General features: G+C 34.5%; 24 protein-coding genes, 3 long non-coding RNA genes, 1 other non-coding gene and 1 pseudogene across 41 annotated transcripts; 14 read left to right on the plus strand and 15 right to left on the minus strand.

Annotated features, from left to right (window-relative positions):
* Positions 1-2,528: 2,528 nt before the first annotated feature.
* LOC133310988 (probable UDP-glucosyl transferase 73B6) lies at positions 2,529-3,956 on the minus strand. The gene has a single exon (XM_061511989.1). It carries the CDS (start codon positions 3,954-3,956, stop codon positions 2,529-2,531), a length of 1,428 nt encoding a protein of 475 aa, XP_061367973.1.
* Positions 3,957-11,393: 7,437 nt separating this feature from the next.
* On the plus strand, positions 11,394-17,036 carry LOC133310962 (AP-5 complex subunit mu). Its single transcript, XM_061511958.1, has 8 exons — positions 11,394-11,532; positions 11,618-11,743; positions 12,054-12,365; positions 13,433-13,716; positions 13,834-14,726; positions 15,749-15,805; positions 16,106-16,153; positions 16,292-17,036. Exons 1-8 carry the CDS (start codon positions 11,450-11,452, stop codon positions 16,361-16,363), a joined length of 1,875 nt encoding a protein of 624 aa, XP_061367942.1. The 5' UTR covers positions 11,394-11,449; the 3' UTR covers positions 16,364-17,036.
* A 426-nt stretch (positions 17,037-17,462) lies between these two features.
* LOC133310975 (uncharacterized) lies at positions 17,463-19,726 on the plus strand. 2 transcript variants are annotated; one of them, XR_009751516.1, is made up of 3 exons: positions 17,463-18,638; positions 18,811-18,964; positions 19,087-19,726. It is a non-coding gene; the product is annotated as an uncharacterized LOC133310975 (long non-coding RNA). The 2 variants fall into 2 exon arrangements; XR_009751515.1 differs by having other exon boundaries at positions 17,475-18,638; positions 18,846-18,964.
* An 842-nt stretch (positions 19,727-20,568) lies between these two features.
* On the minus strand, positions 20,569-23,295 carry LOC133310953 (uncharacterized). The gene is made up of 3 exons (XR_009751509.1): positions 23,026-23,295; positions 22,080-22,164; positions 20,569-20,921 (listed from the first exon to the last, which is right to left on the minus strand). It is a non-coding gene; the product is annotated as an uncharacterized LOC133310953 (long non-coding RNA).
* An 870-nt stretch (positions 23,296-24,165) lies between these two features.
* LOC133310982 (probable galacturonosyltransferase-like 4) lies at positions 24,166-25,325 on the minus strand. 2 transcript variants are annotated; one of them, XM_061511983.1, is made up of 2 exons: positions 25,283-25,325; positions 24,166-25,100 (listed from the first exon to the last, which is right to left on the minus strand). In XM_061511983.1, the coding sequence occupies exon 2, from the start codon at positions 25,012-25,014 to the stop codon at positions 24,166-24,168; it is 849 nt and encodes a 282-aa protein (XP_061367967.1). In that variant the 5' UTR covers positions 25,015-25,100; positions 25,283-25,325. The 2 variants fall into 2 exon arrangements, with proteins under 2 accessions (XP_061367967.1, XP_061367966.1); XM_061511982.1 differs by lacking the exon at positions 25,283-25,325 and having other exon boundaries at positions 24,166-25,209.
* A 6,625-nt stretch (positions 25,326-31,950) lies between these two features.
* On the plus strand, positions 31,951-32,991 carry LOC133310993 (S-adenosylmethionine decarboxylase proenzyme 4-like). The gene has a single exon (XM_061511994.1). It carries the CDS (start codon positions 31,951-31,953, stop codon positions 32,989-32,991), a length of 1,041 nt encoding a protein of 346 aa, XP_061367978.1.
* A 3,983-nt stretch (positions 32,992-36,974) lies between these two features.
* On the plus strand, positions 36,975-40,296 carry LOC133310964 (probable protein phosphatase 2C 35). 6 transcript variants are annotated; one of them, XR_009751513.1, is made up of 4 exons: positions 36,975-38,442; positions 39,242-39,373; positions 39,604-39,664; positions 39,770-40,296. XR_009751513.1 is itself a non-coding variant. In XM_061511963.1 (3 exons), the coding sequence occupies exons 1-3, from the start codon at positions 37,561-37,563 to the stop codon at positions 39,604-39,606; spliced, it is 1,017 nt and encodes a 338-aa protein (XP_061367947.1). In that variant the 5' UTR covers positions 36,975-37,560; the 3' UTR covers positions 39,607-40,296. The 6 variants fall into 6 exon arrangements, 2 of the variants coding, with proteins under 2 accessions (XP_061367947.1, XP_061367946.1); XR_009751514.1 differs by having other exon boundaries at positions 39,780-40,296; XR_009751511.1 differs by having other exon boundaries at positions 39,242-39,664.
* Positions 40,297-51,213: 10,917 nt separating this feature from the next.
* Positions 51,214-56,033, plus strand: LOC133310963 (putative E3 ubiquitin-protein ligase RF298). Of its 3 annotated transcripts, none has more exons than XM_061511961.1 (3): positions 51,214-51,348; positions 52,331-54,431; positions 55,430-56,033. In XM_061511961.1, exons 2-3 carry the CDS (start codon positions 52,344-52,346, stop codon positions 55,928-55,930), a joined length of 2,589 nt encoding a protein of 862 aa, XP_061367945.1. In that variant the 5' UTR covers positions 51,214-51,348; positions 52,331-52,343; the 3' UTR covers positions 55,931-56,033. The 3 variants fall into 3 exon arrangements, with proteins under 3 accessions (XP_061367945.1, XP_061367944.1, XP_061367943.1); XM_061511960.1 differs by lacking the exon at positions 51,214-51,348 and adding an exon at positions 52,161-52,238; XM_061511959.1 differs by lacking the exon at positions 51,214-51,348 and having other exon boundaries at positions 52,311-54,431.
* Positions 56,034-59,061: 3,028 nt separating this feature from the next.
* Positions 59,062-71,550, plus strand: LOC133310996 (pyruvate, phosphate dikinase, chloroplastic). 2 transcript variants are annotated; one of them, XM_061511999.1, is made up of 20 exons: positions 59,062-59,187; positions 59,636-59,956; positions 64,910-64,966; positions 65,191-65,424; positions 66,007-66,144; positions 66,247-66,409; positions 66,561-66,796; positions 66,916-67,044; positions 67,141-67,320; positions 67,665-67,802; positions 68,029-68,193; positions 68,285-68,446; positions 68,544-68,633; positions 69,298-69,614; positions 69,815-69,944; positions 70,169-70,297; positions 70,523-70,660; positions 70,736-70,813; positions 70,929-71,020; positions 71,106-71,550. In XM_061511999.1, exons 2-20 carry the CDS (start codon positions 59,690-59,692, stop codon positions 71,146-71,148), a joined length of 2,886 nt encoding a protein of 961 aa, XP_061367983.1. In that variant the 5' UTR covers positions 59,062-59,187; positions 59,636-59,689; the 3' UTR covers positions 71,149-71,550. The 2 variants fall into 2 exon arrangements, with proteins under 2 accessions (XP_061367983.1, XP_061367982.1); XM_061511998.1 differs by lacking the exon at positions 59,062-59,187 and adding an exon at positions 59,193-59,286.
* LOC133310955 (uncharacterized) lies at positions 62,625-64,242 on the minus strand. Its single transcript, XR_009751510.1, has 3 exons — positions 63,996-64,242; positions 63,637-63,711; positions 62,625-62,815 (listed from the first exon to the last, which is right to left on the minus strand). It is a non-coding gene; the product is annotated as an uncharacterized LOC133310955 (long non-coding RNA).
* A 911-nt stretch (positions 71,551-72,461) lies between the features above and the next one.
* LOC133310989 (uncharacterized) lies at positions 72,462-74,463 on the plus strand. 2 transcript variants are annotated; one of them, XM_061511990.1, is made up of 3 exons: positions 72,462-72,866; positions 72,947-73,073; positions 73,916-74,463. In XM_061511990.1, exons 1-3 carry the CDS (start codon positions 72,558-72,560, stop codon positions 74,134-74,136), a joined length of 657 nt encoding a protein of 218 aa, XP_061367974.1. In that variant the 5' UTR covers positions 72,462-72,557; the 3' UTR covers positions 74,137-74,463. The 2 variants fall into 2 exon arrangements, with proteins under 2 accessions (XP_061367974.1, XP_061367975.1); XM_061511991.1 differs by having other exon boundaries at positions 73,925-74,463.
* Positions 74,464-88,921: 14,458 nt separating this feature from the next.
* Positions 88,922-89,028, plus strand: LOC133310999 (U5 spliceosomal RNA; annotated as a pseudogene).
* A 2,737-nt stretch (positions 89,029-91,765) lies between these two features.
* LOC133310995 (protein DMP2-like) lies at positions 91,766-92,711 on the minus strand. Its single transcript, XM_061511996.1, has one exon. The coding sequence runs from the start codon at positions 92,646-92,648 to the stop codon at positions 91,998-92,000; it is 651 nt and encodes a 216-aa protein (XP_061367980.1). The 5' UTR covers positions 92,649-92,711; the 3' UTR covers positions 91,766-91,997.
* A 6,236-nt stretch (positions 92,712-98,947) lies between these two features.
* LOC133310969 (uncharacterized) lies at positions 98,948-100,090 on the minus strand. The gene has a single exon (XM_061511968.1). It carries the CDS (start codon positions 99,916-99,918, stop codon positions 99,427-99,429), a length of 492 nt encoding a protein of 163 aa, XP_061367952.1. The 5' UTR covers positions 99,919-100,090; the 3' UTR covers positions 98,948-99,426.
* Positions 100,091-106,110: 6,020 nt separating this feature from the next.
* LOC133310997 (uncharacterized protein At4g15545) lies at positions 106,111-109,832 on the plus strand. The gene is made up of 9 exons (XM_061512000.1): positions 106,111-106,413; positions 106,525-106,593; positions 106,921-106,977; positions 107,229-107,298; positions 108,015-108,110; positions 108,266-108,496; positions 108,709-108,760; positions 109,216-109,294; positions 109,409-109,832. The coding sequence occupies exons 1-9, from the start codon at positions 106,138-106,140 to the stop codon at positions 109,499-109,501; spliced, it is 1,023 nt and encodes a 340-aa protein (XP_061367984.1). The 5' UTR covers positions 106,111-106,137; the 3' UTR covers positions 109,502-109,832.
* A 1,853-nt stretch (positions 109,833-111,685) lies between these two features.
* On the plus strand, positions 111,686-114,630 carry LOC133310998 (probable prolyl 4-hydroxylase 4). Of its 3 annotated transcripts, XM_061512003.1 has the most exons (8): positions 111,686-111,912; positions 112,024-112,081; positions 112,163-112,267; positions 112,368-112,425; positions 113,214-113,389; positions 113,811-113,826; positions 113,972-114,022; positions 114,140-114,630. In XM_061512003.1, the coding sequence occupies exons 1-8, from the start codon at positions 111,782-111,784 to the stop codon at positions 114,433-114,435; spliced, it is 891 nt and encodes a 296-aa protein (XP_061367987.1). In that variant the 5' UTR covers positions 111,686-111,781; the 3' UTR covers positions 114,436-114,630. The 3 variants fall into 3 exon arrangements, with proteins under 3 accessions (XP_061367987.1, XP_061367986.1, XP_061367985.1); XM_061512002.1 differs by lacking the exon at positions 113,811-113,826 and having other exon boundaries at positions 112,024-112,085; positions 112,173-112,267; positions 113,953-114,022; XM_061512001.1 differs by lacking the exon at positions 113,811-113,826 and having other exon boundaries at positions 113,953-114,022.
* A 1,521-nt stretch (positions 114,631-116,151) lies between these two features.
* LOC133310968 (histidine-containing phosphotransfer protein 1-like) lies at positions 116,152-117,798 on the plus strand. The gene is made up of 6 exons (XM_061511967.1): positions 116,152-116,463; positions 116,597-116,727; positions 116,847-116,915; positions 117,165-117,236; positions 117,406-117,478; positions 117,568-117,798. Exons 1-6 carry the CDS (start codon positions 116,404-116,406, stop codon positions 117,625-117,627), a joined length of 465 nt encoding a protein of 154 aa, XP_061367951.1. The 5' UTR covers positions 116,152-116,403; the 3' UTR covers positions 117,628-117,798.
* Positions 117,799-121,986: 4,188 nt separating this feature from the next.
* Positions 121,987-128,076, minus strand: LOC133310977 (nucleoside hydrolase 3-like). The gene is made up of 12 exons (XM_061511977.1): positions 127,918-128,076; positions 127,630-127,809; positions 127,304-127,414; positions 126,812-127,147; positions 125,776-125,952; positions 125,382-125,666; positions 125,147-125,269; positions 124,730-124,927; positions 123,850-124,103; positions 123,056-123,257; positions 122,521-122,826; positions 121,987-122,283 (listed from the first exon to the last, which is right to left on the minus strand). Exons 1-12 carry the CDS (start codon positions 128,074-128,076, stop codon positions 121,987-121,989), a joined length of 2,628 nt encoding a protein of 875 aa, XP_061367961.1.
* Positions 128,077-135,253: 7,177 nt separating this feature from the next.
* On the minus strand, positions 135,254-135,903 carry LOC133310994 (uncharacterized). Its single transcript, XM_061511995.1, has 2 exons — positions 135,660-135,903; positions 135,254-135,555 (listed from the first exon to the last, which is right to left on the minus strand). Exons 1-2 carry the CDS (start codon positions 135,805-135,807, stop codon positions 135,428-135,430), a joined length of 276 nt encoding a protein of 91 aa, XP_061367979.1. The 5' UTR covers positions 135,808-135,903; the 3' UTR covers positions 135,254-135,427.
* Positions 135,904-137,692: 1,789 nt separating this feature from the next.
* On the minus strand, positions 137,693-141,762 carry LOC133310967 (sugar transporter ERD6-like 16). The gene is made up of 18 exons (XM_061511966.1): positions 141,556-141,762; positions 140,532-140,594; positions 140,357-140,446; positions 140,208-140,267; positions 140,051-140,116; positions 139,872-139,937; positions 139,704-139,779; positions 139,550-139,614; positions 139,340-139,432; positions 139,159-139,239; positions 138,992-139,076; positions 138,855-138,901; positions 138,703-138,765; positions 138,544-138,603; positions 138,406-138,459; positions 138,187-138,246; positions 137,902-138,016; positions 137,693-137,808 (listed from the first exon to the last, which is right to left on the minus strand). Exons 1-18 carry the CDS (start codon positions 141,760-141,762, stop codon positions 137,693-137,695), a joined length of 1,467 nt encoding a protein of 488 aa, XP_061367950.1.
* Positions 141,763-146,979: 5,217 nt separating this feature from the next.
* On the minus strand, positions 146,980-148,211 carry LOC133310978 (uncharacterized). The gene is made up of 3 exons (XM_061511978.1): positions 148,162-148,211; positions 147,234-147,699; positions 146,980-147,177 (listed from the first exon to the last, which is right to left on the minus strand). The coding sequence occupies exons 1-3, from the start codon at positions 148,209-148,211 to the stop codon at positions 146,980-146,982; spliced, it is 714 nt and encodes a 237-aa protein (XP_061367962.1).
* A 1,247-nt stretch (positions 148,212-149,458) lies between these two features.
* Positions 149,459-153,512, plus strand: LOC133310959 (serine/arginine-rich SC35-like splicing factor SCL28). The gene is made up of 7 exons (XM_061511955.1): positions 149,459-149,782; positions 150,027-150,104; positions 150,342-150,506; positions 150,622-150,683; positions 150,805-150,844; positions 152,559-152,777; positions 153,157-153,512. The coding sequence occupies exons 1-7, from the start codon at positions 149,604-149,606 to the stop codon at positions 153,164-153,166; spliced, it is 753 nt and encodes a 250-aa protein (XP_061367939.1). The 5' UTR covers positions 149,459-149,603; the 3' UTR covers positions 153,167-153,512.
* Positions 153,513-158,914: 5,402 nt separating this feature from the next.
* LOC133310970 (probable 1-deoxy-D-xylulose-5-phosphate synthase, chloroplastic) lies at positions 158,915-162,612 on the plus strand. Its single transcript, XM_061511969.1, has 10 exons — positions 158,915-159,195; positions 159,423-159,551; positions 159,648-159,812; positions 159,904-160,054; positions 160,228-160,499; positions 160,599-160,872; positions 161,038-161,345; positions 161,479-161,760; positions 161,864-162,148; positions 162,285-162,612. Exons 1-10 carry the CDS (start codon positions 159,070-159,072, stop codon positions 162,432-162,434), a joined length of 2,142 nt encoding a protein of 713 aa, XP_061367953.1. The 5' UTR covers positions 158,915-159,069; the 3' UTR covers positions 162,435-162,612.
* A 2,012-nt stretch (positions 162,613-164,624) lies between these two features.
* On the minus strand, positions 164,625-165,099 carry LOC133310956 (heavy metal-associated isoprenylated plant protein 19). The gene is made up of 2 exons (XM_061511951.1): positions 164,985-165,099; positions 164,625-164,896 (listed from the first exon to the last, which is right to left on the minus strand). The coding sequence occupies exons 1-2, from the start codon at positions 165,097-165,099 to the stop codon at positions 164,625-164,627; spliced, it is 387 nt and encodes a 128-aa protein (XP_061367935.1).
* A 2,850-nt stretch (positions 165,100-167,949) lies between these two features.
* Positions 167,950-176,054, plus strand: LOC133310954 (uncharacterized). Its single transcript, XM_061511950.1, has 7 exons — positions 167,950-168,439; positions 168,528-168,677; positions 174,092-174,232; positions 174,329-174,403; positions 174,608-174,721; positions 174,835-175,349; positions 175,440-176,054. Exons 1-7 carry the CDS (start codon positions 167,950-167,952, stop codon positions 176,052-176,054), a joined length of 2,100 nt encoding a protein of 699 aa, XP_061367934.1.
* Positions 176,055-176,298: 244 nt separating this feature from the next.
* Positions 176,299-176,370, minus strand: TRNAP-UGG (transfer RNA proline (anticodon UGG)). The gene has a single exon. It is a non-coding gene; the product is annotated as a tRNA-Pro (tRNA).
* A 768-nt stretch (positions 176,371-177,138) lies between these two features.
* On the minus strand, positions 177,139-181,575 carry LOC133310960 (uncharacterized). Its single transcript, XM_061511956.1, has 2 exons — positions 181,510-181,575; positions 177,139-180,541 (listed from the first exon to the last, which is right to left on the minus strand). Exon 2 carries the CDS (start codon positions 180,356-180,358, stop codon positions 177,533-177,535), a length of 2,826 nt encoding a protein of 941 aa, XP_061367940.1. The 5' UTR covers positions 180,359-180,541; positions 181,510-181,575; the 3' UTR covers positions 177,139-177,532.
* A 4,326-nt stretch (positions 181,576-185,901) lies between these two features.
* LOC133310991 (pentatricopeptide repeat-containing protein At2g36980, mitochondrial) lies at positions 185,902-187,777 on the minus strand. The gene has a single exon (XM_061511993.1). The coding sequence runs from the start codon at positions 187,775-187,777 to the stop codon at positions 185,927-185,929; it is 1,851 nt and encodes a 616-aa protein (XP_061367977.1). The 3' UTR covers positions 185,902-185,926.
* Positions 187,778-189,582: 1,805 nt separating this feature from the next.
* LOC133310983 (chromatin structure-remodeling complex protein SYD) lies at positions 189,583-219,509 on the minus strand. The gene is given in 36 exon segments (XM_061511984.1): positions 189,583-190,523; positions 191,287-191,364; positions 191,442-191,675; positions 191,782-192,033; positions 192,115-195,698; positions 195,792-197,091; positions 197,375-197,602; positions 197,719-197,776; positions 198,308-198,415; positions 198,503-198,600; positions 199,128-199,202; positions 199,297-199,375; positions 206,087-206,256; positions 206,509-206,616; positions 207,915-207,995; positions 208,165-208,281; positions 209,224-209,313; positions 209,426-209,551; positions 209,779-209,992; positions 210,080-210,252; positions 210,926-211,022; positions 211,314-211,370; positions 212,854-212,897; positions 212,976-213,170; positions 213,257-213,437; positions 213,571-213,756; positions 213,837-213,934; positions 214,092-214,324; positions 214,448-215,325; positions 215,418-215,587; positions 215,764-215,900; positions 216,744-217,577; positions 217,665-217,753; positions 218,362-218,423; positions 218,520-218,634; positions 219,380-219,509. Coding segments are annotated over 35 exon segments (11,091 nt in total). The 5' UTR covers positions 218,625-218,634; positions 219,380-219,509; the 3' UTR covers positions 189,583-189,971.
* Positions 219,510-221,277: the final 1,768 nt, after the last annotated feature.

The raw sequence follows: 221,277 nt of genomic DNA on the forward strand, positions 1-221,277 counted from the left end.
GAACCCGTCTTGCCAAATTGAGCAAGATTGAGAGTTCTAGCCCGGCCAATAACGTCGAGGTATTGAACCCGTCTTGCCAAAATGAGCAAGATTGAGAGTTCTATTCCGGCCCAAAAACGTCGAGGTATTGAACCCGTCTTGCCTACGGGCAAGATTGAGAGTTCTAGCCCGGCCAGTAACGCCGAGGTATTGAACCCGTCTTGCAAAAATAGCAAGAACGTGAGTTCTAGCCGAGGTAAATAATCTTGGAAGATAGGGGGACACCCTTAGATTCTCAAGTTCTTGCGGAGAAATCAAAATTATTGTTAAGAAAGCAGCACATCCAAGTTTTGATAAGAAATCAGACTTGCGGAATTAAATGAAGAGATTACTATTATTACATCCCGGCAGCCTGGACAACCAAACTACCGGGCTGGGGGGCAACTGTTATGGACCTGACAAAGGCCCATATTCTAGAAGGACCAATAAAGGACAACACAAAGGGAAAAGAATCTCCTATTGATGACGATCATATCCAGACAACTAAGCAGTTGGACTTGGGCCCCCAATATTCCTAAGAGGCCCAGAGGTACCCTCTTTCAGGTAACCCATCTATAAATACAGGGTTAAACCAATAAAGTACACACTCTCTAAACCCTCTCTCTTAGCTTGTCACTGTGCACACACCCCACGCCTTGACTATGTCGATATTATTGTGCACAGTGATCAGCCTACCCTCAAGGATTTCTCATTCATAGATACCTGAGAAAGGGTACCTAGATCCTACATAAAATATACCAGCCACCGATTAGACATCTCTGTCTTTCAGACAGAAGAGAAGCATTCAAAGATACCCTACTCCCTCACAGTGGTGATAGGGAAATTTGTATGTATACGTACTATTGGATATAAGTGTGGTATACCTCTTATGCGACTTGTTTCATCTTCTTTGTTGCGTATAAGATAAAAAGAAATAAAAAATGTATGTATATCCTTGCTAAAATAAGCCATTCTATTAAGCAGGAAGCAAACGAAGATACCCTATTCCTTCACGGGGGTGACAAGGAAGATTGAATGCATACTTTTGGATATATATGAGTGTGGCATATTTCTCATGCGAATTGATCTTTCATTTTTTCTGGTTGTTTCAAGTTCTTGTTGAGTTTCTTCTTATTATTTAATATTATATGGTACGTAGATCATGGCGCCTATCACCTTGATAAGTAATGTATGTACCATGCAGGGAATCTTGATATGCATGATTCTTTATTTCTTTGTATATACTTTTTTTCAATTTCTTGTGTCATTCTCTTTTGTCTTTTTCCCTGATTGACAAATATAAGGTGTGACATTGCTCTCTCTCGGAATACTTTGTCATTCTTCTGTCTTTTTCCCTGCTTGATAAATGTAAGGTGTGACATTGCTTTTGGAATAATTTGTCACTAATACGAGGTATATATCGATAAATCTGATTTGACCCGGCCGCGCACGACTGTACGAGTACTATTAAATTTGATGTTCTGTAAACAGTTTCGGCATTTTAATTAAGGAAAAAACAAATATTATATTGTAAGAAAAATTCTTAGATCATATCATATAAACAATCAATTGTGGGGTTCATCATTTTTAAAATGGGAAAGTGTGTATCATTTTAAAGGATATAAAGTTGTGTCATTTCAAGTGAGAGAAAAAGATAGATAAAGGAGGAGAGAGAATGAACAAAAAAATATAAAGGCGTGGGTCCCACCTTTTTGTGAGAGTGAAAGGATATAAGTTATGTTATTTAAAAGGATAAACACTTTTTCCTTTTAAAATACAAGAAAAATAAAAGAATTGATGGGTCCATTTTGTGTCTCTATAAAAAAAAATTCTTGGATCATGTAAAAGAAGAAAAATATTACCCTTAATTAAAATAATTGAAGTAGTTACAAAATGGCATTTATCAACGATTCATGAGTCGATGAAATTGATTTTAAAAAATTATTCCATTTGAATTGAAATTAAGTAAGTCTTATTTTGTTAATTGGATTTGGGTTCATTGGGTTCGCGTCTGCGCATAATAACGTTTTGAAATTCATGTTAATGAAAAGTAGGGTGTAATATGAACCAAGCCAAGACACATTTTAGTTTAAATGAGCTAGGTTGTTATATAATATTTCAGGCTAGATTTAGTTTGTTGGTTTGATATAAATCAAATTATAAGTTTGACCTAATTTGTTATTAGAAATTATTGGGCTTGCTCCGCTTATCAAGCCTTAAAAAAAATGATATGTTACACTTTGTAAAATATAGATTATGATTATTTTGTATGTTTAAGTTGATAAAAAATCAAAATAGTATAACAGCTGAAATAACATTACAATCCAAAATATTATTTATTAGAAAGTACAGATGAGACTTGCAAGTTTATAGGTCAAATCTTCTTTTGTGACCTGTTTTTTTTATAGTATTCTTTTAATGAGCTGAAGTCTGTGTTATTTTTAAAATTGATTAAGCTTAATCAGGCTAAAGTCATGCCAGACTCTAAGCCGTTCGAATTATTTACATTCCTAATCTAGAGGTTTAGAGTCCCTTAATCGTTTTAAATCATCAACAAGGGCAGTTAAATTCTGGTGGGATGACCCACCTTCTTGAATAGCCCGTCCAGCCTTTTTCCCAAACTCTTGAGCGCGCTGTCTGATTTCCTTAGCTTCATCACCACCGTCCATCAACTTCCTCACAGCCTTCTCTATGCAATCTCTGCCCACCAATTTTTTCCTCTCCTGATAACCAATGATGCTCCACTCCTCTGCACCCACCTCCACCCCAATCCCCCGCACCTCAGTTATCAGTTTCTCGTTGTAGAACTGCTCGTCATGCACCGGCCACGTGATCATCGGAACCCCAGCGCTGACAGCCTCCACGGTGGAGTTCCACCCACAATGCGTCAGAAACGCACCGACGGCGGGGTGGTCCAGTATGAGCACCTGCGGGGCCCACCCTCTAAGGATCATTCCCTTACACTTTTCTTCAAACCCCTTTGGTAGCCACTTGTCCTTCTCTTCCACGCTCTCGTCCTCCTTCCCCTTCTTCTCAGGTACCACCCATATGAATTCGTGACCCGAAGCTTCTATCCCGCATGCCATCTCGTAGAGCTGTTTATCCGAGAAATGACAAAGGCTCCCAAAGCATATGTAGAGAACCGAGTTAACTCGCTTTGAGTTGAGCCAACTCAGACACTCGTGCACGCTCAACACGCTCTTTTGACCCCTCTCTGCTTGCTCTTGAGCTGTTCTGCAAATAAGAGAGGCTGGGCCAAGATGCCATGCCTTGTGGCCCGTGGTTTTCTCGTAGTGCTCGATGTACTCTTCTCCGTCAAGCTCTGCGAAGTTGTTAACGATGAGTCCATAGCTTTTCAGCTCTGTCTCAAGCAGTGGTTCCATGAATTTGGTCAACCCTTTGGGTGGCGTTGCGTTCAAGGTGACATGGTGAGGAAGACCCCGAACGATAAAGGAATCGGGTTGTGCCTTGATGGACTCCATGGCGCAGACGGCGAAGAGGGAGAATCCATTGAAGGCGAGTCTGGGGATGCGAAGCTTGTTAGCGAGATCTTCCACCCATGGGAACAAAAAGTCGGCGACGATGCAATCTGGTGGGTGGTGCTCCATGAAATGCTCGATGGGTCCACGGAGCAGCATGGCGGCTTCATGGAACCTGACAGTGTTGGGGAGGTCGTTGAGGGCGGAGAGATTTTCGACTCCGTCTGGGAGGCCGAACTCTTGGGAGGGAAATTGAACGGTGTGAAAGGTGAGGTGGTGATGGTAAGGGATTGAGTTATGAAGGACTTTGGCGTTGGAGGGAGTGGTTATGATTGTAACATGGTGACCACTCGAGGCAAAGAGTGTGGCTATGTCACAGAGAGGGATCATATGGCCAGCTGCAGGGTAAGGAATGAAATGGAGTTTAAGAGGCAGTTGTTGAGGACAAAGAACACCCATTATAGTGAGAGTCGACAGATAGAGATATTCAAGTGAATCTCCGAGCGAGTTTACGCGCCTTGCATGTTGCATGGTGTTGAAGTCGAGGTACGTATTTATAGTAGAATTGAAACTGAAAATAGTAGCGTGCTCCTTGAATAAACTAAGCGTTCCCTTAGTTATCTGCTACAAAATTAAATTAAAGAATAATCCCGTTCCCACCAAGTTCAGGCGGCTCTTCGACAACTCAATTTAATTTACTCCTTTTAAAATTACATATCCCGTTCCCTTATTACAGCCGGCTCTTCCGCTAAATTACATATATAATTATCTGCCGCTTTCAATGATAATGTAGTACTGCCACGGAATCACAATTGCTGATGTATACTCTTACGAGCATATTACTTAGTTTCTTTCTGACGTGGGTGCTTATGCGCTCATGAAGTGGCATCTTGCTATCATATCTCGTGTTGAGGTGAACTCTCACATTTCAGCTCCATAACCGATTCATTAAATGGGAAGCTCTGTGAATAAACTATAAAGTAGTCAGATGTTGAAAAATATCTTCCATATTTTGTTAGTACAAAGTGTTCAGTATATCTTTCATTAAATTTAGAAAAAAAATAGTAGAATTAATTTTTTACTTTACCCATTCTTTTATGATTATTCATATTTAAGTTTCACATTTTTTTTAAATTGAATAAAGAAATACATAATCCTATAAGAGATATGATATTCTTACAGCCAAATGTTCTTACTATTAATCTACTACCAAGTACCAATCTAATATAATTATGTATTACCGATATTACATCAAAAACTTTTTTTTTTTTTTTTCATAAACTTTTTGGAGATTGTCTGCTAAAAGGTGGGATGTAACGACTGAAAAGTGATAATAAAAATATTTGGTAGTAAGAATATTCTACGTCATCCTATAATATCAAAGATATGCTCGTATGTCAATTTTGAGGGCTAAAATCTTAAGTCATGGGTGGAATTGCTTTCTATTTCCAATTACACTGTGATAACCTCTACGTTAATGGAATTGTTATGGAATTTTTGTTGCTAATTTCATCCTCACAATTAGTTTCTGCCGCAGATCCTTCACAAACGAGGTATGCGACAGAATTTGCTAGAGAAAGCAAATTAGCCACGAATTTTACGAGGAAAATTTTATTAAAATTCCATCTCTGCACAAGTTTTTTTCTAGTGATCACGTTGTGTTTAAAATTTAAGTTAAGCGCACAGAAATCTATTACGTTCTTGCGTTCTTATATTATGTAAATAGCTTATTTTGAGTCAAGTGATATCTTGCACAACAGATATTTGCAATAGAAGAAGAAAACAATTTATTTATTTTTCAAATGCCATGAGCTAACCACCACCAACCCCCAAATAAAAAGTAAAAAAATTGTCGATGAAGATCCAACGAGATAAGTGTTTGTTTTCCATATGATGGTAGGTCAGTTGATGCACGAGAGTTGAGTATGTGGGGATCGAGGGGTTTAAAGCGTTATTTAAAGCCTTAATTCTAGATCCCGCCTCGAATAGAATTGTCTCCCCAGAAGAATACATGTAATTTATCCGTACACAAAAATGTGTCTGATTTTAAGAGTTTTTTCTTTTAGCTTATCTTCTCTTATAACCAGAAGTTAATACAAACATGATTTTTACAAAAGCTCTTATAATAAAAATAGCTTTTTTATAATAAAGGAAAAAGTTAAAAGGCAAAAGTTTCTAGGAGGAGCTTTTTTAAAATTGTATCAATTTTTTTTTAAAAATTAACAGTTTTTTTAAATGAAAAATTTTAAATCATTTTTAAGTTAATTTTTTTTATATAATCTATTTTTTATATAATTTCATCAAACAATTTTTAGCTTTATTTTTAAAGTTTTTTTTTTTTAACTTCAATTTAAAAATAATTTTTAACTTAAAAAAAAATGTCAAACAAGCTTTACATAAATGCAGCGCCGCTTGGCATGCAGTATCGAAATACATAAAAAAATATGTCCGTAAGTGATTCACAAATCACAACTCACCAGCACATTCCTTGCTTAGCTCTATGAAATGATGCCCTTATACACGCAATTCTTGTATACGATACGCGCCCTAAAAAATTTCTCGTATATAATTTAATACTCACATCAATCTCATGTTATTTAAATTCCTAAGGTCAATTCACATAAAACTTGTGAAACTTAGAGTTACGAACTAATTGATTTTAAGGTTTGAAAGTGATATAGTGTAACTTACGGTTAAACAATTATTAGTTTTAAGTTCTAATCAGTGATATATATATAGGAGAAGGGTCTTTTGACTCTAGAGTAAAACTTACAACTCTTACTCCTCATCTCAACCGTTGATTTCCGTCCATCTAACTGTTATTTTAACAATTAATTAATAATTTATTTCAAATAAATAATAACAGTTAGATGGACGGAAATCAACGGTCGAGATGAGGAGTAAGAGTTGTAAGTCTTACTCTAGAGTCAAAAGATCCCTCCCCATATATATATATATATAAGGATTTACATTTCTGCAACTGCTGTGCGTGCAGCAATCAAAAACTTGCCATATATATACACTTGAAAGCATTAAATGCAGGGAATCATAACCATACAAAGAATGAAAGCATTAAATGTTGGGAATCATAACCATACACCTGTCGTTGTTGTACGTAAAGGATGTGCATGACAACCATTCTATTCCCTAGCACTGTTTCTGAAAAGAAACAATTCTTTTCTATTTCTGTTCCTTGGAACAGTTTCTGAGAAAAAAAATGTGTTTGATAACATGTTTTATTTTTATTCCGAGAATGAGAATTGCGTGTGATAACACAACAAATAATATAATAAAAAATAATTCCTATTGAATATAAATTTTTTTCAAATCATCACTTTCCTTTCCATATGATGTTGTTGTGGTGGTGGCGGCGGCGGTATGGCAGTGGTGGTGACAGTGACGTGGTGAAGATAGTGGTGGTGGTTGTGACGGCAGTGGCTGTGAGATGGTGGTAGTGGTTGGTGGCGGTGACGACGACAATGGTAGCGGTGACATGGTGGTGGTGGTTGTGATGGCATCATGGAGATGAGGGTGGTGGTAGCATTGGCTGCAGCGGTGGTGGTGGTGGTGACGGTAGTGGCTGTGACGATGGTGGTGGTGGTGGTTGGTGGTGGCGGCAGTGACGGTGTCGGTGGTGGCTGCAACAATGATAGCGGTGATTGGTGACAGTGGTGGTGATGGTAGCGGTGGTGTTGTGGTGGTGGCAGTGGCGTGGTGATAGGGATGGTGATGGTGGCGACAGTGGTTGCGATGATGGTAGTGGTTGTTGATGGCGGTAGTGGTGATGATGGTGGTTGTTGATAGCGGTAGTGGTGATAGTGATGGTGGTGGTGATGGTGACGGTGATATTGGTGGTTGCAGCGGTGGTAGTTGTGGTGGTGGTGACGGTGGCATAGTGGTAGTGATGGATGGAGGTGGCGGTGACATCGTGGTGGTGGGGGTGGTCACGACAGCACTAGTGGTACGACGACGGCAACAACGATGGTGGCGGTGGTCGTGTTGGGATTATGGTGGTGATGGTGATGATGGTAGAGATGGAAAGTGATTAAGTGAGATGAGTGTTTCTCATTTTGTGCCCGGGAACAAAAAAGCAGAAATTTTCTAATTCCTTTTTCTATTTCCCAGCACAAAAATTAATCTGGTTCATCTCGGGAACAAAAAAATAAACCGATTTTACCAAACGAGTTTTCTATCCATTTCTGTTCCCGAGAACAGAAATTAAAAAAAATTGATTATGGGAAGGTTGTCATGCGCACCCAAAGCGACTGCAGAAATGATTTCACCACATATATATATATATGTGTGTGAGATTTACATTTCTGCAGCTGCTGTACATGCAACAATTAAATACTTGCCATTTATATACTTAAAAGCATTAAATGCGGGGAATCATAACCATACAAATGATGAAAGCATTAAATGTAGGGAATCATAATCATACACCCGTCATTGTTGTAGATAAAGCGGCTGCAGAAATGATTTTACCTATATATATATATATATATAAAGTAATATTTTAACAATTTTAAAAGTTCTCAGTACTTGAGTACGATTGTTGCACTTAATATGTATTGTTATAAAATTGGAGTTGAAAACTGAAGGTGGCCCGCTGTTTAAAAATACTTTACTTAAAAATAAGGGAAAAGTTCATAAACTCTCTATTGTTGAACCAATGCAGAATTTCAAGATTCTAGAATTTTGATGATAACAAACAAAGCATGGAAAGAAGACTTCAAGTTGCAACAATCAAAAAGAAATAATTAACTAACATTCATGAAGTCCATCAAGATTCAAGCTTCAAAAGAAGAATCCAAGTCCAAGAAATTTCAAGTAATATACTTTAGGGCTTAGAATTAATTCTTAGGGTAATTGACTTCTTGCATGAGTAAGCTCAAAAATATTTTTGCTAAAGTACACGCATTAAATCATCATTTGATTACACAAAGGATTTATAGCATCACATATTTATAAAAGCATGTTTTCAAGATTCAATCAAGCAATTAAACATGTTTAAAAGGAATTTAAAATAAAAAAGAATGCTTATGAACGTATTTCCAACCTTTCCAACAGGTTGAGAATCGATTCCTTATGAGCACGAATTGATTCCCACTCTCTGGAAAAGTTGGGAATCGATTCCCTCTTGCACTAGAGGACGAAAATAACAACTATAAACGGCTAGTTTTGCGAAAATAGTTGGAAATAGCAAAACCCACTGATCTTGCACCTCTTTCTTTCTTTCTCTCTTTCTTTCTTATTCTCAATTCGCACCGATTTGATTCTCACTTCTGACGCAATGCGAGGCAATGATTGGATCAACACCTCCCTTCCCGACGATTAAATCTTTGAGATCTTTGGTTTCCTCAATTCCAAATCCACCCGCGACGCCTGCTCCCTCGTGTGCCGCCGCTGGCTTCGCCTCCAGCGCCTCTCCCGAACCACCCTCCGAATAGGAGATACCTGTTCCCCGGAAATCTTCCTCAACCGTTTCCCCAATCTCAGAAACCTATACATGGATGGAGCAAGTAAAAAAGCTCAATCTGTGCCTATTCTTAGAATAGAGTCTTCTAACAATATTTTGCATACTCAGCTCCCAAAGCATTGAATGAATAACATATCCCTAAGGGGGCGTTTGGTTGAGGAGAAATTTTTTGAATACTAGGGAAATGTAATTGACAGGGAAATGGTTGGAAAGTGAGTTTGGTAGGAAAATGTAAAAAAAGTTGTTTGGTTTGGAAAAAATTTAACCGTGCAAATTAGGTAAGGTTTACAAAGTCTATGTTTGGTTTGAGGTTAAATATAGATGGGAAAATAAGTGATAATTACAAAAATGTCCCTGTTTTTAAAACAAAAAAACTCTGTTCAATTATGTTATCATTCAGTACCTTAATTGTAAGATGAATAACCCAGGAGATAAAGGCCCTATACTACTCAGGCTGGAGACATATGAAACCAGAAGATTGAAACTTGACACGACTAACAAAATGTATGTGAAAAAAAAATTCCTTTCACAGACGTAGGTGAAAACATACAGAAACCCTTCTTTTTCATCTGAGCCTCTCATCCTCTTGGCTTTGGCAAAAGAGAAGCAACAAAGCAGAAAAAACCAAAAGAAGCTCAGCTCAAATTAGCCAGACTCAAACTCGCCTTCAAACTAGCAAAATACGAAGTGGGGGGCTGCTGACCACTCAAAAGAAGATAATATCACGAGGGTAATTTCGGTAGCTTTAATTTTTCACTTTCCAATTTAGATGGCTATCGACCAAAACCCACATCCAAGATCGCTTTCTCAACAGTTCGAATGCCCTGCTTTCTGAACGAAATGGAGAAATCCCAAGCAAATGGGATATATGGGCACCCTTGCGAAATTTGTCTACCAAACGAAGTCTTTGAGGATTGCCAAGTTCATTTGCCTAGCTAAATTGTAGGATCTCCTGAACCAAACAGGGTCTAATAACCTCTTGTGTAAGATAAATAATTTTTCTTGGGGAAGGATATACTTACCACCAAAAAAGTTTACCACCTATACAACCAACCTAATTACCGTTGATTTCCGTCAATCTAACGGTTATAATTTAGTGGAAATTATTAGATCTTATTTATTAATTAATTATTATTCCCAATAAATTATAACCGTTAGATTGACGAAATTCAACGGTGATTAGATTGGTTGTAAATGTGGTAAACTTTTTTGGTGGTAAGTATATCCAACCCCATTTTTCTTATATGAAATAAAAATTATTTCATACAACTCTAAAAGAGCGTCATTTTGAAAATTTGAGGAAAAATACAAAGTGCTTTGAAAAATTTATTTCTCCTTGCAAGATGAATTTTCACAAAACATCATGTATTTGTTTTAAAAAAAAATTCCAAAATATGTAAAGTTATATTATAGTAATAATTTTATCCTGAACCGTGCTTTAATAGTTATTACTGTAGGCGAGATATTAAAGTTTGCTTGTGGGAAGTGGTGATGCTTAAATATTGTAAAAGTTAATATAACTTTTTATTTAAAAAATTAAATGAATTGTACTTTTGTTAGGAATAAGTATGATTAAGTATAATCTTCTTCTTTTTATATTATAAAATTCAAAAACTAAATTAATTTTAAATTTTTTAATAGTATTTTTAAGTCAATTATAATTTATAAACAATATAATATACAACAGAAGAATTAAAATTTAATACATAATTATATAATAATGGATACTGATAAAAAAAATTAGTACGGGGGTTTTCATCGGTGTTTTAAATTTCTGTCCCACCCAGCGTTTATTCTTTTGGGTCACGGATCCCCTCTGATGGTTCGGGTTAGTAATTAGATCTTACTTGCACATTGACCCCTCTAACTCCCAAAATCCCCTGGTTGAACCCTTGACTCCCGAACCAGAGGGGTCACTGTTTTTTTTTTTAAATTATACACAAAATAACGTGTAAAATAAAAACTCGTTGATGCTTAGATTTATAACTAAATCTGAAATCTGAATCATTCTTCTTTTTTCTCTTTCGATCTTCTCTAACTGACTCAGACTTTCTGTTCCAGTGATCTCCTTCAATGTGCTTGGTTCTTCTTTTCTCACTATTAATTTGTTGTGTAGCCTCCTTTCCTTTATATTATTTATTGAGTAAGGAATTTTCTTTCACATATGTAATATTAAGAACAAGAAGGGTTGATTCATTAATTTCATTGGAATATGATATGTGTTTTATACTTTGATATTTTGATTAGATTGTGAATATTAATTTATAGATATAATTAGTTGAATTATATTAAATATATTTTAAATCTTTAACGATGATTTGTTTTTTTTGAATTTTATATATAAAATATACATTTATATTTTTGTAATGTATAAAACCGGATAAGTAAACCATCGTTTGAATCCGTAATCGTGTGACCCCCGACCTCGGCAGGGTTTTTAAACACTATCTTTAATTAAACAGTACAGTGGACGATGGGAGTAGCAGCCATGCCCAGCGGATGCAGCATCAGAGCAATCTGGATTCTCAACAACCTCGACGCCGTCGTTTTCTCCCGGTACCACCTTCTCCTTCCCTCGCACGTTCTCCGCGAATAGATTGAAGTTGTGAATTTTTAATTTGCTATTGTTTTTACACATTAGGAGATTTCCGGTGGTAGAGAAACGTTGGCGAGCTGCTTGCAACACCGCTAGTGAAAACGATCAAGTGTTCTCTTCCTTACCCACTGACTCTGACCTTGCTGATGCTTTTGTCGACAGGAAACATCGGTTAGTTACTCCCGGTTACGTACTGAATCACTGTATACACTCGAATTGTTGCTTTGGATCTCAACTGGTTATACAAATTAATCAATTAAACAAATCTCACTGTTGCAATTATGGTGTGAGTTTCCATGAGTGGAACATTTCTACTCACCTTCATTTCTATATTTTTAATTTCTCCTACTTGTTTGACATAATTGCATTTAAAAAATAAAAATAAAAATATTGGTGTTAATCTTCATCTCATCTTAGCTTTACTTGTTTGATGTGTTGAGTAACCTTTGTGTTTTGAATGATTTTTCATGCTTTTGTGTAGGGATGGATCTGCACAAGGGTTTGGCTTACGCAAAAGTCAATCATCTCCGGGATCAGATTCTTGGGTTGATGATCCCATTACTCGTCATATGATAGGTCTTTACATTAACAAAGAAGAGGAGGAACATAAGAATCTTTTGTGGCCTTTAATCTTGCACATAAAGGGTAATTACAGCATACTTGTTCTGCCATTGGTTGAGCCTAAGCATTTAAAGGCGTATGCAAGGTTATGTAAAAGACCTGATTGTGGAAGTGCTCTTGGTCTGGATGATGGTTTGTCTTCCCTCTTACTGGATCTACCATCGATAACAGGGTATGCTAAGTTACTTCACTTGCAAATGGCACTGACGTTCAGGAATTGTCCCATCCCAGAAGACTATCTCTTACATGTTATCTAGAGTGATTATTTGTTATTAGTATTTCATATTTTTTCAATTGAATTTCCCATTGATTTATCGGGTAACTGACCATGAAAGCGATTTTGAAAACACTAGTAAGAACATTATAGTTTTGCCACAGAATAAGATTTTGTTTAGCTTGTATTGGCAGATGTCATGGCAATTAGAGCTCCAACCTGGCTTGCATCTTATGACTGTTGATTCTCAACTTTTTAGCCATTATTTGGATTAAGAAAATATCAATTCCATCCTTAGACATTGTAGTCTTGTTGGCGGAAGTGGTTGATGCAAAAGAAAATGATGGGTTAGTTTTCTTGTTGGAACTTGATTTCCATGGATATTCTTAGAGATATAAAATGGTTCGTAACTGCTTAAGTTTTTTGGGAGACTGGTCCTTGACAGTCAAGTAAGAAGCCGTTATGATCACATATGTTCTAGAAATTGATCATTACTGCCCCAAACTTTTGTCATGAATAAATGGAATTTCAGCACTTGATAAAGTCAGAAAGTGACTCTTGCATGAGGAAACATGTTAAAGATAATATAGGACCGTTTATGGGTCTCCACCTAACAACTTAAGCTTTTAGGATGGTTGGTTCTTGGTAGGTAGACTAATTTTAAAATAGATGCTTTTGGTCTTTTAAGGTTTTCCCATTGAGTAAGGCTATAAGCTTTTAATTGCTTTTACCACTCATCTTTGTTTCTAGTGCTGACTCCTTTTCCTTTAAGGTGAGATTGTGACTTCAATTTTCATTTCTGTGCTTATCGTATTGTTTGGGAAAATAGAAAGGCCCTAATCTTAGGCTCTTCCTATATTGCACTAGAAGTGCACCTTCAGTGTGTTTTTTTTATATACCGAATTAAGTGTGCTACCATAGGTCCAAAGAAAGTTTGTTTGCAGTCTTGATGGCAGTGGAGTTTTACTTCATTGTATGTACTTTTACTAAGAGATATAGTGCCACTTTTGCCTTTCATTTCACAGGGCATTTATGATAGCACGTGCCATTGGTGACATAATTACTGGCGACACAGTAGAACCTGAAGTGATTGTAAATGCAGGTCCCTCTGTTGGAGGGCTGTTTGATTCACTAACTGGTAGTATAGGCATCTCTACCAGGGCGAAACCTGTAGCTCCATCAGTTGCTTCTTCCTCCCCTTCGAGTGCATCTGTACCAGGATCAGTTACAGCAGATACTCCAAAAATTGGGTCTAGGCCTTTGGATAAAGATGCACTCAGAACATTTATCAGTAGTTCAATGCCGTTTGGTTGGTACTTTTTATTGTGGTATTCCTCATCTCATTTTTTGTAGTGGTTTTTCAAGATAAGCTAGCGGTTACCTCTTGCTTGTAAATTTATTCTATCACTGTTTATTTTGTATACAGGCACACCCTTGGACCTTAATTATTCCAATATTTTTACTATCAAGGTCAATGGCTTTTCTGCATCAGATTTGCCTCCTGCAGACCAGAAGCAACCAGCTTGGAAGCCATATCTATACAAAGGAAAGCAGAGAATGCTGTTTACAATTCATGAGATTGTTCATGCAGCTCTGTACGATAGAGATGAGATTCCAGATACTATATCAGTTTCTGGTCAAATAAATTGTCGAGCTGATCTGGAAGGGTTGCCAGATGTGTCATTTCCCTTGGCAGGATTGAACACAGCAAACCTTGAGGTTTCATCATATCATCCTTGTGCTCAAGTTTCAGATCAAGGTTTGGATAAGCAGGGTGTGATGTTTTCTCCACCATTAGGTAATTTTGCGTTGATGCGTTATCAGGCAACTTGTGCCCTTGGACCTCCTGTAAAAGGATTCTATCAGTTGTCAATGGTTTCTGAGGATAAAGGTGCATTTTTATTCAAGTTGCATCTAATGGAAGGTTATAAGGCTCCTTTGACAATGGAGTTCTGTACTGTTACTATGCCCTTTCCTAGGAGGAGGATTATATCTTTGGATGGGACTCCTTCCGTGGGAACAGTTTCAACTTCAGAGCACTCTGTTGAATGGAAAATTGTGACAAGTGGACGGGGACTGACAGGAAAAAGTATTGAAGTGACTTTCCCAGGAACTGTCAAGTTTGCACCATGGCAAATCCAAAGGATGTCTTCCTCTAGGTCATCCTTTGGAATCGTTGATGATGAGGATAGTGATAATGAGGCAGAAAATGCTGGAAACATGGTTAATGAAGAACATTTAATGGAGAAAATGAACAAGGATCTTCCTCCAGTTGATCTAGAAGAGCCATTTTGCTGGCAGGCATACAATTATGCTAAAGTATGTGCCTCTCCATTTTTATATTTTATCTTTTAGTAGGGGATTTTCCTTATCTTTTAATATCTTATGAAGTTTGCGTTCTTTGTTAACTGAAATTTGGTTTCATTTGATTCTTTTGGTTTTTGATCAATTTATGGTTTTGTTAATTTTATTATGTCATCATATTCTTAGTGTTGAAATTTTAGGGATTGGATGGAAAAGAGAAAAGAGAGAGTATATTTCACTAATAGGACTCTGAATAAGTGTGTTTCAGTGATGGTACAAAACATTGACCTAATACTCATATTTTACTAATATTCTAGGCCAGATACAAGTATAGTACTCCTAGTACACACCCAGCCCAATTGGACTCCTAGCATAACTGGACTCTTAACGCACTAATAATCTTAACATTCTAACTCACTTTTGAACAAAATTTAGAATTTGTCCTAAATATTATATCTATTGAATTGGTTACCAGATTCATCGAATTTTAGTTCGTAGTTATAAGTTTATAATTTATCCTATGTGACTTGAGCACCATAAGAATTTTAGGCATTTGAGAATATGGTTTCATCTCTAATTGCCCAGAGTAGATAGCTGTTGGCATATAGTATAATTTAGTGCTATTTTGTGTAATAATTTAGTCATTTTCCCTCTTTTATTAATTTTTAATCTGATAAAATATCTCTTTCCTGTGTTAGCTGTTTATGCTAGTTTTGATACTCCTTGATGCTTAGAGTATCAATGATAATCATACCATGTTTACTAATTATGAATTAACTCACGGCTCCCAAGTATGTGTCCATCGTTCTGGGCTGGTCAGTTTAGCTTTTCATATAATAGTTGTGCTTTTGGGCGTTGTCCTATCATTATGCTACTTAATTGTCTATGAATAGATTGAATATATATATTCTATAAAAAATTATAGTAAAATTAATGAGCATGTATTTGGTTGGACTACATATGTTGAGAGTATGTTAAAGTCTCTAATTCCATAAAAGATTAGATTTTCTTATATAGTTATTTTCTTATCATCACAGGTATCGTTCAAGATTGTTGGGGCATCAGTATCTGGAATTGCCGTTGATCCTAAAACTGTGAGTCCACGAGTCTCTTTTGGCTGAAGCTTTTTTAGATAAAGAATGAAGATCCATATACTTTAGTTTCAGTACCACAAACATATGCTATTTTAGCATAATGGATAATTAACTTATGTTTCTATGTCTATTTGGTATTCCAAAGCCATTTCTTGTAGTATACTTATCGTACAACTTGTCCTTGTAACTCTGCGGAATCTCTTTGTTTTTCACTTCAAAGGCTAAATCTAGAAGATGAGTCATCAGCCATGCCGAAATTTTTACGTTATGAAACCTCTTCCTTTTCCTTTTATTTTGCAGGTGAGCATCTATCCAGCTGTAAAAGCACCTGTAGAGTTTTCAACCCAGGTATATGTTTGTGTAAGATCAGTGATTCATATTTTTAAGCGAATCCCACCAAATATGATAAATCTCCCCAAATTTTGTGCTCCTTCAAGTGTCAATGATATTTGTTCATATCCTTCATGATTTCTTGATCATAACCAGGTTACTTCTGGGGACTATATTTTGTGGAATACTCTTGGTAAGTGTCCACATGTTGCGGCTGTAAAGGTGTAAGTATGAATTGTCACTGGTGGATATCTGAATGTCGCGGACACCATGAGATGTGTGATGGAAACTATGAAATGATCTTTTATATTTCTTTGCTGAGTTGTGGGGAGACACAGACGATTGAATCCTGCTAACGAGTGTCAAATGAGAAAGAAATAAATACTTTTTGATTTGTGAATATATTAAATTTTTTATTTTTATTTAATAGAGTTTATATTTTTTTCCTTAACCAGTACCTTAATAGCAAACGCTGGCAAATTCATTTTTATTATTTCATTTGAGGCATTTATGTTTCTAACTTTGGAGATGAAATTTAAGTGTGCAAGTGGGAGTCTCATGTTAGCTAAAAATGAATCAAGTAAAGATAATACAAATGGAAATGATTCGTAAACACACTGCTTTAAAAATTTTGGGTTTAGATATAGTGTTAAATTTATTTATTTTGGTAGGGTTTCTAGGTAAACCAGGAGACAAAATATTATGAGAATTTTGTGTTGATGGTAGAGAGAACATGTGAGATATTAAAGAGAACGTTTGGGGATCAAATGTTTTTTTTTGTTTTTATTAGTTATTTAGGTTATATCTTATATGATTAATCTTCTTAACAGTCAAATTTCAATCAACAATAAATTGAGTGTGTCTTGCACTCATGCTAACACATCCAATGAACAAAAACAATGGCATTGAAGGGTAGGGGTGTAAATAAGTTAGGTTTTGATTTAAATAGATTAAGTTTGTGTAAAAATATTGGATCTGGTCTGACTTTAGGTTTTAAATTACAAGTCTGGTTTGACTTATATTTAAAAAATAAAAGTATTGAGTTAGGTCTGTTAGTCTGTTTAAGTCTATTAAACATTTAATAATTAAAATAATATTACTTTTTATTCAAAATTATTAAAATAATAATTTTATATATATTTTTTAAATAAATAATATAATATGGGTTGACTTGTAAGTTTATAGGTTCGATATGTAAAAAAAAATCTAAACAATAGACTTTTTTAAAAGTTTAGTCTTGTTTTATTTTACTATTTGTAATAGGTTAAAATTGATCTAATATAGATTAGACGGCAGACCTTGTAAATCATTAATGTTTGTAAATCATTAATGTCTGTGGATGAAATATTTAATTAAAATAAATATTAGGATTTGTTGTGGGAAAGATGCCACGTAGTAAACGTGTACCATACGTTAAGTGTGAAAAGAACAGGGGTATGAGACGTCAGAGCACCGAAAAGTTTTGGTGAAATCTTGAAGGACTAGGGCTGAAGTGAGAGAGAGAGAGAGAGAGAGAGAGAGAGTAATGGAAATCAGGGAAGAAGACAAAGTTAGATCTGAATCCGGTCCGGTCCAATTCAGCGGAGGAGAGTGTTAGAGTTGTTGAGACTTCTGATGGCGAAGATAGATAGAGGAGTTGTCCTCCTCACCTGAAATCAAATTCAAGACCGCGTTGCCTTCCCTCCTTTTCGTTAGCTTATTCTTCAATTGGAAACAGCTCATTGCTTTTGTTTTTTCAGTTTTAAAATAGGCATTGGGAAAAGGGAGAGTTGCCAATTGAAGGCTGTTGCTGTATCCTGTAAGTGAAGTCATTTTTCTCTGCCTGAAGTGGTGCTTGGAATATTCATCCCACATTCACTTTCGGTGAAGTATTGTATGTATATAACCAATTATGTCTGTTTGTTACTTGATTTTCAATTCATAGTGACAAGTCACATGATCATTGGGCTCCCTTTCATCTCATATCAATGAATTACCGTTTCTCTCTTCGGCTTTCTTTTGAGATTTAATTGGTTAGGTCACACTCACATGTGTATTTGAAGTTTAAAATGTCGTCAAGACCAACTGGTCATTCCATTCGTGAATATCTGCAACTAGCAAGAGGGAATTTAACTTTGAAAATCATGCATCAACATATAGAATTCCAGATCTTCATAATTCGTCACAAGTGAATTTTCAACCTTATTTCACGCACCGCTCAGGCAGAGGAACATGACCTCACCTCTCTTGGATGATGCACCACTCTACGTTGGCATCACTTTCTATATCCCAATGCCTATTTTAAAAATGAAAACATCAACACACTACACTGTTTCCATTTTAAACTATTGTAAAGGAAGACAACACTGACGAATTCTTAGATTTTGATTTTAGCCGACGAGGATGTTTTTATTAGCTACGAAGAAGAAATGTTTTTGTCAATGATTCGACTCCCTCCAAGTCATTCAGAACTCAGAACTCAGAAGGATATACTATGGAAGTAGTGACAGTAGTCTCTGAAAGGGTAAACTGTATTTTCTGCATCATTTTATACTCTACTCATTGATTTTACGTGTTTTACGTGATTCTGCATGTCTTTTCTTTTTCTTTTTCTTTTTAATATACATAAACTGTGCACATGTTAGTGATGTGCATTTTGCCACATTATTATAATGTCAATTGATTTTTTCCGATAGATTCTGAAATATGTATTGTTATGACCAATGCATAGCTCATTACGAGAACATCAGAACCTGCTTTGGTGAGGGGAAAGGTAGGGGAATGGAAGCAAAGTTTTCTAATTATTCCCCTTTTTTGCCCACCAACCCCAATTTATCCAAGACTTCAGAGGTATATACTTACTTTTCTTTGCCGCTTGCGCCTTTTTCTTGAACACCTCAAGAATTAACTCCAACTGTTTATTCGCTTTTGAAATTGTTACATATATGGAAATACTGTGGATACTTCAACAGTGTGGAGCAAACATGCTAGCTCTTAATACTCGACCAATTTCTTCTAATCATGGAGCAAACATAAACAAGATGGACAGTATCTTTCCTGATGATTTCTGGGGAGTGGACCCTTCCTCGTATGACTCAACATTAGATATACTTTTGCAGATCAACGGTATTGAAATTTCTAGTTCTCATAATTTAAGGATATGCTTTATTATCACTTATTATTATTACATATTTTTCTGGACAACTGGTATGGCCTAATGACTAGCCTTCAGAGGAGACCAAAGAAGATCGATCATATTAGCTTGTCCAAACATCTCGGACAGAACACATATGCTACTGACTAATGTGCTGCGGACGCCTTGCTAGTCTAGCTTAGAGGCTTCTCGGAGAAGCCTTGACCCCTTTGTAGCTTAGGCTTTTATGCTGTCCTATCCAAGCATTATCTTTAGGTGCCTCCCATGCTCTCTCTACTGGCCACTAGAGACTAAATTTTCATTGTATTAACGTCTCCTTGTTGTATAGTAACACGCAAAATCCACTCACAAACGACCTGTAAATTGTTCTGAGCTTAATTTACTATATGCCTCGTATGTCTATGAATGTAATTATTATTTGTATTTTAACCAAAGTGACTTCTCTGAAACAATCTGGTTTATGGAGTTTGCTGCACCCGTGGCAAGGATAAGTTACATGTAAATAATTATTTGTGTATGATGCTGGCTGAGTAGAAAATATTATTTATGTCCGCACATTTAGTGATGGAGCTGCCTCCGAATTTTTTTTAAAATAAAATTTTAAATGCATTAAAAAATAAAAAATAAAAAATATAAATAAGAAAGAAAAAACTTCAACTTAACATAAAAAATTATTTCCAACATCTTTTTTTTTATCAAGCTGATTTGTTGATGGCATCATAAAATATATGTCATTTCATCTCATCTTATTGTATTTCATTCATTTTTATTTCATCCTTTACTATATATCTAAGTAAAGTTTAATTTAATCAACATCATATTTTATTATTATACTTAAAAAAAAAAAAAAAAAAAATTCTGGAATTCATATTCGTACTTGCGGGCTACCAAACAGGTCCGCCTCTGTGCTGTTATGAAAAGAGTGTGTTTTGTTCTTCTCTTAAACAGAACCAGTCCAATGATAATCAAATCCGTACTGTAACATTCCCAGCCTCGAGCCGGTTCAATTAACATGCATGTGATACTTAACAGAAACAGCGGAAGACTTAACTTACGAAAATATGAACTAACTTTTTCTTTTTCTTTAATCCTTTTTCACATGACATATCGCATTGCATACTTCTTCTAATTTAATTCTTATTTTACGAAGACGAAAATCGGACAGAGTAACCTCTGTAAATCGGACAACTGGGGATTTTCCAATCCCACTCTCAAGAGTTCCTGATAGACAGTTTAAACAATATATATTTCCAGAAGTACCAGTCATGCAAATATACTCAGATACCCATCTATGGGCGCATGCTGAACTTGGCTCCGTGCCACAAATCTAATAGCATGCAATCCAATACATAACCTAACTGAATACTACATAGTCATATCTTCATGCCTGAATACATAAATGTACATGTATCGAATATGAACACTATGCAACAATACATCTTTTCCAAAAATACGTCTAAAACAAATAGTAGCATCCGACCACCCAAAACTCCACATCCTCATACTAGTACCTCTAGCCACAGTTAGTGTCCTGGTCCCATGAGGCTCTTCAATTCACTGTGTTCCTGAAATCATATCCCCAAACGGGGTTAGAGACGAATCTCTAGTAAACTCCAGGTTTATGGAAAACCCTCCATACCTTGGGCTCACTTCCTGCATGACAGTCAGATACATAATATACAAAACATCATATAAGCAATTATCATAACTGAACAAAGCATATATACATATCTTATCAAAGACAAACGCAGTCATTCCCAAGGGATGACCCCAAGCGAAAATCAACGCACGTAACAAATATCTTTTACAAAAATCATCACAATACTCACATCAGAACAAAACGTGTTATATCAGAGACGTACGCAATCGTTCCCAAGGGATGACCCCAAGTGGAAATCAACGTATGTAACAAATATCATTTACAAAATCATCATACATATCCCATAAAACATGTCATATAATCAAATATCATAACTAAACAAAACATATACACATATCTTATCAGAAACGTACGCAGATATTCCCAAGGGAGGACCCCAAGCGGAAATCAACGCACGTGTTCCCAAGGGAGGACCCCAAGCGGAAATCAACGCACGTGTTCCCGAGGGAGGACCCCAAAGCGGAACCAGAACATATCAGAGGCGTACGCAGTCATTCCCAAGGGAGGACCCCAAGCGGAAATCAACGCACGTGTTCCCGAGGGAGGACCCCAAAGCGGAACCAGAACATATCAGAGGCGTACGCAGTCATTCCCAAGGGAGGACCCCAAGCGGAAATCAACGCACGTGTTCCCGAGGGAGGACCCCAAAGCGGAACCAGAACATATCAGAGGCGTACGCAGTATTCCCAGGGAGAACCCCAAGCGGAAATCAACGCACGTGTTCCCGAGGGAGGACCCCAAAGCGGAACCAGAACATATCAGAGGCGTACACCATCAGTCCCGAGGGAGAACCCCAAGCGGAAATCAACGCACGTGTTCCCGAGGGAGGACCCCAAAGCGGAACCAGAACATATCAGAGGCGTACACCATCAGTCCCGAGGGAGGACCCCAAAGCGAACATCCGGGTACTATACAATCAATGGCCAGATATTGTTACAGAAATCATATTACAGAAGTCATATCATAACAAAACATATCATATTAACACATATCAAAGCAAATACATCAAAACAAAACATATCATATTATCATATAGCTCTATATGAATGCATTTATATCATATATCTCATACATATCATACAACCTGACCACAGTCCGTACACTATGGCGGAACACAAAGTAGGAGCGAACCCCATAAACATAGAGCTTACCTCTTGGAGCTTTACAGTTTGCTTACTTGAAGAGCAAGCTACTTATCATGCTCCACGAGAATCCAAACGTTCACAGTAGGTACACCTAGAGAAGGAATTCAACACAAAACTCAATAAAATGATATAATGCCATGTAAATATACAAGACACACACTTTATTGTTTATTTTCTTTTTACTTAAATCATATTAAGTCATGAGTGGGTGGTTCTTTGTTCAATAAATCCCCACAAAATTTCAAACATTCACTTAGTCTTAGGATAGTCCCAACTTAAGGCAGAATGCCCATTACAATGGAGCTATAAGATTTCTCTTTGCCTAGTGCCTAAACCCAAGCTTAGCCACCTATATAAATTATTTTACGCATATAAGTGTTCTCACTTTGCGAAATGATATCTCCGAACATATACCTCCTTTGAAAATGGCTAAAACTCATTTTAAGGTCATACAAAGGAGCTACCTTATTTTCTTTTTTATTTCACCAAAGCGAAGGTCCATACACCTTAGAATATTATTCCACGCATAAAAGTATGCTCGATTTGTAAAACAGTAACTCATAGCACATACTTCCTTTGTAAATGGCTAAGAGGCACGTAAAGGAATTCATGCCAACTTCATGATTCCAATGCTTTAGTCCATCAAATTCAAGCTTATCACACACCTCTAATCCAAGATTCATTAATTCATATATATACGGTACTACGGTACCGTTCATCTCTACAATACTATTCATGTATACGTCACTATTCACGTATACAACACTATTCAAAAATATGGTATCTTTAATTTTTCAGATACATTTTCACCGTTAAAATTCTCATCTAAACACTTTTCTCAACATGAGCTAAACTTGAATCAAGCTCTAAGATGCTCAATCAAACCAAATTTTCAAAATGAAACCATAAATTCAATCTTCATAAAAACATGAAAAGGAAGGGAATTTCTTACCACAATGCACTCTAAAACAAAGGAGAGATGAGTATCTAAGCTCCCATGGCCTCAAGCTCCATCAAAATCACCATTATCCATGAAATTCGAAATCTTAGATGATGAAGATCTCTCTCTACAGTGAAACCCACCCAGAAATACTGGTACCAATGGATTCCTCTCGAAATTTCTCACAAGTTTGGCTTTGGAACGGAGTGATTTGGAGGTCTCTAGCTCTCTTTACGAATTTTGGAAGGTTTTTATTCAAAACCTCAATTTCTCTCATTTTGCTCTCTGTCCGACGACGAAGAATAATGGGGAAACAGTGACTCACTACTCACTTAAGTGAGTTTATTTTACTAGTGGGTATAAGCTTATCTATCTATGCACCTCCATTTATTACCAAACTTCACCCAAAAGACTAGAATATTTTTCTAGTCACTTTTCTATATTTACTTTCACTTTTTGGATAACTTTATTTACCCGCATTTTTACCACTTAACTGTCATTTTAACTCCTCTTTCACCAAAAGTGACTTTATTTCTTTTACTTCTAATTATTCTTCAAAATTAAATCCACAACTACTAGTGATGGTTATTATACGTACAAAGTAGCTATAGAGCTGATGTTGACAGGTGATTACAGTTTGCAAGATAATCTAGAGAATCGTAGAGGTTGGAGCGTGTGCACTGCTTGATTATATTTGATTGTGAAGCAAACTTGTTTGTTTGTGTTGCAAGCTACGCTTGAGACACGGACATCATTCTATCCTTCGGATAGAAAAATTGAGTCTCATAAAATTGTAGAAATGTCATAATATTTATTTACAAATTACAGTTAATCATGTACCAAAATTGAGTACAATTTTGCGAAAAGCTGAAGCTGTTAGCACTGACCCAGCCATTATGCAATTATAAGTGTCAAACCCAAAAAGAAAGGGAAAAAAAAAAAAAATACTAAGACAGAAAGGAAAAAAAGAATTTACAACTCCACTGCCTGCTATTGGAGGTGTTATTTCCTTTTCCGTCAGCCAAATTTGAGTTAGAAAACTGAAAATATCCTGCAGCCCCCCATGTCATTCGAATCGAACGCATTGAATGTTCGCCCTCGATTTACTAGCTTAATTTGTTTCTCTCTTTTAAACAACTCTCTCAAATCTTCTCATTCTTCAAAGAAGTGTCTAGACGACCGATATAAATCGTAAGGAGCCCATAGATGGTCCACAATGCATGGCTTCCGAGAATCTAACCTCAACCATGGCTTACCCTTCCCACTCCAATGCAAGAGACTAATGGGACCAGGGTGTAGGGTCCTGCATTTACCTTCAAAGTTATCCCCGCCTAAACCATGTTGGTTCCATCTATGATCAACAGCTTTAATATTCCCTGCCAAAACCAACAAAAATGGTGGAAGAGAGCCTAAATGATAGATCCTCTTCTGCTGCTTCTGCACTGCCATCCATTCCTCAACCTTCTCTGTATAGTTTTCTTTTCTCCATTTATCCACATCCATTATCATCACTCCCGTGTTGAAGTAACACGGCTTCCTTCCCTCAAACGTCTTTGACATAACCGGGTCTGACCAAAAATTATCAGTGAAATATAGTGTGAAATTTGCATGGCAATATTCAGGGGCAGCCACTACCTTGCCTTCCATGTTTACCCCCCAAAGCTTAGCTATATCATCAACAACGACGAGGTCAGAATCTAAATATATTACACGTCGCACATCCTCTGGTATAGTATCTGCAAGGTATATCCTTGCATAATTCAAAGGCTGATCCAATGCCTGTCGAATGGACTTTGATATCTTGCCACGAACCCTGTTAGAATCAAAGCGATAAATCTTCATGTTTAGATATGGGAAAGTGGATTTGATGCTGGAGAATAGTTCAGGAGCATCGTGTGCGGATAAGAAGTAGAAGGCGAGGTTCTCTGGGCATGTAGAATGTTGTAACATGGACAACACTGCAGCCATGGTGCCACGAAGGTAGTTTGCATCAAGGGTCATGGCCACGTTAATGCGGTCAGCCTCTGTGGAGCCACATTCCTCACCGTTGCGGAAGGCGGGGGCTTCCCGGAAAAGAGGGAGGTCCGGCGTTGGTCGCCGGACAAGGCCAAGGCGGATAGCAGTGAAGGGGTGGAGGAGGAGGAGGAGGGACAGGAGGCCAAGGAGTACAGAGGAGGTGGAGCTCCAAAAGACCATCCTGTCTTAACAAGGATTGTTGTTTTGTTTTGGTTGTCCACAAGAGAATCTGGGTTTTGGGAATGTCAGAGAATATAGGATAGATAGATAGATAGATAGATAGATAGATAGATAGAGAGAGGAAAATCTGATGAAGAGACAACATTGACTTACGGGGAAATTAGATTGTGAGTGAGAAATTTGGTTGGTAAAAATTGTGAGGAAGAGAGAAAGTGTCGGGTCTATCTTTGACTTGGGACTGGACTAATTTAGAAACTTGGTTTGAAGCTTCAATAGACAATAGACGGAGGTCAATATAATAGACAAATAAATTAGGTGTTTCTTCTCTTCTCTTCTCTTTTTTGCCTTTTTCTTTTCTTAGAAGACTCTTATTTTTCAAGTCTTCTTTGTATAGCTAATAAGATTAAAAGGTCATGGTCAATCGAAATTTTACGTAAAATTATAAGGGGAATAAAAAAAATCATAAAACATAAAATCATAATGTAAACAAATCATAAAAACATAAAAGTGTTTGGAATATTGATAAAATCGTTTTGATGAAGAAAAAAAAATCGTAAAAATATAAAATTATAGTGATAAATCAAAATTTTAACTAAAATGAACATGACAAATTTATGAAGACCGAAAGAGGAGAGACTCTAAGTGAATTGGCTACAATTAATACTAATAACGGGCACATCATGCGCATGTGATAAAAGAGGAAAGACTCACCAGTTTATTTGCATTACAATGGCAAGTTAGGGGGGCAAATATCCCTTCCAAGCTCTAACCACGTATTCAAATTAATTTAATTTATTTTGTCACTTTAAGAAGTGGACTACTTCATACGCTTTATTATCGCCTAGTTAGGCTTTTGTTGTTGTTATGTGAATGTATTTTATTTGCTCCTTGGCAATCCATGTGTGCATCTATTCTATATTCTCTTCCCTTTGCTTGTTGCCTAAATAACATTCTAGCATGTGAAGTTGTGAACTAATTGTTTCCCTAATCCCTATCGTCATTATTTATCTTGTTTTTATGCATTTTCTTATTTATTCAAGTTATTTAATTCGGTAAATAATATACAAAAACACGAAGACATTTGTATGGCTATGACTCTGGACGAGTTATTGTTTATTTCAGTTGTATTATACCTTGGATGAGATCTAATGACTGATGTTATCTTGTTATTTTCAGTGGAACTTTTTTCATACAAAAATTCACAAATAACTTAGTAAATAACATTACTTTGTTTATTTAAAAGCTTCAGGATTTGTGGATTCACTAAGCTAAACAGCTCTAAATTACATTTGTAGATGAAAATATCATATCACACTAGCTACATAGCTGGAGATTCTCAAGTCTTACAACAAAAATACCTCAAATTTATAGCGAGCACTTTACAGCCCTATATTTTGAATACCCAAATATGCATGGATCCTACAATAGCAAGTGCACACTATAATAAAAATAAAAAACATACACCAGCAGAGTCACAATTTAGCCTCTAAACAGCAATGTTGCAATTTAAACTCTGTCCTATACATTAAAAGCATCAAGACTTGTGAAGTAGCCCTCTAAAACAGGAAGGTGCTACTCCAACCACGTGAAAATTGAAATAGTAGCGTTACTTACACGGTTACACCCTCTGCGACCATTCAGATCAAAACAAAGAGACAAGTATGACAACATTGGAAGCTTCTCCACCCACTTCACATACAAAGCCTTCCCTCTCATCTGAAAGCCTTTGTGGTTTTGTCATGATGACATCTCCCATGTCAGCACCACCTCAGAGTCTATCACTTATTGGATGTATTTGCTTCGATCTGTTATGAAAGTTGAAGATGACATTGCTGCACTAGAAACTAGAAGATTAAAAAAAATTAAATTTTGAAAAACAGTAACAAAAAAGTGGAATAAAATTTCCCAAAATTGCGTAAGTATTTTTATGGATGAAAACTTGGGAAATCTCTAAAGATAGTAAGCTGGTGCGGTGAGGTGAAAGAGGCCATGATTGGGTGTTACTCTTCTGTATATCATACTTTTATTGTACGGGAAAGTAAACCAATAAGAGAAGACAATAGACAAAACAGGGGAATGAGGGGAAGGTAGTGAGGGTCACGCAGCAGAATGATGCTTGGGTGGAGCAATCAAGAGAGATTCGAATTTTGCTAGAAAAAAAAATAGATAAAGACATGCATTTGTATTCAAAATGAATGTGTGTGTGTGTGAGAGAGAGAGAAATAGAGAATGGGGGAGATTTTTTTTAAGCACGAGAGGGATGATGTGGCGTGTATGAGAGGAGGGGATTTATCATATGATATGCATGTGTTCTCTCTCTCTCTTTCTATTTTGTATAGGTATGTCCATTTTTCGAGATAGATTTATCCCTGGCATTGGCAGGGCTCGAGGTATCACATTACTCATTACAAAGGAACTACAATAATTTGGTCACCTTGGCTAGTGGTAAGGACCAGGGTATTTGTTTATGTTATTGTGGGGACTTCCTATGAGATTGTCCACTTAAAAGTTCGGAAGATGTTTCGTTTGCTTTAACAAAAAAAAGAAAAACTTAAGCACTCCTATGAGGAATGATTATTGTGGGAAGTGGGAACCATCCTTTGTAGTTCTAGATTACTATTTACTACCGCTACCCTTATTTTTTGAGAAATGTTTCTTTTGCATACTGTATGGACCATATTAAGGTCTTCTCTAAGTTCATATATAATAAAAACGAATCTAATCCAACTAAGTTTGGGATGAAACCTCTTTATTTTATATTTGCATGGTTGATTTTCCCAAAAATTTCCTTAAGCATGTTCATACTACAATCATCAAGATCCTACTTCGATCATAATTGTTACATCGTAGTCTCACAATTACTTAACACTTGGGCTACAACTTACAACGAAAAGAATAAAAAATTGAGAGGATGCATTATCAGGAATGTTTTGGCCATAAAAGAATTGTTCATTTTCCTCCAATAGTTCTCTACCACTAAGTGCACGGGATTAAAGTCCTGTTTATCTTGTATAGCACATCATTTTATTTTTATTTTTATTTTTTTATGGAGGAGGGAAAAGTCAATGGAAAGGAATAAGACGTATGAGACCCACACCAATGAATGAAGCTCTATCGAATGATATTGACTTCACGAGAGCTTGAGAAGAATATGCCTAGATACAAAGATAAACATGAATGAAGCAGCCAACAACTTCCATGGCTTCTTCAGCCTTGGGGGCATGCACTAAATCATATTAAAAACATGATAAGGGGAACCATTTCCGAATCTTGAGTTGCAGCATAGTGGGCACCCTAGCAAGCATTTTGTCGATATTGTGCGCATGATACAGTAGCACTTCTATGATGCTCATTGGTTATGCACATTCAAAAATTTCCAAAACCACACTAACCCATTTAATTTGCGTGAGCTTGTGAGCCAATTCACCACATGTGTGCCAAAATCTGCGCGTGCTAGTGCTAGCAAGCAAGTATGGCGGCTTAAGCCCGCTTGCTCCTTACCTACTAATGCCTTTGTCTCGCAGCTAAGGGCATGGTGGGGACCACATGTCTCCCAAATCTAATTTAACACTTGAAACAAAGATGGACCCCTCTGTAACCATGAAGTTGGGACACATGCTGGATGATGTGTAGCCCCATGGGGTCATCCACGGTGCTTGTCGAGGGGACACATAGTGGGACCAATCATGGGTTTTGGGTTTGTATTATTATGATGAGATTTGAGCTAAGGAATGAGAAGTATGATGGTAAGGGAAGAAGGATGTGGCATTCAAGCTTGTAGAGGTTTAGAAAGGTGTCACTACTTTTAGTGGGGTCAAAATTTAGGATTACGGTGGGTTTCAAGTTTCAGCTCTCAACTTTTAACTCTTTTTTGAAATCTCCTTTTCTTTGTCAAAATCCTCCCTCGCCAACAATTAATTGAGGTATAAGATTTGGCTTGAAAATTTTTATGTAAAAAAGGTGGGATTTTTGTTTGTTCGAGACTTTTTAAGTAAGATTTGATTCAGCAACTGGTTGTGTTTTCTTTTCTTTTGTGATGACTGTAAATGCAAAATTGTGGAGTGTGTGTGTTGGTATGTTGGGGTTGGCTACCTTGCGTGTGAGAGTGTGAGATAGTGTTTGAGTTTGGTGGTGCGCGTGCATCACAAAGAGGTGGATTGTGGTCATAATGGAGGCTGCCAGCCACACCCATTCATTTTATTCATGAGGCCATACATTCTGAATCATTTCTACCTCTCAAAACTGAAAATTTTGATTCTGAACTCACAAATTTTCATCATTGCCTTTCCTTCCTCCAACCTTTCTCTACTCCTCTTCACCCCCTAAAGTTTGTTTATTCATTCCCCTTCTACCATTTGATTCTAGTGTTCTATCTTTTTGTACATTTCTTTTTCTTTTTAAAAATAACTCTCTCTACTTATCTTTATACTAATTGAGGGGAGGCTTCTGCAATATTGATTATGCTGGATTATTGGTATAATGTTGACAATACTCTTAAATTGGAAGTCAAGGAGACCAACTATATGATGAAGAAGGTAGTTTTAGATGTAAGCAGAGACCCGCTACCAAATCTTCCTCTAAAAGAACATGAAGCACTAATTACTCACTTTTACTTCGCAATTACTGTTCCTTCCACATCAAATTAGTTAACATTATGATCCAAATCAACTTAATGTCCCCCAAATTGGAAGAGAGTTATTATAGTTAAATTAGGGTTCGGTGAGAAACAAAATTGCAAACTGAACAGCATTTATAAGCTGTGTTTAGCAGGAAATATTAAAAATAAATAACTATTAGAATCAGAATCAGAAGTATCTGATGGTGTTATAACATGTCATAAAAAATATTAAGAAAGAAAAAGGCTCAACTTGACATAATGATAAACGTTATTTATTTTCTAACTCGAGCTTTTCAAAACTAATGACTTGGAGAATAAAGAGAATCCTTTTTAATTTCGATGCTGATATGGTTAACAAGTGTGCATGCATGCTTTGATAAATACAGAAAACAAGTTGATAAAATAGATAAAATAATGATAATGCCACCTAGCTACATGAAATTGCATGAAGAATAAGAATGATGTGAGTGCTTTTGATTTCACGTACGGGCCTCCCTCATTCAAGGATATTCTCATTATTTACATGCCACGCCTGATTCCTTTTGGTTTTTTCTTCTTCTTTTTTTACCTTTCATAGTTTTATTCTTCAGCATAATAATAAGGGTTATGTTTATCTCATTTTACATGAGATAAACATCTCTCCTACACACACAAAAAAGGTTGGGTCCCACCACTTTTTTTTTTCTCTCTCCTCTTACATGTGGGTCCCACTTATACTTTTATTTCTACAACATGAGGTAATTCTTTTCCTACAACATAAGAAAAATATATCCCTAATAATAATTATTATTCTAACCCCAAATATGGATGACATTTTGGGCACGTCAAATTTTTTTGTTAATTAACGCCTGCTCTCTTAGGAATAGACAATGTTGTCTCCATCATCTGAGGTGTTTTCACTTTTCCATTATGCAGTAGCCATTATCACCATTAGAATGTGCTCGTATCAAACAAAGTCCCAACTGATTGGTACTTTGTTTCGAATTTTACTTTTTGGTTGCAATTTAACTAAGCTGTGCTGAATTTTTAACCTCTGCTGCTTGTGACGTAGCTCTAATTAGAATTATCTATTACGTCTACAGAGCTAATAATTGTTGTCTTGCAGAACAACAATACAACATCTATAGCTCTGGTTTATGATTGTGTTTCAATTTTATTAGAACTATCATTCAAATAGTTACGTTGAATGCTGAATTTTGACTCATGAATCTGAATAGCACTTCCTAGATCTTAATTTGCCTTTGTGATTTTGAAAAGAAGTTTATGATATGGTTTCAATACAATTATGTTCGATATTTCCCTGCATCAGTTCAACCAATTGTTATAGTCAAAATAGGTCCCCCTTAACCTTGAAACTTCAAATTCTCCCTAGATTAAATTCTTAATAACAAGAAAGAGAACTAACTTTAAATACCAGAAAAGCCCAAGATGTATAAAATAATCTTTAAAATATTAAAATATATTTTTTCTTTAACCACTAAAGTCAGTTAATTAATAATAATACTAGACTGCTATATCATGAGCATGTAAGTTGGAGAACTATTTGATGTGATGATTGACTATCTTTAAATTATTTAGTCGAATCCAAAATCTATTAGGGAGAAGCAAAAGACAGAAAAGCACAAGCACTGTTCTTGGAAACTAGCTAGAGGTAGAACTAGAAATCTAGAACATTGATGAAGGCGAGTGGGGGAATAGGAAGTGACAAAGGAGCAAGAAATTGATGAGCGTGGCATAAATTCCGTTTCCTGTTGCTTTCCCTTATGGAAGAGAAGATTGCACTAAAAAAAAAAACTTCACAATTTGTTGCATATATATCATCATCCTATTCACTTCATTATGCCTACAATCATGATTCTCGGTTCCATCACCCGCATGCTCTCTTCTAAACACCCTCACTGCTTCCTAAACACTCACACTCATTCTGATCCACACACCTATAAATCACATTGACCCCCCCAATCCTTTCTCTCACCTCAACCTCAACATTCCAATCAAATATTTTCTCTCTCAGCTTCTTGAGCTAGCTTTAAGTTTAACCAACCCTTTTATCTCCTAATAAAACTACTCTGTTTTCCTCTGTTACATCTCCTTCTCCTTAACTAACATACACACTCATCCCAATGGCCGTCTCTGGTTTTGAAGGGTTCGAGAAACGCCTGGAGCTCCATTTCTTTGGCGATGATCCAGCCATCTTCCAAATGGGTCTGAGGAAGCTTGATTTTGAATCAATACAAGTTGTCCTAGAAGCTGTCCAATGCACAGTGGTTTCAGCAGTTGGCAACTCTTACTTTGATGCCTATGTGTTATCAGAATCCAGCCTCTTTGTTTACCCAACCAAGATCATCATAAAGACTTGTGGCACAACCCAACTTCTCAAATCCATTCTTCCCTTGATCAACTATGCTGAACAATTAGGCCTCACACTCTTCTTTTGCCGCTACACCAGAGGAAGCTTCATCTTCCCCAAGTCACAGCCTTTCCCTCACACCAGCTTCAAGGATGAAGTGACCTACTTGGAAGAGACCATCCCTACCAATCTCTGCTACAAAAAAGCCTCAATTATGCCCTCTAAATCTTCTTCTCATTCTTGGCACGTTTTCACTGCCAATGATGACTCTCACTCTCCACTACCTTATCACCATGACAATGACCTATTCACCATGGAGATCTGCATGACTGAGCTTGATCCCATCCTCGCCCTCAAGTTTTTCCGGCGAGCCGGGGACAGCAAAACCGGCGACTCTGCCGGGAAGGAGATGACAGAGCTCACAGGGATCAATGAAATCAATCCAAATGCACTTATTTGTGATTTTGCATTCGACCCATGTGGGTATTCAATGAATGGCATGGATGGTGATTGGTACTCCACCATTCATGTAACTCCAGAGGATGGTTTCAGCTATGCAAGCTTTGAATGTGTCGGTTCCACTAACGACAACATAGTCCATATGTTGAGGAAGGTGATTCAGATTTTCCGTCCTGGTACTATGTCCATATCAACGTCGACGTGCAATGGTTTCAGCAGCAATGAGATTTGGACACAGATGGCAAGTGCAGTGGAACCTCTGGGATTGAAATGCAGGAGTTGTGCAATGGATCAGTTCCCAGCAGCAGGTACTGTTGTTTTTCAAACGTTCACAGCTCGCCGGAAAAGTATTTGAAGTTTGAGGAGGAGGAGGTGGCGGCGGAGGGCAACGATAATAGGTAGGAAGTTAGAGTTAGTTGAAAATTTTAGGGGCGGGGTGATGGGTGCTGACATGGCTAAACGTGATTGGTTATGATGGATAATGAATATTGGATTGACTTGTTTAGAAAGATAAATGAAGTGGGTGGGGAGTGATGTGAATGTGATGTACAAGTTTAAGAGGTTTAAGGTGGAGGGATTCAACTTGGAATACTATCAAAATGGGAAGGTAAGGTAAGGTAAGGTAAGGTAAAAGAGTGGGGAAGGTTGGGATACTGGGATGATCATCATAATGCACCCCACTTAGGCTTGTCACGCCTAAGATTTTTGAAGATGTGTAGTGTAGTGGGTGTAAAAGTGCTCTTGTTTGAGGTTATATTGAACTTTCTTTCTTTTCTTGCTTCTCTTTTCTTTTTTTCACTCCCCCTTTCTCTCTTCTATCTCTATCCTTCTTGTTTTTTATGCTTTGTTTGTAGATTATTAAAGAACAAAATCACACTTTTTGCTACATTTTTTTTTCCTTTCACTCGGTGTATATTTATCAATTTTGTTTTTTTTTTGCTCTGCTGCACTGTTTTCTGGGAGCTTAGCAATCAAAAAGGGTATGGGTGCACAAAGCATTACAAGAATAACATGTAGTAAAAGTTTTCAGTTGTCATTTGCATGGGGTTTGTCACTGTTAGTGCATAATATCAGTCAGGTACAGTAAAATCTCAAACAAAAAGGATAATATAAATAAGTGATAATTCAAAAACCCTTTAGGATTTTGCTTGGAATCATTTATTTTTATTTAGACATATTTGAATATATTTCATTTTTTTTAATGTTTTTCTGTATATATTATAAGTTTTTTTAACATATTTAATTTTATTTTTTCTTTTATTTTTTTATCTTCAATCTAATTTCTTCTACGAAAAAGGATAAAATAGACAAATTAATTAAGTTTCTAACGGTGATATGAATTGATTTGGATGAAAAAGAATATAGAAAAACAAGCAATTAAAAAAATAAAAAAAATAAGTGATTCAAAGTAAAATCATATGAGGATTGAGTAATATTTCTCATCATAGTAACTATTTCAAATTTTTTTTCTTGTGACACTACATTAGTGACGCCGTTTTGAACTTCCCCTCTCAGATTCATAAAAACATTTTATTATTATGAGGAATTTGAAGAAGTTAGCACAGTTGGTTGTACTTGTACATGCATTCGGTAGATAAAAATACAGTGAACAATTATCAAAGGCTGGTGCGATGCAGGTGGCATTTCCCCTGCGTAATCAAATTTAAAGTGCACGTGGCCATAGTTGCACGCCAAACAGAAGGCAAATTAACGATAAAAGTAGGAGACAAGTAGAGAAACCACAATAATATGTTCCGAATTCTTGGTTCCCCTTTTATAAACTAGGAGATCACTTAAGAAAGTTTCATAATTAGTATACCTATTGGTATAATACAAGTTCCAAGTTACTCAATCAAGGCTGAAAGGCATTAAGGGTGCAATACGTGTCGTTTTCTTGCTTTTAAGTCAATACTCAAGGGCATTATTTATTATTTTTATTTTTATATTATCTTTTAGTTCATCGATTAAGAACCATATGAATGATAAAATTCTCCATACCAGATATATTTTTGTATATAATTTAAACATTACATTATGTCAATATGTTTAAGTGGTAAGGAAGAGTCATACATCTTATATCCCGATTAATATTAACTGATAAAAAAACAAAACAAAAAATAAAAAAATTCATTCTACAATCTATCATTATTTTTTTAATTCATTTATTTAAAAAAAAATTGGCAGTAGCATTTCCAACAGATTAGGGGTGCATATATACACAAATGGTAGTTTAAGAGTTTCTTAAACATTGATTAAAAAAAGAGTTAGTTATATAAAAACTTTTGCTTAGTGTGAAAAAAAATGCTAGGATGAGAAAAGTTATATCTTTAAAAAATTTTCCCTTCTTAATTAATATTAATTTTAATATAATTATGATTTCTAGAGTATGTTATACTTGATTTAATTTTTACTCATTTTAATATTAATCAATATATAAAATTAATAAAAAATTTATTATAAATCAATAAATATATTAATATACTAATAGATAGAATAATTCAAAATAAATAAGAAAATTTTATGAGTAATGTAGTCAAAATATATATATTTTTTATGAATCGGTAATAAATATGAATACTAGTTTTATTTTTTAAATATTTTAATATTAAATTAAAAAATATATAAAACACAAAAAAAATTAATTACAATTTTAATCATTTAAATTATAATATATTTTATTAATATATATTATAATAAAATTACTTTTATATTTATTTTATTTATTTCATAATAAATAAAATATGGATTTTATTAATCTCATGTTAAAGGAGATAAGTTATCTCATGTCATAGAGATAAATTTGTGAGTTCCACCACTTGAAAAAGAAAAAACACAGTTATCGAATGGTGTGTAGGAGAAAAAATTATCTTATGTAGCATAAGAGTAATTTTTCCCTTGAAATATATATAAGATAAGTATTTTAATGAATAATTTAAATGTTAAAATTTTATAATTGTGTCATGTTATAAATCCGCTAGTAGACTAAGTAACTAGACGAAAAGACTAATTAGAAAAATAATTATAGCTTAAAATTAAAGAAGAGGTTTATATTTTCACCAAAAGAAGAAGGAGGAAGAGGTTATATTAATTATTATTTTTTATAAAATTACAAATTATATTATATCTTACCAATAAGATTTCATACAAGAGTGTATTACTGGTAAGATATAGTATAATTCATAAGAGTTTGTAAATAAAAAATTTGTAAATATAACATTCTCTAAAATTAAATAGATAAATCCTAAGGTTTAGATCAAAATTAAGAGTGTTCAAACTTTTTTCCCCTCTAAATTTTAAGTTTTAATAAACTGTATTAGTCCAAGTTCGTGTCGTTCTTTTTGTGGTTAGGTCCAAATCAATGTCAATTTTTGGTTAAGGTCCAAGTCAATAATTTATTTGTTTATTTTTATTTTGGTTGGTCCAAGTTCTTGCCGTAAGAACCAACCAAATCAACACAGAATTGTCCACCAAATCCATCGCGCACCAAATGCATGTTATTCAATCCGAATGTCCTAAATTTTCATAAATCTAAATATTAAGCGATCAATTTGACTAAAATACATCCACGATTTATGCTTTACCGCGTCAATAATTCATATTCTTAGCCCTAAACTTGCCCTCACAAGAAGGGGGAAAATAATAATAAAAAAGGGAGAAGTATTAGGAAATAATAATAAAAAAGGGAGAAGTATTAGGAGGCAGTTGCTATTTATTCGACTAGAAGATATATAAATCAACTACAAAATATAAAGACAACTACTATGAGTTCATAAAGTTTTAATTTAAGCCCAGTAAAATTAAACGAAAACACTTCAAAGTTCAATGCAAAAAAGTTACTATTTCGAATAGTTTCCCACTTTAAATTGTGATGACTGTTTCTCGTTTTTTAGAAGATAATTTTATCTCATATATATATATATATATATGAAGCAGGTTATATTTACAAACTACATTAAGTACGATCGGTCATAATTTAATTATGCAGTGTACGACCGGTCGTAATTAGTGTAATTTGTAAAAAAAACTTGTAAACGAATCTTATCCACATATATATAAATGTGTAGGACACTTACAAAATCATGTGAAGAAAAAAGAAAAAAAATATAAACTCCACATATTTTTATATAAATAAAAAAAAATTATTTATATGACACAAGAGTCATTAAATCGTTTAAAGTTTTGGAAAATTGCCCTTGTCTTTTTCTGGTCTTTCTAAATTGTCAAAAAAGTAATAATAATAAAAATTAAAGAATTGATTTTCTAATGTAATGTGTTTTTTCTTGGAAGACGGGTTAGTTTTGTTAGTGCAGGGACAAATGGAGGGTGGGGTAGTCATGCAAATATGCAACGCACACATGGACATGGGAAGGGAATAGAGTAGATTCTGCGTCCCTCTCTTTCGAAACCTCTTCTTGTGAACTTGGAATTTGGACTCTTCCTTTTTCATCAGGGTTTCCTCCGATGCTCCTCTATTCTCTGCACCCAACCAAAAGTACACTTTGTTTCTTTCATTTTCGAGAACCCCCAGTACACGTTCTCCATGTGAAAGGGCTTTTCCCTTTTCTCAAAGGCCAAAATGTCTCTGCCTTTTGCTTCTTGGTGGGGTTGCTCTAGGGTTCTGGTTTTCTCACCCGTTTAGGTTCAAATCATCCTCTTCTTTGGTTCTTTTTTTTTTTTTCCACAATTGGACCAAAACCCTTTTGTTTACACCAATAGCTGATGACAATTCCCAGCTCAAAATCCTAATTTTCTTCTGATTTTATCTCTAGGGTTTGTGCATGTTCCTCAAAATGATGAAGGATCAAGTTTGAAGCGACAATGCGGAGTTTTTCCTGAAGCATCCACCATGCAGTTCCTATCTCTTTGAGCTGCGGGGTTGCTCTTAACCTTTAGTTGGTGCTTTCAGTTCCTATCTCTTTGAAACATGGGTTGTGTCCATGGCAAGTATTGCTGCGGCAAATTTTCTTCATCAGAGTGTGGCCATCGGAAGAACGCACGCGCTCAGAGATCACTTGAGTATGTTCCTGTTCCTTCCCACAACTTCACTTTGGAATACTCTTTTCTCACACGACGGGGATACTACCCTGACTCGCCGGATAAAGAAAACCAAGATTGTTTCTGCATTAGGACACAAATCCAAGGTAACCCCAGTATCCATTTATTTGGTGTCTATGATGGGCACGGTCAATTTGGTGGCCAGTGTTCGAACTTTGTTAAGGATAGGTTGGTAGAAAAATTATCAAATGACCCTGCATTGTTGGAGGACCCTGTTCAATCTTACACTTCTGCATTCTTGACTACAAATCAAGAATTGCATGCTAGTCAAATTGATGATTCTATGAGTGGAACCACCGCAATTACGGTGCTTGTTATTGGAGACACCCTTTATGTTGCTAATGTTGGTGATTCGAGAGCTGTGCTAGCTGTTAAGGATGGGAATCGCATTATTGCTGAGGACTTGTCCTCTGATCAGACACCATATCGGAGAGATGAATATGAGAGAGTGAAACTTTGTGGGGCAAGGGTGTTGAGTGTTGATCAAGTGGAAGGGCTCAAGGATCCGGATATTCAGAATTGGGGTGATGAAGAGAGTCGGGGTTGTGATCCTCCGAGATTGTGGGTTCGAAATGGGATGTATCCTGGAACTGCATTTACCAGGAGTATAGGGGATGATTTGGCGGAGACTATTGGTGTCATTGCTATTCCAGAGGTGTCAAAAGTTCAGCTTACACCTAATCATCTTTTCTTTATTGTTGCAAGTGATGGCGTGTTTGAATTCATGTCAAGCCAAATGGTTGTTGATATGGTATGACATGCAACCTGGTTTCTTCCGTAGTTCTTTACTAAGTATTTAGATAATGTCTTCACACGCTGAACAAATTGATTGACTGATTTAACTTAACTTACTATAATGGTTGTAAAACCTGTCATCTACTTCTTTTAATGGAAATCATGTTCTCTGTTAATGGGATATAAGTTGGAATTAAAGACTTTGACTTGAACATCTGGATACAATTATGTTATTTTGTGTCTAGTTATGTTATGTTTATGGCTTACGGTAGCAAAATATCTGTAAAAGCTTTTCTATAGAAGAGCTGCCCATACCAGGAGAAATACCATTATACTATTAGGTTTTAATGGTTTTTCCCCATGAGGCATTTGGCAACCATAGGGTTCTTCTTCAGCATAACTATGGTCCGTTTCCCCCATATTTATGCAAATATAATTGAAATATAGAGCATAAGAAAAATTCTTGGCCATAAGTGCTGGTGATATGGGAGTGATGTATTACTTAAGCTTCCCCGCTTCACATCTGTTAATTATGTCTATCCACTTATCATATGTAATAGCTGCCATAATTCTGTGAACCTTATTGCTAACTGTCCTTTTACATTCAAATTGTTTACACAATTCTTGTAAGTTAGTCGTTCAGTAGAGAAACTTAAATTTAGCACTGCTCGCTCCTGATCATCCATAATCTGTTGTATACTGTTGACAAATATTTCAATATTTACTTTCCTGTTGCAATACTGTAGGTAAAATCTTAACTTTTGGTTTGATTCTTTTCTTATCTTGATAAATATGTGATTTATTTTATGGTGTAGGCAGCCAGCTATACAGATCCTCGTGATGCATGTGCGGCCATTGCTGGAGAGTCACATAAACTATGGTTGGAACATGAGAACCGAACAGATGATATAACAATTATCATTGTTCAGATCAAAGGCTTCTCTAATGTATGGATTCTTGAATATATTCCTTTGGTGCCACTTGCTTTTTATGTTTTCTACATTCACACTTGTTTAAAGATTTTAAATTTGTAGTATTAAATTATCTTCTTATCCTGTGAAAATAACAACGAAGTCTTATCCCATCAAGTGGGGTCAATTGTCAATAACATTGGTTCATATTAATCATTTGATCCTGATCCGTGCAATTACTTCTTTATCCCCTTTTTGCTCTACAGTGATGGAACAGAGAGGCTTTATGGAAGCTTCACCAAGTCTCTTTGTAGTTTCTCCTAAGTGGTACATTTCCATGTTCCAACTTTTCGAGTCTTTTGCATTACTGTTGTACATTTAACGGTTACTATATAAGTCACCGAGTCAAAATGCTAACTCAGTTTTGTTTAGGCTGCTCAAGGTTGCTAGTTTGAAGTGCATTATCTTGGCAGCAAAAGGACCTTGTTCAGAATGTAGAAATCACAGTTGGTATAATTCAAGTTACATGTTGTTTAACCATACAGAACCACCTTACTTAGGAGAACACTTAAGCTCGCCTTCTTGGGACGCGCTATTGCACCTCCACTCTATTTTAACTTTGGAAGGAAATCAATCACGAACTTGAAATGAAAGGGATTTGTGAAAGGAGATTGGGTTGTGACTATCATTTGTATTGGGTTGTGGAAGAAACTCATAAAGATGGTGGTCACTGGTCCCCTTGGAAGGCAGAAATATGCTACTTAGCAATTAGATGCATTGTCACAATTTTCCTTTGGATGCTGGATCCAGCGTATGTATCAGCAACATATCTGGATTAATTATTGCATTTCAAGATTAATTTCATGTTCTTACTATAAATTTATAGACTCTTTTTCAATAACCTAGTTGATTGGAGTTGTAGTTTCATTTCATCTGTTACGGCTTTGTTAAATGTGAGGGGGGGAAATGAAATACTTGTTAAGCATACTTTCATTGAGCAAGTATATATAGAAATATCAGTTGGCCCTCGTGGATTTATTTTATTTTATTTACCTTCGAATTGCTCAGACGCATAGTTATCAATATCGTATGATACACGATACGATTCGCACGATGATATGATTCATAAACATAACGATACGTATTATGGGGTATATCATATAGGGGTTTGTATCGGATGATACCATATATGATATGGATCGTATATTATACGATATGAAAATTAAATCAAAATTTATAATTTTTAATATAAAAAAAGAAATAATGATTTAATTATTGATTTAATTTATGATTTAAATTATAAATTAAAAATTAAAAAATTATTATTAATAAGGGAAAAAATAAAGATTTCATTTATGATTGAAATTCAAGAATCAATCTGAAAAATCTGGATTAATAAAAGAAATAATTAATTAAATATTTATTTTTAAATTAATTTTTATTATGTTTCTGTATCTTATAATTTGATATAATTTACAATACATGATATAAAAAATCAGGCAAATGATACATGATATGTATTATGTTTCAACAATCTTGTTCAGATGTTTTTCATGATCAATTTAATTACTCTTTTTTTAAAATAATTGTTGTTTCAAAAAAATATTTTTTTATATATGTTAACAGTTTAATGAATAACTTAAAGTAATAATATAAGCTGAACTTACCAAAGTACTTCTCCCTGAACACAATTCTTAGAGCCTATTTGGATGATCTTTTTTTTCTTCAAAAGTTTTTTTTTTTTTTTAAAAAAAAAATATTTCTTGAAAAAAGTCTGCTTGGATGCATGCTTTTAAGAAAAGCAAAAGTCATAAAAAAACCTAAAACTTACTTTTTTTCAGAAGCTAAAAATTTTAGCTTTTAAAAAAAGCAGAAGTCAAAAGACAAATATTTTTTTCAAAAATCAAATATTTTTTAAAAATTTTAAATAGCTATAACTTTTATAGAAAGTACTTTTAAAATAAGGAAGCGATAAAAACAACTTTTTTAAAAAGTCAATACAAACGCACCCTTAGTTGGAGAGTGATGATTCAATGTTGTATACCAAGGCTTCCTTCCAACATGCGTAATAATAATTTTTTTTGGGTATTAGTAATAGTAATATTTTATTAACATTAGTTAGCAATTTATTTATATGAATGGTAGATTCTTGTATTGTAATTTATCTTTTTGTAAGTCTTATATTTTAATATTTTTATTTAATTTTTTAATCATAATAAATTAACACACCGAATTTTTAAAATATTTTGTTAGTTTTCTTAAAAAAAAAAGTTGGGATGAAAAACAAAGTTATGTATTTTAAATAGTTTTAGGTAAAAAATTTATTCTAATTTTTTTAATAATTTCATTTTTTTAAAAAAATTATGAGTGCCGAAGGCATAGTGCTTGAATAAATTGTAAAATAAAATGGAATGCCGAATACATGCCTAGTTGAAAAAAAGAAGGTAACTCAAAAATTCAGATATATCTGGCAGATTAATTCAATTATTAACATAAGAAAAATATTAGCTCCTACCTAAATAATAAATAGGAGAGAGAAAAGAGTTGAAGTTAAAATAAAAACAAATATGGGACCCATTTAAAAATATGAGTGTAAATGATAATAATTTTTTTATTTTCTATTATTAAATTACTGCAATTCTGTAAAATAAATTATCACTTTAGAGTCAATGGCAATTTATTTTTGAAAAAAGTGTGTTTCATTTTAAAAGATATAAAATTATGTTATTTTAGTTGAGAAAAAAAGATAAATTATGGTAGGGAGAGAGTGGGAAAAAATAAATGTGTAAATCTCACAAGAGAAATGATACAAATATATCATTTAAAAATACAAATATTTTTTCTTAACTTTTATATAGACTCGTGGTGTATTTTTAGGAATAAGTGTTTTCCATATGTGAAACTATAAAAAAAATAAAAAAAATACAGGTGGCTAAATGTATGCACAATGTGAAATTGTGCATTTTATTATGTGATAGCAAGTGGCAGCACATGCAGTCACACACCCTCTCTCAAAATATGTAAAATACACGATTAATTAATTCTGACATTTTTTTTGATAAACATTAATTCTGACATCTTACTTTCTCATTATTCTGAAATTAATAATAAATGGAATCCAATTTAATATTAATTACCTAATACTATCGATTAAAAATAAAAGGGCATACAAAATAGGAATTAGAAGAAAGATAAGATTTAGGATGGATAGTCTCAATTAACTTCGGTGCAAGAATAACGGAAAAAATATGCAAAATAGTAGAACTAAAATCTTTGAAAATAAAATATAAAGCTGTCTTCTACATCTTCTTCTCGACAATTACTGGTTAATATTTATTCATTAAATACAAATACATAAATATTATATATGTATTTTGACCTATTTAATTTCAATTACTGCATCAACAGATTCAACACACTCATAAAAAATTATAAAAAATAAAAATAAAAATAAGCATATATAATACCGAAATACATAAAAAAAAAAGTGTTAATAGATAAGTTGAGATTAGATAGAAGAGAATAAATAGAGTCATAAATATTATTTTTATATGATATTAACTAATTCTAGAATGCCTAAAAATATATAAAAATAGTTTAAAGATAATTTATTATTATTTAATCAGTATAAGCACTCCTTAAAGAAATCACATAAATAAAATTAGTAGATTAAAAAATAATGAACATTAAAAGCATTTAGAATAAAATAATAATTAAAATATAAATATAAATGATAATATTATTATTGAAAATAAAATTATGCTTAAAAATTTCAAACCACATGCGAGTACGCACCTAACATATAATTACAAACCAATTTTATGTGCATTAATACAGTTTAAATATGATTAAATATGAAAAAAAATATTATTAATAAATATCAAAATTGTCACGTTATTATAATAATTATATTTTTGTACTGTCTATTCAATAGATATATCATGGGATAAATTCACTAATAATAATAATAACTATTATTATTATTTTTATTTTTATTATCTATTCAAAGTAACTATATTTATACACCAAAATGTAAGTCCTTTTTTTATGAGCCACACCCTTAGCCGCACTATTGTTGGCATAGTAGGCCCTTAACATCATTGTATTAGGTAAAAATAATAATAGAATATATCATGAATAGAAAATAATTAAATTATATTTATATGAAATTGTAAATATAATAACTTTGTTGAAATAATAATGATATACCTTTCTCTCGAATAAGAATTAATTAGCCATAAATTTTAGAATCAATTTTTATTTTGTATACTATTTTATCTCTTAATTGATTGACTATCAATCTATCATATTAGAGGTGGTAAAGCGGGCTGCTTGGCCCGACCCTCCATAAGCCTGCCAAAAAATGGGTTGGTCCATTTTGCCTCGCCTTTGAAGATGAGTTAAAAAACTCAGCCCGTCTAGTTGGGCGGGGCTGGCTGCCCACCAAGCTAGAGACATTTTATACTAAAGAAAAATAAAAAAAATTAGCCCGAACGAGCTGGCAGGCTTGGCGGGGCAGACTTGGCGAGCAATGGGTTTAAAAGACTTAGTCTGTCCCGGTTGGCCGAACCCGTTTTGCCATCTCTATATCACATGTTCAATTAGAATTATATATTTCTTAATTTGATAACTGTCAAACTAAGATATTGAAATCAATTAATGATAAATTAATTGCATAAAATGAATGAAAGTTTAGATGATGCTACCTAGGGGTGAAACTGAGCTGGGCTGGCCTACAGGGGCCTACGTCAGGCCAGATCGGACCTAGTATATTTCGTAAAATATGCCAGACTTGGACCTTGAAAAAGCTTGTCTTAGAAATAGGCTGTAAGCCCACTTTCACAAGGCTTGGCCTATAGGCCGACCTATATTGTACTTATTTTAAATAAAATAAAATAGAATAAGCATGCCTTGAAGAAAAAGATATAAATTTAATCAATTGTAATTATTTATAACTCAATTATATTCGATTATATTTTAATAGAAATATGACTTTATTTCTTATGAAGGAGAAACCAACATCTCAGCATGTTAGATTATGTATATGAATATATCAAAAAGTTTTTAGGAGAGGTTATACTTACTACAAGCATCATGATGTGTTTGCCGGATTCATGTAGTTATTTTAATTTACATAATATGAATTTATTTGTTGGATCTGATGAAATATATGTTACTTAGTTTGAGCATTTTGCTTTTGAAAGTAACTTAAATGCAGATTGTGATGAGTTTTGTTGTGATTCATGGTTCTGTTTGGACGTTGAAATTGTGATTTTTGGTTTAGCAACAGAATTTGAGTATTTTGTGAAGTTGATTCATGGTTCTGCTTGGAAGTTAAAAATTAACATGCTAACAGTCCAGGCCAGGCCATTTTTTTTTTTGTAAACGGGTCAAGTTAGGATAACAGTTAGACTCGTATTAGGCTTTGACCAGGCTAAATTGAATTTTTTTGACATAGACTTGGACTTTTCAGGGCAATGCTTAGCTCAGCCTAGCCCACTTTCACCCCTAACTAGTTGATTACCCGTGCGATGCATGGAGAAAAAATAAATAGGTTTGTTTGTCTCGTAAACGAATTAATAAGAAAATCGGTTTGTTCGTATGAAATAAACGTGTAACTTTTAAGGTAGGAACAAAAAAAGAATATAATAATTTAAAAACAGTAAATTCCATTGTTGACAGCAAAATCTCCATTAAAAAAATCTAAATGTCATGTTGACAGCAATATAATAAGAAATATGCCCAACCGATACTCACAACAGTTGTAAAATATCGTCTGCCATGCACTATTGGTATTTGCTGCTGTTCGAAATAAATCATAAACAATATATAAACAATAATTGGAAAAGAAAAAATTATTGAAGGGAATTATATAGTTTATGGAAGATGAATAATTCAGAATTACAAATAATCAGCGATAAATAAAATAAAGAAAAGAGCAGAATAATGGAATAACAGCAGCTCGCACCTTTTTTTGAAGACGACAATCTCTGGTACACTGGGATCGATAATTATCCTCTATACTTTGTATTTGTTATTCCAATTTTTCCTTTAAAATTTATTATTAATTTCAAAACCATAAGGAGGGAAATAAACTAAAACATTCCATTATGAAATCATAATCAAATATTTATGTGAACTCACCCCTGAAACCCTTTATTCTAGCAAGCTGAACTATCATCACGTTTTGAGGATACTGATTACTCCCAAAAATTGTTGCACCTGGTCCACGTAGTCCTCCCAGAGAGTGCACTCGAGCTTGTGACCCCTACTTGCACAGTTTTTGCAACAAATCACGAAATAGAATTTTACATCAAATGAAGATAACACATAACAAATAACCAATAGATACCTGAGGTTATCAAGCTCCACGACAACCATTTTTGTCTTCCTACCGGAGATAATATGCTTACGAACTTCCCCTATTCCATAGACTAAACCAATGACATCTACACATTAAGGACGGTTAGACATATGATATCGTCACACAAACAACAAAAGCATGACTTACAGCATGAACAGGTCAAAATCTACAAACCTACTAAATAAGGGGAATCATAAGACTCTTTCTCTATAACGTCAAAATCTACAAAATCAAATCCATTGGTGGGAATAGCAAAATCAATAGTGGATTTTACATCAGTCCTCAAGTTGAAACACAAACGATAATCATGCTTAGTTGGCCTGAGACTACCACTATTCAAACCAACTCCAAAATTTTTTATGAAAAAAACTTCTCCTTTGTAAATTTTTTTACGGATATGCAAAGAACCCTTGACAGCAGCGTGGACCCTTCCACCCTACAAAACGCATGCATAGATTAATACATTTTAAAAACATGGAACGCAAACCAACAGTAATATCAAAAACAAAACAAAAACAAATACATTTTCATCTAACAGAATCATCTCTACGTTGTTGTCAATTTTTTTTTGCTGAAAATTAGGAACCTTCCATGTTCTAACAACTCTAGCCTTAATCCTCCACTCCTCCTTAGTAGGATTAAGATCCTTAATAAAATCATACTTGGAATACATAACCAAACGTATATGAAGTAATATTGGCTCTAAGCCTTTGAGGAAAAAGAAAGGAACGAAATAGAGACGCTACAAATGTGCCCAAAGAAGCTGATCAGCAAACGAACATATGTTGTTCCAAATACCTATTTATACACGAATATGCACTATTCGATTTAAAAATGGTCATTTAATTATTCGATTTAAAAAATAAAATTTGATTTTTAAAAGAAATTCTTTTCCCACCATCCATATTTAAATTCAAAAATTTAAATCATTTCAAATTTCGAATTTTAGATCAGATGACCAATTCCAACATAAAAAGCAATTAAAATAGTTGATTTCTTTTTGGATATCAATGTGATGGGCAGTGAGACATTCAATGCCTTGTCTGCCACCACAAACGGTCATTTAATTATTCGATTTTAAAAGAAATTTTTTTTCCCACCATCCATATTTAAATTCAAAATTTTGAACCATTTCAAATTTTGAATTTTAGATCAGATGACCAATTCCAACTAGAAAAGCAATTAAAACAGCTAATTTTTTTTTAGATACCAATGTGATGGGTAGTAGGACATTCAATGCCTTGTCTGCCACCACAAATGGTCATTTAATTATTCGATTTTTAAAAGTAATTCTTTTCCCACCATCCATATTTAAATTCAAAATTTTAAACAATTTCAAATTTCGAATTTTAGATCAGATGACCAATTCCAACATAAAAAGCAATTAAAACAACTAATTTCTTTTTGGATACCGATGTGATGGACAGTGGGACATTCAATGCCTTGTCTACTACCACAAAAGGTCATTTAATTATTCGATTTAAAAATTAAAATTCGATTTTTAAAAGAATTTTTTTTCCCACCATCCATATTTAAATTCAAAATTTTAAACCATTTCGAATTTCGAATTTTAGATCAGATGACCAATTCCAACATAAAAAGCAATTAAAACAGCTGATTTCTTTTTGGATACCAATGTGATGGGCAGTGGGACATTCAATGCCTTGTTTGTCACCACAAATGGTCATTTAATTATTCGATTTAAAAATTAAAATTCGATTTTTAAAAGAATTTTTTTTTCCACCATCCATATTTAAATTCAAAATTTTGAACCATTTCAAATTTTGAATTTTAGATCAGATGACCAATTCCAACATAAAAAGCAATTAAAACAGCTAATTTTTTTTAGATACCAATGTGATGGGTAGTGGGACATTCAATGCCTTGTCTGCCACCACAAATGGTCATTTAATTATTCGATTTAAAAATTAAAATTCGATTTTTAAAAGTAATTCTTTTCCCACCATCCATATTTAAATTCAAAATTTTAAACAATTTCAAATTTCGAATTTTAGATCAGATGACCAATTCCAACTTAAAAAGCAATTAAAACAGTTGATTTCTTTTTGGATATCAATGTGATGGGCAGTGAGACATTCAATGCCTTGTCTGCCACCACAAACGGTCATTTAATTATTCGATTTAAAAATTAAAATTCGATTTTAAAAGAAATTTTTTTTCCCACCATCCATATTTAAATTCAAAATTTTGAACCATTTCAAATTTTGAATTTTAGATCAGATGACCAATTCCAACATAAAAAGCAATTAAAACAGCTAATTTTTTTTAGATACCAATGTGATGGGTAGTAGGACATTCAATGCCTTGTCTGCCACCACAAATGGTCATTTAATTATTCGATTTAAAAATTAAAATTCGATTTTTAAAAGTAATTCTTTTCCCACCATCCATATTTAAATTCAAAATTTTAAACAATTTCAAATTTCGAATTTCAGATCAGATGACCAATTCCAACATAAAAAGCAATTAAAACAGCTGATTTCTTTTTGGATACCGATGTGATGGACAGTGGGACATTCAATGCCTTGTCTACTACCACAAATGGTCATTTAATTATTCGATTTAAATATTAAAATTCGATTTTTAAAAGAATTTTTTTTCCCACCATCCATATTTAAATTCAAAATTTTAAACCATTTCAAATTTCGAATTTTAGATCGGATGACCAATTCCAACATAAAAAGTAATTAAAACAGCTGATTTCTTTTTGGATACCAATGTGATGGGCAGTGGGACATTCAATGCTTTGTCTGTCACCACAAATGGTCATTTAATTATTCGATTTAAAAATTAAAATTCGATTTTTAAAAGTAATTCTTTTCCCACCATCCATATTTAAATTCAAAATTTTAAACAATTTTAAATTTCGAATTTTAGATCAGATGACCAATTCCAACATAAAAAGCAATTAAAACAGTTGATTTCTTTTTGGATATCAATGTGATGGGCAGTGAGACATTCAATGCCTTGTCTGCCACCACAAACGGTCATTTAATTATTCGATTTAAAAATTAAAATTCGATTTTAAAAGAAATTTTTTTTCCCACCATCCATATTTGAATTCAAAATTTTGAACCATTTCAAATTTTGAATTTTAGATCAGATGACCAATTCCAACATAAAAAGCAATTAAAACAGCTAATTTTTTTTAGATACCAATGTGATGGGTAGTAGGACATTCAATGCCTTGTCTGCCACCACAAATGGTCATTTAATTATTCGATTTAAAAATTAAAATTCGATTTTTAAAAGTAATTCTTTTCCCACCATCCATATTTAAATTCAAAATTTTAAACAATTTCAAATTTCGAATTTTAGATCAGATGACCAATTCCAACATAAAAAGCAATTAAAACTTTCTTTTTGGATACCGATGTGATGGACAGTGGGACATTCAATGCCTTGTCTACTACCACAAATGGTCATTTAATTATTCGATTTAAAAATTAAAATTCGATTTTTAAAAGAATTTTTTTTTCCCACCATCTATATTTAAATTCAAAATTTTAAACCATTTCAAATTTCGAATTTTAGATCAGAAGACCAATTCCAACATAAAAAGCAATTAAAACAGCTGATTTCTTTTTGGATACCAATGTGATGGGCAGTGGGACATTCAATGCCTTGTCTGTCACCACAAATGGTCATTTAATTATTCGAGTTAAAAATTAAAATTCGATTTTTAAACGATTTTTTTTTTCCCACCATCCATATTTAAATTCAAAATTTTGAACCATTTCAAATTTTGAATTTTAGATCAGATGACCAATTCCAACATAAAAAGCAATAAAAACAGCTAATTTTTTTTAGATACCAATGTGATGGGTAGTGGGACATTCAATGCCTTGTCTGCCACCACAAATGGTCATTTAATTATTCGATTTAAAAATTAAAATTCGATTTTTAAAAGTAATTCTTTTCCCACCATCCATATTTAAATTCAAAATTTTAAACAATTTCAAATTTCGATATTTAGATCAGATGACCAATTCCAACATAAAAAGCAATTAAAACAGCTGATTTCTTTTTGGATACCAATGTGATGGACAGTGGGACATTCAATGCCTTGTCTACTACCACAAATGGTCATTTAATTATTCGATTTAAAAATTAAAATTCGATTTTTAAAAGAATTTTTTTTTCCCACCATCCATATTTAAATTCAAAATTTTAAACCATTTCAAATTTCGAATTTTAGATCAGATGACCAATTCCAACATAAAAAGCAATTAAAACAACTGATTTCTTTTTGGATACCAATGTGATGGGCAGTGGGACATTCAATGCCTTGTCTGTCACCACAAATGGTCATTTAATTATTCGATTTAAAAATTAAAATTCGATTTTTAAAAGAATTTTTTTTCCCACCATCCATATTTAAATTCAAAATTTTAAACCATTTCAAATTTCGAATTTTAGATCAGATTACCAATTCCAACATAAAAAGCAATTAAAACAGCTGATTTCTTTTTGGATACCAATGTGATGGGCACATTCAATGCCTTGTCTGCCACCACAAATTGTCATTTAATTATTTGATTTAAAAATTAAAATTTGATTTTTAAAAGTAATTCTTTTCCCACCATCCATATTTAAATTCAAAATTTTAAACCATTTCAAATTTCGAATTTTAGATCAGATGACCAATTCCAACATAAAAAGCAATTAAAACAGCTGATTTTTTTTTGGATACCAATGTGATGGGCAGTGAGACATTCAATGCCTTGTCTCCTACCACAAATGGTCATTTAATTATTCGATTTAAAATTTAAAATTCGATTTTTAAAAGAATTTTTTTTTCCAATTTACTCAATAAAGAAAGTTTGTATATGTCATGTAGTGTGAATACAATTTGTAGAATTGACCAGGGAGTGACACTTGGCAAAACTTTCCAACATTGAACTCTCCTTTATATATATATATATATATGATAGCCATATATTTTCTCCCCTAATTACATAGATTTAAAATGCATATTCCTAAAACACTGATAGGCCATGGTAGTTAAAATCGGAAAGAAGATAAAAAATCGTAAAACATAAAATCTTAACATAAAAAAAAATTGTAAAAACATAAAAACGTTTGAAATTTTGATGAAATCGTTTTGATTAAATTTTTTTATAAAATCATAAAATCGCATATTTAAATTAAGATTTTAACTATAGTTAGGTGTCGAAGATACACCATATATAATAAATAAATTTTGAATCAATTTTTTTTAGTACAGAAAATCAATTTTGAATCAATTTTTTTATGGAAGGTCAATTATAGAAATATGAATGCCAAAATATGTGCATGCACATCACCTTAAATTAATAATTTTATTTTGAAAAATCGAATAACTATGATAAGGCATTGGAGAAGGATAAGCTAATAGTAATAATGGGTACATGAAAATTAGAAATAAGTCCAGCCCAAAATTACCATTTATTATTATTTTATTTAATTTTATTAGTGTGGAGAGAAGCATAAAGCCTCCAAGCTCTCATGCCTCAGCCTCAGAATAAATAAAAAATAAAGGAGGAAAACAAAAAACAAAAAGGGTGTGGATTTTCTCTCTGACTCTGATTCTCCGAATTTAAGATCGATCGTACCTTTGATTTATTGGAAAAATTGCTCCAGTCGGGTACGTATCGATCGTCTAATACTGAATACAACTTTCGTATCCCACATGTATTGGGGATCTTTTGCGTATCAGTGGCTCCGTTTGCTACCATAATATAATAACATTTTTGTTTTATCACTTTTGTGATCTGTGGATGTGTTTGGAGTATTGATATGTATTGCAATTCGTTTGGGTGTTTTCAATTTTTATTTTTTATCAATGGGGTTTGCTCCTTGCGCTGAGATTACTGAATATATGTTTCTCTGTAGTTGATTCATTCATTGCTTTTCCTCATTTATCTGGACCTGTCAAGAAGTTTAGCATCGTAAGTTCCAATATTGAAATTCCGAGGTGATTGATTTTCAGTTCTTAAATGCATGCAAAATTAGCAATGCGATATATCCAGTGTTATTATTATAAATTTTATTCAGCTAGGTGAGCAATGTTGTAAAATTTCTCCTGAATTTTCCTCATCAAGTTTATTTTTTATATTATTTTTTAATTCATGGAACTTGATTTTGGAATAAGTAAATCATGGATGTTGAGATATATAGTCCCACATTGATTGTATGTGCAACTAATGTGGAGTTTATAAGGCCTTGGGCACTCCCACCCTTAGAGCTAGCTTTTGGGGTGGTGTATCCCAAGGTTCTTTACATGGTATCAGAGCTTCGCCGCCCCCCACTTCCTCTTGTGGCGTTTCTTAGCACAGGTAGGCTGGGCCTGTTGCATTGTCCACTCTTCAAGCCTAAGGGCTCTTGTGTGAGGAGGCGTGTTGAGATATATAGTCCCACATTAATTGTATGTGCAACTAATGTGGAGTTTATAAGGCCTTGGGCACTCCCACCCTTAGAGCTAGCTTTTGGGGTGGTGTATCCCAAGGTTCTTTACAATGCTTGTGAATAGATGCGGTATAAAACTTAACAATTGTGTTCATAGTTTTATCTTTTTCCTCTTTCTTGCTTTTTTGGTTTGCTCCTAAAATGGTTTCATTGGTTGGCAGTGGTAGCAGGGAAATGTCTCCTTCTGTTTCAGTCCAGGAAAAAGGAAGTAGGAACAAGAGAAAATTCAGGGCTGATCCACCTTTAGGGGAGCGAAATAAGATTATTCCTGCACCTCAACACAAGTGTCTCAGTTATGAATTCTCTGCTCAGAAGTTTGAAATAACCCCAGGTCATGGGCAAGCAGCAGCTGCATGTGACCTGTGTAGTGTTAGCCAAGATCATCATGAGGGATTGAAGCTTGACCTTGGATTGTATAGTTCTGGAAGTTCGTCTGAGGTCGGGCCTAGTCAACCTAAGGAAGAACTCGAGGCAGATGAATTCAACGATGCTGATTGGAATGATCTCACAGAAGCCCAGTTGGAAGAACTTGTCCTGAGTAATCTGGACACCATTTTCAAGAGTGCAATTAAAAAAATTGTTGCATGTGGCTACAGTGAAGAAATTGCTACTAAGGCCATCTTAAGATCCGGAATCTGTTATGGATGTAAAGATACTGTGTCTAATATAGTTGATAATACTTTAGCATTTCTTAGAAACGGCCAAGAGATTGATCCTTCACGAGAGCACTGTTTTGAAGATTTAGTGCAGCTTGAGAAGTATATCTTGGCTGAATTGATTTGTGTTCTTCGTGAGATTAGGCCATTCTTCAGTACTGGGGATGCTATGTGGTGTTTGTTAATTTGCGACATGAATGTGTCACATGCTTGTGCAATGGAAGGTGACCCTTTAAGTAGTTTAGGTAGTGATGGCACTGCTGATGGCTGTACATCTAGCCAAACAGAATCACAACCAAAAGCAGCAACCAAAGTCCCTGAGTTGAGTCTTCCAAGTCCTTGTAAATCAATTCCTGTGGGTTCTCATAATTCTCATTCAAAGAAATCCTATGTGGCAGGAATTCCTGGTAGGAACAACTTAAAGAATTCCCAAATGATTGGTGGACTCTTGGCGAATGAGGGATCCAGTTGTGGATCTAATTGTGTTGATAAAGCATTTAGTTCTGCTGGAACATCTCAGGAAGAAAAGTGTGGAAATGTTAGGAAGGTCCATTTTGGTAGCACCAAGAGGGACTACTTTCTTCGGCAGAAGTCATTTCATGTAGAAAAAAGTTATCGGACTTATGGATCTAAAGGGTCTTCTAGAGGAGGGAAGTTGAGTGGCTTGAGTGGTCTAATCTTGGATAAAAAACTTAAATCTGTCTCAGAATCTTCTACCATAAACTTAAAGAGTGCATCCTTACAAATAAGTAAGGCAATGGGAGTTGATGTGACTCGAGACAATCTTAATGCTAATTTCTCATCTAATACTGGATCATGTATCCCCTCTGCATTTAGTCTGGATTCTCCTGATGCCGTTACTAGATCAACCAATACTTCATATGCAGTACATGCTACAAATACTATACCTGCGTTCAGTAGCCGAACATCCTTATCAGCTACGGATACTGATCTTTCCCTTTCATTGTCTTCAAAAATCAAGCCTTCTACAGAAACTGTATGCTGCAATAATGAGGCACCTAATAGTAGTTATATGAGAATACCATATGACAAGTCCCTGGGGCAGTGGCTACCCCAGGATAAAAAGGATGAGATGATTTTGAAGCTGGTTCCAAGGGTTCGGGATTTGCAAAATCAGCTTCAAGAATGGACAGAGTGGGCCAATCAGAAGGTTATGCAGGCTGCCCGTCGGCTGAGTAAGGACAAGGCTGAGCTTCAGACACTGAGGCAAGACAAAGAGGAAGTTGAATCTCTTAAGAAAGAGAAGCAATCTCTGGACGAAAATACCATGAAGAAGCTTTCTGAGATGGAAAATGCCTTGTGTAAAGCTAGTGGGCAGGTAGAGCGAGCTAATGCCGCTGTCCAAAAGCTAGAGGTGGAGAAGGCTGCCCTGAGGAGAGAGATGGAAGCTGCTAAGCTACGTGCCACAGAAACTGCCGCAAGCTGTCAAGAGGTCTCAAGGAGGGAAAAGAAGACCCAAATGAAGTTTCAGTCATGGGAAAAACAGAAGTCCTTGTTTCTGGAAGAGCTAATTATTGAAAAACGAAAATTGGCGCAGCTGTTGCAGGAATTAGAGAAAGCTAGAATGCTACAGGAGCAAGCTGAGGTATGCTATTTTAAGCTTATTCCAACTTATTTCTCATGTTTCTTTATATCTTTTAAACATCCACGTGATATCTAGACTATTATGATATGGATCAGGCTGTAGTTTGGTCTCATGGTGTAATCTTAAAAAGTAGAAAAGGAAGTTGTGATTAGAGAGTTGTTATCTTAAGTTTCAAAACTCCTCCACTCTCATTTTATTACAACAGCAACAACAACCAAACCCTTTTTTCATTGAGTGGAGTTGGCTTCACGGATCAAATGACAGCCATTGTGTTTCTCAAAAAACCAATTCTTCAGAGAGGCCGTTTAGATCTAAATCCTTTTTAATGGTTTCACTTAGAGAACTTTTTGGTCTTCCTTTGCCTAAAATTATTGGACTAACCACCATTTCTAACAGGGGCATTTATTGTCTCCACTCTCATTTTATTCTGAATAAAAATAAGTGGATTGGCATGCCTGAAGCTAGTATTTGTTATCCATTTCTATGCATGGCTTGATCATTATCATCGAATCCATGTAGAATGAGTGGGTAGTGCCCGTATGTTAAATGATATGGTCTCAAACTAAGTTTCCCCTCGCCACAGCGTTAGCTATCAAGGTAATAATAGTATCAACTCCTCACCTTTTCAAAAATCAAGGACTACCCCCCAAAGTATTAGTATTCATTTGATGATCTATGTTAGCTGAGAAACAGACACACAGTTTAAATAACTAGTGTACCTTTTTTTTTCACCTGCACCTTGTTTGTTTTGTTTTTCTTTGAAGGTTCTATCCATCTTTTAGTTGCAGCTCTCGTCCTTAAGCTTTTTACGTCACAAGAACAAAAATATGTATATAGTTGTAGGGAAGTGAAACATGATAAAACAGTTTGGTACTCAATAGTCAATACACTTGCACCACTTGTGAGATTCCGCAAATGCAACCATTCTTCTATCTATATAGGTGCTAAATGAGATTTGTTATTGGGTATGTTCTCATTGTAAAAGGAAAATATCACAGGCTAGATGGCAGCAAGAAGCAAAGGCAAAAGAAGAACTTCTCCTACAGGCCAGTTCTATAAGAAAAGAAAGAGAACAAATTGAGGGGTCAGGAAAATCCAAGGAGGATATGATCAAATTGAAAGCAGAGAGGAATCTGCAAAGGTATAGGGATGATATTCATAAACTTGAAAAAGAAATTGCCCAGTTGAGATTAAAGACTGACTCATCGAAAATTGCTGCACTGAGGATGGACATGAAAAATGGCACTGCTCTGGCCGAACCCCGGACTTCATTTATCTCACAACTAGTCATTGACTACTCAGTGACAGGAGGTGTGAAACGGGAACGGGAATGTGTGATGTGCCTTTCCGAGGAGATGTCTGTTGTATTCCTCCCATGTGCCCATCAGGTTGTTTGCACAACATGCAATGAGCTCCACGAGAAACAGGGTATGCAAGATTGTCCTTCTTGCAGGAGCCCCATCCAGCAGCGTATTGCTGTTCGTTTTCCTCATACTTAATTTTTTTCTGGAGTGAGTTGAGTGTTTTGAATAATAATGTCTCAGGGACTAAGCATTCAAATCATGCATCTCGAGAGTTGAGATACATTAAGTTGCTTTCAATGCCAAGGTTGATTCTTCGTTGGTTTTTTTTCTTTTTCTTCTGCTGTTTGATGTTTTTAGAATTTCTTTTTTTGTTAAGGTGCGCTTATTAATGCCGAAGCAGTAACCAATTGGCCAAACAGAAAGAAAGAACACTTATCTTCCTTAGCTTGTTTGATAGTATAATGCTCAGCTCCTCATGATACCCCTCTTCCCTATTATTATGCTAGAAACAATCGAAGGGAGGTGATCAGACATGTTTTTATTTTTCTTTTCTAATATCTTCCTTTATTATTTGATCGGACACAAGTAGAAGCCGAATACGCAACTTATCATAGACATCAATCCTTATGAACACGATACAGATCCACACGAGGAAGAACATGAACATCAGTGATCACCCCACATGTGCCATTCAACATTTTTGACTAAATGGCCTTTATGATTCAAGCTACAATGATAAAATGTGGACTTCAAAATCAATATCCCCACCTTCCATGGAGTGTTTGACTAACGTGTAATAATTAAGCAGTACAATTACCTTTTTAATGAATATAATTTTATAAATTCATTAGTTTGTAGACTTTTTTATGCGTAAAAAACTACGAAAAGGAATACCAAAAAAAAAAAAAATCCGAAAAGGAATGCCATGTTATACTATTGATCATGAAATATAAAACATCAGTTATTTGTTGATTTTTTTTTTCATTTTGGTTAAATGTTATTATTATTCAATTTTGTGTGTGTGTGTGTCATTACTCATTTATACATAGATGGAGAGAAATTTAGCACAATGATAAACAAAAACATTTTTTTTTATGTTAATAAAAATATATGGAAGATAAGATTTCAAAATGATGGATGGCAATAGTTGTTTTTTATGTGTCTTTGGCCTTAGCCACGTGTCATCCTTTACTTGGATCCAAAGTATATTCCACTTGAGCCCCATGGGTCTCAACACTTTTCAGTCATCATCAATGATATCGTCGACCATAAAAAATGAAAGGGAAATTTTCAGCAGAATAATCTCTTACATAAAAATTAATTTTATCTCTTATATTTTTCACATATTCTATATAGTAGAGCCGGCAAAACGAGCTCGGCTCGACGAGCCAACCCACCCAACCTGTTCAACGGGACGGGGCGGATTGAGTTTTTCAACCCATCTCAAAAGCGGGGTGGGCTCATTTTTTGGCGGGTTGATGGCGGGCATAGGCGAGTCGAAGTGGGTCAATGTAAAATAAGCTCGGGCTGGCGGATCAACCCACCCAACGGGGCAGGGCGGATGAGTTTTTCAGCCCATTTTCAAAAGCGAAGCGGGGCAGGCTGACTCATTTTTTGGCGGATTGATGGTAGGCGGGGCGGGGCGGCTGTCCACTTTATCACCTCTACTCCGCCCCGCCCACTTTACCACTTCTACTATATAGTCTCACATATTTTTATATATGTGTAAAAAATAATTTTATATATCTTACTCAAAATAAAAAAAAATTCTTTGTAACATATTATATCTAAAACCAATTTTTATCGTATGTAAAAATATGGATAAATATAGGGGTTCGATTTCTGCTGTGTGTATAAATAATATTTTGTTTGTAAAGACAAAATTCACTTTAATAATCTTTATAATTTGAAAAAATTAGTCTTTAGCTATCGACTAAAAGATATTTTAAAAAAATTTAAAAAATAAATAAATAAATTAATTTTGGACATTAATGCTTTTCCTATAGCTGGAAAAAGGGTTTTTCTGCAGCATACACAATTTTTTTAGAATATGTTGGCAGATCTTGGTTTTTTTTTTTCTTGAAATGAGTAAATTCCATTTTTGTGTGTCTGCTGCAAAATTTTATTTTTGCGATAACAGCAGAGATAGTGCACCCTGAATTTTGATGGCACAATTAGTAAACTAATTGTATCCCAGCAATGGATTGAAGCTCAAAGGATTTTTATTTAATTATTAGACGAAATAATTTATAGTCGGTGACAAAAACCTTTGCATTCTATATTATAAAGGGAGTTAGTCTCATTTAATATAAATAAATAGATGTGACTGAAAATCTTTGGGGAAAAAAAAACGCAGAAGATAAGTTGGATAGCAATCTAGAAGATTCTTTGTTGCTGAGAATTATGAAGTGACACAACACAAAAGATGTATTCAGCCACATCTTATTCACCTTTTTATTATAAAAAAAAGGAAATTACATATCGGTATTTCATATAAAATATCTTTAATAATTTTCGTAGTTGTTTGCTTAAATATTTTTTGGATTTAACATCTCTCATGTTATAAGAGATAATTTTATTTTTTGTATATTTAAAAATATACGAGGTTCGTGTTTTATTGTTTTTTCTTTTCTTTTCATATGGCCCCATATAAGTTCTATATACTTTTATGTATGAGTAAGAAATAATTTTATTTCTTGAGAAACATTAATTCCATATTTCTTAATAAAGAAAAATTCGATGCACCTTTTATTTTCTCCTGGTTTTACTTTTAAATATTGGTCAGAAGGACATATTTTTATTTCCCTATTTCTCCTGGCACACTCTGTGGCGTTAATATTTTTCGAAGCACTAAAAATGGGCAAGAAAATAAATAAATAAATAAAAACTGATGAAAGGAAGACAGCCAGACCCCGGGACACGTTGTATGTTTTTTTTAACAAAGTTTCTAGTATATTAATTGAGAAAAATATGTGTAATTTTAAATGACACAAATTATGTCATTTCATAGAAAAAAAAAAAAAGACTTATACTCTCTTTTTTTGTCTTTATTTTTTTTATTCGAACATATATCTTTATGTGTATAAAATGATACAATTTATATAATTTAAAATAACACATACACTTTTTCCATATTAATTTGTGTGCCACGGACCCTTATCCTACGTAGACAAATGGTAAACTTGGTAGTTCAGAAAAGTACTGTGGCTTCCCCTCCTCTCATAATAAGCAAAGCCAAAGTTTATTTATGCAGACGACTTAGCTCCATAACCGTAATTTCGTCCACTCATTTCTCATCATACCCACTTCATATTTTCCTATTAAATTTTTTAAATATAATAAATTAAAACATAGAGAAATCAGGGAGAAAAAAAAAAAAACTGCCACTTCCCTTTAGAGAAGCTGCTCTGTATATTAACTATTAGGCTCCTCTTGTTATTTTCTATCTTCAGGTAACGTGAGTTTGATTTCATTTGCTGGCATATTTTATTGAATTGTCACCGTGCAGCTATATGACTAATTGACAATCTGTTGCTCCTACTTAGTTTCTGGTAACTCTTTTTTCTAAATTTCTTTTTTTGATCGATCAAGAAAGAAAATATGATTAGCTCAAAGTTACTATAATGCAGTGAATCCAGTTATGATTTGAGTTTTGCAGATAATACTATGAGGATAAAGAAAAAATGGTTATTGAGCATTTTGTTAGAATGTGCAGGGGTAATTTGAGCATGTTTCTGATCACATGAATATGAATATCTAATCTCTTATGCTGTTATTTTTGCTTTTATATGCTTTCTAATGGTAAATGAATCACACCACTTTCATGTTGTCTGCGTCAAAATTGCTTCACTCAATGAAGAATGTGCGGGAATAAGTTGGTGTTATTGTTTTGGTGTGCAGCGGCAACAGAAGGTATACTGAAAAAGCAGAACCAGAATTAGAATCAGATCAGAGATGTCTTCCATAGTGAAAGGCATACTCATAAGAACCACACCAGATGTCTGCAACAATAATAGACTTTTCAATGGAAACAAGTATTCAAAGCACAACGATCTTCTAGCAGTTGGGAGAAGAAGCACAAGACTGCAGTGGCAGGAGTTGCAGTTGCGCCTTATATCAAACTCAAACCGGTTCACAACATGGAAGGTTAGGAGATCATTTCAGCCTGCAATAAGAGGCCAAGCCATTCTAACCCCAGCAACACCACCCACCACCAAAAAGGTGCACACATTCATTGCCAAACACCCTTCCTTATCTTGCTTTTCAGTTTCTTGCCCAATTTTTATTTTTTAAGATATCAATATCCTTACAAACTAGAAAATAACAATTGGCAAAAGTCATTTACTTTTTGTGAGACTTACCTAAAGCAAGATTGACAGTTTTATCAGATTCCTTTGCTGTTTATAATTTCTTTACTGCTCAACACAAGAAAATATATGTCGATTTTTTGTATATTGTATTTACTTTTTTATGTTGTTTATAAAATATAAATGCATACAGAAAATTTAGATAAATTGGAACGATTACTCAATTGAGAGAATGTGAATCATAAGAAGGAATCACACTAGAACACTAAACATTAAATTAAAACGTGTAATCTTTTGAATCATAAGGTAAGAAACACTAAACGCACACAAAATAGTTAGATTTTGTGTTGAGTCTTAAATCATTGTACTGTACAAACAGACATAGGGATCAAATGCATTTTTGAGAATGAAAGGAAATATAGCATTGCTCTTCTAAGAATGAAGGTATATCTTTTGTTTAATTATACATTAAATTAAGTTTATGTCGAATTTCGACTATCATCTCACTTCATAAATTTCACCTTAACTATATAACAATTCGAGGTTAAACCACAGTCGGCCACTAAAATTTGAAAATTCTGAGAATTATATAATTCTTTCAGACAATATAACCATCTACTTACTTGTTATAGTACTATGTTCTAATGCGCTGCTACTTCCCCACAAATATTGTTGTATCTTTTAAAAGTTATCATAACAATTAAATATGATATTAACATTTTGAAATATGATTACTTCGTTCCTTAAATATGACACGAGCTTGTTTTTATAGCGAATATTTGTGCTTGCATGGCTAAACTTGGGTCATGAGATTTTCGTAAAAGCGTTAAATCTGTAATGTTGAGTTGTGGACAAGACACCCTAATTTGAGTTTCAAGCTTGTTCCGGTACCACAAAAATGTCCAGCGGACTATAAAATCTAATGTGAGGCCCAAAGTTTAATAAGGCTGAAGTTGGTCCGCGTCAACGAAGAATATTCAAGTGGACCCAAAAAAAAAAAAGAGAAAGAAAATTCTAAAAGAGATTTTCAACTTAAAATTCTACTTTTTTAATCAACTAGAAATCAAATAATAAAAAACTTCAATTATTATATTATACTTAAATCTAATAAATTATTTTGTTTATCAACTTGCTCTAAGCATTTCCTTTTTTTGGGGCCTTGTCAAAAGAGTTTACTGTGGTAGTTGTAATGTCATTTCAGTTAAAAGAATGAAAATATTTAAACTAAATATCATTTTCGGTGCTCATCAAATTTTTATGACGCCCATTTTAGTCCTTAGTAAATAAAGGGCCTATTCGTGGTCTCTAAGAAATTTAAAGTGGACTCATTTTAGTTCTTTCGAGGGACTAATGTGGGTTTTTTTTGAATTTGTGAAGAACTACAATTTCAATTAAATGGATCCATTTTGAATTTATTAGGAACACGAATAACCTTTTTATTTGCTAGGAATTAAAGCAGGCATCATGGAATTTGACGAGGATAAAAAATGATACAGTTTTTTGTCTTAGTAAATTTCACTATATCCGCTTTAGTCTCTAGCAAATAGAAAGAATATTCTTCGTCCTAATAAATTCAAAATGAATCCATTTAGTTGAAATCGTAGTCCCTCATGTAACACCCCGTTCTAGAACCGGTTTGTTAACATCGCATTATGATATTAAGCGCAGTTACAATCACATGGGTTCAATTAAAATCCGGATAAATTTTTCATTTTAAAACGTACCGAACGTATAATACCCATTTTCGTGATCATAACCATATTACTTTGCGGAATCAGATAAACCAAGCTTAACATCATGTTCTTATTCCATTTTTAAAACATTAATTTACTTCTTATTTATTTCCCAACTTCTACTATATTGTAGATCTCTTCGTTAGCTACGCGTGGTTTCAAACCGCTCCTCATTTGGAGCTCTGTAGCTCAAGTTATGACAATTTTACTAACTCAGGTGTATGCTGAAAAACTACGCGGGTAGGGCGCTTAAGCGCTCTCCAGGGCGCTTAAGCGCCCACAGACAGAGGGAATTTACATTATTTAGCCACCAAGGGCGCTTAAGCTCGCTCCAGGGCGCTTAAGCGCGCTACTTGGGCGCTTAAGCCCCCATTTTGGGCGCTAAAGCCCCAGGCGGCAGAAAGCTTTTGGTCTTCACAGGTGCATCAGGGCGCTTAAGCCCCCTGAGCAGGCTTAAGCCTCCATTTGCAGGCTTAAGCCCCCTCTTCTGGGCAATTTCCTATACTCATATTTTTCATGCATCTTTCTTGGGGAATCAATCCTACACATTTTACAACCTATTTAACAAGCTTGTGATATCCCTATATCATTGCTTAACTCTCATCCTCTCATCATTGATTTAACGGAAATTGGGCAGCATAATCTTTGTTTTTTCAACGTTTCCCAACTTAGCACAAGGTACCTAATTGACTTTCCAGCTCAACATATCCAATACATAAAAATACATTCATGCATTTAACTTACAGTAAGCATCATACACAAATATCTTCATTACTTACAATATTATATCATGTCTTAATTACAAATCTCATATACATGCCAAAGGACTTAGCTACAAAATGAACATGATCAAAGCAAGTAACCATGTATCAGATACCCATTACTACTACAATGATCATGCACTAAGTCCTCCAAAATACATCATGTGGCATCAAAATATACATATAGCAATGCTAAATGGCATGCAACTCAACATGTCCAGCTATCAGGTACAGTCTACTCACGCTTCTTGCCTCGATCAACCTCACCTCTATCAGTACCTGAAATGATGCCCCACAACACGGGGTGAGATATACGAATATATCACAGTAAACCAGAGGTCCTTGGAGATCACTCCACCCTAAGGTTCACTTTGATGTACACATAATCATAATAGCTTAACACATTCTTATCCACAAGCATCACATGGACTTCCAAGAGAGATCCACTATGGGCTGTTTCTCTTAGGCTCTTACCACATGGAGATCCACATAGGGCTGTTTCCAAGGGAAGTCCTTTCCTCAATCTATTCCAAGAGAGATCCTCAAAGGGCTGTTTCTCTTAGGGTCTTACCACATGGAGATCCACCTAGGGCTGTTTCCAAGGGAAGTTCTTTCCTCAATCTAGGAACCTCTAAGAGGGATCCACATAGGGCTGTTCCTCTTAGGCTCTAACCACATGGAGATCCACATAGGGCTGTTTCCAAGGGAAGTCCTTTCCTCAATCTAGGAACCTCCAAGAGGGATCCACATAGGGCTGTTCCTCTTAGGCTCTAACCACATGGAGATCCACATAGGGCTGTTTCCAAGGGAAGTTCCTACCAATCATCCTCATCATAATACTATCACTCATAACCTCAATCACAATCCTCAACCATTACCTCATTCATTATTGCTACTTCTATAATCATTCCTCAATTACTCTTAAACAATCAAACATCAACCAATAATCATCAATCAATCATAACATGTATCAATGCATGAATCAATGCATGAGCATACAATCACTATCATAATTACATATCACATCTCATAAACCATTTCTCCTCAACGGAGTATGGTGGAACACTCAATGGGATCAACCACAAGGTCCAAAGGTTTACCTTGCTCTTTGAGCTTTCCTCAATTGCACACAACCCCAAGGGTTGGTCACTCCACTTGGTCCTCTTGCCTCAATCCTATCAACACAAGGAATACAATCAAACAATGCTAACAATGCAAGGAAATCCATAGTTCCAAGCCTAGATTTCTCCAAACATCAAAGCATACTAAAATAACACTATAAACTCATTTCTACCGATTAAATGTCATTCCTAGCATTTTTCACAACATACTCTAAGCCTCATTCTTCCTTGAACATAGCCAATCTACTCAACATTTCATAAAAACCCTAAAACACTATTCATTAAACCCTAACCATGAAATTTTCCAAGAAAACAAGGTTCAAGGGTTAAAATCTTACCACCAATGGTCACACAACCAAGGATTGATGGCTCCTCAAGCTCCAATGGAGGTTGAAGCTCCCAAAACCCCAAATTCTCACAAAGGGGCGGAACTTTGAGAGGAAAAATCTCACAACACAACACTCCCCACTAAGAACCAAGCTTGGATTATGAAAGAGGGGAAGATTTAAAGTGATTTAGGCTTTTGAATCACCCAAAACGGTTAAGGTTTCCTCCCTCCTCTCTCTCTTCTTCTCTCTTCCTTTCTTCTTCTTCTTCTTCTGTGTGCTTCTCTCTCTGGCTCGACGGAAATGGGGTGGGAAATGGGGCTCTTTTGGTGTCTTAGTCACTTAACATAGGTTAAGTGACTTTAAGCGGGTATTGGTTCGTCTATCTATTCAACTCCATTAATTACCAAACTTTACCCAAAAGTCTGGAATATTTTTCTAGGAATGTTTCTAATTTTATTTTTATATTTTGGGTACTTTTGTCTACACCCATTTATACCCCTTAATTTTCACTGAGTACACTTTTTAACTCCAAGTGACTCAGATTCATTTAATTAAGCCTTATACTTAATTTTACTCACTAAAATATGCTTAATTATTTAATTAAAATTAATCAATTAAATGCTTAAGTTTGGGGTATTATACCTCACAAATTCAAAAAAAACTAACGTTAGTCCTTTCAGAAAGATTAAAATGGATCCACTTAATTTTGTAAAGAACACGAGTCCATTTTATTTGCAGAAGAATGAAAAAGGTATTTACACTTTATTTATTTATTTTGTGTGTGTGTGGTTGTGAACCTTCACTTCTCACATTCTTTAACGCCAGGTCTAAGAGTGGTGTCTAACCATGATTCATACAAGCATTTTCACTAACATTTTTATTTAGTTGAAATGAAAGTCTTCTCTGCTTTTTTTTTTAAACAGCGGGTATTCACTTTTGGCAAAGGTCGAAGTGAAGGAAACAAAGCCATGAAGTCTTTGGTAAGCAATCTTTATCTTTACCCAATAAGTTTTTTTTTAAAAAAATAAAATAAACTAACATGGAAACGCAAATTGATCTCTCTCAGTCATGTTCTTGTTCATTAGTAGTTTTATTGATACAACACTTACACATGTTATGTTAAGCAAAACAAGGTTGTCTGCTCTTCATGCAACGGCTACTTTTTCCCTTTGAACTGATGAAAAACTGCATGTGTTAATTATAGTTGGGAGGAAAGGGGGCCAACCTGGCAGAAATGGCAACCATTGGCTTATCTGTGCCTCCTGGACTCACTGTATCAACAGAAGCATGTCAAGAATATCAACAGAATGGGAAGAAGATACCAGATGACTTGTGGGAGGAGATACTTGAAGGCCTGCATTTTGTGGAGAATGAAATGGGGGCCTCTCTTGGGAATCCTTCAAAACCTCTCCTCCTTTCCGTGCGCTCTGGTGCTGCGGTACGAGACTTTTTGTATTTTGGTTTTGTTTTGTTTTTTTCTATGTCCTTGTTGAGTGCCTCAACCTAGGATCATTTTTGGAGTCACCTTTGGTAAGTAAGGTACATATAAAAGGCCTGCATGAAAATGGTAATAAGGTATATATAGGAAGAACAGGAATGCAATTGTTAAGTGAGAAAATTTTATGTATATGTAGAGAGGTAGAGGTCATGGTATACTATTTATTTATTTTGACATTGCCATTAGTTTCCAATGATGGAACAATCATACAAGAAAAATGTACTTCTATTGTAGCATTGATTCAGTTCAATTTAGGATTTCAATCCAAGGTTCTTAGCTGCGATGTTCTTGATTGAAATAATCCTATGGTTTATCCCAAAAAATAATAATAATAATTAGTAGTCTTTTCTTTTAATGTTCATAATAATATAAATTAAGCTGTAAGCTATAAAATTGATTTGTTCTGGTTGTTGAAATATTATACTGTATTTATAGGTGTACTTTGATTTAAATTTGATTCCTATTGTGGTGTATTTAACATGTTTATAGCATAAGCTTACCTGTCTCCTCCACATTTACAAGATTTCCATGCCTGGAATGATGGACACAGTTCTCAACCTTGGATTGAATGATGAAGTGGTTGCTGGTTTAGCTGCAAAAAGTGGAGAGCGGTTTGCTTATGATTCTTATAGACGTTTCTTAGACATGTTTGGAGGTGTTGTAAGTGGTTCTTTTACACCCCATGCATCAAATCTCTTTCTGCTTGCTTATTTTTGCTGGTTGGCAACATTTGTTCTAACTGTTCTTTTATGTTATATTGAGGTAATGGACATTCCACACTCATTGTTTGAGGAGAAGCTAGAAAAACTAAAGAATACGAAAGGCGTTAAACTTGACACTGATCTAACAGCCTCTGATCTCAAAGATTTGGTTGAGCAGTACAAGAATGTCTACCTTGAAGCTAAGGGAGAAAAGTTTCCCTCAGGTGCTGAATGCAACACCACCAACATCTTCACGTTTTGTTGTTATACATTCTCATCATCCTAGCCATTAATACATCCCCACTCTCTTTACTATATTATTTATAAGGAAATTTTTTTTTTTGCTCATCTTCCTTATTGATTTAACAATTGCAGATCCAAAGAAGCAGCTAGAGTTAGCTGTTAAAGCTGTTTTTAATTCTTGGGATAGCCCAAGGGCTATTAAGTATCGGAACATTAATCAGATAATTGGGCTAAAGGGAACTGCCGTAAACATTCAATCCATGGTGTTTGGTAACATGGGGAATACTTCAGGAACTGGTGTCTTGTTCACTAGAAATCCAAGCACAGGGGAAAAGAAGCTTTACGGGGAATTTTTGATTAATGCTCAGGTTACATGTGATTTAGTAGTTATTTTACTTTCATGCCATAATCATCTCTATAGTCTGCGGAGGTTAGAAACTACTCTTGGTGCTGATGTTTCTAAAAAGCGCTATGTTGTTTTTAATAGGGTGAGGATGTAGTTGCTGGAATCAGGACACCTGAAGATTTGGAGACCATGAAAACTTGCATGCCTGAAGCTTATGAGGAACTTGAGGAGAACTGTGAAATTCTAGAGAAACATTACAAGGATATGATGGTAAAATTTCAATCCTTGTAGATACTTTTCTTCTTTTATATTGTTTGTATAGATAGAGCGATAGATAATGCTTCTGAAATTGCTATTATATTGTAGGATATTGAGTTCACTGTTCAAGAAAATAGGTTATGGATGTTGCAATGTCGAAGTGGAAAACGCACTGGTAAAGGTGCAGTCAAAATAGCTGTAGATATGGTTAATGAGGGGCTTGTTGATATTCGTTCTGCAATCAAGATGGTAGAGCCACAGCATCTTGATCAGCTTCTCCACCCACAGGTATATACTTTGTTGTAATTACCATTTTCCATGCATGATGTGCCTTCAACTTCCTTTTATAAATAATGCATTCATCAAAACAACTTAAAGCATTAACTAACTTGCACAATTGTATTTGGAAGGATTAACAAAACTAACTCGAGCAAAGAATATAAAAGGCTAGTGATCATAACCATATACATTAAATAGCATTGTTTTGTTGTATGATTTTTATTTTCTTCAAGGTTGAAGTTGTTATATGTTTAATAGAAATGTAAATTTATTTCCATTTATATTTGTCTACTAAATAGATTCAAATGTAAGATGAGTAAGTGTTCTTGACTGCTTTAAGTTTATTTGGTTAGTTTGAGGATCCATCTACTTACAAGGACAAAGTGATTGCCAATGGCTTGCCTGCATCCCCTGGAGCTGCAGTAGGGCAGATTGTGTTCACTGCTGATGATGCTGAAGAATGGCATGCACAAGGAAAGAGTGCCATCTTGGTATTCCTTTTTATTATTAAGCAATCATTTTTCTTATCTCTTCCTTTTTCCCCCTTCTTGATGTAAGCCTAAATCTGGCCTGCCTTAGGTGAAATGCTTATTTGTACAAGACTAGAGTTTTTATGATTATGAAGTATATACTGTCCGCTCATTAGTTTCATGGTTTGGTTGAACAAATCATTCATGAGCAATCATTAAATGCTAATCCACTCATGCATTGTTGAAGGTGAGGACAGAGACAAGTCCAGAGGACGTTGGGGGTATGCATGCAGCTGCTGGAATCTTGACAGCAAGAGGTGGTATGACATCTCATGCTGCTGTTGTGGCCCGTGGATGGGGAAAGTGTTGTGTGTCTGGCTGTTCTGATATCCTTGTAAATGACAATGAGAAGGTAAACTAGGATTTTCCATTTATGTAGCAGCATAGTAGTAAAAAGATCATCATGTTGTCAGTGATTTGGTAAATCTCAATTGATAATGTAGGTGGTTGTAATTGGAGATAGGGTGATAATGGAAGGAGAATGGATCTCACTGAATGGATCCACGGGTGAGGTGATACTGGGAAAGCAGCCACTTTCTCCTCCGGCTCTAAGTGATGATTTAGAAACTTTCATGTCTTGGGCTGATGAAATAAGGCATCTGAAGGTACTGCATATTCTTCATCTGCCGCAGAAGTTGAGTAGAATCAGAACATCTAGTTATTGTTTCCTAGAAATTCTCTCATATTGCTGTTGTCTGTCAGGTTATGGCGAATGCTGACACACCTGAAGATGCAATAACAGCTAGAAAAAATGGTGCCCAAGGGATTGGGCTTTGCAGGACAGAGCACATGGTACAAATAAATATTCAATTCCTTGTTATATGACTGAATGAAAAGTGTGAATACATTATTCTTTTCATACCTATATCTAATATTTTAATTTCCTCAAAATCGGTTGAGTTGTAATTTTACTATAACAAATTTACCGTTGTTCTCCTTTAAAGAAAATGCACTCATGCTGAGCGTAAGAAAAAAAATATCATCCTTATATGCTAAAAATTGAATTAATGGATTTTTTTCCCTTCCTTTTCCAAGTAATCCAAAAGTAAGATCCTTTATCTACAAAAAAAAAAAAGTAAGATCCTGTCTAAGACCTTTAATTTTTTTGCTAGTTTGACACAATAGTGAATGGTATGAGCATGCATAAGCACACACTTGCAATCATGTGCATGACACTTGAAATGAGTATTTTTATTAATTGTCAAAGAGTAGTTACAAATTATAGGAAATAGATCCTCTCATGTCTTGTTCACAGGTCATGTGGAAGATCTTAATTATTCATTCAAAATTCAATGGTTAGAAAATGAGAAAGTGAAAATTATCACTTTAATTGCTCACAGTTGATATGTGAATGAATGACTAAGATCTTCCACGTGACATGATCATATGGAACTAAGACATGAAAGGATGCATTCCCCAAATTATATTGTTTCTTACATGTTTTGGTGTGTTGTAGTTTTTTGCTTCAGACGAGAGGATAAAGGCTGTGAGAATGATGATAATGGCCATTACAACGGAACAAAGAAAAGCTGCATTGGACCTGTTGCTACCTTATCAAAGATCAGATTTTGAGGGGATCTTTCGTGCAATGGATGGTCTCCCAGTTACAATTCGATTGTTAGATCCTCCACTTCATGAATTTCTTCCAGAAGGGGACCTGGAGCAAATTGTCAGTGAGCTAACTTCCGAGATAGGAATGAAAGAAGAAGAAATCTTTTCTAGGATAGAAAAGCTATCAGAAGTGAATCCCATGCTTGGTTTTCGAGGCTGCAGGTTTGTCCCCTTCTTATGATGCTTGTATATACTAATGATTAGTGTTGAAATCAGCAAGTTCATGTTTGGGTGCATACATACATAAAATGTATAATTAATTACACACACACACACACCAAAAATGAAGTAACATGGCCCATAATTAATTTATGGATTGATTAACAGTCCCTCTTATTTGACAATTTAAATTCTGTGAACAGGCTGGGGATATCATACCCAGAACTGACGGAGATGCAGGCCCGTGCAGTCTTTCAGGCTGCTGTTTCAGTGAGTAACCATGGCATTACAGTTCTTCCAGAGATAATGGTTCCACTTATTGGTACACCTCAGGCATGGCCCTTTTTCTTAATTGTTTCTTCACTCCTTGTTTGTCCTTCAATTTGCTTCAAAGTATCATTATGAGGAAAATCTCATCACCATGTTATACTTTGAAACACTGCATTATATTTCCTTTTTCCTCAACAATATGTCCCTTCAGTTTTGGGTTCTGATCTTGATGAAGCCCTTGTAACGTAATTATTATATGATATAAGCCCGGATTTTTTTATTAGCAGGAATTAAGGCATCAAGTGAATTTAATAAGGAATGTTGCCGAGAAAGTATTCTCTGAGATGGGTTCCTCTTTAAGATACAAGGTCGGAACTATGATTGAAGTTCCGAGAGCTGCGTTAGTTGCAGACGAGGTAAAACTTATATCCTTATGTCTTGAAGAATAGCACTTAGACTTTAACACATAATGTTTAAAAGTGTGATAAGGAAAAAAAAGAGAGTCTTATCTCCCATTTAGCTCAGGCTTTAATAAACTTGAAAACTAGAGTGCATTTTCATCCGTAGCACAACAGCTAATAGGATCATTTTGTTCTCTTCTGGTTATTTACACTTCCTAAAGTTATTATTCATTCATACAGATTGCAAAGGAAGCAGAGTTCTTTTCATTTGGAACCAATGACCTTACCCAAATGACATTTGGATACAGTAGAGACGATGTAGGCAAGTTTCTTCCTATATACTTATCCACTGGGATTCTGCAGAGTGATCCATTCGAGGTTAGTTGGCTAACGTTCGTTTGCTTATTATATGAAGGATGATTGCTGAATTTGAATTGTTGAGAATAATTACAGGTACTTGACCAAAAAGGTGTGGGTCAACTCATCAAGATTTGTACAGAAAAGGGTCGTGCTGCTAGACCAAACTTAAAGGTAGGAGTAACTTACCAATAGAAATTTGAACCAACAAAATTTTATTACACATCTTAGCTATTCATTATACCCCATCGAGGTGCTTTTGCACTTAATTTATTAAGTTGATTATCAGGTTGGAATATGTGGAGAGCATGGTGGGGAGCCTTCTTCTGTTGCATTCTTTGCCCAAATTGGACTTGACTATGTTTCATGTTCTCCTTTTAGGTCAGATTTTCAGTTCTTCATTACATGAAAATGAGATATTTGTATTTTCAACTGTCGAACTGAGGGTCTGAGGACTCTTTTGCAGGGTTCCAATCGCTAGGCTTGCAGCAGCTCAAGTTGCAGTTTAAGAAACAATATTATCTGATGATGATATATGAGAGGGTCAACTGCCTCCTGTCCAGGGCATGACTCTCTACAACTGTAAATAATTGGGCTTATAAGCCCATACGCATAAAAAAAAAAAATGGAGGTTTATATGAGGAGATCCGATGAAGGAAGGCTACTAACATATTTATAGAACTGAAAGCAAAGGGAAATTAATAAGGAAATCTTTGCAAATAAAAATAAAAAAAGAGAGAAAACATTGTGTACAAAAATTCATACAATGTTTCTCTTATATTTTGATTGCATAATGTGTCTTCAACTCATGTATTTGTTGTATGAGACATTAGTGTTGACATATAGGTATAGCTTGTCATAAAATAATTGTGTAAAATTCTTGTACATGTTCTATTCTATCACTAATAAAATCTTCGAAAATTTATTCTGTGTATCATCATCATCTTTCCCTTATTTCATCATGTTATCCGAGCATATGTCACTTTCTTTTTTGGCGAAGAGCATATGTCACTTTCATTTGAAATGTAAGTTTGTTGATATTGGGGAAAAAATTAATATATTATTATTTAAATAAAAAATTGTGAATACATAGCATTTCGTAATTAATTTACGGATCTATTGCTGTATTGCACTTAGTTAAAGAAGGAAAGAAACTCAAAAAAAAAAAAAAAAATGAACCTAGAAAGTCCAATTCCAATTGTCCAACTTCAAATAAAGGACCAAAATGACAGAATGGAACCTTTTATATAATTTTTCATTTCCAAACATTTTGTAAACAACATTTCTTTCATTTTTTAATCTATTTTCAATGTTATAGTTTATTAGATAAGAATTAAAAAACTATTGTATAAACCAGGTTTATTTTCAATATTGGACTGGTCCTGAATTGCTCTCATGATCTCATTGTAATTTACTTTTCTCGTATCGATTTTAGTTTTGTTGAAGGTGAAATCAACGCAACTTGAAGATTAGGCCAATTCCTCGATATTGTAATAAAATGAATAAAAGAAAACTAAAACTAAAACTAATTATATTTTTAATAAATATTTCTGAAAAAAATATATTGACATAAAGATATATTTTCGCTTGGCATATTATAATAGTTTAAGTGAACAAGTATTATAATTTATACTTAATTCTTAAAAAAATTATAAATCTTACAATATTTTGTAAATATTGGGTGGGCACGTCGATAACATATCAAATGTAATGGCCCAAACCAATGAAATTTGGGCCGGACTGGAGGTCGAGTTGGGCTTATATAATAATATCAATTTTCAGCGCTGCATTCTCCTCTGTACCGTTTTATTTTGGAGCTCCGAGTCCGAACCCTCCTCGACGCCATAGCCATAGCCATCGTTATTGGCACTTTCTCTTCTCTTATTCGATTCCAGTTCAGTCCGAATAATAGTTGAAAATGGGGTTGGAGAGCTACGTGGTGGTGCACAACATAGCAAAAAGGCACAACGTTGGAACACTTGCTCGAAGTGCAACGGCCTTCGGTGTATCCGAGCTCATCCTCGTTGGCCGTAGAGATTTCAACTCTTTCGGTAACCATGGATCCTCCTCCCACCTCCGCTTTCGACACTTTCATTCCCTCCAAGACGCTCGTCACTTTCTGAAGGACAAAGACTGTGATATTTGTGGAGTTGAAATCACTCACAATGCCATCCCTGTCAATCACCATCCTTTCAATAAAAGCACCGCTTTCCTACTCGGCAACGAGGTTTTTATATTCTCAATTCTCAGTCTTTAGTGTTTTTTTTAGAGTTCTATTTTGTGATTTCTCCCAAACTTTCTCTCTAGGGTACTGGCCTTTCTGCTAAGGAATGTGAGATATGTGACTTTTTCGTTTATATCCCTCAATATGGCTGTGGCACTGCTTCTTTGAATGTTACTGTTGCTGCTTCCATTGTATTGCACCATTTTGGAGGTATTCTATTTCTATTCATGAATTTCGAATACTGCTGTTTACGTAAATTCTAATGTACCATTTAGGGTTAATTGATTTCATATATTCCACCTCAATCCCAAACCTTTTATGCTAACTTGCAGAATGTGTTTGTTTTACTTTTCCTTTGTATCTCTCTAGTTTCTAGCATTATGTATGGCCTGTGTTCTAGTTTTTTTTTGTGTAATTAAATAAGTAGGTTAGTCCTCATCCATAACTGATTTGCTTTGTTCTTAACTTTGAAAACTATTGTGGATTGTATTCTCTGAAGGAAATCTGCATATTTATATTCCTTTGAGCGATTGTTAAGTTTCCTATAGTGATGTTGATGGGTGGAAAAAATAGGGAGTTGCTAGTAAACGAGAAGCCAGAGTTTTTACCTATCAGATCAATAACATTTCTTGAGATGTGTGTGTTAAATTAACATTAAGGGTCGGTCTGGTGTGGGATTAAAAATGGGGTGAAGAATTCATTGGTGTAAGTCCTGATAACTCTCTTAAGAAATGACTGCTTCATCGTACATCCTGTGTGGATTTGGGTTCCCTTTGTTGGGTATGTACCCATTTTTCATTCACCTTTTAAGCTTTTGGAAAAATTATATTCCTTCATTTTTATGGAAGGTTCATTTCAACTATAAACATTTGCTTCTGACAAAGAAATATATAACCTTTTCATCCATACAGCAGGGCAATCAAGTAAATTATCCCAACTGCGTCTTGTTACTTATCCCATCTATCTAGCTCGTATTTAGTATGATATTAATTCCAATTGCTTTTGATGTATTTCAAATACTACTGTAGTTTCTGAACCATTTTTTTGGTCAGTCTGGGCAGGTTTTACAGAGAGATCTCGTGATGGAAATAAATTTGTTGTGGCTGAGAGACCTGTAAAACAGGCTAGACGAAATTATTGCACCGAAGCAGAAGATTCAATCATTGAAGAGCGTAAAGCTAGAAAAGAAAATGCTGCCAATGGTTTCTTTGATGAGACCGAGAGTGGCAATTCATCTTCAAACCTCCTTGACGAATTATTTGTTGATGGTTGATGGTTGATGGAAGGTGTGTGATTAATTGGGGGCTTTGATCAATTAATCATTGAGATTATAAGTTGAGGGCTTGAGTGCTTCAGTTGCGGCAAAAGAGAACCGGCATCTTACCTTAGCTGACGTGGATCGGAGAAAACTTGATATACGTAGCTTGACAAAAAGTGCCATTAGCTGGGAAGGTTTCTACCGTCATTAGGTGTGTATGTTGTAATTTATGGTGTGAGTTTGCTGCAATTGCCACCAGTGACAGGACATAGTTTGAAGTTGTTAAAACCTGTTTTGCTCGGTTTAATTACTCTTGTAACAAGGATCCTGACATTTGTTTTACTGATGATTATTAATTAAAGCAGCGTAAATGATATATTCGTCCTCTTTTCATATTTATATTACTGTCATTCACCTTTCTCTTCCTGCGTTGTTGACTGTCTTGTTTCTGTGAAAATGATCTGTTATACTCGCAGTGGGAAAGAGCAACTAAATGATAGCTTTGTATAATACATCCCAGGAACCAGGATTTCAGTTCAAAAATTACTACTGTTGGGATAGAAGACTAGCAAAATTACAAAAACCAAATAATCTAGACACCTAATCAGAGGTGATCTACTGAAAAAAAACTTGGTTACATTGCAGCCGAAATATACGATCAATTTATTAATTCTAAACATTTACTATCGCTTGACAAATGTAGTATAAAAACGAAAGAGTACGAAGATGGCTACTTTGGCCTTCTGCCCTCACCAAAAAAAATTCTGTGATTCTTTTCCAATTGAAACAAAGATGGGTAATCCTTCTTACTTTGACATAAGAAAAGATGGCAATTCTCACTTGTCCAACCGGTAAGGCTTCTGACAGGTAGATGGTTGTTCCACCTGCAACGAGTCAATGATTTCTTAAGCCTTGTATTTATAGTATGCGAATGAGTTGCTTTAGGGCATGTTTGGTATCCTTTATAGGATAAGGCATGATAATACAAAGTCTGATTAAATTTTAATATCATCTAGTATTTTGCAAGATATTGTATAAGATAATATCCTCTAATATTTGGTAATACACCGTATAATATTAGATAAGATAAAAATAAATATTTTTGACAAAAATACCTTTTAATAATGAATTTATATAACTCTTGCAAATATATCAAACGATATTAATTTTTATAGAAATCTATTGATCAATATGTCCAAAATATATTGATTTTTATAAAAATAAAAATCTCCAATATTTTAAAAAATTATATATTCAAATATTATTTTTTATTTTAATATATTAATATTAAATAATATATTAATTTTTGAAAATTACATTGATTAATACATCAATTCCTTATCAGGCCTAATCATACTCTCATAGGCTTGATTAAGTTATACATCATTTTGATGTATAAAGGGCTCCTACTGTATAAACTTATACTATACGATGGTCACACCAAACAATTAAAAATGTCATAACATATAGTATAAGCTTATACAATCAGGCATTGTACATCACACACGCTCATAGTGGGTTGGTAACGGATAGATCCTTATATAGCTGGAATAGATGTCCCAGGTAAACTAGAGCGCATAGTGTTTAACAACAAACTCCGAAATGCTGTTGGTGAGAATTGAGAAACAGAACAAGTTGAAGTAGGCAACTCATTCAACTTACTCATTAGTGAATACTGAGATTATCATATTCAGATACATACATTGACGAGACAGGAGTTCAAAGGCATCCGGAATCGACATATGTTGGCTTTCAACAAATCCTATTGCAACGACCCGAATCACAAAATTAAAACAAATGGAGTCGCCACTAATTTTATTCACTTTAGAAAATTTGAAAACCCTTTTATTATAATCTAGTCTTTAAAATTATAGATCAAAGGTTTGGGAGTCTAATTATGCGCAGGGAAGGGTGGAAACTTAATCTCACTGCAACCTTGACACATCCGTTACAAAAAACGGTTAACTTAAATTAATTGTGTGAATTATAAATAACTTATAAAAATATTTGCTTTATCCCTTAAAATAAATATAATTATTTAAGAAGAAAAGAAATAATTTATAAACTTTATCTTAGCTTGACAGAAAAAAAGTTCCGCTCCGACGTATCTTCCGGTGTAGTGAAGAATTCAAAGCTACGTTGTTCTTTAGAAATATTTGTGTGTTTGATTGATTTTTTTAATTTTTTTTAACAAATAATGAATATTTCATTTAGAAGTTTTAGATTTGAAGGTTTCAGATTACGAAGTTTTCACAACTAAGATAACCTGAGATGATAATTGCAACATTAACAAGCTGTCACAACTCAGTTAATCTCTTTTAAAATAAAAGAAAAAAAATTAAAAAGAAAAAAAAAACTTTAAATAACCCTAGAGGTAAAACAAACTGAAGTTTAATATATTTAATTTAAGTTTGGGTTATAAAGTTGTAACAACTAAAATGACCTAAAAAGCTAGGAGATTAACAAGGCGTCACGCCCAAATTAATCTCCAATATAATTTCTAAGCTATATAAGAAAACTTCAAATAAAACAAGAAAAGCATTAGTTTTTTTTTGGAAACATTCTATCGGTTCATCGCTTCACGACTAGGAGATTAACAAGGCGTCACGCCCAAATTAATCCCCAATATAATTTCTAAGCTATATAAGAAAACTTCAAATAAAACAAGAAAACCCAAATTAATCCCCAATATAATTTCTAAGCTATATAAGAAAACTTCAAATAAAACAAGAAAAGCATTAGTTTTTTTTTGGAAACATTTCAGTTCATCGCTTCGCGACTAGTCCGATTCGGGGCGGGTCTAGGATTAAGGCTTTAAACCCCTCCCAGAGATGGCACTGGAGAGGTTCGAACACATGCTCTCACCTCCACCTGCTCAGCTCTCATGCGCAATCTGAGCTACCACCATTTGGTAGCATAACTTAGTTTTAAACCAATATAAAAGCATACAAAAAAAATTTATTAACTAAAGGAGGACGTAAGTGGACTTGGTGTATTGAGTCAAGTTATGAAAAATCACCCCAAATTTCCTAAAAAGGAAAAAAGTAGAGAAAATTAGTAACTAAAAATTTTATTATGACACTAACTTAGTTTTAAACCAAGCTCAAGTGTCTTGTATTTTGTGTTTTTTATTTAATTCCCTCCAAGAGTGTGTATGAAGAAAGGCGAAGAGGCTCTTTATATAGAGGGAAGGGAGGAGGAAGGAATGAGAAATGGGTAATGTGGAACTTCTTAGGAAAATTTATTTTTTTTCAATTTGGACAACCATTTTGCGACAACCATATCTCACACCAGAGGGCTTAGCATGAAAATCGGTCTAATCATATTGAAGTATCATATGGGAGGAACATGCCGACCAAATTTGAGGAAGATCAGTCGGTTTATTTGAGAGAAATAATCCTTGCAATATGGCTGCCCGAAATTGCATCTATTCTAACAAAACTAACAACCCATCTTTCAAATTTTATATCTGATTCTATGAGGATCAGTTCAAAAATCGGTGCGGTTAGATTGTAGTATTACATGAGAGGAACACGCTGACAAAATTTGAGGACAATCCAACGATTCATTTGGGAGAAATGACCCTCACAAAATCGCTGCTCGTTGTAGAAACGTTCAGGAAAACTGTTTCAGTTTTGAATTTTCTAGGAATGATATAGACGTCGAATCAAGAAATCTATCGGTCGATATGAAGGACAATGAGTCAAGATCTTGCAAAAAAAAATTTCAGCTTGATCTGATGGTGGATGAAGGAGTTATCACGACTGGAACAAGTCATACTCAAAGCTGTTATTTTTTTGAAATGGTCCCCCTTCCCTTTTCCATTTATTTGATTGCTCACTTCCTTTTTTCCTTATTGAAGGACAAAAATATGTGTTCATAACTTAATTTTCTTTTCTTTTCTTTTCATTTTATATTTTTTTGTATTTTTTGTCAATTTTAAAATATTTGGGACAAAATTGTGTATTCACACCCATCATATTAAACAATAAATTCTTATATACAAGATAACATATGCGCTTAGTAAAAATCATACAGATAACACGATGCAAATGATTGAATTCTACATCTATCTTCTCCTTGTCTCTGTAACAAATTGAATACTTGAAATCTCAGCAAAACCTTGTAGCTTGGACCACATTGAGTAACATGGCCACAATATTAGATAATTATGTGGAGAATGTACTAGCCCCACATTGAGTAACTATGATTGACCCTGACATGAAATGCAATATAAAATCACAAGAGCCTTGTCAAGCGAAAAACACGCAGCCATGTGGTGAGCGAAAAACTAACTATTCTTTTACCTTTTACTAAGGAATACTGTAGTGGTTCAGACCATAAAAAGTGGGTAATCTTCATGGATCTTCATGGGAAAATGTGGGTTCTTTTGAGATTTCTTTTTCCATACTTCTCCACGGGGATTACCCACTTTTTGTGGTCTTGGACCACTCAAATTGAGTGTCAATTCTTTTTGTTTCCTTTTAAGTGGTTTTTGTTGCAAGTTAATGTTGTTGCCAATGATTTAAGGGTCCTTGTAGAAGTGTCAAAATGGGTTAAAGCTCGCGGGTTAGCCCACAAAGCATTATATTTGACCCTAACTCATTCGGGCTTTTTTTGTGGTAGGGCCTGTTTTACCCTAACCCTCAAAGCCCTATAATTTAGCGGGCTGGGTTAGGGCTGACCCACGGGTCAAAATTTTTCTTTAATCAAAATTTTCATTATTTAAAAAACTAAAAATTATATAAATTTAAATATTTATAAATATAAATAAAAATTATTGTGAATTTGATGAAAAATATAAGAGAAAGTGAAACATGATAGAAAGGAAAATGAAGTGTAGAAAAAAAGAATAAAATAAGAATAAGTATAAGCAAAGAGTCCTATATAAGGACCTATCTTACATGTATTTTTAAACATGGAAGTCATGAAAAAACAAAGAGTCACATGTTATGAACCATGTAAAAGGTTATTCATAATTCATGTGAAAGATCATCCATAATCAATGTGAAAGGTCATCTATAATATTTTACAATACTCCTCTGGATGTATTCTACAATTCAACACACCATTAGTGTGATAATTATACAATATACCAAAGGTCATGAAAAACAAAAGAGTCACATGTTACGAACTATGTGAAAGTTCATCCATAATATTTTATAACAAAAATTAATTTTTTAATAGTGCTATATTTTAACAGAGATTTTCATCTGCGCATCAATAAAAATAAAATTTTCTATTGACATCTAAGCATGTTATACTTTTACCATATATAGAACTCTATATCAAACATGTCATCAACTATCAAAGGCTCTCCACTGTAATATGCATCCCTTGCCTATTACAAATTGCAAAGAGCAAATAGCAGAGTAGTATGTTAAAAAATAATTCTATAGAAAAAAGAGAGAATAAACCAAGGGAGGAAACAACCTCATCACTGTTGTGCGTTGAAGTCTAGAAATATTTTGACAAGTATATTGCAGGTCCTGTTTTTGCTATACCATCATGGCACTCAGCACTTACTTCAACTGGGACACTATTCAAACTCCAAACTCAGAAATCAATATCTTCCATGAACCAACCCAGAACTAGCACTAGATAACTACTACAATAACCATAACCACAACATCTTTAACTACTCAGATGAAAGTCTCTTCCTTTCAAATACCTTTTTGATCCTTATTTTGATTCTTACAGTTCCCATTAAAGCTACAGCCTAAAAATTTGATTTGACTTATCACTTGATAATATCTGAAAGTATGAAATCAACAATTTCCGACATGATTGACTTCAAAAATTTCAGCTATGACAAGTAATAACTCTCTGAAATAGGTAGAGTATCAGGTAAAAGAATGTTATAGCAACTATGGTAAAAAAATGTTTAATATGGAGCCAATTAGGCAGTCCATAAAAAATTTCCATTCTTGCCCCAGTACTGGACCAGGTATATATTTTGAAAAGATCTAAGGCATAATCCTCCGAGAAATTACAAAAAAAAAGGACAATAAAACATCTGATATTGAATTAGAGACGACTAAATCTGGAACAAATATACTATCAAATTTTAAGCCCGGGAAGGCTCACAAAACAAGAACACTAGGATCTCCTCGTGAAAAAAAAAGGTTTGCATTCATCGTCTATAGAAGCCTATTAATATGTATTGAAGAAAAGCAATAAGAAACAATAAGAAACACGAAAATCACTTTAACCTCAGTTGTATCTTTTAAAATAAAATAATATAAAAAGTTAAAAATAAGAGTTGTAGTTGCCAATCCAATTGTTTCAGACCATTTGAATAAATATTAATTGGTTTCTTCTGAATCACAATGTTGACACAAACATAGGTTCCTCATCCATCCATTTGGCAATAGAAAAAGGAAAGATTGGGCTTATAATCAGAATATGATAGAGTTAACACACGCAAAAAAATTAAGACGAATTGATTCAAAGTGCGATTCATAGAAGTGAGCATAGATGAATTCAATTAGAAAACTTGAGACGTAAAAAGAGAACTCATGAAAGCCATAAACAACCATCAACATGCTCTAAGATCAATAGGGCATCTCCAAAAACAATCACTTTATAAAACGAATAACTTAATAATAATAAATGAAGCAAGAGAGAGAACGTGGTGAATTGTTGTTACCAGTAAAGGATATTGAACCCGATCTTGGTGGTGATTGTTTTGGAAAACAATCAAGACCAATCTGAGAAGAGAGGACAAGCCAAGTAGCACCCAGATCCAGTAAGAAAACTTCTGTCGGATCGTATAATCTATTATCCTGCAGACTATTTCCCAAAATTATACATAGCTTAGGATATATAATTAAAAAAATCATCTCAATTACAAAAAAAAAAGTAAACGAATCGAGCACAACATTAACTACTTCCCAAAATTTGTAAAGAAAAAAACACTAATTAAACAGAAGAAAATGGGGGAAGCAAAAAGAAAAAGACATCCTCAATCGTGTGGAATTTCAATATCTCCGTCAGTAATCTCTTATTGCCATCGACGGTGCAGCCAACAGAGACGCAGGTACTAAGGAGCGAGATTGACGCGATCACCACAACCTCACAAATTTAAACCCTACTTGTTCTGAAATCAAAACCCCCCAAAATTTAATAATTTATACCTGAATGGAAACCTGTTTAAGGATTGCATAACGAAAACAAACGAAAACCTAAATGAAAAAAAAAACAACTCACCACAACGAACGACTTCAGATGGCACAATGATGGGGTTTAAAGTGGAAGATGAAGGGAGTGGAGAGTAAAATTTCGAGATTGGCTTCGTAAGTGAAAAATTAGGGTTCTGCTTCCATGACTTGGGAACTTCGTCGAGACTTGAGATGTAGAAGTTTGGTTCAGGTTTTAACCGGTTACTAGTAAATTTAGATCGGCTCATAAGTGATTTATTTTAAAATATGAAAAATGGTTCTGGTTTATGATTTTGGTTTGACAAACCGGTTCTTTTGGTTCAATTCGGGTCGGTTCTAATGTTGTTCAGGTTAACCGGTTAATTTTCACACTCCTAGGGGGTGCGGTCTAGAGATGCAATATGGTTCAGGTTTTAAGCGTTAACTTCTCTTTACAATAGAAGGGAAGATAACTATAAAATAAATATAAAGATAAAATAAAATAAATATGAAGATAAAATAAAATAAAAAATGAAAATCATTTGTCATTTATCCTAATTATATAAAGTTGTTCTAATGATTTTAAAAAAGGAAAGATAAAATAATTTATTAATATGATAAATTATTAGGATAAAATATAAAATTTAAAAATACAAGTTTAGAACAAGAGTAAAACTATAAAATAAACATGAAGAGTCAAAAAAACTATCATACTTCTTAAAAAAATTCTCCTCTTATATGCTTTTTAGCTTTTAACTTTTTCTTCATTATAAAAAAAAAAATCTTTTTATAATAAGAACTTTCATAAAAATGTATTTGGTTAATCTTTTAAGGAAAACACGGTCACTTAGTCAACCTTATTGTAAAATGTTAATTAGCCATTATGGAAGTAATAACTAACTAGGGATTGAATTTTTTGAAAAACCGATTCGGATAGATCTTATTATGAAAAATAAAAATAAAAAATTAAAGAAATAAAGTAATAAAACCAGTTCAGTTTAAAAATAGTTCGGTTCGAAAATGGTTCAGTTCTTGAATTGATTTTTAAAAATTTGTTATCTTAAATACACTTCATTTCAACTCACAATTTTGGTTCAGTTTTTTTGTTATCTTGCATATCTCTCTGACTAACTGGGTCTCTATCGTGGCTGCATTCTTGCAGCCCAGTCCAGAGTAATTAAAACCTATTTTGCGTGGTTTAATTACTCTCCTAACAAGGATACTGCCATTTATTTTACTTGAAAAAAGGGTATTCTGATATATTATTGAATTGTGTAAATAATCTGTACAAAGAGGTCTCTATTTGTAGAGAATAAAAGACCATATTCTTGACCTAATACTTGATTTAATGGGCTTGGCCCAATACAACAAATAATAATAATTAAGTAAATAACTAATATTTACAACACCCCCCTCAAACTGAGGAATAGATATTTATCATTCTCAGTTTGCTAGTAAGTTCTTGAAATCTGTCTGAAGGAAGTCTCTTTGTTAATAGATCAGCTAATTGACGCCCAGTGGGAATGTATGGAGTGGTAATCAACCCGCTATCAAGTTTCTCTTTGATGAAATGGCGGTCGACCTCAATATGTTTAGTCCGATCATGTTGAACTGGATTATGAGCTATACAAATAGCAGACTTATTATCACATAGCAGCTTCATAAGTCCTTCACATTTTATTTTGAGATCATCAAGTACAATTTTCAGCCACAGTAACTCACAAATGCCTTGAGCCATAGCTCGAAATTCAGCTTCTGCACTTGATCTGGCAACCACATATTGTTTCTTACTTTTCCATGTCACCAAGTTACCGCAAAGAAACATACAATAACCAGTGGTAGAACGACGGTCAGTCACGGATCAAGCATAATCAACATCAGTGTAGACTTCTAAAGAGAGATTGCCATCACGTCGGAATAACAATCCTTTACCAGAAGTAGCTTTAAGATACTGAAGAATTCTCTCTGCTGCCTGCATGTGTTTCTCCTTTGGATCGTGCATAAACTGACTGACAACACTAACAACATAAGCTAGGTCTGATCTAGTATGAGCCAGATATATCAATTTCTCAACTAGCCGTTGATATTGTCCTTTATCAACTGGAGGACTCTCCTCTTCATAACCTATCTTGTGATTCTGCTCAATAGGAGTATTAGTGGATTTACACCCGAGCTTTCCTGCTTCTTTGAGAAGATCAAGAACATATTTTTTTTGGCTGATAAAAATTCCTTTGCTTGAATGAGCTACTTCTATCCTTAGGAAATATCTCAGTTTTCCAAGGTCTTTGACTTCAAACTCAGAGGCAAGCCGTGTTTGCAGAATCTGTCTCTCCACAAAATCATAACCTGTGATAATAATACCATCAACATATACAAGGAGAACAATAAGCTTCCCATTTTGGGAGCGCTTGAAGAAAAGAGTGTGATCTCCTTGACTCTGTCTGTATCCTAAGGTCATCGTAACCTTAGTAAACCTTCCAAACCAGGCACGAGGTGACTGCTTCAATCCATACAAGGTCTTTTTTAATCTACAAACTTTATTCTCTCCCTTCACATAATCAAAACCAGGCAGGATTTCCAAGTAGACTTCTTCTTCTAACTCACCATTGAGGAAAGCATTTTTCACATCAAATTGATTTATATCCCAATTGTAATGGGCAGCAAAGGTAACAAGATTCTCACCGTATTCATCTTTGCAACTGGAGCAAAGGTTTCTTTATAATCAATGCCATAGGTTTGAGTGTAACCTTTGGCGACTAATCGAGCCTTGTATCTCTCAAGAGTGCTATCAGAATTATATTTTAGGGCATAAACTCATCTGCACCCTACTGCTTTCTTTCCGTTAGGTCTATCAATAACCTCCCATGTTTTATTTTTCTCCAACGCATTCATCTCCTCTTGCATGGCTTGAGCCCAATTCCCATCTTTCAAAGCTTCATGTACTGATTTAGAGATTGAAATAGAATCTAGTGATGAAACAAAGCTTTTGTGCTGCACAGAAAGATTAGTGGAGGAAACAAAATGGGAGATAAGGTATTGAGTACAAGAGGGACAAGAGGAACAAGATTTCTTGGAACAAGATCTTTTTCCTTTTCTTAGAGCAATGGGTAAATCATCAGAATGAGTAGTAATGGGTAAGTCATCAGAAGTATTAACATCATGATTAGAAATATGAGATTCAGGACTTACCAGTGGTTCAGACGATTGAGGTTGCTGGTGAGGCAATGTGGGATGTTTCCTTCTTTGATATACCAACTCTGGTGTCACAATCTTCCGTATCTCTGGTGTACTTGATGTATCAGTCACAGGGGGATCAGATATAGACACAGAAGGAACAAGAACAAAAGGAGGAGACACTGACATAGGTGAATGAGTAGACACTGAAGATTCAAACTGAAAGATGGAAGGTGATGAGTTTTCTGGTGAATTATTCTCCCCCTGAAGATGAGGACCTTGGAAAAAGGACTCAGATTCCTGAAATTTAACATCCATAGAAACAAAAAATTTCCGACTACCAGGGTGATAACACTTGTAGCCCTTCTTATCAAGAGCATAACCAAGGAAGACACATTTAAGAGCCCTAGGATCCAACTTACTGCGATGATGTTTATGAACATGAACAAAAGCAACACACTCAAACACTCGTGGAGGAAGACTCATAGTTGGAATAGAAGGGAAAAAAGAAGTTATCGAGTGAATAGGACTTACATGGTCAAGTATCCGAGCGGGTAAACGGTTGATCAAGAATGCTGCAGTAAGAATGGCATCTCCCTAATAGTATTTGGATACATGTGTCTGAAACAGTAATGCATGAGCCACTTCAAGAAGGTGACAATTCTTTCTTTCAGCAACTTCATTTTGTTGAGGGGTGTCAACACAAGTAAGTTCATGAATCATACCGTTATTTCGTATAAATTGGAAAAAATAGTGATTAACATATTCAGTACCATTATCAGTCCTTAGTCTCTTGATTTTTTTTACCAAATTGGGTCTCAACTATTTTATAAAATTGAAAAAATAGTTGTGGTACTCAAACTTTTCACGCATTAAGTAAACCCAAGTTACACGAGTGCAATCATCAATAAAAGAAACAAACCATTTATTTCCAGAAGAACGAGGGACCTTAGAAGGACCCCAAACATCAGAATGAATAAGATCAAAAGGTTTAACACTTTTAGTAATACTAGAAGGAAAAGACACACGATGATGCTTAGCAAACTCACAAACATCACAATGAAAAGACTCAACAGACTTAGACAAAAAGAATGACGGAAATAAAGACTTGAGTAAACTAAATGGAGGATGTCCCAAACGCTTATGATGAAGCCAAATTAAAAAATCAGCAGTTGATTGACCATGAGACAGCAAGATGTGATCCGTTACTTTATTGGCGGGAGATTGTGACACCAGATAGTACAGCCTACCTTGCTCTTTAGCACTACCAATCGTTTTCCCCGTGGCGAGATTCTGAAAAACACAGTGAGTAGGGAAGAAGGTTACAGTACAATTCAAATCTTTTGTAATTTTATGAATAGAAAGAAGATTCGTGGAGAGTTTAGGAACATGAAGAGCATCTTTAAGACGTAAGGACTGCTGTAAGTTTATGTTACCAGAACCCGCAACTGATGTATGTGAGCCATCAGCTTCGGCTATTGTATGAGTGCCAATGGTAGGATGATAAGAAGTAAAGGGGTCAGCACAACAATCCATATGATCAGTAGCACCAGAATGAACAACCCAAGAATGTTTAAAACCAGTACATGAAGAAAGAAAAGAGTAAGTTTTGGAGCTCATACCAGTCATAGCCAAAGCACTAGTATCAGATGGCTTACTCAGAGAATCAAGGATGGTTCGGAGCCGTTCCAACTCATCTTGACGGAATGCAGGTTGGGTCTCATTAGGTGCAGGAGCTATTTCAGAGGAAGTAAAATGCGCTTGACCACGCATCCTTGCCATCTTTTCTAAGACCGTTTGCTTTCCATGGAGGCGAAAGCATAGATCCTTGATATGACCTATTCTTTTACAATAAGAACACCAACGATCATCTTTCTTAGGTCTAGAAGATGCACCATCAGAAATTTTGTAAAGGAACTCCTTTGAGAAGAACCATCCTTTTTTGTTGAAATTATAGCAGACCCATCAGTGGGATCAAAATAAGAAGGAGTTGGAGTAGTAACTTTAGATGAGAGCATAATGAACCCTTCGGACACTTTGGTATCCATCATGACAGCCCTGCGACTTTCTTCACCCCTGACAATGTGAAAAACTTCAGAAAGAGACGGTAATTTTTCCTTATAAAGAATTTGAACTCGAATAGGGTCATATTCTGAGTTAAGACCTCAAAGAAAATCATAGATCCTATGGCGTTCAATGGAGGTGGTCAGAGTGGCTACATCCTTGCTACATTCCATCTTCAAATTCTCGTACTGATCAAGCTCAGTCCATAACTTATTCATAATACCATAATATTTTGTTATAGAGAGAGAGCCTTGCTTGGTAGAAAAAACCGATTCCTCATATCATAACAAGTGGCAGCATCTTACTTCATTGAATAGGTCTGCTTAAGAACGTTCCAGATCTCAAGAGCAGTAGGTAAAAACATGCAATGTTGACTAGCCTCGGGAGTCATAAAGTTCCATAGCCACGTCATAATAAGTGAGTCTTCATCATCCCAATCAGCAAATGTTGGAGCTGTTTTGGCAGGAACATCTCCTTCAATATGAGCAACTTTACGGCGTCCTTTGAGAATGGTGCGAACAACCTGGGTCGACCATTGTAAATAATTCTTTCCATTCAGATGATAATTCTGATGAAGAGCAAGAAGATCATTGTGACCAAGAGGGGTCACCATAAATTGTGTAGAAGAATTTGTAGTTGTGTTTGCAAGGGTTGAATCAGTGTTGGAAGAGGCCATACTGCAAAAATTAGTCAAAGAACAACACTAAGGAGCCAAAAAATACAGAAAAAATACCAAACGACGTCCGATCAGAGGAGAAAGCACAGATCTAGAAAGAGGATGAAGAGACGATCAGAACGGCAGTGGTCCGCGGCGGAGATTCAAAGCCACGCAACGCCACGCGCCGGTGAAGCTGTCGGCGCGTGGGTGTCACTCGCAGGGAAGACAGTGGCGCGTGTGGGCGCGTGCAGTGGCTTTTCGAGCTGAGATTTCTGCGGCGAGGTCGTCCGACGGGCGCGAACCTGTCTGTGGTCGGTCGGAGTTGAAAGGTCCCCGGAAAAGTGTCCAAAAATGCGATGAACAGTAGTGGGTTTGTGTTGTTTTGGGGAGATTCGGTCGTCAAACGATTATAACACGTCTGTAAGCTGATAGATCAGAGAAAAAAGATTTGAAAACAGGTCCTCTTGGTCCAAAAGGTCCACAGGAAAATTTTCCGGTGGCAGCTAATGGCGGCGAGAGGCTAAGAAAGAAGGTTTCTATTTTAACGGAGGTAATTGCGGAAGCAGAGCCCTCAGAATCGAGAGCTCTGATACCAACTTGAAAAAAGGTATTCTAATATATTATTGAATTGTGTAAATAATCTGTACAAAGAGGTCTCTATTTATCGAGAATAAAAGACCTAATTATTGATCTAATGGACTTGGCCCAATACAACAAATAATAATAATTAAGTAAATAAGCAATATTTATAACAATTTTACTGACGATTATTAATTGAAGCAGATTAAATGATATAGTTGTCCTCTTTTCCTATATATATTACTGTCATTCACCTACTCGTGCATCATTGACTTTGTCGTGTTTCTGTTAAAATGATCAACTATCCTCGCAGTGGGAAAGAGCAAATAAATGATAGCTTTATAGAATACATTATACATCCCAGGATCCAGGATTTCAGTTCTGACGCGACTGCTGGTGTGATAGAAGACTGGCAAAATCACAAAAAACAATAATCCACAGACACTTAATGATTGAGGTGACCTAGTGAAAGAAACTTTGTTACATTGCAGCTGAAATGTATGTCACTATTTAGTACGAACTCGACACTTCTATATTAATCGTGGTGTCTTAGATCATGGTATCTTGTTTACTACTCTTATTGTGTAGCAGTTGTGTTGTTTTGTTGTGAAGAAGAAACTCAAGAAGATGGCTCCGATAACTCAAATTTCGCTTTCATCCAAATTTTTCCATACTCATCAAATTCCTTTTCCTCCCATATCTAGTTAAAAAACAAAAACTCTAATTAGACAATGACAATTATGCACTTGTTCTGACTGGTAAGTAATTTTGCCTTTAGCTATGGTGTTTGATCAACCTATGACCAAAGAAGAAGAACAAAAAAACAATATATGATCAATTTAATAATTCAAAACATTTACTATCCCTTGACAAATGATTGAATACTACATCTATCTTCTCCCTGTCTCTATTTCAAATTGAATACTTTAAATCTCAGCGAAGCCTTGTAGCTTGTGCTCGTGAGTAATTTGGTCACAATATTAGTATGATTTTTAATTTTACTTTCCACAACTGCTATTACTACAAACAATCAACGGTGAAGTTCAATTTGATAAGCATAAACACGACCAAAGTTTAAGAAATAATTATGTTAAGAATGTAGTAACCACACATTGAGATACAATGACTGACCCTGACATGAAATGCAATACAAAAGGACAAGAGCCTTGTCAAGTAAAAAGCACGCAGCCATGCGGTGAGCACAATTCTTTTGCCTTTTACGAAAGAATACCGTGTGCTCGCCGCAATCAGTGGTATACACCTATTTTTGAAGGGCTTCTTCCTTGGGAAGTTGCTCTAAAATTAGAACCAAATTTTAGTGGATTAGAAGCAAGGCACTACATGATTCAGTAGTATTTGAGTGGATATTTTTCTCTTTTAAACATGGAAATTTTTTTGGGACATAAATAGATGAAGAGTGTTATTCTTACAAAAAAAAATTTGTTAATTTTGTCAATTCAACAGTTATGATTTATTAGGTATGTTCGATTGACAAAAATCAATGAACAAAAATAAATTGTAAGATAATGTAAAACTTTTAAGTCGTAAGAATACTCCTCTTAATAGAAATGAAAGAAAGTAGTAAATTAAAAAAAAAAAGTAAAATCATTTTGGGTCTCTAACAAAAAATATGGTTCTCATTTTAGTTCCTTACAAAAAAAAAAATTAGTTCCGAGGTTGAAATTCAAAGTTTACTTATTTTAATCCTTTTGAGGGACTTAAGTGGGTCTTTTTTGAATTTATGAGGAATCACAATTTCAACTAAATGAGTCCATTTTGAATTTCTTAGGAACCTCGAAATTATTATTATTTTTTATAAAAGACTAAAGTGAAAATCGTGTTTTTTTTTTTTGGGACTTTATAAAAAAAAATCACATTTGGAAAAATGGAGAATCCACTTGGTATTCCCGGTCCATTATAAATGGTCTTGATTTTAAAAGAAGACCATTTAAGTGGCCTTCAGATACTGCTTTATCAGTGACTCAGCAAGGTCTTTGTTTTTTTTATAGTATTTATAGTAAAAAGAATAGCAAGGCTTAATTAGTTGTTTTTTAAAATAATAAGAAATTTAAAATTAAAGCTACTACGATTTCAGAAAATACAGGAGAGGACAAGTGGTGGGGTATAGACTATAGAGATGCAAAACGGTTCAGTTTGTAAGCGTTGACTTCTCTTTACAATAGCAAGTGCAATTTAATAGACCAATGAAATAAATAGCCAAAAATAAATAACGATGCCGACATATTTGTAGTGAATGTGCACACAGCACATCTTTTAAACTTTAGTCATTCAGAAGGAATAGTATGTATCCATAAAATATTTTTCAACATTCAAAGCCACTCTGAAAAAAAAAAATGGAATAGATCAAGAAAAATTTACAAATCAATTGTTGATAGTCTGGTCGCTTTCTTAAACTGAAGATGAGTGGTTTGATCTTCAATTAGTTTCTATACTCACGTTAGCCTGCCCTACCTCCTTTTATCATTTCTTCTCTAATATTTAGCGCCTCCGTTGTTAAACAAAAAAAAAAGGTACAAATTCACCATATACTTAATCAACCTTACGGTAAAATGTTAATCACCCATATATGATGGAAGTAATAACTAACTAGGTCTCTATCGTCACTGCATGGTTCGTTATTTGCAGCTTCCAGCCAAGTCCATTAATAAGAGCAGAATGCCATCAATTGAATTCCAGTATTGATTTTACTAGTTTAAGGTTTTTTTTTTTCTTTATTGAGAAATTGTTACGTATTCTTCAATTTTCATGTTGCTTTATGATATAAGCCTATTCATCCGAAGGATACTAATTAGTTGTAAAAAATAGGTTACCGTAGATATTGTAATGATCAGCTTATGATATGATAACTGCACAAATAAAAAGTATCAAGAAAATGAAGCCCTATGAAAAGTCCCGCATAGATTGAAACAAAAGAAGAATGGTACACGCCTTATTTAAAAAAAGTAGACTAGTTCTCTTCAAAGTCATGGTTTACTTGGACTTTCTGATAAGATCAGATCAAGTGTCTATTAGTATGACCAGTTCAATTATAATATCGAATTCAAATATGCGAGCTTCTGGTTCAGAAGTTATTGATTTCTTTTTAAGGTAAAAGTCCATTGCGTTGGCTTGCGCAGTAGCATGTAACAATATTAATATTAGTAGTATATTATACTTACAAAGATGCAAAGGAAAATGATACACGTGAATGGCTAATAGCACGACCGTTTTTTAGGGTTTTAAAGTTTTAAGCTTAACCGTTTGTGTTTTTCTTTCTTGGCCGTCAATTACATAAATCTAAACTTTGTTCCTTGTCTTAATTACATGTGTCAATGTGTCATGTCTGTAACTTAATAATTTTTTCAGTGCCTGGTACAACTGTCGCCGTTAAATATTATCCTCACTGAGCCTTGACTATAAATGATTGAAAGTTTAAGAATCTAAATTATAACACCGTTTATACTACAAATTGTGATAGTATCTAAGAATAAACTATAAGAAAAAATATATATTTAAATATAATTATTCTCACTTACATTTATAACAATGTTAAGAACTTGAATCCGTGTAACACATTGGATCGACTATGTATCATATCCGTTGTGAATGACATCGTTTCATATAATGAAAATGCAAAGAGTGTTACGGGCCACGTAAATGAAAGGGGACGTAGAGGAAATCGTGCATCCACAACCCTCCCTCAATCCCCTCAATCCAAGACCACATTATTGAAGTAGGAATTAATATCCACTTATTGCATGCATTAACTCATTAAAGGCGCATGGCAAATTTATATATACCTAATTATTCTTACAAACAACAAATATTCTTATCAATTACAACGTTTTCGAGAAAATTACAAAAGTAATATACTAGTTATATTATAAAATTATCCTCATTTATTGAATGATGAAATTTTTATGTATAAATAATAAGAAGAGAGTTATATCCAAAAAAATAAATAAGAAGAGAGTAAATTCCATTTAAGTTTGATTGTAATATTTAATTATTATTTTTTAAAAATCCTTTATATATATACGTACATTACTACTTAACATGATAATCGTAGACAAGTACACAAAGCCATCCCAAGTTTCAAACAAGAAATAGTAATTATGTCGATCCAAGTCCCACACTGAAAAGAAAACGATAGTTCTTCACTTTGGAGGCAATAGAAAAGACTGGTACATAAATAAACGCCAACATTTTCAAAGGAGCGGTTGAGCGATCGAGATGTGGTAACAAAATTTCTAAAAAGACTACTAAGCAATATCGTTTGGATTTGGAGGAGGTGCGCTATCATTGGATTTTGTTGAAGTAGTGTCGTTAGAATCAGTACTTTTAGGGTATCCAATTCCATGGCGATTATTAGGGAACATCATGAACACCCCACCAGTAAAAACCCCAATAGCTGTGGGCAGCACCTGCAGAAGACTCATCTGATTCTTCTCAAATTCAGGGTAGAAGCAGAGCACAGTGTTCGTGTCTAAGAGGCCAAGCACAGCAAACACAAACAAGGATAAGGCAGCATGCACGAAATCTCCAAACTTGAGCTTATACATAGACAAATCAATGGACTGTGACTGTGACGCTGGAGAAGGCCACAGTCCCTTGGTGGTTACGATGCCATAGTGTCTCTGGTTGTCACTCCCTGTGTAGCTATCCGTGAAGGAAGAAAAGACACAGCTGAAGCCACAAACCACGAGGAGAATGGCGCTTAGGTACTTGTTGGTTGTGTTGCAGTGACCACTGTTGGTCACAACGGGGTTGAGGAATTGGAACAAGAAGACTGTGCCTGTTGGGAGCAGCTTTATGAGGTTCCCGATTGCTGAGAGTGTGGTGCCTGCTGCGCCTGTGCCTCCTTTCTGGGTACTTGTTGTTTCAGAGTTCAACGATGACATGTCTGCTTTCATTTTTCTTTTTCTTTTTCTTTCTTTCTTACTTTCCTAATGGGCCTTGCAGTGCAGTGCAGACTATCAGTTCCACACAGACTAACTAGTTTTCACTTGTGTTTTTCTTTCTCTGCCTGGGGCTAGCTACCTTGTTGATTTTATAGCAGCAGTTTAAGAGAGATTTTATGGAGTTAGTTGCTTCTACGGAAAATAATGGCTCTTTAATTCTAATTTAATCAGAATAATTCAGGCAACTAATCAACAGCTTTGAAATTTCAAGACAAACTTCAAGTAATACCTTTTATTTTATGGAAAAATATTATCTTATGCTGTAGGAGAGTATTTTTCTCTCCTACACATACATCGATTTCCGTGTTGCTTTTTTTTCTTTTTTACTTTTTCTTTAAGTGAGTGGGTCCCACTCATAACTATCTCTATGACATAAGAGAGCTTCTCTTATGTCACATGAGATTAATAAAGCCCTTATTTTATTATACCAAATTGCACTGTGCCATGCCATGCCATGCACATTGAACGAGTCATGAAAGGATTACAATAACAAGTCAGACAAGAAAAGTATACAGATATTCTCTGGCTACGTATTCCCAAATATAATTTCTCAATATAAAATTCATAATTCTCAAAACAAATACAGCAATACATATCCTTCTTGTATCTAGCTATAGGTTGTTGTTCTTTCATATCAACGACTAAAATTCATAATTGTCTTGTTTAATTAAAAATTATATAAAAATGACATGCTGCATTTATATTTTAAGAAAGTAACATACATCCGCAAATATTAATTGTTAATTATTGACAAGTAGCGGTATCCTCACAAAATAAATAAATATATAAGAGCAATTCAGATTGGATGTAGGATAAACCAAAATTTATGATATTATTTGTCTAAACATGCGTATATGATATTAAGTGGCAGATTATTTTTACATCAGTGTAAAAAAAATAAGAAGTCTTACGTTAAATATTAGTCATTATTTACTTGTATCTAACGATTTAAATATATAATAAATCAGAATCATTAAATATAAATTGGATTAACGATCAAAATTGAGAATATAAAAATAATCTTGACTCATAGTATAGTATATTAATATATTTTTTTGGGAAGAAAAAAGGATAGAGATGCAGTACAACATTTAAGACTTTGATATTATTTTACATTTTACGAAAAAATTATGGTTTGACGGTTATAATATGGGACTATTCAAACAAAATGTATAATGAGACAGTTACATTAATAAATTCAATTCTTTAAAATAAATTAAAAGGATCAAAAGCAGTCTTTGTCCGTAACTCGCTAATTTTGTTGTCTGTCAATACACATTTAAAAAAAATGCAAATTATATATCCAGGGGAAGCCCTCTAAAACGTGAACGGTAGATTCAAGATCCATTCCATATCTGTCAAAAAGCATGTCAAATATTTTCTAAATTACATTTCCCTTTACTGCTGATTTGGACTTGTAATAGTATGCCAAATTAATTTATTATGCAGCGGTACAATATTTGACATCTTAATTCATACAAGTTTTAATTCTCAAAGGCTGCTTCAAAATTTTCTATCAAGTGCCTCTTTTTTAATGATAATCTAAACAATTCACTGCTAATAAGCTACTCAGTTTGTTTTCATCGTAGGAAGTTTATAAGATGGAAGATATTCTCAATTCAATATCAAAATATGTAATAAGCATATCAGTAAAAATTAAGTGATACAAATAATCTATTAATAAAAGACAAATGCATTAATAAAAATTAATTAAGTGATACAAATAATCTACTAATAAGTTCGCTTTATTTAACTAGATTCACGGAATGGAATTTGAAAAATAGCCAAGTGTTTGAGTTTATTAATCAATTGGACTAACCTTTTTATGATTGCTATGTGATTACTTGTGAGATTGTTTGTTTATTAAAAAAAAAATTAATAAACGTTTCTCGTTAGACCGTTTTAAGATATACCACTACACCATGTTTTTGGTGGCGGCGTTTGCCAAGCCAACTAATTAACCATTGATGATTTGATCTTTGACTCCATTACAAGGGAAACATCACGTGCACAAAAAAATAGGATAAATTATTATTTTTAATTGTAATTTGGTCAGAATTTATTTTGACTATATATATATATATTATGGTTAAACATTTTCTTCTTTTAAAGGAAATTTTTTTTCTCATGTTAATGACTTATAACATAATTGGGTCTCACTTTGAAACTTTTTCTCTTTCCACTATTTTGTGGGCCCACTTATATTATGAGTCATTAACATGAGAAAAATTTTCTCATTTAAAAGGAGAAAATGTTTTCCATATATATATATATATATGGAAAAAATGAAAATAAAGTGACTGGACGGTCCAGTGCACTATGTTCTTCCGCGAGAACATAGTGCAAAAATATTACAATTGTGTTCTCTCGGGAGAACATAGTTATAATTTTACTATAACTGTGTTCTCGCGGGAGAACATAGTGCACTGGACCGATTTTTACATCCAGTCGATGTACACTCACTAAACTATATATATATATGAGGCAGGATCATTTGACACCGGTGTCAAATTTGAAGTTTGACACCGGTGTCAAATTTGAAGTTTGACACCTCATCTGAGAGCCGTTAGATCAAAAAAGATCAACGACTCTGATTTGTAAGCACGTGACACCATTGATGAGGCAGGATCCTTTGACACCGGTGTCAAATTTGAAGTTTGACACCTCATCTGAGAGCCGTTAGATCAAAAAAGATCAATGGTGTCACATGCTTACAAATCAGAGTCGTTGATCTTTTTTGATCTAACGGCTCTCAGATGAAGTGTCAAACTTCAAATTTGACACCTCATCTGAAAGCCGTTAGATCAAAAAAGAACAACGACTCTGATTTATAAGCATGTGACACCATTGATCTTTTTTTATCTAACGGCTCTTAGATGAGGTGTCAAACTTCAAATTTGACACCGGTGTCAAAGGATCCTACCTCATATATATATATATATATATATATATATATTATGGTTAAAATCGATTTTATGAATTTACAAAAAAAAAAAATCGATTTTATGGTATGACATTTTTCTTTCCATTGGCAAAACCTTTTTCTTTTGTTTTTGGCTTTCCGACTCCCTAACAAATGAATGGTATGGAGCTTATAGCTCTGGCACAGAAACTAGTGTAGACAACGGTTAGTGTTTTCATATATAGTTGCTCCCACAATTGCTACCTGCGTGAAGAAAGAAGGGTGGACTTCCATAAGATTATTGACCACTGAATATATTCACCGGGGGAAAGTTTCGTAATGTTTGTTGGTGCTTGTATGCAGATTCAAACTTAACCAAGAGATTGCTGCGAATTCTAGCTATGAATTGCATGAGATTATGTAAGTACAAAAAAACTCTCGTACTAAAAAAAAATTGATAAAGTGATGACTTCTTAATAAGTTAACATTTTAGATTAAGATATCTCACGCTACTATTGTATCTTGAGTTCAGATACGTCAGCCACTATTCTGGTTTCTCTTTTTAAATCCACTAGTTACTTTAAGTTATCATGTATTTCACACATTGTCTGAATTTAATATTTATGACAATGTTTTTTTTTCAGTAGAAAAATATTTAATATGTATTAAATTAGTAACAGTAAGAAAAGCCAATATTATAGTCAAAATAATCAAAAGATGACATTCAAAAAAAAATTAATACGAAATAAACAAATCAAACATGCTTATAATATTATAAATTATCATAAAAAAGTCATACTTAAAATTTAATATTTACATTCTTTTATTATTTTTTTGTAATAATATTTCTATTCATATTTTGACTTTATAAAGATATACGTCATTATATTTATTTGAGTAAATATCTTTTTTGGTCCTCATCAAATTTCACGACACCCGTTTTAGTCCCTAACAAATAAAAAGGCTCATCGTGGTCCCTAAAAAATTCAAAATGGACACATTTTAGTCCTTTTAGGGACTAATATGAGTCTTTTTTTAAATTTGTGAGGGACCAAAATTTTAACTAAATGAGTCCATTTTGAATTAGCTAAAGCTGGGCAGACTAATAATCTCTATTTCAAGATTTTTAAAGATCCTCCTCCTCAGTTGATGGAACTTATAGTTGCTGATGCTAGAAATATGTCTAGCTTGTTAGTTTCTGATTTGTAATTTCTTTCTGTTTCTGGGGCTTAGCCCCTCTTTATTTAAAAAAAAAAAAAAAAAACGGGTGTCGTAAAATTTGCTGAGGACCATAAAGAGTATTTACTCTATTTATTTTTAACATGTTAAACAACTCAATTTTGTATTGTTTGTTCGGGACAATATTTACATACACTTATTAACTTATATATATATATATATATATATATATATATATATATATATATATATATATATATATATATAATTTAAAGAGGAAGAAATAAAGTGATTTATAGTTTATTTTGATGTATTAAGATTTTTTATTACATGGAAAATCTATATATTTTTTATTTAAAAAAATTTAGGTCAATCTTATTTATATTTTAATAATTTTAAAAAAAATCTTGTAGTATCAATAATTAATTGTCCAATAATTTCATAATAGTTAATAGAGCTACTAAATACATATCGAGGTTATTTTATGTATAGATAAAAAAAAACATAAATCCCTCAATATAATTTTATTTCACAATCATTTTGTCTTGTTTATATTTTTAAACTCGATCACAAAAGCAATCATTTTTAAACTTTAATATTTAGACGAACTCAAACATTTATAGCTATTAGTTTAAGGGATTAATATCTCTTGTGTTGTAATAATTAAAATTATTTCCTATATATATACACGAAGAAAAGTGTGTGAGACTCATGTGGGGCAACGTAAAAAGAAAAGAAAGAAAAATAAAATGTGGACCCTACACATTATTATGTGTATATAGAAGATAAAAATTTTTCCTACAACAAACATTAATTCCATTATTAGCTTGTAAAACTCAAATTTTTCTAATTTTTAGTCATTTTGATAGAAAATATGTCATTATGCGTGATGAAAGTTTTATTAAAAACTTTAAAATTAAGGATTCACTTATATTGTAATAATAAAAGTCTATATTTAATTTGTTTTTCACATATATTTATGGAGACTTTAATAGGTTTATTATTAATATTATTAGTATAAATAAAATGAAAATATATTATCAATGAAACATATAAAAATTAAATTAAATTATAAAAATAGTGTTCAATTCTTTGTATCATAACTAGCAAGAGTAAAATTAAAAAAGAATAGAGTTTATACACAAGTAAGAGTATAGTATTTAAAGGACATTTTACTTATATATATTATTCTCTATTTAAGATTATTATATGTAAGAAAGTATGTATTTTTATAACTTACTAAAAGGTTACGAAATAAAATAAAAAATAAAGAATGATATGAAATAATAGAATTAAAATAAAATGATGTTTCTTGTTTTCTGGGCTAACGCACCTTTATTCTACTTAAGAAAAAAAAAAAAATTGATGTAGATGATGGTCAAAGAAGGCAACGGAGATTGATTGGTTGTAGACGTAAATGATGGTGGCTGACTGGCTGTGATGCACTATCTTGGTTATTTCGTAACTATTTTCAAGGGCCCAATAAGATGCACCCCATGAACCATAATATGATATCATACCAACTCGCAAGCTTCATTAAATTGTGCGTTTATCCCTTTCCTTATCAAATCGAGATCAGCTCAAGCAATAAGGTGAGATGTGCACCCACCCAGCCAGCCAGCCACCCTTTTATCTCAGCTGCAAATGCAATCTAAAGGAAAAACTACAAGTGCCCCACAGTCTGTAAAATTAAGCATAATCCATAACAACTCGTTCTCCTCTCTCATTACTTGACCTAGGTTTTGGAGCGTCGTTCGTTACCGCACACCATCGTAGCAATTACACAAGATTTATGTCACAACCATTGTCTGAGACAGATATAGGAATGTTCCATCCGCAACGGAGACTCTGGCTCAGTTAAAGCAAACGATAATCCTAAACAGCATATCTAAACAGTGCAAATGGACTTCCAAGATATCTTTATAAATACATAAGATTGTTTTTTTCAATTAATTCATCGCTTAAATTTTTTTTTTCATACTATTAATCGGTCTAAAATTTAAATTTAGGGAAAACATTTCTTCTTCTTCACCTGCGGACCTCTTTGCAAACAAAGAAGATTTGATTGCCAAAAACATTTCATAATAAAAGAAAAAATTGCGAAATCTGCTCAAATTTCCCCAAGTTTAATTATTTACTTTACAAAAAAGGGTCCATAGCGCTCGCAAACTTACAACACCAGCAGAAAGCTTTCCCTTCACACAATTCACAGCTAACAGCCCAACACACACCAATCCACAATCTTTTCCAGATTTCACAAAACAACCCCTCATATCCTGTCTTCTTTTTCTTCTGCTTTTTTAATAGATTTTCCTTCTTCGTTTTTCCACCTTAAACTGATATTACAATCCTAACTTTTATTTTAACCTTTTAACAAACAACCCCAACAGATGTTACATCACATTCACATGACTCATACACTACTACTCCAAACATTTTTCGCCACTAACCTCTTGCCCAAGTTCAGATCCACCCTTCCGTTTAAAAAAATCACGGTCGGGTCAGAACTTGAAGCCGGGAGAGGCGTAACGGTAACGGAGACAAGGGAACGAAAAGACGATTCTAGACTATAAAGGGAGGAGAGAGAAACGGTAGATGGATAATTTGTCGGATCCAACCCAAAACCCGGAAATGAAACCCGCCTTGGTGTCATTCGAGCCGGAGCAGACGCCTTAGATCTCGCGTAGCAGAATCGTCAAACGCCGCCGAGGCCTGCTTCTTCGTCGGAAAAGATGGCAGAGGAAGCGCGTTCGGCGACGGAGACATCGCAAACGCCGATCCAGCGTACACGTCGGTTTTCACATGCACCGGCAACGAGTCGAGCGACTGGCCCCTCCGGAGAATCGTGACCTTCTCCATCGCCAAACCGCCGCTCCTCACCATCCTCGAATCATCGGAGCTCAATCTCCTCGAGACCGACGCGGCCTCCGCCGCCACCGGCTGGCTCGAACCTACAACAACCCTTTTCTTCTGATCGGGTCGGGTAACCGGCTTCCGGTAAGATCTGGAGGTCGTTACGTGATTGTTGTAATAATAATAATTACAGGAGTTTCCGGAACTCTTCCGCCGGGAAAAAGCCACCGGAGGAGTTCTGATTCGTTCTATTAAACAGTTCTGAGGCCGTAAAATCTCGGTACCCATAGCGGTGGTTAATCCTCAAAATAAAAACACTTAAAATAAAAAAAAAATGGTTCTTCCTCGTCACAAAAAGGATGAAAAAGAAAGAGCAGATTGCTTGAGTCAGAAAAATGAAACTAGGCTTTGTGCTTGTGTGTGGTGTAGGTGTAGGTGAGCGTCGGTTAGATTTTGAAAGAGGCGAGGGTGGAGGGGTTTGATATATAGCAGAAGAAGAAGGAGACAAAGGTGGGGGTGGGTTTGCACCGTCCTTCCCAGAACCAGCAATGACGTGTCACGATAGAAATGGCTGAGAGAGGAGCAGTTGTTAGCTGACCAGACCAAGTCTTTTTACGGTGCTGAATGTATCTTAACGGCGACTGTTACTACTTCCTTTGGATCTGCTGATATTTCTTCCCGAACCATCTTTTTCATTTGCTTTTTTTGGTTCGGGAGGTACCACCACCTTACCTAAGGTAACGGCGTCAGGTTAGTTGTCCTCTTGCATCCATATTTAAGTTTTGGGTGGACCCAGGTGACGTTGCCTATTAATAATGCAAAAAATTTATCTTCTTTTCTTTTCTTTTTCTATTGACCAATTTATTTACTAAAAAGTTAAAAACATTAGCATAAAAATCGTACCTTCTAGAGTTATAGTCTTCTACAGTTCTACCAAAAAGAAAAGCTACCTTGGCCTAAAGTAAAAAGAATACCGGGGAAGGTAAATTGTCAGAGTGTCAATTAACAATTCAAATTAAAAGTTATAACCCGGTCACAGATTTTGAAACCCAAAAAGATAATATTCTTAATAAAAGTTTGTTTTCCAGATTTTCTTTTTATTTTTTATGAAGATTTTTCATTAATAGTATATTATTCAGTAATATGTTGAATATATCCACTTGACTATGAAACATATTATTAAACTATACTATTAATTTAAACTAACACGAGAAATTACTTATTGATATTAAATTACTTATATCTTCAGATATCATTGAGAGTTTAATCTCTTATGTCACGTTAGAGATAAGCAATGCTAGCTAGCTTTACCATAAGCAAGTTAAGCTGTCCCTCGTATTTTCTTCTGGCCACTACTTTTTAATGATTTGAAAGCAACTTGATCTGAGCGATAGTGGTAAAATCCCAATTGCTGAGTTAGTGAGCACTAATACTTTTCATTTATTAGTTGGCCTTCTTCTAAAATGATAAAGATGGAAAGTTGCGAGTTGCCTGGTCCAGTGCCAGACGCTCTATGTTTACGTTAATTAGACAGCGGAGACTAATAATTGAAGGCATTACAATCTGCCACAAATAATACATATGAAAGGAACATATATAATAATTTTGTATTTCACATGGCATTCTTCTTCCAAATTATGAACCTTGACTATTCTCTATCTAGTTTTTCAAGAGCATATATCAGGTTGCCTGTTTCCTGGTCACCCACCATTTGTTCTGTAGCATATGACAAACTCCACTAGCACAATTTTCATTCGTTAACAACTTATAACAATCCATAAAATCAAAGGCAATCTTACTTTTCAAGGGATAAGAGAACTAAAATGGTCATGCAATGATGCAATATTAATAAAGAAAGAAGGGCTGAAACGGACATTTCTCTAACTTTTGTGGGTGACATCTCAGTATGTGAATAAAGCATATGTTATCTTATAGTGCTCTGATTTACTCAAGCATTTCCATTGCTACTTAAACAGAGACATTCTTGCTAAAATATTAATTGCCGTCAGCCTTTGGATGAGGACAATACGAACCGAGTGTATAGACATCATATTATTAATTACAAAGAGCTGAGGTATATCCTGCATTTCTATTTAACGTTGTAACGAGTGATTTGATATCTCATCTGACCAACAAGAGTTTGATTATGTCCATTTGATATGCAGTATTTGCTGGTTCAACTGATCATTTAAGAGTTCTGAATGAGGTTTAATATTTTTTAAGTTCTGGAATCATCTCTTAAAAGTTTTTATACGAATAAATCTTTTGAGTGAGTGTGTTTACATTAATTTTTTAGGTGAATCTTCTTTTTTTCCCCTTTAAGAAAGATAAAGTGTTACTTTGATATTATCACAATGTTTTTAATTTGACACGTATAAGAAAGATAACATTTAAAATGTATTTAAAGTAGTTAATCTTATAAGTAATTTGAATCAAAATAGTTCAATTTTCACTATAAAAAGATAGGAAAAGGAGGAGTAAATGAAAAAAAAAAAGAAATTTATGATTCATTTTTTCTGCTTTGGTGTTTTTACATTATGTCTATTAGATAAGATAATTCTTCTCATGTAATCATTGTTGTTAAAATCTCGATTTATCACTATGATTTTATATTTTTATGATTTTTTTCATCAAAATAATTTTACTAATATTCCAAACTCTTTTACGTTTTTATCATTTTTTGCGATTTTTTTACATTACGATTTTACGTTTTATGATTTTTTAATCTCTTTCTAATTTTACTTAAGATCTCAATTTTAACAACATTGCATGTAATATTAGAAAATAATTTCCTTTTTACATTTTATATCGTCGTTTCCACACTTAAGCGATTCAGCCAAAAACAAAAAACAATTTACCCACTTGCATCTAGGAAAGGAATTGAGTACTCTCTTAGATTTTCTTAAACAAATATGCTAAAATGGATAGCTAAAATTTTTAGTAAATAGAACTTATTTTATTTATGGAATAATAATTTCTTTTCTTGAAGGAGAAGTTAGTTCCTCCCAATAGACACAAATTGATATAAACCTCACCATATATATATATATATGAGTTTTATGTTTGTTACGTTACATGATGTAACATTATTTTCCTATACACACAATTTTATGTGGGTTCCATCTTTTGATTTTTCTCTCTCCTCTCAAATGTATAGGTAAGTTTGTTATCTTACATCATGTAACATAACAAACATAAATTCCTATATATATATATATATATATAAACCTACCACACCATAAAAAAAAGTTTTTCTCTCTCCTTAGAGATACATTTTCCTTGATTTATAACATTCAATCGGATGTAGAAGCTTTTCCTTAATATGAGCATCTTCCACGGCCGACTATTTTCAAATATATAATCAAATCAATCATTATAATTATAATGAAATTATTATTATTTAGAATTTTTTTTTTATTATTGATATGTTCATTATACAAATAAATGAGTAGACTTAATTGCTGGTCCCCACCGGTTCCTTTCAATAATTTCCTCAATAGAAAAGCAAAATAAATAAGGAACCAGTGGGAACAAATAGTATACTTTTGTTAAATTGTGGGGTCAAACAAGCCATTCACAGAATATATAGGGAATTGCGATTAATGTCCTCTCTTTGTTTCGTGTCTCCTTTTCCTTAAAATGTTTTATAAACATGCAAAATAAAAATAATACTTTGGGTTTATATAAAGGAAAAAGGAAAAAAAAAAAAGGGAAGGAGTAGTGGAAGCATCCTCCTAAACAGAGAAAACAATTTAATATGAAACTGAAACAAAGAATGAGAGTCATTGGACCAATTTTTATGCTTTTCATAAAGAAGACTCAAGTCTTGCGGATCCTTTTTTGGCTGTCTTCCCGTGACTCGTGAGCTGCCTTTTTTTGACATTTCTGATTAATAAGTATCTTCAGGTGACGCGTTAACTTAAGGAGACATTTGATTTTTTTTTTAATGAATATGTTTGTATTTATATCATTAAAATGTTATATTCTTTTTATTGGATCTTTGTTTTAAAATATTTTCAAAAAAATCAAAGGGTATATCAAATGCGATCCCTCTCGTATCTAACAAATTCGATTAGTCGTTATACTTTCAACAGATCAACTTCAAAACCATAGATACTAGCTTAGGAATGTCAAGAGAAAGGTACTAAGTTTTCAAGTGCCAAATGCTAACCCAAAAGTTATGGCCATAGAGAGAAGCTGAACGACTAGAAGAACACCCTATTCAATAATTGGCCAGTGACTCTTTGCGATGATCCCCTCCACGAAAGGTAAATAAAAATAGGCAAATATATTTCAGCAACACATAGAAACAGCGGCAGAGCAAGTGCCTTCACATCAGCTAATTTAAAAAAATGGTTCATGTTTTTTTTCAAAAATTATGGTACAGCTTTAATATTAGTTGAATTTTTAAAAATAATATAACCTTGACACTGTCTGAATTTTTCTTTTGGCTTCGCATGCGGATCCTAGCTTTTTTTGTTTGTTTAAATACATGCGGATCTTGATGTAAATATATTTATTGCAAAAAATCTCATTTATTATTACCGCAAAAGTGAAAAACCTGTAAAAATACAGATTTTGATGTAAATATATTTGTTGCAAAAAATTTTATTTATAATTAGCGCATAAGTGAAAAACCCGTAAAAATACCGATTTCCTTATAGTACAAAAAAAAAAATACCGGTTTCCTTTCCCATCTATAGTTGATACAAATGTTACTTCATCCCATCGAAACCCTTATCATTAGGATCATTAGTAGCGTGAACAAATAACTGTTTCGTTAATTGCATATCTCAGGCTGACAGTCGAATCGACATTTTTTGGGTCAGTAAGGATGAATATATAAAGCCCATTCCAATATAAAGTATGCTATACAAGGCCCGAGTCTTGCAATGCCTATGAACTGTGAAGGGCCTAATCCAATGAAGCATACCGCATTAACGAAAAGAAAAGAAAGACTCTTTTTTGTATCGTAGAGTCGTAGTACTAGTCCCTACTAGAAAAAGATGGGGATCACTCGTCAGAAGTGATAGAAGTTAGAACAGTTATTTAATATTTGTTATTCAATTCTAAAATTCATTATTTTTGTTTAGTTTTATCACGTTATTTTTTAAATATTAATTATTTATACTTTCAAAATATTTCATTTTGATTTTTTACGTTCTGTAACTTTGCCGTTAAATCTCAACTGTTAATTTATTTTAAAAAAATCTACATAAATTTTTTTCTTAAAGTTCTAACTATTTCCATTTTATATAGTAAATTAAAGTATATCATTTTATGTTTAATAGTTTAATTTATTTTTCTTAAAAAAATTACATGCTATATTATTAAATATTTTAATTAATTATGGAGTTAACTTTTTCCTACTAGAGGAGATAAAATAATTTTTCACAACTTCAAAACGATATTATTTTGAGGTTGAGAAAAAAAAATACAGAATATTTTAATAAAATTCATTATATAAAAAAGAAGTAAATTTTTTGAATACCCGATATTTACTTTTCTTACCAAACCCAAAATAACATATATATTTTCTTTTGTTTATTGGATTTAATGTTTTTCCATAGTTATTGATTATGATAAATCAAAATGATGTTGTTTTAACGTTAAAATATTTATAATTTTCTTTATTTTGAGATTAATTTTTATTACTATAATTTTTTTTCTCAAATTTATATTTTTTTTCTCAAATTTAAATTTATTTTGGTAACAAAATTGTTATTTTTAGTTCACGATAAACAGTGAATCCATAACAAGTAAGTGAGAAACTTTTTTGTCTCTTCTTGGGTTGTGAATTGTGATCACATCCATTTTCCAGCGTTACGAAGCGACATATTTTGGCGTCAAATTAAAGAATATAAAAATATTCGTTGTATAAATAAAAATGAAATAAAAAACTATTTAGGACACTTCTGTATCCATCTGACGATCCAATTCCGCTCTGTGCTGTCCATATTGACACCACTAACTCAAGACAGAGAACAACGCTCTCACAGCACACAAATCCAAAGATAAAATATGCCAAACATAAAACTTGGACGAAGAAAAGTTAGTAACATATTCCCTTAATAATAATACGTGATAGGATATTCTGACACATAAATAATGTTACGCACAATGTTACGATCACATCTTAACTTTTGATTTCCGTCAATCACGATTATCATTTTTCAAATCAAACTCATTAATTAATTATTAATTCACAATAAATGATAACCGTTGATTGACGGAAATCAACGGTTACGATGTGATCGTAATATTGTGCGTAACATTATTTGTGTCGCAATATTCTATCTCTAATAATATATATTTTAAAAAGTTATATTTATCTTACTTTACATTAAATAATTATATTTTCTAGACTTAAAAAGATAGGTGAGTTTTATTTTTATTTTTTATTATTTATAAATTTCAATTATAATTTTATTACTACAGTATAAGATAATTATTTTTCTTTCTTTTTTAAAAGAAAGAAGAGGAAAAACTGGAAGAAATAAACAAACGATGGCGGCGGAATCGGGGAGTTCGAACTTCGATCTTCCCGAGGATGTCGTGCAAGTGCTACCGTCAGATCCCTTCGAGCAGCTCGACGTGGCCCGCAAGATCACCTCCATTGCGCTATCGACACGTGTCAACGCACTCGAATCAGAGTCATCTGCGCTTCGCGCCAGGATCGCCGAGAAGGATAAGCTCATCGCCGAGCTTCAATCTCAGATGGAGTCCCTCGACGCCTCCCTCTCCGAAATCGCCGACAAGCTCGTCCGTACCGAACAAGATAAGGTCCGAACCAACCCCTGAACCGGGTTCAATTTGCCAGAACCAAGTTTCACTCCATCTCTCTCACTTTTTTTTTTTTAATTTTTTTTTTTTTGTGTGTGCTTGAAATTATAGGCGAGCTTGCTCAAGGAGAATGCCTCGCTTTCCAATATTGTCAGAAAGCTCAATCGAGATGTTTCCAAGGTGCGTTTGATTTCACTCGGTTTTATTATGAGAACTGAATTTAGTTATAAACCATTTTTTTGTAGGCTCAAAATTTTTGGCTTGGATTAACTTGCTTTGGTAACTTAATTTAAGTTAGTTACCTATAATTTTTTTAATAAAAAAAAGTATGAAAATGATAGTAAAATAAGAAATTGACAATGATATTATTATAGTAGAGTGATTTGAGTAAAATTTTGGATGGAATGGAGCAGGGTTGTTAAGTTGAATAGTTATGGTATTGTGGTCTTACTTTATGGAATGTGGGTGATTGTTGGACTTATGAGCTCTTCCTGTAAATACATGCAGTTAGAGGTTTTCAGAAGGACTCTTATGCAATCACTTCAGGAGGAAGATGATAATTCTGTAAGTTACTATTTTTGTTATTTAATGCTGCTGTCAGTATTGCTTAGCTTTTTAGTTTGGGTTTGATGAAGAGAGTTTGGTATTCTGTGCATGAGTTTCATGGAATAATTTTGACTTTTTCAATGGGTTCATATCTTACTGAATTATACTTATTGTCATGTATGAATTGTTTATGATAGCACTAGCTAATGCTCTTTGTTTCAAGGGTATTTCCTTATGTAACTTGGGGCTTTTACCGGTGTTTGGCGTAGGGAGGAGCTCCGGACATTGTTGCAAAAATAGAGAGTCAATCAAGTTTGACTTCCACGTCACAGTTTGGAGGTACTTACAACATTTTATTTTTGTTTATTCTTGGTGCTCCTATGTAAATTGCTTTTACGCCCTTTGCTTAATTTATTTTATTCATGTAAAGTGCTCTGGGTTTAACTTTTATTTTTTAGTTTAGAATCATCGGAAATGAAGCAACATCAAATTTTCACAACCTCATTTCCTTACCATCAGGACTCTATAAAGGAATTGGTATGCACTTCAGAAAACTGCCTGCTGAAGACTTTGGAATATCGTTTAAGACATAGGAGTTGTATATGTCTTTCTCTCTTTGTACGTTATAATGTCATGTTGCGAAAGAAAACAAGAGGATCCAAATATGTCCTCCTCTCGCCTTTCCAACATATAACTATAAAGAGTGAAAATAGCTTAATTATTTACGTAAAATCTTTGATCTATTAGTCTAATTCTGCCATTAATGTTGGCCGAGAATCCCAAGCATAAGCTGTAAGTAAAACAATTTAACTATTTTAACGAATCTGACATCAACGAGTTGCTTGAATTTGATGGAGAGGGAACTGATTAAAACAATTTAGTTTCTGTTTGGGAGAGGGAGAGAGAGAGAGAGAGAGAGGGCTATAGGGAGATGAATGTCGGGAAACCTTTCTACTTTTAGTAAGCTTTCCCCTCCATAGCCCTCATTTCCTGCTTTTGCAAAGAGACCCTTAAAGTTGAGGTCCTTCAGCTGTATTTTTCTCATTTTATTGCAGATAATGATGCTTCATTGCCGCCCTCTATATCTTCTTCAATGCAAACCTATATTCCTGATATAGGAAATTCTTTTGCTGAGGATCATGAATATGAAGGTATGTAGTATAATTTATGAGGGAATGGGTTTGGATTACCAAAGAAGATAGAATGGTGTCTCATTGTTTTGATATTGCTGAAAAATGAACAACTATAATTTTGCATGTGTATCCTGACCTTTCTTTCATTTCTTTTCTTATTTCCAACATTGCAGCCATAAGACCCAGAGTACCACATAATCTCCTCTTAGCATCCCAAAATACCACCCCTCGGATTACTCCCCCGGGTTCCCCTCCTAGTCTGTCTGCATCAGTATCTCCAAGGCGACATTCAATTTCCTTTTCAACCTCAAGAGGCATGTATGATGATAGGTCTTCAATGTTTTCCTCGATGCCCTTAAGTCACGGTATATCAAGCTCTGATCCTGGAACAGGATCACAAACTGGTGAGTTATTCCAACTTTGCTGCCCTTGCATTTGTTCAAAAAGATTGTATCTTGAATTGTTTTTATTAGGTCACTCTGTAGTGGATTATTTTCATGGATCTTGTATGCATATGAAGAAATAGATGCTCAATTGATATTTCCAACATTGCAGCCATTTAAGAATGTTTTCATTGGGTCACGAGTTTTTCTCTCATTTTACTTTTTCTTACTAGGTGTCATAGGACGAACACGGGTGGATGGGAAGGAGTTCTTTCGCCAAGTCAGGTGAGGGCCCTTTTCTTTGAACTTTGAAGGTTAGGGAACCTAGTTCAGAAACTTGAAGTTCTTCTGAACAATGGCAACATATGTAGATTTAATTTGAGCACGTAAACATTTGTCCACGTGCATGCTGAAGTTTCCATAATTTAGAAGGACGTCTTCAGGATAGGTGGTTTCGCTATGCACCCACCAGTTGTGAAAAGTAATTTTCACCTATCAACCAATTTGCAAATTTACGTAATGGATCCTTGTTTAGCTCCTCAAATCAAAATAATTTCATCTTTTGCTTACAATTACAAAATATTTGAATTAGCCATGCTACTGTGAAACGGCTCATCATTTTGTCAAATTAAATCCGATTATGTCATTATCGTTTAACAGCACTTGAATCTGGTAGCACAAATGTTAACTTTTGCGCTTAATAGTGGGGTCCTCTATTTTTATCTCCTGTTTGTTGTTAGGAATCGTTTGTCTTACGACCAGTTTGGTGCATTCTTGGCAAATGTTAAGGAACTGAATTCCCATAAACAAACAAGAGAGGTAATTCCTCGTGCTCCTGTCTCTTTTCCTCTCTCATGCTTCCCGTGATCCTCTCCCATCCCTCCTCCCCTTTTCAGCTAATTGACACCTTTATCTGTGTGTGTAAAATTGCAGGAGACGCTACAAAAAGCGGATGAAATTTTTGGGACTGAAAACAAGGACTTGTACGATATATTTGAGGGATTGATTACTCGCAATGTCCATTGACATTGTGCCTAAGGAAAGTTTTATTTCGAGTTTGTAATAACGGATACTTTCCTCTCCTTATAGCAACTCCTTTTTTCCCCACTGTATATTACATGTAATTATGTGATAGAACAATTTTTTGAACATGAAAGCTTGTAAATTGGAATTGACGAATGGCATTTCTGGGTAGGACAGCAGGGTTGCCGTTGGTTTCCTTGTAGTAGTGAGGGGATGCATACTCTATTATTTTGTTCATCCAATGCTATGCATTGGGTAATATGTCTTTCTTCTGGAAAATTATATTTGTACTTATTTTATCTTGCCAAATTGCTCATGGACATTCATGCAAGTAATTTTGATATAAACTCCCCACCCCCTTTTTTTCAATGCTCTAGCTAAGTTCTTAGAATCGTTAGGCGGTCAAGGGAGCCCACGCACAGAAGATCACTATTAATGGGCTATGTGTCAATTTACCACAAGAAAGTTCGGTGTTTTAACCCAAATCATTAAGCCATTAAGTTTTTAAGTTCTCTATTTATATTTTCCTTACTTTAAGAATCTATGAAGAGTTTATGAAAATGAATTTTATTATACAAAGGTGGAACTTAGGTATTGGCTCGCTGTCCCTTGAAAATCTCGTTTGAGTGCTGGTGTATGCATTAGTTTTCTTTCTCATAACTCGTATACATATAAAATGACTGATTGAGAAATTGAGTTAGATGTAAAGTAATTAATAAAATTTGACAAATACCCATTTCATTGAAAATTGATATACATAGATCTAATCGTTGCCGCTTTAACTAACCAGTCATAATATTTCTCAATGAAATTATTTCTTCCATATTAATTTGTTTTTCACACTCCACTTACTTGAGGTAATTCACCTTAGCGATTGTAGGGTCATTTTCACTTAATTTCTTCAATTCTAATGTTTTTTTGTCGCTTTACAACTACTTTTAAATTTAAGGAATATAGTTTTTCAGGTTATATCATGCAATATATAAAAAAATAATGAGATTTACTTATTTTCTTTCTCTCTCTTCTACTTGATGGGTCTGATTCACTTTTTTATGCATTACTTGAGATAAATTATTTCATGTAATATGAAAAATTATATTCATTTAAATTTAATTTTTATTATTTAGTCGCTCTGAGGCTTCAAATTTTTGCCCACAAAATGTAAAACTAGACTTCGGCTGACAAAAGTTGGCAGCATGAGGAACACAAACCTAGATGGAATTGGAAGCTAAGAACGTGAAAATGAAGAAAGGAACATCAAATTCTAAATTTGATCTAATGGTGAAAAATTGATAATAAGGGTAATAAACTTAAATTAATAGTAAAATGGTGAAAAAAATGATATTAAAGACCTATTTGGTGTGATGTATAAGGCCTGATAATATATGCTTATACTACATTATGATATTTTTAGTTGTTTAATGTGACAATTGTATAATATAAGCTTATATAGTAAAATTTCTTAATATATTAAAATGATATATAACTTAATCAGGCTTAAAGGGATGAGATTAGGCTTAACAAGAGGTTGATATATTAACATCGTTGACCAGCGCAATTCTAATTTTTCAATATATTATTTTTTAAAATATTGGATATTTTTATTTTTAAAAAAATTAATATATTTTTTGAAACACTAATCAATAGATTTTATAAAAAAATAATATCATATGACATTTGGAAGAATTCTATAGATTCTTTATGACATTTGGAAGAATTATATAAATTCTTTATTAAAAGGTATTTTTGTCAAAAGTATTTATTTTTATCTTATCTAATATTATACAATGTATTATCAAACAATGGAAGATATTATCTTATACAATACCATATCAAATGCGGAATATTATTAGAATTTAATCAGGTCTTATACAATCAGATATTATACTATCAAGTCTTATATTATCAAATATTACATTAAACATAGCCCAAGGGTAAACTTATATTAACAGCGAGTATAACCTGTTCTTTTCTTCAACTAAAAAGTTAAATGAAAAAACTGATTTTTTTTTATTTTTTTTAGAATAAAATAATAACATTTTCCCCTTAATATTTCACTTGAAAAATATCAATGTCCAAAGGAAGATAAAAAGAACATATAAATCAAAGTGGAGATTAAGTGAATTCCAAAAAGAAAAAAGAGAGAGTTGAGATTAAGTCCTCTGGTCTGGTCCCACACAAAAAGAGAGTTGATTTGGGAAGAAAATAGAAAGAGGAATAAAGTAAGAAAGAGGAGAGAGAAAGCATTCTCCGGGAAAATTCAAGAGCGAATCCGAAACGGAAATGAGGAGGGTTTGTTTTTTGCTATTCCTGCTACTGATTTCCCAATCCTATGAAGTCTGCGGCTCCTACGCGGGTTCTGCTAGTTCCATCATCAACCCTTCTAAGGTCAAACAGATTTCCTGGAAGCCAAGGTCTCTTTTGCTACTCTTCGATCTTTCGCATTGCTTTCTCTGTTCGCTTCAATTTCGATTTCGATTCCGATTTCGCAATTAAGTTTATGAAACTCAAATCCATATGTGCAGAGCTTTCGTTTATGAAGGTTTCCTCACGGACTTGGAATGCGATCACTTGATCTCTATAGTGAGTAAATATCTCTATGCGAAATCCTTAACTCTGTTGCTGTCAATTTTTCTGTTATCCATGTTTCGGTTGTTAATTTAGGCGAAATCAGAGCTGAAGAGATCTGCCGTAGCGGATAATCTCTCTGGAGATAGCAAGCTAAGTGAAGTTCGAACAAGCTCTGGGATGTTCATTTCCAAGAACAAGGTTCCCTTCTTTCTCTGTTAGCTCTGCCTCTGTTTGTTTGATGTAATGAATTTTTCATTATTTATTTTTTCTTGAATTTTTTGTTCATATTTATTTATAGGATCCTATTATTGCTGGTATTGAGGACAAGATTTCATCATGGACCTTTCTTCCTAAAGGTACGCTATATTGTTGTGTCCTTGTAAAATTTTTTGGACTTATATTTTTATTTCCGGCTACTCCAGATTTGTTTTTGTCAATGCTGAATATTTGGTTTGTATTATTACTTGCTTGTTGATGGGTCTACAGTAATTATACTTGTGTTTCGGTATCACCAATTTATTTGCTTTCTAGTTCCATAATGTTTGATTTTTCGTGAAAATGAGTGGCAATGCTTGTTTCTTATTGTCAAAATATGAAAAGAAATTTCTAGCTTTTCTGTGGTTATCCGTCATCACTTGCTGTTTTTGTAACTGCTTTCCTTGGCTTTAAGTGGAAGTCCATTAATAAAGGGCTGTAAAAGATAAAAAGTAGATTGCTCTATACCAATCAAGTAATCGTGACCTGACTATGTTCAGGTTTTCATGTGAATGAGAAAGCTAGTAATATTTACTGAGCAGGTGAAAACTGGCAAAGTTAATAATATTAATTCTGTTTGAATTTAATTGAGAAAAATTAGAATAGATGATCTACATCTATAAGTGATGCATTAGTCGAGGATCAAAAGTGTTTTGGAATCAGTAGTATCTCTGTGCAAATTATCTCCATACGTTAAATAATTATGTAACTTGCATAGCTAGGGACTGCAGAAGAGAATGAACTGTATCTGTATGATCAGTTAAGTGATGAAAATGGTCCGGATTCTTTTCCTTCCCCTGTCCTATATATATGTAGATAGATAGATAGATGTGAACAAGCAGTCAAGGACTAATCAGTTTCCTTGTAATATTTTATGATTGAATTTCAGAAAATGGGGAAGACATACAAGTATTGAGATATGAGCATGGGCAGAAATATGACCCGCATTATGATTACTTCGCTGATAAAGTTAATATAGCTCGGGGTGGACACCGGGTTGCAACTGTTCTCATGTATCTCACTGATGTGACCAGAGGTGGTGAAACAGTGTTCCCTGATGCAGAGGTTTGTATAGTAAATTAGTGTTTGGTGCACTTCTTTCCTCAGAATTTAAAATGTATTATTGGAAAATCATTGCAGTTATAGTTTGTCAAAATTTATTTTTCTTGATTGAGTGGTCTTAGTGTCTAGCTGGGTTCATTTAGTACAGTTTTCTTGTGCCAATTGAATCTGTCAGAATGAATAATTCTATTTTTCAGTGTGCCGGAATTTCTTGCCTGGGATCGTAATCTGTATATGAATTTTTCTCATATTTTGACTAGATGGTAATATTTTATTTGAAACTGAGCAGAAAATTTGGAGGTAGAAGTTTGTGAGTTTGACTGGGGGACCCCTTGGCTGGATACTCGGACAGGCAGTATATATTGTGTCTGTACTTGTAGAAGATACATGTTATGCTATAGCTATTCGTTTTTTGTGCTTGGAGTGGTGGAGGGGTTGTAGTTTTTTTCTTCATATGATATCAAAGGGTGGATCTGGACTGTTTTAGTTTTATAGAGGAAATTGTTTCAACCTTTCATTACCAATAGCTAATTGTGATAGCTTCTGAATTGTCATTCTGCTTACAGGAATCTCCACGTCGCAGAGGTTCTGAAACAAGTAATGATCTCTCTGAGTGTGCCAAAAAAGGAATAGCAGGTGGGCAACTTGATAAGTGTCTACTTTTATGGGTTTTCCTCTTATATTTCATGTGACATTGTCTGCCCGTCAACTCATGCTAAGTAATTGTTTTTCTCTTCATACCTGGGTGCATAGTGAAACCGCGTAGAGGGGACGCACTTCTTTTCTTCAGTCTTCACACAAATACTACCCCAGACACTAGCAGTCTCCATGCAGGATGCCCAGTAATCGAAGGTGAGAAATGGTCAGCAACAAAGTGGATTCATGTAGACTCATTCGATAAGACGGTGGGAGCTGGAGGGGACTGCTCTGATCAGCATGAAAGCTGTGAGAGATGGGCTTCCCTTGGAGAATGCACTAACAATCCTGAGTATATGGTTGGATCTTCAGACCTACCCGGGTATTGTAGAAGGAGTTGCAAGGCATGTTAAAAATTTTAGTAACTGCTTTCCAGATTCTACATGGTATTTCTACCTGTGTTTCAAATTTCAATTGGTTCTTGATTTGTTCTCTTTTTTCCTGGATTGTAAAGTAATTCTACATCATTATAGTGGTTAGCTTTTCAGATAGTGCTGTTATGCGGGATTCAGCATTTTTATTCATTGGTTATTTCGTATTTATAAAACAACGAAAATTATTATTAGTGTGATTTTTATGACAAATAAAAATTATTTGTAATTACAATTTTAATATTTTTCAAGGTAAATTATAGTATAGAATTCACTTGAGTGTGGAATCAAATAAGAGTAGTCATTTTTCAACACGAAACTATTTATAAAGACCAATCAACGGTCTTCATCCTTAGTATTATTTTCGTGGGAAAAAAAGTCGTTACGTTAAGCATTTTTCAGTCAATAAATCAAAATGAAATCATATCTATTTATGCAACTTTTTTTTACTTTTAGAGTAATTTTTTTTTCAGGTTTCAAAAAAAAGTATAATTGTTATTATTTTATTAACTTTTAATAGTAATGTAGTTCTTTAGTTATAAAAAATAATATTTTTGATGTATTTAATTATATAAATTAATATTAAAATAGTTATTTTTATACATCTATTAAAGTAGTTCTTTAACTGTGAAAAAATTATACCAATTTAGTTCTTAAACTTTACAATTTATATGAAAAAAAGGATTGTAATACTTTTTATGAATGATGAATTAAATAACGTATTTAAAAAAAAATTAAAATGATGATATTTATATTTTTAAAAGACGGAAAAAGAATCCATACTTAATTTTAGAAGTGGTAGAGAATTTGCATTTTTATTTTTTTGGTATCCAGAGAATTTGCATTTATGTCATTGCTTTGCATCAAAACTTTAATTTACTTCCTAGAAAGGAATCATACCAAAGAGTATGAGAAGCCCTCTCAAAAGATGCTATATTAATAGTTTTAGATGTTATCAGTAATTTTAGTTAAAATTATTATTTTTTATTGGATATTTAAATTATTATTTTTTCACTTTTTTCTACCATAATATTTATTTCTCTTATCATAAAAAACAATAGTTTTGATTCAAATCACAATAAAAGAACAAACACTAAATCCCTTAAATAAATATTTCTTATATTACATGAAAATTTTTTGCATAACACAACACACGAAAAATTGACGAGCCTCACTTTTTTTTTAAGCTCTTCTCCTTAATGAATTTCATCCACTATTTTATGTATTGCATGAGACAATGCAACATAAAAATATATTCTCCTATTTATTAAGGTGATAATATTATATTATAAATCTAAAATATTTTTATTCATAGAAGGTTTATTAATATTTTTATAGGAGATAAAATTATCTCTAACACGTTAATATAAGTGGTGTATGGAGCCTATGTGAAATTTTGTGAAGAGAAGAGAGAAAAAAATATAAGTTTTATATATTTTTATGTGTGCAGAAAATAATTTTATCTATAAACATAAAATTTAAATCTATTTTTATAACGGGAAAATAAATCTTGTAATAACATGACAAATGAATAGTTATTATATTAAAAAGAAAACAAATTATATAATATTAAAAAAAATAAGAGAATACATTATTTTATAAATTTATCTTATCTTTTTTAAGATAACAACTAATAAAAAATGTATTTTCTTATAAATATTGTATGGACAGGAATGATGAATAAAGAAGAGTAGAAAGTGCTGGAGTCGCACGAAAGCACCAAAGTAGAGCACAAATCTAGAGAAGAATAAAAGAGGTGTTGGACTCTCAGATACAGATAGAAAACAGATACACAAAAAGTTTTTCAAAAAAAAAAGAATAACAACAAAAAAACCTTGGATTGAGCAATAATTCCTCAATATCTGAGATTGAAGGCACAAATTATACTGGGCCACTGCTTGTGTTGGGTTGGGTGACCACTGAACAGAGGGCAAAAGGCAAAGAGAGAGCATGGAGGTGAGTCAGATGCAGAGACAGTGGTTGGATTACATCAAATCCTTATTCATGGAGGTAAAAGCAAACAAACAGTATTTCCAATACATTTACGTTTATGGGGTAGGGTTGCTTTTGTTTGCAGTTAGATCTTTTGGGGTGTTTTCATTTGTTGATTTTGTGGATCTTGATTTTCTTACTATGAGAAAAGGGCTTCCTGGATGGTCAATTTCTACAACTTCAGCAGCTACAAGATGAGAACAACCCAGAATTTGTGTTTGAAGTGGCGTCTCTCTTCTTTGAAGATTCTGAGAGGCTTCTCAATGATCTTACCTTTGCTCTGTGAGTTTGCTATGATCTCATCCTTCCCCTTCTCTTTCATCATTTAGAATGTTGTTTACTGGGCAAGGTTTAGTGGTAATTAGTGGCTTCGGAAAATTCTTTGGATTTTTCATGTGCAGAGATCAGAAAAGTATTGACTTCAAAAAAGTTGATGCTCATGTTCACCAGTTGAAGGGTAGCAGCTCTAGGTATGACTTTTCATTTATCCCAACCAAAAATGTAAAAAAAAACCCTCAGAATCGGAACAAATGGAACTAGTTGTGTACTTGTTGGTTCCTAAAGAACTCGAGTTACATATCATAAGACTCAACAAACCAATCAAGTTTGGATATTGACCTTAATTAGGAGAAACCAAAAGGCCAGTACCAATTCGTTTTCAGTTAAAATATGGTTATCTTTCCTTGATTTGCTGAGATAATTTTATGCCTGGTCCACAGCATAGGCGCACAGAGGGTAAAAAATTCTTGCATTGCTTTTCGCAACTTCTGTGAGGAACAGAACATAGACGCGTAAGTTATTTATCTTTTCACAACTTTTATTTTGAAACTTTTAGACTATTGAAGAGTAGAGAGTACTAAAGGTCGAATAACAAAGCCATTTGGGCATAGCTATGCTGGTAGAAGAGGAATGGAGGTATTTTTCATACTCTGGCCATTGAAAAATTTATAATTGCTGCAGGTGCCTTAGATGTCTGCAACAAGTTAAGCAAGAGTACTGCCATGTCAAGAATAAGCTTGAAACATTGCTCAGGGTAACGAGGAAAAAAACTCTAGTTGAAGAATATTCTGTTTCATTCTAGATTTGTAATTTATATTCATGTTGTGTATATATTTGTTGCAGCTTGAGCAACAGATTGTGGCATCCGGTGGGTCAGTTCCTATGATGGAACTTAGTTTCTAAGGAAGTGGATTTGTAGAGAAGCTTATTAGAGTGCTTTTTTTGTGACCCTCTTCTTCTTCGTTGAAGATTCTCTTTTATCTTGTTGCTCACGAATGTACGATTTTCATGAAAAGAGAAATCAGAAAGTTTCCATCAAGTGTACCTTTTTAATAAAAAGCATAATTTGTGATCTCTTGCATGCTTCAATGAAGGTTGACAAGAACTTCTCTTTCTCTTTGAAAAACCTCTTTTTTCCTCTTTATCTCGAGAGACAAACTTTGGTGCGAGAATAGCACCAGATACTCTTTTAAAACCAGGATCACAAATACGTTTCCCTTTGGGGAAAGAAAAAGTCGTCATTCAATCTCCATAAACTGATATAGACAAGTTAAATTTTGGTGGGGACTAATTCCATCGCCGTTGATTCGGTTGAGGTATCGAATTATTGGGTCACTAATTAAATTATATGACCAGTGATTATATATAAATTTATAATTTATATTAAAAAAATTATAAATATACTCAAATAGTTAAAAAAAATAATATAAATTTTAAATATTTTATTATAAAAATAATAAGTTATATATTATTGTCCAATAAAGGATCAACAAACAAACATATAATGTTTATGATATTGATGTTTCAGGTTCAATAAATGACATATTTAACTATAAGGGGGTGTTTAGTTGAGGAGAAATTTTATAAATAATAGAGAAATGTTATTTGACAGGGAAATGAGGGAGAAGTGAGTTTGGTGGGAAAATGTAAAAAAAAGTTGTTTGGTTAAAAAAAATTATACCGGAAAAATTAGGTAACATTTATAAAATCTATGTTTAGCTGTAGGTAAAATATAGATGAGAAAAAAAGTTGTTATTACAAAAATAACCCTATTTTAAAATTTGAAATGAATCAAGATGCTACCCTTTACCCATAAAAATTGCTATTACGATAATATCTTAGCACTTTAGGAGGGTATTTTCGGTTGCTTTACTTTTTCATTTTACAATTTAGCCGGCTCTCCTCGGAAAATCACCTCCAACTTCTCTTTTTAAACCGTGCAAATGGCTAGCTTTCTAAGTCAAACGAGGAAATGCTATGCAAATGGCATAGATAGACAACTTTTATGAATCTCCCTATCCAACAAGGACATTGTGTTTTGCTAAGTTGATTTGTCTAAGAAAATTTCAAGATCTCCTCAACTAAACAACACCTAAATTAAATTAAAATTTTCTGCATAGTACATAATTGAGATAATAGTAACGTTGTAGGTACATAATTTATGTAAGTTAATAAGCAACAAATCACTTAAATATATAAATTATAAAAAAAATTAAATTTTTTTTTTATATAAATTAACCGGGTTGAGTCATCAATTTTCGCAAAAATCAACTGGATGAGTCCGGATCACACTAAATCTAATACTTGGCCGATTGGTTCGGTTTTCACAACATTCGTTGGTACATTTAAAAAATTCCGCTTTAACTGATGTAGACCAGCTAAACCGTTTCGACTGTTTTGTTGGGGTTAGACGGTTAATAATATTGTTAGTACAAGGTATTCTGTAGGATTATGAGAAATTTAATTTTTTTAAATTTTTAATTTTTAAATATTATTTAAAACTGAATATTTTTATCATATTTTTAAAAATTGAGATTTCCGAATGAAAAAAAAAAATTCCTCTTTCAAAGTCACTTTAATATTTTCCACTATAAAACTGAATGTTTTTATCGTTTAACTGGCGTTCATTGATTAAAGGAATACACTGGTTAAAGATTATGGAAACATAAAGTCACTTTATTTTGAAATAAAAAGCTGGGTAGGGTTGGCAAGTTATTCTTTTAAATTGGCGTGCAAGATAAGGGGAATCTGGACAAGATATGATTCTTCAGCAGTCAAATGAATATCAGGCGGCGTGTTATACTGATACGCAATGAAGAAAATCTATATATATATAATATAAAAAAAAGTACCCATGATAATTGTGCCGTACCTGTCTGCTCTTTCAGTTATGGCAGCACACATGATTTTTTTTAATGTGAAAATTATTGAATGAAAAAAATTTTTGTATGATTTTTTTTAATATTTTCAGAAATTCAATAATATTATAGTTATTTAAATAATTTTAGTTATAAGCATCCTAGCGCGCCATAATGATATTAAGGGCTCGTTTGGTATATAGTATATAATAAAATCTGATAGTATAAGACCTGATTGTATAAGACCTAATTGAATTTTAATACTATCCAGCGTTTGATACAATATTGTATAAAATAATATATTGTATAAGATAATATTATCTAATATTTGGTAATGCACTGTATAATACTATATAGAATAAAAATATCCTTAAATAAAGAATTTATATAATTCTTCAAAAAATATCATATGATATTAATTTTTATAAAAATTTATTGATCAGCGTGTCCAAAATATAATTAATTTTTATAAAAAAAATTCAATATTTTAAAAATTAATTTTTCAATATATTAATTTTTATTTTAATAGATTAATATTAAAATAATATATTAATTTTTTAGAATTACATTGGTCAACGATGTTAATACATCAATCTCTTATCAGGTCTTATCCCTCACCCTTAGGGCGGATTAAGTTATATATCGTTTTGATGTATTAAGAGATTATGTTATATAAGCTTATACTATACGATGGTCACACCAAACAATTGAAAATGTCATAACGTATAGTATAAACTTATACTATCATTCCTTATACATCACACCAAACAGGCCCTAAGGGCATATTTGATGCATAGTATAAAATTAAATCTAATAGTATAAGATTTGATTGTATAAGATCTGATTAAATTTTAATATTATCCAGTGTTTGGTATGGTATTATATAAGATAATATCCTCCAATCATGGTAGTTAAAATCCCGATTTAAATATGCGATTTTACGATTTTACAATTTTTTTTAATCAAAACGATTTCATCAAAATTCCAAATGCTTTTACGATTTCTTGTACGTTAGGGTTTTACGTTTTACGATTTTTAGTCATCCTTCCGATTTTGGGTAGAATCTCGATTTTAACTACTATACTTTTAATATTTTAAAAATTAATATATTAAAAAAAATTATTTTAATATATTAATATTGAAATGATATATTAGTTCTTGAGAATTGTACTTATAAGTAATATTAATACACCAACCCCTTATCAGACATAATCCCACCCCCTAGGCCTGATTAAGTTATACATCATTTTGTTTGATGTAGCAAAAGGTTCTGTTGTATAAGCTTATACTATACGATGGTCACACTAAACAACTGAAAATGTCATAACGTATAATATAAGGTTATACTATCAAACCTTATACATCACAAAAACATGCCCAAATTCAGCAACACAACAGGCGCACAAATCGGAAGAGAAGCATGGGAGAGGGATAAAAAAGAGAGTTTGTATTATAAATTAGAGTAGAACAAAAGGCATAGTTATGGCTGAGGCTTGTGTTACAACATATCGAAACTTCAATTAAATATGTTTGTAAACTTCCTTATCCCTTTCTCATTGCGTTTAGATTTCCTGGGCACAGTTCATTTCACACCGAACCAATGGATTAATTATGCTTCAAATCTTTACGTACTAATTTTGAAAGGGAAAAATGTTTGTACCTTTAAATGACATAATTTATATTATTTTACTATCACAAAGAGGTGAGACCCACATCTTTATATATTTTTATCCACACTCTCTCCTTCTTTATCTATCTCTTTTTCTCACTTAAATTGACACAATTCTATATACTTTAAAATAATACACACTTTTGTTATAAAAAAAAAAAAAAAATACACACTTTTTCCATTTTGAAATAAGTCTCAACTACATGAGATAGAGAAAGTTATAGTAGTTATTTCACAATTGGCTTATGGTAGAGATCAAACATCCAAAAGATTGAAAAAAATTCTGGGGGTACTTACTTTTTTTTTTTTTTTTTGGCTCAAACTTAAATACGGAAAGTAGGTGTAACCGTTATTGTTGTAGAAAGTAGATTGAATTATAACATGCGAAAACCGTGAACTTACACCTGATCTAAATGAGTGGAATAACAAAATATATCCCGATATTTAACTTTTTTTTTTTTTTTTTTTTGCCGTTGGAATTTAGATGCAACTGCAAGATGGTGGGCAAGTTTGGCTTCAGATTGAGGTCAATCTTTCACTTGCGTTTTGTTTTAGGTATGCTATCCTATTTTCTTGAAGCAGGTAAGGAGGAGGGGGAAAAGGCACTATGTCATTCCAGATATCAAACGTGAAAGTCAATCCTGAAGAATCTCAGCCGCACAACTGAAATACAGTATATAAAATAACAAAAGACGGTTTATTGTAAGGCAGAGAATAATCATAAACAAGTGCCCTCTATATTTTATTAGAAGGATGACTCCATTGTCGACTTTGTTCTTCAAAGCTGCCTACCTTAGCTGATTGGTCCTGATCACCAAGCTTGTTAGCATACAAATTATAATAAGCCTTGTCATCCACTTGGCTTAAAATTTTGACTAATTTTCCATGTTTCTCATCCACCACAATTTTTCCATTAGTGGATTCAACGCCATCAGCTAAGACTTTAATGGGTTTGACCTCAAACTTTGGATCAAGACTAGAAAGGCTATCAGCCAAGACAACTGCACCAAGAATTTCCCCTAAGAATGTGTCCTGCAAAAAACTAAGGGCTTTAACAGCAGAAACAATGTAGAGAGAAAACATAATGTAGTTCTACCAAATACAGTTTATTAAAACCGCTATGCTTCTAAAGGAGACATTCTGTTAAAATGATTCTAAAGTTGGTTCATTCTCCTTGTTGTCCAGTCACAAGCAGTACTATAAAGTTGAAGTTATGTGAAAGAGGACTGAGCTAGAAAAAAAAAAAATAGTTGTGGATAGAACTTATACCATATGCTGATATCTGTTGTGGATTTGCTTCAAACGGTATAGTCTAGACAGAAGACGCTTGGAAAACACAGCCTCCGGTGTCTTTGGTGTCCCATGCAACCAGCCTATGATAGTTGAAAACGAACTTACTCTGCGCTGGGCACTGAGTGGAATGAGTGTGATGTTAACTTTTGATTCAAACACTGTCTTGGCTGCTAAGGGATCCAGGAATATATTGAATTCTGCGTATTGGTTGTAAGGAACTGAAAAGACATTTCCTTTGTCATTGGCATTCCTGCTGATGTGTCCCCCCACTACATAAACCTCCTGCAACATTTTGGAATTGTTATTCAATGCATTCAGTACGCACATTTGAACTGTAATGTTAAATTCAGAGAATATTCAGTGTTTCCTTTTGGCTAAAAGTTAACTTCTATCATAATGACTAGATAAATTTTCTGGGATTTCTCTCAAGTCCACCTGCATAGCAGCTTATTGCTCTTGCAGATACACAACTATTTCAAAAAGATGATAACAAATATATACTATGACTTACCTGAATTCTAGAGCTTATGTTTTTCACCGCTACAACCTTTGCCAAATTAGTCAATGGTCCATTGGTTAATACTGTAATCTTAGACCCTGGTTTAGTTGATTGCAATATAGACTCCCAAACTTCCATAGCTAGTGGTTGTCTGAGTTCAGGGTGATCAGTATCCCGAGGAGCCCCGAATTTCACTGAGTTTTCTGCTGTATACCTGAAATAGTTCTGAATGTGTTAGTTCCTTGCAGAGAACAAACACTGCTAATTTTTAAAAGCGAGCAAACCAGTAAAAATCCCTATTACAAACGTTCCAAGGTTACATACTGCATGGTTAAAGACGAAATACAAGTAGTAAACTATTAGTGAAAAAGCTAAAAGAGTGAGTTTTTATAAATTGACAGATTATTAAATAAGATTACTCAAGAAAAATAATTCTTTCAACAGTTTTTTCTTTACAATATGCTTTATGTCACTTTCTTTACATAGGAATAGGTCCCCATGGCAGGGATTGAAATGATGTTACTTATACACCACAAAAGTAGTGGGAAATTAACAACACTCATATACAGGTGATAAGCCTTATCAGATTTTATGTACCAACATGGCATGGTGCATTTTCTATTTATCTAGCAATTCCAATTTTATTATAAAATAATCCTAGTCTAATTCATTTCTACATGACATATATTTCATTATTTCTTTGGTGGCAATAGCAGCTTCTATTCCGCATAGCCGACACGATTTCAATAATTTCTTATGGTAATGATGATAAGCAATACTAAGTCATGAAAGTAACTAAAATACACCTTCTTGGGCTGCGTGGTAGATCACGAGCAAGACCATAAAGAGTGTCAGAGTCCAGGAACCCTCCATTCCCGTGGGGAATGGCTTTAACATACTTGCATTCTCCAACAGCTGGGAATGTTGGATCTGACTGATTCATTGCAAAAACATCTCCTAGACCAACTGGGATATCATCACGACCCATCATGTGCAGTAAGTCATAGATGATATCTATAGTTGCAGGATTTGCCCATCCAGTTGGGCTCACAATGATTGCCTGAAGCCAAAGGCACAAGGAAACTAAATTAAAGGTGCTATGCTATGTCTCTATAAGTCAGTTGTTAAAAAAAAAAAAAAAAAAATCAACAGAATGAAACTTGGGTTTTTAACTATCAGGTAGCATGTAACATTAATGCTCTAATCAAAAGTAGAAAAGCTCAGCTTTAAGAGTAACTAAGCTCCTACTCCGTATTAGTCCAATAGCTAGTTAAAAGAGTTAAAGTTTGTGGGGATACTTGGGGGCTAACTCGCCTCAAAGAGGTAATTAGAATCGGTATAAAAAAAAACATAAAGAGTTTTTTATTTGGGAACCTTTCCCAATCTCGGTGCAATATTTGATTTAGGATTCGCTTTTTCTGCAGTCATTGCAGATAAGTTCTCTGCAGTAAATCTAATACGACGTCATTTTAGGGCAGAAATCATGGTGTTTTTGTAATTTTAATTTATTTCAGGGTTATTATAGTCTTTATAATTATAATTTTTTAATCTTTCAATCCCAAAACGACGTCATTTTGAGAGTAGATGCAGATAACTTATCTGCGGTAACTATAGAAATATTTTTCTATTTGATTTAATGTAGAACAAGCAATTCAAAGAAGCAATTAAAAATGAAAATTAGAATACCTTAAGGTTGATTACTTGATGAGGCACTTTTAGGAGGTAAAATAATGCCAGAAAATCTCCTGCACTCATGTCCATGTCAAACACAACTGGTTTCCCCAGTCTTTTATTATGAAAATCTGGCTTGTAAGTTACTTCTCTGTAGTAAGGAAACTGTGTAGTGAAGTTGAACCTCCCCGCATGTTGGGGTTGCTTTAGAACCTTTGACCCACCAAAAAACAAAAGTCAGATTCAGAATTTCAGATACATATATCATTTTAAGAATTCAATCAAAATCAGAGCACAAATAATTTAGTTATTAGTTTCTTTCTAGACGACTTGTCATGTAAGTGGGCGTTTTTCCTCACATGCCATATAAAACAATGTCATTGCTTAATCTTGAAGAAGTTTGAACAATAAACCCCAAAAAAGTGAACATACATTTAAGAAGCTTTTGAAATATTCTCTGTCAAGTGAACTCCCAACATCCCGATTAGGCTTTGCTTTTTGGGCAACAAGTACTCTCACTGAGTCTGGACCATGTACCTCTGCTGTGTAACCATCCTATAGAACATGTTGCGGCACATAACACATTAACATTTGCCATATGTATGTGTGTGTGTATGTGTGTGCATGCAACAAATTAAAGTTGCAATCTGAAAGGCAAAACAACTACCTGACATCTCCCTTTCCCATTCTTCACAAAGCAAAGCGGATCTCTAAGTCCTTGTTGAATATGACCACTATGCACCCCACCTTTTTCTAGATTGAACTTTGGAACTTTTACGTTATCAAAGAATGGATTGGAGCCATCAGATATCCCATAAGGTTTGTTTGAGGTAATTACAGTTATGTTCATATACTCCATTTCAGCAAATTCATTTTCCCCTTTATAGTCATTGGATTTACTCATAATTGAGACAGCCACACCAGCTGTGAAAGAGTCCCACATAAAATAACTCTGCTAACAATGAGTCATTGTGAATATTAGTTCCTTTCTAAGTCATCTATCAAAGTAGATGCTAAAAAACCAAAAATTATAGGCATGTTTGAAATCATCAAGAAATTACCGAATAGAATTCGTTGTCAAACCAAGTATCACGAGCCATTTTCAAGGATTTGAAACAGTATTGGGTCTCATAAGTGTCTTGACTCTTTTCAAATGCATTGAAGAATTCTTCATTGATGGGAATTGTGTTTGTTGCGTCAAGAGGAACAAGAGTGACAGGAATTCCAGAATGAATCACCTAAAAAACGAGATGTACTGTTTTGTCATGAACGTAGCTATTTATATATTTTTCTCTGATATAAACATTCATAAAACTTTTATTTATTATGACGTACATAAATCTGAACCACAATAAGATGATTGCAGTTGATATCATGGGTTAAGGTAAACAATAATGATTATTATTTATTTCAAATGAAATTGAAAAATATATTTTTTTCTTTAGACAATATAAATTAATGGAACATTAATAGGATTACTTAGGATTTACAATGTCTTATATATATATTTCATGAAATTTAAAAAATTAATTTCGTATAAAAGTAAATTAAAAATGACTCCGAAGAGAAAAATAAAAAATCTAGTGCAATGTCTTGTATATTACCTATGTAGCACCGATACCGACACGGGACACGACACGACATTCCGACACATTAATTCTAAAAAATGTTAGATTTCGACATGTTAAAACACGTTTTGATATTAAATAATATTTTTAATTTATGTAGTATATATTATATTTAATATTCTATAATTTAACAAAAAAAAAATGAAGTTAAACTTATAATACTCATCAATTTTATAAAGAAACATAAGATATCCCAAATATTTATATTAAACTCAATAAAATGGTAATTATAATCCAACGAATCTAATACTTGAAACTAAAAACGTAACACAACCTTTGAACTATTTTTTGAATTTCTACAACGCGTGTTAAAGCGTCGAAGAGTGTCAAACACAACACATCAAGATTTTTGAAGTGTGGTGCTTTCGTAATATATTACTACTACTTGTGCAACTTTGCGGAATGCAATGATTACTAACTAAGGCGTGTTAATAATTACTTTGGAGCAAGAACAGGTTTAATGACTGACCTGATATGCTGCAAAAGGGTCTCCAAATATATTGAACTCTGCAAAAGGGTTAGTGTTATAATCTGTGAACATATTGCCACGGTCACCACACTGCCGAGGCACGCAGGAAGAGGAAGCATTTTTGGGGCAACAACCAGTTGGGTTGCTTGACCTTACCCCACCACCCATGATATAAATATGCTCCACATTTTTCTTTAGGTGTGGGTTATTCATAAGGAAAATTGCAATGTTTGTATGTGCTCCAATCTCAAACACAGTTATGGGACCTGCGGATATTTTTTCAATCAGCACTTGCTGAGCAGTAGGTTGTCTCAGTGGAGTATATTTCCTTTTCCCCTAATTTCATGATGAAATCAGCAAGCAAATGAGTATAAAAAAATTAGGCTATAAACAATTAAAACAAATGAGTTAGTTAACATGCAAAATCACTTAGGGTGCATCTTATTCTACAACCAGCAATAATAATAAAAATACAAGATACATATATTATACCTGTGGAAGGAAAGCTTTTCTGATGCCATAGTTTGCATCGATATCTAAGCGCCCTCCAAGACCTAAAGGAATGGCACGCCTGTATCTGCAACCCCCTACTGTTGTCAACCCCTGATTCAATAAATTGACATATTACATGCAAATAATTAACAGGAACATAACTAAGTATTATAAATATTTTCTTTTTTCCTTTTTATTTGCTGTTATTTTCTTCACTACACTTACACAAACTATAAATGGCATGGTTGAGCAGACTCTTAACTATGTGGTCCACAATGCTCCATGTATTTATGGAAACTTAAAAGGTTCACCAAAACAACAATTACCTGTTCTATAATTGGAAGATATCCACCAACATTTGGGAGTATGGTACCATTTTGTAGTATTCCACCCTCACCTCCCACTCCAACAGCAATATCATCTCGCCCCATCATGTAAAGTATGTCATAAATTTGATTTACAGCATGACCGGCACTGGTCCAACCATTTGCATTGATGGTGATTGCCTGAAGATACAAGTGGAAAGACTTAAAAAACACCACAAAATTGAATCCATCACTAAATTAATAAAAACAAGTACGAGAAAATGGTGAGTGCTGCTTCATTTGCATTACCTCCAATTCAAATTCTGATCTGTTGAGCTTCAAAAGATAGAGCAGCGCAAAGAAATCATCAGTATCAACATCAGTATCCACAAGAATCCGATGAGGCCTACCCTCCACAGTACACAGAGTTGCTATAATCAACACTAGAGCTACCCTTGGCAACAACATTGTCCGCAGTTGAAGAATAACCCAGAAATCTCGTTTTCAAAGTTGTCTTGGAACAGAGCTTTGATCAACAAGCACTATTTACTATTATATCAGTCTCATTACTGTGAGAACAAAGAAGCAGCCACGCGCGTATATAAAAAAAATAAACGCATGAAAAGCATTGCAAATTTGAGAATTTGAATAGAAGAGAACAAGAGGAAGAGACATAGGAGGGAGAGCGTTGAAAAGACCAAACAAGAAGCAATTCACGTGCCCATTATCCTTGACAGTACCAATGCTTTTTGTTTAGTTTTTTTGACCAAACGTGTTATTGGATTAAAACAGGAAGACGTATGCGTCTATAATCGCGTACCTTACATATGCGTGTATTATATGATAGACAGATGAGTATTTAATACTGACGTGATCAGAATAGACTGATGCAATCAAACTGAATGGTTTGAAACAATTACATAGTATTAACATGTTTAGATGCGCAATTGGTACTGGTATGTCCGTATCTTGTCATCGTATAAAATACGCATGTGTCAGGTAGGTAACTATTACATAGTTACCTGATATGTGTCTTTCTTTATTAGTCTAATAATATGTTCAATGAAACAACTAAACAAGTAGAATATTTTAAAAAACGTATTTGTCAAATCAAAAAGCCGTCCCAGTCTGATTCTGTGTTTATATTATCCGATTTTGACAGAAAAGAGAGACAGAGGAAAAGACATAGATATATAGTGGCCAGCCAACCACTGAAAATAAACAAGCATGATGGTGTTGACAGTAATAATGTCGGTACTGCTACTCTATCCCTTTGTTGAAAAACGAGGCAAAACACGCATGTTGGGATTAGCGTGTGTGGTTACAATAAAACATAGCGTTCTGAATTTTTTTTTTATAACACGAAACAACAAATTTTTCAAACTTTTTTTACAGATATAATATTTTGTAGGGTTTATATTTTTTGAAGAAAAAAAAATTACGGAACACAAAATAAATCTTTGTAACATTACACAATTACTTTTCCTACAACATAACTTTTATAAAACTCTTCTTTTAATTGAGTTATTACATATGTTATTCTGTTTTGTTTTATAAAATATAACTTACACGTTATGTTTTGTCTTGCTATATCATTATCATGTTCTGATTTTGGATTTTTATTTTTTTTAGACGTTTGGGGCACAAAACTCAATACATTAAATATACAGTTTTCAAACTACCAAAAAAAAAAACAGTTTTCATGTACAAAAAAAAATACACAGTTTTCTTAATTTGTTTGTTTAAAAATTTCCTTCAAGTTTAGAATAAAATTAGGTAGGGTTTGGGTCATCAACATTAGACTTGATAAGTTTTTAAGTCAAGTTTTGGGTTGGTTCATCTTTACACGATGTTAAATAATATTTTAAAATTATAATTATTTTCAAACTAGTAATAATTATAAGACTTTAATTTTTTTTTGATCCTTAAAAGTTTAAGTGCAGTTAGACACCGGTATCCCACTAGAATCAGGGAAGATCCCCAACCTCTTTGAGGATTTCTGAGAGAGATTACATATCACCCACCAACAAAGTACATTGCAAAGCATTTTACATAATATGATAATATTTTTGTGTTGATATAATTTGTTTGAAATATATATTGCAAAGCATTTTTCTAATTTTAGTTTTTCTGTAGCAATCAAATTCCTCCACGTTTCCTTATCTTAGTAGTTTGTTATTAAACTAGTTTATCTTCATCTTAATTGTCCAATATTTTGGAAATATAGAAAGAGATTAGAGATAGAAAGATTGGGGAAAGAGCATTAGGGAGGATACTGAAATATTCGGAGAGATACTTGAATTATTTTCTTCCTCTTTTCCTTTTTATGTGCTCACTTAACTAGATATATAGGATAACAACTTCAACAAAGATAAAGATATCCTAATTTGAATTAACAACAACCACACTCGTTAAGATAACAACTAATAAGATAATATAACTAATTTTAAACAATCAAGATAAAAATAAACTAATTCAAAAACAAACAAGTAGATAAGGAAATAATAATGAATCTTGATTGCAAAATTATCAATTTTAAAATTTTTACATTTTGTCTAAATATTGAAATAACTTAGTCCTTAGTTGTGTCTACCAAAAAAAAAAAACTTAGTCCTTAGTTGCGCTGTGATTGGATCGGATACATATCTTACAAAAAAAAATGAGCCCGATCCCAATATCAAGTCTGAGTTCGGGTCAAGTTGAACCCTACTCAACTCAATAGCATCCTACTTAATATTTGTCATTTAACTTTTAAAATATCGTTCCTAGTTTTGAAGGAGTAGCTAACTTTACTTAATAAATAAAGTATAAAGCGTGATTTAAAATATAAAAATGAATCTCCACGAGAACTTGGACTTTAAGACATCAGTCCAAGTAAGAAATTACTCGGTCAACATATTGGGGAGGCCTCTCTGCTAGTTGTCTCTGGTTGAAGATGTGTTGTACAATAGCATAGCCATCCATGTGATATGGAAATAAAAAATATGAGAAATACAATATTTGTTGGGAACGGTAGAGGGGAGCCCAAAACTTTTATATGGTCCTCAATTGGTTTAACTCTAGCCTATATGGGATTTATTTCACTAACTCACTCACACTTGATTATTTTCAACTTCCTCCTTCAAATGTGAGGTCCAATATCATTCTTATCCTAAGGGCAACTTTTGCAGAAGTATTTTTCTCTTCAAATATTAGGGTCACACTAGCCTAAGTATTTTTCTCTTCAAATATTAGGGTCACACTAGCTTTCTGCAGAGAGCAGAGGCCTTCCAAATACTTAGCTCAGCCAAATCATTATCGTTGGCCTTCCAAATACTTAGCTCAGCCAAATCATTATCGTTGGCTTTGATACCACTGTTGGATAATGGTACAGGGGAGCCCAAAACCTTTGCAAAGGATTTATTCACCAATGGACCAAATAAGAAATCACAATAAGTGGACTGATACCATATCTCAACTCAAAAAATAAAAAACTATAGATTTATGGGTCTTTTATGCTTATATGATCCTCAATTGGTCTAAGTCTAGCCTATGTGGGACTTATTTTACCAACTCACTCACACTTGATTATTTCCATTCCAACAATATTTAAATTGGGTAAGCTTCCAATAGAATTCTTCTACATGGAAGACTAAGTTGTAGTTGTTAGAGCAGTGCATTATATAAGAAATATAACATGTTATAGTTTGACAATCCCACATATGAATATAGTTGTAGCTCAATCAGATAAGAGTGTGGCTTAAGTTCAGAAGTCATAAATTCTATATATAACACCAAGATTTTACGCAGAATCTTTCTAACTACTTATGTCTATTGGAATATGATGTTAAAGACAATGGGAATAATCAGCAAGAGATTTAAATCCGTAGAATGAAGATGCTATAATTAAATATACAATTAAAATGCAATAAAAATAAGGAACGAACTCACATGATATATGAAAGAAATTTCAATATATAGATAAATTCGAGCCCAACAGATATTGTCTCCTTAAGACAATTTGTTCCTCTTAGAATAGAATGGATTGATGTCTTCAGTATGATGACACTACTAATCAGAAGCTCCAATGAACACAATTGAATGTCTGAGAATCACACTATCTAATACTATGGTATGAATGTACAATGCATAGAAAAAACTAAACTAAAATTCCGACTCTATATATTTATAGAAAACGTAAGATCACAATTCAAAAGACACATTTTCGTACAATACATCCGTTCGAGATGAAAAGACATATTTGTTTGACACGAAAAAACACATATGTTCGACATGAAAAAACACATTCATTCGACATGAAAAGACATAATTTTCAATAATAAACTTTTTATTCATAACCTATGAGATTTAGGAACAATGACCATTGTGCCACTGTTCCCACACAAATATACCAAAATGCCACGCGCGTGAACCAATTTCCCAAACTGCCACGCATGCAAGGTCGCTGGAGCAGTAGCGAACTACGCATTATGAGGTGTCAACAAGCTAGTGGTGTCAGAGTTCGCTTCTGACACAAGCGACCTCTGTTGCAATAAATGCTGACACGTATGATGAGTTCGCTGAAGTGCCAGGCGAACTTAATTTGCCACGTGTCAGACCCCTACCTAGGTCGCTGGGGTCCCAGGCGAACTGGGTGACAAGTGGCAGCCACTGCACTAGTTCGCTGGACAGGGAAGCGAACTTGGTGCCACGTGGAAGTTCCCCAGAAGTTCGCTGCCTAGGTAAGCGAACTACATGCCGACAGTTACAGGTCGCTGGCCCAGGCAGCGAACTCAGTGTTATATAAACACCCCTCTTCCTCTTCTCCCAAAATCAGTCTCGTCCGTTTTCTTAGAAGAAAATTTCCAATTCTGTTTGTTTTGCTTTGTCTATTTCAATACATAATGAGTGAGAATAACAACGATGTAATATGCCTTTTATATTATAATGGGAGGAGATATTTTGGACCGAACGGTCAAGTGTTTGAAGGAGATACGAAGATCTTCCGCATGAGTCCGCGTTGCAAATATACTGAGCTCAAGAAAATAATATACAAGAAGTTGAGATTACAACGAGGTCAATCCCTGTCTCGACTGATTGCTAGATGTGCTTCTTTTGGTAACCCCGTGCAATGGGTTGTTGTGGAGGTGGTTGAGGATGAAGATGTGTCACTAGTAGTTGATGCATTTCGACAGCATGGAGAGTCATCATACATCGAGTTATATGCGGAACTAAACACCGGTGGAGAGGCAAGCACTCAAACTTTCATCCCTACCAGTTACTCCACCATAGACATTAACAGGGAGCCGGAAGTAAATCTGGAAGATATGAATGTGTCACCCCCACCACCGTCACCTCCAATAACACAACCTTTAGATGTGATTCCTGCCAATGACATGTATGATCCGTCGTGGCGTACTGATAGTTCCGATGAGAGGGGAGGGGGGGTTTATATAGGCGTGAGAAAAGCGACCGTTGCATCAAGTTCACCCAGGTGGAGAGCGACATTGGTGCATGTCAGCCACGTGGCACTAGCCGTTGCACACAGGTCGCCCAGGTTGGGGGCGACCTCTGTTGCATGTCAGCCACGTGTCATGGCAGGTGAGGCATTAATTGCAACATAGGTCGCTTGTGTCAGAAGCGAACTCTGACACCACCAGCTTGCTGACACCTCATCATGCGTAGTTCGCTACTGCTCCAAGCGACCTTGCATGCATGGCAGTTTGGGAAATTGGTTCACGCGCGTGGCATTTTGGTATATTTGTGTGGGAACAGTGACACAATGGTCACTGTTCCTGAGATTTAGACCCAAAAACCCAACAGAATATTAAAAAGAAAAAGAATTGGTTATGTCCGGAATTAATTTATTGCTTTGCGAGGTAAAAGCCAAATATATTTATACAGTCAATTTTCTCGTAAGGTTCATAGAGGACTCTTGATTAAAATTCCTAATCTACACATTGAAAAATATAAAAATTCTCCACGAGAATCTAACTAGTGATTAAAGTTTAAACCAATTATTTCAAAGCACTAGCAAATGGCATAGCAAGACTAATGTAATCCAACAACTATATTTAACAGCTTGATGGTTGCTCAACCAGATGACCGTCTGTAGTAACACCAAAAAGCTCCATGCATCTGCGAAAGTCATGGGCCACGTACCCATGGATTCATCAAAGTTTGTTAGAATTATATTTATCTTCCATGAAGCCCCACCAACAAGAGAGCACTTTTTGGGAGATAATAAGGGGCAGGAAAATTATTCAATAGATCCTATAGAGTAATATAATAGGATCTGGATCATCTCATGTGAAAAAAGAAGAAGCATGACATGGTTATACAAAGGTAAATTAATGGTAACAAAGGAAGAGAGAGAAACAATATTGAAATAGAAAGTTAACAAATCATAATCGTTGATTCACCTTTGTATGGTTGTAATATTTCCTCATGACTGTATCATATTTTTTTTCCATACGAGAAGATCCATTTCCAACATAATATAATTGCAGCCACTTAAGTTATTTGCACTCGATTAGTATCAATGTCAGCAAATGATTCATATGAAGAGAAATAGGCAACCTGGTTTGATTCAATCGCCAGATAAGATAAGAAGTGGAATCTTCCTTCCCTTTCCCCGCCCAGAGACACTCAAAATTAAGATTAAAACTCTAAAGGGTATGGGTGAGAAAATTGGCTAGTGGCGACACTCCTAAGCCATATGGACCTCTACCTACCATGCAGAGTACATAGCAGGAGGCTGAACAAGATCAAACTTTGATTGGCTTGGGCATGCCATCAGATCCAAAAAAAATCAACTTTCAAGATGGCTGAACATATCCCATTGTTACCACAGGCAGAAAATAAGAACCAAGTAATTCAGTGATATATGACAGAAGCTGATATATCTGTTAACAACTGAACAAATACAATATTCCCATTTATTAGACCCTGCCATCAAACTGCTAAAGGATTAACTTGCTGGGACATACCCATTTACTTAAGGAAAAGAACCTATACTTAATATGAAAATTTCAGGGATCTATAGTTAAAGACACCAAAAAAATTGTGAAAAAATATTTAGAAAATTTATTCTTCCCAAGATAGATAGTCCGAGGCATAAACTGAAGGGAAAAACTGTTCAATGACATGGATAGATTTCCTATTCCCATCTTACCCCATTCCCATGAACCAAATCAACCTTTCCTTTCCCAAGTTATTGAGATTTAATAAGTCTCAATCTAATTTTCATGTTATTCCCAGTAATCTGATGTTATTTATTCAACCATACTAAGAACTGCAAAAGTTCAATTCCACTACATATTTGAACATCAAGGTTCAATTAACAGTCCTACCATACTTTAAGACCATAACAGACATGAAGCTAACAAATCAAAGCCAGTGAATAACTGATGCTAATTTGATGAAGACTGAACAGCCTTGGAGAATATAGGCTAAGCAATGACAGAATTGAACCCATCTTACTCTTAGAGCAAACAGAAATAGAAATAACTTTTTTTTTCTTCATGAGGGATCAATTAATCCTAACACAACTAGTTTAGGATAAAGATGAGGTTGATGTTGAAGAATCAATTGATACATAAATATTGCACAAGCACAGCATTACCCTTCCACAATTTCAAAATAAAAAGAAAAACATAAGTTAAAAATACATAAGAATAGAAACGCTGCCAAATCTAGAATGTCATGATAATTTTGTACTTCAAAAAAGATTCATCTACATCATTATTGTTCCTATAAGACAAAAACTAGATAAGAAAATCACAGAATCATGAAAAAGAAAAGAACAAAGAACCCCAAAACAAAAAATCTGACATGACATCTAAGCAACTACACTCGAAAAAGCCTCAAGAAGAAGCAGCTTTCGGCTCTTAGGACGGACTCCGGAGTCGAACTCATCGTGAAACCAACCCATCGATTTCTGAGCTTCCATAACGATCTGGGAAAGACCTGGAGTGAACAAAAGAAGAAAAGGGTAATTGAAAAACGAGAAATTGAAGACAGAAAAGTTCCAAATTTACAAATTGAAATTGAAATTGGAGGAAGCAAGATACCTTCTCTGACAGTTTGCTTATTGTTGCGGATATCGTGGACGGTAGCAGAAATTTTCCAATACAAAGGGCGACCAATGTAGAAGAGAAGGAGAAACGCCAAAGCAACCAACACAATGCGGAAAACAATCCTTGATATGGGCGAAGCCATTTGCTTTTTCTTCTTCTCTCCTGAGTTTTGACCTCACCTCTCTCTCTCTGTTATGTTATGTATCTCTGTCTTATACAAAAGAAGAAGAAACCCTGAATGAATCAACTTCCTGATTCTCCTCTTGCAGTTTCTCCTGTTATACCTATTTGCCACGTCAGTATTTTTTTATATTTCTTTTACTAAAAAATATTGAGTTTTATAATTCTCATGACATGATAATTACAATTTTTCTACACACCCTTCGATTTCAGTGCTGACATGGGTTCTACATATAATTTTTTCTAACACATGGGTTCCACATACTTTTTATCTCTACAACATAAAATTTCAATTCTTCTTTAACATGAGAATTATAAAACCCAAAAAAATTTAACTTACCGAAGTTACCTAAAATGTTGTTTTCTCAATGAAATTTTTATATTTTATTCTTTTAAATTAGTCTCTAGTAAATAGTAACGAATAACTGTTAAACTATGTTAATGTCATGTACTCATCGTTTTCGTTTATCCATTGGATATGACCTAATCAATTACCAATTTTTTTGAAGCTAAACAGTATTATGATCCAATAAATATGCCTTCAATGTTCAAAGAAGCAACAACTTAAATTTAATAGATTAGACCAAATGCCAAGTAGAAATTAAGCAGTAGATAAGATTATAATTTATTCGGCAATAAATAGATACATAAATTTGATGTGATTTGAGATCTCAAATTTTGCTGTATTTTGAATCATCTAATTAAAATTATTTATTTATTTTCAAAAGATAATTATCTTATATTTATTTTTAGAATTTTGAATTTATTTATAATTAATCTATCAAAGATTAAACACTAGAGGATTTATCTTTTTAATAAATCCAGATTATCTGTTTTATGATATATAACTAGAATTATATTTTCAAAAAATATTATTTTATGGGAATAATATTTGTCTTTTTAAAGAGCAGTTATTTTAATTAAAACTAATATTTTTTAGTTAATATTAAATTTAAAAAATGTCTCACTTTCTTCTGCCATGATTTTTGTTTTTCTCATAATAAAATATGATAATTTTGACTAAAATAACATAATTCTATATCCTTTAAAAGAAAAAACACTAATCTCTTATTTTATTTGTTTAAATTAAATATTTTTGGAGAACCACTAGATTATAAAGCCTGGCCCAAATAATATTCTGCCCGAGTTACAAAAGCCCAAATTCTATGTGGGTCTTATAATTGAAGTTTTTGTCAGGCATTCTGAGAAGTGAGAAGGACCAAGGGCATTCGCAAAGCTTGCAACAAGTTTGTGTATTCCTCATATGCTGTTCACGAAATCACTAAATTCGGCTTTGCAAAACAAGTACCAAAAAAGAAAAAATAAGTGGGAGGAAAGTTCTTCTCCTCAAAAACAGCACCACCCTAGCTAGTAAGATGCACGAGTGAATATATCTAAATGAGATACGTTTGTTTGATTATATTAAAGGAAAGTTCAAGGTAAAAAACCAACCTGCAGTTGATAAATAGGTTGTGAATCATGATTAAGGTAGTGGCCAGGGCCTAGGCTAGTTTCTTTACACAGATACATGTTTGAATAATGCGAAATTATTTTTACCAATAAGCTAACAATATAATAATGGATACATATCATCTACTACATCATGTAGTCATATGCTCATATTATGTTATTTTATGCATTACTTGGCAATGCAGATCCTATCCATTATTTCAAATGGATCTAAAAGAATTTAATAAATAATAGTAATTGCACAATATCCCTCTGCTGTGATTTTTGGCTTGAGCTCCAACACCACCAAATAGAAAAAAGATACTGAAGATTTGGAAACAACACATGGAGACAAGTCCGAAATTTATCCATCTAAGCTTTGTTTAGCCCTTTTCCCTCTATGAATTGATGCATGCCTGAATTTCTTCGAGAGTTTTTCCTTTGGTTTCTGGGACTAACTTTGCTACAAAAATAATAGTTAAAAGGGAACATCCAGCATACAAAAATAAGGTACCTGTCCAAACAGATTTGAAATATATGTCACCGATCAATGTCACATGGAGATAAATAAGAATGATAACCAACTATGTTTGTTTACTGTGTTTACCAGGAGAACTCCAGCTCATTAGAAAGTTGAAAGTATATGAAACTACCCAAGCTCCTAACCAGTTCACCAAAACCACCAAGCTTCCAGCGGTTCCTTTCACATGTATAGGAAAGATCTGCAATATGAAAACTAGTATTAGAACTTTTTTAAGATTTGATTACCAAGAACAATCAAATCTACTTCTACTTTCCAGAAGCTAAAGATCAGGAAAAGAAAATAATCATTCATAAAAGATAGGCTACAAGAGCCAAAACCATTTAAGTGTGTTTGTCACATGATACTTACCTCAGACATTATTACCCAAGGAACTGGTCCCATTCCAATTGAAAATGCTGCTATGTAGATCTGATTACAAGCAGTGCCAAAAAAGATGATAGAATTTCAGGTCAAACTGGACTTTGAGTTTAAAGATTACGTAGTTAACTTACTTTTCAGCAACCCCTAAACCTTAAGAAATAAGGAGGACAAAAAAATGAAAATCAACATCTTCAGAAGAAGACTCACCAGCACGCCAGCAACTGCTAATATTGGTACCCACCCCAGCAATAAGCTCTGATCCTGATCAATGGAATCGTAAAGCAGAATTTTAAAATCGAGATGCACACACAATCTATGTTGAAAATGTGATTATTAAAAACTTGCCTTGAGAAAAAAAGCAATTCCAGTAATAAAGCAGCCTACAAATGTTCCACTTGCTGAAGCCTACATGGATTCAGGCACTTCTATTAGGCATCAAAGTTCTTATTCCCCTTATTTGAAGATGGTATTATAAAAAACTTAAATGCTTGAAAACAGATTTACCATTATAAGTGGTCTTCTTCCGGACTTATCCATCAAAATAGCTCCCAATACAGTGAATGGAACCTGTCATTCATTTGAACAGATGAAGTTCAAACAGAAAACTACAGTTATGTCATGTATGATTCATTTTTGAGAAATCAACTATGAACTACCTGCATACAAGCATAGGCTATGGTACCAATTTTTCCTGAAGAAAGTCCTGCAGGCCAAGTTGTAGGGGAATAAATATGACAGAAGAAAGAGAGCTATTTTGAATTTTCAAAATCAGCATGTAATTTTTCTCACTTACCAGCTGCCACAAAAGTCTCGGCTGTATAAAATCCAATACCATTAATTCCAACAGATTGTTGACAAACCATTAACCCAACCCCAATCTGAAATCATTACAAACAGTTAGAAACTTCTGAGTAGTTACACACACTGATTGAATTTGTGATAGAAATGTATGTTACTTACAACTACAGAGCGCACATGTTTGCTTTGGAACAAATCCAGAAGCTTAGTTTTAGGAAGGCTTTGAAGAGTTTCAATATAATCCTATTTGCAAAATGTAAGTCAGCTCAGCTTATCAGGCATGTCAAACTGATCAGAAAATATTTTAAAGATGTTCAATCAATTAAGGGATTTTGGAAAGTACAAGAATTTCATCAGCTTCTTGAGAAACATCAACATCTTTTCCTCGAAGTCTCCTTAAAGCTACATGAAATTCTTTTTCGAGGCCAACCTTTGCCTGAAAAATAAAAATCACTTTTTAGTTGTTAATTTGCATTGCTATCTTCTTCTCATGCTTATCTAGAAGAAGAAAACAGATGACAATATGGGATTTAGATTTTAGCTTAATGTTTACCAGCCATCTGGGAGACTCTGGGATAAAGCTCAAACCAATCAGCAAAGAAATGCAAGGCACAAGCCCTTCAAAGTTCAAGCCAAGCCAACAGTAAGACCTTTTCCTCAATAATTGGCTACGCCTTAAGCAACAATTCAAAGCTAATGTTACTTACCTGCTAGAGCTAGTTCTCTCCAATTTAGGACACTTCCTATTAAGAATGAGGCTGATGCTCCAATAACAATCATAAGCTGCAAAACAATAAGTCAAGGCCAAAATTCTTCTCAATGATACATAACTTTTAATCTAAGAAACAAATTAGTGATTCTTAATATTTCCCCACCTGATTTGTTGTTGCAAGTCCACCTCGAAGATTTTTGGGTGCTATTTCAGCTATGTATACAGGGACCTGTTCCATTTAGCATGCTTTCATCAAGAAGCAACATACGGTCTGCTCTTAAACTTTCTGAATAAAAATGAACAATTTTTTCTTTTTATGTTTATACAGTTATAGCTAGTTACCACGAATGAGATAACTCCAATTCCATATCCTGTGAAAAATCTTCCTAAGTCAAGTGAGTAAGGATCCTGCAATAGATAGAATAACACAGGTGAAACCTCTTTTCCATTTTGCAACAATTTTCTCGCAATGATTTTGTATTGTGAAGAAGATGCATACTTTTGAGAAGAAGACAGCTAACCATCCTGTTATGCAAAATCCTGTTGACATTCTCATTGCCTGTTTCTCATCAAAATTCAGGCTTATTAGTAATATTTAAAGGCCCCTATAGAGAGCATATATTTATTGGGAATTTAGATTTCACATACCCCTTTCCGGCCAATGAAATCCGTAATATGGCCACTTGTTATAGCCCCAAGCATTGCACCAATGGTTACTAAGGAACCAAACATTGAAAACTGCCATTTCCCCCAACATGTTATTAGTTGCCTTTCAGACAATATGGTGTAAATGTCAATGAGGAGGGGAGTTTAGAATACTAACCTCAGCAAGAGTTAGATTAAGATCTGTCCTAATAGCTGCTTGAGTGGGTGCTGAATAGCCCACCTGCAAAAATAATAACTCCAGCTAAAAATGCATACTTTTTTTTTGTTTTTTTGGGGTATTTTTGGTTTGGTTCCTAACCCAGAAAACAAACACAAAAGAACCAGATATTTAGGGTGTGCATGGCAATTATTTTGTTCCATGATAGGTTGATACAACAATTCTTTTCTATTTTCGTGCCTTAGAACAGAATCTGAAAAAAAAAATGTGATTAACAACATATTCTATTTTTATTCCGAGAATGATAATTGTTTTTGATAACATAACAAATAACATAATAAAATATAATTCTTATTAAGCATAAATTTTTTTCGAATTATCACTTTCCTTTTCATATAGTGTGGTGGTGGTGTCGTGATGGAAATGGTGGCAGCAGAGGTGGTAGTGATGGCGATGGTGGTAGTAGTTGGTGGCGGCGGCGGTGGTGACGGCAGTGACTGCGACAATAGTGGTAACAGTGGCGGCGGTAGCAGTGGTGGCAATGGTGATTGTAATGACATGGCGGTGGTGGTGATGGCAGTGGCGCACGATGATGGTGGTGGCGTGGTGGTCGTGGTGGCGTGGTGGTCGTGGTGTGTCGATGGGTGAAGGTGGTGGAAATAGTGGCGGTGGCATCGCGGTGGTGGTGGTGACGACAACGGTGACGATGGTGGTTGTGGTCGTGTCAGAATGGTAGTGGTGGAGAGCTATTGAGAGAGAAATATGTTTCTTATTTTGTGTCCGAGAACAAAAAATAAAAAAAATTATTTTCTCTGTTTCCCAATACAAAAATTAAATCGATTCATCTTGAATAAAAAAATAAACCGATTTTACCAAACTAGTTTCCTATCTATTTCTATTCCCAGAAATTAAAAAAGAACTGATAAGAGAAGGTTGTTGTGCACACCATAATTTGAAAGGAAAAAAAAGGGGGGCGGGGGAAGCTTTGCCAGTTATGATTTTGAGAAAGCTTAAAGATACTTACACAAGTTCCAAATGAAAAAGAACCACAAACAGCAACAAATGTGCTAAGCAGAACCATTCCGATGGATCCATTTTCCACCCTTTTGTTAGATTCAACATCTTTAGAGGCAGCAGGAGCATCCTTCCTTTGTTGAATGAAGGGCTCTTGCAAATCCTGAAGCCCATTGGCTCCTCCACTCTCAACTTCCTTGTGCTGCTCAATTGCCATTTTCTTCAATAGCAATATGACTTCGAAAAAAGAGTAACACAAGAATAATGAAATAACCCCCCCCAGAAGTTAAGAGCAATGATGTTATACCAACAGAAGACATGCAAAAACATGATGGGTGTTGGATGGTATTTATACTAAATGTAACACAACAGCATTGTGGCTAGAAGATAATTCCACTGTTTGATTATCTTTGTAATGCCATGGCATGTGGGAATGGAGCTGTCACTGACATTGTGATTACATCAGGACTCTTCAGACCTTTCTAAGAGGAAATGGATTAGAAGCTCGAAGTTTTTGGTTTTTGGTTAACAACTTGCATGTGAATCCTGAGCTGAGTCCATGATTGCACTTTTTTTATTCATCTGATCTTACGTGGCCCTTACTCGGATGTGTCGGCTGCAATTAAATCTGAATCGAATGTTTATTGTAGGCAGCTAGCTGTTGGGTACGGGGTATTATGGTATCCATTGTCTTTGGCTCAATGATTGGGGAAATGCATGGAAGCACGCGCCGTTGCAATTTCTCTAAGTATGAGTTTTGATTGTGAATCAAGTGGTACTAAATTATAGCTCGATGGCATCTTTTTAGCTAAATGAGAGATTAAAAATTGAATTGAATGGCAATGTTATGCGAAGTTGGAAATGGCATTGGAATACCCTTGGTGTTAATGATTTTGGGAAAGAATTTTTGCATAACACTAAATTCACGATTTGTACACCATTTAGGTGAATTCCAGAAAACTGTAATATATATATTGGGAAAGTACTTCTTATGTGATTGCAGGAGGGAAAAAGTGCAGCAACACTTACTTTTATCAGGATACGCGTCTGAATCCTAGTTTTTTTTTTATAGGATCTGCACGTGTATTCTAGTGTTAAAAATTTGCTGCAACTTTTCTCATTAGCAGTCACATGAGAAGCGACGGACCCTGTATATATATATAATGTGCTAGTATATTACATTGACCCTTTAGAAATTAGCAAAATGTTGTCACAATTACTAAGATATCTCAATCAAATCAAAAACTTCAACCATTACTCCAATAAATTTATTCGTTTTGCCACAAATCTAATCCCATACTGCTATACCCCAATACCCATGGATTTTGGTAGATTTGGGTTAACATCCACCATTTAAGACTTTAAAAAGGTCTGAACGTTAAGAAAATATTGTTATCTTCATAGCAATTTATTAGATATAAGAAGATTCGGATAAAATCTACCGAATTAAAGTTTGATTATAGCGGTATGTGAATCATTGTGTTTTTTTTTTTTTTTTTTTTACATAAATTAACAAATGAAAGAGGACATTTACAAAAAAAATGAAAAATAATAATAATAATGAAAGAGGTGGATTGACATCCATTGGTACTAAGCCTAATTGAGCGGTATAATTTAAGCATTGATGTCTGAATGGACTCTATGATGGGTTAGTCCACATACACACTATTGACTAGAGTTATGTTAGCTTCACTATCCCTATATGTATACAAGGGTAAAGTCTTATGAGCTGTCATAATTCCATTGCACGAAGAGTACCCTCTTAGATATAGGTCATAGAAAGGAAAAAAAAAATATAAAGTGTTAGATGGTCCTAGGGGGAACCATCACAAATGGGCTAAATTATACCAACCATAATATATGAAACCAACATCATGTCTCAACCAAAAATATTAAGATATTGGATTTATAGGTCCTTTCACTTAGCCAGATATTAACTAATATGAGATTTCATCACATTTGAACATCACAATATTTTTCTCCATGCGTGAAGTCCTCATTAGTATGCTTCCCCTCAATGGAAGCCTATTTGAGTACCCTAGGCCTAGTACTCAACTCGTTTATAACCAAATACCTTACAAAGATAATTAATGAGTAAATATCATTTTTGGTCCTCAATAAATTTTACGATGCCCGCTTTAGTCCTTAGTAAATAAAAAGGCTATTTGTGGTCCCTAAGAAATTCAAAGTGGATCCATTTTAGTCCTTTTGAGGGATTAATGTGGGTCTTTTTTGAATTTATTAGGGATCATGATTTCAACTAAATGGGTCCATTTTGTATTTTTTAGGGACCACGAATAGCCTTTTTATTTGCTAGGAACTAAAGCAAGCATCGTAAAATTTGCTGAGGACCAAAAAAGATATTTACTCATAATTAATTATTGGCTCTGTTACTAGAGTTATGCGGCCTCGGGTGCCAAAGTACTCTCAATTACCTTTGACACATAAATGAGCTAAATAATAATCCACCACCTATGATGCACGTACACTGACACGGGACACATGACACAACACGTCGACACGTTAATTCTAAAAAATGACATATTTCGACATTTTAGGACACATTTGATATTAAATAATTTTTTTAATATATATAATATAATTTATATTTAATACATATAATAGTCCATAATAAATTATATAACTAGTCAAATATTCAAATTTCATAACATAAATAAATAAAAAAATCGTACCTTGTTAACTTTTCATGTCAAATTTCATAATAGAAAAAATTGATTTATAAATGATTTTTTATTTTTAATTAATAAAATAAAATTAAGACTAAAAAAAACGTGTTGGAGCGTGTCGGAACGTTGATCACGTGTCCGAAAAAGTTGACTGTGTGTCGAAAAAATGTGTCGGAGAGTTGACCACGTGTCCCAAAATATTAACCACGTGTCGGACACGCACAATTAAAAAAAAACGCGAGTCAGTGCTTTAGAGTCCACTACAACAAAATAGACTCAACCCCATATTTCAACTCAAAATTTAAGGAATTAGGTTTATAGGCCATTCTATTTATATAATTATTATTTAGTTTATTTCTAACCAATGTAGAACCTCACTCTTAGATTTCCATTAGGTTATGCATACAATAATTATAAGGGTAAGTTGAATCCATTTTTTTATATATATTTTTCCATGCAAAGGATGTTAAGTTAGTTATATATAAAAGGAAGAAAATTAAAAAAAGAAATTGTTAGAATTAGAGAAGAGATCCTTACATATAAATTTGTATCACGTGTGTAAAAAATGTAAAGAATGTTGGGATATACCATCCCAAAAGCTAACTCAATGAGTGAGAGTTTAAATGCCACGCGAATTGTAAAGAACCTTGAGATACATCATCCCAAAAGCTAGCTCTAAAAGTGAGAGTGTCCAAGGCCTTATAAACTCCACATTAGTTGCACATACAACCAATGTGGGACTATATATCTCAACAATGTGAAAATCTTACAAATTAAATACGACTTTGCCTATCAAAAAAAATATAGGACTTTACCCGTATATGATTTTTATATTTATCTCTATTTTTACGTAATATTATCACGTGAATAACTTACATAAGAAGGTTTATTCTCCTAAAATCAAATCAAATAAAAAATATTTACGAACCGAATAGCGAAATCTTAAGCTTTTTCACCATTTTGCCCCTTATTAATTAATTAATAATCATTTTGCCCCTGATTCGAAACTATCTACCAATCTGCCCCTCTTTAATCGACTACCTTACATTTTTAATCGACTAAACGGTTGTTGAGAGATTTAATCGACTAAATCTCCCTACTTAATCGATTAAAATCATACTGACTTATTTTTTTTTTGTCAAATATGAAGATTTAGTTGACTAAATAGGGAGATTTAGTCGACTAAATCTCCCGGCAGCCATTTTTTATCTGTTTTGGCCATTTAGTCGATTAAAAATGCAAGGTAGTCGACTAAAGAGGGGCAGATTGATAAATAGTTTCGAATCAGGGGCAAAATGGTTATTAATTAATTAATAAGGGGCAAAAGGGTGAAAAAGCCCGAAATCTTATCCTTTATGAGAGTAGCTAATGTTCATATATATAAAACAGAAGAATAAGTGGTGATGAGTGTGAGTAGTTATGTAATAGGTTATGTGTTTAATTTTTTAAATAATAATAAAAAAACCAGAAGAATATTGTCATTCTGTTAATACAGGTCATAGGCCTCAATTTTAACTAGAAAATGATAAAAAAAACCGAAGCACACAGTCAGCACCTTATTTGATAATGGACATTATTAGCTAGCTGTGATGTTAATATTCGGGACCCAAAGTGACCAAAGAGGAAGAAACCAAAACAAGGGACAGCAAAAGATTGAGACGTTGCTCCAAACATGGATTGTGAAGTAGATCCTATGATTCATATCCGTAATCAGTCGTAGTCATAGGACAATAATGTGATACGGTGTGTGGTTCACTTGGAGTTGGACGAAGGGCACCCTATACTTTCCCATTTTCTCACACACTTTTTCTTTTAGTAATTTTTTTTTTTTTTGTCCTCAGCAAATTTCACGGTTTCCGTTTTAATCCTTAATAAATAAAAAAGTTATTTGTAGTTTTAATAAATTCAAAATGGACTCATTTAGTTGAAATCGTAATTCTTTACAAATTCCAAAAAAGACTTACATTAGTCTCTCAAAAGGATTAAAATGGAAGTCTATTTTAAATTTCTTAAAAACTACGAATAACTTTTTTATTTGCTAGGAACTAAAGCGGTGATCTTAAAATTTGCTAAGGACCGAATATTTACTCTTCTTTTATTATAAGCACGTGATTCATTTCCTTGACAACATTTGAAAACAATGCAGCCACGAAAATAGGCCAATTTGCTTCCCAGTACTTCCCACGGGGAACAACCCACAATGTATTCAAGTTGTTCTACAGCTTGAAAGAGATAATAATTAAGACCTCTTTGGCACTGTAAGTGAACTTCATATGAACCTATGTTGCACTGACATTGATACGGGATACGACATGACATGACACGACGACACGTTAATTCTAAAAAATGTTATATTTCGACACGTTAGGACACATTTTGATATTGTATAATATTTTTAATTTATGTAATGTATATTATATTTAGTTTTCAATAATTTAACAAAAAAATAAAGTTAAACTTATAATATCCATTAATTTTATAAAGAAACATAAATAGACTTTTTGACCTTATTACCCTTTATTAAATAAAAAATAACCATTTTGTCCCTGTACCGAAACTATACACTAATATGCCCTAATTTAATCGATTACATAGTTATTTAATCGATTATTTGGCGGAAAAAATAATAATCGATTAACTAATCAATTAGACGATGCAGTGATGGAAAAAAACACTTGCTCCCTTTCTTATTTTTTCATCCAAGTGCTATAGCACTTTGTTCCTCACTTTTCTCTATATTTTTCATTTCATTTCCAGGGTCTTGCAAAAACAACCCAAATCTTACCACGACCAAGGCTTTCCAAGAGTTTCTTGGATCCCTTAACATCCATGTCAACAAGTTTCTGCACATATAAACAAGCACCTACAACAACCATTTGCTTCCTACAATTCTTGGAATGAACGAGTGAGGCCAGCAACGAAACAAGGTATCTTTTATCTAAATTCTGCAACAAAGGATTAGAAAGCTGAACAACACTCACTATGCCCCTTTCATCCTTACGAAAAACCCTTCATGCAGCATCAACATTGACAAGGCTTTCGCTGCTGATTCTTTTTCTTCCACACCTTTACCATCCAACATGTTAACCAAAGGGGTAATACACCCACATTCACCCAGCTCTTTCCTCGCCTTTGTGCTGCTGAACCCCAAAGCATAAACAACGCTAGCCGCAGAAATTCTCAATGCCATCACCCCACAATTCAACACCCCCACAACGCGGGGCACAAACCCATAAGAAACAAGAACCTCAGCAACCTTCGAATTCGAAGCCAAGTTCCTCAGAAACTCAACCGCAACCTCGAGACTCCCACCCGAGTCCCAGAAATTCTTCAAACACTCGACCCCAACTTCCCTAACGACCAAAAGCTTCAAACTTTCTTCCTCCGATACAAATTGGACAAACACCCAATTGCGTTCTCTTGCGCGGATGCGGTTTCCGAAGAAGAGAGCCACAAAAGAACAAGAACTGCATTTTCCAAAACTGCATCGTCTAATCGATTAAGTTTTTTTTTCGTGAAATAATCGATTAAATTGTTATGTAATCGATTAAATTGGGACATATTAGTGTATAGTTTTGGTACAGGGACAAAATGGTTATTTTTTATTTAATATGGGGTAAAGGGGTAAAAAAGCCAACATAAATATCTCAAATATTTATATTAAACTCAGTAAAATCGTAATCGTAATATAATGAATCTAATAGTTGGAACTCAAAATGCAACGCAACGTAACATTTGAATATTTTTTGAGTCTTTGCAACGAGTATTGGAGTATCGGGAAGTGTCGAAGCGTCGGTGAGTGTCAGAAAGTGTCGGACACGACAGGTCAGAATTTTTGAAGTGTCGGTGCTTCATAGATATCAACCATGATTTCTCACACAAAAATAAATATTTGAGAGAAAATTAATAAACAAGGCAGGGTCACTCACCACAGATGAATAAGCACTCTTCTTGCAATATGATGGTGAATTGGAAACATCTTTTCCACCACTCACTTGTGTTTCACCAGAAGCAACAAAAGATACAACATCAATCACCGTCACAATTGAAATCCTTAGTCTATGTAAAGGATCGAAGTTCAGGCTTTCTAGTTTCTATGCCTGCGGTTGTTAACGGGGTTCTAATTTTCTTCTACAACCACGTTTGCCTTCATCAAAATCTGATACCATATAAAACCTGTCAAGCAATCAGCTTACAATCAATTCAAACCTCTTAACTATCAAACACAATCATAACAATTATTATTTAAAAATAATTATTCGAAGTTGAAGTTAGTATCGTATTGTCTCCAAAAAAAAAATTAGTATCGTATTTGTAAATCGTATCCACAAAATTTCACAATTTTGACTTTCAAAAAATTAAAAATTCATAATTTTATTGGATTGGGCTAATATTGCAAAGGTTTATTGGACCGGTCCGAATTTAGTGTTACCGCCTTACCGGTAACGAGCTAGTCAGAATAAACCGGACCGGGCCGAATTGACGAAAACACCTATATATATATATATATATATATATATATATATATATATATATATATATATGAGGCAGGATCCTTTGACACCGGTGTCAAAGGAAAAGTTTGACACCACATCTAAGAGCCGTTAGATTAAAAAAAATAATGGTGTCACATGCTTACAAATCAGAATCGTTGATTTTTTTTAATCTAACGGCTCTAAGATGAGGTGTCAAACATTTTTTTTTACACCGGTGTCAAAGGATGCTGTCTCTATATATATATATATATATATATATATATATATATATATATATTGAGGTAGGATCCTTTGACACCTAATCTGATAGCCGTTAGATGAAAAAAGATCAATGGTGTCACATGCTTGCAAATCAGAATCGTTGATCTTTTTTGATCTAACGGCTCTCAGATGAGGTGTCAAATTTGAAATTTGACACTAGTGTCAAAGGATCTTATCTCATATATATTTATGAGAAAAACATCTATTCTTTTAAAAGATATAAGTTTATATCTTAACCGTTGATTTCCGTCCATCAACGATTATAATCTATTGGGCCAAACTTAATGGTCAAATTTATTATTAATTAATTAATAATTTTAATCCAATAAATTATAACCGTTGATGGACAGAAATCAACGATTAGAATTTAAAAAGATATAAATTTATTTCTTTTAAAAGAATAGACGTGATTCTCTATTTATATAAATATCCTTCTCATACTCTGTTAGTCGTTTTTCTCCCTGACTCTCTCTCCTTAGACGAGAGCAATTGCTCCCTTTTGTTGTTGGGGTTAGGGTTTTTCACGTTTTCGCTCGAACTCTTGTATAGCTAGGGTTTCTGTCTTTCTCTCTGTTTTCTTGATTGTTGATACAGACGAAGTGAGTTGTGCTGGAATGGGAAGGTATAGAAGCCGGAGCAGAAGCTACAGCCCTAGGCGGCGTAGCAGAAGCCCTCCGCCGCGCGGACGCAAGCGCTACGTTGATGATCGCCACGGTGATAGCAGGTCCTACAGAGACCGGCGCTCCCCTCTTCCTTCTGGCTTGCTTGTTCGTAATCTCCCCCTTGATGCTAGGTCTATTCTTCTTACACCCTAATCTCTTGCTTTTTCTTCTTCGCTCTTCCTTTATCGGTGGGGATGTTGGCTTTCTCACTTTCTACATGCTTTTCTTTTATGCCGGAACCCTGTCATTTTTTTTGGTTGAGTGTTTCGTGTTGTTAATTCCATTTAATTGATTGAAAGATACTGATGTTGAAGGAATTGCGAACGCGAAGGAATTAAGGAAACTGGCCTGATTTTTTCAATTTATATTATGCAGGCCTGAAGATCTTAGGATCCCATTCGAGCGCTATGGTCCTGTGAAAGATGTTTATCTTCCTAAAAATTACTACACTGGGTATGTCTGCCCTACTTTTTTTTTTAAGTATTATCATTATCAATAGAATCTGCTTCTGCTCTACTGTTATCTTATTTGAACAATTTTATTTTGAAGTCCATAATAAGTTGGTATGAAATTATGTCTATAGAAGTAGTAAAGGCCTATTGCTCACAAATAAGTTCATAACACATTGCTTTCTTAAACAGTGAGCATTTTGCTTTCACGAAATTGAAACTTGTTGAATTGCTTTTGTAGTGAGCCTCGGGGCTTTGGATTTGTGAAATATCGATATGGTGAAGATGCAGCTGAGGCAAAGCATCATCTTAATCACACTATCATTGGTGGACGTGAAATAAGAATTGTGTTTGCTGAGGAAAATAGGAAAACTCCTCAAGAGATGCGTTTTACTTCTCGTGGAAGGTCTGATTACAGTTTTGATTTTCTGATTGTTTTTCTATTTTGCAATTATGGATTTTCTTCTGTACTGTATTTTTTTCATATTCATTTGACTCTTGTTTTGTTTTTATACTATCAGTGATCGGCATGGAGGTGGTAGAAGGAGGACTCATACAAGATCCCCAAGACGACGATATGATTGTCAGTTTAACTATTCACCTCTGCTTCAAAATCAGTTTCTAATTGCCAAAACATCCAGTTTTTTTTGAAGATTTCTATGAGAAGCCATTGTTTTATGTTATCATAACTGTTGTTTTTGCAGCCTACTCTCAGTCTCCATCACCAGCTAGGGATGATTCAAGGTTTGAGTCTTACACAGTAGTGATAGTTTAATTTTCATTGTACAAGTTCCTACATTTTGTATTGAGCATTATTATAATTTTTGGGTAGTATGTTTGAACTAATGCCTCATTTTCACAATAGTGGTGATGGGGCTATATTTCATAGTTTAGGTGTTGAAACATTATTTACAATTGGTTTTTGCAAAAGAATTTCATTTTCTAAGCAGTGAGTGTTTTCATTTTAGTTGCAATACAAGTTTCTAATCATCCCATTTGAATGATGTATTAATGAGATGCTTCAATGGAAATCATTATGATTAAAGTTGCCCAGCAGAGCTACAGGTGGTGAAAGGAAATGTGCTTCCTCTGTTTTCTTATTGGCGTAAATTAGGAACCACCAACAGGAGCTTGCTAGCTATTTTTGGCCTGAATAATTTCTTGAATTCATTTTTCTGTTGGAACTATATGATATCCTTGCTGACAAGAAACTTTTTTTTTTTTGGAACTGGAGACCTTATTTATTGTAAATAATGTCAGTGCACTGTACCTTAATTTTAAGCAAAGCTAAAGTTGTTTATCTTACACAACTTCAAGAAACTAATGTCTTTTAGTCTGGGTATTTCATGAGGCCGACTGCTTTTGGAAAATTTCTCTTATTAGAACACTTGCTGAATTGGTAATTAGGGTTTACTAACATGTATTCATTTATTTGTGTTTGTTTTGATAATGTGTTTATACTGGTAGACATTCAAAGTGGCAAGTTGGTTTATATAATGAGTATTGATGTTAATAATTGTACTATTTCCTTGCTGGGCAAGAGTTAATTCGAAGGTTTACTTCTTCGATTAGAGTGTCTTCCAATCCTTTGACCTAGACAACACTCCTTTAATGTGTTTAAATGAATTGAATGATATCTGCTTATGGTCTTCTTTATGCAGATAATAAAGTGAATTGGAAGACTTTAAAGATGGATTAATAAAGATTAACGAGTAAAGAGGCTTACGTTTCTATCAAAGACTCCATAAGAAATATCCATATCAAACTTGCCTTATTCTGCCCGTTGATGGACTTGAACTACTTTGTGGCATTTGGTTTGTAGCAAGAAGAATGGTTCAATTAAGCACTTCTTTTGATTCCCTTATATAAGTTTTCTGTAAGGAAGATTTTATTTAGTTTAATATCTTGTTTTGCATATACTATCCAGTTTAGAAAGAATATAAAGCTTATAGTTGGTCAAAGAAAATCATCCAGAAAGAATGGAAGCCAAAGTTTATACGGGTAAAGATATGATGACATTGTGCAAGAAAGATAGTTGTGATTTTAAAAAGTTGGGACAAAGAGAGCTATGAAGTTACCAGATGCTGATCTTGCAGTACATGATTCATAACTGTCAGTGTTTGGATCCAAGTGTCATGTATTTGTCCAGAAACTATGGAAAGGTACAGGTAAAGGTCATATTTTGGCTAATTAGATTTTGAGGAGGAAGTAAGTATTAGTTCTCCGATATGGAACAAAGAGTTAATTTTGGTTGAGTGATTGTGTGCTTAATTATCTCTGTAGTTTGTTGTAGCTGCATTTATTTAGATCTCCATTGATTTATGAGATGCTTACTGTTGATACTCTACTATTTTTATTTTTATTTTTTCAATATGTGTAGGGTATGTAATTGTGATGATTTAGCTATATTTATTAACTTTATTGTATTACTAAGGTCTCTCGTTGATATGTTATATAGGAATGGCAGGGGTAGGGATGATTATTATTCTCCTGAGCGATCAAGATCTTATTCTAGGTCTCTCTCTCCTAGTGGTGGGAAGGACTACAGGGGGTCCCCACGTCCCAGGGAGAATGGTCGGAGTCCTAATGACAAAAAGGATCGGACACCTAGCAGCAGATCAGAAAGTCCCAGGGGTAATGATCGCAGCCTTTCAAGGTCTAGTTCACGGTCATACAGGTATGAATTTTCAGTGTGTTTTTATTGATTGAATTGCAATTCTTATCCTACCAAATTTTGTCAATTCAAATATGATCTTTAACACTTTAGCGGAGCTTTCAAGTATCTAGTTTAAGACATTAGCATAAACAAATGTCATTTCTTTTTCCTTGAGGCGAATTACTAATCTTTAACTCAATTGTTAGTAATTACTGTCTTCTGTCAGTCATGTTGTAGGTTAACCACTTTTATCTAATGCCTTTAAGTTCAAATTCCTATTATTTTATTTAACCAAACACTAATTTTTTTGATCGATTGTACAATGTGAGGGATTTGCATTTTAAGCCTAGAATTGAAATTGAAATAGATAGTGGTTGATTAATTCTTTCTCTTTGTGCAGTCCCCGTTGATTTGCTATCAGGCATGTGATTTAATGGTGGTCAATTTGATCTTTACTGTGGCCAAATACTGTTGCTGAACTTGGACATTTTGGAAGAGAGACGAAATCACGAATGTAGCTTAGCAGAATCCGTGATGTTAATTTTTGTTGTTGTTTTGCAGGACTCTGCAGTAGCCTGTTTCATTAGTTTCCCGAATACTCTAGTTGTTAATAAACTTAGTTTAAAACTTGGTATTTTGTGAATTATCTAGTTAGTATGGTTGTTCCATGATGTTAATCGTCAAAAAAGACTACCAAGCATAACTTGCCAGATCGTTATTGACTTATTGTCTTGATGCTCTCCGTTTCATCTGTTCGCTGATTGGTGGGATACAGTCAATTTTTTGATATTTTCGAATGTTCTGTGCAGTATTTCGTTTTTATTTTTTTTTAAATATATGGTATTATCTATGTTGTACCGACACGGGATATGACATGATACTTCAATATGTTAATTCTAAAAAATGTTAGATTTAGACATGGAGGACACGTTTTAATATTACATAATATTTTTAATTTATGTAGTGTATATTATATTTACTATTCTAGAAGTTAAATTTATAATATTCATCAATTTTGCAAATAAACATAAGATATTTTCTATATTTATATTAAACGCAATAGAATGATAATAATAATCTAACGAATTTAATAGTTGGAATTAGAAAAACAATGCAACACAATTTTTAAATTCTTTTTTGAGTTTCTGTAACGTATGTTGGAATGGTCGGAAGTGTCGGAGAGCGTCTGAAAGTGTCGTAACATATCAGGTATTTTGAATTGAAGTGTATCATAGGTTATTGTTACTTGAAATCTAAAATATGTTCGAACGCCTTTTTTATGTTAGAAGGAGCTCCAGAGACCTAGTATGGGGAGAGGAAAGTGAGGCAAATGTTGAGACAGTAGTTCTGGTGTGATGTGAACCTGAAAATGTTGAGACAGTAGTTCTGGTGTGATGTGAACTGAGATTTTGTCATCAAACATGATACGCGTGTTGAATTTTTTTCATTTTTTTCCCCCTCTCTTGGTAAGGAGTCACGGACCTTGATATTGTGCGCTGAAGCGGTGGAGATGTCCTGTCAATCAGAGTGTATGGATTATATTCAAAAGACCTGACTGTATTTACCAAAAAAATACGGTTACTGTTTTCTTTTTATTTTAAAAATAATAATAATTTGCTGTTAAATGGTTGATATTATTAAATAACATAGCATCTCCTAATCTAATTATTTAGATATTTACTGCTTTGCGTCTTTTAATTCCTTTTCAGCCATGATTGAGCAGAATACCATAAGAAGTATAGAGAAGTTTATGATGACTTTATTGTTGATTTCTGACTATATTTTCCATAGGATCCTATTATTTCTTTGAGTTCGGATTATGGAAAAGGGAACTAAGAATTATCAGCATCAACGTTTATTGTGGGACAGCATATGATATTCATATCGATTTATTATGTTTTTATATCTACTATTGGGTAGACTTCGTACACGAGTGTTAGGGGTCGTATGGATGTTTGTTTTTCCTCCAAAAGTTATTTTGTTAAAAGATATTTTGTTAAAGAAAAAAAAATATTTTTTACTATAAGTTCATTTGGATGTCTGTTTTAAAAAAAAAATTATAATTTTATTTTTCAAAAACTTACTTTTTTTTGTAAGCTAAAAAATTTATCTTCTAAAAAAAACAGAAATTAAAATCCAAGTAATTTTAAAAAATTAAATATTTAAAAAAAAAAATTAAAAAATTTTAAATAGCTTTAATTTTTTTAGAAAATACTTTTAAAATAAACAAGAGATAAAATTTATTTATTTTAAAAGGCCAAACAATTGGTGCTATTAGAAGATTAGATAGGATTGTGAGAATATTGAATAGTTTTTTAAACTTTTATATTTAATTTGCTAATATTCTTTCTAATGTAATGGCTTATATGATTGCATAGTCATATTGTTCCATTTTTATTGGAGTTGTGTAATATTTTTAGTTACATATTAATTTCTCTTTAGATCAATATATACTTTCCTTGTTTTAAAGGTACACAAAATGGGGCACTATGGTTGCCGTTTCCTGTCGCAACCCCCGTGCTGTTAGCCAATTACCACAACACAACTTAAGCTACTCTCCACAACCATTCGTTTGGTGGTGGATGGAGTGGACATCAAGGGTTAAAAAAAAGTTATTTATTTATATTTGTTAGATGTATAAAACAAAATAATCTCTCTTTCAATTGCTTGCTGCTGTGTCATTTTTTATATGTCATCTATATGTGTTTTCTTGTGTCTTATTAAATTGGAAGATTGTTAAGAGAGTTGCAACTTTACTAAAGTGATATCTGAATCTGTAATTTTCTACACTTTTAGTTTTAGCCTACGATTGGCACTCTCTCTCATAAATCGTTGTTGATAAATTATTGTTTGAAGAGAAAACTGCAAATATAAAATTGTGATACACTTTTAGGCCGGTTGGCTCGAGCTAATAGTTTAGTTCACTTCGATTGATTGGTCGCAACTTAATTAAATTATAAGGATACTTTGTACCAAAATAAAAATAAAAATTATAAGGATACTTACATTTACTTTAAATTGTTTGAAAAATTTATATCTATATTTATCATTTTGTCATCTTAAAAGAAGTTTTTTTATAGTTTGTACATAAAGGAAGAAATATGGATAATTTTTTTTTAATAGAAATATGGATAATTTACTAAACAATAAACGTGTTAGAGTAACAAGTTATGAAAAGTTAGTGCAGTTATTCTTTCCTTTTTATACAATTATGGAAATTATTGAACAAGATCAATTTTAATGACTTAGTGTAGTTATTCTTAGATTGTATTAAAAGCAAATTAAATTTTTTTTGATAGGTTTAATTTAATTAATTAGGTGGGTAGGGTCAACTTTAGACCAATTTTAGTGGCTTAGTGTAGTTATTCTTAAATTATATTAAAAGCCAAATAAAAACATTTTGATAGGTTTAATTTAATTAATTAGCTGGGTAGGGTCAACTTTAGACCAATTTTAGTGGCTTGGTGTAGTTATTCTTAGATTATATTAAAAGCCAAATAAAAACTTGTTGATAGGTTTAATTTAATTAAGGGTTTTATTATTCTCCTTCAATATAAGATAGGTATTTTATGTTGTAGAGATAAAATGGATGGATCTCATTATTATAAAAAGAAAAAAAAAGATGAAGTGCGGAAATCGAAGTGAGAAAGTAAAAGAGAAATAATCTTATGTAAAAGGAAAATAATATTTTCCTTTAATTAATTAGGTGGGTAGGTTCAACTTTACAGGACCTACGGTAAAATCGGATTATAGGAGCAATGCTTACTCGAAGTCAACATTAAAGTAGGATAGCCCGGCTTGCTTGTGGCCTCACTGGACCGAATTACTAATTAATTAAGAATATCTACAGACTTTGACTCCTATTAAACACTTTTGATGTGAATACTTGCGACAACTGAAAAACCAAATCAGGTTGCCGAAATTTTCTTCTTTTTTATGGGTCAATGTAATTCAACAAATTTAAAGGATAATGTTACGTAGACAGTGTTTTTTTGTTTTTTTTTTTTTAGAGATAAGAAGTGTTATTCAACTTCGATTGTCATAATCCAACGGTATATATTTTGGAATAAGATTATTTCGTATTAGTGTACTTTTTTTTAATCTTGATTATTAACTTAACTTATATTCATTACCTTATCACCTCAAAACTATGTTATTTTTTATATTTGGAGGATTAATAAATAGTGTTTTGATAAAATTTTATTAGAGTAAAAAAATCTCTTCTTATTCATATATATACCCTATCTCTATATATATATACTGAAAAAAGTGTTTATCCTTTTAAATGACACAACTTATATCCTTTCACTCTCACAAAGAGGTGAGACTCATACCTTTATTTTTTTTTGTCAACTCTCTCTCTTCTTTTATCTATCTCTTTCTCTCTCTTAAAATGACACAACTTTACATCCTTTAAAATGACACACATTTTTCCCATATATATTTTGTATATATCTTTTAAAAATTATGCTTCATTTTGTTTTTCTTCACTTGAGATAATATTATATGGGTAATATAAATATCATGCAATAGAAAAAAAAAATTACTGTCCTGCACAAACAATGAAAACATGGGGTCCATAATTTTTCTTTTTTCTTTTCTTCTATCATTTTTTGTCTGCAGGAAAATTACCAGGATTCCTCTAACATAATACTTGTATAACCCATATTATATTAATGATCAAGTATAGACGATGGACATATGACTTGAATTAGAAAATTCGCATGAGCCACTTTAGTCGTTTCTTTGAACGTGTCTACTCGGAAATTTTTTAATATGTTTTAGGATCATCGTAGTCTTTCCAATAAAAAATTGACAAATATATTAAAGTTTTTTTTTCTTTTTTCTTTTCTTTCTCTTCAACCTTTTTTTTTTCTCTCATTTCAGTCTCATTTAATTTATTTTTTTTCCAAACCACGTTAACTTCGCAAGTCTACTCGTCTATGTTTTAGTGACTCGTGGATATGCATGGACTGATCTGACACATTTTTTGAAAATAAAAATTTGTAAAGCCTATGGAATTTGATAAAAAAGCACATGCAATAATATTATTTTCAAGTTATATTTTATATTTATATTATTATCCAATCAATCTTATTTTTGAACATGATATTAAACTATTATTACTCTTAGTTTAGTTATATCAGTAACACTATTTTTATATATATAAATAATTAATCTTGGTTTTTTGGTATAATATATTTTGTCCGATGTAGTTTTTTTTTATCTAGATTTTTTAGGATTATGTCAAAGCATTCATGTTTTTAAGTATTTGTTTTATGGGGTTTTCGTTTGTCCTTTAATATGACACGGTAAAATATCTATACACATAATATTTTGTGAGACCCGCATTTTTTGAAGTAAAAAAAAAAAACTAAAACACATAAAACGAATCTCAATAATATAACACTTTTCTTAGCACGTAACAATTAAAAAACCCTTTTTTTATTGGTGAATTAGTAAATGTTTGTCATAAAATTAATAACTAATAAAAATTTATGAGTAGCTGACAAAAACATGAGTTGATGAGTCAGATCTTACAAAAGAGTTCGGAAAACAAGCATGAAAAGACACTGCGCATGTTTAGCCGACACCGCATTTTCCTTCCAATCAATCCCATTCCCATTCCCATTCACGGATGACTGAAAAGAAGATAAATGATCCTCTAGTGGAGCAGCATATTTGTTTAGAGAAATCAGAAATGTTGCAAATATACTAAAATTTATTTAATAATAAATTATTTATTATTAAATAAATTTTATCACATAAATATTTAATGATACTCAGATGAAATTTATTTAATAATAAAAAGTATATTATAAAAATGTCAAATAAATTGTGTAAAAGTTTTTCTATTTATTTATCCATGAATCTATCCGTTTATGATTTCCAGCTACGTGGCCCAATGACAGAACCGATGACTGACCACCTTCTTTCCCATGAACAGTTCACAGGTACAATGTCATAGTAATGATGCTTGTTGGAAACAGTTCAACGTACAATGTCATATAAATTGTGCTTATTGAAATTCCTTCATTTCACTTCCTCAGCTCTCTCTCTCTCTCTTTCACAACCACACACGTCTTCACTCCCTCCCTACTATAATATGTAAAATAATGATTTTATAACATATTCAACTCCATCCATCACCATCATCACTCACAATCTGCTAGTGTCCAGTTACTGGCCCTTCCACCTTCTCGCTCACTTCACTTGTTTCTGTTCTATAAAAGGGACTTTGTAGAATTCTGGGTATCTCTCCTTTCCACCTCTGAATTCTGTTTTCTTCAATTTCTGCTTCTTTTGTTCTGTCATGGCATTGTCATATCCTGCCATTGTGAACCACGTAACACCTGATTTTCGAAGATCAGTTCCTCCGGGTTCTCATTTTCAATGGGGTCTGGATCTGCTTGGCCAATCACAACACAGGCTCAACCAGGTTAGCATATGCTTTTAACTAAACTCTGGCAAATCTCATACTTATTCTTTTTCACTACATTTTTCCTTATGTAGTTGGCTTTCAGTCATTCTAGCTTTGTCTTCTTTAGTTTTTCAATTTCTTTCTTTCTTTCTTTTTGTTAAATTTTGTTTAGTTAAGTCTCAAAATTGAGATGGGAGTTGCTGAAATGAAATAAATGGGTGTCTTTGTGTTCTTAATGTATATAGGTGAAGAAAAAATCAGGTGGGGTTTATGCATCATTTTCAGAGAGGGGGGAGTATTATTACCAGAGGCCGCCAACTCCACTACTGGATACAATAAACTATCCAATTCATATGAAAAATCTCTCTTCCAAGGTACAATATCTGAAAACATGTAGCTTATTTTGTAACAAGAAAAAAATATCATGGTTATGTGAAAACTTGATTCTTATATCCTAAATATTGATGCAGGAGCTCAAACAACTAGCGGATGAACTGCGTTCTGATGTTATTTTTAGTGTTTCTAGAACTGGGGGTCATCTGGGCTCAAACCTTGGTGTCGTAGAACTCGCTGTTGCCCTTCACTATGTCTTCAATGCCCCTCAGGACAAGATACTGTGGGATGTTGGTCACCAGGTTGGTTATCAGCTTCTTTGGTTCTTTAGTTACTTTTCTTGGGGATGATATATACTTGTTCTCAATTAGACAATCGTGTATGAATTTGCAGTCTTACCCACATAAGATACTCACTGGTAGAAGGGATAAGATGCATACCATGAGGCAGACCAATGGATTATCCGGGTATACAAGACGCTCTGAGAGTGAATATGATTGTTTTGGCACTGGTCACAGCTCAACAACAATTTCGGCAGGACTTGGTAATTCTTCTCTATGCTGTCTGAGTTTCAAGACAGAAATTTTCAGGCCATAGTTTTGATAAAGAATTGGTTAAATAAAGTATTACGTGAGTAGTAAAATTGGAAAATGGTATGAATTATTCCTTCCAGTAGTAAAATTGGCTTTAAATTTTGATATTTTATTGAACCAACAGGAATGGCTGTTGGGAGAGATCTGAAGGGAAGAAAGAATAACGTGGTTGCTGTTATTGGTGATGGTGCCATGACGGCAGGGCAAGCTTATGAAGCCATGAACAATGCTGGATATCTTGATTCTGACATGATTGTTATTCTAAATGACAACAAACAAGTCTCTCTACCAACTGCTACTCTTGATGGACCCATACCACCTGTAGGAGCTTTGAGTAGTGCACTCAGTAGATTACAATCAAACAGGCCTCTTAGAGAATTGAGAGAGGTTGCCAAGGTGAGTAATACAGTTCATCAGTTTATCAATGAGGGAGTACTTTTGTAGCCCACAAAGTATTATTGAAACTGATTCTTGACAAAATGAGATTTCTTTTAGGGAGTAACTAAACGAATTGGAGGCCCTATGCATGAATTGGCTGCAAAAGTTGATGAGTATGCTCGTGGCATGATCAGTGGTTCTGGATCAACACTTTTTGAAGAGCTTGGACTCTACTATATTGGTCCTGTTGATGGTCATAACATAGATGATCTTGTTGCCATTCTAAAAGAAGTTAAAAGTACTAAAACAACCGGTCCTGTACTGATCCATGTTGTCACTGAAAAAGGCCGTGGATACCCATATGCAGAAGAAGCAGCAGACAAGTACCATGGTAAAGGAAGCATTGCAAATCTCACCAGTTTCATAAACATAATTCATAAAATAAATATATCACATTTTGGTAATTCAACCTTAGATGAGTTATTCCGGATATTCAATCTGGAGCTGTCTCTTTGGACAATTCCCATCGGATATTTGACTTGGTTTGTTTTTGCAGGAGTTACTGAGTTTGATCCAACAACTGGAAAGCAATTCAAAGCCAAGGCTACCACCCAGTCTTACTCAATATGCTTTGCAGAGGCTTTGATTGCAGAAGCCCAAGCTGACAAAGACATAGTCGCAATCCATGCTGCAATGGGAGGAGGAACTGGCATGAATCTCTTCCTTCGCCGTTTCCCAACAAGATGCTTTGATGTGGGGATAGCAGAACAGCATGCTGTTACATTTGCTGCAGGTCTAGCTTGTGAAGGTCTTAAGCCTTTCTGTGCAATTTACTCTTCATTCATGCAGAGGGCATATGACCAGGTTGGGTAACAACTTCTCTCTCCACATTATTGTCATTGTTATAAAAAAAATTCTGCTCTACAATCAACAGTATATATAACGTTAACTTTGAAATCAGTGCTCAGACTATGTGTTCCTTATGTCCTTTCCACAGGTGGTGCATGATGTTGATTTACAGAAGCTGCCTTTAAGATTTGCAATGGACAGAGCTGGATTAGTTGGAGCGGATGGTCCCACGCATTGCGGTTCTTTTGATGTCACTTTTATGGCATGCCTCCCTAACATGGTGGTGATGGCTCCTTCTGATGAAGCAGAGCTTATCCACATGGTTGCCACTGCAGCAGCCATTGATGATCGACCCAGTTGTTTCCGATATCCAAGGGGAAATGGTATTGGTGTTGAACTACCAACTGGGAATAAAGGCATTCCACTTGAGGTAGTGTTAGAATTATATCCCCATACATGTCCTCATGGAGATTATCAGGAATAATTTTGCATTTGCAAATTGACTTGATGTTTGGGTTCTGATTTTTTAACAGATTGGCAAAGGTAGGATATTGATTGAAGGGGAAAGAGTGGCCCTCTTGGGCTATGGAACAGCTGTTCAGAACTGTTTGGCTGCGGCTTCCTTAGTGGAATGTCATGGTTTGCGGTTAACAGTCGCCGATGCACGTTTCTGCAAGCCACTGGATCGTTCCCTGATTCGCAGCCTAGCAAAATCACATGAGGTTTTGATCACAGTAGAAGAAGGATCAATTGGAGGATTTGGTTCTCATGTTGCTCAATTCATGGCCCTTGATGGCCTTCTAGATGGCAAATTGAAGGTAAGAACCCGAACAAGCATTTTTAATTTGAAGTTTGAACTACAATACTTGCATTTCTTTAACATGGGAGTGAGTATATAAAGTTTTTGTGGACATTTTACTAGTTGACTAAAACTCATCGCTTTGCATTGTGTAGTGGAGGCCAATGGTTCTTCCTGATCGTTATATTGATCATGGTTCGCCTGCTGATCAATTTTCTTGGGCTGGTCTTACACCATCTCACATAGCAGCAACAGTGTTCAACATACTTGGACAAACAAGAGAGGCATTAGAGGTCATGTCATAAAAGAAATCCGAGGGGTTTCAATTTTTCTCTTCCCGCAATGTACAAAGTAAAGCAATATGATTCACCTTGTGTAATACAGATAAGTAATGTTAGAATGTTAATTATGTTAGTGGTAAACGCAGGTTGTCAAATAGCAATACCAACTAGTTGTAAAGGAGAGAGATTCTTAATTTTTGTATGGGTGCAAAAGAAAAGACTTTTTCTGTTATCTAAACTGAAATTTAAAGTCTATCGCCTAAAGGCTATCCCAAAGATGAATAAAGCAAATATTGCTAATTTCCTAAAGGAAGTTGGTTCGTGAGAGGGTCAACAGTCAAAGTGAATATATACATTACTCTGAGCCTCACAAACACTTAAAGTCGGCTATGATATTTTTTGTATCTGTCTTCGTCGGTAGAAATGTCCCTCCCTACCAGAGTCAAAGCTAGGCCTAAACATGCACATAAAAATCTAGTGAAAAAACTGCAAAATCTCAAACTATTGACATTGCAGAAGTTTCACATTTCTTCACCTATGATCTTTAAATTGAAAAGAACTCACTCTCTCCTTCCAAGAACGAGGGTGATGTATATAATACGAGGAAGGACCTATCAATCTTTGAAGCATATTTGTCTTGCTCTCTCTCTCGCCCTTATTTTTTCTGTTCTGGAAATTAGACTATTTCTATAACTCTAACCTGATCATTTTAGAAACACCAATTTTATTGGCATGTCTAATTCATTGCTAAACAGTATTATGTACACATGAATTTAGTGGAGTATTTAAGGACAATTCTACAAATTTTAGAGCTCCCATAAGTTGCAATTAACAAATTTCAAACAGGACCAAAACAAATCATAAAATTAGCAACTACCTCTCCTTTGTCCAATTTTTATTTCAGTCATTATGTGTGGAGTTACAAGTAATACTTCAATGAATAAGTTTCTATACAGCCATTCTACCTATATAATATGTCACTGTTTATCCATCTAATTCCTTTACATTTTCTTCTTTCTTTGTAGTTGATAACTAAAACTATATACATTTTCCAAGGCGCACTATGAATGTGTGGTAGCGCTTATTGTTCAGTTTGGTGCTAATCTACTGCGCCATTTCAGGTTTAGTAGGAGGCACACGGCTGTAAGTGTGCATACGTAAATTAAGCATATAAAGGGGACAAGCCATAAGATGCATTACACATGTCCCAATCTTTCAATGCCGACAAACAGAAGAAAAAACATAACGTACATATCCATAAATAAACAAAGGGAAATACTACTCTCATTTTACATGAAGTAGTTATCTCATTTTCTCTCACTTCGAAAATCGTGCCCCTTCTTTTTTCTTTTTCTTTTTTGCTTTTAAAAAGTGGGCCCTACTTGGATTCTCTCTGTAACATGAGAGAACTACTCTCATGTTACATGAGAGTAATATTACCCATAAACAAATCAAGATGTCAACCTCAACTATTCTAAATGAAATTGTAGTGGGAAATGCTTCAGTTGTTTCATTAGGTGGGGTTCTTACAATCTAAATGGAGAACCAGGAAACGTCGACAATGAGCCTTTGTACCTACCATTTACCAAAACATGACCATCCACCATGAACGTTCTCTGCATTTGGTTAATTGAAAACTCAGATAAATAGTAACCCAATTTCCACTCTACCAACTAATATATAGACAGATAAAGTATATATATTATTACACAGGGTCTCTTGTTTCTGCTGTTGTTGTTGAGGAGAAAAGTTGCAGCAAACTATTAATACTAGGATACGGAGTCATATCTTGGCCTAAAAAAAAAAAAAACACATCAAGATACGGGTCCGGATCCTGATGAAAATAAGTGTTGCTGCACATTTTCTCATCTGCAGTGACCGGAGAGCTATTAACGCCTATTATATATACTAACAAAAAGACAGGATAGAAACTACCGAAAAGAATATCTGTCCCAATCCAAATATAAAAATTTAAATCAAATCAATTTCTTATCATCATAGCAAACAAAAAACCTTGAAAGAAATTCATTTATTATACGGTGATGAGAACCCAAATGCATGTAATGGGTTATTTAATTATTTTATGGTGCTGTAACGAATCCCATAATAAGATTTATTATATGGCTCTTAATGAAGTATCGAATAGGATGATTTTACAAATACAATATCAAAGAATAACAAATAAAAAAACTCTCCAACATAACTAGTTGTTCTCTACATTAGTGCACATGCATTTGGGTTCTCATCACTGAACATCATCAAGGCTTCAGTGCTTATGCAACAATCATTTTGAAGCACAAAAGGGTGCATTAGAACAAGTTTATCCGATTCATTAGATTCGTCGTTGGACTCCTCATCCTTGTTAGACACAATCTCCACTCTCTTCCCTGTCTTCTTCTTTAGTTTCTTCAAGACTCTTTTCGGATCGATCCTACCCGTTACCACCACCTGGTGCTTGTTCATATCTGTAATGAACTTTTCCACTCCTAACAAAACAGAGTTCCACAATTATTATATAATTACAGGGTAAAAAGAAAAAAAGGACAAATTTTCAAGAGAGAGAAGATGAAGTGCCTTTACACTTGGATATGGTTTTGGCGACGGTTCTCTCACAAGCGTTGCAGTGCATCGAAACCTTAAATTCCACAACTATTACTTTGTTTTGCTCAACTTTTTTGTCCTTGCCCATTGAATTGAAACATTGATGGATGAACGTGACGCTGCCATGCAAAGCGAAAATGAAAAGGATTTCAGAAATTATTATGAAGTGTTATTTTGGTTGATTGTGTCCGAACAGTTAGTTATGGCGGTTAATGCTATATTATTTTCACCGTTTCGGATTGAGTTTTCTTTTTCATCTTTTTATTTTTAGTAATTTTTTTGGAGAAGTTATACTTACCATAAATTAAATTTATCACCTCTTACTACCTCTTTTCTCTTCTGTAACCGTCCCATTAAATTAGATCAACTATTATCATTTTTATAACCACTAACTAAGGGTAGTAAAAAGGTACTAACATAAAGTGATAAACTTAGTTGGTAGTAAGTATAACTTTTTTCTATTATTATTAAGTTTTCAGTAAAATATGATTTAACTTTGGAAAAAATGTTTGTCCTTTATAGGATGATCATCTTAATTAAAACTAGTGTTTTTCATTTAAAATTTAAATTAAAAAAAATTATCCACTTTCTCGTCCATAATTTTCATTGTGTATCTCTTCCTTTCACTTAAAATGATGATACAATTTTATGTTCTTTAAAATGACAAATACCAAACCCATTTTGGAAAAAATATTTGTCCTTTAATTAAAGGACATAGAGTTGTGTCATTTTTTTGGATACAAGAGTTTTGTCATTTTAATTGAGAAAAAGACACAAACTAATATTTTTTTATTTAAAATATAAATTAAAAAATACTCACTTTCTCCCCCATGATTTTCATTGTTTGTGACACAACTCTATATCCTTTAAAATAAAAAACATCAAACTCATTCTATTTAGTTAGATGCAATTATCTTTAAAGAGAGTAGGGTGTTCTTGAAATTTTTAAAAATTATAAACTAATTAAAATGAAAAATTAAAATAAATGAAAATTCTAAATAAAAATTTCATTTTATTGAGTGAATTGAATTTTCTAATTGGATTCCTAAAACTCAATGGTGACTCAACTCTTTTAAATTAAGACTTTGTTTAGATACCAAAGATAGTGGACGGAAATGGAATATAATAAAATCATTATATTAATATTTAATAGGAGTGGTTATACTTACTATATCTTATTACTAAATCTTAACCGTTGATTTTCGTCAATCCAACGGTTGTAATTTATTGGATCATACTTATTAATTAATTATTAATTTTCAATAAATTATAACCGTTAGATTGATGAAAATTAACAATTAAGATTTGGTAGTAAGAGATAGTAAGAAAAAGAGGTAGTAAGAGATAGTAAGAAAAAGAGGTAGTAAGTATAACCTCCCCATATTAAAATATTTTATTTATAAAATAAAAAAAAGTTATTCCAATATTTATGAAGTAAACAGAATGGAAAAGAGATTAGTTCTGCCTCATATACGTCAAATTAATGGAAAGAAAACAGAAATACACATGAAATAGATTATCACAAATTTAATCTCCACCACCCTGTATTTTAACAAAAATAAAAAATAAGATGGTATTATCACAAGATAAACCAAAAAATAAAAAATAAAATGAACTCATACATTATTTATCCTTTAAACATGGTATTAGAGCATTTGATCAAATGATTACAGATTTAATTCCCACCGCCCTGTATTTTAATAAAAATAAAAAATAAGATAATATTAACACAAGATAAACCAAAAATAAAATAAAATGAGCTCATACATTATATATAAAATTATTAATTTACCGTCATCTAATAATTTAAACTTTTGTGTTAAATTAATTTTTCACACATTAATATTTTATTTTCAACAATTTTTTTTAAACAATTCAAACAATAACAATATCAATGTTATTCTATTTTATTCCTTTCCTTTAATCCAAACATTCCTTAGGGTCGCCTTCTTTATAGAATAAATAAAACAAAGCTAATGGTCTGTTTGAACTTTGAAGTTTAGTTCAACTAGACAATTAACTAAGAAGGGGTGCAAAGATTAAAAGTAGGATGGACACGTGCCCACACGTTACCACTGACTTCTATGTTTTATCTTGCGATTATAAAATTTGAGAAAAGCAACCCTATACATATACTTTTTATGCTCTTTTCCTGTTCCTAAGAAAACAAAGGCAAAAATATGTATGAAAATGTTAAGATTAAAAGCAAAAATAAAAAGAAGCATGTTGTACTTCAACCTTTTGCCATGGTCGAGGTATGTTGGAATCTAAATCTCCTTCCCTATCAAGAAAATGCTTATCTTGCATAGAAGGAATGGAAGGTAAAGCAAGTTAACGTAATCTATATTGGACAGGAATATAACTAAAAATCTATTATTTATCATTCATAGCATCATGCTTTCCACTTCTCACTTGCATGTTCGTTCTACATTCTGATCTTGCTTTTGGGTCCATTTGTTTCTTACGAGATTTAATTGCTAAATAATTTCATTGCTTCCTCCTTCAGCTTACTCTTACATTCAACGTGATTTTATGAATATGGAAAACCATATAATAATATGCAAATTTTGTAAAAAGTCATTTCAACCCAAGATCTTAAGCTGACGAGGCTACGTTAGTTTTATATTTCTTTAACATGCCATTTCACACGAGATTGGACTTAATGGGTGGATGATGTATCAAATCCAAATCTATCTAAGTGTATTAAGCAACTTCACAAATATTATATAAAAAATCAATTCAACCAAAAGAAACTTAAGTTGTTAAGTAACTTTACATTAATGGTTTTTAATTTCTCTAACATACTTTGCTAGAAGTAATAGAGAAAGAAAATATATATTTAAGCTCTATTGTATATACATATATGGACGTAAACCAGCTTGTTAGATTTATCGATAGTTACATCGATCTTGAGGGAAATAGCTAGCTAGCTCTTGAAATGGAGGAGGTTGGGGTTGAAAGTTTGTTTAATTATGCCATGAAAGGCCAGTGGAGAGAAGTGTTAGAGGCCTACGAGAACAACCCTCGAGCATTGGAGGCTAAGATCACAAAAGCAGAAGACACTGTCTTACACATTGCTGTCTATGTGGGCCAAACCAACTTTTTGACAACCCTTCTTGAGAACATCACTGAAGATGTGTCTCTTGCGATTCTAAATATGCCAAACTCAAAGGGTTACACTCCTCTACATGTAGCAGCAGAGCTTGGGAATGTGGACATTTGCAATACTATAGCCAAAAGAGATCCCAAACTCATTTTGTGTCTCAATTTTGAAGGTGAGACCCCTCTCTTTTTGGCAGCTATTCATGGTAAGAAAGATGCATTTTTTTGCCTCCATGGTCACCTACAAAACAAAGATGACTACTTGCCTTGTAGAAAGAGAAACGGGGACACAATTCTTCATTCTACCCTCTCTAATGAATACTTTGGTTAGTGCCATTGTCAATTTATTTTCAGGAACATACTATAATTGTTTCCACTTTTATATATAATATTGAAGTTTGATGAGTTTGATAGGTTTGGCACTTCAAATAATTCGCTTGTACCCAAACCTTACGGATTCTGTCAATGAGGATGGCTTATCAGCTCTTCATATTCTTGCTATGAAGCCTAATTGTTTTAAAAGCAGCACATGGATGGTGTTTTTGGATCGGATCATCTATAATTGTAAGAATTATTTCCAATTAGTTTTCCTATATACTTTGGGTAATGTTTTCCTCCTTTCACATGACACAACCAATTTTTCTACAAATACATAAAAGTGGACCCATCAATTCTTTTACTTTTCTTTTATTTTAAAAATAACGACCCCCACAATTGATTGTCTCTATGACATGATCTAAGAATTTTCCTACAACATAATACTTGTTTTTCCCATATATACTTTTATGTACTGATCATTCCCAAAATATATATACCTTTGGATAATGCTTGTAATAACCCTTCGAAGAGGCAAAAGGAAAAAAATACATGTGTAGGTTATCGGTTTGTATGTAAAAAGTTTTTGATGTGAAACTTCATATACAGATGCAAGAATAAATTACTATGTTCATAAAATTACATTTCATATATCTTTTTATGTAGGCCCCATTACTATGAAGTCAATTTACATATACCTTCACTAGATCCCATCTACTTTCTCTATCTTATAATTTAAAAAATCCACTTTGTAGTTTGTAGTATAGAACTTGAAAGAAAAGGGTATTTGAAATATTATTGAATTGTGTATAATCTGTACAAAGGGTTCTCTATTTATAGAGAATACTTGACCTAATTTTGACCTAATGGGCTTGGCCCAATACAACAAATAAATGACTAAATAATAACTAAATAATAATTATTTACAACACTCCCCCTCAAGCTGAGGAATAGATATTTATCATTCCCAACTTGCTAGTAAGTTCTTGAAATCTGTCTGAAGGAAGCCCCTTTGTTAATAGATCAGCTAATTGACGCCCAGTGGGAATGTATGGAGTGGTAATCAACCCGCTATTAAGTTTCTCTTTGATGAAATGGCGGTCGACCTCAATATGTTTAGTCCGATCATGTTGAACTGGATTATGAGCTATACAAATAGCGGACTTATTATCACATAGCAGCTTCATAGGTCCCTCACATTTTATTTTGAGATCATCAAGTACAATTTTCAGCCACAGTAACTCACAAATGCCTTGAGCCATAACTCGAAATTCAGCTTACTATAGGCCCATTACTATGAAGTCAATTTACATATACCTTCACTAGATCCCATCTACTTTCTCTATCTTATAATTTAAAAAATCCACTTTGTAGTTTGTAGTATAGATAACAATTTTCACCACACCTACATGCCATTGCTCATCGTGAAAACTAATGTCATGAAAGTTGAGTTTCATTATAGATATATATCTGAGAAACGGTTGTGGCAGGTGTAGAAAATTAGAATTCAAACATGTTTCCGTTTTTATTTCCTATTAATTAGGATTGATTATGATTGATTAGGATTGATTATGATTGATTAGGATTAATTGTGATTGATTAGAATTGATTGTGATTAGGATTGTGATAGGATTGATTAGTCATCGCTTAGTCATTCTTAGCGATTCTTTCTTGTATAAATACTCACTCATGTAATTTATTCAATATCAATATACAAAAACTTCTTTTCAATATGGTATCAGAGCGGGTTCGTTCCTACCCTAATTCAAATCTGAAATAACCATCCAAACACTTCCATCACCGTCAAACACCTCCTAAACACCGCCTTGAATCTGTCCAACACAGAAACCTAGTTTACTGACCTCCGATCAAAAAAGTGAGGTGACCATTCGACTCAGAAGGATCCGACGAGTCGACCGCCGCTGGACCCATCGCCGTCAGCTGCTGCACGCGCCACCACGCGCCGCCTTCCAGACGTTTTTTTTCCCGTCGCGACTTGCACAGACCTTCTCGCCGGCTTCTCCCCTTCCTGTTCCAGAGGTCAGATCAAAAGTTTACAAAACTTGATTTTTCATCAACGGTCAACCCTTCTCTTTTTATTCATGGCTTCCTCACAACACTCTTTTTATTACCACGAGCAACCTCCTAAGGCCACTAGTCATGTGGTCCAGCAAGGTACAACTTTCCATGTTGATAGTCAAAATCATTGGATCCTTGATTCTGGAGCCTCTGATCATATGACAGGTAATCTTGGCTTGTTTTGTTCATACACTCCATATTCTGAACCTTCTCGGGTCAAGATCGCCGATGGCAGTTTTTCCCAGATTGCGGGACACGGAACCATTAAACTTTCTGAGCTGATTACTTTGACATCAGTTCTTTATGTTCCTTCTCTGACTTGTAATCTCATTTCCATTAGCAAGCTCACCTCTAAGTTGCATTGCTTTGCTAAATTCTTTCCACATGGTTGTGTTTTTCAGGAACAGGACTCGGAGAGGATGATTGGCAGTGCTAGAGAGGATGGTGGACTTTACTACTTTGAGGAGGATGTGACTCATGAAGCTGTTTTCGTAGAAAAAAACTCTATGTTTCCTTTTGATTCATGTAATGATGTTATGCTGTGGCATCGTAGGCTAGGCCATCCAAATTTTATTTATCTTCAGAAGTTGTTGCCAAACTTATTTATTAATAAAAGTCCAAGTTTGTTTTCTTGTGATATTTGTCAACTTGCCAAGCATACTCGTGCTCATTATCCTTCTAAAGTTCACCATGACTCTTCCCCATTTTCCTTAATTCATAGCGACATATGGGGTCCAGCCCGTGTTAAAAATATTTCAGGTACTCGATGGTTCATTACCTTCATTGATGACCATTCTCGAGTTTGTTGGGTGTATCTTCTAAAGGATAAGTCCGATGCTGCATCCGTGTTTAAAAAATTTCATGCCATGGTTCAAACCCAATTCCAAGTTGCTATACAAATTCTTCGTACAGATAATGGCAAAGAGTATTTTAACTCTATTCTTGGAGAATATCTTTCCCAACATGGCATCCTTCACCAAAGCTCGTGTCCTGACACACCCCAACAAAACGGAGTTGCGGAAAGAAAAAACCGACATCTCCTTGAAGTTGCTCGGGCTCTTATGTTTACCACGAGTGTTCCTAAATATCTTTGGGGAGAGGCAGTTCTCACTGCCTCGTATCTGATAAATCGAATGCCATCTCGCATTCTGAAATTTCAGTCTCCTCTTTCTAGTCTTGTTCGTATCTTCCCTTCCTTCCGAGGTGTCTCCTCCTTACCTCTCAAGTTATTTGGTTGTGTTGTATTTGTCCATATTCCCTCCCATCAACGGTCTAAGCTTGATCCTAAGTCTCTCCAGTGTGTCTTTATTGGTTATTCTCCTACTCAACGTGGCTATAAGTGTTATTCACCCTCTCTTCGTAAGGTCTTTGTCTCTATGGATGTCACTTTTTCTGAGAATGACCCTTTCTTCCCCTCGACTTCTCTTCAGGGGGAGTCTATAGGAGTAGATGAAGATCAGTCATGGGAACCTATTAATGCCACAGTATTACCTCTACTTTTGGAAACAGGGGGAGCTACAGAATCCTCACCATCAGGAGCCTCCTCAACATGGGGACAAGTTTATAGCAGGCGAAAGCCTCCTCAAAGTGTGAATAACCCAGAGCCTCTACACTGCCAGGATTCTGAACCATGTTCTAGTTCCAGCACCCCAATACTTGAGTGTCATGGTGAAAATGATCTACACTTGCTCATTGCTCTCAGAAAAGGTACTCGATCTTGTACTACTCATCCTATTTCTAATCATATTTCATATGGAAAGTTGTCCCCAGGGTTTCGTGCTTTCAATACTATGTTGGATAGTACAAAGATACCGAGAAATATACATGAGGCTCTCAATGATAAAAAATGGAGGGATGCTGTCTTTGAAGAAATGAATGCTTTAGAAAGAAATGGAACTTGGGAGATAGTGACCCTACCCAAAGGAAAAAAGGCAGTAGGATGCAAATGGGTGTTTACAATAAAATTCAATGCAGATAATAGCATCAACAGATACAAGGCAAGATTGGTTGCAAAGGGTTTCACTCAGACTCATGGGATAGATTATCATGAGACTTTTGCTCCGGTTGCTAAAGTCAATACCATCCGAGTTCTCTTATCTCTTGCTGCCAATCTAGATTGGCCTCTGCAACAGTTAGATGTGAAGAATGCATTCCTAAATGGTGACTTACATGAAGAAGTCTATATGGATCCTCCACCTGGTTTTGAAAGGGGAAATGAATCAGTGTGTAAACTAAAAAAGTCTCTATATGGATTGAAACAGTCTCCCAGAGAATGGTTCGACAAATTCACACAAGCAGTCAAAAGAAGAGGCTTCATTCAAGCACAGACTGATCATACTCTCTTCCACAAACACTCTAAGGATGGTAAAATTGCTATTCTTATTGTATATGTAGATGATATAATTCTTACAGGTGATGATATTGAGGAATTGAACACCTTGAAGAAATTTCTAGCAGCTCAATTTGAACTCAAAGACCTTGGCACTCTCAAATATTTCCTTGGTATGGAAGTTGCTAGGAGCAAAACAGGCATCACTCTAACACAAAAGAAATATGTTCTAGATCTTTTGTTGGAAACAGGAATGTTAGGGTGTAAACCTGCTGAGACACCTGTGGAACCTAATACCAAGTTAGGTATTGAAGATGGGAATGAGGTGGATAAAGAACAATATCAGCGATTGGTTGGTAAACTAATCTACTTATCTCATACGCGTCCTGACATTGCCTTTGCGGTGAGTATGCTTAGTCAATTCATGCACTCACCCAAGGAGAAGCATCTTAGTGCAGTCTATAGGGTGCTTAGATACCTCAAGAATACTCCAGGAAGAGGATTATTCTTTAAAAAGGGGTATAAAAGGACAATTGAAATCTACACTGATGCAGATTGGGCAGGCTCATCAGTAGACAGAAGATCTACCTCAGGCTATTGCACCTATGTGTGGGGAAATCTTGTTACTTGGAGAAGCAAAAAGCAAACAGTGGTTGCAAGAAGTAGTGCTGAAGCAGAATTTCGAGCTTTAGCTCATGGAGTTTGTGAAGGAATCTGGTTAAGAAGACTTCTTCAAGAGTTGAAGATTTCATATTCCCTGCCAATAAAACTATATTGTGACAACAAGGCAGCTGTTAGCATTGCTCAAAATCCTGTGCATCATGATCGAACAAAGCACGTGGAAGTTGATCGTCACTTCATCAAAGAAAAATTAGATGATGGAAGTGTGCATTTGATATATGTTCCAACCAAAGAGCAAACGGCAGATGTCCTTACCAAGGGCCTACACCGTCCAGCATTCGAAGACTTGATTGGCAAGTTGGGAATGATCAATATTTACCTCCCAACTTGAGGGGGAGTGTAGAAAATTAGAATTCAAACATGTTTCCGTTTTTATTTCCTATTAATTAGGATTGATTATGATTGATTATGATTGATTAGGATTAATTGTGATTGATTAGAATTGATTGTGATTAGGATTGTGATAGGATTGATTAGTCATCGCTTAGTCATTCTTAGCGATTCTTTCTTGTATAAATACTCACTCATGTAATTTATTCAATATCAATATACAAAAACTTCTTTTCAATAGCAGGTTTGATTGTTGATGAGCTGAAGGAAGAAACAGAAGACCTAAGCGGTAGTAGAGGAGACACACAGATTTTTAACTATCCAATGAACTACGGAACATGCATCAGCTTCTTATATTTGTTGAAGAATGCAGTTAAAGTTATAAGTACGTGAATCCTATTTCATTTATTCAGTTTGGCATGGTTTACCTATTTCATGTATATGGCCAGCTAACTCTTCAATCTGTTATGCTGAGTTACAGCAATAGGCACAAAGGATAGCAAAACTGCAACTGATGATGAAGGAAATCTCTCACAATCATGCTACCTCAAATGTGGTAATCATTATTTCCTCCTATCTTGTTCCTACCCTCTAAACATAAATTAGAACTTATCAGCTATCAAGAAATTTCAAGTATTGCATTCATGGTTTTGAACTATTGATTATTAGCAAACTCTCTTAGTCTATCTTCCACAGGCAATGTTCAACTTAAGGTTGTTCTGAATACTCATTGCCTAACATTTTCTATGTTATTGTATAGAGCAAGAGCGAGCAAGGAAAGAAAAGAAATCCAATCGATTCCCTCCGAATTGGGAAGTCTTCATCCGATTTCTAACCTTTATGATGAAGGCCTTGCTAATCCTTTTCGGTGTTGGTAAGTACATCATCATGTATTATTACCAATACCATTGTTGATGTGTAGTCTTAAGTGGACTAAAATAAACAACTCATTTATGTGTATACTTGTCTAAATTGAGTGACATATAGGAGCATCTTGGATAGAGAAAATTCAACGAAAGAAGGAGAAACACATGAGGGCTAAGCAAGTGATGGATGAATTGATTCAGCGAGCTTCTTTGTATAAGTATGATTATACTGGAAATAATTCCCTTGCTTTTCAGCATGACAAGGGTGGAGAAAAAATAGATAGTAATATGAACAAAGGAGATATTGATAAAAAAAGGGGAAGGGAATCACCAATTTTAATTGCAGCAAAGATGGGAGTAACTGAAATGGTAGAAAAGATCCTAACTACCTTTCCGGTGGCAATCCATGATGTGAACCATGATAACAAGAATGTTGTTCTTTTGGCCATAGAGAATAGACAGCCTCGTGTCTACAACCTGCTGACAAAGAAGAATTTAGTAAAAGAGCGTGCATTTCATCAAATAGACAATCAAGGTAACAGTGCATTGCACCTTGCTGCCACTTGTAGGGAACACAGGCCTTGGCGTGTCCCTGGTGCTGCAATGCAAATGCAGTGGGAATATAAATGGTATAAGGTAAAAAAAAAAAATTTAAGAAATCTTGACAAATTAGCCTAATTAATCATTCATTTCCCAACAATTAAATAGTTTTTGTGGCTTTTTCAGCTTGTTAAGAATTCCATGCCACCAAATTTCTATGCACGTTACAATAACAAGGGACAAACAGCGAAACAGGTGTTCCTTAATACTCATGGACAAGTTGTGAAAGAGGGAAGGAAATGGCTGGAAAAGACATCAGAATCATGCTCAGTAATTGCAGCACTTGTTGCAAGTGTTGCATTCACAACCGCAACATCAATACCAGGAGGTAACGATGAAAATACTGGTATGCCATTGTTGGGTGGACAAGTAGATTTCAACGTATTCGCTGTAGCATCACTTGTTGCACTATGCTCCTCGGTCACAGCCCTTGTTTTATTTCTTTCAATACTCACATCTCGCTACCAAGAAAAGGATTTTGCTGTGGATTTACCAAGAAAGCTTCTTCTGGGAATGACTTCACTATGGACATCTATAGCATCTGTGTTGGTTTCTTTCTGTGCAGGGCATTTCTATATCATTGAATATGGATTGAAATCTTCTTCAACTTATCTCATATATGCTCTAACATGTTTGCCAGTATCATTTTTTGTATTGGTTCAACTCCCTCTTTACTTGGATCTCATGTTGGCTTTATTTCGCAAGGTTCCTCAGCGCATCTATAAGGTCTTCTCTCACTAGTTGCTTTGCTGATTAGTTAATTTTAAGTTAATCTGCTTTTTCTTTTTTGTTATTTGGTGATGGTGAGATCTATAATAATGAAATATATTTGCTAAAAATTGAACACTCTCGGAATGTAAATTGCTAGTTTTAAGATTTTTTTTTTTCACTTTGGTTGGTGAAAGACAATATTCTTTGGAGCTTTTGCTTTGTTTTGTTAAAAAGTCGTTGTAAAAGAATATAATGCTTAAATAAGCAAAAATTTGGGGCATTCCGAGAATCGAACTCGGGACCTCTCGCACCCAAAGCGAGAATCATACCACTAGACCAAATGCCCTTCTTTGATTGGGGTGAAACGAAATTTAATGAAACTTATTGTTCAACTATTATAAAACAGATTAGTTAAGGTGACAGTATACTGGATATGTGAGTGATTCTAAAACGAAACCCAGAAAATGGGAAATATTCTTGTCATTCAGAAACATGTTTTCTCAGTCTTGCGTTTTCGGAATTTTCCATGATGTTGGAATATTAGCTCCTAGCTCTACGCTTCTATTTTTCCACCATGTGTTCAAGCCAGAAATTTATCAACAACTCAGGGTCCATTTCTTGTGCATACGATTTGCCCTTGTCACATATTTTAAAACATCTTAGAATCACAGGCACATATTGATATAGCAATGTAGGTAAAACACGAGGGAAAAAAAATTATTGGATTCAAAAAATATTTATCATGTTGAGGTCGACAAGACTTTGATATGTTTAACATTTTCATTTCAATTTAAGAAGAAAAAATAAATACGAGCACGCCACTGTTGGAGTTGGAGTGGGGGCAGACGGGATAGAATTGAGATCACACAATTGTATCACGTGAGACGCACATGACGCAGGTCAACAACACCTCTCGTGTGATTACTTTCAAGATGAACTTCTTTTTTCTAATTAAAGCAGAGGCATTAGACCTATAATTTGAGCATTCTCTTCCACAACATTTCATGGTAAATATTTTATTTTTCAAATGCACACATATTGGTAAAAAAAAAAAAAAAAAATTTAAATTGGTCAATGAGCCCAGAAAAGCAAGCGAAAGCCAAAGAGAGGAGAGAGAGAGAGAGAGGGAAAGAAATATTATATTTGCCATGACTGACTAGTCCAGTTTAACGTCAGACATGCAAGTCAGTCTTAGTCTTTTCTACTAGACAGATAGATATCTAATGAAGATAATAAAACAGATAAATATAACTTCTATATGTGAAGCGAATGCACCCGCATGTGAATGGTAAACTAACTTCCTTTAGCAATTCGGAGCCTAAAACTTAACAATTCACACACTGCAACTGGGATTCCCCAATGGATCATCAGAAACAGAACCAAGAATGCAACTAAGAACCAGGCACAGCAACCTTCAGCCGGAACAATTACCAAAATGTTACACCTCAGGTGCTGTCTTTACAAAACGCCACCAGGTTCGCAAATTTGAGCTTCTTTCTCAGCCCCTTTCATCTCGAGCCATAATAATGAATTGGCAGCGCACCTGGATCAAGTTCCCAGAAGCCTCTCAGATTGCTGCCATGCTCTTCTGTCAGTTTGAAAGCTGGGATTTGGTGCGAGAACCTAAGCAACTCTTTTCTGGGTATTCTCAGGTTGACAGCTGATCCATCATTTGATTTAGCCCTGAAAACTGAACTAAAACCACTAACAAACTCCAAAACTAAAACATCCATAAACAAATCAGTTTCTTCAAGAACTTCCACTATGTCATACTCCCAATTTTTCAAGTCAGAATATTTTATTTTACTTGACCAATTTCTATATAATGCCCAAACTTCACCTTTCCTTGGAAAAATGGCATAATAATTCTTATTCTTACCAACAGCATCAGCATGCACCTGATGGGAAACACAAGAGGTGTTCCTATAAATGCTGGCATTTGCAACTGTTTTACTAACTTTAAATCTGCCACAGGAAATAAGCATGTCTTTGTCTTCCCATTCAGTGGTATTCTCTGGTAGCCCGCAGCAATTAAGCCAATAAACACGCAATTCAAGAACTGGACTAGTTTTAATCACATTAACCTGACCATAGTATTTTGGCAGTCCATCCTCATCACTGTAAAATGCCCAAATCTGACCAATCTGAAACTTTTCAAGGGACCTCCCAGCATCAAAATTGAAGAACTGAGGTTCTGGAATTTCAATATCTTCTGGGGTCGAAGCTGCTGGTATTTCGATATCTTCTGGGGCCGAAGCTGGAGGAGCATGACCATCATCAATGTCATCAATGGAGTCCTTGACCTCATCTGCCAAATTGCTTCTTTCCACATCAACCTTAGAAATAGATACATCATCTCCCTCAGATGTCATCAGTGGTTTTGAACTATGTCCAGCCTTCACATCCAAATTTTCAGGAACAGCAATCTCTTCAATATTCGTCGGCAAAGCTGCAGGATCAAGTTCATAAGATCCTATATGAACGCCTACTCCTTCCTCACCAGTCATTTTGAAAGATGGAACCCTGTGAGAGAATCTAAATAACTCCACTGGTGGAATTTGAAATGATTGGTTATCTTCCATAGTAATTTGAGAAAAAAGACATACAAAACCTTTCAACTTAGCCAAGTATGCAACAGATACACCCTCACCTTCGACATAATCCGACAAGACTTCAACAAACTCATATTCATACTGCTGATGAGATTCCACATCCATGTGCCATTTGATATCCCAATTTTTAAAAAGAGCCCAAGTTTCTCCTTTTTTAGGATACACTTTAAAAGTATTGCGCCCAATCTTTTCACTCAAAATCAGATGAGAGAACATCAGATAATCTTCAGTGGTGTCAGTGCCACCAAGTTTATATTTCCCACAAGCAACAGGCAATTCCTCATTTACCCAGTTGATTTCATCATCGTCATCTGGACTTGGTTCAAACCATGTTATCCGCAGCTTAAATCCAGGAGAGAGAACTTTTCTGATTAAAGCATAGAATCTAGGCATGCCCTCCGCTGTATCATAAATAGCCCAAGTCTGCCCAGCAGCAAAACATTCTTTTTTCCTATCCTTGCCAAAGTCACTGAACTCTGCATCAGGATAGACATAAATATTTGGATGATTTGCTGCTTTGGAGACTGAATAAGGAGAAGGATGCTCGGATGTTTCATCCACATGCTTTGAGTCTCCCACTGCTTCTTTTCCCCTCACTTTTTTAGTTTCCTTGTTTCTATTTAATAAGTTCTCTTCAGAATACAGATGATTCCGTTTTACCTCATCATTGTCACTTGCATTCTCCTCATAGGAAACTTGATGTTTTTGACGTGTAGATCTCCGTGGATGCTCTTCTCTATAAGTTGAATGGTCTTCTACACCAGGAAAACCATCCTCGCCAGCAACCATATTATCTTCAGAATCCGTGCTACCTGTAGAATCAGAACTTTCACTAGATTCCGCCACCTGGTTACTCTTTCTCTTTCCATTTGGCTTCCTAGAGACATCAGTAGTGCCTTTATTGTCATAAGGCTCTGTATTGGACTTCTCAGCATGCAGATTTCCTTGAAATCCAGCACCCATCTTGAAAGCATCATGATTCAAATGATGGCCAAAAGCTTTCTGACTTGAATTAGTTGCTGGTGATGTATTTTGCATATCCACATCATAAGCAATGAAGGGCCTATTGCACTGCTGACAACGGAGAGGTTTATTTAAAACTTCTCTATAATACTGATATTTAACAGAACAAAAAGGGCAGACAGTCCAAAAAGTAGGGCGGCTATAGTTGTGCCTTTGCTGCACTGGCGTCCTAGATTGCTGCTGCTGCTGCTGAGCATTCAAGTTCGTAAAACTGGGCTTTACATTGGTTTTCACCGCAGAATTAAAATTCATAGGAGCCTTCTGCTGACTATGACGTGACGTGGCAGTTTTGTTCATTGGAACCCTACGCTTCATGTCATGGATAGTTCGTTTATCTTTGTCCAAAAGCACTCTTTGAGCTTCACCAATCAGCTTAAATGCAGCTTCTGCACCAGAAAACTTGTTTTTGTCGGGATGCAGTTGGAGAGCAAACTTCTTGTATTGCTTCTTGATCATAAGATCGTTAGCAGTCTGTTCAAGTTGCAGAATTCTGTACCAGTCCATCTCATTACCAAACAATTTCAGCTCAGCAGAGCAATGCACATCACAAACAAAAAGCATTTGAGCTATATTTTCCAGATCAGGATACAGCTGCTGAGCCTTAAGAGCAATTTTACGTGCCCCCATGAAATCTCTTCTTTCCATCTTCTTTTCAGCAATGTCCTTGGCCCTTAAGGCCTCTTCTTTATTGCAGTCCATCAAAGATCCAGATCTCAGAACCTTACAGTAAGTGCTATGGCCAAGTGCACAGACAAACAAGCTACATTTAATTTGACTGCTCTGAGAACAGCTGGACCAAATCAAAATGCAGAGTGAATAAACCTTCCAACACCCCCATGGCCACCAGTCCCCCAAAAGTAAGTCCTCAAATTCAGATTGACCCTGCATATTTTGTATAACTTGCAACTATTAGATCCTACATTGGTCAATTTAAATATTAAAAGAATGTAAGAAACTAGGAATCAATGATATTGCAAACAGATTTCCAAACATAAAAGCAATGTATCAGAGGATGGGTTGGATCATTAAATCCATTAGAACAATAACATACCAATTACAATAGAAACTTATGACATAAATTATAAGTGATCACCTATTGTTGTATGCGTGTGAATTTTTCATACACAAAACAAGAAGAATATCTACATAATGTTGAAAATAAATAGGACAAGGCACCTTATTCCCGTTCCCCTCCTCCTCATTTCACTCTTCTTTTCTTTCAGGTAGCACATAAAGCAAATCTAAACTTTTTTAGGCAACCACAAAAACCAAATGCATGCTAGAAAGTAGCAACAATAAACGGGGAGTACATAATTCCAAAACCATGGGTAAAAATGCTTCAATCCAACAACTGTATCAAAGAGAAACCCAACAAGGGAACGCCCTTTAAAATACACTTTACATAAACACCAAAAAGGAACCCGCATCCACACACACTCTGCAAGCTCCCAATAGAAGGATTATGACTAAATGGGTATCATTCAAATTCCAAAAACAGAACAGCATTCAAATACACAACTGAAACAACAAAAACCCTAACAGAACAGTATTCAAGTAACAGGCAAAAAAAACCCTAACAAAATTCGAAATAAACAGCAGAAACAACAAAATATGAAAAAGCAAAAGAAAAATAAAAAGTATCAAAGAAAAAGCTAGAAAGAAATAAAAGCAACCATTAGTTTCCTCTTCTTCCAGGGAATGCACTCAACAATTTGAACATGCATTGTAAGGGGAAAAAAAAAAAAAAAAACCCTAAAGTCGATAAAGCATCAACTGAAAAATAAAAAAAGAAGAAATAAGATCTTGAAAACAAAGCAAATGAAAATTAGAGAATAAGTAGTTGTACGAACCTTCAGAAGAAGGAAAAAGAAGTGGGAGAGAGAAGGACCGATGAATTCAGATTCTGACAACCATTGCACGACACAGTCAGTCACCACCCTCATATATATTAACTAGTCCTAATTTTTGAACTCATTGTGATCCAACCCGGCTTATTAACATGGTCCAGCCCAAAATTAATTCAATGCATGATTGACCGTTTTGCCCTTATTTTAAATTTTTTTATCACTTTATCTCTCTTTTCAAATTATAGGATGACTGACCTTTTTACCCCTTATTAAAATAAATATTACATTTTTACTCTCGTATCAAAACATTTCACTCATATGCCCTTGTTTGACCGTTAACTGAGTTATATACGAGTAGAGGAGTTTTGCATACTCAAATATTTTTCGTGATTTTAAGTTACTCGAATACTAACTCGACCTATTCGAGCCGAGTTATATACAAGCGGAGGAGTTTTGTATACTCAAATACTTTTCGTGATTTTAAGTTATTTGAATACTAGCTCCACCTATTCGAGCGTAGTTATATACAAGACGAGGAGTTTTGCATACTCAAGTACTTTTCATGATTTTAAGTTACTCAAATACTAGCTCAATCTATTTGAGTATATTTCTTCTACTCTAGAATTTTCCACTTTTTCTTCCGTTTTCGTTGTACCCATTATGAAAAGCCAATATTTTTATTTTTATTTTTTTCTTCTATAATTCTTACCCTCCTATTTCCCTCATTTTTTTAGGAAATCATATTCGGATTCAATTGGAAGCTAGATCTGAAAATTCAGAATACCTATCTGAACGAAGCCTCGTAAAAGCCTAACTTTTTACAACTTCGACTCATAGGTAATTGTTGCACAGCCCCCCCCCCCCTCCGGGTTCTCACGAGGAGACGGAAAAAAAAGAAAGGGAAGAAGGAAAAGGAAAATCCTTCCATTATTAATTACGACTTAAGCAACACCAACAACGAGAAGGGACCGAAATTCACTATTTTGAAGGACCCAATAGGGCGCGAGATCGAGGTTCGATAAGAGTTGGGTCGCGAGTTGGATTGGGGCGAGTTCATTATAACGTACCTGTACACACAGACAAGGAAACTAGAGAGAAGTTAACGTGCAAATCGATATCGAAGAAGAAGCTGAGAACTGCAATCGACATCGAAGATGTGAGGAGAGAGGTTTAGATCATGAGGCACTTATCAAAACACCCTAACATCGTTACCTTAAAGGACACCTATGAAGACGAAAATGTTATTCATGAAACTTACTCGAGTACGTGGGTGAAGTATTCTAGTAAGTTGCCCAGTCAACGGTCAAACAGAGACAAATTAATATTATGTTTTAGTAAAAGGTAAAAAAAATTAAATAGTTTAAAAGATCATTTGTAAATCATTTACTGGAGTAACTAACTCATTTATTCGAATAAGTGTGAATAAGTGTCAATCAAATTTTGATCAAACAAGGTTAGTTTGATATATAATTTGAGAAGAGAGACATATTAATATATACTTCTATAAGAGGGGTAAAGTGGTAAAAATATTTAAAATAAGGACAATGTGATCAATTAGCTATTGCATTTGAGTTTAGAAAAAAAACAATATTAGGGTTTGTGTTGGGATTAATTTATAGTATAAGTCATACACCAAATTTTTTTTTAAGGGTTAGTATAAATTTTGGTCTTTGATAAACTTTTAGTTTATCATATTTTTAGGGCTGATATCACATGAACTATATACTCAAAAGCAAAAAAACTTAGGATTATATGATGAAAAAGCATGAAAGTTGAATTAGGAACTAACATAACTGATTCTTGCTTGTTTTGAAGGTAAATTAATGTGAATTGGAGCAAGGATGAAGTTAAAGGACTTTATGTTCTTAAGATGCTCCATCAAAACCCAGGTTTTATTCTTTTTAAGAGAATTCATCTCTTCTTGCATGGCCTTCAGCCAATTTACCTTAAAGTCCAGTCCCATAGCTTCCTTATAGGAAACTGGGCTCATCATATTCAACCACATCTCCCACTTGGAGAGCAAATGCAATAACATCAGCATGTGCACACCTGCTAGGAGGCCTTATATTCCTCATAGTCCTATCACAAGATAGCAAGTAATCCTCCAGATTATTGTCATCCTCTCTACCTTGATCTTCCTCAATGGGAAAGTCATTCCCAGCTTCTTGATCTTTTGCAATAGGATGTTGCTTATCCAAATCAACATTTCCAGTTGTCTGCCAAGTGTCAGCAACTGCTTCAACTCTAACTCAAGAGTTCCAGGAGGCTAGTCCTATTCACTACTCTTTTTAATGTCTTTGTAGAATGTATTTCTTTGAAAATAACATCTCTACTTACGACACATTTCCTTTTAGCTATAAGCCATAACTTATATCCATTCACACCTGGGGGATACCCATTGAATATAGACTTAAGTGCTCTAGGAGTCAACTTGTCTTGCTTAACATGTATATATACAAGGCAACCAAATGGTTTCAAGTGTCCTCGACTTGGTGGCTTTCTATACCAAAGCTTCAGAGGAGTTTCGAGTCCTATGGTAGTGGAGGGGCTTCTATTAATCACATAACATGTTGTGAAAATAGCTCCTCAACCCAAAAAAATTTCCTCAGACCAGACTCAACAAGCATATATCTTACTTTATTTAAGATGATACAATTCATTCTCTCAACCACTCTATTATGTTGGGGTGTCTCAACACAAATTATGTGCCTCTGTATTCCCTACTCATTGCAATAGTCAGAGAACTGACTATTACAGAACTCTAAACCATTCTTAGTCCTAAGGACTTTTTCTATTTTATTAATTTCATTCTTAACAAAGGTTTTCTAGCTCTTAAAGCTCTCAAAAGTTTGATCTTTATGCTTTAAGAAAAATTCACACTCTCCTGGAGTATGAATCCATCATTGACAAAAAATAATGGCAAACAAAAAGGGAATTTGAGACATTTGGTGCTCCCTACAGGTTAGATTCAATGTATTCAAGGACTGCCTTTGAAGAGTTAGTAGCACTAGAGAAGTGTAACTTGTGTGTTTTTTCCAAAATGCAATTTTCACAAAATTTAACACTTGTTACCTTCTTAGAGCTAATGATGCCTTGTCTATATAGTTCTCACAGACTCTAATTACTCATATGTCCAAGTCTCCTATGCCAAAAAATGAACTTATCATCTTTACTTGTTGCCACTTTCAAGTATAGCAGCATGGCCTTGCATAGGCAAACAAGAGGACTAGAGGAGGAGATAGGTTACAGATAGAAAACGAACATGGAGAGGAAACAAGAACCTAAGCTCTTGATACCACTGTCAGGCGAGTCAATGGGAGTCTGTCAATGGGCTAAACTATATCAAACACATCAAATGAGTCTGACACCATGCCTCAACCTAAAGTCTTAAGGCATTGGGTTCATAGGTTCTTCCACTTATATGAACTTCACTTAGTCCATTATCAATCAATGTGAGACGTCATCACACTTGAATATCCTAACAATTAAAATCTGTTACTTAGAAGATAGTTACTAGGAGACAATGCTCTACAAAAAAAAAAACTTGTAATGTGCAATATTATATTAATATGCATGGAATATCATGATTCAGTTTTGAAATTTCATTTCCTTTCTTTCTCCCTGGCTTTCATTAGTTAAGGAGTTCATCTCCTAACATGTTCCAAATTCCACATCTTTTTTTATTCAATATATTATAAAGCATATAACATATATTTATTAATGACCCAAGAACTGTTGACCTCGATATTTGACCTGCTTAAGAAATAATATATTTGATTTTTGAGAGTCATAACTCTTATAAAAGATGAAAAGACTCAAACCCGAAACCAAATTAGTTGAGTCGTTGGAGTTTTGGACACCCACTTATATCTACTAAAAATATATATTAACTAATGAAACTAATCATGTATTTCTCATTTAACTCATCAATTCTACTTATCAAACCAAAAAGTGAGTCATGTCGCAAGCTGTTTATGACTTGTTTAATTCATTTTCGACCTATTTGGGTTCCTAAATTTTTATTTTGGTCTTGTTTACATATTTATGTTCTAGCAGGCCGCTTTGAAACAAACAAATGCTAACTCAGCATTCAACAGTATATTCCATCAAGGATATGCCCTGTGTATCTCTGTTTGTTTTAATAGCTGGAAAAGCAAATTCCAGAAAATATAATTTTTCTAATATTTGTTTTCTGGGGATCCCTGTTTATGCTCATAGTTGCCCGAATAATCAATTTTAGCTGCTTCATACGCAGCCAAAAGGCAAAGCCATAGCTGGTAGTACTTTATCTTTTGGAAGAACTTCTGAAACAATGTCTTATGTTTCCAGGCACCAAAGTAGACAAAAAAAATTGCTTATAAAGTTATTTCCGATATGGTTCCCTGGTCTATAAAGATCCTTCAATATCAAAATCGATAAGTCATGTGTGTCTCATTTCTAATTCAAGGAAGTAAAGTATCTTAGATAGATCAGCCATGTAAGGATATGAATTGTTTCCGGATACAAAAGAGGTCACCGAGTTTCTTATCTCAATCCAACTACTACCAGGCACTTTCTTCACCCCTTGGTCCAGCATAGCCTTCCGAACTATCTCTGCTTCCTTCCATTGCCCACTAGCACAATACAGATTTGACAACAATACATAACCAACCTCTTTTTCAGGCTCTAAGTTCTTTAGATATTCTCCCACAGAGCTCCCAGTTCCTAAATCTCCATGTGTATAACATGCTCCGAGTAGAACCTCGCATGAATTGGTCCTAGCACTGCTTGTCTTTGAATACTTCTTAGCTAAACTTCTTGCTTCTGCCACGTACCCACCTCGACCAAGCATATCCACCATGCATGCCACATGATCCATTCCATGGGGAAGTCCAAATTCCAAACTCATTGATTGAAAGAATGCAAAGCCCTCATCTATAAGCCCCAAGTGGCTGCAAGTCATTAGCAAACCAGTGAAGGTTACTTCATCAGGTTTTACACTAGATGACACCATTTCTCTGTACAGGCATATAGCTTCGTTAGCCCGCCCGTGCAGGCCAAATGCAAACAACATTGAATTCCAAGAAACCAGGTCCTTCGCAAGAATGCCTTGAAATGCAAGCCTTGAACACTCTATATCCCCACATTTAGCATACATATTAACCAAGCTATTGCCGACATATAAATATTTGTCTAAACCTTGACGAATTATGCAACTATGGACCATTTTTCCATAAACTAGTACTGCTAAGCTAGCACAAGCATGAAGGACTGCTCCAGCTACTAAATCATCAAGCTGGACAGAGTTTCTTGTCATGTCTAAAAACATACTTAGAGCTAGCTCTCCATTCCCATTTCTCGTATACCCTGCAATCATAGAAGTCCAAGAAACGATATTCTTCTCAGGGGCCTGTTGGAAAGCAAGAAAAGCTTTCTGGGTATCTCCCAATTTCATATGAGCATCAATGATGGCATTCCAAGACACTTGATTAAAAGCGCCAAAGGAGTCAAATACCTTCATAGCATCACTGTGACATTCTAATTTAGCATAAAAGCTTAAAATCGAGTTCTTTACCTCCACAGCAGAGATCCAACCAGATTTAAACACAAAACCATGCACCATGCATCCGTATAACACTTCCATTGACTCGGCGCAAGCATTGATGAGAGCACTGAAAGTCCATTGGTCTGGCTGATACAAACTCTTACACATCTCTTTAAACAAACGCAAGCATGCTTCAACTTCACCACAACGAGCATGACCTGCAATCATTATATTCCAAGCAATTTCAACCCTTTCAGGCATATTACGAAACAACTCAAGAGCCATGCCAAACCGACAAGAGTTTGCATAAGCAAACAGAAGCGAACACCAAGTCACTTCATTACTATCAATCATCTCATTAAACACTTTTCTTGCATCATCAGGATTCAAGCACTTGCCATACATATCAATAAGTGAGTTAGCGACGGGAAGAGAAGACTGGTACCCTGAAACAACAACCAAAGCATGAATTCTGGTTCCAAAACGAAAATTTGATGCACCTGCGCATGCTTTTAAGGTTGCAGAGTAGGAGAAGTTATCAGGTTCGCAATGGGAGATTCTCATGCTAACAAAGAGACCAAGACTTTGTTGATAAAGTCCTAGGTGGGAATAGGCAGTTAGCATGGCGTTCCAAGCAACAGAGTCTCTGTGATGCATTTCATCGAACAGTTTGCGAGCATGGGAGATTCTACCTGAACGTGCTAACGTGACAATCTTAGACGTAGTACGGAACAAATAAGAGCGCATGTCATTCATACAGGTTTCATTTTTAAGAAGGATGCAAATAAATCGGCTCTAACAACAAAAATTTACTCACTACCTACAAATGGAAATGCGAAAGTCAACATTAAAACGTCTTGTCGTTCATAAGACCTACCTACCAATTAGAAATGTATTTATTTGGGAAAGCGAAATGGTTCCTCAATCGCTTTTGATCTTAAATGTAAAAAAGAAAAAAAGTTTTATGAAAAAATTAGTTGAATTAAAATTGCTCATCTTCTAACTGCATGCGATCCGTGAAAAATATACGAAAACGCAGTATGATTTAAAACTATTATATAATTTAAATTAAACCATCGTAGACTTTAAAAACAAATTCAATTTAAAAGAATATTATGTATGAATGATTAAATAATAAATATCTATTACAATGTTATTAAAATTGAAAATAATTTTCCCCAAAAAAATTGATAAAAATTAAAACTCCGTAGTTGAAGAGTTTAAATGCTGTCATTATTATGATATTGAAGACAAAATTCGGCAGTTAAATTTATGAGATTTACTTCTCTTAGCTAACTTTTTTGGGATAGGATCAATTTACACCGGTGTAAGAATAATAAATCTTACATCAAATCTTAACCGTTGATTTCTGTGCATTCAATGGTTGAGATTTATTGAGAATTAAAAATTAATTAATGAGTGAGACCTAATAAATCTTAACCGTTGGATGTAGAAAATCAATGATTAAGATTTGGTGTAAGATTTATTATTCTTACACCGGTGTAAGATGATCCTGCCCCAACTTTTTTTAAAGGGAAAAGTATTTATTATTTTAAATGGAATAAAATTATGTCATTTTAAGAGAGAAATAGACACATAAAAATATTTTTTATTTAAAATTTAAATTAAAAAAAAATCACTCATTTTCTCTCCCATGATTTTCAGTCTTTGTGTCTATCTCTCTCTTAAAATAACATAACTTATGTCATTTAAAATGACAAACACCAAACTCTTTTTTAAAATTATAAACTAAAATGCATTCCTTCAAAAAAACTCGTTTGGCTAACTTATACAGTTATTGAAGCTTTTTTTATTATCAGCATGACAAATATTATTATCTTTCGTCGTCATCTTTATTACTATTATCATTATTGTTATATTCTTACCATTATCATCACCATCATTTTCAGTATCATTGTTATTATGATAATAATAATATAAAGAGAGCTAACAAAAGTAGGCATACTTGGTTAACAACTAGGCTCATAACCCACAAGGGTGTGAATTAAAATCCTACTAACCTATGTAAAAATTGTATTGATAGATGATTTGTAATCCCTCTCAAAATTACTCAAAGAGATTGGAGAATCTACCCCAACCCCAATGGAATATCAGTGTCTAACCCCACCTAAACTTTTTTATTAATAAAAAATAATAATAATATAAAGTGAGGACATTTGATTCTTTCCCGTTCTAATGTCTGTGTATATATATTTTAAGCAATTACCACAAAAAATAATTTCACTTATGAAATTTGTTTTGTAAAATTACATTTCGCAATTTTATAATAATTTCTATACTTTAATTATTAAATTGAAATTATTGTGACATTATATATTAAAATTTACTTTCCTTTGGTTGTCCACTTCTAGCATAGTGTAATGGCATGCAGAGGTACAGTTTCTCTTCGGTTTCATTGACTATACACTTTTTTCCTTCATAGTTATAGATTAGCAGACTACTAACTGAAACCAAAGTTTTTTATACTTGTATGATTACATGTCCGCTCAGTATAACTTGCTCGATGAGCATTAAGCTTCAAATATGCCATTCAAATAGATATGCTGTGTTCCCGTTTCAGCCAAAAAGTCAGATAGCAGCAACAATAACTGATAATTAGACGTTGGATCAATATCCCAATATCAAGTAATACGAGAACTAGTTGGATTTATAAGGAAAATTACGACATATATGTACAAATGAAACTCCTACATATAATATATAATATAAACAGGGACAGATTTCATTATTTAGTTGCAGGCTCTTCAGCTGCTCCAGCCACTGAGCTCTCACCCGACTCTTTCTCAGACAAGCTCTTTTCAGGTGCCTTTACATTCACATTCTCCGAGTCTTGAACAATGTTCCTTCCATCCTCAACTTCACTTTCTTTTGATTCCTGCTGTATTTCTGAGTATGCAGTCAAACCCTTCTCAGAGGAACCCTATGCTGCTGAAGGAGGGGATTTTTCAATGTCTTTCAATGCATTTTCTTGCACTTCTTGATTTTCCTGGTTACTAACACTAACTTCAGATTCTTTGGTGTCAAATTTTACAAGAGAGTTGTCAACTAAATCCTTCTCAGACAAGCTCTCCATATGTTCACTCCCTGCTGCTGAAACCCCACCAATTGATGCAGTTTCTGGCACGGCTAAACAACCTGGCATAACATCCATCCCATCTCCTATAACAACTTCAGTTTTTTCTGATCCCTGCATTCTTGGTGCACTGCCAACTATACATTTCTCAGATAAGCCTTCCACATTTTCAACTGATACTGAGGAACTTGAGACTTGAGAGACATTTGCCATCTTAGCCGCACATCTCTCAGTAATATCTGCCAGATCCTCAACGTCAGCTTCTCTTGAAGCATCTTGCAACAGAAAGATTCCTTGTGAACCTTCATCAGACAAGTTCTCCACCTCATTTTTTCCCTCCGATGCTGTGACAGAAACATCGAAATATTCGGACTCATCATCTACAGATATCCCACCAACCTGGGATGCACATAAGATGGAATCACAAGCCAGAAGTAAAGAAAATAATAGATTACACATACGGCCTTTATATAGACAAACCACAAAAGCTGGATATGTACAAAATCATCTCCCAATTAGTATATAATGTACTAATTCAAAAAATAGGGCATTAGAAGAGAAACAGTGCAGTCATGATTTTGGCAAAGCAGGATATTACAAATACGTGCACATATATAAACTCAGGCAGCATAAATTTTAATTTGTTTCTTCTGACCGGAGAAAACCTCTTAGGGCTCGTTTGGTAGACAGGATAGGATAAAGGTAGGATATGATATGGGGCTGATAAGTCTATATCATATCCTGTGTTTAATGAGTACCTGATTAACAATCTGATAAGATTATGTAGAAGGAGAAAGGAGAAAGAAAGAAAAAAAATATAATGCAATAAATGCAAATATATTGGGTAGCGTGGGGATATAATGGGTATCTAATATTGGTATCATATCCTGTTGAATCCTAACCCAGCTCCCCTCATAGAATAAGAAATCATGTATTGGATAGGATAAAATGAGACAATAGGATAAGCTAATCATATCCTATTGACCCACCAAACAAGAGATAAAAGTAGGATATGATAAATTATCCTATCCTATCCTATCTTCTTTATCAGGTGCTCCAAACATGCCCTTACACTTATAAATTGTTCAACCTTAAAATAAACCTACTGACTTATAAAAACCAAAAAAAGGAGGTTTGGGCAGAATCTAATGGGCAAACCAACCTGTGACTCGCCTGGATTACCCATCTCAGCTTCAGAATTATTTGATTCCGGTAGCACAACTGGATTTGTAGCAGGACCCTGCAGAAATAAATTCATGAAGTTAAAGGCAGAATTGCGGTAGAGTAGACATAATATATAGGCGCAAAATGACTTACACCAGTGGCATCTCTACAACTCCCCTCTCCAGTCAAACAAAAATTCGGCTCCCCTAGGGCTAGCACACTGCTCAGTGGACCCTTATCAGATGACACCTCAATGTTATTTTCCTCCATCATCAAGGAAGATGAAGGTACATCGATGTTTCTTAATGAAAGCCTTTCAGTATTAACCCCAGCAATAACAGATGCCTCCATTTGATTACCAATCTCGGTTTCTGAAGGATTTGACTCCTGTAACGTTAATAGATTTGTAATGGGTCCCACCATAAATGAATTTATTAGTAAAATTGAAGGAATAATAACCATACCAGATTTTAGTAGGTGAGAAATGCCATACCTTATTAGCATCCCTAGGATTCTCTCCTGTCAAACAATATTTTGGTTCCGTAGCAGCCAGTGGGTTGCAGAAATTACCATCACATGATACATCATCTTTATCTTGCTCCATCACCAAAGAAGAAGATGATTCCACGTTTTTGGATGTAAGTCCAGGATCAACCCTGTCAACATCACATGACTTCATTTGATCAACCATCTCAGCTTCCGAACATTCTGATTTCTGTTGTGGTGATGAATTTGCAAAGGTTCCCTGCATAAATGAAGTCAATTCAAAATTGGAGAGAATTACCGCGCCGAATGAGCTAATATAGTAATGTGAAAAATGACACACCTTGGTGTTGTCCATGCAACTCTCCTCTAGAATCAAAGGGTCTCTTGGTTCACCCACAGCTAGGGGACTGCAGAGGGGGTCCCTGTCAGGTAACACATCAACATTATCTTCCCCCACCAGCAAGCAAGAAGAAGGTTCATCCATGTTTTTGGGACTAAGCCTTGTTAGATCATCCTCAGAAACCTGAGAAGCATCCATTTGATTACTAATTTCAACTTCTGATTTTTTTCCTTTTACTGAGGAAACTTCACCCTCCAGAGAGTGGCTGACAGTCATTGGAGAATTTGAAGCCATTTTATTGATTTCCAACTCTGTATTTTCTGGCAAAATATAACCAGATTGCAATCTATCAGAACAGTTACTCTGTTCTGCATTGGATCCTTCCATGTCATTCGGGGGTACAGACCTCGAACCTAATTTCCTGTCAGATGATACCCCAATTTTTTCTTCCTCTTTCACTTGGGACAACGAAGGCTGGACAGTATCTGGGACGGATATCATCTGATCAACTTGAGGAACATCCAATTTACCAAATGCATCATCAGAGCGCACTGGTACCCTCGGAGACATTGAGGAGCTTTGTAAACCATCCATATCAGATGTACAACTGATCCCTTCTTCCTTCCTCACCAAAGGAGATGAAGGTAAAACCAAGCTCTTTGATGTATTATCTCCAGACCCGACACGAGAATCACCAACCTGAGACATACATTTATCAACCAGCTCAATTTTAGAATCCTTCAATTCACCTGATGAAGATGAACTGATAGATAGGCCCCTTGTGGATAAGCTTTCTATGTTTTCTTCCTTTGTCATCGAACAGGAGGGTAAATCCACGTTTTCTTGCAAATCCTCACAATTTACATGCAAAATCTGATTAATGGATGAATCCATTTCAACATCAGTTTCCACTTGACCAACTTTTGCTTCCTCCCGGATTCCACAGTTGCTAGCCATGCCCTTCTCCATTGAATCTTCCGGTGGTTCTGAACTCCTAACTAAACATGTTACAGATGAGTCCCCATTTTGCCCTTTTACCGAGGTTGATGGCGGCAGAACTGCAGTTTCAGTTGCTTCTACTATACTACCTACTGCAGAAACACCCACTAAATCATCTACTACAGCTTCCAAACGAGAAGCTTGTGGCAACACTAACCTATCAACAGGATCCTTGTAGGAGTGAGTATCTATAATTTGTTCCTCAATTGCTGCAGAACAAGACAGATTTATGTTCGATGATGTATTTTTGGTCACAATCTCATCAACATGCAGGAACGTCATTTTGTTACTGTCAGATGTGTCCATTTCCATATGGCAAGCCACAGATAAATCAGCTTTTGGATTGCCAATGGGAGTGGGTAATATTACATTTTCTTCGGGAACAGGTTCAATATTAATAGGTTTAGCAGCAAATTCTTCATCCCTTCTTTCCTCACATAGGGATTCTGAGCAGCTCTCAACCAATGGAGTCTCATGCAAATCAGCAGGTTCCAATGCATCTGGATCCTTCTGAGATAGAACATCTTTGGAGCTCCCAGGGCCTTCCATTTCAGAAGCTGACTCTGAACACTGTTTTATGGAGGGTCCTAATTCATTTTGGCAATGATTTCCAAATGTAGTCTGACTCTCAGTCTCAAGCAAATGAGAAGCAGCATCCAAGCTCAAGTTTGGAGACTCCACAGTATTATCTCTATTGTGGTCCACTAATGCAGAATTTCCATACCCAAAATTCCCCTTATAAAGAGCGAGTTCAGCGGAAGCTTGTAAAGAAGACTCAGTTTCACTTCTAGAATTAATTTCAGCGTGTTCAGAAATACTAGAAACTACCATTGTTCTTGAATGAGGACCTGATGCAGGACTAGATGGGGTCATTTGTGGTTGATCGCCCAAATTTCCAGCCTGAACCAATAACTCAGAGCTGTCACCACAAACAAGAGATGAAGATTTTGAAGACAGTCCGGAAGGCTCCAATATTTCATTAGAAGTATGCTCTGTTATATCAGGAGGTTCGTTTGTGGATGAATGAATCTGATTGCAAGTATCAGCCTGACTAGATTCAGGATTATTACAAACATTTTCTGGTTCCAATATAGTTGCTGGGCATACTGTGCCACCAATATGAAGTGGAGGAGATCTTGAACAATTCTCTAAAGAGTCAGATTGGTTTCCAAGATTATGATCAATTACCACCAGAGGCTCAGCACCAGGGAAAACCACGGATGGGTACATCTGATGGGTAGAAGTCTCTATATTTAAATCAGTGAGGTCACAACCAGTAGGAAGCCTCTCAGAAGAACCATCAGTCTCTTGGGTAGTATTAAGAGGAGTTACATGAAGATCCTCCATTTTACCCTGATTAGTTGAGCGTTCACTGCAATGTTGTGTCTGTTCAACCTTTTCTTTAACATCACCAGAATCACTAATTTCAAGCACACTGACATTAGGCAGGGTCTCATTCAAAGGAGTTATTTTTTTATCAGATGCAATGGTAGATTGTTGCTCCTTCCCATTCACAGGAGTGGCAGATGTCAGGCTCATTGCTCCAATAATTGGCGTATCTAAACTTGCTTTACCCTCAAGCTTCTGCATATTGGGTGCCTCCTCTGGTTGTTTTTCATGATCATCAACTGCAACATCCAAACATGTTGCTTTAGTAGTTGCTGTATCAGAACACGCATTATCCTCCAAACTCTGGTTATTGGAGGCATCCACTGTAGCTTTAGTCATTACATGTACAAAAGGTGCAGTATTCCTATCTTCACTCCCAACAGAATCATGTGCTTTAGGCTTTGGCAAGCAAGTTCCAGAGAAAACTTCCTTCATCACCCGTGCAACATCATTGACATTATGAATTCGGCCAAAAGCAGCAATCTTGTCCGAGGATACAGGTGCACTGTCAATCTTTGTTGATGCAACTTTCTGCTGCTTATTTTGGGTAGAATTGGTGGCTCTCTCTTTTCTTTTTGAATCATGACTAGCTACTCCACTGGGCAAAAGGATCTCAAATGGTTGAGTTTGAGTAACATTCGTAGTAGTTCTACCTGCCAATGAATCTCCTGATGAGTTCTGGGCATGATGACTTAATTTAGGATCCTGACCAGTAAGAGCATCAGGAACAACAGGTAACATGGAAGCAGATTTTTTCCCCCTACGGCGTGGTGGCTCCACTCTATTTTGAGCTTTACGACCTTGCCTTTTGGCTGGCATGGATTCAAATGAGCCTGGACGAGTAGACTCAGAGCCTGGTGTGGAAGGATAAACTGTGCTTAGTGCACTGGGAACAATCTTTGCAGTCGCAGGATCTATAGCTGTACTAATGCTTTCTGTAGTTGTGCTACCAGCCAAGGAATTACTTGGAGTACCAACAATTGAAGGGAAAGTTTTTGAAGCATGGACAGCTTGATGTGTTTTTCCAACTGTCTGTTGGTCTATTGTTACCTCTGTAACAGGTACAGTTGGGACAAATAAATTTTCATTACAAGAATTATCACAAACTTCAATCTTCGATGAGATTATTTCAGAAGATTTAACCTTCACAGAAGAATCGTGAACATCAGGATTCTTAACCTTCTCTAAATCATGCCCTGCAAAAGAATTCCTTAATTTACATCCAAGGTCTTTTCCAAAATAAATATTAAGTTGTTAGAATTAAATACAGCAGTGAACAATATATTCACCTGGGGACTTGATTGTACTATCTTGTGACGAAGACAAGATCACTGTCTGCTTGGCTAGATCATCTGATCCTTCCACTGATTTTAAATCCTGGTTACCTAGACTCTGCGATGCTTGGTCCTGGATAACACATTTTGATTCTTGAACATTGTTCACTTGCAAGCTTTTTAAGTCGGTAACTTTGTCACCTGATATACTGCCTGATGAAATCATTAGATTAGAACTTTGACACAAATCCTGATGACCTAAAACATCTGGAACAGGAGGTGATATTGTTGGCTGTTTCTTCCCCCTACGCCGGGGAGCTCCTGCTCCATTTTGTGACTTCTGACTTTGCCCCTTACTTTGCATCTGTACGGACGGATAAGTGGGGGCAGTTTGAGCCAAGGTAATAATAGAGGCCGTAGGATCGGGTAGCTGAGAATTCAAAGCAGTCCCAACACTCAAATGATCCTTCCCACTGCTTAAAGAAGAAGAGCCTGAAATGGTAGTTGGATGGTGTGCTGCAGCAAAGCCAGTAACAGATTCACTCTGAGAGTGTGCTTGACTAGAAGATGGACTCACTAATTTATCTTCTAATTGCTCATTCATCTTTAAATCAGGACCAACAGAACCACCAGCGATAGGAGATGAAATCATGACCTGCTTCTTCCCTCTACGTCTAGTCCCTTCTCCACCACTATGAGTTTTTCGCCCTTGTCCTCTTGCTTGAATAGGTACAGAAACAGAAGAAGCAGTTGACTGAGAATTAGGTTGAATAGAAGGCAATGGGATGGCAGGCTCTGTGTTAGGAACTCCTGTATCAGACAGCTGCATAGGTCCACTCACACCTATAACTTCAGCAGATTGAGCAATAGAATCAGGAGTTGATGTTAAATGTCCAGACCCAATTTCTCTCTGTAGCTGCATGCTCACTTCAGCAGTTCCAGAAGTTAGAGGAGGAACCAACACAGCCGTTGACTTATCTGAAGTTATTCTTTTTGGCCTTCCGCGGCCACGTTTGGCTGGGGGGGTTATCTCTTTGACTTGCTGCACTGGCAAACTCTCCACAGATGGCAATATTGGGGCCACAGATGGCAATATTGAGGCCACAGATGGCAATATTGGGGCCACAGATGGCAATATTGGGGCCACAGGAGGCACAGCTGCAGGTTGTGTGCTAGAAGTAGGTACAACAGAACTGGAAGTATTGGTTGGATAACTAATTTCTGCCACTGCTTTTCCTTTGGGTGAATCTGGAGATTCAACCTGACACAACTTCTCAAACTCCTCCTCTGTCCATTGTTCTTCATACGAACGTACCTATAAAAGTATGTGCAAGGTAATAAGCAACTAGATGGTATATCTAACTCACGAGGTAGTACATGAGTACATTTTCAATTTAATTTTGCTTTTCTTCTTATTTTTTAATGTCATTTCTCGGAGTGAAGTTGTGTACATCACAATTATACAACACAATTGCTCCTAGGGAAGACTCATATAATATGCATATGTAGATGATGCAGAGTAGACACATACAAAGCAAAAGGCAGGCAAGGAATACAATTGTCGGCACAATCCAAATGAATAAAATATAGAGACAAACCTCTCTCGCACGTTTTCCTCTGCCATAATGTTGAGTATCAAGGCCCCCAAGATATCCGCTCTTTCGCTTTACACCATTAGATTCTACCTCACCCTTAGGCACATCAGATATCTTCATTGCTTCATAAAAAAGTTTCAGGTCATCATCAGTGACAAGACGAGAAGGAAGGGGAGGAATGAGATCGGTGCCATCATTTGCCTGTCCAAGCACCAATTTCTTCCAAGTAGCCTGCAAAATATTTTTTCCGAGCTCCATATAAGATTCTCCATCATACAAATAGCAAAAATAAAGCAACATTTATGTTTATGCTGATAGAAAGTCCAAGGAAATACTCAACACCATACCAACTCATCTTCCTTCCTTTTTTTGTCAACAGCCTCAAACACATCTAACTCTGTTTCACTGCCAAAAAAGACAACATCTCTGTCAAATCTTTTTATCTTTCTTCTCTTCTTTGACACAGAATTTGAGTGGAAGAACCAAGGGGGAGAAGACTGAATTATTATTTTTACGACAATATAGAATGGATATAAGAAGTTATCAATGCAATCACAGAATTGACAAATCAACACTTGTAATACTAAGAGACTATCAACAATCAAAGCCAGTACAATAGCACCATGCAGTTAACATGACAATCTGTGACTTAAATCAGCGATGGAGGACTAGGTAGAATGCCAAAATGACAATAATACATCAGGAACCCTTTCCTATAATCAATCGAATAGGAGGCAGTAAAGAGAGACACAGCTTTCCAGGATTTACATTATTTCCTACTATACCCACCAAGTTGTCATTGTTCAAAATTGACAAAAATTCAAATACATGTGAAAGTAGAAATAGAAACTCCCAATACTCTTACTCATAAAATAAGCAGACAGATCAAGTCATGAATAGACAAACAGAGGATGAAAGCACCAAAAAACCATGTACCTGCGGGCTAAGATATCATTTAGAGCATCATCATCCAAGACAGGTGCAGCTTCTTCTTTCTTACACTCACGCAGGAGGGATTCCAAGTATTCTCTTCGATCTTCAGCACTGCAATAAATACAGACAAGAAAATTCAGAGCTGATTCAAAATCTTTGTAATGATCTAAAAGTGAAAAATATCATGACATTGCCAACCTTGTATTATTGTCAAAAAAACCAGCAGTAATGCTCTGATTAGCAACCCCAAGTTTGTGCTCAGCTGAAGCTCTGACTTGTTCTTCAACAGTTTGAACCTTGTTAGATTGTAAGCAGAAAAAGAAACTTTAGCCAACATGATAATATGGCACTACATTTAATTGAATAGGATTAACACCTAAAAAAGCTACCATCAATATTTACCAAACAATTAAGCAGGCAAGCTAAACATGGGGGAAAAGCCAAACACATTTTGCAAGATAAACAACACTCCTCATCCCCCTCCCCACCACACAACATGGTATGAAAGTTACACAATACAAACACCATACTTGAATATATATATATATATATATATATATATATATATATATATATATTCTTAGTTCTCACCATGGAGTAAGGAGCATATCTATCTCCAATATAGCAGATTGTTTTAAAACCAACAGCTTGTGATACTTGGGACCGGATACCTTAACTAAATTTCCTTGAACTTACTCTCTTTCATAATAGTTTTTTCTACCTAGAAAAAATTCATGTGGCTAAAATGTAGCATATATGCAATTATATCAACTATAGTCCCATCAATGAAAAATCATAATTTAAAGGGGGAAAAAGAACTAACTGTTTCGAAGCGAAGAACCAGAACTTCCCTCTTTTGACCAATTCTATGAGCCCTTGCCTGGGCTTGCAGATCAACCTGAAAATATATCAACAAACAAAGAAACTAAAAATAATCAGCGACAAAAGCAAACAATTTTAAGTAGAAAATCATATAAAAGAAATTTCATTGCCTGTGGATTCCAGTCAGTGTCAAACAAGATCACTGTATCCGCAGCTTGAAGATTCACTCCAACACCACCAGCTCGAATGCTTGTAACATACAATACATATATGTCAGACTCAGCAATACTAAAGATACTATCACATGAAAATAACCAAAAACACCCCATGAATTACCCTGATTTGTTGTGTCCTTGAGATTATATCTAAAAATCATGAAATAAAATGTGGCAGAAAAATCATCAAACACATTCCAAAACAGTTAAGAGATATAAAATATAAAACCATTAGTGTGGCATTCACTTTACAGCTTAAGTGAATGCCACATAAGCCCATTACTTGTCCCTTGTGGATCGAAGGCAAATCTTAGCCCATTTTCACTCTCCTTTGTTGTCCCCAACTTTTGAGTGTTTCCGCATTAGGCTACTAAATTTGGCCCACCACTCTCTATCCCCTTAGGGCTCGTTTGGTGGACAGGATAGGATAAGGACAGATATGATAAGAGAGTTGGATAAGAATAGGATAGGATATAGACAGGATAAGCATATATCATATCCTGTGTTTGATATACACTGAATTCGTAATCTGATAGGATTATATTATCCTATCATATGTTTGAAGTGGATCAGATAGTGTCAGGATATGATTAAAATAGGCAAAAATACCCGCATAATTTTATATACTTTTTTTTTTAGTTTTTTTTGTGTAGCATTCATTGTCCCATCAAGACGCAGAATTTTGAAACCAGCTGTTGTATGTTGATCCCTCGTTTCTGTCAGAAGTTTAGATTATTAAAATAACATCTTGCGAAATTGTGAAAATACAACTGATTTTGCAGCTCTATGTCGATCCCTCGTTTCTGTAAGAAGTTTTATCAGAGCAAAGGTTTTGGAAGATAACCTTTTCTATGATGAGCATGATGTAAAATTCTATTTTTAATTATTCAAAATATCTAAAATACATGAAAATATGGTTGAATCATTTTAACAAACAGGTTCCAGAAACCCAGGCTTATAATCAAACCAAATAATATGATACAAATTAAATGATAATCCAATGTAAATTTTTTAGAACAGTTTCCAACCAATCGGAGATAATATGACTTTGGTATTTACCACCAACCACCGCAGATCTGATCGGCAATCCCGCCGCCGCAGCGGAAAAGGTGGTGGGCACCGGAGGCAGAGAAGACATTGCAACAAAAAGAATTTGTTGTTGTGTCCTTGGCGACGTTGTTGGTGGCGTCCTCCTTGCCAGAAATAAGCTGTTCAGGGAGGAAGAATGGGGTAGAAGAAGAAGAATGGGACAATTTTGGAATAAAAGAATTTTGTTTTCTTATCCTATCTGTTCCAATTGTAATCCATGGTCCCCCGTAAGATAGTTTATCATGTTGTCAATAGGATAAAATGAGTGAACTTGATAAAATTATCCTACCCTTTAGGATCACCAAACAAATGATAAAGATAGGATATGATAAACTATCCTATCATACTGGTCTTATCTGGTGCACCAAACAGGCCCTTATTTGCTTGCAGCCGAGTTTGCCAATCCCTATTTTCTAAAACGAGTCGCCATTAAATCCATTTTCTAGCCCGCCTCCCACATGACATGTACCTGCTGTTTCCCAGTTTTGAACGTTCTTCTCCTTCATGCATTTTGTTAACACCACCATCATTTGCTCCAAATCATCAATGAGATGGAGGTGCTCCCTTTTCATTATAGTTTCTGGTTCTTTAGACAGAATGGAAGACCCATCTTCGTCTCCTATTTTGCACTCTTCTTCTTCTTCTTTTTTTGCTTCTTCTTTGTTGATTTCTTCTTCTGCTCCTTCTTTTCCTTTTCCTTTTTCTTCTTTGTTCACCTTTTCCTCTTCGATTTTTGCCTCTTCTTCTTCATCTTCTTTTTCCTCTGTTTCTTTGATTCTTTGTTCGTGTGTATGACTCTGTTCAGCCACAGCATGAAGACGGATCTCTGCTCTGATTTTCTCTTTCAAAACCATGAGCTCTACTCTCCTCTTTCTCTCCTCTTCTTGTGGGTTCGTTCCATCTCTCGACATTGTGCCTCCCAAATTACCGTTCTCTTCTCTAGTTCCCGCATAAGATCACGTTCGAGATCCTTCATCCCTTCGACCTAGTCGTTCTAGAAAATCTAGAACTGTTTCTCTTAGTTGACGAACAGACTCTTCTATTTTCCCCATCTTTTCTTCCATTCATCCTATTCGTCGCTCCACAACTTACAATTTGTTTCTCCATTTTTTCTTTTAAGGACCAGAAGCACCTCCAGGATCGAAGATACTCTGCTACCAATTTGATGGAACCCAAATTTATTAATATGAAAACAGAGATGGAGACAAGCTCCTTACAAACACAAAAACCAAATAGAACCAACACACCTAGAATCCAAGAGATCCCAAATATTCACTTAATTAATACTTACCTCAGTACACACACTCCCTCTCCTTTTATCCTATTCTCTAAGAATATTCTAGAACAATTTTCTAACTAACTTCCTAAGCCCCTCACCACTTTTAGGCCCATCAAGTTTTTAGATTGAACTGGTTCTTTACATGGTATCAGATCTTACGTGTCTTGCCAGCATTAGAACCAGGACCACTGTGGAATTGCTCTCCAACAATAACATATCGGGCAACAATTAACATCAAGGAGTATCTAGAAGCACAACAAAGTAGGCATACACAAATCTTGAAAGTACTATATTAGTATGCAGGAGCAGATACCAATTATAAACACTAGGAACCTTTTAATTGAAAAGCACCAAGTTTTCATTTTTGGCCTCTGGAGCAACTCAATAATTTCCAGATTTCAGATTTCGAAGGCAATGTACAAACGGTTGTTGAAGTTTTCTACATTCTTCAACTCTGACTGTTTTCATGAATGTTCAATTAGTTACCTATATTTATATTAATCATCCAAATCCTTAACTCATAAGCCGTTTAAATTTGAGGTTCCAGTTTGCCAAGAGTCCTTACATTTTCCTTATTAGGGCTGTCACAATATAAATCTTGCCACTACCAACAGTCAGTTAAGATTAATATCAGGTAAGTAACATGTGACACACCCAGAAATGGATTCTGAGTTTTCAGAGAGATTGGAAAATTGAGAAAAGGAAGAATATTTTGGTAGTGTTTATTAAATTACAAACTAAGAACCTGAGAAAAGAATTCTCCTTCCAAGGGTTCCCCTTCACAAAGAGTTGCCTCTTTCACAACAGAGCCTTTGGTCAGTTCTTAGAATTGCTTGTGCCTATTTACAAAAACATGGGAAATATTCAGAACTATCCTAACTACAGAGGCATTAAGCTATTAGCCATAATATGAAGTTGTGGGAGAGTTATTGAACATCAATTGAGAAGAGAGACCAAGGTCTCTGCAAAATCATTTTGAGTTTATATCAAGAAGATGTACCATGGAGGCCATTTTCTTGTTACGACAATTAATGGAAAGATACCAAAAAAGAAGAAGGACTTACATAAAGTGTTTAGAGATCTTGAGAAGGCGTATGATAAGGTTCCAAGAAAGGTTCTATGGTGGGTTATTGAAAAGAAAAAAGTACCACCAAAATATGTAGAGGCAATCTAGGATATATATGATGGTGTTACTAATGTATGAAAGCTTGCAATGGAACATCAAGTTATTTTCCTATCACGATAGGTGTACACCAAGGCTTTATTCTAAGTCCTTATCTCTTTGCTCTAGTTATGAATAAAAGCTAACAAAAGATATCCAAGAGGAAGTGCCATGGTATATGCATTTTACAGATGATATTGTGCTTATAGATGCAACCAAGGTTGTTCGTTGTTGTTAACAGAAAACTAGAATTGTGGAGAAGCACACACCTTGGAGTCTAAAGGATTTATGCTAAGCCAAAGCAAGACTGAGTATATGAAGTGTAAGTTCACTCCGACAAGAGATGCAGATTAAGATTTCGTCCATCTGCTTAGACAAGAAGTACTCAAGAAATATGCTTTCAGATATCTGAAATCAATTTTCCAAAATGGTGAAGAGATTGATAAGAATGTAAATCATAGAATCAGAATAGGGTGAATGAAATGACGTAGCGCATCGAGGGTTTTGTCTAATCGCAAGATTTCCCTTAGGCTAAAAGGAAAATTCTATAGAATAGCGTTGGCCAGCACATAAGCAAAATGAGCATAAAATAGGAGTAGCTGGGGAGTAAGGATGTTAAGGTAGATGTGCGGTCATACCAGGATGAATAAGATAAGAAGTGAAGATATTCAATGAAAGTTAGGAGTAGTACCTGTTGTTAAAAAGATGAGAAAACATAGATTAAAGTGGTTTGGGTACATAATGTGAAGACCCCTAGATGCTCCCATAAGAACAAAACTTTGTTACCAATAACTTGACAAAGAGGGAAAATGGGTGAGTAAAATAAGATTTAATGGAGTGGGATAGATTGGTGGACGATGTGTCTTAGTACAGATTGAAGGAAAGCTATTTGCATTGTGGAGGGTTAGACATGTTTTTCTTATGCTCCAGATGGTCCCTTTTTAATCATTTTCCCCTATATCTCCCTTTGTTTCTTTCTGTACCTCTCCTTTTTTCTTTTACTACTCTTTTTTCCTCTCAATTTTTTTTCTCTCATTTATTTATTTATGTATTTTCTTCTTTTTTCTTTATTTTTATCTCTCTATTTCTTTAATTTTTTATTTTTACTTTCTTATTGTTTTCTTTTTGTCCTCTTATGAATCTTTATTTTAACTTTATTTTAATTTATTTTTCTTTTTTAATTATTTATTGTTACTTTTTAATGTCTAGTGTTATACAATATATATATATAGATTTTATTTTTATCCTTTTTTCCTCAATCTTTTCATACTTTTCATTTGAGTTCATCTATCACCAATCCCAACTAGTTTGGGATAAAGGTATTGTTGATATTGAAAAGTCCAATCAATACCATCATCACTCTTAAAGCTCAACCTTGTCCCCAAGGTATGAATTTGGAAACTGCGTGCTGATTTTCTCACTCCCAAGCCTCAACCTGCACGATTTCCCCGTCTTCACCTAATTGCTCGTCTTTCTACTATGGATATTGGTGCATCGATCGAAATATTTGGCCACAATGGAAACAACACCCGTTTTTTTCGTCGTCTAACATACTTTTGATAAAGAAGCTGCCGAACTCCTCAATTTCTCAATGGATAGTTGCTACTGCCGTTGTCTTTGTTGTTTGCCTAATTCAGAGTTTCATTGCCTCCTAGCATGCCCTTTTTAATAATGGTTAGGCCTGAGACACTCCTTAGTAGGTCCGAAGATGCTAATCCATGAATCAGACTGGATGAGCCCATTTGAGCTACCCCTATTGGTCCCATTCCCGTGAATTGCTCAATTAGAGTGTTGCTTGAAACCCAACATCGCAACCCAAAATTGTTACTTGGTGCAAAGTCTCTTGTCACTCTTTTCTTCCTCCACGTCTCCAATGACGCTTCAAGTGGCATAAATCTCTTCCTTCACATCTTGTGATGTCTTTGGGGTCATGTGTACTGACCAAGCACTTCAAGTCTTGTTTCAGTCCTCCTAAGAAAAAACCTAGCAACTACTACTTTGTCACAATCGAAGCCTAAGCCATCAAGACATCAAACTCTAAAATGTACTCCTCCATGGTAACTGACCATATGAATGATACCAACCTCTCACATACATACCCAAGCCTTTGTCTGCCAAATCTTTGAATAAATGCTTTCATGAGCCTTTCCCATGTCAGCTTAGGCGTCAGTCTTCACAAGAACCGGAACCAGTGTAACCGCAACACCATCCATACAATTAAGTGCTATGTATACTTACTGAGACAGGTTGATTCTTTGAACATCAAAATTTCTTGGCCCTAGCTATCCAACCCAAGGGGTCCTGACCCTCAAAAGTGGGTAACTCAACCTTCTTTCACCAAGAAGGCAATGTGTTAGAGCTCCACTACCCTCCAAGTTGTGTTATCCCATTTCAGTCACATGCTATGCTACGTTGCTTTTTCACAAGTAGTGATCCCTCCGATTCCCGCAACAATTTTCTTGATTTCAGATAGTTGCGAACCATGATCGCTGGCCACTTTGTTTAAGAATTTTACTAAATGCTCAAAGCTTCAATCTGTGATTCCAACTCCCTTCAATTCAACAAATCCGACAAGTCAGCTCAAATTGCTAAACCCAAAAATGGGTTATTGAATTACAAACTAAGAACCTAAGGAGAAAATTCTCCTTCCAAGGGTTTCCCCTTCACAAAGAATTGCCTTCCACAACAGAGCCTTTCCTCAATTCTCAAATCTAAATTCCCGAATGCCTATCCCTACCTTGTTCCTGCTATATAAGCCTAAACCTCGGTTCCTAACTACTGATAGAAGTTACCAATCCCCTTGGTAGATTCTAATTATAACTAACAAATCAGATATCCAATTATCTAACTAACTTGATCGCATTCTAATTTATTCTTCCAGATCCTATCAATGTAAGTGTTTGACTGTCAGCTAATATGCAAAAAACAAGATGAACATCGTTTACATTCTGAAATGTGTCAGTTGCTTGATGCTAGACAAAAAAAAAGATCTAAAGTTCATTGCATAATTCTTATAATAAAACATAGATTATGATTCAGACCAAGCTACCTTGGTTTTCCAAATGAACGTTTAAACAGATGTCAAGATGGGAGTTCAGCCAAATTTCATGGAAACCAAACCCCAAAAATATAGAATCTATCTCTTCTCCCCAGTCCAATGTTTTAATTGACTATTTCAAAGCCACACCTAGTACTCTAATAGAAGTTAAAATTACCTGAGTAAGAAAATAAAATATGGTGAACCAGGTTTGTTAAATAGTTCAATTAGGGCACCACGATCACTTCCTGATGTATGCCCATCCAATCGGAGGTACCGATATTGTTTTAAGGTTAAGTATTCCTCCATAACATCCAGAAGCCTAGTCATTGTCGAAAAGAAAAGAACCTGTCAAAGCAAAGACAGTGCGATATCAAACATCAACGGTTAAGTTTTCAAAATAAACTGCCAAACACACAGCATCTGAAGCAGCAACTAGACAAATAAATCTTAACCAAATCTTGAACAAACAGAAGCACAATAAATAAGTTTACTAAATATCTTTCTCACAGATATATTAAGTTATGTCAATATTGACATGAAAGAAATCAAATGTAGTAATCCAGCAAGGCGGCAGCAATTATGTAGGATGTGTCATACCCGGTGATCTGTTGCCTTCAATTTAGGTAATAAACGATCCAACATCTCAAGCTTGCCACAAAGTCTAATAATGGGTGGTAGATAATGCTTAGGTATATAGTTATCCACCTACAAAAGGCAAAAATCATTGTAGCATACCCCAAAATAAAAATAACAAATAAAAAAATACAAACAGAACAACAGATATTGAATCACATATTGAATAAATGAAGTTGACTTGTTAAAACAGATTTAATACACCCACTTTGAAAGTGCAAGTTATGGCCTATGCAGAGAGTTTTATTACTTTTTCGCTGCACATTGAAATTAGAAAGTGATTAAAATTGAAAACTAGACAAACCTTAGGTTTTAAGCAGATGTGCAAACATAAAATAGGAAGAAAATAAATAAATATGAAATTTAATGGGGTTCAACCTACCCCAAATGTATAGGCCTACGTTCACACAATTCACTATGAGCAATGAAGATTACAAGGAGTAGCCACTCAAGACACAACCCTAATCCCAATAAGCATAAACCCTCACTCTTGCAGGAATTTTTGTTCAATCAACAAGTCTCTATTTCATATATTCAAAGCCTCCACTTCCCCCCACAAAGCTCATTGAAAATTCCTTGTCAGGTCGCAATAGGAGCTGTTCTGGCTGGGTCACAAGTGAGGGCAAGCACATAATAAAAAACAAGCACTTTATAGTTTATAAATTATACCAAATTGTTTTTGTTCTTTACAATATTTCTTTTTGTCAAGTTTTGCCAAATTAGAAAATGATCCTGTTGACAATGTGATAGAGATCAACAATTCGTAACCAGAAATAACCAACAGAAGGAAAATTTAATACTGAGATGGAAACTTAATACAATATCCACTCGTATACACCACAACAACAGTAATTGAACAATTACAGAGCAGGACTGAAATGTTAGGGAAAATACAGGAATCTGAAGGGAGAAAAACTCAGATAGCCTAGAGCACTTAGAGAGGTTCTGGCCTCTTCTAATCCCAGCCCAAACCTAAGATTTCAGATAGCCAACTTTCGCTGCCCCACTGCCTACTTAACCAGCATTCTTCCCCCCAAACCCCAAGTCTCTAACTTAATTCCATTCAACAGCTATAACCTCTGGAATATTCTTCTTTAACAAGCTTCGTTGCTGATTCAGCATAAGTTCTAGCCTTTAAATTTCCTATGCATATACACCTTAAGGCGGGAATCCATATCATGATGCTTCATAATTCATATAACAGAACACTGCGTTTTTCATCTGAGTGTCACATTAAAAACAAAAGCATCACACTGTAATTTAAATCTCACGAAATCCCTTTTCTCAGTGAGTTGGAGTTAAAATCATAATTCAATTCTCACAAAATACATTCATGTCAGATAAGAACCATAAACAAGATAGGAAGATACCTCCTCTGCATGAAGCTGGCTGAGATATGGATGATTGCATATATTGCGAAGCTCCATGACAGAGTTGTGTACTGATCGAGCCTAACAATTGAGAATTTCAATTAGACCACCAGAGTAATTACATATATGTATACTGCAAAGAGAAGCTACTTTATTCAAAAGGAAAAGAAGGATGTAAATTCTTACTACATTTTCAAAAGGGCAATAAAAAAATCATTCAACACAGAACAGAAATTTTTAGAAAGGATACCCTTGAAGAGCCAATAGAACCGAGATTTTCTTCCACCCTCTTCATCAAAAGTTTTTGATAAGAAGAAGCTTCACATCTTACAAGTCTCTCAATCTTCTCCGGCAGCTGATTTTCAACCTACAATAAATTGAAAATGCAAGAACAGTAAGGCATGATGATGATTTTCGAAGCTAATATCAGTAAGAAAGACAAACTATATTACACTTTACAAAAATTATATTTACAAGTCATACAAGTGAAGAAGAATAAAGATTCAGGACAGATAAGGGGTCAAGAAGGGAAATGCATCAGATGACTTGAATAACGGAGAACGGGTTTTCCAAGTATAAAAAAGCCCTCAATCTTACAGATTGAATATCAATACTATATTACATTCATCAAACTCTGACAACTTTAAAAAATTCAATTTTGAAAACATTTTATGTTGCCTAACATCATATTTCTTAACGTAAGCACGGACTGCTGATTGCCAAACATGTCTCGGCCAGTAAAAAGCAATAGGACACTGCCAACTTTTTGGGAGTGTGCATGAACAAGAACAAACACAGAAATCAAGACCTCAACTCCATGAAGCGGCATATATTGAGATAAACATATTATATATAAAAATTACTCTTAATTTTATTTCACACTGTTAAGAACAAACTATTTAATTATATAGGTTGAAACTAAAGAAAGTTAGGTAGGGAAGGAAGAAAAAGGAGAATGAAGACAGAGTGATACTGATTGGCTACGACTGATCTGATACAAAAGACAAAGCAATAACCCCTATTAATACAAATACTAGGCTTCTAATTATAATTAAATATGGAAACAAATCATAAAATATAAGGAAATATGGAAACCAATCATGAGAGATCATCTAAGATACTCTTTAACTATTTAAGATATAATCATTATAGTATGATATATCCTCTAATATTCTAGCAATAAGAATCAAAACAAGAATCATAAACCACGCAAGTTTATTAATAAGAATAAACTATGGTCATAGTATACAGTAAACTCATGAGGATTAGGAACTAAGCTTATTGAGCTTAAAGTTTAGTATTAAAAAACCTTGTGCTTCAGCCTCCGCAGTACAAATGGCCTCAGAACTTGGTGCAGACGATTTATGATCAAGAGATTCTCCTCCTCAGACAGTAAAGCCTATTTACAAATAGAAAATAACAAAATAAATACACAAAATTCAATAAAATTAACAATGAACTCAAGACTGTGTGACGATAATACATACGAATAGAAACGATCCAAAACTTACTTCATCGGGTGAGTTATCTCCAGTACTCTCAAAGGGCTTGTTAAACCATTGAGAGAAGTCCTCCGAAGAATTGAATATGTTTGGTAACAAAAAGTTAAGCAGTGCCCATAGCTCTTCAAGATTGTTCTGCATGTAGATTAAAGAAATCAGCAGTCACATAACATCAACGTTACAGAAATAAGGACAAAAATAAAACAAAGGCATGAGCCTGCAGTAAGGGCCAAGCAGAACTTCCGTTATTCCCAAGAAAAGGCTCGTCATAAAAAAATTCCCATGGTATAAGCAGAAATCCAAAGTAAACTGCAATGAAAGCCACAAGAAAGAAAAACTAAAAGAAGAAGGGGGGGGGGGACCTGCAATGGTGTTCCAGTTAACAGCAATCTGTGAGAGCTCTGATAGTGTTTCAATTCAGCATTCAATTTGCAAGATGCATTCTTTATGCGGTGGCCTTCATCAATTATTATATAGTGCCAATGTATTTTGCTCAGCTTCGGTCTATCATGCTTGTTCATCAGATATTCATACGTAGTCAAAAGGACATTAAATTTCTGGTGAACAATCCTTTCCCTAAAATATTAAAAACCGATTAGCAATATACACCAAGACAAGAGCATCAAACAGATGAAGGGGGTTGATATCCTAAATTCCCATTACTTGAATAACCGACGCCTCTCCTCTGGTGGTCCAGCATAGACAATTTTATTAACACCAGTAGCCCAAAAGTTTATCTCTGACTCCCAACCAGGTAGAACTGAAGAGGGCACGACCACAAGAAAGGGTCCTCTATCATTTTTTGTTTCCATCAGGTAGCAAATTAGAGAAATTACCTATAAAATAAAAGGCCCATTAGGATAATATAACACAAAAGTTCTTCAGATCTTTTAGTGCAAAATATGCTCCATTATCTTAGCAAAATAACCCATTTTTCTTCCCATGTTCCAGATGATCGCATTTTAGTTTTTTCCCCTTTATTTCTATTTCTTTCCTTATTTCTTTTTTTCTCTCAAATCTTTCTTCTCTTTTGTATTTATTTATGTATTTTCTTTTTTTTAATCTATTTTTTATCTCTCTATTTCTTTATTTTTACTTTCCTATTCTTTTTGTCCTCTTATGCATCTTTATTTTCACTTTATTTTAATTTATTTTTTCTTTTAATTGTTTATTGCTATTTTTTTAATGAATGTGTATATATATATATATTAAGTTTTATTTTTATCCTTTATTCCTCAATCTTTTCGTACTTCTCATTTGGGTCATCTACTACTGATCCCAACTTGTTTGGAATAAAGGCAGTGTTCATAGTGATGTTGATCTTAGCATGTATACATGCACTGTAAAAAAATTGTAAAACCCCAAAAAACACACATTATCCAGAAGGGATAAAGATAGTAAATGACAGTATGACACACTACCAAAAATGCAGATTATGAAAAAAAGACAAAAGGGAACAAAACAGGAATCTATCTAAGTAATAAGTTTCTCAGTTAACAACATTATTACCTGAACCGTTTTACCAAGTCCCATTTCATCAGCAAGGATTCCATTCAAATGATTGTTGTATAGGGAAACCAGCCACCTCAGACCATTCATTTGATATCTAAGGATAAAAATTGCAATCACGAAGAAAGTAAGTCAGCCGACCCAAAAAATAAAAAATAAAAGAAATGCAAGTCCAAACTCCTTGATTGTCAAACAAGGTTACTTAAGGAAACTGGAATGAAGAATGTATAGGGAGAAGAATAAAATCCCCCATTGAGCCAAAGATGATGTAGATAACCCTAACACTCAACAAGATGCAATCAAAAGACTTGAATATACGTTGCAAGACACAAACACGTATCAACTAAATTACATGCAAAAATATAAAAAAGGCAAATATTTAACATACTCCCTCAATTTTCCGCCATGCAAACAAGATGGCTGCTCTGAAATGCTCTCCTTTATGCTGCAGAAGAAAAAAAAATTGATTACAATGAAGCAAGAGGATATGTACTCATACCAAAATTCAAAGAGATATTTAGATGGATTGAATTGAAAGAAGGCGAGCCTAGAGGCTTTTTGACCCTTTTGCCTTTAATTAAAATAACAATTACCGCTTTGCCCTCGTACCAAAACATAACATCAATCTGTCCCTATTTGACCGTTGACCGAGTTATGTACTCGAGTATAGGGGTTGATACTCAAGTATATTGCATGAAACAGTAAATACTTGGGTACACAGGTGATACTCGAGTATTGTTCGTGATATGTGTTTTTATGAACATTTACTCGAGTGCATAGGTGGTGGACTCGAGTAAATGTTAATAAAAAACCAGATCGCGAAAAATACTCGAGTATTCAACCCAAGTGACTTGCAAGAGCTGGGATTTTTATAAAACCCTGACCGTTGACAAGACCAATTAATCGATTATACCAGCATACGGTAATCGATTATATAGTGAAATGAGGCTCATATCACACATTCTTAACCGTTGGCTGGACCAAGTAATCGATTACACTAGCATATGGCTTTGGAGGTATCACAACACCTATTTACATTACAAAATTTGGGAAATTTTACCATAAAACTTCGAAAGCCTATAACTTTTGAGTCGGGTGTCGAAATCAGATGCTTTTTTTTTATTTCATGTAAGTTTTCGAGAGCTACGCGTGACAAATACCCATAGGGGATTTGGTCAAACAAATTTCCTAAAAAATACTTCTTTGTGTCTCGTTTCATATATTTTGTCTTTATGAATGATGCTATTTGAATTTTTATTTTCCAACACTAACAAATAACCCTTCAGGAATTTTTTAGTGCCAGATCTCAAAAGGTTATTTGGAATCAAAAAAAAAAACACTTGATTTGGACCTTCGAGCCAAAAGTTATGGCCTTCCAAAGTTTTATGGTAAAAATTAATCATCATACTCGAGTAGACACCTGATTTACTCGAGTATGTTGGTTATGTACTCGAGTATGAGCGCCAGTCAACGGTTAAACAGAAGTAGATTGGTGTTACGTTTAGGGGAAAGGTCACATTTTTTAAATAGTTTAAAAAGGGGGGGCAAAGTGGTAAAAAAAAATTAAGGGGCACAATGGTCAAAAAGCCCGAGCCTAGAGCTGTTGTAAAGTTGCTCCTTTGTGACTGAAAAGTCATAGGTTCAAATCCGTGAAACAGCCTCTTTGTAAATATACAAGGATAAGAGTGTGTATACAAAGATTGCCCGCAACCCTACCCTCATTGGTTGGGGTTTAATGGGGAGTGATTTTATTTATGGATTAAATCAGTAGACCATGAACACTTTCATATATTTGAAACTAAAAATAAACCACTAACTCCCCAGTCAACAATGTTGTTCATCCTTTCATTAATAGCAAAATTATAAGATAAGCAGCTTACAATAGCAAGAAACCTTTTTTAAAAAGTACACAAGTGCAGAAACAATACCTGTGGGCCATCATATAATACTTCTCATTGCTTTCCATATAGTGCTGTAAAACAGAATTGGAGCAAATGAGTGACATATTTAAGATTTAAACTTAAAAAGGAGACGTGTGGAGGGAACTTGCCTTCGCCTGATCACTTTCATCCTCATTTTCTAAAGTTGTTTCACTATTCTCAAGAAAATTACTAGTTCCTGTCTCATCAACATCATGCCCAAAACGTCCTGCTGCAGTCTTTGCTTCCTGTAGCTTGGATCCAAGCTTTTGAAGATACTTCTCAGTCTCTTTAAGAAGTTGCTTTACACGATCTGATTTTGCATCCTAATGTACCATTGAAGATATATTAAGCATTCAAACTTCTACACAAGCCATGTATATATTTATATCTAATAAAAAAATAATCCAACCTGCACCATTCGAAGATAGCCCTCCACATCGTTTATTTTCAGTAAATTAATCTTTTCCCGCTGGATTCTATCAATCTTCTCACGATGAATACGTTCTTTTCTTTTATGGAACTCCTTCACATATCTATTGAAACCCTTCCACCTTTCCTTCTTGATTTTGAATACATCATCAAGTTTTTCTCTAAATTTCAAGCAATAAAGCAAGTTTTTGAGGCAAGGAGTACAAGGAACAGTGATCTATAATTATCTGCTATGCACAGGAAAAATTGAAGAGGTAGAAAAAACAAGTAGAAATGGACAGGAAGAGCACATACTTGTGAACTTCTATCTCACCGAAAAACTCCTTCTGCCTCTCACGAATCCGTTTCTGACGCTCTTCCTTCATTTTCTGCTCAAACTTTTCAAGTTGTTTGACCCTCCTACCATGCCTGTGTTTCTTAATTGATTTCAGATGTTCCATCTCAGTTGTAATCGGTTTGAAAAAATCATTCAGAAAATCACTGCCCACAATGGAAAAATATACTGTCAAACCGAGTATTGAAGAAGATAACACATTTATTCATATTAGAATGAGAATTACCTCCGGAGTCGACGTTGCAGCTCCAATAGTTGAAGTTTTTTTAACTCTATGACACTTTTTGTTTTGGCAGAGATATCTTCAGATGAACTCACACTTTCCTATATCACAGGAAATGAAGCACAGGCCATTATATTTATGCACATTTAATCATTACCAACCACATACCGTGTATGTTGGGTGCAAAATAAATTGATTTTGCATGGAGAATAAATTAAGCGCTAAACTCAATAAACTGGCAGTTAAAGTAAAACGTACCTTTAACTTGTGAAAACATATAGCCATTCTTTGCTTTGTTTTCTGCTGTTTATGCACCCAATTTTGCTCAAGTAGAAGCCTTTTTTTATGCTGATCCATAATCCATCTCTCTGACATCGTATATTTTGGAGAAGGTGGCAAATCAGCTGATACCAACATCTCATTCCCTTGCTCTGTAGCAAAAGAGATGCCACGCTTTGATGTATCATCAATCGGGCCTGTTTTAAACCCATCTGCAAGTTATTGCAATTAATATTCAGAAAGCCATGAATTATTGACATTTCAAATAATGCAGACAACATAAGCATCAAATAAACTGATGGCAATAAGATGGTTTTATTAAGCATGGCTTTCACCTGGAGAAACATGTTTTGTCATTATATTTCCATCCTTCATCATGCTTGCTCCATGAGGATCACTGTCAGTCCCTGGAACAGGTTTCCAGTGCTCTTTTAAAGAATAAGAAGTCATGTGATTAACAGGATTGTGATTCCGGGAACCACAATTCTTACCAACATTATGAAATTGACTAGGAATATTCTCTTTTCTCTCTACAGGCACCTCATGCTGAATAGTAGAGATCTGTGGAGGTCCCTTTGAAGCAATATTTTGACCAGCAAATCCCGTCCAGCTATTTGTGCCTACAACAGAAGGTTGGTTAGACCTTTCGGCCTGCAGATTACCATTGTCATCATCACCCAAATGATCATTAACAAGTACAGCACCCCTTGTACTTGAAGAATCTTGCTGCTGACATGAAGTGGCTGAAGAAGCTTGTGCAGCCATTCTCTCTTGAATTTGTCTTTCAACATCTCCTTTTTTTGTGGCTAGATGTTTCCTTTCTTCTGAAAGTATATGGATGTCAGAATGTAGGTTACCTTTGTCCTCTATCATTCTCGGGCTCTCAGTTCCCTTTGACAAAGAGTCAGCCTCCAGAATTTTTCCGGCAGAAGAGGACCCAGAAGGGTTTTTATCAGTCTGCCTCACATTGCTCGGACCTCCAAATGGTGTCATGACCCCAGATGTGCTACCTGGTTCATTAAAAGATTGTGATTTTACTTTATCATCAATAAGCTCTTTGCAAGAACCATTTGTATTACTATCACATTGCTCACTAGTTAGTCAGCGAAGATCTTTAATATGTTAAATAAAAAATAAACATCAGTCACCTTCTCTAGAAAAGGCGGCTCCAAGAGCAATTTCAAGATGTAGTTGCTTTGGCACTAAACCATTTCTGCACATTGAACAACAAATTTTCACAACATAACTAGATACAAGTCAAGTTCACTTTTTATATACAAAAGGTGGTAGCAAAACTATGCCTACCTAAATGCTAGGAAAACAAGGCACTGAGCTCGAAGCTGTTTTAACTGTTGTTCTTTGAATGGCATGGCAGATGACGCAGGCGCAGCAGAAACAGTGGATTTTCCTGTATCTCTAGGAGGAACACCTTGTCTAAGCATAGTCATGTCTGAGCTGCTATTTTGCCTCCCAATCTGTCAATAAAATTATCTGGTCAAGCAATCAAGTTCGCTAATATAAAAGCCACATAGTCAAAAAAGAATACCAGAAGTAGAATAAGTTTTAATTAAAGTCAACTAAAGTTAGATGAGTACAGCAAGGAGAAAGAAAATAAAGCTTAGAGACAACCAGAAGTAAAAATTAGTTGTACCTGAGCTATTTTCTGTCCATCAGCTGAAGTAGTCGAACTTCCCCCATCACGCTCAAGCGCACCACCACATTGCATTGAACTTGTCAGAGATGCACTAGCAGGAACCTCCATCCCTTCATGAGCCTTAGCATAAGCACCTGAAATTCAGTATAGACTTTTTTAATTAATAACTGTGGGCAGGAAACTCATATTATAGTTTTTTTTTCTTTGATAACATTTAATTCTAAGGTAGTGTTTGGTTCGGGAGAAATTTTTTTTTACTAGGGAAATGTAATTGATAGGGAAATGGTTGGAAAGTGAGTTTGGTAGGAAAATGTAAAAAAAGTTGTTTGGTTGACCCAAATATTACCAGGAAAATTTATTTAAATATGCAAAATCTATGTTCGGGAGAAACTTTGCACCTGTTTTTTCACTTCCCCAGTTATCTCAAAATACCACATCTCAAGTGGTATTCTGTAACAGTGAATTTCATCCAAAAATCAACACAAAAGTCATTTTCCCATCTATCCTATTTGCCTGGTATTTTTTGAAAAAAACCTGAACCAAACGTGGTATTTTCCAATATCCACTTACACTCTCCCATCAATCCCAAAATAAACCTTCAAACAAACACTGCCTAAGTAAAAATTGATATTCCCCAAGTCATTCTTTCCATAATTGATCATTGGTAGAAATATTCATATAGAACAAGAAGTATCCAACGGCGTATAACACTCGAGAATAATTTATGGACACCCATGACAGAAATAAATACCACTGTTAAAAAAACACTCCATTCAAATGAATTATTCCATTCCCAGGGGTTATATCTACACATAAACTCGTCCAGAAAGTCTTCTCTCAAACTTCACCACAAAAAATATAAGGGCATTGGCATTGAGGTATAAAGATTCCAAATTGTTTCAAGTTCTAAAACCCAGAGGCATAGTTTAATCAAATTATATCATGAATCATGCTTGAAAAATTTCCAAATCCCTTACTTGAGCCAAGGGATGGAGGTATTAACTGCTGCATTGGAATTTCTGCCATCATATTACCAGGAACAACATTAGAAGTAAACTGGGGGAACTGAGATTTTTCAAAAGGTAATCCAGCTTTATTTTGATTCCATACACCTCTAATCTCATGGGTAGAAGGTAAGGAACCACCTTGCTGCTTTCCTGGAGCAATGTGTGCAGAGGAAACTTCCATGTCTTCTGGATACTTTGTATTTGCAGCTCGCACCATTGGATTGCCAATCTTTGTCAAATCAGCTTGCTTTGCCAATAAATGATGACCTTCTTGGTTTGTCCTGAGCATTGATCTCATGCTGCCAGACAATGTCGAAATATTCTCCATTTGACTGTTACTTGGAACCACATTAAAGTTGGTCAGTTCACCACTTTTAACTGGAAGACCATCTGATGGTTCCGCCTTGGTAATTTTACCCTTCCTTGAATTAACAAAAGTATTGCGAGCATCCAGTTGAGAAGGACTGTCAACATGCAGTTCCACAGGTGATGATGTATCTCCCCTCTTTCTCTTTGTGGTAGCTTTCTTACCATCCTTTTTATTCACCTGTTTGTCCCAATTCGAATTATCACGTCTATCTTGTGACTGAGAGTTAGCAGACCTAGAATCCAAACTAGATGGACTTCCTTGATCAAAAGACTGACTACTCCTCTGAGCCACGGATCCTTGATAATAATCAGGTGCTCCACCACTTGGGGCAACTGGTGGCCGGCCAGAAACAAAGGGGTCCATTTTGGACATCTCATTTTCAGCCAAACCCACTCTGGAATCCTTTGCAACACCCACTGCCTGCGAAGAAGATCCTGCATAAATTACAAAACAACGATATCAAAACCACTGAAAAACAATCAAAAAAATTCTTTATGAAATATGCAAGTGTGCATTATTACCCATTTGAGGACCACCGGTCAAAGGAAGGCGTGATGACTTCAATGCTTCAATATCAAGACCATGTTGGTTTATGACAGTCTCCATTGCCCTATAACAGACAACATTAAGTCAGAAGAAACAGAAGTAAGCATGAAACCGAAGATTCAATCAGATTACCAACACTAACAAACTAAGATCTGTGCAAAGAATGATAGGTATAATCTTCACTACAATCATTAAAGCACCAAAAAGAAAACTAAGTCTACAAGATGAGCCTCATCAATACCTTGAGAATTAAGTTTACCATCCATTTTCAATGTCAATAAAACAAGGTAATCACATGGGAAGTAGACATCTGCTTCAAGCATATTATTCAAGCAAAATTACACAATGCAACTAAACAAGTCCGACCTTTTTACTGTTTGGTAAGAGGCTCCAAAGCCCAACAAATACTCATCATCATTCACCAAACCACACATGATGCAACTAAATAAATCATTCCCATTAATATTTCATTTCCCTTCACTAGCATGGAAATGCTAGTTAATATCTTAAGTACCATGAAAGAAGGAGTTCAAAAGTAACCTTATGTTGTTATGAACACAGTCAGTATCAATTTTTCAATTTTAATAGTTTAGCTCACTGCTTAAAGCAGGGCTTAATAATTGAATAACTATACATAAAGAGAGTTTGAGTGCTAAGTTGCGGGTATTTTACCTTGATATCACTTGATATGGCATTGAATGTTCCTTCCCACTTGATTTCATATGTTGTAGTATCTGAAATACTCAAAATTAATTGTAAGTATACCTTGTCTTATATGAAGAGTAAAAGATCAATTAAAGAATTTCCTTTCAAGAGAAAACAACACCAACCACATAGAGTTTAGTAGCCAACTTGGCTGGCTCATCTTTTGAATCTTGAATGAGTTTATGCAGAAACTTTGCTGCCTCCAACTCAACATTTTGTGAAGACGCCATCTCATTTGAACTGCACAAGTAAAATATTCCGATATCAAGATAAACTCAGACCAGCTGGAAATTTCAGGATAGTCAATGTGTAAAATTAAGCTAATTATGCGAACCAAATTACAATGATCGTATGACCACCAAACTCAACATAAAGACATAACAGAATCCCAATGCAAATAGCACCAGGATAAACCCAAGCAAGCTTTTATGTCAACCTCCAGAAAAGAAAAGGAAAAAAAAAATAACTAAGTGAATACATGAAACAACAGGCGAGTTTTTAGTATCTGAGACCGCAATCAAAAGATATATAACCATATCAAGGAATATATCCGCTGGGGAAAACAAATACAGCTCCGAACTCTCTACCTTCTCCCTTGTACCCTACCTTACGAAATAATAGGCATTTATCCCTAAATCTATCATCCTAAAAATCAACCCAATTTTTTTTTCATAAAACCCGAAAAGAAAAACCCCATCTTTTTACGAATATCTCAAATATATATATATAAAAAATAAAAAAATAAACCACCATTAATACTGTCAAACACAGAAAATCCCCTAAAACCTTCATGTATGTTAGGCAAAAGAGAGGAAATGCAAGCTGAAGCATCTGAGTTCAACTATTGCAGAGAGGAATCTAGATCAGAGACAGAAGAAAATTGGAAAAATGAAAAAGTAGGTCGAGGTGGAAAATGGTTAGAGGAGTGAGAGATTGAAAAGGGGAAAGGCATTGATTGATAATAAGGTGGATGAGAGAGGATTACCTGAACGCAGAGGCTCGGACACTCCGAAAACGATAACTGAATCGAGGTCAGCTACACCTACCTACATACATATATAGAGAGAGAAAGAGAAAGAGAGAGAAACGAAGAAGAAGAAGAAGTAACCGACCCCTTTGCATAACAGTGATAAATGAGAATAAAAGCCCCCAAATCTCGCACGAGTTTGAGGTCCTTCTCATGTGAACTTATCGTTTCCTCCATAAGAAAGTGTTCAAAAATCAAAAAGAGAAAACAAAATAAAACAATATAGAGAGCGTCTTTAACTGTGTTTAGATGTTTTAATGGGATTAGTGTTTTGATTTTTTAATGGGATTAGTCTTTCTCGTATCGTAAAAAATTAGGGGTCTTTGTGATTTGGATCGAATCGATTTTGATGAAAAAATTATTTCATTTAATTCTTTCGATTTGATCATTCAATCATCATCTATTCAGTTGTATTTTTAAAAAAACTCGATTCGATCCGATCCAAATTTATTCGGTTTGAATTTGATTTGTTTTTGGTTTTTTCAAAAAGCCTAAGTGGTGTATTGGATTAAGATTTTAAAAAAAAATTAATTTTATAGATTTTAAAAAACTATTTAAAATTTGATGAATTTTAAAGATTTTTTTTACAATTTCATGAGATTGGATTTTAATAGAATTTATCAGATTTGAAAAAATAATATGGATTTATAAGATTTTAAAAAATCATATGAATTTTTAACAAATATTTAAAATTACAAGAGTCAATAAAAAAATAATAAAAAAATACAATAATATTAATAAAAAAAGTAAAACCTCACACAATTTTCTCAATCAGTAAAACCTAATATAATTTTCTTAACCACTAAAACATTCAAAATTACTAAGAAATAGTTATCGACATATCTAAAGGACCAAAGCTATATTAATCCCCCATGCATTAGTATTTTATCGTTCTTGCTATTGGGTTTGAGCAATTGGTTAAAAATTATCTTCTTCATTTGGTATCAAAGCTATGCATATACGATTATAAGACCCATTTTTTTTATTAAAAAAATCTAAATTTGCATATAGAATCTAGAGTTCATGATACAATTTTGTTTGGAATCTTTTGCAATTGATCTTGGAAATATTGAGATGTTTGTTCTACGTGATTAGAGTTTTTTAACCATATATCATATGCATGTTTTCATTAAGTATTTTAAGAAAATTTGAATCTGAATTTTTGGGTTTTATTACATGAAAGTTTAGAAAAATTCTCAAATTATTTTCAATCGATATATTGAAACCTTAAATTGCTTCGGGGCTTTCAAAAATAAGTTTTAGTTATCTATTGACACAAAAATTGTTTGAAACGTTCCATATAGCGAAGGAATTTCGTTCATAAATGTATTGTTACGAAATATAGGATTCGTATTATGAAATTTTAAATCTTTCTTTAAATTGATATTATTTCATTGATATAAAACGAAAATATATTTGAGAGTTTTATTTCCCCTACTGTTTTTTTCACTGTTTTTAATACAAAAATCATACATTTTTGTGCCAAGAAAAATCACGACCATAGCTTGAGAATTTATTTTTTAAACTTTCAAAAATATCTCAAAAATCTGCTATTTTTTAGATGGATTATATTAGAATCTTGTTGATTTGTTGTTTTGTGATAAAAATCGCTCAAAAAATTGTTGTTTTGAGCTTTGACGAAGCACCCATAGGGGAATCCTGTTTCGAGCGGATCAACCCGTCAAAGGAAGAAGAATACACTGCTTTGTAGAAATCTCAAGGAATCTTAGATATTAGGGTGAGATTATGATAGAGACATCTATTTATATTTCTCCCTAAAAAGTCTCACGAAATCCACATCAATAGAAAATTTATTAAAATATCATATTTTTGAATCTCACAAGATTGTTTTTCCT

Source organism: Gastrolobium bilobum, unplaced genomic scaffold (assembly GCF_033153095.1).
Source record: "Gastrolobium bilobum isolate Gb01-03AN ecotype WA unplaced genomic scaffold, APGP_CSIRO_Gbil_v1 utg7006, whole genome shotgun sequence".
NCBI classification, from domain to species: Eukaryota; Viridiplantae; Streptophyta; class Magnoliopsida; order Fabales; family Fabaceae; genus Gastrolobium; species Gastrolobium bilobum.

Coding starts and splice junctions, on each gene's coding strand:
- LOC133310988 (XM_061511989.1), bottom strand. CDS start 3,956: ATGGGTGTTCTTTGTCCTCAACAACTGCCTCTTAAACTCCATTTCATT.
- LOC133310962 (XM_061511958.1), top strand. CDS start 11,450: ATGGGAGTAGCAGCCATGCCCAGCGGATGCAGCATCAGAGCAATCTGG. Junction 11,744..12,053: donor TTTGTCGACAGGAAACATCG/GTTAGTTACTCC, acceptor GCTTTTGTGTAG/GGATGGATCTGCACAAGGGT. Junction 15,806..16,105: donor TTGCCGTTGATCCTAAAACT/GTGAGTCCACGA, acceptor TTTATTTTGCAG/GTGAGCATCTATCCAGCTGT.
- LOC133310982 (XM_061511982.1), bottom strand. CDS start 25,209: ATGGTCTTTTGGAGCTCCACCTCCTCTGTACTCCTTGGCCTCCTGTCC.
- LOC133310993 (XM_061511994.1), top strand. CDS start 31,951: ATGGCCGTCTCTGGTTTTGAAGGGTTCGAGAAACGCCTGGAGCTCCAT.
- LOC133310964 (XM_061511962.1), top strand. CDS start 37,561: ATGGGTTGTGTCCATGGCAAGTATTGCTGCGGCAAATTTTCTTCATCA. Junction 38,443..39,241: donor GCCAAATGGTTGTTGATATG/GTATGACATGCA, acceptor TTTATGGTGTAG/GCAGCCAGCTATACAGATCC.
- LOC133310963 (XM_061511959.1), top strand. CDS start 52,311: ATGGTTTCATTGGTTGGCAGTGGTAGCAGGGAAATGTCTCCTTCTGTT. Junction 54,432..55,429: donor TGCTACAGGAGCAAGCTGAG/GTATGCTATTTT, acceptor AAAATATCACAG/GCTAGATGGCAGCAAGAAGC.
- LOC133310996 (XM_061511999.1), top strand. CDS start 59,690: ATGTCTTCCATAGTGAAAGGCATACTCATAAGAACCACACCAGATGTC. Junction 68,447..68,543: donor ATGAAATAAGGCATCTGAAG/GTACTGCATATT, acceptor GTTGTCTGTCAG/GTTATGGCGAATGCTGACAC. Junction 69,945..70,168: donor CACTTATTGGTACACCTCAG/GCATGGCCCTTT, acceptor TTTTATTAGCAG/GAATTAAGGCATCAAGTGAA.
- LOC133310989 (XM_061511990.1), top strand. CDS start 72,558: ATGGGGTTGGAGAGCTACGTGGTGGTGCACAACATAGCAAAAAGGCAC. Junction 72,867..72,946: donor CTTTCCTACTCGGCAACGAG/GTTTTTATATTC, acceptor CTTTCTCTCTAG/GGTACTGGCCTTTCTGCTAA. Junction 73,074..73,915: donor TGTATTGCACCATTTTGGAG/GTATTCTATTTC, acceptor TTTTTTGGTCAG/TCTGGGCAGGTTTTACAGAG.
- LOC133310995 (XM_061511996.1), bottom strand. CDS start 92,648: ATGAAAGCAGACATGTCATCGTTGAACTCTGAAACAACAAGTACCCAG.
- LOC133310969 (XM_061511968.1), bottom strand. CDS start 99,918: ATGGGTACCGAGATTTTACGGCCTCAGAACTGTTTAATAGAACGAATC.
- LOC133310997 (XM_061512000.1), top strand. CDS start 106,138: ATGGCGGCGGAATCGGGGAGTTCGAACTTCGATCTTCCCGAGGATGTC. Junction 107,299..108,014: donor TTCCACGTCACAGTTTGGAG/GTACTTACAACA, acceptor ATTTTATTGCAG/ATAATGATGCTTCATTGCCG. Junction 108,761..109,215: donor GAGTTCTTTCGCCAAGTCAG/GTGAGGGCCCTT, acceptor GTTTGTTGTTAG/GAATCGTTTGTCTTACGACC.
- LOC133310998 (XM_061512001.1), top strand. CDS start 111,782: ATGAGGAGGGTTTGTTTTTTGCTATTCCTGCTACTGATTTCCCAATCC. Junction 111,913..112,023: donor CAGATTTCCTGGAAGCCAAG/GTCTCTTTTGCT, acceptor CCATATGTGCAG/AGCTTTCGTTTATGAAGGTT. Junction 112,082..112,162: donor GCGATCACTTGATCTCTATA/GTGAGTAAATAT, acceptor TTGTTAATTTAG/GCGAAATCAGAGCTGAAGAG.
- LOC133310968 (XM_061511967.1), top strand. CDS start 116,404: ATGGAGGTGAGTCAGATGCAGAGACAGTGGTTGGATTACATCAAATCC. Junction 116,728..116,846: donor AATGATCTTACCTTTGCTCT/GTGAGTTTGCTA, acceptor TTTCATGTGCAG/AGATCAGAAAAGTATTGACT. Junction 116,916..117,164: donor TTGAAGGGTAGCAGCTCTAG/GTATGACTTTTC, acceptor CCTGGTCCACAG/CATAGGCGCACAGAGGGTAA.
- LOC133310977 (XM_061511977.1), bottom strand. CDS start 128,076: ATGTTGTTGCCAAGGGTAGCTCTAGTGTTGATTATAGCAACTCTGTGT. Junction 127,148..127,303: donor GAAAAGCTTTCCTTCCACAG/GTATAATATATG, acceptor TCATGAAATTAG/GGGAAAAGGAAATATACTCC. Junction 125,270..125,381: donor ATGGGAAAGGGAGATGTCAG/GTAGTTGTTTTG, acceptor CATGTTCTATAG/GATGGTTACACAGCAGAGGT.
- LOC133310994 (XM_061511995.1), bottom strand. CDS start 135,807: ATGGCTTCGCCCATATCAAGGATTGTTTTCCGCATTGTGTTGGTTGCT. Junction 135,556..135,659: donor TAAGCAAACTGTCAGAGAAG/GTATCTTGCTTC, acceptor TGTTCACTCCAG/GTCTTTCCCAGATCGTTATG.
- LOC133310967 (XM_061511966.1), bottom strand. CDS start 141,762: ATGGCAATTGAGCAGCACAAGGAAGTTGAGAGTGGAGGAGCCAATGGG. Junction 140,268..140,356: donor ATTTCATTGGCCGGAAAGGG/GTATGTGAAATC, acceptor GATGAGAAACAG/GCAATGAGAATGTCAACAGG. Junction 139,077..139,158: donor AACATGTGCGCTCTGTAGTT/GTAAGTAACATA, acceptor TAATGATTTCAG/ATTGGGGTTGGGTTAATGGT.
- LOC133310978 (XM_061511978.1), bottom strand. CDS start 148,211: ATGTTTCCAATTCACCATCATATTGCAAGAAGAGTGCTTATTCATCTG. Junction 147,700..148,161: donor AGAGTGCTTATTCATCTGTG/GTGAGTGACCCT, acceptor TGGAAAATGCAG/TTCTTGTTCTTTTGTGGCTC. Junction 147,178..147,233: donor TGCTGCATGAAGGGTTTTTC/GTAAGGATGAAA, acceptor CCTTTGTTGCAG/AATTTAGATAAAAGATACCT.
- LOC133310959 (XM_061511955.1), top strand. CDS start 149,604: ATGGGAAGGTATAGAAGCCGGAGCAGAAGCTACAGCCCTAGGCGGCGT. Junction 149,783..150,026: donor AATCTCCCCCTTGATGCTAG/GTCTATTCTTCT, acceptor TATATTATGCAG/GCCTGAAGATCTTAGGATCC. Junction 150,684..150,804: donor CCCAAGACGACGATATGATT/GTCAGTTTAACT, acceptor TTGTTTTTGCAG/CCTACTCTCAGTCTCCATCA.
- LOC133310970 (XM_061511969.1), top strand. CDS start 159,070: ATGGCATTGTCATATCCTGCCATTGTGAACCACGTAACACCTGATTTT. Junction 159,552..159,647: donor TGAAAAATCTCTCTTCCAAG/GTACAATATCTG, acceptor ATATTGATGCAG/GAGCTCAAACAACTAGCGGA. Junction 161,346..161,478: donor TGCAGAGGGCATATGACCAG/GTTGGGTAACAA, acceptor TCCTTTCCACAG/GTGGTGCATGATGTTGATTT.
- LOC133310956 (XM_061511951.1), bottom strand. CDS start 165,099: ATGGGCAAGGACAAAAAAGTTGAGCAAAACAAAGTAATAGTTGTGGAA. Junction 164,897..164,984: donor AACCATATCCAAGTGTAAAG/GCACTTCATCTT, acceptor CTGTTTTGTTAG/GAGTGGAAAAGTTCATTACA.
- LOC133310954 (XM_061511950.1), top strand. CDS start 167,950: ATGGAGGAGGTTGGGGTTGAAAGTTTGTTTAATTATGCCATGAAAGGC. Junction 174,233..174,328: donor GAATGCAGTTAAAGTTATAA/GTACGTGAATCC, acceptor GCTGAGTTACAG/CAATAGGCACAAAGGATAGC. Junction 174,722..174,834: donor GCTAATCCTTTTCGGTGTTG/GTAAGTACATCA, acceptor AGTGACATATAG/GAGCATCTTGGATAGAGAAA.
- LOC133310960 (XM_061511956.1), bottom strand. CDS start 180,358: ATGGACTGCAATAAAGAAGAGGCCTTAAGGGCCAAGGACATTGCTGAA.
- LOC133310991 (XM_061511993.1), bottom strand. CDS start 187,777: ATGCGCTCTTATTTGTTCCGTACTACGTCTAAGATTGTCACGTTAGCA.